Genomic DNA, 288,358 nt, shown 5'->3' with positions numbered 1-288,358 from the left:
CTGTATATGTCTGTCTGTGTATAAGTTTCCGTGTCACTATGTATATTATAAGGGCACAGTCGTGCCCTTATATTAAGGCTGAATTTAAAAAAACTGAATTCTCCCATAGAGAACTCCCGAGGAAGGGCATGGTGTTTAAGGGGCTACACCTCCAAAGTTATCGGAGGTACTGTGCTGAAATTTAGCATGGGCGGGTAGAACTGTCGCTCGTGCTGCATTCCAAATTTCATGGAAAAAACATAAATAAATAGGTTTTGGAAGTAATCTGAATTTCCAAATGTCAGTTTTTTCTGACACTCTCAATTAGGACCACTTTTCAGCTGTTCTCTATATTGGATTTTTGGGAAGGCATAACTGAGGGTAGTGGATGAATTTAGACTTGGGTTTGTTTTATTAGGTTGCTTTTGTTCCTAGATAGGTACTTTTGGGGTTTAGGTTACTGAGAAAGTTACCGTATTACCTCACAAATCCGCCATTGTAGAGATAGGTAGTTCCAACTTGTTGCGCAGCATCAGTAGGAGCAGATGTACTCACTGTGGCTTCACTTGGGTGCACCAAGATGGCTGGCCAGTGCAGGCGGTAGTGGCGCTGGGCTCTTTCTAGAGGGGGCTAATGCAACAGCCAGGGGAGCCCTTTGGCAGCACAGAAGACCTGCCAAAGAAAGAAGACACCGGGAAAGTCCTGGATGGGTGGCGGCCATAAAGAAGAGCTTAAAGGCCGCCGCCCTCCAGGTGAAGACACTGGAGAAGTTCTGGGGAAGTGGCAGCCATACAAAAGAGCTTAAAGGCTGCCATCCCCCAGGTGATGGTACAGAAAAATAAAATTTTAAAACAATCGGTGTCTGTGTTTTTTCTATAAATTTCTTTTACAGGGGTACTATAGGTATCAGCGGAGCTCTTTATGCTGTGCTTGTTGGTACTTGTGGTTCTCTAAGTACCAGCATGTGGGGAAGGCTTGCTGGGGCCTGTAGTGCTTCTGTAAAAGACAATAAATTATATCTTTCTTATGCACTAAACATTACATAATCAACCCGGCACCCACCAGCCTGGGCTTGGGGTGCCCTGGAGAGGGGGAACCCTTTATTGGAGGAGGTCCCCAGGCATTCCCGGCCTGGGGGCTGACTAGCGGTCATTGCTGATGCTTCGGCCGGGGGTCCCAGTAAAAGCGCTTTCCTTGCTGCGGAATTAGCCCCCGCTAGAAAAAGTTTGGTGCTATCTCTGGTAAATACATATGGATCCTTCGCATATTTTTCACCTGTATTTCCAGGACCGACTCAAAGCCCATTGCTGGTTACGCTGAATACGGGGGCCCCCTACATCTTTTGTCCTCCTGTATTTTGGCAACCAGGACTGGTTCTAAAAAGCCTGGTGCTGGTTGTGCTTAATATGGAGGACCCTATGTCGCTTGTCCCATGTATTTAGCACAACCAGTACTGGGTGTCCAAAGCCCGCTGCTAGTTGTTGTTTTTTTGGGGGGCCATACCCTGAATAATAGCTACCGAATAAAACAAACCCCAAGTCTAAATTCGCTACATAGACTGCATGTGTGTATTCCAATAAGCACACAATTTTGTGAATTAGCATTTACACCATTTTGTGAGTGACAGCAATTTCACTCTGTGAGAGTACTGAATCTGCAGTTAACCACAGGGTGTGATGGCATACCATATTTTTTTGCGCAAGGAACACTTCCATTAAGGTGATCGGAATTTCATTTTTTTTTTAGTTTAAGTGACACAAATTCAGTAGGTTTTGTGAAATTTCAGATCATGTCTAAGAATCCTTAATGGGACATGTGAAACCGTAAGGTTTTTTGTCTAAGGAATATATATATATATATATTCAGTATATATATATATCTATCTGTGTATGTGCCTGTGTCACTGGATAAATGTTTCTGTGTACCTACAGTATTTATGTGTCTGTGTAACTGTAAATATCTGTCTGTATATGTTTTTGTGTAACTGTATACTGTTTATGTGTTTGTACATGTTTTTATGTAACTGTATATGCTGTATGTCTGTACCTATATTTGTTTCAGTGTAACTGTATAAATGTGTATGTGTATATAGGTTTGTGAAACTGTATATTTGTGTCTGTGTATATGTCTGCATAATTACATATGTGTGTAACTTTCTTTTTTAAAAAACACCATGTTTTTTCTAGTGGGCTGCAGTGATTTGCCTTTATTTTTTAGTGCCATTAGTTCCTTTCTGTCTCTTTTCTGTGCAGGATATTTATTGGGTTCACTCTCCCTGTTTTTATGTAGATATTGGGCTTTGATGTCAAAGTCCAAAACAGCATTGCACTCACATTTCCCAAACATGAGACCTGTGGGTGTTTAAAGACACTTTTGGATTGAGGTGGGAAATGTGACTATTTGTGATTTGGCGTTTTGTCCCCAATCTTATACTACAAAATCTCTTTTGCCTAATTCCAGTATCGGTGTTAAATCAACCTGCAAACAGAGAGAGGTGTAATGTGATATATATGCATTTTACTGCATCACTGGAACATTATTAAAACTCTTGGTTTGTCCAAGTGGGACCATTCCATCCAACAATATGTGAGGTCAACAGCCAAGCAATATTCATTTATGAATTATTCACCCGTAATTTCACCTCAGGACAACTGTGAAGTTGTCTTTACCACAAAACATTTACTCAAGATAGGGTGAAGTAAAATATTTATGTTAGGTATGGACATTTTACTTAGGCAAAACTACCTGTATATGTGCATGTATAATGTATAGCAGGAACATATTATCACACCTCTAACTTTTTCCAGGTGGGCCTTCTCCAATGAACAAAATGTGAGGTCAACAGCCAAGCATACTACATTGCTGGACTATTAGAAGGTCACCTTCAGTCCAAACGTCTACTTGGGACAACTGTGAGGTCATCTTTACCACAAAACATATACTAAAGAAACAAGTTGAGTCACCTGCCTCTGCTGACACCACAGGAGCAAAGCTTGGACCTGGAGGAGAAGCACAAGATAAGAAAACACAGGACAGGTAATTAATTATTATTAATTACTGGTAACTCCCAGGCTGGACCCTTGTTCTAGGCCTGCAGAGGTGTGATAATATGTTCCTGCTATACATTCATACTGTTAGGGCTCACCTAGGAAACCACATGAATTCCTAGAATCAAGCTAGAGAGGTCTTCACCTATAGCAGCTGCCATTTCCATAGAGTTTTATATTCTCACAAGTACTTAGATGCCCCCCAAGACATAAGCTCAAGATAGTAGGAGCTTAAGTAAGAAACGAGGTGGCTGCAGAGAGTTAAGCTGGAGTAGCAACGGGCAGTAAAGTAACCTGAGGCAGATAATTGTACAGGTAGTTATAGACCAGAGACTGAGACAGACTGAGTAAAGGTATGCCAGGAACACATGTTAAACTATCACCTGAGTGTAGTTATGCAGCAGCAGTCTGGCTGAGGGCATCAGAATCAGAAGACAACTGGTGTATCTGTGTAACTGTATATATGTGTCTATGTAACAGTTTATATGTATCTGTAACTGTAGTTATGTGTCTGTAACAATATGTATGTCTGAGTTACTGTATATATATATAAATATGTCTGTATATATGTATCACTGTAACTATATGTGTCTGTAACTGTATACATGTGTCTGTGTAACTATATGTTCTGTGTACCTGTATATGTCTTTGTAACTGTATATGTCTGTCTGTGTATAAGTTTCCGTGTCACTATGTATATTATAAGGGCACAGTCGTGCCCTTATATTAAGGCTGAATTTAAAAAAACTGAATTCTCCCATAGAGAACTCCCGAGGAAGGGCATGGTGTTTAAGGGGCTACACCTCCAAAGTTATCGGAGGTACTGTGCTGAAATTTAGCATGGGTGGGTAGAACTGTCGCTCGTGCTGCATTCCAAATTTCATGGAAAAAACATAAATAAATAGGTTTTGGAAGTAATCTGAATTTCCAAATGTCAGTTTTTTCTGACACTCTCAATTAGGACCACTTTTCAGCTGTTCTCTATATTGGATTTTTGGGAAGGCATAACTGAGGGTAGTGGATGAATTTAGACTTGGGTTTGTTTTATTAGGTTGCTTTTGTTCCTAGATAGGTACTTTTGGGGTTTAGGTTACTCAGAAAGTTACCGTATTACCTCACAAATCCGCCATTGTAGAGATAGGTAGTTCCAACTTGTTGCGCAGCATCAGTAGGAGCAGATGTACTCACTGTGGCTTCACTTGGGTGCACCAAGATGGCTGGCCAGTGCAGGCGGTAGTGGCGCTGGGCTCTTTCTAGAGGGGGCTAATGCAACAGCCAGGGGAGCCCTTTGGCAGCACAGAAGACCTGCCAAAGAAAGAAGACACCGGGAAAGTCCTGGATGGGTGGCGGCCATAAAGAAGAGCTTAAAGGCCGCCGCCCTCCAGGTGAAGACACTGGAGAAGTTCTGGGGAAGTGGCAGCCATACAAAAGAGCTTAAAGGCTGCCATCCCCCAGGTGATGGTACAGAAAAATAAAATTTTAAAACAATCGGTGTCTGTGTTTTTTCTATAAATTTCTTTTACAGGGGTACTATAGGTATCAGCGGAGCTCTTTATGCTGTGCTTGTTGGTACTTGTGGTTCTCTAAGTACCAGCATGTGGGGAAGGCTTGCTGGGGCCTGTAGTGCTTCTGTAAAAGACAATAAATTATATCTTTCTTATGCACTAAACATTACATAATCAACCCGGCACCCACCAGCCTGGGCTTGGGGTGCCCTGGAGAGGGGGAACCCTTTATTGGAGGAGGTCCCCAGGCATTCCCGGCCTGGGGGCTGACTAGCGGTCATTGCTGATGCTTCGGCCGGGGGTCCCAGTAAAAGCGCTTTCCTTGCTGCGGAATTAGCCCCCGCTAGAAAAAGTTTGGTGCTATCTCTGGTAAATACATATGGATCCTTCGCATATTTTTCACCTGTATTTCCAGGACCGACTCAAAGCCCATTGCTGGTTACGCTGAATACGGGGGCCCCCTACATCTTTTGTCCTCCTGTATTTTGGCAACCAGGACTGGTTCTAAAAAGCCTGGTGCTGGTTGTGCTTAATATGGAGGACCCTATGTCGTTTGTCCCATGTATTTAGCACAACCAGTACTGGGTGTCCAAAGCCCGCTGCTAGTTGTTGTTTTTTTGGGGGGCCATACCCTGAATAATAGCTACCGAATAAAACAAACCCCAAGTCTAAATTCGCTACATAGACTGCATGTGTGTATTCCAATAAGCACACAATTTTGTGAATTAGCATTTACACCATTTTGTGAGTGACAGCAATTTCACTCTGTGAGAGTACTGAATCTGCAGTTAACCACAGGGTGTGATGGCATACCATATTTTTTTGCGCAAGGAACACTTCCATTAAGGTGATCGGAATTTCATTTTTTTTTTAGTTTAAGTGGCACAAATTCAGTAGGTTTTGTGAAATTTCAGATCATGTCTAAGAATCCTTAATGGGACATGTGAAACCGTAAGGTTTTTTGTCTAAGGAATATATATATATATTCAGTATATATATATATATATATATATATATATATATATATCTATCTGTGTATGTGCCTGTGTCACTGGATAAATGTTTCTGTGTACCTACAGTATTTATGTGTCTGTGTAACTGTAAATATCTGTCTGTATATGTTTTTGTGTAACTGTATACTGTTTATGTGTTTGTACATGTTTTTATGTAACTGTATATGCTGTATGTCTGTACCTATATTTGTTTCAGTGTAACTGTATAAATGTGTATGTGTATATAGGTTTCTGAAACTGTATATTTGTGTCTGTGTATATGTCTGCATAATTACATATGTGTGTAACTTTCTTTTTTAAAAAACACCATGTTTTTTCTAGTGGGCTGCAGTGATTTGCCTTTATTTTTTAGTGCCATTAGTTCCTTTCTGTCTCTTTTCTGTGCAGAATATTTATTGGGTTCACTCTCCCTGTTTTTATGTAGATATTGGGCTTTGGTGTCAAAGTCCAAAACAGCATTGCACTCACATTTCCCAAACATGAGACCTGTGGGTGTTTAAAGACACTTTTGGATTGAGGTGGGAAATGTGACTATTTGTGATTTGGCGTTTTGTCCCCAATCTTATACTACAAAATCTCTTTTGCCTAATTCCAGTATCGGTGTTAAATCAACCTGCAAACAGAGAGAGGTGTAATGTGATATATATGCATTTTACTGCATCACTGGAACATTATTAAAACTCTTGGTTTGTCCAAGTGGGACCATTCCATCCAACAATATGTGAGGTCAACAGCCAAGCAATATTCATTTATGAATTATTCACCCGTAATTTCACCTCAGGACAACTGTGAAGTTGTCTTTACCACAAAACATTTACTCAAGATAGGGTGAAGTAAAATATTTATGTTAGGTATGGACATTTTACTTAGGCAAAACTACCTGTATATGTGCATGTATAATGTATAGCAGGAACATATTATCACACCTCTAACTTTTTCCAGGTGGGCCTTCTCCAATGAACAAAATGTGAGGTCAACAGCCAAGCATACTACATTGCTGGACTATTAGAAGGTCACCTTCAGTCCAAACATCTACTTGGGACAACTGTGAGGTCATCTTTACCACAAAACATATACTAAAGAAACAAGTTGAGTCACCTGCCTCTGCTGACACCACAGGAGCAAAGCTTGGACCTGGAGGAGAAGCACAAGATAAGAAAACACAGGACAGGTAATTAATTATTATTAATTACTGGTAACTCCCAGGCTGGACCCTTGTTCTAGGCCTGCAGAGGTGTGATAATATGTTCCTGCTATACATTCATACTGTTAGGGCTCACCTAGGAAACCACATGAATTCCTAGAATCAAGCTAGAGAGGTCTTCACCTATAGCAGCTGCCATTTCCATAGAGTTTTATATTCTCACAAGTACTTAGATGCCCCCCAAGACATAAGCTCAAGATAGTAGGAGCTTAAGTAAGAAACGAGGTGGCTGCAGAGAGTTAAGCTGGAGTAGCAACGGGCAGTAAAGTAACCTGAGGCAGATAATTGTACAGGTAGTTATAGACCAGAGACTGAGACAGACTGAGTAAAGGTATGCCAGGAACACATGTTAAACTATCACCTGAGTGTAGTTATGCAGCAGCAGTCTGGCTGAGGGCATCAGAATCAGAAGACAACTGGTGTATCTGTGTAACTGTATATATGTGTCTATGTAACAGTTTATATGTATCTGTAACTGTAGTTATGTGTCTGTAACAATATGTATGTCTGAGTTACTGTATATATATATATATATATATAAATATGTCTGTATATATGTATCACTGTAACTATATGTGTCTGTAACTGTATACATGTGTCTGTGTAACTATATGTTCTGTGTACCTGTATATGTCTTTGTAACTGTATATGTCTGTCTGTGTATAAGTTTCCATGTCACTATGTATATTATAAGGGCACAGTCGTGCCCTTATATTAAGGCTGAATTTAAAAAAACTGAATTCTCCCATAGAGAACTCCCGAGGAAGGGCATGGTGTTTAAGGGGCTACACCTCCAAAGTTATCGGAGGTACTGTGCTGAAATTTAGCATGGGTGGGTAGAACTGTCGCTCGTGCTGCATTCCAAATTTCATGGAAAAAACATAAATAAATAGGTTTTGGAAGTAATCTGAATTTCCAAATGTCAGTTTTTTCTGACACTCTCAATTAGGACCACTTTTCAGCTGTTCTCTGTAATGGATTTTTGGGAAGGCATAACTGAGGGTAGTGGATGAATTTAGACTTGGGTTTGTTTTAATAGGTTGCTTTTGTTCCAAGATAGGTACTTTTGGGGTTTAGGTTACTGAGAAAGTTACCGTATTACCTCACAAATCCGCCATTGTAGAGATAGGTAGTTCCAACTTGTTGCGCAGCATCAGTAGGAGCAGATGTACTCACTGTGGCTTCACTTGGGTGCTCCAAGATGGCTGGCCAGTGCAGGCGGTAGTGGCGCTGGGCTCTTTCTAGAGGGGGCTAATGCAACAGCCAGGGGAGCCCTTTGGCAGCACAGAAGACCTGCCAAAGAAAGAAGCCACCGGGAAAGTCCTGGATGGGTGGCGGCCATAAAGAAGAGCTTAAAGGCCGCCGCCCTCCAGGTGAAGACACCGGAGAAGTCCTGGGGAAGTGGCAGCCATGCAAAAGAGCTTAAAGGCTGCCATCCCCCAGGTGATGGTACAGAAAAATAAAATTTTAAAACAATCGGTGTCTGTGTTTTTTCTATAAATTTCTTTTACAGGGATACTATAGGTATCAGCGGAGCTCTTTATGCCATGCTTGTTGGTACTTGTGGTTCTCTAAGTACCAGCATGTGGGGAAGACTTGCTGGGGCCTGTAGTGCTTCTGTAAAAGACAATAAATTATATCTTTTTTATGCACTAAACATTACATAATCAACCCGGCACCCACCAGCCTGGGCTTGGGGTGGCCTGGAGAGGGGGAACCCTTTATTGGAGGAAGTCTCCAGGCATTCCCGGCCTGGGGGCTGACTAGCGGTCATTGTTGATGCTTCGGCCGGGGGTCCCAGTAAAAGCGCTTTCCTTGCTGTGGAATTAGCCCCCGCTATAAAAAGTTTGGTGCTATCTCTGGTAAATACATATGGACCCTTCGCATATTTTTCACCTGTATTTCCAGGACCGACTCAAAGCCTATTTCTGGTTACGCTGAATACGGGGGCCCCCTACATCTTTTGTCCTCCTGTATTTTGGCAACCAGGACTGGTTCTAAAAAGCCTGGTGCTGGTTGTGCTTAATATGGAGGACCCTATGTCGTTTGTCCCATGTATTTAGCACAACCAGTACTGGGTGTCCAAAGCCCGCTGCTAGTTGTTGTTTTTTTGGGGGGCCATACCCTGAATAATAGCTACCGAATAAAACAAACCCCAAGTCTAAATTCGCTACATAGACGGCATGTGTGTATTCCAGTAAGCACACAATTTTGTGAATTAGCATTTACACCATTTTGTGAGTGACAGAAATTTCACTCTGTGAGAGTACTGAATCTGCAGTTAACCACAGGGTGTGATGGCATACCATATTTTTTTGCGCAAGGAACACTTCCATTAAGGTGATCGGAATTTCATTTTTTTTTTAGTTTAAGTGGCACAAATTCAGTAGGTTTTGTGAAATTTCAGATCATGTCTAAGAATCCTTAATGGAACATGTGAAACCGTAAGGTTTTTTGTCTAAGGAATATATATATACAGAATATATATATATATATATATATATATATATATATATATATCTGTGTATGTGCCTGTGTCACTGGATAAATGTTTCTGTGTACCTACAGTATATATGTGTCTGTGTAACTGTAAATATCTGTCTGTATATGTTTTTGTGTAACTGTATACTGTTTATGTGTTTGAACATGTTTTTATGTAACTGTATATGCTGTATGTCTGTACCTATATTTGTTTCAGTGTAACTGTATAAATGTGTATGTGTATATAGGTTTCTGAAACTGTATATTTGTGTCTGTGTATATGTCTGCATAATTACATATGTGTGTAACTTTCTTTTTTAAAAAACACCATGTTTTTTCTAGTGGGCTGCAGTGATTTGCCTTTATTTTTTAGTGCCATTAGTTCCTTTCTGTCTCTTTTCTGTGCAGGATATTTATTGGGTTCACTCTCCCTGTTTTTATGTAGATATTGGGCTTCGGTGTCAAAGTCCTAAACAGCATTGCACTCACATTTCCCAAACATGAGACCTGTGGGTGTTTAAAGACACTTTTGGATTGAGGTGGGAAATGTGACTATTTGTGATTTGGCGTTTTGTCCCCAATCTTATACTACAAAATCTCTTTTGCCTAAATCCAGTATCGGTGTTAAATCAACCTGCAAACAGAGAGAGGTGTAATGTGATATATATGCATTTTACTGCATCACTGGAACATTATTAAAACTCTTGGTTTGTCCAAGTGGGACCATTCCATCCAACAATATGTGAGGTCAACAGCCAAGCAATATTCATTTATGAATTATTCACCCGTTATTTCACCTCAGGACAACTGTGAAGTTGTCTTTACCACAAAACATTTACTCAAGATAGGGTGAAGTAAAATATTTATGTTAGGTATGGACATTTTACTTAGGCAAAACTACCTGTATATGTGCATGTATAATGTATAGCAGGAACATATTATCACACCTCTAACTTTTTCCAGGTGGGCCTTCTCCAATGAACAAAATGTGAGGTCAACAGCCAAGCATACTACATTGCTGGACTATTAGAAGGTCACCTTCAGTCCAAACGTCTACTTGGGACAACTGTGAGGTCATCTTTACCACAAAACATATACTAAAGAAACAAGTTGAGTCACCTGCCTCTGCTGACACCACAGGAGCAAAGCTTGGACCTGGAGGAGAAGCACAAGATAAGAAAACACAGGACAGGTAATTAATTATTATTAATTACTGGTAACTCCCAGGCTGGACCCTTGTTCTAGGCCTGCAGAGGTGTGATAATATGTTCCTGCTATACATTCATACTGTTAGGGCTCACCTAGGAAACCACATGAATTCCTAGAATCAAGCTAGAGAGGTCTTCACCTATAGCAGCTGCCATTTCCATAGAGTTTTATATTCTCACAAGTACTTAGATGCCCCCCAAGACATAAGCTCAAGATAGTAGGAGCTTAAGTAAGAAACGAGGTGGCTGCAGAGAGTTAAGCTGGAGTAGCAACGGGCAGTAAAGTAACCTGAGGCAGATAATTGTACAGGTAGTTATAGACCAGAGACTGAGACAGACTGAGTAAAGGTATGCCAGGAACACATGTTAAACTATCACCTGAGTGTAGTTATGCAGCAGCAGTCTGGCTGAGGGCATCAGAATCAGAAGACAACTGGTGTATCTGTGTAACTGTATATATGTGTCTATGTAACAGTTTATATGTATCTGTAACTGTAGTTATGTGTCTGTAACAATATGTATGTCTGAGTTACAGTATATATATATAAATATGTCTGTATATATGTATCACTGTAACTATATGTGTCTGTAACTGTATACATGTGTCTGTGTAACTATATGTTCTGTGTACCTGTATATGTCTTTGTAACTGTATATGTCTGTCTGTGTATAAGTTTCCGTGTCACTATGTATATTATAAGGGCACAGTCGTGCCCTTATATTAAGGCTGAATTTAAAAAAACTGAATTCTCCCATAGAGAACTCCCGAGGAAGGGCATGGTGTTTAAGGGGCTACACCTCCAAAGTTATCGGAGGTACTGTGCTGAAATTTAGCATGGGTGGGTAGAACTGTCGCTCGTGCTGCATTCCAAATTTCATGGAAAAAACATAAATAAATAGGTTTTGGAAGTAATCTGAATTTCCAAATGTCAGTTTTTTCTGACACTCTCAATTAGGACCACTTTTCAGCTGTTCTCTATATTGGATTTTTGGGAAGGCATAACTGAGGGTAGTGGATGAATTTAGACTTGGGTTTGTTTTATTAGGTTGCTTTTGTTCCTAGATAGGTACTTTTGGGGTTTAGGTTACTCAGAAAGTTACCGTATTACCTCACAAATCCGCCATTGTAGAGATAGGTAGTTCCAACTTGTTGCGCAGCATCAGTAGGAGCAGATGTACTCACTGTGGCTTCACTTGGGTGCACCAAGATGGCTGGCCAGTGCAGGCGGTAGTGGCGCTGGGCTCTTTCTAGAGGGGGCTAATGCAACAGCCAGGGGAGCCCTTTGGCAGCACAGAAGACCTGCCAAAGAAAGAAGACACCGGGAAAGTCCTGGATGGGTGGCGGCCATAAAGAAGAGCTTAAAGGCCGCCGCCCTCCAGGTGAAGACACTGGAGAAGTTCTGGGGAAGTGGCAGCCATACAAAAGAGCTTAAAGGCTGCCATCCCCCAGGTGATGGTACAGAAAAATAAAATTTTAAAACAATCGGTGTCTGTGTTTTTTCTATAAATTTCTTTTACAGGGGTACTATAGGTATCAGCGGAGCTCTTTATGCTGTGCTTGTTGGTACTTGTGGTTCTCTAAGTACCAGCATGTGGGGAAGGCTTGCTGGGGCCTGTAGTGCTTCTGTAAAAGACAATAAATTATATCTTTCTTATGCACTAAACATTACATAATCAACCCGGCACCCACCAGCCTGGGCTTGGGGTGCCCTGGAGAGGGGGAACCCTTTATTGGAGGAAGTCCCCAGGCATTCCCGGCCTGGGGGCTGACTAGCGGTCATTGTTGATGCTTCGGCCGGGGGTCCCAGTAAAAGCGCTTTCCTTGCTGTGGAATTAGCCCCCGCTAGAAAAAGTTTGGTGCTATCTCTGGTAAATACATATGGACCCTTCGCATATTTTTCACCTGTATTTCCAGGACCGACTCAAAGCCCATTTCTGGTTACGCTGAATATGGGGGCCCCCTACATCTTTTGTCCTCCTGTATTTTGGCAACCAGGACTGGTTCTAAAAAGCCTGGTGCTGGTTGTGCTTAATATGGAGGACCCTATGTCGTTTGTCCCATGTATTTAGCACAACCAGTACTGGGTGTCCAAAGCCCGCTGCTAGTTGTTGTTTTTTTGGGGGGGCCATACCCTGAATAATAGCTACCGAATAAAACAAACCCCAAGTCTAAATTTGCTACATAGACGGCATGTGTGTATTCCAGTAAGCACACAATTTTGTGAATTAGCATTTACACCATTTTGTGAGTGACAGCAATTTCACTCTGTGAGAGTACTGAATCTGCAGTTAACCACAGGGTGTGATGGCATACCATATTTTTTTGCGCAAGGAACACTTCCATTAAGGTGATCGGAATTTCATTTTTTTTTTAGTTTAAGTGGCACAAATTCAGTAGGTTTTGTGAAATTTCAGATCATGTCTAAGAATCCTTAATGGGACATGTGAAACCGTAAGGTTTTTTGTCTAAGGAATATATATATATATTCAGTATATATATATATATATATATATATATATCTATCTATCTGTGTATGTGCCTGTGTCACTGGATAAATGTTTCTGTGTACCTACAGTATTTATGTGTCTGTGTAACTGTAAATATCTGTCTGTATATGTTTTTGTGTAACTGTATACTGTTTATGTGTTTGTACATGTTTTTATGTAACTGTATATGCTGTATGTCTGTACCTATATTTGTTTCAGTGTAACTGTATAAATGTGTATGTGTATATAGGTTTCTGAAACTGTATATTTGTGTCTGTGTATATGTCTGCATAATTACATATGTGTGTAACTTTCTTTTTTAAAAAACACCATGTTTTTTCTAGTGGGCTGCAGTGATTTGCCTTTATTTTTTAGTGCCATTAGTTCCTTTCTGTCTCTTTTCTGTGCAGGATATTTATTGGGTTCACTCTCAATGGTTTTATGTAGATATTGGGCTTTGGTGTCAAAGTCCAAAACAGCATTGCACTCACATTTCCCAAACATGAGACCTGTGGGTGTTTAAAGACACTTTTGGATTGAGGTGGGAAATGTGACTATTTGTGATTTGGCGTTTTGTCCCCAATCTTATACTACAAAATCTCTTTTGCCTAATTCCAGTATCGGTGTTAAATCAACCTGCAAACAGAGAGAGGTGTAATGTGATATATATGCATTTTACTGCATCACTGGAACATTATTAAAACTCTTGGTTTGTCCAAGTGGGACCATTACATCCAACAATATGTGAGGTCAACAGCCAAGCAATATTCATTTATGAATTATTCACCCGTAATTTCACCTCAGGACAACTGTGAAGTTGTCTTTACCACAAAACATTTACTCAAGATAGGGTGAAGTAAAATATTTATGTTAGGTATGGACATTTTACTTAGGCAAAACTACCTGTATATGTGCATGTATAATGTATAGCAGGAACATATTATCACACCTCTAACTTTTTCCAGGTGGGCCTTCTCCAATGAACAAAATGTGAGGTCAACAGCCAAGCATACTACATTGCTGGACTATTAGAAGGTCACCTTCAGTCCAAACATCTACTTGGGACAACTGTGAGGTCATCTTTACCACAAAACATATACTAAAGAAACAAGTTGAGTCACCTGCCTCTGCTGACACCACAGGAGCAAAGCTTGGACCTGGAGGAGAAGCACAAGATAAGAAAACACAGGACAGGTAATTAATTATTATTAATTACTGGTAACTCCCAGGCTGGACCCTTGTTCTAGGCCTGCAGAGGTGTGATAATATGTTCCTGCTATACATTCATACTGTTAGGGCTCACCTAGGAAACCACATGAATTCCTAGAATCAAGCTAGAGAGGTCTTCACCTATAGCAGCTGCCATTTCCATAGAGTTTTATATTCTCACAAGTACTTAGATGCCCCCCAAGACATAAGCTCAAGATAGTAGGAGCTTAAGTAAGAAACGAGGTGGCTGCAGAGAGTTAAGCTGGAGTAGCAACGGGCAGTAAAGTAACCTGAGGCAGATAATTGTACAGGTAGTTATAGACCAGAGACTGAGACAGACTGAGTAAAGGTATGCCAGGAACACATGTTAAACTATCACCTGAGTGTAGTTATGCAGCAGCAGTCTGGCTGAGGGCATCAGAATCAGAAGACAACTGGTGTATCTGTGTAACTGTATATATGTGTCTATGTAACAGTTTATATGTATCTGTAACTGTAGTTATGTGTCTGTAACAATATGTATGTCTGAGTTACTGTATATATATATATATAAATATGTCTGTATATATGTATCACTGTAACTATATGTGTCTGTAACTGTATACATGTGTCTGTGTAACTATATGTTCTGTGTACCTGTATATGTCTTTGTAACTGTATATGTCTGTCTGTGTATAAGTTTCCATGTCACTATGTATATTATAAGGGCACAGTCGTGCCCTTATATTAAGGCTGAATTTAAAAAAACTGAATTCTCCCATAGAGAACTCCCGAGGAAGGGCATGGTGTTTAAGGGGCTACACCTCCAAAGTTATCGGAGGTACTGTGCTGAAATTTAGCATGGGTGGGTAGAACTGTCGCTCGTGCTGCATTCCAAATTTCATGGAAAAAACATAAATAAATAGGTTTTGGAAGTAATCTGAATTTCCAAATGTCAGTTTTTTCTGACACTCTCAATTAGGACCACTTTTCAGCTGTTCTCTGTAATGGATTTTTGGGAAGGCATAACTGAGGGTAGTGGATGAATTTAGACTTGGGTTTGTTTTAATAGGTTGCTTTTGTTCCAAGATAGGTACTTTTGGGGTTTAGGTTACTGAGAAAGTTACCGTATTACCTCACAAATCCGCCATTGTAGAGATAGGTAGTTCCAACTTGTTGCGCAGCATCAGTAGGAGCAGATGTACTCACTGTGGCTTCACTTGGGTGCTCCAAGATGGCTGGCCAGTGCAGGCGGTAGTGGCGCTGGGCTCTTTCTAGAGGGGGCTAATGCAACAGCCAGGGGAGCCCTTTGGCAGCACAGAAGACCTGCCAAAGAAAGAAGCCACCGGGAAAGTCCTGGATGGGTGGCGGCCATAAAGAAGAGCTTAAAGGCCGCCGCCCTCCAGGTGAAGACACCGGAGAAGTCCTGGGGAAGTGGCAGCCATGCAAAAGAGCTTAAAGGCTGCCATCCCCCAGGTGATGGTACAGAAAAATAAAATTTTAAAACAATCGGTGTCTGTGTTTTTTCTATAAATTTCTTTTACAGGGATACTATAGGTATCAGCGGAGCTCTTTATGCCATGCTTGTTGGTACTTGTGGTTCTCTAAGTACCAGCATGTGGGGAAGACTTGCTGGGGCCTGTAGTGCTTCTGTAAAAGACAATAAATTATATCTTTCTTATGCACTAAACATTACATAATCAACCCGGCACCCACCAGCCTGGGCTTGGGGTGGCCTGGAGAGGGGGAACCCTTTATTGGAGGAAGTCTCCAGGCATTCCCGGCCTGGGGGCTGACTAGCGGTCATTGTTGATGCTTCGGCCGGGGGTCCCAGTAAAAGCGCTTTCCTTGCTGTGGAATTAGCCCCCGCTAGAAAAAGTTTGGTGCTATCTCTGGTAAATACATATGGACCCTTCGCATATTTTTCACCTGTATTTCCAGGACCGACTCAAAGCCTATTTCTGGTTACGCTGAATACGGGGGCCCCCTACATCTTTTGTCCTCCTGTATTTTGGCAACCAGGACTGGTTCTAAAAAGCCTGGTGCTGGTTGTGCTTAATATGGAGGACCCTATGTCGTTTGTCCCATGTATTTAGCACAACCAGTACTGGGTGTCCAAAGCCCGCTGCTAGTTGTTGTTTTTTTTGGGGGGCCATACCCTGAATAATAGCTACCGAATAAAACAAACCCCAAGTCTAAATTCGCTACATAGACGGCATGTGTGTATTCCAGTAAGCACACAATTTTGTGAATTAGCATTTACACCATTTTGTGAGTGACAGCAATTTCACTCTGTGAGAGTACTGAATCTGCAGTTAACCACAGGGTGTGATGGCATACCATATTTTTTTGCGCAAGGAACACTTCCATTAAGGTGATCGGAATTTCATTTTTTTTTTAGTTTAAGTGGCACAAATTCAGTAGGTTTTGTGAAATTTCAGATCATGTCTAAGAATCCTTAATGGAACATGTGAAACCGTAAGGTTTTTTGTCTAAGGAATATATATATACAGAATATATATATATATATATATATATATATATATATATATATATATATATATATCTGTGTATGTGCCTGTGTCACTGGATAAATGTTTCTGTGTACCTACAGTATATATGTGTCTGTGTAACTGTAAATATCTGTCTGTATATGTTTTTGTGTAACTGTATACTGTTTATGTGTTTGTACATGTTTTTATGTAACTGTATATGCTGTATGTCTGTACCTATATTTGTTTCAGTGTAACTGTATAAATGTGTATGTGTATATAGGTTTCTGAAACTGTATATTTGTGTCTGTGTATATGTCTGCATAATTACATATGTGTGTAACTTTCTTTTTTAAAAAACACCATGTTTTTTCTAGTGGGCTGCAGTGATTTGCCTTTATTTTTTAGTGCCATTAGTTCCTTTCTGTCTCTTTTCTGTGCAGGATATTTATTGGGTTCACTCTCCCTGTTTTTATGTAGATATTGGGCTTCGGTGTCAAAGTCCTAAACAGCATTGCACTCACATTTCCCAAACATGAGACCTGTGGGTGTTTAAAGACACTTTTGGATTGAGGTGGGAAATGTGACTATTTGTGATTTGGCGTTTTGTCCCCAATCTTATACTACAAAATCTCTTTTGCCTAATTCCAGTATCTGTGTTAAATCAACCTGCAAACAGAGAGAGGTGTAATGTGATATATATGCATTTTACTGCATCACTGGAACATTATTAAAACTCTTGGTTTGTCCAAGTGGGACCATTCCATCCAACAATATGTGAGGTCAACAGCCAAGCAATATTCATTTATGAATTATTCACCCGTAATTTCACCTCAGGACAACTGTGAAGTTGTCTTTACCACAAAACATTTACTCAAGATAGGGTGAAGTAAAATATTTATGTTAGGTATGGACATTTTACTTAGGCAAAACTACCTGTATATGTGCATGTATAATGTATAGCAGGAACATATTATCACACCTCTAACTTTTTCCAGGTGGGCCTTCTCCAATGAACAAAATGTGAGGTCAACAGCCAAGCATACTACATTGCTGGACTATTAGAAGGTCACCTTCAGTCCAAACGTCTACTTGGGACAACTGTGAGGTCATCTTTACCACAAAACATATACTAAAGAAACAAGTTGAGTCACCTGCCTCTGCTGACACCACAGGAGCAAAGCTTGGACCTGGAGGAGAAGCACAAGATAAGAAAACACAGGACAGGTAATTAATTATTATTAATTACTGGTAACTCCCAGGCTGGACCCTTGTTCTAGGCCTGCAGAGGTGTGATAATATGTTCCTGCTATACATTCATACTGTTAGGGCTCACCTAGGAAACCACATGAATTCCTAGAATCAAGCTAGAGAGGTCTTCACCTATAGCAGCTGCCATTTCCATAGAGTTTTATATTCTCACAAGTACTTAGATGCCCCCCAAGACATAAGCTCAAGATAGTAGGAGCTTAAGTAAGAAACGAGGTGGCTGCAGAGAGTTAAGCTGGAGTAGCAACGGGCAGTAAAGTAACCTGAGGCAGATAATTGTACAGGTAGTTATAGACCAGAGACTGAGACAGACTGAGTAAAGGTATGCCAGGAACACATGTTAAACTATCACCTGAGTGTAGTTATGCAGCAGCAGTCTGGCTGAGGGCATCAGAATCAGAAGACAACTGGTGTATCTGTGTAACTGTATATATGTGTCTATGTAACAGTTTATATGTATCTGTAACTGTAGTTATGTGTCTGTAACAATATGTATGTCTGAGTTACTGTATATATATATAAATATGTCTGTATATATGTATCACTGTAACTATATGTGTCTGTAACTGTATACATGTGTCTGTGTAACTATATGTTCTGTGTACCTGTATATGTCTTTGTAACTGTATATGTCTGTCTGTGTATAAGTTTCCGTGTCACTATGTATATTATAAGGGCACAGCCGTGCCCTTATATTAAGGCTGAATTTAAAAAAACTGAATTCTCCCATAGAGAACTCCCGAGGAAGGGCATGGTGTTTAAGGGGCTACACCTCCAAAGTTATCGGAGGTACTGTGCTGAAATTTAGCATGGGCGGGTAGAACTGTCGCTCGTGCTGCATTCCAAATTTCATGGAAAAAACATAAATAAATAGGTTTTGGAAGTAATCTGAATTTCCAAATGTCAGTTTTTTCTGACACTCTCAATTAGGACCACTTTTCAGCTGTTCTCTATATTGGATTTTTGGGAAGGCAGAACTGAGGGTAGTGGATGAATTTAGACTTGGGTTTGTTTTATTAGGTTGCTTTTGTTCCTAGATAGGTACTTTTGGGGTTTAGGTTACTGAGAAAGTTACCGTATTACCTCACAAATCCGCCATTGTAGAGATAGGTAGTTCCAACTTGTTGCGCAGCATCAGTAGGAGCAGATGTACTCACTGTGGCTTCACTTGGGTGCACCAAGATGGCTGGCCAGTGCAGGCGGTAGTGGCGCTGGGCTCTTTCTAGAGGGGGCTAATGCAACAGCCAGGGGAGCCCTTTGGCAGCACAGAAGACCTGCCAAAGAAAGAAGACACCGGGAAAGTCCTGGATTGGTGGCGGCCATAAAGAAGAGCTTAAAGGCTGCCGCCCTCCAGGTGAAGACACCGGAGAAGTCCTGGGGAAGTGGCAGCCATGCAAAAGAGCTTAAAGGCTGCCATCCCCCAGGTGATGGTACAGAAAAATAAAATTTTAAAACAATCGGTGTCTGTGTTTTTTCTATAAATTTCTTTTACAGGGGTACTATAGGTATCAGCGGAGCTCTTTATGCTGTGCTTGTTGGTACTTGTGGTTCTCTAAGTACCAGCATGTGGGGAAGGCTTGCTGGGGCCTGTAGTGCTTCTGTAAAAGACAATAAATTATATCTTTCTTATGCACTAAACATTACATAATCAACCCGGCACCCACCAGCCTGGGCTTGGGGTGCCCTGGAGAGGGGGAACCCTTTATTGGAGGAAGTCCCCAGGCATTCCCGGCCTGGGGGCTGACTAGCGGTCATTGTTGATGCTTCGGCCGGGGGTCCCAGTAAAAGCGCTTTCCTTGCTGTGGAATTAGCCCCCGCTAGAAAAAGTTTGGTGCTATCTCTGGTAAATACATATGGACCCTTCGCATATTTTTCACCTGTATTTCCAGGACCGACTCAAAGCCCATTTCTGGTTACGCTGAATATGGGGGCCCCCTACATCTTTTGTCCTCCTGTATTTTGGCAACCAGGACTGGTTCTAAAAAGCCTGGTGCTGGTTGTGCTTAATATGGAGGACCCTATGTCGTTTGTCCCATGTATTTAGCACAACCAGTACTGGGTGTCCAAAGCCCGCTGCTAGTTGTTGTTTTTTTGGGGGGGCCATACCCTGAATAATAGCTACCGAATAAAACAAACCCCAAGTCTAAATTCGCTACATAGACGGCATGTGTGTATTCCAATAAGCACACAATTTTGTGAATTAGCATTTACACCATTTTGTGAGTGACAGCAATTTCACTCTGTGAGAGTACTGAATCTGCAGTTAACCACAGGGTGTGATGGCATACCATATTTTTTTGCGCAAGGAACACTTCCATTAAGGTGATCGGAATTTCATTTTTTTTTAGTTTAAGTGGCACAAATTCAGTAGGTTTTGTGAAATTTCAGATCATGTCTATGAATCCTTAATGGGACATGTGAAACCGTAAGGTTTTTTGTCTAAGGAATATATATATATATACAGTATATATATATATATATATATATATATCTGTGTATGTGCCTGTGTCACTGGATAAATGTTTCTGTGTACCTACAGTATATATGTGTCTGTGTAACTGTAAATATCTGTCTGTATATGTTTTTGTGTAACTGTATACTGTTTATGTGTTTGTACATGTTTTTATGTAACTGTATATGCTGTATGTCTGTACCTATATTTGTTTCAGTGTAACTGTATAAATGTGTATGTGTATATAGGTTTCTGAAACTGTATATTTGTGTCTGTGTATATGTCTGCATAATTACATATGTGTGTAACTTTCTTTTTTAAAAAACACCATGTTTTTTCTAGTGGGCTGCAGTGATTTGCCTTTATTTTTTAGTGCCATTAGTTCCTTTCTGTCTCTTTTCTGTGCAGGACATTTATTGGGTTCACTCTCCCTGTTTTTATGTAGATATTGGGCTTCGGTGTCAAAGTCCTAAACAGCATTGCACTCACATTTCCCAAACATGAGACCTGTGGGTGTTTAAAGACACTTTTGGATTGAGGTGGGAAATGTGACTATTTGTGATTTGGCGTTTTGTCCCCAATCTTATACTACAAAATCTCTTTTGCCTAATTCCAGTATCGGTGTTAAATCAACCTGCAAACAGAGAGGTGTAATGTGATATATATGCATTTTACTGCATCACTGGAACATTATTAAAACTCTTGGTTTGTCCAAGTGGGACCATTCCATCCAACAATATGTGAGGTCAACAGCCAAGCAATATTCATTTATGAATTATTCACCCGTAATTTCACCTCAGGACAACTGTGAAGTTGTCTTTACCACAAAACATTTACTCAAGATAGGGTGAAGTAAAATATTTATGTTAGGTATGGACATTTTACTTAGGCAAAACTACCTGTATATGTGCATGTATAATGTATAGCAGGAACATATTATCACACCTCTAACTTTTTCCAGGTGGGCCTTCTCCAATGAACAAAATGTGAGGTCAACAGCCAAGCATACTACATTGCTGGACTATTAGAAGGTCACCTTCAGTCCAAACGTCTACTTGGGACAACTGTGAGGTCATCTTTACCACAAAACATATACTAAAGAAACAAGTTGAGTCACCTGCCTCTGCTGACACCACAGGAGCAAAGCTTGGACCTGGAGGAGAAGCACAAGATAAGAAAACACAGGACAGGTAATTAATTATTATTAATTACTGGTAACTCCCAGGCTGGACCCTTGTTCTAGGCCTGCAGAGGTGTGATAATATGTTCCTGCTATACATTCATACTGTTAGGGCTCACCTAGGAAACCACATGAATTCCTAGAATCAAGCTAGAGAGGTCTTCACCTATAGCAGCTGCCATTTCCATAGAGTTTTATATTCTCACAAGTACTTAGATGCCCCCCAAGACATAAGCTCAAGATAGTAGGAGCTTAAGTAAGAAACGAGGTGGCTGCAGAGAGTTAAGCTGGAGTAGCAACGGGCAGTAAAGTAACCTGAGGCAGATAATTGTACAGGTAGTTATAGACCAGAGACTGAGACAGACTGAGTAAAGGTATGCCAGGAACACATGTTAAACTATCACCTGAGTGTAGTTATGCAGCAGCAGTCTGGCTGAGGGCATCAGAATCAGAAGACAACTGGTGTATCTGTGTAACTGTATATATGTGTCTATGTAACAGTTTATATGTATCTGTAACTGTAGTTATGTGTCTGTAACAATATGTATGTCTGAGTTACTGTATATATATATATATAAATATGTCTGTATATATGTATCACTGTAACTATATGTGTCTGTAACTGTATACATGTGTCTGTGTAACTATATGTTCTGTGTACCTGTATATGTCTTTGTAACTGTATATGTCTGTCTGTGTATAAGTTTCCATGTCACTATGTATATTATAAGGGCACAGTCGTGCCCTTATATTAAGGCTGAATTTAAAAAAACTGAATTCTCCCATAGAGAACTCCCGAGGAAGGGCATGGTGTTTAAGGGGCTACACCTCCAAAGTTATCGGAGGTACTGTGCTGAAATTTAGCATGGGTGGGTAGAACTGTCGCTCGTGCTGCATTCCAAATTTCATGGAAAAAACATAAATAAATAGGTTTTGGAAGTAATCTGAATTTCCAAATGTCAGTTTTTTCTGACACTCTCAATTAGGACCACTTTTCAGCTGTTCTCTGTAATGGATTTTTGGGAAGGCATAACTGAGGGTAGTGGATGAATTTAGACTTGGGTTTGTTTTAATAGGTTGCTTTTGTTCCAAGATAGGTACTTTTGGGGTTTAGGTTACTGAGAAAGTTACCGTATTACCTCACAAATCCGCCATTGTAGAGATAGGTAGTTCCAACTTGTTGCGCAGCATCAGTAGGAGCAGATGTACTCACTGTGGCTTCACTTGGGTGCTCCAAGATGGCTGGCCAGTGCAGGCGGTAGTGGCGCTGGGCTCTTTCTAGAGGGGGCTAATGCAACAGCCAGGGGAGCCCTTTGGCAGCACAGAAGACCTGCCAAAGAAAGAAGCCACGGGGAAAGTCCTGGATGGGTGGCGGCCATAAAGAAGAGCTTAAAGGCCGCCGCCCTCCAGGTGAAGACACCGGAGAAGTCCTGGGGAAGTGGCAGCCATGCAAAAGAGCTTAAAGGCTGCCATCCCCCAGGTGATGGTACAGAAAAATAAAATTTTAAAACAATCGGTGTCTGTGTTTTTTCTATAAATTTCTTTTACAGGGATACTATAGGTATCAGCGGAGCTCTTTATGCCATGCTTGTTGGTACTTGTGGTTCTCTAAGTACCAGCATGTGGGGAAGACTTGCTGGGGCCTGTAGTGCTTCTGTAAAAGACAATAAATTATATCTTTCTTATGCACTAAACATTACATAATCAACCCGGCACCCACCAGCCTGGGCTTGGGGTGGCCTGGAGAGGGGGAACCCTTTATTGGAGGAAGTCTCCAGGCATTCCCGGCCTGGGGGCTGACTAGCGGTCATTGTTGATGCTTCGGCCGGGGGTCCCAGTAAAAGCGCTTTCCTTGCTGTGGAATTAGCCCCCGCTAGAAAAAGTTTGGTGCTATCTCTGGTAAATACATATGGACCCTTCGCATATTTTTCACCTGTATTTCCAGGACCGACTCAAAGCCTATTTCTGGTTACGCTGAATACGGGGGCCACCTACATCTTTTGTCCTCCTGTATTTTGGCAACCAGGACTGGTTCTAAAAAGCCTGGTGCTGGTTGTGCTTAATATGGAGGACCCTATGTCGTTTGTCCCATGTATTTAGCACAACCAGTACTGGGTGTCCAAAGCCCGCTGCTAGTTGTTGTTTTTTTGGGGGGGCCATACCCTGAATAATAGCTACCGAATAAAACAAACCCCAAGTCTAAATTCGCTACATAGACGGCATGTGTGTATTCCAGTAAGCACACAATTTTGTGAATTAGCATTTACACCATTTTGTGAGTGACAGCAATTTCACTCTGTGAGAGTACTGAATCTGCAGTTAACCACAGGGTGTGATGGCATACCATATTTTTTTGCGCAAGGAACACTTCCATTAAGGTGATCGGAATTTCATTTTTTTTTTAGTTTAAGTGGCACAAATTCAGTAGGTTTTGTGAAATTTCAGATCATGTCTAAGAATCCTTAATGGAACATGTGAAACCGTAAGGTTTTTTGTCTAAGGAATATATATATACAGAATATATATATATATATATATATATATCTGTGTATGTGCCTGTGTCACTGGATAAATGTTTCTGTGTACCTACAGTATATATGTGTCTGTGTAACTGTAAATATCTGTCTGTATATGTTTTTGTGTAACTGTATACTGTTTATGTGTTTGTACATGTTTTTATGTAACTGTATATGCTGTATGTCTGTACCTATATTTGTTTCAGTGTAACTGTATAAATGTGTATGTGTATATAGGTTTCTGAAACTGTATATTTGTGTCTGTGTATATGTCTGCATAATTACATATGTGTGTAACTTTCTTTTTTAAAAAACACCATGTTTTTTCTAGTGGGCTGCAGTGATTTGCCTTTATTTTTTAGTGCCATTAGTTCCTTTCTGTCTCTTTTCTGTGCAGGATATTTATTGGGTTCACTCTCCCTGTTTTTATGTAGATATTGGGCTTTGGTGTCAAAGTCCTAAACAGCATTGCACTCACATTTCCCAAACATGAGACCTGTGGGTGTTTAAAGACACTTTTGGATTGAGGTGGGAAATGTGACTATTTGTGATTTGGCGTTTTGTCCCCAATCTTATACTACAAAATCTCTTTTGCCTAATTCCAGTATCGGTGTTAAATCAACCTGCAAACAGAGAGAGGTGTAATGTGATATATATGCATTTTACTGCATCACTGGAACATTATTAAAACTCTTGGTTTGTCCAAGTGGGACCATTCCATCCAACAATATGTGAGGTCAACAGCCAAGCAATATTCATTTATGAATTATTCACCCGTAATTTCACCTCAGGACAACTGTGAAGTTGTCTTTACCACAAAACATTTACTCAAGATAGGGTGAAGTAAAATATTTATGTTAGGTATGGACATTTTACTTAGGCAAAACTACCTGTATATGTGCATGTATAATGTATAGCAGGAACATATTATCACACCTCTAACTTTTTCCAGGTGGGCCTTCTCCAATGAACAAAATGTGAGGTCAACAGCCAAGCATACTACATTGCTGGACTATTAGAAGGTCACCTTCAGTCCAAACGTCTACTTGGGACAACTGTGAGGTCATCTTTACCACAAAACATATACTAAAGAAACAAGTTGAGTCACCTGCCTCTGCTGACACCACAGGAGCAAAGCTTGGACCTGGAGGAGAAGCACAAGATAAGAAAACACAGGACAGGTAATTAATTATTATTAATTACTGGTAACTCCCAGGCTGGACCCTTGTTCTAGGCCTGCAGAGGTGTGATAATATGTTCCTGCTATACATTCATACTGTTAGGGCTCACCTAGGAAACCACATGAATTCCTAGAATCAAGCTAGAGAGGTCTTCACCTATAGCAGCTGCCATTTCCATAGAGTTTTATATTCTCACAAGTACTTAGATGCCCCCCAAGACATAAGCTCAAGATAGTAGGAGCTTAAGTAAGAAACGAGGTGGCTGCAGAGAGTTAAGCTGGAGTAGCAACGGGCAGTAAAGTAACCTGAGGCAGATAATTGTACAGGTAGTTATAGACCAGAGACTGAGACAGACTGAGTAAAGGTATGCCAGGAACACATGTTAAACTATCACCTGAGTGTAGTTATGCAGCAGCAGTCTGGCTGAGGGCATCAGAATCAGAAGACAACTGGTGTATCTGTGTAACTGTATATATGTGTCTATGTAACAGTTTATATGTATCTGTAACTGTAGTTATGTGTCTGTAACAATATGTATGTCTGAGTTACTGTATATATATATATATATAAATATGTCTGTATATATGTATCACTGTAACTATATGTGTCTGTAACTGTATACATGTGTCTGTGTAACTATATGTTCTGTGTACCTGTATATGTCTTTGTAACTGTATATGTCTGTCTGTGTATAAGTTTCCATGTCACTATGTATATTATAAGGGCACAGTCGTGCCCTTATATTAAGGCTGAATTTAAAAAAACTGAATTCTCCCATAGAGAACTCCCGAGGAAGGGCATGGTGTTTAAGGGGCTACACCTCCAAAGTTATCGGAGGTACTGTGCTGAAATTTAGCATGGGTGGGTAGAACTGTCGCTCGTGCTGCATTCCAAATTTCATGGAAAAAACATAAATAAATAGGTTTTGGAAGTAATCTGAATTTCCAAATGTCAGTTTTTTCTGACACTCTCAATTAGGACCACTTTTCAGCTGTTCTCTGTAATGGATTTTTGGGAAGGCATAACTGAGGGTAGTGGATGAATTTAGACTTGGGTTTGTTTTAATAGGTTGCTTTTGTTCCAAGATAGGTACTTTTGGGGTTTAGGTTACTGAGAAAGTTACCGTATTACCTCACAAATCCGCCATTGTAGAGATAGGTAGTTCCAACTTGTTGCGCAGCATCAGTAGGAGCAGATGTACTCACTGTGGCTTCACTTGGGTGCTCCAAGATGGCTGGCCAGTGCAGGCGGTAGTGGCGCTGGGCTCTTTCTAGAGGGGGCTAATGCAACAGCCAGGGGAGCCCTTTGGCAGCACAGAAGACCTGCCAAAGAAAGAAGCCACGGGGAAAGTCCTGGATGGGTGGCGGCCATAAAGAAGAGCTTAAAGGCCGCCGCCCTCCAGGTGAAGACACCGGAGAAGTCCTGGGGAAGTGGCAGCCATGCAAAAGAGCTTAAAGGCTGCCATCCCCCAGGTGATGGTACAGAAAAATAAAATTTTAAAACAATCGGTGTCTGTGTTTTTTCTATAAATTTCTTTTACAGGGATACTATAGGTATCAGCGGAGCTCTTTATGCCATGCTTGTTGGTACTTGTGGTTCTCTAAGTACCAGCATGTGGGGAAGACTTGCTGGGGCCTGTAGTGCTTCTGTAAAAGACAATAAATTATATCTTTCTTATGCACTAAACATTACATAATCAACCCGGCACCCACCAGCCTGGGCTTGGGGTGGCCTGGAGAGGGGGAACCCTTTATTGGAGGAAGTCTCCAGGCATTCCCGGCCTGGGGGCTGACTAGCGGTCATTGTTGATGCTTCGGCCGGGGGTCCCAGTAAAAGCGCTTTCCTTGCTGTGGAATTAGCCCCCGCTAGAAAAAGTTTGGTGCTATCTCTGGTAAATACATATGGACCCTTCGCATATTTTTCACCTGTATTTCCAGGACCGACTCAAAGCCTATTTCTGGTTACGCTGAATACGGGGGCCCCCTACATCTTTTGTCCTCCTGTATTTTGGCAACCAGGACTGGTTCTAAAAAGCCTGGAGCTGGTTGTGCTTAATATGGAGGACCCTATGTCGTTTGTCCCATGTATTTAGCACAACCAGTACTGGGTGTCCAAAGCCCGCTGCTAGTTGTTGTTTTTTTGGGGGGGCCATACCCTGAATAATAGCTACCGAATAAAACAAACCCCAAGTCTAAATTCGCTACATAGACGGCATGTGTGTATTCCAGTAAGCACACAATTTTGTGAATTAGCATTTACACCATTTTGTGAGTGACAGCAATTTCACTCTGTGAGAGTACTGAATCTGCAGTTAACCACAGGGTGTGATGGCATACCATATTTTTTTGCGCAAGGAACACTTCCATTAAGGTGATCGGAATTTCATTTTTTTTTTAGTTTAAGTGGCACAAATTCAGTAGGTTTTGTGAAATTTCAGATCATGTCTAAGAATCCTTAATGGAACATGTGAAACCGTAAGGTTTTTTGTCTAAGGAATATATATATACAGAATATATATATATATATATATATATATATCTGTGTATGTGCCTGTGTCACTGGATAAATGTTTCTGTGTACCTACAGTATATATGTGTCTGTGTAACTGTAAATATCTGTCTGTATATGTTTTTGTGTAACTGTATACTGTTTATGTGTTTGTACATGTTTTTATGTAACTGTATATGCTGTATGTCTGTACCTATATTTGTTTCAGTGTAACTGTATAAATGTGTATGTGTATATAGGTTTCTGAAACTGTATATTTGTGTCTGTGTATATGTCTGCATAATTACATATGTGTGTAACTTTCTTTTTTAAAAAACACCATGTTTTTTCTAGTGGGCTGCAGTGATTTGCCTTTATTTTTTAGTGCCATTAGTTCCTTTCTGTCTCTTTTCTGTGCAGGATATTTATTGGGTTCACTCTCCCTGTTTTTATGTAGATATTGGGCTTCGGTGTCAAAGTCCTAAACAGCATTGCACTCACATTTCCCAAACATGAGACCTGTGGGTGTTTAAAGACACTTTTGGATTGAGGTGGGAAATGTGACTATTTGTGATTTGGCGTTTTGTCCCCAATCTTATACTACAAAATCTCTTTTGCCTAATTCCAGTATCGGTGTTAAATCAACCTGCAAACAGAGAGAGGTGTAATGTGATATATATGCATTTTACTGCATCACTGGAACATTATTAAAACTCTTGGTTTGTCCAAGTGGGACCATTCCATCCAACAATATGTGAGGTCAACAGCCAAGCAATATTCATTTATGAATTATTCACCCGTAATTTCACCTCAGGACAACTGTGAAGTTGTCTTTACCACAAAACATTTACTCAAGATAGGGTGAAGTAAAATATTTATGTTAGGTATGGACATTTTACTTAGGCAAAACTACCTGTATATGTGCATGTATAATGTATAGCAGGAACATATTATCACACCTCTAACTTTTTCCAGGTGGGCCTTCTCCAATGAACAAAATGTGAGGTCAACAGCCAAGCATACTACATTGCTGGACTATTAGAAGGTCACCTTCAGTCCAAACGTCTACTTGGGACAACTGTGAGGTCATCTTTACCACAAAACATATACTAAAGAAACAAGTTGAGTCACCTGCCTCTGCTGACACCACAGGAGCAAAGCTTGGACCTGGAGGAGAAGCACAAGATAAGAAAACACAGGACAGGTAATTAATTATTATTAATTACTGGTAACTCCCAGGCTGGACCCTTGTTCTAGGCCTGCAGAGGTGTGATAATATGTTCCTGCTATACATTCATACTGTTAGGGCTCACCTAGGAAACCACATGAATTCCTAGAATCAAGCTAGAGAGGTCTTCACCTATAGCAGCTGCCATTTCCATAGAGTTTTATATTCTCACAAGTACTTAGATGCCCCCCAAGACATAAGCTCAAGATAGTAGGAGCTTAAGTAAGAAACGAGGTGGCTGCAGAGAGTTAAGCTGGAGTAGCAACGGGCAGTAAAGTAACCTGAGGCAGATAATTGTACAGGTAGTTATAGACCAGAGACTGAGACAGACTGAGTAAAGGTATGCCAGGAACACATGTTAAACTATCACCTGAGTGTAGTTATGCAGCAGCAGTCTGGCTGAGGGCATCAGAATCAGAAGACAACTGGTGTATCTGTGTAACTGTATATATGTGTCTATGTAACAGTTTATATGTATCTGTAACTGTAGTTATGTGTCTGTAACAATATGTATGTCTGAGTTACTGTATATATATATATATAAATATGTCTGTATATATGTATCACTGTAACTATATGTGTCTGTAACTGTATACATGTGTCTGTGTAACTATATGTTCTGTGTACCTGTATATGTCTTTGTAACTGTATATGTCTATGTTTAAGTTTCCGTGTCACTATGTATATTATAAGGGCACAGCCGTGCCCTTATATTAAGGCTGAATTTAAAAAAACTGAATTCTCCCATAGAGAACTCCCGAGGAAGGGCATGGTGTTTAAGGGGCTACACCTCCAAAGTTATCGGAGGTACTGTGCTGAAATTTAGCATGGGCGGGTAGAACTGTCGCTCGTGCTGCATTCCAAATTTCATGGAAAAAACATAAATAAATAGGTTTTGGAAGTAATCTGAATTTCCAAATGTCAGTTTTTTCTGACACTCTCAATTAGGACCACTTTTCAGCTGTTCTCTATATTGGATTTTTGGGAAGGCAGAACTGAGGGTAGTGGATGAATTTAGACTTGGGTTTGTTTTATTAGGTTGCTTTTGTTCCTAGATAGGTACTTTTGGGGTTTAGGTTACTGAGAAAGTTACCGTATTACCTCACAAATCCGCCATTGTAGAGATAGGTAGTTCCAACTTGTTGCGCAGCATCAGTAGGAGCAGATGTACTCACTGTGGCTTCACTTGGGTGCACCAAGATGGCTGGCCAGTGCAGGCGGTAGTGGCGCTGGGCTCTTTCTAGAGGGGGCTAATGCAACAGCCAGGGGAGCCCTTTGGCAGCACAGAAGACCTGCCAAAGAAAGAAGACACCGGGAAAGTCCTGGATGGGTGGCGGCCATAAAGAAGAGCTTAAAGGCTGCCGCCCTCCAGGTGAAGACACCGGAGAAGTCCTGGGGAAGTGGCAGCCATGCAAAAGAGCTTAAAGGCTGCCATCCCCCAGGTGATGGTACAGAAAAATAAAATTTTAAAACAATCGGTGTCTGTGTTTTTTCTATAAATTTCTTTTACAGGGGTACTATAGGTATCAGCGGAGCTCTTTATGCTGTGCTTGTTGGTACTTGTGGTTCTCTAAGTACCAGCATGTGGGGAAGGCTTGCTGGGGCCTGTAGTGCTTCTGTAAAAGACAATAAATTATATCTTTCTTATGCACTAAACATTACATAATCAACCCGGCACCCACCAGCCTGGGCTTGGGGTGCCCTGGAGAGGGGGAACCCTTTATTGGAGGAAGTCCCCAGGCATTCCCGGCCTGGGGGCTGACTAGCGGTCATTGTTGATGCTTCGGCCGGGGGTCCCAGTAAAAGCGCTTTCCTTGCTGTGGAATTAGCCCCCGCTAGAAAAAGTTTGGTGCTATCTCTGGTAAATACATATGGACCCTTCGCATATTTTTCACCTGTATTTCCAGGACCGACTCAAAGCCCATTTCTGGTTACGCTGAATATGGGGGCCCCCTACATCTTTTGTCCTCCTGTATTTTGGCAACCAGGACTGGTTCTAAAAAGCCTGGTGCTGGTTGTGCTTAATATGGAGGACCCTATGTCGTTTGTCCCATGTATTTAGCACAACCAGTACTGGGTGTCCAAAGCCCGCTGCTAGTTGTTGTTTTTTTGGGGGGGCCATACCCTGAATAATAGCTACCGAATAAAACAAACCCCAAGTCTAAATTCGCTACATAGACGGCATGTGTGTATTCCAATAAGCACACAATTTTGTGAATTAGCATTTACACCATTTTGTGAGTGACAGCAATTTCACTCTGTGAGAGTACTGAATCTGCAGTTAACCACAGGGTGTGATGGCATACCATATTTTTTTGCGCAAGGAACACTTCCATTAAGGTGATCGGAATTTCATTTTTTTTTTAGTTTAAGTGGCACAAATTCAGTAGGTTTTGTGAAATTTCAGATCATGTCTATGAATCCTTAATGGGACATGTGAAACCATAAGGTTTTTTGTCTAAGGAATATATATATATATACAGTATATATATATATATATATATCTGTGTATGTGCCTGTGTCACTGGATAAATGTTTCTGTGTACCTACAGTATATATGTGTCTGTGTAACTGTAAATATCTGTCTGTATATGTTTTTGTGTAACTGTATACTGTTTATGTGTTTGTACATGTTTTTATGTAACTGTATATGCTGTATGTCTGTACCTATATTTGTTTCAGTGTAACTGTATAAATGTGTATGTGTATATAGGTTTCTGAAACTGTATATTTGTGTCTGTGTATATGTCTGCATAATTACATATGTGTGTAACTTTCTTTTTTAAAAAACACCATGTTTTTTCTAGTGGGCTGCAGTGATTTGCCTTTATTTTTTAGTGCCATTAGTTCCTTTCTGTCTCTTTTCTGTGCAGGATATTTATTGGGTTCACTCTCCCTGTTTTTATGTAGATATTGGGCTTCGGTGTCAAAGTCCTAAACAGCATTGCACTCACATTTCCCAAACATGAGACCTGTGGGTGTTTAAAGACACTTTTGGATTGAGGTGGGAAATGTGACTATTTGTGATTTGGCGTTTTGTCCCCAATCTTATACTACAAAATCTCTTTTGCCTAATTCCAGTAGCGGTGTTAAATCAACCTGCAAACAGAGAGAGGTGTAATGTGATATATATGCATTTTACTGCATCACTGGAACATTATTAAAACTCTTGGTTTGTCCAAGTGGGACCATTCCATCCAACAATATGTGAGGTCAACAGCCAAGCAATATTCATTTATGAATTTTTCACCCGTAATTTCACCTCAGGACAACTGTGAAGTTGTCTTTACCACAAAACATTTACTCAAGATAGGGTGAAGTAAAATATTTATGTTAGGTATGGACATTTTACTTAGGCAAAACTACCTGTATATGTGCATGTATAATGTATAGCAGGAACATATTATCACACCTCTAACTTTTTCCAGGTGGGCCTTCTCCAATGAACAAAATGTGAGGTCAACAGCCAAGCATACTACATTGCTGGACTATTAGAAGGTCACCTTCAGTCCAAACGTCTACTTGGGACAACTGTGAGGTCATCTTTACCACAAAACATATACTAAAGAAACAAGTTGAGTCACCTGCCTCTGCTGACACCACAGGAGCAAAGCTTGGACCTGGAGGAGAAGCACAAGATAAGAAAACACAGGACAGGTAATTAATTATTATTAATTACTGGTAACTCCCAGGCTGGACCCTTGTTCTAGGCCTGCAGAGGTGTGATAATATGTTCCTGCTATACATTCATACTGTTAGGGCTCACCTAGGAAACCACATGAATTCCTAGAATCAAGCTAGAGAGGTCTTCACCTATAGCAGCTGCCATTTCCATAGAGTTTTATATTCTCACAAGTACTTAGATGCCCCCCAAGACATAAGCTCAAGATAGTAGGAGCTTAAGTAAGAAACGAGGTGGCTGCAGAGAGTTAAGCTGGAGTAGCAACGGGCAGTAAAGTAACCTGAGGCAGATAATTGTACAGGTAGTTATAGACCAGAGACTGAGACAGACTGAGTAAAGGTATGCCAGGAACACATGTTAAACTATCACCTGAGTGTAGTTATGCAGCAGCAGTCTGGCTGAGGGCATCAGAATCAGAAGACAACTGGTGTATCTGTGTAACTGTATATATGTGTCTATGTAACAGTTTATATGTATCTGTAACTGTAGTTATGTGTCTGTAACAATATGTATGTCTGAGTTACTGTATATATATATATAAATATGTCTGTATATATGTATCACTGTAACTATATGTGTCTGTAACTGTATACATGTGTCTGTGTAACTATATGTTCTGTGTACCTGTATATGTCTTTGTAACTGTATATGTCTGTCTGTGTATAAGTTTCCATGTCACTATGTATATTATAAGGGCACAGTCGTGCCCTTATATTAAGGCTGAATTTAAAAAAACTGAATTCTCCCATGGAGAACTCCCGAGGAAGGGCATGGTGTTTAAGGGGCTACACCTCCAAAGTTATCGGAGGTACTGTGCTGAAATTTAGCATGGGTGGGTAGAACTGTCGCTCGTGCTGCATTCCAAATTTCATGGAAAAAACATAAATAAATAGGTTTTGGAAGTAATCTGAATTTCCAAATGTCAGTTTTTTCTGACACTCTCAATTAGGACCACTTTTCAGCTGTTCTCTGTAATGGATTTTTGGGAAGGCATAACTGAGGGTAGTGGATGAATTTAGACTTGGGTTTGTTTTAATAGGTTGCTTTTGTTCCAAGATAGGTACTTTTGGGGTTTAGGTTACTGAGAAAGTTACCGTATTACCTCACAAATCCGCCATTGTAGAGATAGGTAGTTCCAACTTGTTGCGCAGCATCAGTAGGAGCAGATGTACTCACTGTGGCTTCACTTGGGTGCTCCAAGATGGCTGGCCAGTGCAGGCGGTAGTGGCGCTGGGCTCTTTCTAGAGGGGGCTAATGCAACAGCCAGGGGAGCCCTTTGGCAGCACAGAAGACCTGCCAAAGAAAGAAGCCACCGGGAAAGTCCTGGATGGGTGGCGGCCATAAAGAAGAGCTTAAAGGCCGCCGCCCTCCAGGTGAAGACACCGGAGAAGTCCTGGGGAAGTGGCAGCCATGCAAAAGAGCTTAAAGGCTGCCATCCCCCAGGTGATGGTACAGAAAAATAAAATTTTAAAACAATCGGTGTCTGTGTTTTTTCTATAAATTTCTTTTACAGGGATACTATAGGTATCAGCGGAGCTCTTTATGCCATGCTTGTTGGTACTTGTGGTTCTCTAAGTACCAGCATGTGGGGAAGACTTGCTGGGGCCTGTAGTGCTTCTGTAAAAGACAATAAATTATATCTTTCTTATGCACTAAACATTACATAATCAACCCGGCACCCACCAGCCTGGGCTTGGGGTGGCCTGGAGAGGGGGAACCCTTTATTGGAGGAAGTCTCCAGGCATTCCCGGCCTGGGGGCTGACTAGCGGTCATTGTTGATGCTTCGGCCGGGGGTCCCAGTAAAAGCGCTTTCCTTGCTGTGGAATTAGCCCCCGCTAGAAAAAGTTTGGTGCTATCTCTGGTAAATACATATGGACCCTTCGCATATTTTTCACCTGTATTTCCAGGACCGACTCAAAGCCTATTTCTGGTTACGCTGAATACGGGGGCCCCCTACATCTTTTGTCCTCCTGTATTTTGGCAACCAGGACTGGTTCTAAAAAGCCTGGTGCTGGTTGTGCTTAATATGGAGGACCCTATGTCGTTTGTCCCATGTATTTAGCACAACCAGTACTGGGTGTCCAAAGCCCGCTGCTAGTTGTTGTTTTTTTGGGGGGGCCATACCCTGAATAATAGCTACCGAATAAAACAAACCCCAAGTCTAAATTCGCTACATAGACGGCATGTGTGTATTCCAGTAAGCACACAATTTTGTGAATTAGCATTTACACCATTTTGTGAGTGACAGCAATTTCACTCTGTGAGAGTACTGAATCTGCAGTTAACCACAGGGTGTGATGGCATACCATATTTTTTTGCGCAAGGAACACTTCCATTAAGGTGATCGGAATTTCATTTTTTTTTTAGTTTAAGTGGCACAAATTCAGTAGGTTTTGTGAAATTTCAGATCATGTCTAAGAATCCTTAATGGAACATGTGAAACCGTAAGGTTTTTTGTCTAAGGAATATAAATATACAGAATATATATATATATATATATATATATATATATATATCTGTGTATGTGCCTGTGTCACTGGATAAATGTTTCTGTGTACCTACAGTATATATGTGTCTGTGTAACTGTAAATATCTGTCTGTATATGTTTTTGTGTAACTGTATACTGTTTATGTGTTTGTACATGTTTTTATGTAACTGTATATGCTGTATGTCTGTACCTATATTTGTTTCAGTGTAACTGTATAAATGTGTATGTGTATATAGGTTTCTGAAACTGTATATTTGTGTCTGTGTATATGTCTGCATAATTACATATGTGTGTAACTTTCTTTTTTAAAAAACACCATGTTTTTTCTAGTGGGCTGCAGTGATTTGCCTTTATTTTTTAGTGCCATTAGTTCCTTTCTGTCTCTTTTCTGTGCAGGATATTTATTGGGTTCACTCTCCCTGTTTTTATGTAGATATTGGGCTTCGGTGTCAAAGTCCTAAACAGCATTGCACTCACATTTCCCAAACATGAGACCTGTGGGTGTTTAAAGACACTTTTGGATTGAGGTGGGAAATGTGACTATTTGTGATTTGGCGTTTTGTCCCCAATCTTATACTACAAAATCTCTTTTGCCTAATTCCAGTATCTGTGTTAAATCAATCTGCAAACAGAGAGAGGTGTAATGTGATATATATGCATTTTACTGCATCACTGGAACATTATTAAAACTCTTGGTTTGTCCAAGTGGGACCATTCCATCCAACAATATGTGAGGTCAACAGCCAAGCAATATTCATTTATGAATTATTCACCCGTAATTTCACCTCAGGACAACTGTGAAGTTGTCTTTACCACAAAACATTTACTCAAGATAGGGTGAAGTAAAATATTTATGTTAGGTATGGACATTTTACTTAGGCAAAACTACCTGTATATGTGCATGTATAATGTATAGCAGGAACATATTATCACACCTCTAACTTTTTCCAGGTGGGCCTTCTCCAATGAACAAAATGTGAGGTCAACAGCCAAGCATACTACATTGCTGGACTATTAGAAGGTCACCTTCAGTCCAAACGTCTACTTGGGACAACTGTGAGGTCATCTTTACCACAAAACATATACTAAAGAAACAAGTTGAGTCACCTGCCTCTGCTGACACCACAGGAGCAAAGCTTGGACCTGGAGGAGAAGCACAAGATAAGAAAACACAGGACAGGTAATTAATTATTATTAATTACTGGTAACTCCCAGGCTGGACCCTTGTTCTAGGCCTGCAGAGGTGTGATAATATGTTCCTGCTATACATTCATACTGTTAGGGCTCACCTAGGAAACCACATGAATTCCTAGAATCAAGCTAGAGAGGTCTTCACCTATAGCAGCTGCCATTTCCATAGAGTTTTATATTCTCACAAGTACTTAGATGCCCCCCAAGACATAAGCTCAAGATAGTAGGAGCTTAAGTAAGAAACGAGGTGGCTGCAGAGAGTTAAGCTGGAGTAGCAACGGGCAGTAAAGTAACCTGAGGCAGATAATTGTACAGGTAGTTATAGACCAGAGACTGAGACAGACTGAGTAAAGGTATGCCAGGAACACATGTTAAACTATCACCTGAGTGTAGTTATGCAGCAGCAGTCTGGCTGAGGGCATCAGAATCAGAAGACAACTGGTGTATCTGTGTAACTGTATATATGTGTCTATGTAACAGTTTATATGTATCTGTAACTGTAGTTATGTGTCTGTAACAATATGTATGTCTGAGTTACTGTATATATATATAAATATGTCTGTATATATGTATCACTGTAACTATATGTGTCTGTAACTGTATACATGTGTCTGTGTAACTATATGTTCTGTGTACCTGTATATGTCTTTGTAACTGTATATGTCTGTCTGTGTATAAGTTTCCGTGTCACTATGTATATTATAAGGGCACAGCCGTGCCCTTATATTAAGGCTGAATTTAAAAAAACTGAATTCTCCCATAGAGAACTCCCGAGGAAGGGCATGGTGTTTAAGGGGCTACACCTCCAAAGTTATCGGAGGTACTGTGCTGAAATTTAGCATGGGCGGGTAGAACTGTCGCTCGTGCTGCATTCCAAATTTCATGGAAAAAACATAAATAAATAGGTTTTGGAAGTAATCTGAATTTCCAAATGTCAGTTTTTTCTGACACTCTCAATTAGGACCACTTTTCAGCTGTTCTCTATATTGGATTTTTGGGAAGGCAGAACTGAGGGTAGTGGATGAATTTAGACTTGGGTTTGTTTTATTAGGTTGCTTTTGTTCCTAGATAGGTACTTTTGGGGTTTAGGTTACTGAGAAAGTTACCGTATTACCTCACAAATCCGCCATTGTAGAGATAGGTAGTTCCAACTTGTTGCGCAGCATCAGTAGGAGCAGATGTACTCACTGTGGCTTCACTTGGGTGCACCAAGATGGCTGGCCAGTGCAGGCGGTAGTGGCGCTGGGCTCTTTCTAGAGGGGGCTAATGCAACAGCCAGGGGAGCCCTTTGGCAGCACAGAAGACCTGCCAAAGAAAGAAGACACCGGGAAAGTCCTGGATTGGTGGCGGCCATAAAGAAGAGCTTAAAGGCTGCCGCCCTCCAGGTGAAGACACCGGAGAAGTCCTGGGGAAGTGGCAGCCATGCAAAAGAGCTTAAAGGCTGCCATCCCCCAGGTGATGGTACAGAAAAATAAAATTTTAAAACAATCGGTGTCTGTGTTTTTTCTATAAATTTCTTTTACAGGGGTACTATAGGTATCAGCGGAGCTCTTTATGCTGTGCTTGTTGGTACTTGTGGTTCTCTAAGTACCAGCATGTGGGGAAGGCTTGCTGGGGCCTGTAGTGCTTCTGTAAAAGACAATAAATTATATCTTTCTTATGCACTAAACATTACATAATCAACCCGGCACCCACCAGCCTGGGCTTGGGGTGCCCTGGAGAGGGGGAACCCTTTATTGGAGGAAGTCCCCAGGCATTCCCGGCCTGGGGGCTGACTAGCGGTCATTGTTGATGCTTCGGCCGGGGGTCCCAGTAAAAGCGCTTTCCTTGCTGTGGAATTAGCCCCCGCTAGAAAAAGTTTGGTGCTATCTCTGGTAAATACATATGGACCCTTCGCATATTTTTCACCTGTATTTCCAGGACCGACTCAAAGCCCATTTCTGGTTACGCTGAATATGGGGGCCCCCTACATCTTTTGTCCTCCTGTATTTTGGCAACCAGGACTGGTTCTAAAAAGCCTGGTGCTGGTTGTGCTTAATATGGAGGACCCTATGTCGTTTGTCCCATGTATTTAGCACAACCAGTACTGGGTGTCCAAAGCCCGCTGCTAGTTGTTGTTTTTTTGGGGGGGCCATACCCTGAATAATAGCTACCGAATAAAACAAACCCCAAGTCTAAATTCGCTACATAGACGGCATGTGTGTATTCCAATAAGCACACAATTTTGTGAATTAGCATTTACACCATTTTGTGAGTGACAGCAATTTCACTCTGTGAGAGTACTGAATCTGCAGTTAACCACAGGGTGTGATGGCATACCATATTTTTTTGCGCAAGGAACACTTCCATTAAGGTGATCGGAATTTCATTTTTTTTTAGTTTAAGTGGCACAAATTCAGTAGGTTTTGTGAAATTTCAGATCATGTCTATGAATCCTTAATGGGACATGTGAAACCGTAAGGTTTTTGGCTAAGGAATATATATATATATACAGTATATATATATATATATATATCTGTGTATGTGCCTGTGTCACTGGATAAATGTTTCTGTGTACCTACAGTATATATGTGTCTGTGTAACTGTAAATATCTGTCTGTATATGTTTTTGTGTAACTGTATACTGTTTATGTGTTTGTACATGTTTTTATGTAACTGTATATGCTGTATGTCTGTACCTATATTTGTTTCAGTGTAACTGTATAAATGTGTATGTGTATATAGGTTTCTGAAACTGTATATTTGTGTCTGTGTATATGTCTGCATAATTACATATGTGTGTAACTTTCTTTTTTAAAAAACACCATGTTTTTTCTAGTGGGCTGCAGTGATTTGCCTTTATTTTTTAGTGCCATTAGTTCCTTTCTGTCTCTTTTCTGTGCAGGATATTTATTGGGTTCACTCTCCCTGTTTTTATGTAGATATTGGGCTTCGGTGTCAAAGTCCTAAACAGCATTGCACTCACATTTCCCAAACATGAGACCTGTGGGTGTTTAAAGACACTTTTGGATTGAGGTGGGAAATGTGACTATTTGTGATTTGGCGTTTTGTCCCCAATCTTATACTACAAAATCTCTTTTGCCTAATTCCAGTATCGGTGTTAAATCAACCTGCAAACAGAGAGGTGTAATGTGATATATATGCATTTTACTGCATCACTGGAACATTATTAAAACTCTTGGTTTGTCCAAGTGGGACCATTCCATCCAACAATATGTGAGGTCAACAGCCAAGCAATATTCATTTATGAATTATTCACCCGTAATTTCACCTCAGGACAACTGTGAAGTTGTCTTTACCACAAAACATTTACTCAAGATAGGGTGAAGTAAAATATTTATGTTAGGTATGGACATTTTACTTAGGCAAAACTACCTGTATATGTGCATGTATAATGTATAGCAGGAACATATTATCACACCTCTAACTTTTTCCAGGTGGGCCTTCTCCAATGAACAAAATGTGAGGTCAACAGCCAAGCATACTACATTGCTGGACTATTAGAAGGTCACCTTCAGTCCAAACGTCTACTTGGGACAACTGTGAGGTCATCTTTACCACAAAACATATACTAAAGAAACAAGTTGAGTCACCTGCCTCTGCTGACACCACAGGAGCAAAGCTTGGACCTGGAGGAGAAGCACAAGATAAGAAAACACAGGACAGGTAATTAATTATTATTAATTACTGGTAACTCCCAGGCTGGACCCTTGTTCTAGGCCTGCAGAGGTGTGATAATATGTTCCTGCTATACATTCATACTGTTAGGGCTCACCTAGGAAACCACATGAATTCCTAGAATCAAGCTAGAGAGGTCTTCACCTATAGCAGCTGCCATTTCCATAGAGTTTTATATTCTCACAAGTACTTAGATGCCCCCCAAGACATAAGCTCAAGATAGTAGGAGCTTAAGTAAGAAACGAGGTGGCTGCAGAGAGTTAAGCTGGAGTAGCAACGGGCAGTAAAGTAACCTGAGGCAGATAATTGTACAGGTAGTTATAGACCAGAGACTGAGACAGACTGAGTAAAGGTATGCCAGGAACACATGTTAAACTATCACCTGAGTGTAGTTATGCAGCAGCAGTCTGGCTGAGGGCATCAGAATCAGAAGACAACTGGTGTATCTGTGTAACTGTATATATGTGTCTATGTAACAGTTTATATGTATCTGTAACTGTAGTTATGTGTCTGTAACAATATGTATGTCTGAGTTACTGTATATATATATATATATAAATATGTCTGTATATATGTATCACTGTAACTATATGTGTCTGTAACTGTATACATGTGTCTGTGTAACTATATGTTCTGTGTACCTGTATATGTCTTTGTAACTGTATATGTCTGTCTGTGTATAAGTTTCCATGTCACTATGTATATTATAAGGGCACAGTCGTGCCCTTATATTAAGGCTGAATTTAAAAAAACTGAATTCTCCCATAGAGAACTCCCGAGGAAGGGCATGGTGTTTAAGGGGCTACACCTCCAAAGTTATCGGAGGTACTGTGCTGAAATTTAGCATGGGTGGGTAGAACTGTCGCTCGTGCTGCATTCCAAATTTCATGGAAAAAACATAAATAAATAGGTTTTGGAAGTAATCTGAATTTCCAAATGTCAGTTTTTTCTGACACTCTCAATTAGGACCACTTTTCAGCTGTTCTCTGTAATGGATTTTTGGGAAGGCATAACTGAGGGTAGTGGATGAATTTAGACTTGGGTTTGTTTTAATAGGTTGCTTTTGTTCCAAGATAGGTACTTTTGGGGTTTAGGTTACTGAGAAAGTTACCGTATTACCTCACAAATCCGCCATTGTAGAGATAGGTAGTTCCAACTTGTTGCGCAGCATCAGTAGGAGCAGATGTACTCACTGTGGCTTCACTTGGGTGCTCCAAGATGGCTGGCCAGTGCAGGCGGTAGTGGCGCTGGGCTCTTTCTAGAGGGGGCTAATGCAACAGCCAGGGGAGCCCTTTGGCAGCACAGAAGACCTGCCAAAGAAAGAAGCCACCGGGAAAGTCCTGGATGGGTGGCGGCCATAAAGAAGAGCTTAAAGGCCGCCGCCCTCCAGGTGAAGACACCGGAGAAGTCCTGGGGAAGTGGCAGCCATGCAAAAGAGCTTAAAGGCTGCCATCCCCCAGGTGATGGTACAGAAAAATAAAATTTTAAAACAATCGGTGTCTGTGTTTTTTCTATAAATTTCTTTTACAGGGATACTATAGGTATCAGCGGAGCTCTTTATGCCATGCTTGTTGGTACTTGTGGTTCTCTAAGTACCAGCATGTGGGGAAGACTTGCTGGGGCCTGTAGTGCTTCTGTAAAAGACAATAAATTATATCTTTCTTATGCACTAAACATTACATAATCAACCCGGCACCCACCAGCCTGGGCTTGGGGTGGCCTGGAGAGGGGGAACCCTTTATTGGAGGAAGTCTCCAGGCATTCCCGGCCTGGGGGCTGACTAGCGGTCATTGTTGATGCTTCGGCCGGGGGTCCCAGTAAAAGCGCTTTCCTTGCTGTGGAATTAGCCCCCGCTAGAAAAAGTTTGGTGCTATCTCTGGTAAATACATATGGACCCTTCGCATATTTTTCACCTGTATTTCCAGGACCGACTCAAAGCCTATTTCTGGTTACGCTGAATACGGGGGCCGCCTACATCTTTTGTCCTCCTGTATTTTGGCAACCAGGACTGGTTCTAAAAAGCCTGGTGCTGGTTGTGCTTAATATGGAGGACCCTATGTCGTTTGTCCCATGTATTTAGCACAACCAGTACTGGGTGTCCAAAGCCCGCTGCTAGTTGTTGTTTTTTTGGGGGGGCCATACCCTGAATAATAGCTACCGAATAAAACAAACCCCAAGTCTAAATTCGCTACATAGACGGCATGTGTGTATTCCAGTAAGCACACAATTTTGTGAATTAGCATTTACACCATTTTGTGAGTGACAGCAATTTCACTCTGTGAGAGTACTGAATCTGCAGTTAACCACAGGGTGTGATGGCATACCATATTTTTTTGCGCAAGGAACACTTCCATTAAGGTGATCGGAATTTCATTTTTTTTTTAGTTTAAGTGGCACAAATTCAGTAGGTTTTGTGAAATTTCAGATCATGTCTAAGAATCCTTAATGGAACATGTGAAACCGTAAGGTTTTTTGTCTAAGGAATATATATATACAGAATATATATATATATATATATATATATCTGTGTATGTGCCTGTGTCACTGGATAAATGTTTCTGTGTACCTACAGTATATATGTGTCTGTGTAACTGTAAATATCTGTCTGTATATGTTTTTGTGTAACTGTATACTGTTTATGTGTTTGTACATGTTTTTATGTAACTGTATATGCTGTATGTCTGTACCTATATTTGTTTCAGTGTAACTGTATAAATGTGTATGTGTATATAGGTTTCTGAAACTGTATATTTGTGTCTGTGTATATGTCTGCATAATTACATATGTGTGTAACTTTCTTTTTTAAAAAACACCATGTTTTTTCTAGTGGGCTGCAGTGATTTGCCTTTATTTTTTAGTGCCATTAGTTCCTTTCTGTCTCTTTTCTGTGCAGGATATTTATTGGGTTCACTCTCCCTGTTTTTATGTAGATATTGGGCTTTGGTGTCAAAGTCCTAAACAGCATTGCACTCACATTTCCCAAACATGAGACCTGTGGGTGTTTAAAGACACTTTTGGATTGAGGTGGGAAATGTGACTATTTGTGATTTGGCGTTTTGTCCCCAATCTTATACTACAAAATCTCTTTTGCCTAATTCCAGTATCGGTGTTAAATCAACCTGCAAACAGAGAGAGGTGTAATGTGATATATATGCATTTTACTGCATCACTGGAACATTATTAAAACTCTTGGTTTGTCCAAGTGGGACCATTCCATCCAACAATATGTGAGGTCAACAGCCAAGCAATATTCATTTATGAATTATTCACCCGTAATTTCACCTCAGGACAACTGTGAAGTTGTCTTTACCACAAAACATTTACTCAAGATAGGGTGAAGTAAAATATTTATGTTAGGTATGGACATTTTACTTAGGCAAAACTACCTGTATATGTGCATGTATAATGTATAGCAGGAACATATCATCACACCTCTAACTTTTTCCAGGTGGGCCTTCTCCAATGAACAAAATGTGAGGTCAACAGCCAAGCATACTACATTGCTGGACTATTAGAAGGTCACCTTCAGTCCAAACGTCTACTTGGGACAACTGTGAGGTCATCTTTACCACAAAACATATACTAAAGAAACAAGTTGAGTCACCTGCCTCTGCTGACACCACAGGAGCAAAGCTTGGACCTGGAGGAGAAGCACAAGATAAGAAAACACAGGACAGGTAATTAATTATTATTAATTACTGGTAACTCCCAGGCTGGACCCTTGTTCTAGGCCTGCAGAGGTGTGATAATATGTTCCTGCTATACATTCATACTGTTAGGGCTCACCTAGGAAACCACATGAATTCCTAGAATCAAGCTAGAGAGGTCTTCACCTATAGCAGCTGCCATTTCCATAGAGTTTTATATTCTCACAAGTACTTAGATGCCCCCCAAGACATAAGCTCAAGATAGTAGGAGCTTAAGTAAGAAACGAGGTGGCTGCAGAGAGTTAAGCTGGAGTAGCAACGGGCAGTAAAGTAACCTGAGGCAGATAATTGTACAGGTAGTTATAGACCAGAGACTGAGACAGACTGAGTAAAGGTATGCCAGGAACACATGTTAAACTATCACCTGAGTGTAGTTATGCAGCAGCAGTCTGGCTGAGGGCATCAGAATCAGAAGACAACTGGTGTATCTGTGTAACTGTATATATGTGTCTATGTAACAGTTTATATGTATCTGTAACTGTAGTTATGTGTCTGTAACAATATGTATGTCTGAGTTACTGTATATATATATATATATAAATATGTCTGTATATATGTATCACTGTAACTATATGTGTCTGTAACTGTATACATGTGTCTGTGTAACTATATGTTCTGTGTACCTGTATATGTCTTTGTAACTGTATATGTCTGTCTGTGTATAAGTTTCCATGTCACTATGTATATTATAAGGGCACAGTCGTGCCCTTATATTAAGGCTGAATTTAAAAAAACTGAATTCTCCCATAGAGAACTCCCGAGGAAGGGCATGGTGTTTAAGGGGCTACACCTCCAAAGTTATCGGAGGTACTGTGCTGAAATTTAGCATGGGTGGGTAGAACTGTCGCTCGTGCTGCATTCCAAATTTCATGGAAAAAACATAAATAAATAGGTTTTGGAAGTAATCTGAATTTCCAAATGTCAGTTTTTTCTGACACTCTCAATTAGAACCACTTTTCAGCTGTTCTCTGTAATGGATTTTTGGGAAGGCATAACTGAGGGTAGTGGATGAATTTAGACTTGGGTTTGTTTTAATAGGTTGCTTTTGTTCCAAGATAGGTACTTTTGGGGTTTAGGTTACTGAGAAAGTTACCGTATTACCTCACAAATCCGCCATTGTAGAGATAGGTAGTTCCAACTTGTTGCGCAGCATCAGTAGGAGCAGATGTACTCACTGTGGCTTCACATGGGTGCTCCAAGATGGCTGGCCAGTGCAGGCGGTAGTGGCGCTGGGCTCTTTCTAGAGGGGGCTAATGCAACAGCCAGGGGAGCCCTTTGGCAGCACAGAAGACCTGCCAAAGAAAGAAGCCACGGGGAAAGTCCTGGATGGGTGGCGGCCATAAAGAAGAGCTTAAAGGCCGCCGCCCTCCAGGTGAAGACACCGGAGAAGTCCTGGGGAAGTGGCAGCCATGCAAAAGAGCTTAAAGGCTGCCATCCCCCAGGTGATGGTACAGAAAAATAAAATTTTAAAACAATCGGTGTCTGTGTTTTTTCTATAAATTTCTTTTACAGGGATACTATAGGTATCAGCGGAGCTCTTTATGCCATGCTTGTTGGTACTTGTGGTTCTCTAAGTACCAGCATGTGGGGAAGACTTGCTGGGGCCTGTAGTGCTTCTGTAAAAGACAATAAATTATATCTTTCTTATGCACTAAACATTACATAATCAACCCGGCACCCACCAGCCTGGGCTTGGGGTGGCCTGGAGAGGGGGAACCCTTTATTGGAGGAAGTCTCCAGGCATTCCCGGCCTGGGGGCTGACTAGCGGTCATTGTTGATGCTTCGGCCGGGGGTCCCAGTAAAAGCGCTTTCCTTGCTGTGGAATTAGCCCCCGCTAGAAAAAGTTTGGTGCTATCTCTGGTAAATACATATGGACCCTTCGCATATTTTTCACCTGTATTTCCAGGACCGACTCAAAGCCTATTTCTGGTTACGCTGAATACGGGGGCCCCCTACATCTTTTGTCCTCCTGTATTTTGGCAACCAGGACTGGTTCTAAAAAGCCTGGTGCTGGTTGTGCTTAATATGGAGGACCCTATGTCGTTTGTCCCATGTATTTAGCACAACTAGTACTGGGTGTCCAAAGCCCGCTGCTAGTTGTTGTTTTTTTGGGGGGGCCATACCCTGAATAATAGCTACCGAATAAAACAAACCCCAAGTCTAAATTCGCTACATAGACGGCATGTGTGTATTCCAGTAAGCACACAATTTTGTGAATTAGCATTTACACCATTTTGTGAGTGACAGCAATTTCACTCTGTGAGAGTACTGAATCTGCAGTTAACCACAGGGTGTGATGGCATACCATATTTTTTTGCGCAAGGAACACTTCCATTAAGGTGATCGGAATTTCATTTTTTTTTTAGTTTAAGTGGCACAAATTCAGTAGGTTTTGTGAAATTTCAGATCATGTCTAAGAATCCTTAATGGAACATGTGAAACCGTAAGGTTTTTTGTCTAAGGAATATATATATACAGAATATATATATATATATATATATATATATATATATATCTGTGTATGTGCCTGTGTCACTGGATAAATGTTTCTGTGTACCTACAGTATATATGTGTCTGTGTAACTGTAAATATCTGTCTGTATATGTTTTTGTGTAACTGTATACTGTTTATGTGTTTGTACATGTTTTTATGTAACTGTATATGCTGTATGTCTGTACCTATATTTGTTTCAGTGTAACTGTATAAATGTGTATGTGTATATAGGTTTCTGAAACTGTATATTTGTGTCTGTGTATATGTCTGCATAATTACATATGTGTGTAACTTTCTTTTTTAAAAAACACCATGTTTTTTCTAGTGGGCTGCAGTGATTTGCCTTTATTTTTTAGTGCCATTAGTTCCTTTCTGTCTCTTTTCTGTGCAGGATATTTATTGGGTTCACTCTCCCTGTTTTTATGTAGATATTGGGCTTCGGTGTCAAAGTCCTAAACAGCATTGCACTCACATTTCCCAAACATGAGACCTGTGGGTGTTTAAAGACACTTTTGGATTGAGGTGGGAAATGTGACTATTTGTGATTTGGCGTTTTGTCCCCAATCTTATACTACAAAATCTCTTTTGCCTAATTCCAGTATCGGTGTTAAATCAACCTGCAAACAGAGAGAGGTGTAATGTGATATATATGCATTTTACTGCATCACTGGAACATTATTAAAACTCTTGGTTTGTCCAAGTGGGACCATTCCATCCAACAATATGTGAGGTCAACAGCCAAGCAATATTCATTTATGAATTATTCACCCGTAATTTCACCTCAGGACAACTGTGAAGTTGTCTTTACCACAAAACATTTACTCAAGATAGGGTGAAGTAAAATATTTATGTTAGGTATGGACATTTTACTTAGGCAAAACTACCTGTATATGTGCATGTATAATGTATAGCAGGAACATATTATCACACCTCTAACTTTTTCCAGGTGGGCCTTCTCCAATGAACAAAATGTGAGGTCAACAGCCAAGCATACTACATTGCTGGACTATTAGAAGGTCACCTTCAGTCCAAACGTCTACTTGGGACAACTGTGAGGTCATCTTTACCACAAAACATATACTAAAGAAACAAGTTGAGTCACCTGCCTCTGCTGACACCACAGGAGCAAAGCTTGGACCTGGAGGAGAAGCACAAGATAAGAAAACACAGGACAGGTAATTAATTATTATTAATTACTGGTAACTCCCAGGCTGGACCCTTGTTCTAGGCCTGCAGAGGTGTGATAATATGTTCCTGCTATACATTCATACTGTTAGGGCTCACCTAGGAAACCACATGAATTCCTAGAATCAAGCTAGAGAGGTCTTCACCTATAGCAGCTGCCATTTCCATAGAGTTTTATATTCTCACAAGTACTTAGATGCCCCCCAAGACATAAGCTCAAGATAGTAGGAGCTTAAGTAAGAAACGAGGTGGCTGCAGAGAGTTAAGCTGGAGTAGCAACGGGCAGTAAAGTAACCTGAGGCAGATAATTGTACAGGTAGTTATAGACCAGAGACTGAGACAGACTGAGTAAAGGTATGCCAGGAACACATGTTAAACTATCACCTGAGTGTAGTTATGCAGCAGCAGTCTGGCTGAGGGCATCAGAATCAGAAGACAACTGGTGTATCTGTGTAACTGTATATATGTGTCTATGTAACAGTTTATATGTATCTGTAACTGTAGTTATGTGTCTGTAACAATATGTATGTCTGAGTTACTGTATATATATATAAATATGTCTGTATATATGTATCACTGTAACTATATGTGTCTGTAACTGTATACATGTGTCTGTGTAACTATATGTTCTGTGTACCTGTATATGTCTTTGTAACTGTATATGTCTATGTTTAAGTTTCCGTGTCACTATGTATATTATAAGGGCACAGCCGTGCCCTTATATTAAGGCTGAATTTAAAAAAACTGAATTCTCCCATAGAGAACTCCCGAGGAAGGGCATGGTGTTTAAGGGGCTACACCTCCAAAGTTATCGGAGGTACTGTGCTGAAATTTAGCATGGGCGGGTAGAACTGTCGCTCGTGCTGCATTCCAAATTTCATGGAAAAAACATAAATAAATAGGTTTTGGAAGTAATCTGAATTTCCAAATGTCAGTTTTTTCTGACACTCTCAATTAGGACCACTTTTCAGCTGTTCTCTATATTGGATTTTTGGGAAGGCAGAACTGAGGGTAGTGGATGAATTTAGACTTGGGTTTGTTTTATTAGGTTGCTTTTGTTCCTAGATAGGTACTTTTGGGGTTTAGGTTACTGAGAAAGTTACCGTATTACCTCACAAATCCGCCATTGTAGAGATAGGTAGTTCCAACTTGTTGCGCAGCATCAGTAGGAGCAGATGTACTCACTGTGGCTTCACTTGGGTGCACCAAGATGGCTGGCCAGTGCAGGCGGTAGTGGCGCTGGGCTCTTTCTAGAGGGGGCTAATGCAACAGCCAGGGGAGCCCTTTGGCAGCACAGAAGACCTGCCAAAGAAAGAAGACACCGGGAAAGTCCTGGATGGGTGGCGGCCATAAAGAAGAGCTTAAAGGCTGCCGCCCTCCAGGTGAAGACACCGGAGAAGTCCTGGGGAAGTGGCAGCCATGCAAAAGAGCTTAAAGGCTGCCATCCCCCAGGTGATGGTACAGAAAAATAAAATTTTAAAACAATCGGTGTCTGTGTTTTTTCTATAAATTTCTTTTACAGGGGTACTATAGGTATCAGCGGAGCTCTTTATGCTGTGCTTGTTGGTACTTGTGGTTCTCTAAGTACCAGCATGTGGGGAAGGCTTGCTGGGGCCTGTAGTGCTTCTGTAAAAGACAATAAATTATATCTTTCTTATGCACTAAACATTACATAATCAACCCGGCACCCACCAGCCTGGGCTTGGGGTGCCCTGGAGAGGGGGAACCCTTTATTGGAGGAAGTCCCCAGGCATTCCCGGCCTGGGGGCTGACTAGCGGTCATTGTTGATGCTTCGGCCGGGGGTCCCAGTAAAAGCGCTTTCCTTGCTGTGGAATTAGCCCCCGCTAGAAAAAGTTTGGTGCTATCTCTGGTAAATACATATGGACCCTTCGCATATTTTTCACCTGTATTTCCAGGACCGACTCAAAGCCCATTTCTGGTTACGCTGAATATGGGGGCCCCCTACATCTTTTGTCCTCCTGTATTTTGGCAACCAGGACTGGTTCTAAAAAGCCTGGTGCTGGTTGTGCTTAATATGGAGGACCCTATGTCGTTTGTCCCATGTATTTAGCACAACCAGTACTGGGTGTCCAAAGCCCGCTGCTAGTTGTTGTTTTTTTGGGGGGGCCATACCCTGAATAATAGCTACCGAATAAAACAAACCCCAAGTCTAAATTCGCTACATAGACGGCATGTGTGTATTCCAATAAGCACACAATTTTGTGAATTAGCATTTACACCATTTTGTGAGTGACAGCAATTTCACTCTGTGAGAGTACTGAATCTGCAGTTAACCACAGGGTGTGATGGCATACCATATTTTTTTGCGCAAGGAACACTTCCATTAAGGTGATCGGAATTTCATTTTTTTTTTAGTTTAAGTGGCACAAATTCAGTAGGTTTTGTGAAATTTCAGATCATGTCTATGAATCCTTAATGGGACATGTGAAACCATAAGGTTTTTTGTCTAAGGAATATATATATATATACAGTATATATATATATATATATATATATCTGTGTATGTGCCTGTGTCACTGGATAAATGTTTCTGTGTACCTACAGTATATATGTGTCTGTGTAACTGTAAATATCTGTCTGTATATGTTTTTGTGTAACTGTATACTGTTTATGTGTTTGTACATGTTTTTATGTAACTGTATATGCTGTATGTCTGTACCTATATTTGTTTCAGTGTAACTGTATAAATGTGTATGTGTATATAGGTTTCTGAAACTGTATATTTGTGTCTGTGTATATGTCTGCATAATTACATATGTGTGTAACTTTCTTTTTTAAAAAACACCATGTTTTTTCTAGTGGGCTGCAGTGATTTGCCTTTATTTTTTAGTGCCATTAGTTCCTTTCTGTCTCTTTTCTGTGCAGGATATTTATTGGGTTCACTCTCCCTGTTTTTATGTAGATATTGGGCTTCGGTGTCAAAGTCCTAAACAGCATTGCACTCACATTTCCCAAACATGAGACCTGTGGGTGTTTAAAGACACTTTTGGATTGAGGTGGGAAATGTGACTATTTGTGATTTGGCGTTTTGTCCCCAATCTTATACTACAAAATCTCTTTTGCCTAATTCCAGTAGCGGTGTTAAATCAACCTGCAAACAGAGAGAGGTGTAATGTGATATATATGCATTTTACTGCATCACTGGAACATTATTAAAACTCTTGGTTTGTCCAAGTGGGACCATTCCATCCAACAATATGTGAGGTCAACAGCCAAGCAATATTCATTTATGAATTTTTCACCCGTAATTTCACCTCAGGACAACTGTGAAGTTGTCTTTACCACAAAACATTTACTCAAGATAGGGTGAAGTAAAATATTTATGTTAGGTATGGACATTTTACTTAGGCAAAACTACCTGTATATGTGCATGTATAATGTATAGCAGGAACATATTATCACACCTCTAACTTTTTCCAGGTGGGCCTTCTCCAATGAACAAAATGTGAGGTCAACAGCCAAGCATACTACATTGCTGGACTATTAGAAGGTCACCTTCAGTCCAAACGTCTACTTGGGACAACTGTGAGGTCATCTTTACCACAAAACATATACTAAAGAAACAAGTTGAGTCACCTGCCTCTGCTGACACCACAGGAGCAAAGCTTGGACCTGGAGGAGAAGCACAAGATAAGAAAACACAGGACAGGTAATTAATTATTATTAATTACTGGTAACTCCCAGGCTGGACCCTTGTTCTAGGCCTGCAGAGGTGTGATAATATGTTCCTGCTATACATTCATACTGTTAGGGCTCACCTAGGAAACCACATGAATTCCTAGAATCAAGCTAGAGAGGTCTTCACCTATAGCAGCTGCCATTTCCATAGAGTTTTATATTCTCACAAGTACTTAGATGCCCCCCAAGACATAAGCTCAAGATAGTAGGAGCTTAAGTAAGAAACGAGGTGGCTGCAGAGAGTTAAGCTGGAGTAGCAACGGGCAGTAAAGTAACCTGAGGCAGATAATTGTACAGGTAGTTATAGACCAGAGACTGAGACAGACTGAGTAAAGGTATGCCAGGAACACATGTTAAACTATCACCTGAGTGTAGTTATGCAGCAGCAGTCTGGCTGAGGGCATCAGAATCAGAAGACAACTGGTGTATCTGTGTAACTGTATATATGTGTCTATGTAACAGTTTATATGTATCTGTAACTGTAGTTATGTGTCTGTAACAATATGTATGTCTGAGTTACTGTATATATATATATAAATATGTCTGTATATATGTATCACTGTAACTATATGTGTCTGTAACTGTATACATGTGTCTGTGTAACTATATGTTCTGTGTACCTGTATATGTCTTTGTAACTGTATATGTCTGTCTGTGTATAAGTTTCCATGTCACTATGTATATTATAAGGGCACAGTCGTGCCCTTATATTAAGGCTGAATTTAAAAAAACTGAATTCTCCCATGGAGAACTCCCGAGGAAGGGCATGGTGTTTAAGGGGCTACACCTCCAAAGTTATCGGAGGTACTGTGCTGAAATTTAGCATGGGTGGGTAGAACTGTCGCTCGTGCTGCATTCCAAATTTCATGGAAAAAACATAAATAAATAGGTTTTGGAAGTAATCTGAATTTCCAAATGTCAGTTTTTTCTGACACTCTCAATTAGGACCACTTTTCAGCTGTTCTCTGTAATGGATTTTTGGGAAGGCATAACTGAGGGTAGTGGATGAATTTAGACTTGGGTTTGTTTTAATAGGTTGCTTTTGTTCCAAGATAGGTACTTTTGGGGTTTAGGTTACTGAGAAAGTTACCGTATTACCTCACAAATCCGCCATTGTAGAGATAGGTAGTTCCAACTTGTTGCGCAGCATCAGTAGGAGCAGATGTACTCACTGTGGCTTCACTTGGGTGCTCCAAGATGGCTGGCCAGTGCAGGCGGTAGTGGCGCTGGGCTCTTTCTAGAGGGGGCTAATGCAACAGCCAGGGGAGCCCTTTGGCAGCACAGAAGACCTGCCAAAGAAAGAAGCCACCGGGAAAGTCCTGGATGGGTGGCGGCCATAAAGAAGAGCTTAAAGGCCGCCGCCCTCCAGGTGAAGACACCGGAGAAGTCCTGGGGAAGTGGCAGCCATGCAAAAGAGCTTAAAGGCTGCCATCCCCCAGGTGATGGTACAGAAAAATAAAATTTTAAAACAATCGGTGTCTGTGTTTTTTCTATAAATTTCTTTTACAGGGATACTATAGGTATCAGCGGAGCTCTTTATGCCATGCTTGTTGGTACTTGTGGTTCTCTAAGTACCAGCATGTGGGGAAGACTTGCTGGGGCCTGTAGTGCTTCTGTAAAAGACAATAAATTATATCTTTCTTATGCACTAAACATTACATAATCAACCCGGCACCCACCAGCCTGGGCTTGGGGTGGCCTGGAGAGGGGGAACCCTTTATTGGAGGAAGTCTCCAGGCATTCCCGGCCTGGGGGCTGACTAGCGGTCATTGTTGATGCTTTGGCCGGGGGTCCCAGTAAAAGCGCTTTCCTTGCTGTGGAATTAGCCCCCGCTAGAAAAAGTTTGGTGCTATCTCTGGTAAATACATATGGACCCTTCGCATATTTTTCACCTGTATTTCCAGGACCGACTCAAAGCCTATTTCTGGTTACGCTGAATACGGGGGCCGCCTACATCTTTTGTCCTCCTGTATTTTGGCAACCAGGACTGGTTCTAAAAAGCCTGGTGCTGGTTGTGCTTAATATGGAGGACCCTATGTCGTTTGTCCCATGTATTTAGCACAACCAGTACTGGGTGTCCAAAGCCCGCTGCTAGTTGTTGTTTTTTTGGGGGGGCCATACCCTGAATAATAGCTACCGAATAAAACAAACCCCAAGTCTAAATTCGCTACATAGACGGCATGTGTGTTTTCCAGTAAGCACACAATTTTGTGAATTAGCATTTACACCATTTTGTGAGTGACAGCAATTTCACTCTGTGAGAGTACTGAATCTGCAGTTAACCACAGGGTGTGATGGCATACCATATTTTTTTGCGCAAGGAACACTTCCATTAAGGTGATCGGAATTTCATTTTTTTTTTAGTTTAAGTGGCACAAATTCAGTAGGTTTTGTGAAATTTCAGATCATGTCTAAGAATCCTTAATGGAACATGTGAAACCGTAAGGTTTTTTGTCTAAGGAATATATATATACAGAATATATATATATATATATATATATATATATATATCTGTGTATGTGCCTGTGTCACTGGATAAATGTTTCTGTGTACCTACAGTATATATGTGTCTGTGTAACTGTAAATATCTGTCTGTATATGTTTTTGTGTAACTGTATACTGTTTATGTGTTTGTACATGTTTTTATGTAACTGTATATGCTGTATGTCTGTACCTATATTTGTTTCAGTGTAACTGTATAAATGTGTATGTGTATATAGGTTTCTGAAACTGTATATTTGTGTCTGTGTATATGTCTGCATAATTACATATGTGTGTAACTTTCTTTTTTAAAAAACACCATGTTTTTTCTAGTGGGCTGCAGTGATTTGCCTTTATTTTTTAGTGCCATTAGTTCCTTTCTGTCTCTTTTCTGTGCAGGATATTTATTGGGTTCACTCTCCCTGTTTTTATGTAGATATTGGGCTTCGGTGTCAAAGTCCTAAACAGCATTGCACTCACATTTCCCAAACATGAGACCTGTGGGTGTTTAAAGACACTTTTGGATTGAGGTGGGAAATGTGACTATTTGTGATTTGGCGTTTTGTCCCCAATCTTATACTACAAAATCTCTTTTGCCTAATTCCAGTATCGGTGTTAAATCAACCTGCAAACAGAGAGAGGTGTAATGTGATATATATGCATTTTACTGCATCACTGGAACATTATTAAAACTCTTGGTTTGTCCAAGTGGGACCATTCCATCCAACAATATGTGAGGTCAACAGCCAAGCAATATTCATTTATGAATTATTCACCCGTAATTTCACCTCAGGACAACAGTGAAGTTGTCTTTACCACAAAACATTTACTCAAGATAGGGTGAAGTCAAATATTTATGTTAGGTATGGACATTTTCCTTAGGCAAAACTACCTGTATATGTGCATGTATAATGTATAGCAGGAACATATTATCACACCTCTAACTTTTTCCAGGTGGGCCTTCTCCAATGAACAAAATGTGAGGTCAACAGCCAAGCATACTACATTGCTGGACTATTAGAAGGTCACCTTCAGTCCAAACGTCTACTTGGGACAACTGTGAGGTCATCTTTACCACAAAACATATACTAAAGAAACAAGTTGAGTCACCTGCCTCTGCTGACACCACAGGAGCAAAGCTTGGACCTGGAGGAGAAGCACAAGATAAGAAAACACAGGACAGGTAATTAATTATTATTAATTACTGGTAACTCCCAGGCTGGACCCTTGTTCTAGGCCTGCAGAGGTGTGATAATATGTTCCTGCTATACATTCATACTGTTAGGGCTCACCTAGGAAACCACATGAATTCCTAGAATCAAGCTAGAGAGGTCTTCACCTATAGCAGCTGCCATTTCCATAGAGTTTTATATTCTCACAAGTACTTAGATGCCCCCCAAGACATAAGATCAAGATAGTAGGAGCTTAAGTAAGAAATGAGGTGGCTGCAGAGAGTTAAGCTGGAGTAGCAACGGGCAGTAAAGTAACCTGAGGCAGATAATTGTACAGGTAGTTATAGACCAGAGACTGAGACAGACTGAGTAAAGGTATGCCAGGAACACATGTTAAACTATCACCTGAGTGTAGTTATGCAGCAGCAGTCTGGCTGAGGGCATCAGAATCAGAAGACAACTGGTGTATCTGTGTAACTGTATATATGTGTCTATGTAACAGTTTATATGTATCTGTAACTGTAGTTATGTGTCTGTAACAATATGTATGTCTGAGTTACTGTATATATATATATAAATATGTCTGTATATATGTATCACTGTAACTATATGTGTCTGTAACTGTATACATGTGTCTGTGTAACTATATGTTCTGTGTACCTGTATATGTCTTTGTAACTGTATATGTCTATGTATAAGTTTCCGTGTCACTATGTATATTATAAGGGCACAGTCGTGCCCTTATATTAAGGCTGAATTAAAAAAAACTGAATTCTCCCATAGAGAACTCCCGAGGAAGGGCATGGTGTTTAAGGGGCTACACCTCCAAAGTTATCGGAGGTACTGTGCTGAAATTTAGCATGGGCGGGTAGAACTGTCGCTCGTGCTGCATTCCAAATTTCATGGAAAAAACATAAATAAATAGGTTTTGGAAGTAATCTGAATTTCCAAATGTCAGTTTTTTCTGACACTCTCAATTAGGACCACTTTTCAGCTGTTCTCTATATTGGATTTTTGGGAAGGCAGAACTGAGGGTAGTGGATGAATTTAGACTTGGGTTTGTTTTATTAGGTTGCTTTTGTTCCTAGATAGGTACTTTTGGGGTTTAGGTTACTGAGAAAGTTACCGTATTACCTCACAAATCCGCCATTGTAGAGATAGGTAGTTCCAACTTGTTGCGCAGCATCAGTAGGAGCAGATGTACTCACTGTGGCTTCACTTGGGTGCACCAAGATGGCTGGCCAGTGCAGGCGGTAGTGGCGCTGGGCTCTTTCTAGAGGGGGCTAATGCAACAGCCAGGGGAGCCCTTTGGCAGCACAGAAGACCTGCCAAAGAAAGAAGACACCGGGAAAGTCCTGGATGGGTGGCGGCCATAAAGAAGAGCTTAAAGGCCGCCGCCCTCCAGGTGAAGACACTGGAGAAGTCCTGGGGAAGTGGCAGCCATGCAAAAGAGCTTAAAGGCTGCCATCCCCCAGGTGATGGTACAGAAAAATAAAATTTTAAAACAATCGGTGTCTGTGTTTTTTCTATAAATTTCTTTTACAGGGGTACTATAGGTATCAGCGGAGCTCTTTATGCTGTGCTTGTTGGTACTTGTGGTTCTCTAAGTACCAGCATGTGGGGAAGGCTTGCTGGGGCCTGTAGTGCTTCTGTAAAAGACAATAAATTATATCTTTCTTATGCACTAAACATTACATAATCAACCCGGCACCCACCAGCCTGGGCTTGGGGTGCCCTGGAGAGGGGGAACCCTTTATTGGAGGAAGTACCCAGGCATTCCCGGCCTGGGGGCTGACTAGCGGTCATTGTTGATGCTTCGGCCGGGGGTCCCAGTAAAAGCGCTTTCCTTGCTGTGGAATTAGCCCCCGCTAGAAAAAGTTTGGTGCTATCTCTGGTAAATACATATGGACCCTTCGCATATTTTTCACCTGTATTTCCAGGACCGACTCAAAGCCCATTTCTGGTTACGCTGAATATGGGGGCCCCCTACATCTTTTGTCCTCCTGTATTTTGGCAACCAGGACTGGTTCTAAAAAGCCTGGTGCTGGTTGTGCTTAATATGGAGGACCCTATGTCGTTTGTCCCATGTATTTAGCACAACCAGTACTGGGTGTCCAAAGCCCGCTGCTAGTTGTTGTTTTTTTGGGGGGGCCATACCCTGAATAATAGCTACCGAATAAAACAAACCCCAAGTCTAAATTCGCTACATAGACGGCATGTGTGTATTCCAATAAGCACACAATTTTGTAAATTAGCATTTTCACCATTTTGTGAGTGACAGCAATTTCACTCTGTGAGAGTACTGAATCTGCAGTTAACCACAGGGTGTGATGGCATACCATATTTTTTTGCGCAAGGAACACTTCCATTAAGGTGATCGGAATTTCATTTTTTTTTTAGTTTAAGTGGCACAAATTCAGTAGGTTTTGTGAAATTTCAGATCATGTCTATGAATCCTTAATGGGACATGTGAAACCGTAAGGTTTTTTGTCTAAGGAATATATATATATATACAGTATATATATATATATATATATATATATATATATATATATATATCTGTGTATGTGCCTGTGTCACTGGATAAATGTTTCTGTGTACCTACAGTATTTATGTGTCTGTGTAACTGTAAATATCTGTCTGTATATGTTTTTGTGTAACTGTATACTGTTTATGTGTTTGTACATGTTTTTATATAACTGTATATGCTGTATGTCTGTACCTATATTTGTTTCAGTGTAACTGTATAAATGTGTATGTGTATATAGGTTTCTGAAACTGTATATTTGTGTCTGTGTATATGTCTGCATAATTACATATGTGTGTAACTTTCTTTTTTAAAAAACACCATGTTTTTTCTAGTGGGCTGCAGTGATTTGCCTTTATTTTTTAGTGCCATTAGTTCCTTTCTGTCTCTTTTCTGTGCAGGATATTTATTGGGTTCACTCTCCCTGTTTTTATGTAGATATTGGGCTTCGGTGTCAAAGTCCTAAACAGCATTGCACTCACATTTCCCAAACATGAGACCTGTGGGTGTTTAAAGACACTTTTGGATTGAGGTGGGAAATGTGACTATTTGTGATTTGGCGTTTTGTCCCCAATCTTATACTACAAAATCTCTTTTGCCTAATTCCAGTATCGGTGTTAAATCAACCTGCAAACAGAGAGAGGTGTAATGTGATATATATGCATTTTACTGCATCACTGGAACATTATTAAAACTCTTGGTTTGTCCAAGTGGGACCATTCCATCCAACAATATGTGAGGTCAACAGCCAAGCAATATTCATATATGAATTATTCACCCGTAATTTCACCTCAGGACAACTGTGAAGTTGTCTTTACCACAAAACATTTACTCAAGATAGGGTGAAGTCAAATATTTATGTTAGTTATGGACATTTTACTTAGGCAAAACTACCTGTATATGTGCATGTAAAATGTATAGCAGGAACATATTATCACACCTCTAACTTTTTCCAGGTGGGCCTTCTCCAATGAACAAAATGTGAGGTCAACAGCCAAGCATACTACATTGCTGGACTATTAGAAGGTCACCTTCAGTCCAAACGTCTACTTGGGACAACTGTGAGGTCATCTTTACCACAAAACATATACTAAAGAAACAAGTTGAGTCACCTGCCTCTGCTGACACCACAGGAGCAAAGCTTGGACCTGGAGGAGAAGCACAAGATAAGAAAACACAGGACAGGTAATTAATTATTATTAATTACTGGTAACTCCCAGGCTGGACCCTTGTTCTAGGCCTGCAGAGGTGTGATAATATGTTCCTGCTATACATTCATACTGTTAGGGCTCACCTAGGAAACCACATGAATTCCTAGAATCAAGCTAGAGAGGTCTTCACCTATAGCAGCTGCCATTTCCATAGAGTTTTATATTCTCACAAGTACTTAGATGCCCCCCAAGACATAAGCTCAAGATAGTAGGAGCTTAAGTAAGAAACGAGGTGGCTGCAGAGAGTTAAGCTGGAGTAGCAACGGGCAGTAAAGTAACCTGAGGCAGATAATTGTACAGGTAGTTATAGACCAGAGACTGAGACAGACTGAGTAAAGGTATGCCAGGAACACATGTTAAACTATCAACTGAGTGTAGTTATGCAGCAGCAGTCTGGCTGAGGGCATCAGAATCAGAAGACAACTGGTGTATCTGTGTAACTGTATATATGTGTCTATGTAACAGTTTATATGTATCTGTAACTGTAGTTATGTGTCTGTAACAATATGTATGTCTGAGTTACTGTATATATATATATATATATATATATATATATAAATATGTCTGTATATATGTATCACTGTAACTATATGTGTCTGTAACTGTATACATGTGTCTGTGTAACTATATGTTCTGTGTACCTGTATATGTCTTTGTAACTGTATATGTGTCTGTGTATAAGTTTCCGTGTCACTATGTATATTATAAGGGCACAGTCGTGCCCTTATATTAAGGCTGAATTTAAAAAAACTGAATTCTCCCATAGAGAACTCCCGAGGAAGGGCATGGTGTTTAAGGGGCTACACCTCCAAAGTTATCGGAGGTACTGTGCTGAAATTTAGCATGGGCGGGTAGAACTGTCGCTCGTGCTGCATTCCAAATTTCATGGAAAAAACATAAATAAATAGGTTTTGGAAGTAATCTGAATTTCCAAATGTCAGTTTTTTCTGACACTCTCAATTAGGACCACTTTTCAGCTGTTCTCTATATTGGATTTTTGGGAAGGCATAACTGAGGGTAGTGGATGAATTTAGACTTGGGTTTGTTTTATTAGGTTGCTTTTGTTCCAAGATAGGTACTTTTGGGGTTTAGGTTACTGAGAAAGTTACCGTATTACCTCACAAATCCGCCATTGTAGAGATAGGTAGTTCCAACATGTTGCGCAGAATCAGTAGGAGCAGATGTACTCACTGTGGCTTCACTTGGGTGCACCAACATGGCTGGCCAGTGCAGGCGGTAGTGGCGCTGGGCTCTTTCTAGAGGGGGCTAATGCAACAGCCAGGGGAGCCCTTTGGCAGCACAGAAGACCTGCCAAAGAAAGAAGACACCGGGAAAGTCCTGGATGGGTGGCGGCCATAAAGAAGAGCTTAAAGGCCGCCGCCCTCCAGGTGAAGACACTGGAGAAGTCCTGGGGAAGTGGCAGCCATGCAAAAGAGCTTAAAGGCTGCCATCCCCCAGGTGATGGTACAGAAAAATAAAATTTTAAAACAATCGGTGTCTGTGTTTTTTCTATAAATTTCTTTTACAGGGGTACTATAGGTATCAGCGGAGCTCTTTATGCTGTGCTCGTTGGTACTTGTGGTTCTCTAAGTACCAGCATGTGGGGAAGGCTTGCTGGGGCCTGTAGTGCTTCTGTAAAAGACAATAAATTATATCTTTCTTATGCACTAAACATTACATAATCAACCCGGCACCCACCAGCCTGGGCTTGGGGTGCCCTGGAGAGGGGGAACCCTTTATTGGAGGAAGTCCCCAGGCATTCCCAGCCTGGGGGCTGACTAGCAGTCATTGTTGATACTTCGGCCGGGGGTCCCAGTAAAAGCGCTTTCCTTGCTGCGGAATTAGCCCCCGCTAGAAAAAGTTTGGTGCTATCTCTGGTAAATAGATATGGATCCTTCGCATATTTTTCACCTGTATTTCCAGGACCGACTCAAAGCCCATTGCTGGTTACGCTGAATACAGGGGCCCCCTACATCTTTTGTCCTCCTGTATTTTGGCAACCAGGACTGGTTCTAAAAAGCCTGGTGCTGGTTGTGCTTAATATGGAGGACCCTATGTCGTTTGTCCCATGTATTTAGCACAACCAGTACTGGGTGTCCAAAGCCCGCTGCTAGTTGTTGTTTTTTTGGGGGGCCATACCCTGAATAATAGCTACCGAATAAAACAAACCCCAAGTCTAAATTCGCTACATAGACTGCATGTGTGTATTCCAATAAGCACACAATTTTGTGAATTAGCATTTACACCATTTTGTGAGTGACAGCAATTTCACTCTGTGAGAGTACTGAATCTGCAGTTAACCACAGGGTGTGATGGCATACCATATTTATTTGCGCAAGGAACACTTCCATTAAGGTGATCGGAATTTCATTTTTTTTTTAGTTTAAGTGGCACAAATTCAGTAGGTTTTGTGAAATTTCAGATCATGTCTAAGAATCCTTAATGGGACATGTGAAACCGTAAGGTTTTTTGTCTAAGGAATATATATATATTCAGTATATATATATATATATATATCTATCTGTGTATGTGCCTGTGTCACTGGATAAATGTTTCTGTGTACCTACAGTATTTATGTGTCTGTGTAACTGTAAATATCTGTCTGTATATGTTTTTGTGTAACTGTATACTGTTTATGTGTTTGTACATGTTTTTATATAACTGTATATGCTGTATGTCTGTACCTATATTTGTTTCAGTGTAACTGTATAAATGTGTATGTGTATATAGGTTTCTGAAACTGTATGTTTGTGTCTGTGTATATGTCTGCATAATTACATATGTGTGTAACTTTCTTTTTTAAAAAACACCATGTTTTTTCTAGTGGGCTGCAGTGATTTGCCTTTATTTTTTAGTGCCATTAGTTCCTTTCTGTCTCTTTTCTGTGCAGGATATTTATTGGGTTCACTCTCCCTGTTTTTATGTAGATATTGGGCTTCGGTGTCAAAGTCCTAAACAGCATTGCACTCACATTTCCCAAACATGAGACCTGTGGGTGTTTAAAGACACTTTTGGATTGAGGTGGGAAATGTGACTATTTGTGATTTGGCGTTTTGTCCCCAATCTTATACTACAAAATCTCTTTTGCCTAATTCCAGTATCGGTGTTAAATCAACCTGCAAACAGAGAGAGGTGTAATGTGATATATATGCATTTTACTGCATCACTGGAACATTATTAAAACTCTTGGTTTGTCCAAGTGGGACCATTCCATCCAACAATATGTGAGGTCAACAGCCAAGCAATATTCATTTATGAATTATTCACCCGTAATTTCACCTCAGGACAACTGTGAAGTTGTCTTTACCACAAAACATTTACTCAAGATAGGGTGAAGTCAAATATTTATGTTAGTTATGGACATTTTACTTAGGCAAAACTACCTGTATATGTGCATGTAAAATGTATAGCAGGAACATATTATCACACCTCTAACTTTTTCCAGGTGGGCCTTCTCCAATGAACAAAATGTGAGGTCAACAGCCAAGCATACTACATTGCTGGACTATTAGAAGGTCACCTTCAGTCCAAACGTCTACTTGGGACAACTGTGAGGTCATCTTTACCACAAAACATATACTAAAGAAACAAGTTGAGTCACCTGCCTCTGCTGACACCACAGGAGCAAAGCTTGGACCTGGAGGAGAAGCACAAGATAAGAAAACACAGGACAGGTAATTAATTATTATTAATTACTGGTAACTCCCAGGCTGGACCCTTGTTCTAGGCCTACAGAGGTGTGATAATATGTTCCTGCTATACATTCATACTGTTAGGGCTCACCTAGGAAACCACATGAATTCCTAGAATCAAGCTAGAGAGGTCTTCACCTATAGCAGCTGCCATTTCCATAGAGTTTTATATTCTCACAAGTACTTAGATGCCCCCCAAGACATAAGCTCAAGATAGTAGGAGCTTAAGTAAGAAACGAGGTGGCTGCAGAGAGTTAAGCTGGAGTAGCAACGGGCAGTAAAGTAACCTGAGGCAGATAATTGTACAGGTAGTTATAGACCAGAGACTGAGACAGACTGAGTAAAGGTATGCCAGGAACACATGTTAAACTATCAACTGAGTGTAGTTATGCAGCAGCAGTCTGGCTGAGGGCATCAGAATCAGAAGACAACTGGTGTATCTGTGTAACTGTATATATGTGTCTATGTAACAGTTTATATGTATCTGTAACTGTAGTTATGTGTCTGTAACAATATGTATGTCTGAGTTACTCTGTATATATATAAATATGTCTGTATATATGTATCACTGTAACTATATGTGTCTGTAACTGTATACATGTGTCTGTGTAACTATATGTTCTGTGTACCTGTATATGTCTTTGTAACTGTATATGTCTATGTATAAGTTTCCGTGTCACTATGTATATTATAAGGGCACAGTCGTGCCTTTATATTAAGGCTGAATTTAAAAAAACTGAATTCTCCCATAGAGAACTCCCGAGGAAGGGCATGGTGTTTAAGGGGCTACACCTCCAAAGTTATCGGAGGTACTGTGCTGAAATTTAGCATGGGCGGGTAGAACTGTCGCTCGTGCTGCATTCCAAATTTCATGGAAAAAACATAAATAAATAGGTTTTGGAAGTAATCTGAATTTCCAAATGTCAGTTTTTTCTGACACTCTCAATTAGGACCACTTTTCTGCTGTTCTCTATAATGGATTTTTGGGAAGGCATAACTCAGGGTAGTGGATGAATTTAGACTTGGGTTTGTTTTATTAGGTTGCTTTTGTTCCAAGATAGGTACTTTTGAGGTTTAGGTTACTGAGAAAGTTACCGTATTACCTCACAAATCCTCCATTGTAGAGATAGGTAGTTCCAACTTGTTGCGCAGCATCAGTAGGAGCAGATGTACTCACTGTGGCTTCACTTGGGTGCACCAAGATGGCTGGCCAGTGCAGGCGGTAGTGGCGCTGGGCTCTTTCTAGAGGGGGCTAATGCAACAGCCAGGGGAGCCCTTTGGCAGCACAGAAGACCTGCCAAAGAAAGAAGACACCGGGAAAGTCCTGGATGGGTGGCGGCCATAAAGAAGAGCTTAAAGGCCGCCGCCCTCCAGGTGAAGACACCGGAGAAGTCCTGGGGAAGTGGCAGCCATGCAAAAGAGCTTAAAGGCTGCCATCCCCCAGGTGATGGTACAGAAAAATAAAATTTTAAAACAATCGGTGTCTGTGTTTTTTCTATAAATTTCTTTTACAGGGATACTATAGGTATCAGCGGAGCTCTTTATGCCGTGCTTGTTGGTACTTGTGGTTCTCTAAGTACCAGCATGTGGGGAATACTTGCTGGGGCCTGTAGTGCTTCTGTAAAAGACAATAAATTATATCTTTCTTATGCACTAAACATTACATAATCAACCCGGCACCCACCAGCCTGGGCTTGGGGTGCCCTGGAGAGGGGGAACCCTTTATTGGAGGAAGTCCCCAGGCATTCCCGGCCTGGGGGCTGACTAGCGGTCATTGTTGATGCTTCGGCCGGGGGTCCCAGTAAAAGCGCTTTCCTTGCTGTGGAATTAGCCCCCGCTAGAAAAAGTTTGGTGCTATCTCTGGTAAATACATATGGACCCTTCGCATATTTTTCACCTGTATTTCCAGGACCAACTCAAAGCCCATTTCTGGTTACACAGAATACGGGGGCCCCCTACATCTTTTGTCCTCCTGTATTTTGGCAACCAGGACTGGTTCTAAAAAGCCTGGTGCTGGTTGTGCTTAATATGGAGGACCCTATGTCGTTTGTCCCATGTATTTAGCACAACCAGTACTGGGTGTCCAAAGCCCGCTGCTAGTTGTTGTTTTTTTGGGGGGCCATACCCTGAATAATAGCTACCGAATAAAACAAACCCCAAGTCTAAATTCGCTACATAGACTGCATGTGTGTATTCCAATAAGCACACAATTTTGTGAATTAGCATTTACACCATTTTGTGAGTGACAGCAATTTCACTCTGTGAGAGTACTGAATCTGCAGTTAACCACAGGGTGTGATGGCATAGCATATTTTTTTGCGCAAGGAACACTTCCATTAAGGTGATCAGAATTTCATTTTTTTTTTAGTTTAAGTGGCACAAATTCAGTAGGTTTTGTGAAATTTAAGATCATGTCTAAGAATCCTTAATGGGACATGTGAAACTGTAAGGTTTTTTGTCTAAGGAATATATATATACAGTATATATATATATATATATATATATATATCTGTGTATGTGCCTGTGTCACTGGATAAATGTTTCTGTGTACCTACAGTATATATGTCTGTGTAACTGTAAATATCTGTCTGTATATGTTTTTGTGTAACTGTATACTGTTTATGTGTTTGTACATGTTTTTATGTAACTGTATATGCTGTATGTCTGTACCTATATTTGTTTCAGTGTAACTGTATAAATGTGTATGTGTATATAGGTTTCTGAAACTGTATATTTGTGTCTGTGTATATGTCTGCATAATTACATATGTGTTTAACTTTCTTTTTTTAAAAAACACCATGTTTTTTCTAGTGGGCTGCAGTGATTTGCCTTTTTTTTTTTAGTGCCATTAGTTCCTTTCTGTCTCTTTTCTGTGCAGGATATTTATTGGGTTCACTCTCCCTGTTTTTATGTAGATATTGGTCTTCGGTGTCAAAGTCCTAAACAGCATTGCACTCACATTTCCCAAACATGAGACCTGTGGGTGTTTAAAGACACTTTTGGATTGAGGTGGGAAATGTGACTATTTGTGATTTGGCGTTTTGTCCCCAATCTTATACTACAAAATCTCTTTTGCCTAATTCCAGTATCGGTGTTAAATCAACCTGCAAACAGAGAGAGGTGTAATGTGATATATAAGCATTTTACTGCATCACTGGAACATTATTAAAACTCTAGGTTTGTCCAAGTGGGACCATTCCATCCAACAATATGTGAGGTCAACAGCCAAGCAATATTCATTTATGAATTATTCACCCGTAATTTCACCTCAGGACAACTGTGAAGTTGTCTTTACCACAAAACATTTACTCAAGATAGGGTGAAGTAAAATATTTATGTTAGGTATGGACATTTTACTTAGGCAAAACTACCTGTATATGTGCATGTATAATGTATAGCAGGAACATATTATCACACCTCTAACTTTTTCCAGGTGGGCCTTCTCCAATGAACAAAATGTGAGGTCAACAGCCAAGCATACTACATTGCTGGACTATTAGAAGGTCACCTTCAGTCCAAACGTCTACTTGGGACAACTGTGAGGTCATCTTTACCACAAAACATATACTAAAGAAACAAGTTGAGTCACCTGCCTCTGCTGACACCACAGGAGCAAAGCTTGGACCTGGAGGAGAAGCACAAGATAAGAAAACACAGGACAGGTAATTAATTATTATTAATTACTGGTAACTCCCAGGCTGGACCCTTGTTCTAGGCCTGCAGAGGTATGATAATATGTTCCTGCTATACATTCATACTGTTAGGGCTCACCTAGGAAACCACATGAATTCCTAGAATCAAGCTAGAGAGGTCTTCACCTATAGCAGCTGCCATTTCCATAGAGTTTTATATTCTCACAAGTACTTAGATGCCCCCCAAGACATAAGCTCAAGATAGTAGGAGCTTAAGTAAGAAACGAGGTGGCTGCAGAGAGTTAAGCGTGAGTAGCAACGGGCAGTAAAGTAACCTGAGGCAGATAATTGTACAGGTAGTTATAGACCAGAGACTGAGACAGACTGAGTAAAGGTATGCCAGGAACACATGTTAAACTATCAACTGAGTGTAGTTATGCAGCAGCAGTCTGGCTGAGGGCATCAGAATCAGAAGACAACTGGTGTATCTGTGTAACTGTATATATGTGTCTATGTAACAGTTTATATGTATCTGTAACTGTAGTTATGTGTCTGTAACAATATGTATGTCTGAGTTACTGTATATATATATATAAATATGTCTGTATATATGTATCACTGTAACTATATGTGTCTGTAACTGTATACATGTGTCTGTGTAACTATATGTTCTATGTACCTGTATATGTCTTTGTAACTGTATATGTCTGTCTGTGTATAAGTTTCCGTGTCACTATGTATATTATAAGGGCACAGTCATGCCCTTATATTAAGGCTGAATTTAAAAAAACTGAATTCTCCCATAGAGAACTCCCGAGGAAGGGCATGGTGTTTAAGGGGCTACACCTCCAAAGTTATCGGAGGTACTGTGCTGAAATTTAGCATGGGCGGGTAGAACTGTCGCTCGTGCTGCATTCCAAATTTCATGGAAAAAACATAAATAAATAGGTTTTGGAAGTAATCTGAATTTCCAAATGTCAGTTTTTTCTGACACTCTCAATTAGGACCACTTTTCAGCTGTTCTCTATATTGGATTTTTGGGAAGGCATAACTGAGGGTAGTGGATGAATTTAGACTTGGGTTTGTTTTATTAGGTTGCTTTTGTTCCAAGATAGTTACTTTTGGGTTTTAGGTTACTGAGAAAGTTACCGTATTACCTCACAAATCCGCCATTGTAGAGATAGGTAGTTCCAACTTGTTGCGCAGAATCAGTAGGAGCAGATGTACTCACTGTGGCTTCACTTGGTTGCACCAAGATGGCTGGCCAGTGCAGGCGGTAGTGGCGCTGGGCTCTTTCTAGAGGGGGCTAATGCAACAGCCAGGGGAGCCCTTTGGCAGCACAGAAGACCTGCCAAAGAAAGAAGACACCGGGAAAGTCCTGGATGGGTGGCGGCCATAAAGAAGAGCTTAAAGGCCACTGCCCTCCAGGTGAAGACACTGGAGAAGTCCTGGGGAAGTGGCAGCCATGCAAAAGAGCTTAAAGGCTGCCATCCCCCAGGTGATGGTACAGAAAAATAAAATTTTAAAACAATCGGTGTCTGTGTTTTTTCTATAAATTTCTTTTACAGGGGTACTATAGGTATCAGCGGAGCTCTTTATGCCGTGCTTGTTGGTACTTGTGGTTCTCTAAATACCAGCATGTGGGGAAGGCTTGCTGGGGCCTGTAGTGCTTCTGTAAAAGACAATAAATTATATCTTTCTTATGCACTAAACATTACATAATCAACCCGGCACCCACCAGCCTGGGCTTGGGGTGCCCTGGAGAGGGGGAACCCTTTATTGGAGGAAGTCCCCAGGCATTCCCGGCCTGGGGGCTGACTAGCGGTCATTGTTGATGCTTCGGCCGGGGGTCCCAGTAAAAGCGCTTTCCTTGATGTGGAATTAGCCCCCGCTAGAAAAAGTTTGGTGCTATCTCTGGTAAATACATATGGATCCTTCGCATATTTTTCACCTGTATTTCCAGGACCGACTCAAAGCCCATTGCTGGTTACGCTGAATACGGGGGCCCCCTACATCTTTTGTCCTCCTGTATTTTGGCAACCAGGACTGGTTCTAAAAAGCCTGGTGCTGGTTGTGCTTAATATGGAGGACCCTATGTCGTTTGTCCCATGTATTTAGCACAACCAGTACTGGGTGTCCAACGCCCGCTGCTAGTTGTTGTTTTTTTGTGGGGCCATACCCTGAATAATAGCTACCGAATAAAACAAACCCCAGGTCTAAATTCACTACATAGACTGCATGTGTGTATTCCAATAAGCACACAATTTTGTGAATTAGCATTTACACCATTTTGTGAGTGACAGCAATTTCACTCTGTGAGAGTACTGAATCTGCAGTTAACCACAGGGTGTGATGGCATACCATATTTTTTTGCGCAAGGAACACTTCCATTAAGGTGATCGGAATTTCATTTTTTTTTTAGTTTAAGTGGCACAAATTCAGTAGGTTTTGTGAAATTTCAGATCATGTCTAAGAATCCTTAATGGGACATGTGAAACCGTAAGGTTTTTTGTCTAAGGAATATATATATATATATACAGTATATATATATATATATATATATATATATATCTGTGTATGTGCCTGTGTCACTGGATAAATGTTTCTGTGTGCCTACAGTATATATGTGTCTGTGTAACTGTAAATATCTGTCTGTATATGTTTTTGTGTAACTGTATACTGTTTATGTGTTTGTACATGTTTTTATGTAACTGTATATGCTGTATGTCTGTACCTATATTTGTTTCAGTGTAACTGTATAAATGTGTATTGTATATAGGTTTCTGAAACTGTATATTTGTGTCTGTGTATATGTCTGCATAATTACATATGTGTTTAACTTTCTTTTTTTAAAAAACACCATGTTTTTTCTAGTGGGCTGCAGTGATTTGCCTTTATTTTTTAGTGCCATTAGTTCCTTTCTGTCTCTTTTCTGTGCAGGATATTTATTGGGTTCACTCTCCCTGTTTTTATGTAGATATTGGTCTTCAGTGTCAAAGTCCTAAACAGCATTGCACTCACATTTCCCAAACATGAGACCTGTGGGTGTTTAAAGACACTTTTGGATTGAGGTGGGAAATGTGACTATTTGTGATTTGGCGTTTTGTCCCCAATCTTATACTACAAAATCTCTTTTGCCTAATTCCAGTATCGGTGTTAAATCAACCTGCAAACAGAGAGAGGTGTAATGTGATATATATGCATTTTACTGCATCACTGGAACATTATTAAAACTCTAGGTTTGTCCAAGTGGGACCATTCCATCCAACAATATGTGAGGTCAACAGCCAAGCAATATTCATTTATGAATTATTCACCCGTAATTTCACCTCAGGACAACTGTGAAGTTGTCTTTACCACAAAACATTTACTCAAGATTGGGTGAAGTAAAATATTTATGTTAGGTATGGACATTTTACTTAGGCAAAACTACCTGTATATGTGCATGTATAATGTATAGCAGGAACATATTATCACACCTCTAACTTTTTCCAGGTGGGCCTTCTCCAATGAACAAAATGTGAGGTCAACAGCCAAGCATACTACATTGCTGGACTATTAGAAGGTCACCTTCAGTCCAAACGTCTACTTGGGACAACTGTGAGGTCATCTTTACCACAAAACATATACTAAAGAAACAAGTTGAGTCACCTGCCTCTGCTGACACCACAGGAGCAAAGCTTGGACCTGGAGGAGATGCACAAGATAAGAAAACACAGGACAGGTAATTAATTATTATTAATTACTGGTAACTCCCAGGCTGGACCCTTGTTCTAGGCCTGCAGAGGTGTGATAATATGTTCCTGCTATACATTCATACTGTTAGGGCTCACCTAGGAAACCACATGAATTCCTAGAATCAAGCTAGAGAGGTCTTCACCTATAGCAGCTGCCATTTCCATAGAGATTTATATTCTCACAAGTACTTAGATGCCCCCCAAGACATAAGCTCAAGATAGTAGGAGCTTAAGTAAGAAACGAGTTGGCTGCAGAGAGTTAAGCGTGAGTAGCAACGGGCAGTAAAGTAACCTGAGGCAGATAATTGTACAGGTAGTTATAGACCAGAGACTGAGACAGACTGAGTAAAGGTATGCCAGGAACACATGTTAAACTATCAACTGAGTGTAGTTATGCAGCAGCAGTCTGGCTGAGGGCATCAGAATCAGAAGACAACTGGTGTATCTGTGTAACTGTAAATATGTGTCTATGTAACAGTTTATATGTATCTGTAACTGTAGTTATGTGTCTGTAACAATATGTATGTCTGAGTTACTGTATATATATATAAATATGTCTGTATATATGTATCACTGTAACTATATGTGTCTGTAACTGTATACATGTGTCTGTGTAACTATATGTTCTGTGTACCTGTATATGTCTTTGTAACTGTATATGTCTGTCTGTGTATAAGTTTCCGTGTCACTATGTATATTATAAGGGCACAGTCGTGCCCTTATATTAAGGCTGAATTTAAAAAAACTGAATTCTCCCATAGAGAACTCCCGAGGAAGGGCATGGTGTTTAAGGGGCTACACCTCCAAAGCTATCGGAGGTACTGTGCTGAAATTTAGCATGGGCGGGTAGAACTGTCGCTCGTGCTGCATTCCAAATTTCTTGGAAAAAACATAAATAAATAGGTTTTGGAAGTAATCTGAATTTCCAAATGTCAGTTTTTTCTGACACTCTCAATTAGGACCACTTTTCTGCTGTTCTCTATAATGGATTTTTGGGAAGGCATAACTCAGGGTAGTGGATGAATTTAGACTTGGGTTTGTTTTATTAGGTTGCTTTTGTTCCAAGATAGGTACTTTTGGGGTTTAGGTTACTGAGAAAGTTACCGTATTACCTCACAAATCCTCCATTGTAGAGATAGGTAGTTCCAACTTGTTGCGCAGCATCAGTAGGAGCAGATGTACTCACTGTGGCTTCACTTGGGTGCACCAAGATGGCTGGCCAGTGCAGGCGGTAGTGACACTGGGCTCTTTCTAGAGGGGGCTAATGCAACAGCCAGGGGAGCCCTTCGGCAGCACAGAAGACCTGCCAAAGAAAGAAGACACCGGGAAAGTCCTGGATGGGTGGCGGCCATAAAGAAGAGCTTAAAGGCCGCCGCCCTCCAGGTGAAGACACCGGAGAAGTCCTGGGGAAGTGGCAGCCATGCAAAAGAGCTTAAAGGCTGCCATCCCCCAGGTAATGGTACAGAAAAATAAAATTTTAAAACAATCGGTGTCTGTGTTTTTTCTATAAATTTCTTTTACAGGGATAGTATAGTTATCAGCGGAGCTCTTTATGCCGTGCTTGTTGGTACTTGTTGTTCTCTAAGTACCAGCATGTGGGGAAGACTTGCTGGGGCCTGTAGTGCTTCTGTAAAAGACAATAAATTATATCTTTCTTATGCACTAAACATTACATAATCAACCCGGCACCCACCAGCCTGGGCTTGGGGTGCCCTGGAGAGGGGGAACCCTTTATTGGAGGAAGTCCCCAGGCATTCCCGGCCTGGGGGCTGACTAGCGGTCATTATTGATGCTTCGGCCGGGGGTCCCAGTAAAAGCGCTTTCCTTGCTGTGGAATTAGCCCCCGCTAGAAAAAGTTTGGTGCTATCTCTTGTAAATACATATGGACCCGTCGCATATTTTTCACCTGTATTTCCAGGACCGACTCAAAGCCCATTTCTGGTTACGCTGAATACGGGGGCCCCCTACATCTTTTGTCCTCCTGTATTTTGGCAACCAGGACTGGTTCTAAAAAGCCTGGTGCTGGTTGTGCTTAACATGGAGGACCCTATGTCATTTGTCCCATGTATTTAGCACAACCAGTACTGGGTGTCCAAAGCCCGCTGGTAGTTGTTGTTTTTTTGGGGGGGCCATACCCTGAATAATAGCTACCGAATAAAACAAACCCCAAGTCTAAATTCGCTACATAGACTGCATGTGTGTATTCCAATAAGCACACAATTTTGTGAATTAGCATTTACACCATTTTGTGAGTGACAGCAATTTCACTCTGTGAGAGTACTGAATCTGCAGTTAACCACAGGGTGTGATGGCATACCATATTTTTTTGCGCAAGGAACACTTCCATTAAGGTGATCGGAATTTCATTTTTTTTTTAGTTTAAGTGGCAAAAATTCAGTAGGTTTTGTGAAATTTCAGATCATGTCTAAGAATCCTTAATGGGACATGTGAAACCGTAAGGTTTTTTGTCTAAGGAATATATATATACAGTATATATATATATATATATATATATATCTGTGTATGTGCCTGTGTCACTGGATAAATGTTTCTGTGTACCTACAGTATATATGTGTCTGTGTAACTGTAAATATCTGTCTGTATATGTTTTTGTGTAACTGTATACTGTTTATGTGTTGTACATGTTTTTATGTAACTGTATATGCTGTATGTCTGTACCTATATTTGTTTCAGTGTAACTGTATAAATGTGTATGTGTATATAGGTTTCTGAAACTGTATATTTGTGTCTGTGTATATGTCTGCATAATTACATATGTGTGTAACTTTCTTTTTTAAAAAACACCATGTTTTTTCTAGTGGGCTGCAGTGATTTGCCTTTATTTTTTAGTGCCATTAGTTCCTTTCTGTCTCTTTTCTGTGCAGGATATTTATTGGGTTCACTCTCGCTGTTTTTATGTAGATATTGGTCTTCAGTGTCAAAGTCCTAAACAGCATTGCACTCACATTTCCCAAACATGAGACCTGTGGGTGTTTAAAGACACTTTTGGATTGAGGTGGGAAATGTGACTATTTGTGATTTGGCGTTTTGTCCCCAATCTTATACTACAAAATCTCTTTTGCCTAATTCCAGTATCGGTGTTAAATCAACCTGCAAACAGAGAGAGGTGTAATGTGATATATATGCATTTTACTGCATCACTGGAACATTATTAAAACTCTAGGTTTGTCCAAGTGGGACCATTCCATCCAACAATATGTGAGGTCAACAGCCAAGCAATATTCATTTATGAATTATTCACCCGTAATTTCACCTCAGGACAACTGTGAAGTTGTCTTTACCACAAAACATTTACTCAAGATTGGGTGAAGTAAAATATTTATGTTAGGTATGGACATTTTACTTAGGCAAAACTACCTGTATATGTGCATGTATAATGTATAGCAGGAACATATTATCACACCTCTAACTTTTTCCAGGTGGGCCTTCTCCAATGAACAAAATGTGAGGTCAACAGCCAAGCATACTACATTGCTGGACTATTAGAAGGTCACCTTCAGTCCAAACGTCTACTTGGGACAACTGTGAGGTCATCTTTACCACAAAACATATACTAAAGAAACAAGTTGAGTCACCTGCCTCTGCTGACACCACAGGAGCAAAGCTTGGACCTGGAGGAGATGCACAAGATAAGAAAACACAGGACAGGTAATTAATTATTATTAATTACTGGTAACTCCCAGGCTGGACCCTTGTTCTAGGCCTGCAGAGGTGTGATAATATGTTCCTGCTATACATTCATACTGTTAGGGCTCACCTAGGAAACCACATGAATTCCTAGAATCAAGCTAGAGAGGTCTTCACCTATAGCAGCTGCCATTTCCATAGAGATTTATATTCTCACAAGTACTTAGATGCCCCCCAAGACATAAGCTCAAGATAGTAGGAGCTTAAGTAAGAAACGAGTTGGCTGCAGAGAGTTAAGCGTGAGTAGCAACGGGCAGTAAAGTAACCTGAGGCAGATAATTGTACAGGTAGTTATAGACCAGAGACTGAGACAGACTGAGTAAAGGTATGCCAGGAACACATGTTAAACTATCAACTGAGTGTAGTTATGCAGCAGCAGTCTGGCTGAGGGCATCAGAATCAGAAGACAACTGGTGTATCTGTGTAACTGTAAATATGTGTCTATGTAACAGTTTATATGTATCTGTAACTGTAGTTATGTGTCTGTAACAATATGTATGTCTGAGTTACTGTATATATATATAAATATGTCTGTATATATGTATCACTGTAACTATATGTGTCTGTAACTGTATACATGTGTCTGTGTAACTATATGTTCTGTGTACCTGTATATGTCTTTGTAACTGTATATGTCTGTCTGTGTATAAGTTTCCGTGTCACTATGTATATTATAAGGGCACAGTCGTGCCCTTATATTAAGGCTGAATTTAAAAAAACTGAATTCTCCCATAGAGAACTCCCGAGGAAGGGCATGGTGTTTAAGGGGCTACACCTCCAAAGCTATCGGAGGTACTGTGCTGAAATTTAGCATGGGCGGGTAGAACTGTCGCTCGTGCTGCATTCCAAATTTCTTGGAAAAAACATAAATAAATAGGTTTTGGAAGTAATCTGAATTTCCAAATGTCAGTTTTTTCTGACACTCTCAATTAGGACCACTTTTCTGCTGTTCTCTATAATGGATTTTTGGGAAGGCATAACTCAGGGTAGTGGATGAATTTAGACTTGGGTTTGTTTTATTAGGTTGCTTTTGTTCCAAGATAGGTACTTTTGGGGTTTAGGTTACTGAGAAAGTTACCGTATTACCTCACAAATCCTCCATTGTAGAGATAGGTAGTTCCAACTTGTTGCGCAGCATCAGTAGGAGCAGATGTACTCACTGTGGCTTCACTTGGGTGCACCAAGATGGCTGGCCAGTGCAGGCGGTAGTGACACTGGGCTCTTTCTAGAGGGGGCTAATGCAACAGCCAGGGGAGCCCTTCGGCAGCACAGAAGACCTGCCAAAGAAAGAAGACACCGGGAAAGTCCTGGATGGGTGGCGGCCATAAAGAAGAGCTTAAAGGCCGCCGCCCTCCAGGTGAAGACACCGGAGAAGTCCTGGGGAAGTGGCAGCCATGCAAAAGAGCTTAAAGGCTGCCATCCCCCAGGTAATGGTACAGAAAAATAAAATTTTAAAACAATCGGTGTCTGTGTTTTTTCTATAAATTTCTTTTACAGGGATAGTATAGTTATCAGCGGAGCTCTTTATGCCGTGCTTGTTGGTACTTGTTGTTCTCTAAGTACCAGCATGTGGGGAAGACTTGCTGGGGCCTGTAGTGCTTCTGTAAAAGACAATAAATTATATCTTTCTTATGCACTAAACATTACATAATCAACCCGGCACCCACCAGCCTGGGCTTGGGGTGCCCTGGAGAGGGGGAACCCTTTATTGGAGGAAGTCCCCAGGCATTCCCGGCCTGGGGGCTGACTAGCGGTCATTATTGATGCTTCGGCCGGGGGTCCCAGTAAAAGCGCTTTCCTTGCTGTGGAATTAGCCCCCGCTAGAAAAAGTTTGGTGCTATCTCTTGTAAATACATATGGACCCGTCGCATATTTTTCACCTGTATTTCCAGGACCGACTCAAAGCCCATTTCTGGTTACGCTGAATACGGGGGCCCCCTACATCTTTTGTCCTCCTGTATTTTGGCAACCAGGACTGGTTCTAAAAAGCCTGGTGCTGGTTGTGCTTAACATGGAGGACCCTATGTCATTTGTCCCATGTATTTAGCACAACCAGTACTGGGTGTCCAAAGCCCGCTGGTAGTTGTTGTTTTTTTGGGGGGGCCATACCCTGAATAATAGCTACCGAATAAAACAAACCCCAAGTCTAAATTCGCTACATAGACTGCATGTGTGTATTCCAATAAGCACACAATTTTGTGAATTAGCATTTACACCATTTTGTGAGTGACAGCAATTTCACTCTGTGAGAGTACTGAATCTGCAGTTAACCACAGGGTGTGATGGCATACCATATTTTTTTGCGCAAGGAACACTTCCATTAAGGTGATCGGAATTTCATTTTTTTTTTAGTTTAAGTGGCAAAAATTCAGTAGGTTTTGTGAAATTTCAGATCATGTCTAAGAATCCTTAATGGGACATGTGAAACCGTAAGGTTTTTTGTCTAAGGAATATATATATACAGTATATATATATATATATATATATATATATCTGTGTATGTGCCTGTGTCACTGGATAAATGTTTCTGTGTACCTACAGTATATATGTGTCTGTGTAACTGTAAATATCTGTCTGTATATGTTTTTGTGTAACTGTATACTGTTTATGTGTTGTACATGTTTTTATGTAACTGTATATGCTGTATGTCTGTACCTATATTTGTTTCAGTGTAACTGTATAAATGTGTATGTGTATATAGGTTTCTGAAACTGTATATTTGTGTCTGTGTATATGTCTGCATAATTACATATGTGTGTAACTTTCTTTTTTAAAAAACACCATGTTTTTTCTAGTGGGCTGCAGTGATTTGCCTTTATTTTTTAGTGCCATTAGTTCCTTTCTGTCTCTTTTCTGTGCAGGATATTTATTGGGTTCACTCTCGCTGTTTGTATGTAGATATTGGGCTTCGGTGTCAAAGTCCTAAACAGCATTGCACTTACATTTCCCAAACATGAGACCTGTGGGTGTTTAAAGACACTTTTGGATTGAGGTGGGAAATGTGACTATTTGTGATTTGGCGTTTTGTCCCCAATCTTATACTACAAAATCTCTTTTGCCTAATTCCAGTATCGGTGTTAAATCAACCTGCAAACAGAGAGAGGTGTAATGTGATATATATGCATTTTACTGCATCGCAGGAACATTATTAAAACGCTAGGTTTGTCCAAGTGGGACCATTCCATCCAACAATATGTGAGGTCAACAGCCAAGCAATATTTATTTATGAATTATTCACCCGTAATTTCACCTCAGGACAACTGTGAAGTTGTCTTTACCACAAAACATTTACTCAAGATAGGGTGAAGTAAAATATTTATGTTAGGTATGGACATTTTACTTAGGCAAAACTACCTGTATATGTGCATGTATAATGTATAGCAGGAACATATTATCACACCTCTAACTTTTTCCAGGTGGGCCTTCTCCAATGAACAAAATGTGAGGTCAACAGCCAAGCATACTACATTGCTGGACTATTAGAAGGTCACCTTCAGTCCAAACGTCTACTTGGGACAACTGTGAGGTCATCTTTACCACAAAACATATACTAAAGAAACAAGTTGAGTCACCTGCCTCTGCTGACACCACAGGAGCAAAGCTTGGACCTGGAGGAGAAGCACAAGATAAGAAAACACAGGACAGGTAATTAATTATTATTAATTACTGGTAACTCCCAGGCTGGACCCTTGTTCTAGGCCTGCAGAGGTGTGATAATATGTTCCTGCTATACATTCATACTGTTAGGGCTCACCTAGGAAACCACATGAATTCCTAGAATCAAGCTAGAGAGGTCTTCACCTATAGCAGCTGCCATTTCCATAGAGTTTTATATTCTCACAAGTACTTAGATGCCCCCCAAGACTTAAGCTCAAGATAGTAGGAGCTTAAGTAAGAAACGAGGTGGCTGCAGAGAGTTAAGCGTGAGTAGCAACGGGCAGTAAAGTAACCTGAGGCAGATAATTGTACAGGTAGTTATAGACCAGAGACTGAGACAGACTGAGTAAAGGTATGCCAGGAACACATGTTAAACTATCAACTGAGTGTAGTTATGCAGCAGCAGTCTGGCTGAGGGCATCAGAATCAGAAGACAACTGGTGTATCTGTGTAACTGTATATATGTGTCTATGTAACAGTTTATATGTATCTGTAACTGTAGTTATGTGTCTGTAACAATATGTATGTCTGAGTTACTGTATATATATATATATATAAATATGTCTGTATATATGTATCACTGTAACTATATGTGTCTGTAACTGTATACATGTGTCTGTGTAACTATATGTTCTGTGTACCTGTATATGTCTTTGTAACTGTATATGTCTGTCTGTGTATAAGTTTCCGTGTCACTATGTATATTATAAGGGCACAGTCGTGCCCTTATATTAAGGCTGAATTTAAAAAAACTGAATTCTCCCATAGAGAACTCCCGAGGAAGGGCATGGTGATTAAGGGGCTACACCTCCAAAGTTATCGGAGGTACTGTGCTGAAATTTAGCATGGGCGGGTAGAACTGTCACTCATGCTGCATTCCAAATTTCATGGAAAAAACATAAATAAATAGGTTTTGGAAGTAATCTGAATTTCCAAATGTCAGTTTTTTCTGACACTCTCAATTAGGACCACTTTTCTGCTGTTCTCTATAATGGATTTTTGGGAAGGCATTACTCAGGGTAGTGGATGAATTTAGACTTGGGTTTGTTTGATTAGGTTGCTTTTGTTCCAAGATAGGTACTTTTGGGGTTTAGGTTACTGAGAAAGTTACCGTATTACCTCACAAATCCTCCATTGTAGAGATAGGTAGTTCCAACTTGTTGCGCAGCATCAGTAGGAGCAGATGTACTCACTGTGGCTTCACTTGGGTGCACCAAGATGGCTGGCCAGTGCAGGCGGTAGTGGCGCTGGGCTCTTTCTAGAGGGGGCTAATGCAACAGCCAGGGGAGCCCTTTGGCAGCACAGAAGACCTGCCAAAGAAAGAAGACACCGGGAAAGTCCTGGATGGGTGGCGGCCATAAAGAAGAGCTTAAAGGCCGCCGCCCTCCAGGTGAAGACACCGGAGAAGTCCTGGGGAAGTGGCAGCCATGCAAAAGAGCTTAAAGGCTGCCATCCCCCAGGTAATGGTACAGAAAAATAAAATTTTAAAACAATCGGTGTCTGTGTTTTTTCTATAAATTTCTTTTACAGGGATAGTATAGTTATCAGCGGAGCTCTTTATGCCGTGCTTGTTGGTACTTGTTGTTCTCTAAGTACCAGCATGTGGGGAAGACTTGCTGGGGCCTGTAGTGCTTCTGTAAAAGACAATAAATTATATCTTTCTTATGCACTAAACATTACATAATCAACCCGGCACCCACCAGCCTGGGCTTGGGGTGCCCTGGAGAGGGGGAACCCTTTATTGGAGGAAGTCCCCAGGCATTCCCGGCCTGGGGGCTGACTAGCGGTCATTATTGATGCTTCGGCCGGGGGTCCCAGTAAAAGCGCTTTCCTTGCTGTGGAATTAGCCCCCGCTAGAAAAAGTTTGGTGCTATCTCTTGTAAATACATATGGACCCGTCGCATATTTTTCACCTGTATTTCCAGGACCGACTCAAAGCCCATTTCTGGTTACGCTGAATACGGGGGCCCCCTACATCTTTTGTCCTCCTGTATTTTGGCAACCAGGACTGGTTCTAAAAAGCCTGGTGCTGGTTGTGCTTAACATGGAGGACCCTATGTCATTTGTCCCATGTATTTAGCACAACCAGTACTGGGTGTCCAAAGCCCGCTGGTAGTTGTTGTTTTTTTGGGGGGGCCATACCCTGAATAATAGCTACCGAATAAAACAAACCCCAAGTCTAAATTCGCTACATAGACTGCATGTGTGTATTCCAATAAGCACACAATTTTGTGAATTAGCATTTACACCATTTTGTGAGTGACAGCAATTTCACTCTGTGAGAGTACTGAATCTGCAGTTAACCACAGGGTGTGATGGCATACCATATTTTTTTGCGCAAGGAACACTTCCATTAAGGTGATCGGAATTTCATTTTTTTTTTAGTTTAAGTGGCAAAAATTCAGTAGGTTTTGTGAAATTTCAGATCATGTCTAAGAATCCTTAATGGGACATGTGAAACCGTAAGGTTTTTTGTCTAAGGAATATATATATACAGTATATATATATATATATATATATATATATATATATCTGTGTATGTGCCTGTGTCACTGGATAAATGTTTCTGTGTACCTACAGTATATATGTGTCTGTGTAACTGTAAATATCTGTCTGTATATGTTTTTGTGTAACTGTATACTGTTTATGTGTTGTACATGTTTTTATGTAACTGTATATGCTGTATGTCTGTACCTATATTTGTTTCAGTGTAACTGTATAAATGTGTATGTGTATATAGGTTTCTGAAACTGTATATTTGTGTCTGTGTATATGTCTGCATAATTACATATGTGTGTAACTTTCTTTTTTAAAAAACACCATGTTTTTTCTAGTGGGCTGCAGTGATTTGCCTTTATTTTTTAGTGCCATTAGTTCCTTTCTGTCTCTTTTCTGTGCAGGATATTTATTGGGTTCACTCTCGCTGTTTGTATGTAGATATTGGGCTTCGGTGTCAAAGTCCTAAACAGCATTGCACTTACATTTCCCAAACATGAGACCTGTGGGTGTTTAAAGACACTTTTGGATTGAGGTGGGAAATGTGACTATTTGTAATTTGGCGTTTTGTCCCCAATCTTATACTACAAAATCTCTTTTGCCTAATTCCAGTATCGGTGTTAAATCAACCTGCAAACAGAGAGAGGTGTAATGTGATATATATGCATTTTACTGCATCGCAGGAACATTATTAAAACGCTAGGTTTGTCCAAGTGGGACCATTCCATCCAACAATATGTGAGGTCAACAGCCAAGCAATAATTATTTATGAATTATTCACCCGTAATTTCACCTCAGGACAACTGTGAAGTTGTCTTTACCACAAAACATTTACTCAAGATAGGGTGAAGTAAAATATTTATGTTAGGTATGGACATTTTACTTAGGCAAAACTACCTGTATATGTGCATGTATAATGTATAGCAGGAACATATTATCACACCTCTAACTTTTTCCAGGTGGGCCTTCTCCAATGAACAAAATGTGAGGTCAACAGCCAAGCATACTACATTGCTGGACTATTAGAAGGTCACCTTCAGTCCAAACGTCTACTTGGGACAACTGTGAGGTCATCTTTACCACAAAACATATACTAAAGAAACAAGTTGAGTCACCTGCCTCTGCTGACACCACAGGAGCAAAGCTTGGACCTGGAGGAGAAGCACAAGATAAGAAAACACAGGACAGGTAATTAATTATTATTAATTACTGGTAACTCCCAGGCTGGACCCTTGTTCTAGGCCTGCAGAGGTGTGATAATATGTTCCTGCTATACATTCATACTGTTAGGGCTCACCTAGGAAACCACATGAATTCCTAGAATCAAGCTAGAGAGGTCTTCACCTATAGCAGCTGCCAGTTCCATAGAGTTTTATATTCTCACAAGTACTTAGATGCCCCCCAAGACTTAAGCTCAAGATAGTAGGAGCTTAAGTAAGAAACGAGGTGGCTGCAGAGAGTTAAGCGTGAGTAGCAACGGGCAGTAAAGTAACCTGAGGCAGATAATTGTACAGGTAGTTATAGACCAGAGACTGAGACAGACTGAGTAAAGGTATGCCAGGAACACATGTTAAACTATCAACTGAGTGTAGTTATGCAGCAGCAGTCTGGCTGAGGGCATCAGAATCAGAAGACAACTGGTGTATCTGTGTAACTGTATATATGTGTCTATGTAACAGTTTATATGTATCTGTAACTGTAGTTATGTGTCTGTAACAATATGTATGTCTGAGTTACTGTATATATATATATATATATATAAATATGTCTGTATATATGTATCACTGTAACTATATGTGTCTGTAACTGTATACATGTGTCTGTGTAACTATATGTTCTGTGTACCTGTATATGTCTTTGTAACTGTATATGTCTGTCTGTGTATAAGTTTCCGTGTCACTATGTATATTATAAGGGCACAGTCGTGCCCTTATATTAAGGCTGAATTTAAAAAAACTGAATTCTCCCATAGAGAACTCCCGAGGAAGGGCATGGTGATTAAGGGGCTACACCTCCAAAGTTATCGGAGGTACTGTGCTGAAATTTAGCATGGGCGGGTAGAACTGTCACTCATGCTGCATTCCAAATTTCATGGAAAAAACATAAATAAATAGGTTTTGGAAGTAATCTGAATTTCCAAATGTCAGTTTTTTCTGACACTCTCAATTAGGACCACTTTTCTGCTGTTCTCTATAATGGATTTTTGGGAAGGCATTACTCAGGGTAGTGGATGAATTTAGACTTGGGTTTGTTTGATTAGGTTGCTTTTGTTCCAAGATAGGTACTTTTGGGGTTTAGGTTACTGAGAAAGTTACCGTATTACCTCACAAATCCTCCATTGTAGAGATAGGTAGTTCCAACTTGTTGCGCAGCATCAGTAGGAGCAGATGTACTCACTGTGGCTTCACTTGGGTGCACCAAGATGGCTGGCCAGTGCAGGCGGTAGTGGCGCTGGGCTCTTTCTAGAGGGGGCTAATGCAACAGCCAGGGGAGCCCTTTGGCAGCACAGAAGACCTGCCAAAGAAAGAAGACACCGGGAAAGTCCTGGATGGGTGGCGGCCATAAAGAAGAGCTTAAAGGCCGCCGCCCTCCAGGTGAAGACACCGGAGAAGTCCTGGGGAAGTGGCAGCCATGCAAAAGAGCTTAAAGGCTGCCATCCCCCAGGTGATGGTACAGAAAAATAAAATTTTAAAACAATCGGTGTCTGTTTTTTCTATAAATTTCTTTTACAGGGATACTATAGGTATCAGCGGAGCTCTTTATGCCGTGCTTGTTGGTACTTGTGGTTCTCTAAGTACCAGCATGTGGGGAAGACTTGCTGGGGCCTGTAGTGCTTCTGTAAAAGACAATAAATTATATCTTTCTTATGCACTAAACATTACATAATCAACCCGGCACCCACCAGCCTGGGCTTGGGGTGCCCTGGAGAGGGGAAACCCTTTATTGGAGGAAGTCCCCAGGCATTCCCAGCCTGGGGGCTGACTAGCGGTCATTGTTGATGCTTCGGCCGGGGGTCCCAGTAAAAGCGCTTTCCTTGCTGTGGAATTAGCCCCCACTAGAAAAAGTTTGGTGCTATCTCTGGTAAATACATATGGACCCTTCGCATATTTTTCACCTGTATTTCCAGGACCGACTCAAAGCCCATTTCTGGTTACGCTGAATACGGGGGCCCCCTACATCTTTTGTCCTCCTGTATTTTGGCAACCAGGACTGGTTCTAAAAAGCCTGGTGCTGGTTGTGCTTAACATGGAGGACCCTATGTCGTTTGTCCCATGTGTTTAGCACAACCAGTACTGGGTGTCCAAAGCCCGCTGTTAGTTGTTGTTTTTTTGGGGGGGCCATACCCTGAATTATAGCTACCGAATAAAACAAACCCCAAGTCTAAATTCGCTACATAGACTGAATGTGTGTATTCCAATAAGCACACAATTTTGTCAATTAGCATTTACACCATTTTGTGAGTGACAGCAATTTCACTCTGTGAGAGTACTGAATCTGCAGTTAACCACAGGGTGTGATGGCATACCATATTTTTTTGCGCAAGGAACACTTCCATTAAGGTAATCAGAATTTCATTTTTTTTTTTCAGTTTAAGTGGCAAAAATTCAGTAGGTTTTGTGAAATTTCAGATCATGTCTAAGAATCCTTAATGGGACATGTGAAACCATAAGGTTTTTTGTCTAAGGAATATATATATACAGTATATATATATATATATATATATGTATATATGTATATATATATATATATATATATATATATCTGTGTATGTGCCTGTGTCACTGGATAAATGTTTCTGTGTACCTACAGTATATATGTGTCTGTGTAACTGTAAATATCTGTCTGTATATGTTTTTGTGTAACTGTATACTGTTTATGTGTTTGTACATGTTTTTATGTAACTGTATATGCTGTATGTCTGTACCTATATTTGTTTCTGTGTAACTGTATAAATGTGTATGTGTATATAGGTTTCTGAAACTGTATATTTGTGTCTGTGTATATGTCTGCATAATTACATATGTGTGTAACTTTCTTTTTTAAAAAACACCATGTTTTTTCTAGTGGGCTGCAGTGATTTGCCTTTATTTTTTAGTGCCATTAGTTCCTTTCTGTCTCTTTTCTGTGCAGGATATTTATTGGGTTCACTCTCCCTGTTTTTATGTAGATATTGGGCTTCGGTGTCAAAGTCCTAAACAGCATTGCACTTACATTTCCCAAAAATGAGACCTGTGGGTGTTTAAAGATACTTTTGGATTGAGGTGGGAAATGTGACTATTTGTGATTTGGTGTTTTGTCCCCAATCTTATACTGCAAAATCTCTTTTGCCTAATTCCAGTATCGGTGTTAAATCAACCTGCAAACAGAGAGAGGTGTAATGTGATTTATATGCATTTTACTGCATCGCAGGAACATTATTAAAACTCTAGGTTTGTCCAAGTGGGACCATTCCATCCAACAATATGTGAGGTCAACAGCCAAGCAATATTCATTTATGAATTATTCACCCGTAATTTCACCTCAGGACAACTGTGAAGTTGTCTTTACCACAAAACATTTACTCAAGATAGGGTGAAGTAAAATATTTATGTTAGGTATGGACATTTTACTTAGGCAAAACTACCTGTATATGTGCATGTATAATGTATAGCAGGAACATATTATCACACCTCTAACTTTTTCCAGGTGGTCTTCTCCAATGAACAAAATGTGAGGTCAACAGCCAAGCATACTACATTGCTGGACTATTAGAAGGTCACCTTCAGTCCAAACGTCTACTTGGGACAACTGTGAGGTCATCTTTACCACAAAACATATACTAAAGAAACAAGTTGAGTCACCTGCCTCTGCTGACACCACAGGAGCAAAGCTTGGACCTGGAGGAGAAGCACAAGATAAGAAAACACAGGACAGGTAATTAATTATTATTAATTACTGGTAACTCCCAGGCTGGACCCTTGTTCTAGGCCTGCAGAGGTGTGATAATATGTTCCTGCTATACATTCATACTGTTAGGGCTCACCTAGGAAACCACATGAATTCCTAGAATCAAACTAGAGAGGTCTTCACCTATAGCAGCTGCCATTTCCATAGAGTTTTATATTCTCACAAGTACTTAGATGCCCCCCAAGACATAAGCTCAAGATAGTAGGAGCTTAAGTAAGAAACGAGGTGGCTGCAGAGAGTTAAGCTGGAGTAGCAACGGGCAGTAAAGTAACCTGAGGCAGATAATTGTACAGGTAGTTATAGACCAGAGACTGAGACAGACTGAGTAAAGGTATGCCTGGAACACATGTTAAACTATCACCTGAGTGTAGTTATGCAGCAGCAGTCTGGCTGAGGGCATCAGAATCAGAAGACAACTGGTGTATCTGTGTAACTGTATATATGTGTCTATGTAACAGTTTATATGTATCTGTAACTGTAGTTATGTGTCTGTAACAATATGTATGTCTGAGTTACTGTATATATATATAAATATGTCTGTATATATATATATATATATATATATATATATCACTGTAACTATATGTGTCTGTAACTGTATACATGTGTCTGTGTAACTATATGTTCTGTGTACCTGTATATGTCTTTGTAACTGTATATGTCTGTCTGTGTATAAGTTTCCGTGTCACTATGTATATTATAAGGGCACAGTCGTGCCCTTATATTAAGGCTGAATTTAAAAAAACTGAATTCTCCCATAGAGAACTCCCGAGGAAGGGCATGGTGTTTAAGGGGCTACACCTCCAAAGTTATCGGAGGTACTGTGCTGAAATTTAGCATGGGCGGGTAGAACTGTCGCTCGTGCTGCATTCCAAATTTCATGGAAAAAACATAAATAAATAGGTTTTGGAAGTAATCTGAATTTCCAAATGTCAGTTTTTTCTGACACTCTCAATTAGGACCACTTTTCTGCTGTTCTCTATAATGGATTTTTGGGAAGGCATAACTCAGGGTAGGGGATGAATTTAGACTTGGGTTTGTTTATTAGGTTGCTTTTGTTCCAAGATAGGTACTTTTGGGGTTTAGGTTACTGAGAAAGTTACCGTATTACCTCACAAATCCGCCATTGTAGAGATAGGTAGTTCCAACATGTTGCGCAGCATCTGTAGGAGCAGATGTACTCACTGTGGCTTCACTTGGGTGCACCAAGATGGCTGGCTTCTAGAGGGGGCTAATGCAACAGCCAGGGGAGCCCTTTGGCAGCACAGAAGACCTGCCAAAGAAAGAAGACACCGGGAAAGTCCTGGATGGGTGGCGGCCATAAAGAAAAGCTTAAAGGCCGCCGCCCTCCAGGTGAAGACACCGGAGAAGTCCTGGGGAAGTGGCAGCCATGCAAAAGAGCTTAAAGGCTGCCATCCCCCAGGTGATGGTACAGAAAAATAAAATTTTAAAACAATCGGTGTCTGTGTTTTTTCTATAAATTTCTTTTACAGGGATACTATAGGTATCAGCAGAGCTCTTTATGCCGTGCTTGTTGGTACTTGTGGTTCTATAAGAACCAGCATGTGGGTAAGACTTGCTGGGGCCTGTAGTGCTTCTGTAAAAGACAATAAATTATATCTTTCTTATGCACTAAACATTACATAATCAACCCGGCACCCACCAGCCTGGGCTTGGGGTGCCCTGGAGAGGGGGAACCCTTTATTGGAGGAAGTCCCCAGGCATTCCCGGCCTGGGGGCTGACTAGCGGTCATTGTTGATGCTTCGGCCGGGGGTCCCAGTAAAAGCGCTTTCCTTGCTGTGGAATTAGCCCCCGCTAGAAAAAGTTTGGTGCTATCTCTGGTAAATACATATGGACCCTTCGCATATTTTTCACCTGTATTTCCAGGACTGACTCAAAGCCCATTTCTGGTTATGCTGAATACGGGGGCCCCCTACATCTTTTGTCCTCCTGTATTTTAGCAACCAGGACTGGTTCTAAAAAGCCTGGTGCTGGTTGTGCTTAATATGGAGGACCCTATGTCGTTTGTCCCTTGTATTTAGCACAACCAGTACTGGGTGTCCAAAGCCCGCTGCTAGTTGTTTTTTTGGGGGGCCATACCCTGAATAATAGCTACCGAATAAAACAAACCCCAAGTCTAAATTCGCTACATAGACTGCATGTGTGTATTCCAATAAGCACACAATTTTGTGAATTAGCATTTACACCATTTTGTGAGTGACAGCAATTTCACTCTGTGAGAGTACTGAATCTACAGTTAACCACAGGGTGTGATGGCATACCATATTTTTTTGCGCAAGGAACACTTCCATTAAGGTGATCGGAATTTCATTTTTTTTTTAGTTTAAGTGGCAAAAATTCAGTAGGTTTTGTGAAATTTCAGATCATGTCTAAGAATCCTTAATGGGACATGTGAAACCGTAAGGTTTTTTGTCTACGGAATATATATATACAGTATATATATATATATATATATATATATATATATATCTGTGTATGTGCCTGTGTCACTGGATAAATGTTTCTGTGTACCTACAGTATATATGTGTCTGTGTAACTGTAAATATCTGTCTGTATATGTTTTTGTGTAACTGTATACTGTTTATGTGTTTGTACATGTTTTTATGTAACTGTATATGCTGTATGTCTGTACCTATATTTGTTTCAGTGTAACTGTATAAATGTGTATGTGTATATAGGTTTCTGAAACTGTATATTTGTGTCTGTGTATATGTCTGCATAATTACATATGTGTGTAACTTTCTTTTTTTTAAAACACCATGTTTTTTCTAGTGGGCTGCAGTGATTTGCCTTTATTTTTTAGTGCCATTAGTTCCTTTCTGTCTCTTTTCTGTGCAGGATATTTATTGGGTTCACTCTCCCTGTTTTTATGTAGATATTGGGCTTCAGTGTCAAAGTCCTAAACAGCATTGCACTTACATTTCCCAAACATGAGACCTGTGGGTGTTTAAAGACACTTTTGGATTGAGGTGGGAAATGTGACTGTGATTTGGCGTTTTGTCCCCAATCTTATACTACAAAATCTCTTTTGCCTAATTCCAGTATCGGTGTTAAATCAACCTGCAAACAGAGAGAGGTGTAATGTGATATATATGCATTTTACTGCATCGCAGGAACATTATTAAAACTCTAGGTTTGTCCAAGTGGGACCATTCCATCCAACAATATGTGAGGTCAACAGCCAAGCAATATTTATTTATGAATTATTCACCCGTAATTTCACCTCAGGACAACTGTGAAGTTGTCTTTACCACAAAACATTTACTCAAGATAGGGTGAAGTAAAATATTTATGTTAGGTATGGACATTTTACTTAGGCAAAACTACCTGTATATGTGCATGTATAATGTATAGCAGGAACATATTATCACACCTCTAACTTTTTCCAGGTGGGCCTTCTCCAATGAACAAAATGTGAGGTCAACAGCCAAGCATACTACATTGCTGGACTATTAGAAGGTCACCTTCAGTCCAAACGTCTACTTGGGACAACTGTGAGGTCATCTTTACCACAAAACATATACTAAAGAAACAAGTTGAGTCACCTGCCTCTGCTGACACCACAGGAGCAAAGCTTGGACCTGGAGGAGAAGCACAAGATAAGAAAACACAGGACAGGTAATTAATTATTATTAATTACTGGTAACTCCCAGGCTGGACCCTTGTTCTAGGCCTGCAGAGGTGTGATAATATGTTCCTGCTATACATTCATACTGTTAGGGCTCACCTAGGAAACCACATGAATTCCTAGAATCAAGCTAGAGAGGTCTTCACCTATAGCAGCTGCCAGTTCCATAGAGTTTTATATTCTCACAAGTACTTAGATGCCCCCCAAGACATAAGCTCAAGATAGTAGGAGCTTAAGTAAGAAACGAGGTGGCTGCAGAGAGTTAAGCGTGAGTAGCAATGGGCAGTAAAGTAACCTGAGGCAGATAATTGTACAGGTAGTTATAGACCAGAGACTGAGACAGACTGAGTAAAGGTATGCCAGGAACACATGTTAAACTATCAACTGAGTGTAGTTATGCAGCAGCAGTCTGGCTGAGGGCATCAGAATCAGAAGACAACTGGTGTATCTGTGTAACTGTATATATGTGTCTATGTAACAGTTTATATGTATCTGTAACTGTAGTTATGTGTCTGTAACAATATGTATGTCTGAGTTACTGTATATATATATATAAATATGTCTGTATATATGTATCACTGTAACTATATGTGTCTGTAACTGTATACATGTGTCTGTGTAACTATATGTTCTGTGTACCTGTATATGTCTCTGTAACTGTATATGTCTGTCTGTGTATAAGTTTCCGTGTCACTATGTATATTATAAGGGCACAGTCGTGCCCTTATATTAATTCTGAATTTAAAAAAACTGAATTCTCCCATAGAGAACTCCCGAGGAAGGGCATGGTGTTTAAGGGGCTACACCTCCAAAGTTATCGGAGGTACTGTGCTGAAATTTAGCATGGGCGGGTAGAACTGTCGCTCGTGCTGCATTCCAAATTTCATGGAAAAAACATAAATAAATAGGTTTTGGAAGTAATCTGAATTTCCAAATGTCAGTTTTTTCTGACACTCTCAATTAGGACCACTTTTCTGCTGTTCTCTATAATGGATTTTTGGGAAGGCATAACTCAGGGTAGGGGATGAATTTAGACTTGGGTTTGTTTATTAGGTTGCTTTTGTTCCAAGATAGGTACTTTTGGGGTTTAGGTTACTGAGAAAGTTACCGTATTACCTCACAAATCCGCCATTGTAGAGATAGGTAGTTCCAACATGTTGCGCAGCATCTGTAGGAGCAGATGTACTCACTGTGGCTTCACTTGGGTGCACCAAGATGGCTGGCTTCTAGAGGGGGCTAATGCAACAGCCAGGGGAGCCTTTGGCAGCACAGAAGACCTGCCAAAGAAAGAAGACACCGGGAAAGTCCTGGATGGGTGGCGGCCATAAAGAAAAGCTTAAAGGCCGCCGCCCTCCAGGTGAAGACACCGGAGAAGTCCTGGGGAAGTGGCAGCCATGCAAAAGAGCTTAAAGGCTGCCATCCCCCAGGTGATGGTACAGAAAAATAAAATTTTAAAACAATCGGTGTCTGTGTTTTTTCTATAAATTTCTGTTACAGGGATACTATAGGTATCAGCGGAGCTCTTTATGCCGTGCTTGTTGGTACTTGTGGTTCTATAAGAACCAGCATGTGGGTAAGACTTGCTGGGGCCTGTAGTGCTTCTGTAAAAGACAATAAATTATATCTTTCTTATGCACTAAACATTACATAATCAACCCGGCACCCACCAGCCTGGGCTTGGGGTGCCCTGGAGAGGGGGAACCCTTTATTGGAGGAAGTCCCCAGGCATTCCCGGCCTGGGGGCTGACTAGCGGTCATTGTTGATGCTTCGGCCGGGGGTCCCAGTAAAAGCGCTTTCCTTGCTGTGGAATTAGCCCCCGCTAGAAAAAGTTTGGTGCTATCTCTGGTAAATACATATGGACCCGTCGCATATTTTTCACCTGTATTTCCAGGACCGACTCAAAGCCCATTTCTGGTTACGCTGAATACGGGGGCCCCCTACATCTTTTGTCCTCCTGTATTTTAGCAACCAGGACTGGTTCTAAAAAGCCTGGTGCTGGTTGTGCTTAATATGGAGGACCCTATGTCGTTTGTCCCATGTATTTAGCACAACCAGTACTGGGTGTCCAAAGCCCGCTGCTAGTTGTTTTTTTGGGGGGCCATACCCTGAATAATAGCTACCGAATAAAACAAACCCCAAGTCTAAATTCGCTACATAGACTGCATGTGTGTATTCCAATAAGCACACAATTTTGTGAATTAGCATTTACACCATTTTGTGAGTGACAGCAATTTCACTCTGTGAGAGTACTGAATCTACAGTTAACCACAGGGTGTAATGGCATACCATATTTTTTTGCGCAAGGAATACTTCCATTAAGGTGATCGGAATTTCATTTTTTTTTTAGTTTAAGTGGCAAAAATTCAGTAGGTTTTGTGAAATTTCAGATCATGTCTAAGAATCCTTAATGGGACATGTGAAACCGTAAGGTTTTTTGTCTAAGGAATATATATATACAGTATATATATATATATATATATATATATATATATATCTGTGTATGTGCCTGTGTCACTGGATAAATGTTTCTGTGTACCTACAGTATATATGTGTCTGTGTAACTGTAAATATCTGTCTGTATATGTTTTTGTGTAACTGTATACTGTTTATGTGTTTGTACATGTTTTTATTAACTGTATATGCTGTATGTCTGTACCTATATTTGTTTCAGTGTAACTGTATAAATGTGTATGTGTATATAGGTTTCTGAAACTGTATATTTGTGTCTGTGTATATGTCTGCATAATTACATATGTGTGTAACTTTCTTTTTTTTAAAACACCATGTTTTTTCTAGTGGGCTGCAGTGATTTGCCTTTATTTTTTAGTGCCATTAGTTCCTTTCTGTCTCTTTTCTGTGCAGGATATTTATTGGGTTCACTCTCCCTGTTTTTATGTAGATATTGGGCTTCAGTGTCAAAGTCCTAAACAGCATTGCACTTACATTTCCCAAACATGAGACCTGTGGGTGTTTAAAGACACTTTTGGATTGAGGTGGGAAATGTGACTGTGATTTGGCGTTTTGTCCCCAATCTTATACTACAAAATCTCTTTTGCCTAATTCCAGTATCGGTGTTAAATCAACCTGCAAACAGAGAGAGGTGTAATGTGATATATATGCATTTTACTGCATCGCAGGAACATTATTAAAACTCTAGGTTTGTCCAAGTGGGACCATTCCATCCAACAATATGTGAGGTCAACAGCCAAGCAATATTTATTTATGAATTATTCACCCGTAATTTCACCTCAGGACAACTGTGAAGTTGTCTTTACCACAAAACATTTACTCAAGATAGGGTGAAGTAAAATATTTATGTTAGGTATGGACATTTTACTTAGGCAAAACTACCTGTATATGTGCATGTATAATGTATAGCAGGAACATATTATCACACCTCTAACTTTTTCCAGGTGGGCCTTCTCCAATGAACAAAATGTGAGGTCAACAGCCAAGCATACTACATTGCTGGACTATTAGAAGGTCACCTTCAGTCCAAACGTCTACTTGGGACAACTGTGAGGTCATCTTTACCACAAAACATATACTAAAGAAACAAGTTGAGTCACCTGCCTCTGCTGACACCACAGGAGCAAAGCTTGGACCTGGAGGAGAAGCACAAGATAAGAAAACACAGGACAGGTAATTAATTATTATTAATTACTGGTAACTCCCAGGCTGGACCCTTGTTCTAGGCCTGCAGAGGTGTGATAATATGTTCCTGCTATACATTCATACTGTTAGGGCTCACCTAGGAAACCACATGAATTCCTAGAATCAAGCTAGAGAGGTCTTCACCTATAGCAGCTGCCAGTTCCATAGAGTTTTATATTCTCACAAGTACTTAGATGCCCCCCAAGACATAAGCTCAAGATAGTAGGAGCTTAAGTAAGAAACGAGGTGGCTGCAGAGAGTTAAGCGTGAGTAGCAACGGGCAGTAAAGTAACCTGAGGCAGATAATTGTACAGGTAGTTATAGACCAGAGACTGAGACAGACTGAGTAAAGGTATGCCAGGAACACATGTTAAACTATCAACTGAGTGTAGTTATGCAGCAGCAGTCTGGCTGAGGGCATCAGAATCAGAAGACAACTGGTGTATCTGTGTAACTGTATATATGTGTCTATGTAACAGTTTATATGTATCTGTAACTGTAGTTATGTGTCTGTAACAATATGTATGTCTGAGTTACTGTATATATATATATAAATATGTCTGTATATATGTATCACTGTAACTATATGTGTCTGTAACTGTATACATGTGTCTGTGTAACTATATGTTCTGTGTACCTGTATATGTCTTTGTAACTGTATATGTCTGTCTGTGTATAAGTTTCCGTGTCACTATGTATATTATAAGGGCACAGTCGTGCCCTTATATTAATTCTGAATTTAAAAAAACTGAATTCTCCCATAGAGAACTCCCGAGGAAGGGCATGGTGTTTAAGGGGCTACACCTCCAAAGTTATCGGAGGTACTGTGCTGAAATTTAGCATGGGCGGGTAGAACTGTCGCTCGTGCTGCATTCCAAATTTCATGGAAAAAACATAAATAAATAGGTTTTGGAAGTAATCTGAATTTCCAAATGTCAGTTTTTTCTGACACTCTCAATTAGGACCACTTTTCTGCTGTTCTCTATAATGGATTTTTGGGAAGGCATAACTCAGGGTAGGGGATGAATTTAGACTTGGGTTTGTTTATTAGGTTGCTTTTGTTCCAAGATAGGTACTTTTGGGGTTTAGGTTACTGAGAAAGTTACCGTATTACCTCACAAATCCGCCATTGTAGAGATAGGTAGTTCCAACATGTTGCGCAGCATCTGTAGGAGCAGATGTACTCACTGTGGCTTCACTTGGGTGCACCAAGATGGCTGGCTTCTAGAGGGGGCTAATGCAACAGCCAGGGGAGCCCTTTGGCAGCACAGAAGACCTGCCAAAGAAAGAAGACACCGGGAAAGTCCTGGATGGGTGGCGGCCATAAAGAAAAGCTTAAAGGCCGCCGCCCTCCAGGTGAAGACACCGGAGAAGTCCTGGGGAAGTGGCAGCCATGCAAAAGAGCTTAAAGGCTGCCATCCCCCAGGTGATGGTACAGAAAAATAAAATTTTAAAACAATCGGTGTCTGTGTTTTTTCTATAAATTTCTTTAACAGGGATACTATAGGTATCAGCGGAGCTCTTTATGCCGTGCTTGTTGGTACTTGTGGTTCTATAAGAACCAGCATGTGGGTAAGACTTGCTGGGGCCTGTAGTGCTTCTGTAAAAGACAATAAATTATATCTTTCTTATGCACTAAACATTACATAATCAACCCGGCACCCACCAGCCTGGGCTTGGGGTGCCCTGGAGAGGGGGAACCCTTTATTGGAGGAAGTCCCCAGGCATTCCCGGCCTGGGGGCTGACTAGCGGTCATTGTTGATGCTTCGGCCGGGGGTCTCAGTAAAAGCGCTTTCCTTGCTGTGGAATTAGCCCCCGCTAGAAAAAGTTTGGTGCTATCTCTGGTAAATACATATGGACCCTTCGCATATTTTTCACCTGTATTTCCAGGACCGACTCAAAGCCCATTTCTGGTTACGCTGAATACGGGGGCCCCCTACATCTTTTGTCCTCCTGTATTTTAGCAACCAGGACTGGTTCTAAAAAGCATGGTGCTGGTTGTGCTTAATATGGAGGACCCTATGTCGTTTGTCCCATGTATTTAGCACAACCAGTACTGGGTGTCCAAAGCCCGCTGCTAGTTGTTTTTTTGGGGGGCCATACCCTGAATAATAGCTACCGAATAAAACAAACCCCAAGTCTAAATTCGCTACATAGACTGCATGTGTGTATTCCAATAAGCACACAATTTTGTGAATTAGCATTTACACCATTTTGTGAGTGACAGCAATTTCACTCTGTGAGAGTACTGAGTCTACAGTTAACCACAGGGTGTGATGGCATACCATATTTTTTTGCGCAAGGAACACTTCCATTAAGGTGATCGGAATTTCATTTTTTTTTAGTTTAAGTGGCAAAAATTCAGTAGGTTTTGTGAAATTTCAGATCATGTCTAAGAATCCTTAATGGGACATGTGAAACCGTAAGGTTTTTTGTCTAAGGAATATATATATACAGTATATATATATATATATATATATATATATATATATATATCTGTGTATGTGCCTGTGTCACTGGATAAATGTTTCTGTGTACCTACAGTATATATGTGTCTGTGTAACTGTAAATATCTGTCTGTATATGTTTTTGTGTAACTGTATACTGTTTATGTGTTTGTACATGTTTTTATGTAACTGTATATGCTGTATGTCTGTACCTATATTTGTTTCAGTGTAACTGTATAAATGTGTATGTGTATATAGGTTTCTGAAACTGTATATTTGTGTCTGTGTATATGTCTGCATAATTACATATGTGTGTAACTTTCTTTTTTTTAAAACACCATGTTTTTTCTAGCGGGCTGCAGTGATTTGCCTTTATTTTTTAGTGCCATTAGTTCCTTTCTGTCTCTATTCTGTGCAGGATATTTATTGGGTTCACTCTCCCTGTTTTTATGTAGATATTGGGCTTCGGTGTCAAAGTCCTAAACAGCATTGCACTCACATTTCCCAAACATGAGACCTGTGGGTGTTTAAAGACACTTTTGGATTGAGGTGGGAAATGTGACTATTTGTGATTTGGCGTTTTGTCCCCAATCTTATACTACAAAATCTCTTTTGCCTAATTCCAGTATCGGTGTTAAATCAACCTGCAAACAGAGAGAGGTGTAATGTGATATATATGCATTTTACTGCATCACTGGAACATTATTAAAACTCTTGGTTTGTCCAGGTGGGACCATTCCATCCAACAATATGTGAGGTCAACAGCCAAGCAATATTCATTTATGAATTATTCACCCGTAATTTCACCTCAGGACAACTGTGAAGTTGTCTTTACCACAAAACATTTACTCAAGATAGGGTGAAGTAAAATATTTATGTTAGGTATGGACATTTTACTTAGGCAAAACTACCTGTATATGTGCATGTATAATGTATAGCAGGAACATATTATCACACCTCTAACTTTTTCCAGGTGGGCCTTCTCCAATGAACAAAATGTGAGGTCAACAGCCAAGCATACTACATTGCTGGACTATTAGAAGGTCACCTTCAGTCCAAACGTCTACTTGGGACAACTGTGAGGTCATCTTTACCACAAAACATATACTAAAGAAACAAGTTGAGTCACCTGCCTCTGCTGACACCACAGGAGCAAAGCTTGGACCTGGAGGAGAAGCACAAGATAAGAAAACACAGGACAGGTAATTAATTAATATTAATTACTAGTAACTCCCAGGCTGGACCCTTGTTCTAGGCCTGCAGAGGTGTGATAATATGTTCCTGCTATACATTCATACTGTTAGGGCTCACCTAGGAAACCACATGAATTCCTAGAATCAAGCTAGAGAGGTCTTCACCTATAGCAGCTGCCAGTTCCATAGAGTTTTATATTCTCACAAGTACTTAGATGCCCCCCAAGACATAAGCTCAAGATAGTAGGAGCTTAAGTAAGAAACGAGGTGGCTGCAGAGAGTTAAGCGTGAGTAGCAACGGGCAGTGAAGTAACCTGAGGCAGATAATTGTACAGGTAGTTATAGACCAGAGACTGAGACAGACTGAGTAAAGGTATGCCAGGAACACATGTTAAACTATCAACTGAGTGTAGTTATGCAGCAGCAGTCTGGCTGAGGGCATCAGAATCAGAAGACAACTGGTGTATCTGTGTAACTGTATATATGTGTCTATGTAACAGTTTATATGTATCTGTAACTGTAGTTATGTGTCTGTAACAATATGTATGTCTGAGTTACTGTATATATATATAAATATGTCTGTATATATGTATCACTGTAACTATATGTGTCTGTAACTGTATACATGTGTCTGTGTAACTATATGTTCTGTGTACCTGTATATGTCTTTGTAACTGTATATGTCTGTCTGTGTATAAGTTTCCGTATCACTATGTATATTATAAGGGCACAGTCGTGCCCTTATATTAAGGCTGAATTTAAAAAAACTGAATTCTCCCATAGAGAACTCCCGAGGAAGGGCATGGTGTTTAAGGGGCTACACCTCCAAAGTTATCGGTGATACTGTGCTGAAATTTAGCATGGGCGGGTAGAACTGTCGCTCGTGCTGCATTCCAAATTTCATGGAAAAAACATAAATAAATAGGTTTTGGAAGTAATCTGAATTTCCAAATGTCTGTTTTTTCTGACACTCTCAATTAGGACCACTTTTCAGCAGTTCTCTATAATGTATTTTTCGGAAGGCATAACTGAGGGTAGTGGATGAATTTAGACTTGGGTTTGTTTTATTAGGTTGCTTTTGTTCCAAGATAGGTACTTTTGGGGTTTAGGTTACTGAGAAAGTTACCGTATTACCTCACAAATCCTCCATTGTAGAGATAGGTAGTTCCAACTTGTTGAGCAGCATCAGTAGGAGCAGATGTACTCACTGTTGCTTCACTTGGGTGCACCAAGATGGCTGGCCAGTGCAGGCGGTAGTGGCGCTGGGCTCTTTCTAGAGGGGGCTAGTGCAACAGCCAGGGGAGCCATTTGGCAGCACAGAAGACCTTCCAAAGAAAGAAGCCACCGGGAAAGTCCTGGATGGGTGGCGGCCATAAAGAAGAGCTTAAAGGCCACCGCCCTCCAGGTGAAGACACCGGAGAAGTCCTGAGGAAGTGGCAGCCATGCAAAAGAGCTTAAAGGCTGCCATCCCCAGTTGATGGTACAGAAAAATAAAATTTTAAAACAATCGGTGTCTGTGTTTTTTCTATAAATTTCTTTTACAGTGATACTATAGGTATCAGCAGATCTCGTTATGCCGTGCTTGTTGGTACTTGTGGTTCTCTAATTACCAGCATGTGGGGAAGACTTGCTGGGGCCTGTAGTGCTTCTGTAAAAGACAATAAATTATATCTTTCTTATGCACTAAACATTACATAATCAACCCGGCACCCACCAGCCTGGGCTTGGGGTGCCCTGGAGAGGGGGAACCCTTTATTGGAGGAAGTCCTCAGGCATTCCCGGCCTGGGGGCTGACTAGCGGTCATTGTTGATGCTTCGGCCGGGGGTCCCAGTAAAAGCGCTTTCCTTGCTGTGGAATTAGCCCCCGCTAGAAAAAGTTTGGTGCTATCTCTGGTAAATATATATGGACCCTTCGCATATTTTTCACCTGTATTTCCAGGACCGACTCAAAGCCCATTTCTGGTTACGCTGAATACAGGGGCCCCCTACATCTTTTGTCCTCCTGTATTTTGGCAACCAGGACTGGTTCTAAAAAGCCTGGTACTGGTTGTGCTTAATATGGAGGACCCTATGTCGTTTGTCCCATGTATTTAGCACAACCAGTACTGGGTGTCCAAAGCCCGCTGCTAGTTGTTTTTTTGGGGGGCCATACCCTGAATAATAGCTACCGAATAAAACAAACCCCAAGTCTAAATTCGCTACATAGACTGCATGTGTGTATTCCAATAAGCACACAATTTTGTGAATTAGCATTTACACCATTTTGTGAGTGACAGCAATTTCACTCTGTGAGAGTACTGAATCTGCAGTTAACCACAGGGTGTGATGGCTTACCATATTTTTTTGCGCAAGGAACACTTCCATTAAGGTGATCAGAATTTCATTTTTTTTTTAGTTTAAGTGGCAAAAATTCAGTAGGTTTTGTGAAATTTCAGATCATGTCTAAGAATCCTTAATGGGACATGTGAAACCGTAAGGTTTTTTGTCTAAGGAATATATATATACAGTATATATATATATATATATATATATATATATATATATATATATATCTGCGTATGTGCCTGTGTCACTGGATAAATGTTTCTGTGTACCTATAGTATATATGTGTCTGTGTAACTGTAAATATCTGTCTGTGTATGTTTTTGTGTAACTGTATACTGTTTATGTGTTTGTACATGTTTTTATGTAACTGTATATGCTGTTTGTCTGTACCTATATTTGTTTCAGTGTAACTGTATAAATGTGTATGTGTATATAGGTTTCTGAAACTGTATATTTGTGTCTGTGTATATGTCTGCATAATTACATATGTGTGTAACTTTCTTTTTTAAAAAACACCATGTTTTTTCTAGTGGGCTGCAGTGATTTGCCTTTATTTTTTAGTGCCATTAGTTCCTTTCTGTCTCTTTTCTGTGCAGGATATTTATTGGGTTCACTCTCCCTGTTTTTATGTAGATATTGGGCTTCGGTGTCAAAGTCCTAAACAGCATTGCACTTACATTTCCCAAAAATGAGACCTGTGGGTGTTTAAAGACACTTTTGGATTGAGGTGGGAAATGTGACTATTTGTGATTTGGCATTTTGTCCCCAATCTTATACTACAAAATCTCTTTTGCCTAATTCCAGTATCGGTGTTAAATCAACCTGCAAACAGAGAGAGGTGTAATGTGATATATATGCATTTTACTGCATCGCAGGAACATTATTAAAACTCTAGGTTTGTCCAAGTGGGACCATTCCATCCAACAATATGTGAGGTCAACAGCCAAGCAATATTCATTTATGAATTATTCACCCGTAATTTCACCTCAGGACATCTGTGAAGTTGTCTTTACCACAAAACATTTACTCAAGATAGGGTGAAGTAAAATATTTATGTTAGGTATGGACATTTTACTTAGGCAAAACTACCTGTATATGTGCATGTATAATGTATAGCAGGAACATATTATCACACCTCTAACTTTTTCCAGGTGGGCCTTCTCCAATGAACAAAATGTGAGGTCAACAGCCAAGCATACTACATTGCTGGACTATTAGAAGGTCACCTTCAGTCCAAACGTCTACTTGGGACAACTGTGAGGTCATCTTTACCACAAAACATATACTAAAGAAACAAGTTGAGTCACCTGCTTCTGCTGACACCACAGGAGCAAAGCTTGGACCTGGAGGAGAAGCACAAGATAAGAAAACACAGGACAGGTAATTAATTATTATTAATTACTGGTAACTCCCATGCTGGACCCTTGATCTAGGCCTGCAGAGGTGTGATAATATGTTCCTGCTATGCATTCATACTGTTAGGGCTCACCTAGGAAACCACATGAATTCCTAGAATCAAACTAGAGAGGTCTTCACCTATAGCAGCTGCCATTTCCATAGAGTTTTATATTCTCACAAGTACTTAGATGCCCCCCAAGACATAAGCTCAAGATAGTAGGAGCTTAAGTAAGAAACGAGGTGGCTGCAGAGAGTTAAGCTGGAGTAGCAACGGGCAGTAAAGTAACCTGAGGCAGATAATTGTACAGGTAGTTATAGACCAGAGACTGAGACAGACTGAGTAAAGGTATGCCAGGAACACATGTTAAACTATCACCTGAGTGTAGTTATGCAGCAGCAGTCTGGCTGAGGGCATCAGAATCAGAAGACAACTGGTGTATCTGTGTAACTGTATATATGTGTCTATGTAACAGTTTATATGTATCTGTAACTGTAGTTATGTGTCTGTAACAATATGTATGTCTGAGTTACTGTATATATATATATATATAAATATGTCTGTATATATGTATCACTGTAACTATATGTGTCTGTAACTGTATACATGTGTCTGTGTAACTATATGTTCTGTGTACCTGTATATGTCTTTGTAACTGTATATGTCTGTCTGTGTATAAGTTTCCGTGTCACTATGTATATTATAAGGGCACAGTCGTGCCCTTATATTAAGGCTGAATTTAAAAAAACTGAATTCTCCCATAGAGAACTCCCGAGGAAGGGCATGGTGTTTAAGGGGCTACACCTCCAAAGTTATCGGAGGTACTGTGCTGAAATTTAGCATGGGCGGGTAGAACTGTCGCTCGTGCTGCATTCCAAATTTCATGGAAAAAACATAAATAAATAGGTTTTGGAAGTAATCTGAATTTCCAAATGTCAGTTTTTTCTGACACTCTCAATTAGGACCACTTTTCTGCTGTTCTCTATAATGGATTTTTGGGAAGGCATAACTCAGGGTAGGGGATGAATTTAGACTTGGGTTTGTTTATTAGGTTGCTTTTGTTCCAAGATAGGTACTTTTGGGGTTTAGGTTACTGAGAAAGTTACCGTATTACCTCACAAATCCTCCATTGTAGAGATAGGTAGTTCCAACTTGTTGCGCAGCATCAGTAGGAGCAGATGTACTCACTGTGGCTTCACTTGGGTGCACCAAGATGGCTGGCCAGTGCAGGCGGTAGTGGCGCTGGGCTCTTTCTAGAGGGGGCTAATGCAACAGCCAGGGGAGCCCTTTGGCAGCACAGAAAACCTGCCAAAGAAAGAAGACACCGGGAAAGTCCTGGATGGGTGGCGGCCATAAAGAAGAGCTTAAAGGCCGCCGCCCTCCAGGTGAAGACACTGGAGAAGTCCTGGGGAAGTGGCAGCCATGCCAAAGAGCTTAAAGGCTGCCATCCCCCAGGTGATGGTACAGAAAAATAAAATTTTAAAACAATCGGTGTCTGGGTTTTTTCTATAAATTTCTTTTACAGGGATACTATAGGTATCAGCGGAGCTCTTTATGCCGTGCTTGTTGGTACTTGTGGTTCTCTAAGTACCAGCATGTGGGGAAGACTTGCTGGGGCCTGTAGTGCTTCTGTAAAAGACAATAAATTATATCTTTCTTATGCACTAAACATTACATAATCAACCCGGCACCCACCAGCCTGGGCTTGGGGTGCCCTGGAGAGGGGGAACCCTTTATTGGAGGAAGTCCCCAGGCATTCCCGGCCTGGGGGCTGACTAGCGGTCATTGTTGATGCTTCGGCCGGGGGTCTCAGTAAAAGCGCTTTCCTTGCTGTGGAATTAGCCCCCGCTAGAAAAAGTTTGGTGCTATCTCTGGTAAATACATATGGACCCTTCGCATATTTTTCACCTGTATTTCCAGGACCGACTCAAAGCCCATTTCTGGTTACGCTGAATACGGGGGCCCCCTACATCTTTTGTCCTCCTGTATTTTAGCAACCAGGACTGGTTCTAAAAAGCATGGTGCTGGTTGTGCTTAATATGGAGGACCCTATGTCGTTTGTCCCATGTATTTAGCACAACCAGTACTGGGTGTCCAAAGCCCGCTGCTAGTTGTTTTTTTGGGGGGCCATACCCTGAATAATAGCTACCGAATAAAACAAACCCCAAGTCTAAATTCGCTACATAGACTGCATGTGTGTATTCCAATAAGCACACAATTTTGTGAATTAGCATTTACACCATTTTGTGAGTGACAGCAATTTCACTCTGTGAGAGTACTGAGTCTACAGTTAACCACAGGGTGTGATGGCATACCATATTTTTTTGCGCAAGGAACACTTCCATTAAGGTGATCGGAATTTCATTTTTTTTTAGTTTAAGTGGCAAAAATTCAGTAGGTTTTGTGAAATTTCAGATCATGTCTAAGAATCCTTAATGGGACATGTGAAACCGTAAGGTTTTTTGTCTAAGGAATATATATATACAGTATATATATATATATATATATATATATATCTGTGTATGTGCCTGTGTCACTGGATAAATGTTTCTGTGTACCTACAGTATATATGTGTCTGTGTAACTGTAAATATCTGTCTGTATATGTTTTTGTGTAACTGTATACTGTTTATGTGTTTGTACATGTTTTTATGTAACTGTATATGCTGTATGTCTGTACCTATATTTGTTTCAGTGTAACTGTATAAATGTGTATGTGTATATAGGTTTCTGAAACTGTATATTTGTGTCTGTGTATATGTCTGCATAATTACATATGTGTGTAACTTTCTTTTTTTTAAAACACCATGTTTTTTCTAGCGGGCTGCAGTGATTTGCCTTTATTTTTTAGTGCCATTAGTTCCTTTCTGTCTCTATTCTGTGCAGGATATTTATTGGGTTCACTCTCCCTGTTTTTATGTAGATATTGGGCTTCGGTGTCAAAGTCCTAAACAGCATTGCACTCACATTTCCCAAACATGAGACCTGTGGGTGTTTAAAGACACTTTTGGATTGAGGTGGGAAATGTGACTATTTGTGATTTGGCGTTTTGTCCCCAATCTTATACTACAAAATCTCTTTTGCCTAATTCCAGTATCGGTGTTAAATCAACCTGCAAACAGAGAGAGGTGTAATGTGATATATATGCATTTTACTGCATCACTGGAACATTATTAAAACTCTTGGTTTGTCCAGGTGGGACCATTCCATCCAACAATATGTGAGGTCAACAGCCAAGCAATATTCATTTATGAATTATTCACCCGTAATTTCACCTCAGGACAACTGTGAAGTTGTCTTTACCACAAAACATTTACTCAAGATAGGGTGAAGTAAAATATTTATGTTAGGTATGGACATTTTACTTAGGCAAAACTACCTGTATATGTGCATGTATAATGTATAGCAGGAACATATTATCACACCTCTAACTTTTTCCAGGTGGGCCTTCTCCAATGAACAAAATGTGAGGTCAACAGCCAAGCATACTACATTGCTGGACTATTAGAAGGTCACCTTCAGTCCAAACGTCTACTTGGGACAACTGTGAGGTCATCTTTACCACAAAACATATACTAAAGAAACAAGTTGAGTCACCTGCCTCTGCTGACACCACAGGAGCAAAGCTTGGACCTGGAGGAGAAGCACAAGATAAGAAAACACAGGACAGGTAATTAATTAATATTAATTACTAGTAACTCCCAGGCTGGACCCTTGTTCTAGGCCTGCAGAGGTGTGATAATATGTTCCTGCTATACATTCATACTGTTAGGGCTCACCTAGGAAACCACATGAATTCCTAGAATCAAGCTAGAGAGGTCTTCACCTATAGCAGCTGCCAGTTCCATAGAGTTTTATATTCTCACAAGTACTTAGATGCCCCCCAAGACATAAGCTCAAGATAGTAGGAGCTTAAGTAAGAAACGAGGTGGCTGCAGAGAGTTAAGCGTGAGTAGCAACGGGCAGTGAAGTAACCTGAGGCAGATAATTGTACAGGTAGTTATAGACCAGAGACTGAGACAGACTGAGTAAAGGTATGCCAGGAACACATGTTAAACTATCAACTGAGTGTAGTTATGCAGCAGCAGTCTGGCTGAGGGCATCAGAATCAGAAGACAACTGGTGTATCTGTGTAACTGTATATATGTGTCTATGTAACAGTTTATATGTATCTGTAACTGTAGTTATGTGTCTGTAACAATATGTATGTCTGAGTTACTGTATATATATATAAATATGTCTGTATATATGTATCACTGTAACTATATGTGTCTGTAACTGTATACATGTGTCTGTGTAACTATATGTTCTGTGTACCTGTATATGTCTTTGTAACTGTATATGTCTGTCTGTGTATAAGTTTCCGTATCACTATGTATATTATAAGGGCACAGTCGTGCCCTTATATTAAGGCTGAATTTAAAAAAACTGAATTCTCCCATAGAGAACTCCCGAGGAAGGGCATGGTGTTTAAGGGGCTACACCTCCAAAGTTATCGGTGATACTGTGCTGAAATTTAGCATGGGCGGGTAGAACTGTCGCTCGTGCTGCATTCCAAATTTCATGGAAAAAACATAAATAAATAGGTTTTGGAAGTAATCTGAATTTCCAAATGTCTGTTTTTTCTGACACTCTCAATTAGGACCACTTTTCAGCAGTTCTCTATAATGTATTTTTCGGAAGGCATAACTGAGGGTAGTGGATGAATTTAGACTTGGGTTTGTTTTATTAGGTTGCTTTTGTTCCAAGATAGGTACTTTTGGGGTTTAGGTTACTGAGAAAGTTACCGTATTACCTCACAAATCCTCCATTGTAGAGATAGGTAGTTCCAACTTGTTGCGCAGCATCAGTAGGAGCAGATGTACTCACTGTTGCTTCACTTGGGTGCACCAAGATGGCTGGCCAGTGCAGGCGGTAGTGGCGCTGGGCTCTTTCTAGAGGGGGCTAGTGCAACAGCCAGGGGAGCCATTTGGCAGCACAGAAGACCTTCCAAAGAAAGAAGCCACCGGGAAAGTCCTGGATGGGTGGCGGCCATAAAGAAGAGCTTAAAGGCCACCGCCCTCCAGGTGAAGACACCGGAGAAGTCCTGAGGAAGTGGCAGCCATGCAAAAGAGCTTAAAGGCTGCCATCCCCAGTTGATGGTACAGAAAAATAAAATTTTAAAACAATCGGTGTCTGTGTTTTTTCTATAAATTTCTTTTACAGGGATACTATAGGTATCAGCAGATCTCGTTATGCCGTGCTTGTTGGTACTTGTGGTTCTCTAATTACCAGCATGTGGGGAAGACTTGCTGGGGCATGTAGTGCTTCTGTAAAAGACAATAAATTATATCTTTCTTATGCACTAAACATTACATAATCAACCCGGCACCCACCAGCCTGGGCTTGGGGTGCCCTGGAGAGGGGGAATCCTTTATTGGAGGAAGTCCTCAGGCATTCCCGGCCTGGGGGCTGACTAGCGGTCATTGTTGATGCTTCGGCCGGGGGTCCCAGTAAAAGCGCTTTCCTTGCTGTGGAATTAGCCCCCGCTAGAAAAAGTTTGGTGCTATCTCTGGTAAATATATATGGACCCTTCGCATATTTTTCACCTGTATTTCCAGGACCGACTCAAAGCCCATTTCTGGTTACGCTGAATACGGGGGCCCCCTACATCTTTTGTCCTCCTGTATTTTGGCAACCAGGACTGGTTCTAAAAAGCCTGGTGCTGGTTGTGCTTAATATGGAGGACCCTATGTCGTTTGTCCCATGTATTTAGCACAACCAGTACTGGGTGTCCAAAGCCCGCTGCTAGTTGTTTTTTTGGGGGGCCATACCCTGAATAATAGCTACCGAATAAAACAAACCCCAAGTCTAAATTCGCTACATAGACTGCATGTGTGTATTCCAATAAGCACACAATTTTGTGAATTAGCATTTACACCATTTTGTGAGTGACAGCAATTTCACTCTGTGAGAGTACTGAATCTGCAGTTAACCACAGGGTGTGATGGCTTACCATATTTTTTTGCGCAAGGAACACTTCCATTAAGGTGATCAGAATTTCATTTTTTTTTTAGTTTAAGTGGCAAAAATTCAGTAGGTTTTGTGAAATTTCAGATCATGTCTAAGAATCCTTAATGGGACATGTGAAACCGTAAGGTTTTTTGTCTAAGGAATATATATATACAGTATATATATATATATATATATATATATCTGCGTATGTGCCTGTGTCACTGGATAAATGTTTCTGTGTACCTATAGTATATATGTGTCTGTGTAACTGTAAATATCTGTCTGTGTATGTTTTTGTGTAACTGTATACTGTTTATGTGTTTGTACATGTTTTTATGTAACTGTATATGCTGTTTGTCTGTACCTATATTTGTTTCAGTGTAACTGTATAAATGTGTATGTGTATATAGGTTTCTGAAACTGTATATTTGTGTCTGTGTATATGTCTGCATAATTACATATGTGTGTAACTTTCTTTTTTAAAAAACACCATGTTTTTTCTAGTGGGCTGCAGTGATTTGCCTTTATTTTTTAGTGCCATTAGTTCCTTTCTGTCTCTTTTCTGTGCAGGATATTTATTGGGTTCACTCTCCCTGTTTTTATGTAGATATTGGGCTTCGGTGTCAAAGTCCTAAACAGCATTGCACTTACATTTCCCAAAAATGAGACCTGTGGGTGTTTAAAGACACTTTTGGATTGAGGTGGGAAATGTGACTATTTGTGATTTGGCATTTTGTCCCCAATCTTATACTACAAAATCTCTTTTGCCTAATTCCAGTATCGGTGTTAAATCAACCTGCAAACAGAGAGAGGTGTAATGTGATATATATGCATTTTACTGCATCGCAGGAACATTATTAAAACTCTAGGTTTGTCCAAGTGGGACCATTCCATCCAACAATATGTGAGGTCAACAGCCAAGCAATATTCATTTATGAATTATTCACCCGTAATTTCACCTCAGGACATCTGTGAAGTTGTCTTTACCACAAAACATTTACTCAAGATAGGGTGAAGTAAAATATTTATGTTAGGTATGGACATTTTACTTAGGCAAAACTACCTGTATATGTGCATGTATAATGTATAGCAGGAACATATTATCACACCTCTAACTTTTTCCAGGTGGGCCTTCTCCAATGAACAAAATGTGAGGTCAACAGCCAAGCATACTACATTGCTGGACTATTAGAAGGTCACCTTCAGTCCAAACGTCTACTTGGGACAACTGTGAGGTCATCTTTACCACAAAACATATACTAAAGAAACAAGTTGAGTCACCTGCTTCTGCTGACACCACAGGAGCAAAGCTTGGACCTGGAGGAGAAGCACAAGATAAGAAAACACAGGACAGGTAATTAATTATTATTAATTACTGGTAACTCCCATGCTGGACCCTTGATCTAGGCCTGCAGAGGTGTGATAATATGTTCCTGCTATGCATTCATACTGTTAGGGCTCACCTAGGAAACCACATGAATTCCTAGAATCAAACTAGAGAGGTCTTCACCTATAGCAGCTGCCATTTCCATAGAGTTTTATATTCTCACAAGTACTTAGATGCCCCCCAAGACATAAGCTCAAGATAGTAGGAGCTTAAGTAAGAAACGAGGTGGCTGCAGAGAGTTAAGCTGGAGTAGCAACGGGCAGTAAAGTAACCTGAGGCAGATAATTGTACAGGTAGTTATAGACCAGAGACTGAGACAGACTGAGTAAAGGTATGCCAGGAACACATGTTAAACTATCACCTGAGTGTAGTTATGCAGCAGCAGTCTGGCTGAGGGCATCAGAATCAGAAGACAACTGGTGTATCTGTGTAACTGTATATATGTGTCTATGTAACAGTTTATATGTATCTGTAACTGTAGTTATGTGTCTGTAACAATATGTATGTCTGAGTTACTGTATATATATATATATATATAAATATGTCTGTATATATGTATCACTGTAACTATATGTGTCTGTAACTGTATACATGTGTCTGTGTAACTATATGTTCTGTGTACCTGTATATGTCTTTGTAACTGTATATGTCTGTCTGTGTATAAGTTTCCGTGTCACTATGTATATTATAAGGGCACAGTCGTGCCCTTATATTAAGGCTGAATTTAAAAAAACTGAATTCTCCCATAGAGAACTCCCGAGGAAGGGCATGGTGTTTAAGGGGCTACACCTCCAAAGTTATCGGAGGTACTGTGCTGAAATTTAGCATGGGCGGGTAGAACTGTCGCTCGTGCTGCATTCCAAATTTCATGGAAAAAACATAAATAAATAGGTTTTGGAAGTAATCTGAATTTCCAAATGTCAGTTTTTTCTGACACTCTCAATTAGGACCACTTTTCTGCTGTTCTCTATAATGGATTTTTGGGAAGGCATAACTCAGGGTAGGGGATGAATTTAGACTTGGGTTTGTTTATTAGGTTGCTTTTGTTCCAAGATAGGTACTTTTGGGGTTTAGGTTACTGAGAAAGTTACCGTATTACCTCACAAATCCTCCATTGTAGAGATAGGTAGTTCCAACTTGTTGCGCAGCATCAGTAGGAGCAGATGTACTCACTGTGGCTTCACTTGGGTGCACCAAGATGGCTGGCCAGTGCAGGCGGTAGTGGCGCTGGGCTCTTTCTAGAGGGGGCTAATGCAACAGCCAGGGGAGCCCTTTGGCAGCACAGAAAACCTGCCAAAGAAAGAAGACACCGGGAAAGTCCTGGATGGGTGGCGGCCATAAAGAAGAGCTTAAAGGCCGCCGCCCTCCAGGTGAAGACACTGGAGAAGTCCTGGGGAAGTGGCAGCCATGCCAAAGAGCTTAAAGGCTGCCATCCCCCAGGTGATGGTACAGAAAAATAAAATTTTAAAACAATCGGTGTCTGGGTTTTTTCTATAAATTTCTTTTACAGGGATACTATAGGTATCAGCGGAGCTCTTTATGCCGTGCTTGTTGGTACTTGTGGTTCTCTAAGTACCAGCATGTGGGGAAGACTTGCTGGGGCCTGTAGTGCTTCTGTAAAAGACAATAAATTATATCTTTCTTATGCACTAAACATTACATAATCAACCCGGCACCCACCAGCCTGGGCTTGGGGTGCCCTGGAGAGGGGGAAACCTTTATTAGAGGAAGTCCCCAGGCATTCCCGGCCTGGGGGCTGACTAGCGGTCATTGTTGATGCTTCGGCCGGGGGTCCCAGTAAAAGCGCTTTCCTTGCTGTGGAATTAGCCCCCGCTAGAAAAAGTTTGGTGCTATCTCTGGTAAATACATATGGACCCTTCGCATATTTTTCACCTGTATTTCCAGGACCGACTCAAAGCCCAATTCTGGTTACACTGAATACGGGGGCCCCCTACATCTTTTGTCCTCCTGTATTTTGGCAACCAGGACTGGTTCTAAAAAGCCTGGTGCTGGTTGTGCTTAATATGGAGGACCCTATGTCGTTTGTCCCATGTATTTAGCACAACCAGTACTGGGTGTCCAAAGCCCGCTGCTAGTTGTTGTTTTATTGGGGGGGCCATACCCTGAATAATAGCTACCGAATAAAACAAACCCCAAGTCTAAATTCGCTACATAGACTGCATGTGTGTATTCCAATAAGCACACAATTTTGTGAATTAGCATTTACACCATTTTGTGAGTGACAGCAATTTCACTCTATGAGAGTACTGAATCTGCAGTTAACCACAGGGTGTGATGGCATACCATATTTTTTTGCGCAAGGAACACTTCCATTAAGGTGATCGGAATTTCATTTTTTTTTTAGTTTAAGTGGCACAAATTCAGTAGGTTTTGTGAAATTTCAGATCATGTCTAAGAATCCTTAGTGGGACATGTGAAACTGTAAGGTTTTTTGTCTAAGGAATATATATATACAGTATATATATATATATATATATATATATATCTGTGTATGTGCCTGTGTCACTGGATAAATGTTTCTGTGTACCTACAGTATATATGTGTCTGTGTAACTGTATATATCTGTCTGTATATGTTTTTGTGTAACTGTATACCGTTTATGTGTTTGTACATGTTTTTATGTAACTGTATATGCTGTATGTCTGTACCTATATTTGTTTCAGTGTAACTGTATAAATGTGTATTGTATATAGGTTTCTGAAACTGTATATTTGTGTCTGTGTATATGTCTGCATAATTACATATGTGTGTAACTTTCTTTTTTTAAAAACACCATGTTTTTTCTAGTGGGCTGCAGTGATTTGCCTTTATTTTTTAGTGCCATTAGTTCCTTTCTGTCTCTTTTCTGTGCAGGATATTTATTGGGTTCACTCTCCCTGTTTTTATGTAGATATTGGGCTTCGGTGTCAAAGTCCTAAACAGCATTGCACTCACATTTCCCAAACATGAGACCTGTGGGTGTTTAAAGACACTTTTGGATTGAGGTGGGAAATGTGACTATTTGTGATTTGGCGTTTTGTCCCCAATCTTATACTACAAAATCTCTTTTGCCTAATTCCAGTATCGGTGTTAAATCAACCTGCAAACAGAGAGAGGTGTAATGTGATATATATGCATTTTACTGCATCACTGGAACATTATTAAAACTCTAGGTTTGTCCAAGTGGGACCATTCCATCCAACAATATGTGAGGTCAACAGCCAAGCAATATTCATTTATGAATTATTCACCCTTAATATCACCTCAGGACAACTGTGAAGTTGTCTTTACCACAAAACATTTACTCAAGATAGGGTGAAGTAAAATATTTATGTTAGGTATGGACATTTTACTTAGGCAAAACTACCTGTATATGTGCATGTATAATGTATAGCAGGAACATATTATCACACCTCTAACTTTTTCCAGGTGGGCCTTCTCCAATGAACAAAATGTGAGGTCAACAGCCAAGCATACTACATTGCTGGACTATTAGAAGGTCACCTTCAGTCCAAACGTCTACTTGGGACAACTGTGAGGTCATCTTTACCACAAAACATATACTAAAGAAACAAGTTGAGTCACCTGCCTCTGCTGACACCACAGGAGCAAAGCTTGGACCTGGAGGAGAAGCACAAGATAAGAAAACACAGGACAGGTAATTAATTATTATTAATTACTGGTAACTCCCAGGCTGGACCCTTGTTCTAGGCCTGCAGAGGTGTGATAATATGTTCCTGCTATACATTCATACTGTTAGGGCTCACCTAGGAAACCACATGAATTCCTAGAATCAAACTAGAGAGGTCTTCACCTATAGCAGCTGCCATTTCCATAGAGTTTTATATTCTCACAAGTACTTAGATGCCCCCCATGACATAAGCTCAAGATAGTAGGAGCTTAAGTAAGAAACGAGGTGGCTGCAGAGAGTTAAGCGTGAGTAGCAATGGGCAGTAAAGTAACCTGAGGCAGATAATTGTACAGGTAGTTATAGACCAGAGACTGAGACAGACTGAGTAAAGGTATGCCAGGAACAAATGTTAAACTATCACCTGAGTGTAGTTATGCAGCAGCAGTCTGGCTGAGGGCATCAGAATCAGAAGACAACTGGTGTATCTGTGTAACTGTATATATGTGTCTATGTAACAGTTTATATGTATCTGTAACTGTAGTTATGTGTCTGTAACAATATGTATGTCTGAGTTACTGTATATATATATAAATATGTCTGTATATATGTATCACTGTAACTATATGTGTCTGTAACTGTATACATGTGTCTGTGTAACTATATGTTCTGTGTACCTGTATATGTCTTTGTAACTGTATATGTCTGTCTGTGTATAAGTTTCCGTGTCACTATGTATATTATAAGGGCACAGTCGTGCCCTTATATTAAGGCTGAATTTAAAAAAACTGAATTCTCCCATAGAGAACTCCCGAGGAAGGGCATGGTGTTTAAGGGGCTACACCTCCAAAGTTATCGGAGGTACTGTGCTGAAATTTAGCATGGGCGGGTAGAACTGTCGCTCGTGCTGCATTCCAAATTTCATGGAAAAAACATAAATAAATAGGTTTTGGAAGTAATCTGAATTTCCAAATGTCAGTTTTTTCTGACACTCTCAATTAGGACCACTTTTCTGCTGTTCTCTATAATGGATTTTTGGGAAGGCATAACTCAGGGTAGGGGATGAATTTAGACTTGGGTTTGTTTATTAGGTTGCTTTTGTTCCAAGATAGGTACTTTTGGGGTTTAGGTTACTGAGAAAGTTACCGTATTACCTCACAAATCCTCCATTGTAGAGATAGGTAGTTCCAACTTGTTGCGCAGCATCAGTAGGAGCAGATGTACTCACTGTGGCTTCACTTGGGTGCACCAAGATGGCTGGCCAGTGCAGGCGGTAGTGGCGCTGGGCTCTTTCTAGAGGGGGCTAATGCAACAGCCAGGGGAGCCCTTTGGCAGCACAGAAAACCTGCCAAAGAAAGAAGACACCGGGAAAGTCCTGGATGGGTGGCGGCCATAAAGAAGAGCTTAAAGGCCGCCGCCCTCCAGGTGAAGACACTGGAGAAGTCCTGGGGAAGTGGCAGCCATGCCAAAGAGCTTAAAGGCTGCCATCCCCCAGGTGATGGTACAGAAAAATAAAATTTTAAAACAATCGGTGTCTGGGTTTTTTCTATAAATTTCTTTTACAGGGATACTATAGGTATCAGCGGAGCTCTTTATGCCGTGCTTGTTGGTACTTGTGGTTCTCTAAGTACCAGCATGTGGGGAAGACTTGCTGGGGCCTGTAGTGCTTCTGTAAAAGACAATAAATTATATCTTTCTTATGCACTAAACATTACATAATCAACCCGGCACCCACCAGCCTGGGCTTGGGGTGCCCTGGAGAGGGGGAAACCTTTATTAGAGGAAGTCCCCAGGCATTCCCGGCCTGGGGGCTGACTAGCGGTCATTGTTGATGCTTCGGCCGGGGGTCCCAGTAAAAGCGCTTTCCTTGCTGTGGAATTAGCCCCCGCTAGAAAAAGTTTGGTGCTATCTCTTGTAAATACATATGGACCCTTCGCATATTTTTCACCTGTATTTCCAGGACCGACTCAAAGCCCATTTCTGGTTACACTGAATACGGGGGCCCCCTACATCTTTTGTCCTCCTGTATTTTGGCAACCAGGACTGGTTCTAAAAAGCCTGGTGCTGGTTGTGCTTAATATGGAGGACCCTATGTCGTTTGTCCCATGTATTTAGCACAACCAGTACTGGGTGTCCAAAGCCCGCTGCTAGTTGTTGTTTTATTGGGGGGGCCATACCCTGAATAATAGCTACCGAATAAAACAAACCCCAAGTCTAAATTCGCTACATAGACTGCATGTGTGTATTCCAATAAGCACACAATTTTGTGAATTAGCATTTACACCATTTTGTGAGTGACAGCAATTTCACTCTATGAGAGTACTGAATCTGCAGTTAACCACAGGGTGTGATGGCATACCATATTTTTTTGCGCAAGGAACACTTCCATTAAGGTGATCGGAATTTCATTTTTTTTTTAGTTTAAGTGGCACAAATTCAGTAGGTTTTGTGAAATTTCAGATCATGTCTAAGAATCCTTAGTGGGACATGTGAAACTGTAAGGTTTTTTGTCTAAGGAATATATATATACAGTATATATATATATATATATATATATATATATATATATATATATATCTGTGTATGTGCCTGTGTCACTGGATAAATGTTTCTGTGTACCTACAGTATATATGTGTCTGTGTAACTGTATATATCTGTCTGTATATGTTTTTGTGTAACTGTATACTGTTTATGTGTTTGTACATGTTTTTATGTAACTGTATATGCTGTATGTCTGTACCTATATTTGTTTCAGTGTAACTGTATAAATGTGTATTGTATATAGGTTTCTGAAACTGTATATTTGTGTCTGTGTATATGTCTGCATAATTACATATGTGTGTAACTTTCTTTTTTAAAAAACACCATGTTTTTTCTAGTGGGCTGCAGTGATTTGCCTTTATTTTTTAGTGCCATTAGTTCCTTTCTGTCTCTTTTCTGTGCAGGATATTTATTGGGTTCACTCTCCCTGTTTTTATGTAGATATTGGGCTTCGGTGTCAAAGTCCTAAACAGCATTGCACTCACATTTCCCAAACATGAGACCTGTGGGTGTTTAAAGACACTTTTGGATTGAGGTGGGAAATGTGACTATTTGTGATTTGGCGTTTTGTCCCCAATCTTATACTACAAAATCTCTTTTGCCTAATTCCAGTATCGGTGTTAAATCAACCTGCAAACAGAGAGAGGTGTAATGTGATATATATGCATTTTACTGCATCACTGGAACATTATTAAAACTCTAGGTTTGTCCAAGTGGGACCATTCCATCCAACAATATGTGAGGTCAACAGCCAAGCAATATTCATTTATGAATTATTCACCCTTAATATCACCTCAGGACAACTGTGAAGTTGTCTTTACCACAAAACATTTACTCAAGATAGGGTGAAGTAAAATATTTATGTTAGGTATGGACATTTTACTTAGGCAAAACTACCTGTATATGTGCATGTATAATGTATAGCAGGAACATATTATCACACCTCTAACTTTTTCCAGGTGGGCCTTCTCCAATGAACAAAATGTGAGGTCAACAGCCAAGCATACTACATTGCTGGACTATTAGAAGGTCACCTTCAGTCCAAACGTCTACTTGGGACAACTGTGAGGTCATCTTTACCACAAAACATATACTAAAGAAACAAGTTGAGTCACCTGCCTCTGCTGACACCACAGGAGCAAAGCTTGGACCTGGAGGAGAAGCACAAGATAAGAAAACACAGGACAGGTAATTAATTATTATTAATTACTGGTAACTCCCAGGCTGGACCCTTGTTCTAGGCCTGCAGAGGTGTGATAATATGTTCCTGCTATACATTCATACTGTTAGGGCTCACCTAGGAAACCACATGAATTCCTAGAATCAAACTAGAGAGGTCTTCACCTATAGCAGCTGCCATTTCCATAGAGTTTTATATTCTCACAAGTACTTAGATGCCCCCCATGACATAAGCTCAAGATAGTAGGAGCTTAAGTAAGAAACGAGGTGGCTGCAGAGAGTTAAGCGTGAGTAGCAATGGGCAGTAAAGTAACCTGAGGCAGATAATTGCACAGGTAGTTATAGACCAGAGACTGAGACAGACTGAGTAAAGGTATGCAAGGAACACATGTTAAACTATCACCTGAGTGTAGTTATGCAGCAGCAGTCTGGCTGAGGGCATCAGAATCAGAAGACAACTGGTGTATCTGTGTAACTGTATATATGTGTCTATGTAACAGTTTATATGTATCTGTAACTGTAGTTATGTGTCTGTAACAATATGTATGTCTGAGTTACTGTATATATATATAAATATGTCTGTATATATGTATCACTGTAACTATATGTGTCTGTAACTGTATACATGTGTCTGTGTAACTATATGTTCTGTGTACCTGTATATGTCTTTGTAACTGTATATGTCTGTCTGTGTATAAGTTTCCGTGTCACTATGTATATTATAAGGGCACAGTCGTGCCCTTATATTAAGGCTGAATTTAAAAAAACTGAATTCTCCCATAGAGAACTCCCGAGGAAGGGCATGGTGTTTAAGGGGCTACACCTCCAAAGTTATCGGAGGTACTGTGCTGAAATTTAGCATGGGCGGGTAGAACTGTCGCTCGTGCTGCATTCCAAATTTCATGGAAAAAACATAAATAAATAGGTTTTGGAAGTAATCTGAATTTCCAAATGTCAGTTTTTTCTGACACTCTCAATTAGGACCACTTTTCAGCTGTTCTCTATATTGGATTTTTGGGAAGGCATAACTGAGGGTAGTGGATGAATTTAGACTTGGGTTTGTTTTATTAGGATGCTTTTGTTCCAAGATAGGTACTTTTGGGGTTTAGGTTACTGAGAAAGTTACCGTATTACCTCACAAATCCGCCATTGTAGAGATAGGTAGTTCCAACTTGTTGCGCAGAATCAGTAGGAGCAGATGTACTCACTGTGGCTTCACTTGGGTGCACCAAGATGGCTGGCCAGTGCAGGCGGTAGTGGCGCTGGGCTCTTTCTAGAGGGGGCTAATGCAACAGCCAGGGGAGCCCTTTGGCAGCACAGAAGACCTGCCAAAGAAAGAAGACACCGGGAAAGTCCTGGATGGGTGGCGGCCATAAAGAAGAGCTTAAAGGCCGCCGCCCTCCAGGTGAAGACACTGGAGAAGTCCTGGGGAAGTGGCAGCCATGCAAAAGAGCTTAAAGGCTGCCATCCCCCAGATGATGGTACAGAAAAATAAAATTTTAAAACAATCGGTGTCTGTGTTTTTTCTATAAATTTCTTTTACAGGGGTACTATAGGTATCAGCAGAGCTCTTTATGCCGTGCTTGTTGGTACTTGTGGTTCTCTAAATACCAGCATGTGGGGAAGGCTTGCTGGGGCCTGTAGTGCTTCTGTAAAAGACAATAAATTATATCTTTCTTATGCACTAAACATTACATAATCAACCCGGCACCCACCAGCCTGGGCTTGGGGTGCCCTGGAGAGGGGGAACCCTTTATTGGAGGAAGTCCCCAGGCATTCCCGGCCTGGGGGCTGACTAGCGGTCATTGTTGATGCTTCGGCCGGGGGTCCCAGTAAAAGCGATTTCCTTGATGTGGAATTAGCCCCCACTAGAAAAAGTTTGGTGCTATCTCTGGTAAATACATATGGATCCTTCGCATATTTTTCACCTGTATTTCCAGGACCGACTCAAAGCCCATTGCTGGTTACGCTGAATACGGGGGCCCCCTACATCTTTTGTCCTCCTGTATTTTGGCAACCAGGACTGGTTCTAAAAAGCCTGGTGCTGGTTGTGCTTAATATGGAGGACCCTAAGTCGTTTGTCCCATGTATTTAGCACAACCAGTACTGGGTGTCCAACGCCCGCTGCTAGTTGTTGTTTTTTTGGGGGGCCATACCCTGAATAATAGCTACCGAATAAAACAAACCCCAAGTCTAAATTCGCTACATAGACTGCATGTGTGTATTCCAATAAGCACACAATTTTGTGAATTAGCATTTACACCATTTTGCGAGTGACAGCAATTTCACTCTGTGAGAGTACTGAATCTGCAGTTAACCACAGGGTGTGATGGCATACCATATTTTTTTGCGCAAGGAACACTTCCATTAAGGTGATCGGAATTTCATTTTTTTTTTACTTTAAGTGGCACAAATTCAGTAGGTTTTGTGAAATTTCAGATCATGTCTAAGAATCCTTAATGGGACATGTGAAACCGTAAGGTTTTTTGTCTAAGGAATATATATATACAGTATATATATATATATATATATATATATATATATATCTGTGTATGTGCCTGTGTCACTGGATAAATGTTTCTGTGTACCTACAGTATATATGTGTCTGTGTAACTGTAAATATCTGTCTGTATATGTTTTTGTGTAACTGTATACTGTTTATGTGTTTGTACATGTTTTTATGTAACTGTATATGCTGTTTGTCTGTACCTATATTTGTTTCAGTGTAACTGTATAAATGTGTATGTATATATAGGTTTCTGAAACTGTATATTTGTGTCTGTGTATATGTCTGCATAATTACATATGTGTGTAACTTTCTTTTTTAAAAAACACCATGTTTTTTCTAGTGGGCTGCAGTGATTTGCCTTTATTTTTTAGTGCCATTAGTTCCTTTCTGTCTCTTTTCTGTGCAGGATATTTATTGGGTTCACTCTCCCTGTTTTTATGAAGATATCGGGCTTCGGTGTCAAAGTCCTAAACAGCATTGCACTTACATTTCCCAAAAATGAGACCTGTGGGTGTTTAAAGACACTTTTGGATTGAGGTGGGAAATGTGACTATTTGTGATTTGGCGTTTTGTCCCCAATCTTATACTACAAAATCTCTTTTGCCTAATTCCAGTATCGGTGTTAAATCAACCTGCAAACAGAGAGAGGTGTAATGTGATATATATGCATTTTACTGCATCGCAGGAACATTATTAAAACTCTAGGTTTGTCCAAGTGGGACCATTCCATCCAACAATATGTGAGGTCAACAGCCAAGCAATATTCATTTATGAATTATTCACCCGTAATTTCACCTCAGGACAACTGTGAAGTTGTCTTTACCACAAAACATTTACTCAAGATAGGGTGAAGTAAAATATTTATGTTAGGTATGGACATTTTACTTAGGCAAAACTACCTGTATATGTGCATGTATAATGTATAGCAGGAACATATTATCACACCTCTAACTTTTTCCAGGTGGGCCTTCTCCAATGAACAAAATGTGAGGTCAACAGCCAAGCATACTACATTGCTGGACTATTAGAAGGTCACCTTCAGTCCAAACGTCTACTTGGGACAACTGTGAGGTCATCTTTACCACAAAACATATACTAAAGAAACAAGTTGAGTCACCTGCCTCTGCTGACACCACAGGAGCAAAGCTTGGTCCTGGAGGAGAAGCACAAGATAAGAAAACACAGGACAGGTAATTAATTATTATTAATTACTGGTAACTCCCAGGCTGGACCCTTGTTCTATGCCTGCAGAGGTGTGATAATATGTTCCTGCTATACATTCATACTGTTAGGGCTCACCTAGGAAACCACATGAATTCCTAGAATCAAGCTAGAGAGGTCTTCACCTATAGCAGCTGCCATTTCCATAGAGTTTTATATTCTCACAAGTACTTAGATGCCCCCCAAGACATAAGCTCAAGATAGTAGGAGCTTAAGTAAGAAACGAGGTGGCTGCAGAGAGTTAAGCGTGAGTAGCAACGGGCAGTAAAGTAACCTGAGGCAGATAATTGTACAGGTAGTTATAGACCAGAGACTGAGACAGACTGAGTAAAGGTATGCCAGGAACACATGTTAAACTATCAACTGAGTGTAGTTATGCAGCAGCAGTCTGGCTGAGGGCATCAGAATCAGAAGACAACTGGTGTATCTGTGTAACTGTATATATGTGTCTATGTAACAGTTTATATGTATCTGTAACTGTAGTTATGTGTCTGTAACAATATGTATGTCTGAGTTACTGTATATATATATAAATATGTCTGTATATATGTATCACTGTAACTATATGTGTCTGTAACTGTATACATGTGTCTGTGTAACTATATGTTCTGTGTACCTGTATATGTCTTTGTAACTGTATATGTCTGTCTGTGTATAAGTTTCCGTGTCACTATGTATATTATAAGGGCACAGTCGTGCCCTTATATTAAGGCTGAATTTAAAAAAACTGAATTCTCCCATAGAGAACTCCCGAGGAAGGGCATGGTGTTTAAGGGGCTACACCTCCAAAGTTATCGGAGGTACTGTGCTGAAATTTAGCATGGGCGGGTAGAACTGTCGCTCGTGCTGCATTCCAAATTTCATGGAAAAAACATAAATAAATAGGTTTTGGAAGTAATCTGAATTTCCAAATGTCAGTTTTTTCTGACACTCTCAATTAGGACCACTTTTCAGCTGTTCTCTATATTGGATTTTTGGGAAGGCATAACTGAGGGTAGTGGATGAATTTAGACTTGGGTTTGTTTTATTAGGATGCTTTTGTTCCAAGATAGGTACTTTTGGGGTTTAGGTTACTGAGAAAGTTACCGTATTACCTCACAAATCCGCCATTGTAGAGATAGGTAGTTCCAACTTGTTGCGCAGAATCAGTAGGAGCAGATGTACTCACTGTGGCTTCACTTGGGTGCACCAAGATGGCTGGCCAGTGCAGGCGGTAGTGGCGCTGGGCTCTTTCTAGAGGGGGCTAATGCAACAGCCAGGGGAGCCCTTTGGCAGCACAGAAGACCTGCCAAAGAAAGAAGACACCGGGAAAGTCCTGGATGGGTGGCGGCCATAAAGAAGAGCTTAAAGGCCGCCGCCCTCCAGGTGAAGACACTGGAGAAGTCCTGGGGAAGTGGCAGCCATGCAAAAGAGCTTAAAGGCTGCCATCCCCCAGGTGATGGTACAGAAAAATAAAATTTTAAAACAATCGGTGTCTGTGTTTTTTCTATAAATTTCTTTTACAGGGGTACTATAGGTATCAGCGGAGCTCTTTATGCCGTGCTTGTTGGTACTTGTGGTTCTCTAAATACCAGCATGTGGGGAAGGCTTGCTGGGGCCTGTAGTGCTTCTGTAAAAGACAATAAATTATATCTTTCTTATGCACTAAACATTACATAATCAACCCGGCACCCACCAGCCTGGGCTTGGGGTGCCCTGGAGAGGGGGAACCCTTTATTGGAGGAAGTCCCCAGGCATTCCCGGCCTGGGGGCTGACTAGCGGTCATTGTTGATGCTTCGGCCGGGGGTCCCAGTAAAAGCGCTTTCCTTGATGTGGAATTAGCCTCCACTAGAAAAAGTTTGGTGCTATCTCTGGTAAATACATATGGATCCTTCGCATATTTTTCACCTGTATTTCCAGGACCGACTCAAAGCCCAATGCTGGTTACGCTGAATACGGGGGCCCCCTACATCTTTTGTCCTCCTGTATTTTGGCAACCAGGACTGGTTCTAAAAAGCCTGGTGCTGGTTGTGCTTAATATGGAGGACCCTAAGTCGTTTGTCCCATGTATTTAGCACAACCAGTACTGGGTGTCCAACGCCCGCTGCTAGTTGTTGTTTTTTTGGGGGGCCATACCCTGAATAATAGCTACCGAATAAAACAAACCCCAAGTCTAAATTCGCTACATAGACTGCATGTGTGTATTCCAATAAGCACACAATTTTGTGAATTAGCATTTACACCATTTTGCGAGTGACAGCAATTTCACTCTGTGAGAGTACTGAATCTGCAGTTAACCACAGGGTGTGATGGCATACCATATTTTTTTGCGCAAGGAACACTTCCATTAAGGTGATCGGAATTTCATTTTTTTTTTACTTTAAGTGGCACAAATTCAGTAGGTTTTGTGAAATTTCAGATCATGTCTAAGAATCCTTAATGGGACATGTGAAACCGTAAGGTTTTTTGTCTAAGGAATATATATATACAGTATATATATATATATATATATTTATATATATCTGTGTATGTGCCTGTGTCACTGGATAAATGTTTCTGTGTACCTACAGTATATATGTGTCTGTGTAACTGTAAATATCTGTCTGTATATGTTTTTGTGTAACTGTATACTGTTTATGTGTTTGTACATGTTTTTATGTAACTGTATATGCTGTTTGTCTGTACCTATATTTGTTTCAGTGTAACTGTATAAATGTGTATGTATATATAGGTTTCTGAAACTGTATATTTGTGTCTGTGTATATGTCTGCATAATTACATATGTGTGTAACTTTCTTTTTTAAAAAACACCATGTTTTTTCTAGTGGGCTGCAGTGATTTGCCTTTATTTTTTAGTGCCATTAGTTCCTTTCTGTCTCTTTTCTGTGCAGGATATTTATTGGGTTCACTCTCCCTGTTTTTATGAAGATATCGGGCTTCGGTGTCAAAGTCCTAAACAGCATTGCACTTACATTTCCCAAAAATGAGACCTGTGGGTGTTTAAAGACACTTTTGGATTGAGGTGGGAAATGTGACTATTTGTGATTTGGCGTTTTGTCCCCAATCTTATACTACAAAATCTCTTTTGCCTAATTCCAGTATCGGTGTTAAATCAACCTGCAAACAGAGAGAGGTGTAATGTGATATATATGCATTTTACTGCATCGCAGGAACATTATTAAAACTCTAGGTTTGTCCAAGTGGGACCATTCCATCCAACAATATGTGAGGTCAACAGCCAAGCAATATTCATTTATGAATTATTCACCCGTAATTTCACCTCAGGACAACTGTGAAGTTGTCTTTACCACAAAACATTTACTCAAGATAGGGTGAAGTAAAATATTTATGTTAGGTATGGACATTTTACTTAGGCAAAACTACCTGTATATGTGCATGTATAATGTATAGCAGGAACATATTATCACACCTCTAACTTTTTCCAGGTGGGCCTTCTCCAATGAACAAAATGTGAGGTCAACAGCCAAGCATACTACATTGCTGGACTATTAGAAGGTCACCTTCAGTCCAAACGTCTACTTGGGACAACTGTGAGGTCATCTTTACCACAAAACATATACTAAAGAAACAAGTTGAGTCACCTGCCTCTGCTGACACCACAGGAGCAAAGCTTGGACCTGGAGGAGAAGCACAAGATAAGAAAACACAGGACAGGTAATTAATTATTATTAATTACTGGTAACTCCCAGGCTGGACCCTTGTTCTATGCCTGCAGAGGTGTGATAATATGTTCCTGCTATACATTCATACTGTTAGGGCTCACCTAGGAAACCACATGAATTCCTAGAATCAAGCTAGAGAGGTCTTCACCTATAGCAGCTGCCATTTCCATAGAGTTTTATATTCTCACAAGTACTTAGATGCCCCCCAAGACATAAGCTCAAGATAGTAGGAGCTTAAGTAAGAAACGAGGTGGCTGCAGAGAGTTAAGCGTGAGTAGCAACGGGCAGTAAAGTAACCTGAGGCAGATAATTGTACAGGTAGTTATAGACCAGAGACTGAGACAGACTGAGTAAAGGTATGCCAGGAACACATGTTAAACTATCAACTGAGTGTAGTTATGCAGCAGCAGTCTGGCTGAGGGCATCAGAATCAGAAGACAACTGGTGTATCTGTGTAACTGTATATATGTGTCTATGTAACAGTTTATATGTATCTGTAACTGTAGTTATGTGTCTGTAACAATATGTATGTCTGAGTTACTGTATATATATATAAATATGTCTGTATATATGTATCACTGTAACTATATGTGTCTGTAACTGTATACATGTGTCTGTGTAACTATATGTTCTGTGTACCTGTATATGTCTTTGTAACTGTATATGTCTGTCTGTGTATAAGTTTCCGTGTCACTATGTATATTATAAGGGCACAGTCGTGCCCTTATATTAAGGCTGAATTTAAAAAAACTGAATTCTCCCATAGAGAACTCCCGAGGAAGGGCATGGTGTTTAAGGGGCTACACCTCCAAAGTTATCGGAGGTACTGTGCTGAAATTTAGCATGGGCGGGTAGAACTGTCGCTCGTGCTGCATTCCAAATTTCATGGAAAAAACATAAATAAATAGGTTTTGGAAGTAATCTGAATTTCCAAATGTCAGTTTTTTCTGACACTCTCAATTAGGACCACTTTTCTGCTGTTCTCTATAATGGATTTTTGGGAAGGCATAACTCAGGGTAGTGGATGAATTTAGACTTGGGTTTGTTTTATTAGGTTGCTTTTGTTCCAAGATAGGTACTTTTGGGGTTTAGGTTACTGAGAAAGTTACCGTATTACCTCACAAATCCTCCATTGTAGAGATAGGTAGTTCCAACTTGTTGCGCAGCATCAGTAGGAGCAGATGTACTCACTGTGGCTTCACTTGGGTGCACCAAGATGGCTGGCCAGTGCAGGCGGTAGTGGCGCTGGGCTCTTTCTAGAGGGGGCTAATGCAACAGCCAGGGGAGCCCTTTGGCAGCACAGAAGACCTGCCAAAGAAAGAAGACACCGGGAAAGTCCTGGATGGGTGGCGGCCATAAAGAAGAGCTTAAAGGCCGCCGCCCTCCAGGTGAAGACACCGGAGAAGTCCTGGGGAAGTGGCAGCCATGCAAAAGAGCTTAAAGGCTGCCATCCCCCAGGTGATGGTACAGAAAAATAAAATTTTAAAACAATCGGTGTCTGTGTTTTTTCTATAAATTTATTTTACAGGGATACTATAGGTATCAGCGGAGCTCTTTATGCCATGCTTGTTGGTACTTGTTGTTCTCTAAGTACCAGCATGTGGGGAAGACTTGCTGGGGCCTGTAGTGCTTCTGTAAAAGACAATAAATTATATCTTTCTTATGCACTAAACATTACATAATCAACCCGGCACCCACCAGCCTGGGCTTGGGGTGCCCTGGAGAGGGGGAACCCTTTATTGGAGGAAGTCCCCAGGCATTCCCGGCCTGGGGGCTGACTAGCGGTCATTGTTGATGCTTCGGCCGGGGGTCCCAGTAAAAGCGCTTTCCTTGCTGTGGAATTAGCCCCCGCTAGAAAAAGTTTGGTGCTATCTCTTGTAAATACATATGGACCCGTCGCATATTTTTCACCTGTATTTCCAGGACCGACTCAAAGCCCATTTCTGGTTACGCTGAATACGGGGGCCCCCTACATCTTTTGTCCTCCTGTATTTTGGCAACCAGGACTGGTTCTAAAAAGCCTGGTGCTGGTTGTGCTTAACATGGAGGACCCTATGTCATTTGTCCCATGTATTTAGCACAACCAGTACTGGGTGTCCAAAGCCCGCTGGTAGTTGTTGTTTTTTTGGGGGGGCCATACCCTGAATAATAGCTACCGAATAAAACAAACCCCAAGTCTAAATTCGCTACATAGACGGCATGTGTGTATTCCAATAAGCACACAATTTTGTGAATTAGCATTTACACCATTTTGTGAGTGACAGCAATTTCACTCTGTGAGAGTACTGAATCTGCAGTTAACCACAGGGTGTGATGGCATACCATATTTTTTTGCGCAAGGAACACTTCCATTAAGGTGATCGGAATTTCATTTTTTTTTTAGTTTAAGTGGCAAAAATTCAGTAGGTTTTGTGAAATTTCAGATCATGTCTAAGAATCCTTAATGGGACATGTGAAACCGTAAGGTTTTTTGTCTAAGGAATATATATATACAGTATATATATATATATATATATATCTGTGTATGTGCCTGTGTCACTGGATAAATGTTTCTGTGTACCTACAGTATATATGTGTCTGTGTAACTGTAAATATCTGTCTGTATATGTTTTTGTGTAACTGTATACTGTTTATGTGTTTGTACATGTTTTTATGTAACTGTATATGCTGTTTGTCTGTACCTATATTTGTTTCAGTGTAACTGTATAAATGTGTATGTATATATAGGTTTCTGAAACTGTATATTTGTGTCTGTGTATATGTCTGCATAATTACATATGTGTGTAACTTTCTTTTTTAAAAAACACCATGTTTTTTCTAGTGGGCTGCAGTGATTTGCCTTTATTTTTTAGTGCCATTAGTTCCTTTCTGTCTCTTTTCTGTGCAGGATATTTATTGGGTTCACTCTCCCTGTTTTTATGAAGATATCGGGCTTCGGTGTCAAAGTCCTAAACAGCATTGCACTTACATTTCCCAAAAATGAGACCTGTGGGTGTTTAAAGACACTTTTGGATTGAGGTGGGAAATGTGACTATTTGTGATTTGGCGTTTTGTCCCCAATCTTATACTACAAAATCTCTTTTGCCTAATTCCAGTATCGGTGTTAAATCAACCTGCAAACAGAGAGAGGTGTAATGTGATATATATGCATTTTACTGCATCGCAGGAACATTATTAAAACTCTAGGTTTGTCCAAGTGGGACCATTCCATCCAACAATATGTGAGGTCAACAGCCAAGCAATATTCATTTATGAATTATTCACCCGTAATTTCACCTCAGGACAACTGTGAAGTTGTCTTTACCACAAAACATCTACTCAAGATAGGGTGAAGTAAAATATTTATGTTAGGTATGGACATTTTACTTAGGCAAAACTACCTGTATATGTGCATGTATAATGTATAGCAGGAACATATTATCACACCTCTAACTTTTTCCAGGTGGGCCTTCTCCAATGAACAAAATGTGAGGTCAACAGCCAAGCATACTACATTGCTGGACTATTAGAAGGTCACCTTCAGTCCAAACGTCTACTTGGGACAACTGTGAGGTCATCTTTACCACAAAACATATACTAAAGAAACAAGTTGAGTCACCTGCCTCTGCTGACACCACAGGAGCAAAGCTTGGACCTGGAGGAGAAGCACAAGATAAGAAAACACAGGACAGGTAATTAATTATTATTAATTACTGGTAACTCCCAGGCTGGACCCTTGTTCTATGCCTGCAGAGGTGTGATAATATGTTCCTGCTATACATTCATACTGTTAGGGCTCACCTAGGAAACCACATGAATTCCTAGAATCAAGCTAGAGAGGTCTTCACCTATAGCAGCTGCCATTTCCATAGAGTTTTATATTCTCACAAGTACTTAGATGCCCCCCAAGACATAAGCTCAAGATAGTAGGAGCTTAAGTAAGAAACGAGGTGGCTGCAGAGAGTTAAGCGTGAGTAGCAACGGGCAGTAAAGTAACCTGAGGCAGATAATTGTACAGGTAGTTATAGACCAGAGACTGAGACAGACTGAGTAAAGGTATGCCAGGAACACATGTTAAACTATCAACTGAGTGTAGTTATGCAGCAGCAGTCTGGCTGAGGGCATCAGAATCAGAAGACAACTGGTGTATCTGTGTAACTGTATATATGTGTCTATGTAACAGTTTATATGTATCTGTAACTGTAGTTATGTGTCTGTAACAATATGTATGTCTGAGTTACTGTATATATATATAAATATGTCTGTATATATGTATCACTGTAACTATATGTGTCTGTAACTGTATACATGTGTCTGTGTAACTATATGTTCTGTGTACCTGTATATGTCTTTGTAACTGTATATGTCTGTCTGTGTATAAGTTTCCGTGTCACTATGTATATTATAAGGGCACAGTCGTGCCCTTATATTAAGGCTGAATTTAAAAAAACTGAATTCTCCCATAGAGAACTCCCAAGGAAGGGCATGGTGTTTAAGGGGCTACACCTCCAAAGTTATCGGAGGTACTGTGCTGAAATTTAGCATGGGCGGGTAGAACTGTTGCTCGTGCTGCATTCCAAATTTCATGGAAAAAACATAAATAAATAGGTTTTGGAAGTAATCTGAATTTCCAAATGTCAGTTTTTTCTGACACTCTCAATTAGGACCACTTTTCTGCTGTTCTCTATAATGGATTTTTGGGAAGGCATAACTCAGGGTAGTGGATGAATTTAGACTTGGGTTTGTTTTATTAGGTTGCTTTTGTTCCAAGATAGGTACTTTTGGGGTTTAGGTTACTGAGAAAGTTACCGTATTACCTCACAAATCCTCCATTGTAGAGATAGGTAGTTCCAACTTGTTGCGCAGCATCAGTAGGAGCAGATGTACTCACTGTGGCTTCACTTGGGTGCACCAAGATGGCTGGCCAGTGCAGGCGGTAGTGGCGCTGGGCTCTTTCTAGAGGGGGCTAATGCAACAGCCAGGGGAGCCCTTTGGCAGCACAGAAGACCTGCCAAAGAAAGAAGACACCGGGAAAGTCCTGGATGGGTGGCGGCCATAAAGAAGAGCTTAAAGGCCGCCGCCCTCCAGGTGAAGACACCGGAGAAGTCCTGGGGAAGTGGCAGCCATGCAAAAGAGCTTAAAGGCTGCCATCCCCCAGGTGATGGTACAGAAAAATAAAATTTTAAAACAATCGGTGTCTGTGTTTTTTCTATAAATTTATTTTACAGGGATACTATAGGTATCAGCGGAGCTCTTTATGCCATGCTTGTTGGTACTTGTTGTTCTCTAAGTACCAGCATGTGGGGAAGACTTGCTGGGGCCTGTAGTGCTTCTGTAAAAGACAATAAATTATATCTTTCTTATGCACTAAACATTACATAATCAACCCGGCACCCACCAGCCTGGGCTTGGGGTGCCCTGGAGAGGGGGAACCCTTTATTGGAGGAAGTCCCCAGGCATTCCCGGCCTGGGGGCTGACTAGCGGTCATTGTTGATGCTTCGGCCGGGGGTCCCAGTAAAAGCGCTTTCCTTGCTGTGGAATTAGCCCCCGCTAGAAAAAGTTTGGTGCTATCTCTTGTAAATACATATGGACCCGTCGCATATTTTTCACCTGTATTTCCAGGACCGACTCAAAGCCCATTTCTGGTTACGCTGAATACGGGGGCCCCCTACATCTTTTGTCCTCCTGTATTTTGGCAACCAGGACTGGTTCTAAAAAGCCTGGTGCTGGTTGTGCTTAACATGGAGGACCCTATGTCATTTGTCCCATGTATTTAGCACAACCAGTACTGGGTGTCCAAAGCCCGCTGGTAGTTGTTGTTTTTTTGGGGGGGGCCATACCCTGAATAATAGCTACCGAATAAAACAAACCCCAAGTCTAAATTCGCTACATAGACGGCATGTGTGTATTCCAATAAGCACACAATTTTGTGAATTAGCATTTACACCATTTTGTGAGTGACAGCAATTTCACTCTGTGAGAGTACTGAATCTACAGTTAACCACAGGGTGTGATGGCATACCATATTTTTTTGCGCAAGGAACACTTCCATTAAGGTGATCGGAATTTCATTTTTTTTTTAGTTTAAGTGGCAAAAATTCAGTAGGTTTTGTGAAATTTCAGATCATGTCTAAGAATCCTTAATGGGACATGTGAAACCGTAAGGTTTTTTGTCTAAGGAATATATATATACAGTATATATATATATATATATCTGTGTATGTGCCTGTGTCACTGGATAAATGTTTCTGTGTACCTACAGTATATATGTGTCTGTGTAACTGTAAATATCTGTCTGTATATGTTTTTGTGTAACTGTATACTGTTTATGTGTTTGTACATGTTTTTATGTAACTGTATATGCTGTTTGTCTGTACCTATATTTGTTTCAGTGTAACTGTATAAATGTGTATGTATATATAGGTTTCTGAAACTGTATATTTGTGTCTGTGTATATGTCTGCATAATTACATATGTGTGTAACTTTCTTTTTTAAAAAACACCATGTTTTTTCTAGTGGGCTGCAGTGATTTGCCTTTATTTTTTAGTGCCATTAGTTCCTTTCTGTCTCTTTTCTGTGCAGGATATTTATTGGGTTCACTCTCCCTGTTTTTATGTAGATATTGGGCTTCGGTGTCAAAGTCCTAAACAGCATTGCACTTACATTTCCCAAAAATGAGACCTGTGGGTGTTTAAAGACACTTTTGGATTGAGGTGGGAAATGTGACTATTTGTGATTTGGCGTTTTGTCCCCAATCTTATACTACAAAATCTCTTTTGCCTAATTCCAGTATCGGTGTTAAATCAACCTGCAAACAGAGAGAGGTGTAATGTGATATATATGCATTTTACTGCATCGCAGGAACATTATTAAAACTCTAGGTTTGTCCAAGTGGGACCATTCCATCCAACAATATGTGAGGTCAACAGCCAAGCAATATTCATTTATGAATTATTCACCCGTAATTTCACCTCAGGACAACTGTGAAGTTGTCTTTACCACAAAACATTTACTCAAGATAGGGTGAAGTAAAATATTTATGTTAGGTAAGGACATTTTACTTAGGCAAAACTACCTGTATATGTGCATGTATAATGTATAGCAGGAACATATTATCACACCTCTAACTTTTTCCAGGTGGGCCTTCTCCAATGAATAAAATGTGAGGTCAACAGCCAAGCATACTACATTGCTGGACTATTAGAAGGTCACCTTCAGTCCAAACGTCTACTTGGGACAACTGTGAGGTCATCTTTACCACAAAACATATACTAAAGAAACAAGTTGAGTCACCTGCCTCTGCTGACACCACAGGAGCAAAGCTTGGACCTGGAGGAGAAGCACAAGATAAGAAAACACAGGACAGGTAATTAATTATTATTAATTACTGGTAACTCCCAGGCTGGACCCTTGTTCTAGGCCTGCAGAGGTGTGATAATATGTTCCTGCTATACATTCATACTGTTAGGGCTCACCTAGGAAACCACATGAATTCCTAGAATCAAGCTAGAGAGGTCTTCACCTATAGCAGCTGCCATTTCCATAGAGTTTTATATTCTCACAAGTACTTAGATGCCCCCCAAGACATAAGCTCAAGATAGTAGGAGCTTAAGTAAGAAACGAGGTGGCTGCAGAGAGTTAAGCGTGAGTAGCAACGGGCAGTAAAGTAACCTGAGGCAGATAATTGTACAGGTAGTTATAGACCAGAGACTGAGACAGACTGAGTAAAGGTATGCCAGGAACACATGTTAAACTATCAACTGAGTGTAGTTATGCAGCAGCAGTCTGGCTGAGGGCATCAGAATCAGAAGACAACTGGTGTATCTGTGTAACTGTATATATGTGTCTATGTAACAGTTTATATGTATCTGTAACTGTAGTTATGTGTCTGTAACAATATGTATGTCTGAGTTACTGTATATATATATAAATATGTCTGTATATATGTATCACTGTAACTATATGTGTCTGTAACTGTATACATGTGTCTGTGTAACTATATGTTCTGTGTACCTGTATATGTCTTTGTAACTGTATATGTCTGTCTGTGTATAAGTTTCCGTGTCACTATGTATATTATAAGGGCACAGTCGTGCCCTTATATTAAGGCTGAATTTAAAAAAACTGAATTCTCCCATAGAGAACTCCCGAGGAAGGGCATGGTGTTTAAGGGGCTACACCTCCAAAGTTATCGGAGGTACTGTGCTGAAATTTAGCATGGGCGGGTAGAACTGTCGCTCGTGCTGCATTCCAAATTTCATGGAAAAAACATAAATAAATAGGTTTTGGAAGTAATCTGAATATCCAAATGTCAGTTTTTTCTGACACTCTCAATTAGGACCACTTTTCAGCTGTTCTCTATATTGGATTTTTGGGAAGGCATAACTGAGGGTAGTGGATGAATTTAGACTTGGGTTTGTTTTATTAGGTTGCTTTTGTTCCAAGATAGGTACTTTTGGGGTTTAGGTTACTGAGAAAGTTACCGTATTACCTCACAAATCTGCCATTGTAGAGATAGGTAGTTCCAACTTGTTGCGCAGCATCAGTAGGAGCAGATGTACTCACTGTGGCTTCACTTGGGTGCACCAAGATGGCTGGCCAGTGCAGGCAGTAGTGGCGCTGGGCTCTTTCTAGAGGGGGCTAATGCAACAGCCAGGGGAGCCCTTTGGCAGCACAGAAGACCTGCCAAATAAAGAAGACACCGGGAAAGTCCTGGATGGGTGGCGGCCATAAAGAAGAGCTTAAAGGCCGCCGCCCTCCAGGTGAAGACAATGGAGATGTCCTGGGGAAGTGGCAGCCATGCAAAAGAGCTTAAAGGCTGCCATCCCCCAGGTGATGGTACAGAAAAATAAAATTTTAAAACAATCGGTGTCTGTGTTTTTTCTATAAATTTCTTTTACAGGGGTACTATAGGTATCAGCGGAGCTCTTTATGCCGTGCTTGTTGGTACTTGTGGTTCTCTAAATACCAGCATGTGGGGAAGGCTTGCTGGGGCCTGTAGTGCTTCTGTAAAAGACAATAAATTATATCTTTCTTATGCACTAAACATTACATAATCAACCCGGCACCCACCAGCCTGGGCTTGGGGTGCCCTGGAGAGGGGGAACCCTTTATTGGAGGAAATCCCCAGGCATTCCCAGCCTGGGGGCTGACTAGCGGTCATTGTTGATGCTTCGGCCGGGGGTCCCAGTAAAAGCGCTTTCCTTGATGTGGAATTAGCCCCCACTAGAAAAAGTTTGGTGCTATCTCTGGTAAATACATATGGATCCTTCGCATATTTTTCACCTGTATTTCCAGGACCGACTCAAAGCCCATTGCTGGTTATGCTGAATACGGGGGCCCCCTACATCTTTTGTCCTCCTGTATTTTGGCAACCAGGACTGGTTCTAAAAAGCCTGGTGCTGGTTGTGCTTAATATGGAGGACCCTATGTCGTTTGTCCCATGTATTTAGCACAACCAGTACTGGGTGTCCAACGCCCGCTGCTAGTTGTTGTTTTTTTGGGGGGCCATACCCTGAATAATAGCTACCGAATAAAACAAACCCCAAGTCTAAATTCGCTACATAGACTGCATGTGTGTATTCCAATAAGCACACAATTTTGTGAATTAGCATTTACACCATTTTGTGAGTGACAGCAATTTCACTCTGTGAGAGTACTGAATCTGCAGTTAACCACAGGGTGTGATGGCATACCATATTTTTTTGCGCAAGGAACACTTCCATTAAGGTGATCGGAATTTCATTTTTTTTTTAGTTTAAGTGGCAAAAATTCAGTAGGTTTTGTGAAATTTAAGATCATGTCTAAGAATCCTTAATGGGACATGTGAAACCGTAAGGTTTTTTGTCTAAGGAATATATATATACAGTATATATATATATATATATATATATATCTGTGTATGTGCCTGTGTCACTGGATAAATGTTTCTGTGTACCTACAGTATATATGTGTCTGTGTAACTGTAAATATCTGTCTGTATATGTTTTTGTGTAACTGTATACTGTTTATGTGTTTGTACATGTTTTTATGTAACTGTATATGCTATATGTCTGTACCTATATTTGTTTCAGTGTAACTGTATAAATGTGTATGTGTATATAGGTTTCTGAAACTGTATATTTGTGTCTGTGTATATGTCTGCATAATTACATATGTGTGTAACTTTCTTTTTTAAAAAACACCATGTTTTTTCTAGTGGGCTGCAGTGATTTGCCTTTATTTTTTAGTGCCATTAGTTCCTTTCTGTCTCTTTTCTGTGCAGGATATTTATTGGGTTCACTCTCCCTGTTTTTATGTAGATATTGGGCTTCGGTGTCAAAGTCCTAAACAGCATTGCACTTACATTTCCCAAACATGAGACCTGTGGGTGTTTAAAGACACTTTTGGATTGAGGTGGGAAATGTGACTATTTGTGATTTGGCATTTTGTGCCCAATCTTATACTACAAAATCTCTTTTGCCTAATTCCAGTATCGGTGTTAAATCAACCTGCAAACAGAGAGAGGTGTAATGTGATATATATGCATTTTACTGCATCGCAGGAACATTATTAAAACTCTAGGTTTGTCCAAGTGGGACCATTCCATCCAACAATATGTGAGGTCAACAGCCAAGCAATATTTATTTATGAATTATTCACCCGTAATTTCACCTCAGGACAACTGTGAAGTTGTCTTTACCACAAAACATTTACTCAAGATAGGGTGAAGTAAAATATTTATGTTAGGTATGGACATTTTACTTAGGCAAAACTACCTGTATATGTGCATGTATAATGTATAGCAGGAACATATTATCACACCTCTAACTTTTTCCAGGTGGGCCTTCTCCAATGAACAAAATGTGAGGTCAACAGCCAAGCATACTACATTGCTGGACTATTAGAAGGTCACCTTCAGTCCAAACATCTACTTGGGACAACTGTGAGGTCATCTTTACCACAAAACATATACTAAAGAAACAAGTTGAGTCACCTGCCTCTGCTGACACCACAGGAGCAAAGCTTGGACCTGGAGGAGAAGCACAAGATAAGAAAACACAGGACAGGTAATTAATTATTATTAATTACTGGTAACTCCCAGGCTGGACCCTTGTTCTAGGCCTGCAGAGGTGTGATAATATGTTCCTGCTATACATTCATACTGTTAGGGCTCACCTAGGAAACCACATGAATTCCTAGAATCAAGCTAGAGAGGTCTTCACCTATAGCAGCTGCCATTTCCATAGAGTTTTATATTCTCACAAGTACTTAGATGCCCCCCAAGACATAAGCTCAAGATAGTAGGAGCTTAAGTAAGAAACGAGGTGGCTGCAGAGAGTTAAGCGTGAGTAGCAACGGGCAGTAAAGTAACCTGAGGCAGATAATTGTACAGGTAGTTATAGACCAGAGACTGAGACAGACTGAGTAAAGGTATGCCAGGAACACATGTTAAACTATCAACTGAGTGTAGTTATGCAGCAGCAGTCTGGCTGAGGGCATCAGAATCAGAAGACAACTGGTGTATCTGTGTAACTGTATATATGTGTCTATGTAACAGTTTATATGTATCTGTAACTGTAGTTATGTGTCTGTAACAATATGTATGTCTGAGTTACTGTATATATATATATAAATATGTCTGTATATATGTATCACTGTAACTATATGTGTCTGTAACTGTATACATGTGTCTGTGTAACTATATGTTCTGTGTACCTGTATATGTCTTTGTAACTGTATATGTCTGTCTGTGTATAAGTTTCCGTGTCACTATGTATATTATAAGGGCACAGTCGTGCCCTTATATTAAGGCTGAATTTAAAAAAACTGAATTCTCCCATAGAGAACTCCCGAGGAAGGGCATGGTGTTTAAGGGGCTACACCTCCAAAGTTATCGGAGGTACTGTGCTGAAATTTAGCATGGGCGGGTAGAACTGTCGCTCGTGCTGCATTCCAAATTTCATGGAAAAAACATAAATAAATAGGTTTTGGAAGTAATCTGAATTTCCAAATGTCAGTTTTTTCTGACACTCTCAATTAGGACCACTTTTCTGCTGTTCTCTATAATGGATTTTTGGGAAGGCATAACTCAGGGTAGTGGATGAATTTAGAATTGGGTTTGTTTTATTAGGTTGCTTTTGTTCCAAGATAGGTACTTTTGGGGTTTAGGTTACTGAGAAAGTTACCGTATTACCTCACAAATCCTCCATTGTAGAGATAGGTAGTTCCAACTTGTTGCGCAGCATCAGTAGGAGCAGATGTACTCACTGTGGCTTCACTTGGGTGCACCAAGATGGCTGGCCAGTGCAGGCGGTAGTGGCGCTGGGCTCTTTCTAGAGGGGGCTAATGCAACAGCCAGGGGAGCCCTTTGGCAGCACAGAAGACCTGCCAAAGAAAGAAGACACCGGGAAAGTCCTGGATGGGTGGCGGCCATAAAGAAGAGCTTAAAGGCCGCCGCCCTCCAGGTGAAGACACCGGAGAAGTCCTGGGGAAGTGGCAGCCATGCAAAAGAGCTTAAAGGCTGCCATCCCCCAGGTGATGGTACAGAAAAATAAAATTTTAAAACAATCGGTGTCTGTGTTTTTTCTATAAATTTCTTTTACAGGGATACTATAGGTATCAGCGGAGCTCTTTATGCCGTGCTTGTTGGTACTTGTTGTTCTCTAAGTACCAGCATGTGGGGAAGACTTGCTGGGGCCTGTAGTGCTTCTGTAAAAGACAATAAATTATATCTTTCTTATGCACTAAACATTACATAATCAACCCGGCACCCACCAGCCTGGGCTTGGGGTGCCCTGGAGAGGGGGAACCCTTTATTGGAGGAAGTCCCCAGGCATTCCCGGCCTGGGGGCTGACTTGCGGTCATTGTTGATGCTTCGGCCGGGGGTCCCAGTAAAAGCGCTTTCCTTGCTGTGGAATTAGCCCCCGCTAGAAAAAATTTGGTGCTATCTCTTGTAAATACATATGGACCCGTCGCATATTTTTCACCTGTATTTCCAGGACCGACTCAAAGCCCATTTCTGGTTACGCTGAATACGGGGGCCCCCTACATCTTTTGTCCTCCTGTATTTTGGCAACCAGGACTGGTTCTAAAAAGCCTGGTGCTGGTTGTGCTTAACATGGAGGACCCTATGTCATTTGTCCCATGTATTTAGCACAACCAGTACTGGGTGTCCAAAGCCCGCTGGTAGTTGTTGTTTTTTTGGGGGGGCCATACCCTGAATAATAGCTACCGAATAAAGCAAACCCCAAGTCTAAATTCGCTACATAGACGGCATGTGTGTATTCCAATAAGCACACAATTTTGTGAATTAGCATTTACACCATTTTGTGAGTGACAGCAATTTCACTCTGTGAGAGTACTGAATCTGCAGTTAACCACAGGGTGTGATGGCATACCATATTTTTTTGCGCAAGGAACACTTCCATTAAGGTGATCAGAATCTCATTTTTTTTTAGTTTAAGTGGCAAAAATTCAGTAGGTTTTGTGAAATTTCAGATCATGTCTAAGAATCCTTAATGGGACATGTGAAACCGTAAGGTTTTTTGTCTAAGGAATATATATATACAGTATATATATATATATATATATATATATATATATCTGTGTATGTGCCTGTGTCACTGGATAAATGTTTCTGTGTACCTACAGTATATATGTGTCTGTGTAACTGTAAATATCTGTCTGTATATGTTTTTGTGTAACTGTATACTGTTTATGTGTTTGTACATGTTTATATGTAACTGTATATGCTGTATGTCTGTACCTATATTTGTTTCAGTGTAACTGTATAAATGTGTATGTGTATATAGGTTTCTGAAACTGTATATTTGTGTCTGTGTATATGTCTGCATAATTACATATGTGTGTAACTTTCTTTTTTAAAAAACACCATGTTTTTTCTAGTGGGCTGCAGTGATTTGCCTTTATTTTTTAGTGCCATTAGTTCCTTTCTGTCTCTTTTCTGTGCAGGATATTTATTGGGTTCACTCTCCCTGTTTTTATGTAGATATTGGGCTTCGGTGTCAAAGTCCTAAACAGCATTGCACTTACATTTCCCAAACATGAGACCTGTGGGTGTTTAAAGACACTTTTGGATTGAGGTGGGAAATGTGACTATTTGTGATTTGGCGTTTTGTCCCCAATCTTATACTACAAAATCTCTTTTGCCTAATTCCAGTATCGGTGTTAAATCAACCTGCAAACAGAGAGAGGTGTAATGTGATATATATGCATTTTACTGCATCGCAGGAACATTATTAAAACTCTAGGTTTGTCCAAGTGGGACCATTCCATCCAACAATATGTGAGGACAACAGCCAAGCAATATTTATTTATGAATTATTCACCCGTAATTTCACCTCAGGACAACTGTGAAGTTGTCTTTACCACAAAACATTTACTCAAGATAGGGTGAAGTAAAATATTTATGTTAGGTATGGACATTTTACTTAGGCAAAACTACCTGTATATGTGCATGTATAATGTATAGCAGGAACATATTATCACACCTCTAACTTTTTCCAGGTGGGCCTTCTCCAATGAACAAAATGTGAGGTCAACAGCCAAGCATACTACATTGCTGGACTATTAGAAGGTCACCTTCAGTCCAAACGTCTACTTGGGACAACTGTGAGGTCATCTTTACCACAAAACATATACTAAAGAAACAAGTTGAGTCACCTGCCTCTGCTGACACCACAGGAGCAAAGCTTGGACCTGGAGGAGAAGCACAAGATAAGAAAACACAGGACAGGTAATTAATTATTATTAATTACTGGTAACTCCCAGGCTGGACCCTTGTTCTAGGCCTGCAGAGGTGTGATAATATGTTCCTGCTATACATTCATACTGTTAGGGCTCACCTAGGAAACCACATGAATTCCTAGAATCAAGCTAGAGAGGTCTTCACCTATAGCAGCTGCCATTTCCATAGTGTTTTATATTCTCACAAGTACTTAGATGCCCCCCAAGACATAAGCTCAAGATAGTAGGAGCTTAAGTAAGAAACGAGGTGGCTGCAGAGAGTTAAGCGTGAGTAGCAACGGGCAGTAAAGTAACCTGAGGCAGATAATTGTACAGGTAGTTATAGACCAGAGACTGAGACAGACTGAGTAAAGGTATGCCAGGAACACATGTTAAACTATCACCTGAGTGTAGTTATGCAGCAGCAGTCTGGCTGAGGGCATCAGAATCAGAAGACAACTGGTGTATCTGTGTAACTGTATATATGTGTCTATGTAACAGTTTATATGTATCTGTAACTGTAGTTATGTGTCTGTAACAATATGTATGTCTGAGTTACTGTATATATATATAAATATGTCTGTATATATGTATCACTGTAACTATATGTGTCTGTAACTGTATACATGTGTCTGTGTAACTATATGTTCTGTGTACCTGTATATGTCTTTGTAACTGTATATGTCTGTCTGTGTATAAGTTTCCGTGTCACTATGTATATTATAAGGGCACAGTCGTGCCCTTATATTAAGGCTGAATTTAAAAAAACTGATTTCTCCCATAGAGAACTCCCGAGGAAGGGCATGGTGTTTAAGGGGCTACACCTCCAAAGTTATCGGAGGTACTGTGCTGAAATTTAGCATGGGCGGGTAGAACTGTCGCTCGTGCTGCATTCCAAATTTCATGGAAAAAACATAAATAAATAGGTTTTGGAAGTAATCTGAATTTCCAAATGTCAGTTTTTTCTGACACTCTCAATTAGGACCACTTTTCTGCTGTTCTCTATAATGGATTTTTGGGAAGGCATAACTCAGGGTAGTGGATGAATTTAGACTTGGGTTTGTTTTATTAGGTTGCTTTTGTTCCAAGATAGGTACTTTTGGGGTTTAGGTTACTGAGAAAGTATCGTATTACCTCACAAATCCTCCATTGTAGAGATAGGTAGTTCCAACTTGTTGCGCAGCATCAGTAGGAGCAGATGTACTCACTGTGGCTTCACTTGGGTGCACCAAGTGCAGGCGGTAGTGGCGCTGGGCTCTTTCTAGAGGGGGCTAATGCAACAGCCAGGGGAGCCCTTTGGCAGCACAGAAGACCTGCCAAAGAAAGAAGACACCGGGAAAGTCCTGGATGGGTGGCGGCCATAAAGAAGAGCTTAAAGGCCGCCGCCCTCCAGGTGAAGACACTGGAGAAGTCCTGGGGAAGTGGCAGCCATGCAAAAGAGCTTAAAGGCTGCCATCCCCCAGGTGATGGTACAGAAAAATAAAATTTTAAAACAATCGGTGTCTGTGTTTTTTCTATAAATTTCTTTTACAGGGATACTATAGGTATCAGCGGAGCTCTTTATGCCATGCTTGTTGGTACTTGTTGTTCTCTAAGTATCAGCATGTGGGGAAGACTTGCTGGGGCCTGTAGTGCTTCTGTAAAAGACAATAAATTATATCTTTCTTATGCACTAAACATTACATAATCAACCCGGCACCCACCAGCCTGGGCTTGGGGTGCCCTGGAGAGGGGGAACCCTTTATTGGAGGAAGTCCCCAGGCATTCCCTGCCTGGGGGCTGACTAGCGGTCATTGTTGATGCTTCGGCCGGGGGTCCCAGTAAAAGCGCTTTCCTTGCTGTGGAATTAGCCCCCGCTAGAAAAAGTTTGGTGCTATCTCTTGTAAATACATATGGACCCGTCGCATATTTTTCACCTGTATTTCCAGGACCGACTCAAAGCCCATTTCTGGTTACGCTGAATACGGGGGCCCCCTACATCTTTTGTCCTCCTGTATTTTGGCAACCAGGACTGGTTCTAAAAAGCCTGGTGCTGGTTGTGCTTAATATGGAGGACCCTATGTCGTTTGTCCCATGTATTTAGCACAACCAGTACTGGGTGTCCAACGCCCGCTGCTAGTTGTTGTTTTTTTGGGGGCCATACCCTGAATAATAGCTACCGAATAAAACAAACCCCAAGTCTAAATTCGCTACATAGACTGCATGTGTGTATTCCAATAAGCACACAATTTTGTGAATTAGCATTTACACCATTTTGTGAGTGACAGCAATTTCACTCTGTGAGAGTACTGAATCTGCAGTTAACCACAGGGTGTGATGGCATACCATATTTTTTTGCGCAAGGAACACTTCCATTAAGGTGATCGGAATTTCATTTTTTTTTTAGTTTAAGTGGCACAAATTCAGTAGGTTTTGTGAAATTTCAGATCATGTCTAAGAATCCTTAATGGGACATGTGAAACCGTAAGGTTTTTTGTCTAAGGAATATATATATACAGTATATATATATATATATATATATATATATATATATATATCTGTGTATGTGCCTGTGTCACTGGATAAATATTTCTGTGTACCTACAGTATATATGTGTCTGTGTAACTGTAAATATCTGTCTGTATATGTTTTTGTGTAACTGTATACTGTTTATGTGTTTGTACATGTTTTTATGTAACTGTATATGCTGTTTGTCTGTACCTATATTTGTTTCAGTGTAACTGTATAAATGTGTATGTATATATAGGTTTCTGAAACTGTATATTTGTGTCTGTGTATATGTCTGCATAATTACATATGTGTGTAACTTTCTTTTTTAAAAAACACCATGTTTTTTCTAGTGGGCTGCAGTGATTTGCCTTTATTTTTTAGTGCCATTAGTTCCTTTCTGTCTCTTTTCTGTGCAGGATATTTATTGGGTTCACTCTCCCTGTTTTTATGTAGATATTGGGCTTCGGTGTCAAAGTCCTAAACAGCATTGCACTTACATTTCCCAAAAATGAGACCTGTGGGTGTTTAAAGACACTTTTGGATTGAGGTGGGAAATGTGACTATTTGTGATTTGGCGTTTTGTCCCCAATCTTATACTACAAAATCTCTTTTGCCTAATTCCAGTATCGGTGTTAAATCAACCTGCAAACAGAGAGAGGTGTAATGTGATATATATGCATTTTACTGCATCGCAGGAACATTATTAAAACTCTAGGTTTGTCCAAGTGGGACCATTCCATCCAACAATATGTGAGGTCAACAGCCAAGCAATATTCATTTATGAATTATTCACCCGTAATTTCACCTCAGGACAACTGTGAAGTTGTCTTTACCACAAAACATTTACTCAAGATAGGTTGAAGTAAAATATTTATGTTAGGTATGGACATTTTACTTAGGCAAAACTACCTGTATATGTGCATGTATAATGTATAGCAGGAACATATTATCACACCTCTAACTTTTTCCAGGTGGGCCTTCTCCAATGAACAAAATGTGAGGTCAACAGCCAAGCATACTACATTGCTGGACTATTAGAAGGTCACCTTCAGTCCAAACGTCTACTTGGGACAACTGTGAGGTCATCTTTACCACAAAACATATACTAAAGAAACAAGTTGAGTCACCTGCCTCTGCTGACACCACAGGAGCAAAGCTTGGACCTGGAGGAGAAGCACAAGATAAGAAAACACAGGACAGGTAATTAATTATTATTAATTACTGGTAACTCCCAGGCTGGACCCTTGTTCTAGGCCTGCAGAGGTGTGATAATATGTTCCTGCTATACATTCATACTGTTAGGGCTCACCTAGGAAACCACATGAATTCCTAGAATCAAGCTAGAGAGGTCTTCACCTATAGCAGCTGCCATTTCCATAGTGTTTTATATTCTCACAAGTACTTAGATGCCCCCCAAGACATAAGCTCAAGATAGTAGGAGCTTAAGTAAGAAACGAGGTGGCTGCAGAGAGTTAAGCGTGAGTAGCAACGGGCAGTAAAGTAACCTGAGGCAGATAATTGTACAGGTAGTTATAGACCAGAGACTGAGACAGACTGAGTAAAGGTATGCCAGGAACACATGTTAAACTATCAACTGAGTGTAGTTATGCAGCAGCAGTCTGGCTGAGGGCATCAGAATCAGAAGACAACTGGTGTATCTGTGTAACTGTATATATGTGTCTATGTAACAGTTTATATGTATCTGTAACTGTAGTTATGTGTCTGTAACAATATGTATGTCTGAGTTACTGTATATATATATATAAATATGTCTGTATATATGTATCACTGTAACTATATGTGTCTGTAACTGTATACATGTGTCTGTGTAACTATATGTTCTGTGTACCTGTATATGTCTTTGTAACTGTATATGTCTGTCTGTGTATAAGTTTCCGTGTCACTATGTATATTATAAGGGCACAGTCGTGCCCTTATATTAAGGCTGAATTTAAAAAAACTGAATTCTCCCATAGAGAACTCCCGAGGAAGGGCATGGTGTTTAAGGGGCTACACCTCCAAAGTTATCGGAGGTACTGTGCTGAAATTTAGCATGGGCGGGTAGAACTGTCGCTCGTGCTGCATTCCAAATTTCATGGAAAAAACATAAATAAATAGGTTTTGGAAGTAATCTGAATTTCCAAATGTCAGTTTTTTCTGACACTCTCAATTAGGACCACTTTTCTGCTGTTCTCTATAATGGATTTTTGGGAAAGCATAACTGAGGGTAGTGGATGAATTTAGACTTGGGTTTGTTTTATTAGGTTGCTTTTGTTCCAAGATAGGTACTTTTGGGGTTTAGGGTACTGAGAAAGTTACCGTATTACCTCACAAATCCTCCATTGTAGAGATAGGTAGTTCCAACTTGTTGCGCAGCATCAGTAGGAGCAGATGTACTCACTGTGGCTTCACTTGGGTGCACCAAGATGGCTGGCCAGTGCAGGCGGTAGTTGCGCTGGGCTCTTTCTAGAGGGGGCTAATGCAACAGCCAGGGGAGCCCTTTGGCAGCACAGAAGACCTGCCAAAGAAAGAAGACACCGGGAAAGTCCTGGATGGGTGGCGGCCATAAAGAAGAGCTTAAAGGCCGCCGCCCTCCAGGTGAAGACACCGGAGAAGTCCTGGGGAAGTGGCAGCCATGCAAAAGAGCTTAAAGGCTGCCATCCCCCAGGTGATGGTACAGAAAAATAAAATTTTAAAACAATCGGTGTCTGTGTTTTTTCTATAAATTTCTTTTACAGGGATACTATAGGTATCAGCGGAGCTCTTTATGCCGTGCTTGTTGGTACTTGTTGTTCTCTAAGTACCAGCATGTGGGGAAGACTTGCTGGGGCCTGTAGTGCTTCTGTAAAAGATAATAAATTATATCTTTCTTATGCACTAAACATTACATAATCAACCCGGCACCCACCAGCCTGGGCTTGGGGTGCCCTGGAGAGGGGGAACCCTTTATTGGAGGAAGTCCCCAGGCATTCCCGGCCTGGGGGCTGACTAGCGGTCATTGTTGATGCTTCGGCCGGGGGTCCCAGTAAAAGCGCTTTCCTTGATGTGGAATTAGCCCCCGCTAGAAAAAGTTTGGTGCTATCTCTGGTAAATACATATGGATCCTTCGCATATTTTTCACCTGTATTTCCCGGACCGACTCAAAGCCCATTGCTGGTTACGCTGAATACGGGGGCCCCCTACATCTTTTGTCCTCCTGTATTTTGGCAACCAGGACTGGTTCTAAAAAGCCTGGTGCTGGTTGTGCTTAATATGGAGGACCCTATGTCGTTTGTCCCATGTATTTAGCACAACCAGTACTGGGTGTCCAAAGCCCGCTGCTAGTTGTTGTTTTTTTGGGGGGCCATTCCCTGAATAATAGCTACCGAATAAAACAAACCCCAAGTCTAAATTCGCTACATAGACTGCATGTGTGTATTCCAATAAGCACACAATTTTGTGAATTAGCATTTACACCATTTTGTGAGTGACAGCAATTTCACTCTGTGAGAGTACTGAATCTGCAGTTAACCACAGGGTGTGATGGCATACCATATTTTTTTGCGCAAGGAACACTTCCATTAAGGTGATCAGAATCTCATTTTTTTTTTAGTTTAAGTGGCAAAAATTCAGTAGGTTTTGTGAAATTTCAGATCATGTCTAAGAATCCTTAATGGGACATGTGAAACCGTAAGGTTTTTTGTCTAAGGAATATATATATACAGTATATATATATATATATATATATATATATATATATATATATATATATATCTGTGTATGTGCCTGTGTCACTGGATAAATGTTTCTGTGTACCTACAGTATATATGTGTCTGTGTAACTGTAAATATCTGTCTGTATATGTTTTTGTGTAACTGTATACTGTTTATGTGTTTGTACATGTTTTTATGTAACTGTATATGCTGTATGTCTGTACCTATATTTGTTTCAGTGTAACTGTATAAATGTGTATTGTATATAGGTTTCTGAAACTGTATATTTGTGTCTGTGTATATGTCTGCATAATTACATATGTGTGTAACTTTCTTTTTTAAAAAACACCATGTTTTTTCTAGTGGGCTGCAGTGATTTGCCTTTATTTTTTAGTGCCATTAGTTCCTTTCTGTCTCTTTTCTGTGCAGGATATTTATTGGGTTCACTCTCCCTGTTTTTATGTAGATATTGGGCTTCGGTGTCAAAGTCCTAAACAGCATTGCACTCACATTTCCCAAACATGAGACCTGTGGGTGTTTAAAGACACTTTTGGATTGAGGTGGGAAATGTGACTATTTGTGATTTGGCGTTTTGTCCCCAATCTTATACTACAAAATCTCTTTTGCCTAATTCCAGTATCGGTGTTAAATCAACCTGCAAACAGATAGAGGTGTAATGTGATATATATGCATTTTACTGCATCACTGGAACATTATTAAAACTCTAGGTTTGTCCAAGTGGGACCATTCCATCCAACAATATGTGAGGTCAACAGCCAAGCAATATTCATTTATGAATTATTCACCCGTAATTTCACCTCAGGACAACTGTGAAGTTGTCTTTACCACAAAACATTTACTCAAGATAGGGTGAAGTAAAATATTTATGTTAGGTATGGACATTTTACTTAGGCAAAACTACCTGTATATGTGCATGTATAATGTATAGCAGGAACATATTATCACACCTCTAACTTTTTCCAGGTGGGCCTTCTCCAATGAACAAAATGTGAGGTCAACAGCCAAGCATACTACATTGCTGGACTATTAGAAGGTCACCTTCAGTCCAAACGTCTACTTGGGACAACTGTGAGGTCATCTTTACCACAAAACATATACTAAAGAAACAAGTTGAGTCACCTGCCTCTGCTGACACCACAGGAGCAAAGCTTGGACCTGGAGGAGAAGCACAAGATAAGAAAACACAGGACAGGTAATTAATTATTATTAATTACTGGTAACTCCCAGGCTGGACCCTTGTTCTAGGCCTGCAGAGGTGTGATAATATGTTCCTGCTATACATTCATACTGTTAGGGCTCAACTAGGAAACCACATGAATTCCTAGAATCAAGCTAGAGAGGTCTTCACCTATAGCAGCTGCCATTTCCATAGAGTTTTATATTCTCACAAGTACTTAGATGCCCCCCAAGACATAAGCTCAAGATAGTAGGAGCTTAAGTAAGAAACGAGGTGGCTGCAGAGAGTTAAGCTGGAGTAGCAACGGGCAGTAAAGTAACCTGAGGCAGATAATTGTACAGGTAGTTATAGACCAGAGACTGAGACAGACTGAGTAAAGGTATGCCAGGAACACATGTTAAACTATCACCTGAGTGTAGTTATGCAGCAGCAGTCTGGCAGAGGGCATCAGAATCAGAAGACAACTGGTGTATCTGTGTAACTGTATATATGTGTCTATGTAACAGTTTATATGTATCTGTAACTGTAGTTATGTGTCTGTAACAATATGTATGTCTGAGTTACTGTATATATATATATAAATATGTCTGTATATATGTATCACTGTAACTATATGTGTCTGTAACTGTATACATGTGTCTGTGTAACTATATGTTCTGTGTACCTGTATATGTCTTTGTAACTGTATATGTCTGTCTGTGTATAAGTTTCCGTGTCACTATGTATATTATAAGGGCACAGTCGTGCCCTTATATTAAGGCTGAATTTAAAAAAACTGAATTCTCCCATAGAGAACTCCCGAGGAAGGGCATGGTGTTTAAGGGGCTACACCTCCAAAGTTATCGGAGGTACTGTGCTGAAATTTAGCATGGGCGGGTAGAACTGTCGCTCGTGCTGCATTCCAAATTTCATGGAAAAAACATAAATAAATAGGTTTTGGAAGTAATCTGAATTTCCAAATGTCAGTTTTTTCTGACACTCTCAATTAGGACCACTTTTCAGCTGTTCTCTATATTGGATTTTTGGGAAGGCATAACTGAGGGTAGTGGATGAATTTAGACTTGGGTTTGTTTTATTAGGTTGCTTTTGTTCCAAGATAGGTACTTTTGGGGTTTAAGTTACTGAGAAAGTTACCGTATTACCTCACAAATCCTCCATTGTAGAGATAGGTAGTTCCAACTTGTTGCGCAGCATCAGTAGGAGCAGATGTACTCACTGTGGCTTCACTTGGGTGCACCAAGATGGCTGGCCAGTGCAGGCGGTAGTGGCGCTGGGCTCTTTCTAGAGGGGGCTAATGCAATAGCCAGGGGAGCCCTTTGGCAGCACAGAAGACCTGCCAAAGAAAGAAGACACCGGGAAAGTCCTGGATGGGTGGCGGCCATAAAGAAGAGCTTAAAGGCCGCCGCCCTCCAGGTGAAGACACCGGAGAAGTCCTGGGGAAGTGGCAGCCATGCAAAAGAGCTTAAAGGCTGCCATCCCCCAGGTGATGGTACAGAAAAATAAAATTTTAAAACAATCAGTGTCTGTGTTTTTTCTATAAATTTCTTTTACAGGGATACTATAGGTATCAGCGGAGCTCTTTATGCCGTGCTTGTTGGTACTTGTTGTTCTCTAAGTACCAGCATGTGGGGAAGACTTGCTGGGGCCTGTAGTGCTTCTGTATAAGACAATAAATTATATCTTTCTTATGCACTAAACATTACATAATCAACCCGGCACCCACCAGCCTGGGCTTGGGGTGCCCTGGAGAGGGGGAACCCTTTATTGGAGGAAGTCCTCAGGCATTCCCGGCCAGGGGGCTGCTAGCGGTCATTGTTGATGCTTCGGCCGGGGGTCCCAGTAAAAGCGCTTTCCTTGCTGTGGAATTAGCCCCCGCTAGAAAAAGTTTGGTGCTATCTCTGGTAAGTACATATGGACCCTTCGCATATTTTTCACCTGTATTTCCAGGACCGACTCAAAGCCCATTTCTGGTTACGCTGAATACGGGGGCCCCCTACATCTTTTGTCCTCCTGTATTTTGGCAACCAGGACTGGTTCTAAAAAGCCTGGTGCTGGTGGTGCTTAACATGGAGGACCCTATGTCGTTTGTCCCATGTATTTAGCACAACCAGTACTGGGTGTCCAAAGCCCGCTGCTAGTTGTTGTTTTTTTAGGGGGGCCATACCCTGAATTATAGCTACCAAATAAAACAAACCCGAAGTCTAAATTCGCTACATAGACTGCATGTGTGTATTCCAATAAGCACACAATATAGTGAATTAGCATTTCCACCATTTTGTGAGTGACAGCAATTTCACTCTGTGAGAGTACTGAATCTGCAGTTAACCACAGGGTGTGATGGCATACCATATTTTTTTGCGCAAGGAACACTTCCATTAAGGTGATCGGAATTTCATTTTTTTTTTAGTTTAAGTTGCACAAATTCAGTAGGTTTTGTGAAATTTCAGATCATGTCTAAGAATCCTTAATGGGACATGTGAAACTGTGAGGTTTTTTGTCTAAGGAATATATATATACAGTATATATATATATATATATATCTGTGTATGTGCCTGTGTCACTGGATAAATGTTTCTGTGTACCTACAGTATATATGTGTCTGTGTAACTGTAAATCTGTCTGTATATGTTTTTGTGTAACTATATACTGTTTATGTGTTTGTACATGTTTTTATGTAACTGTATATGCTGTATGTCTGTACCTATATTTGTTTCAGTGTAACTGTATAAATGTGTATTGTATATAGGTTTCTGAAACTGTATATTTGTGTCTGTGTATATGTCTGCATAATTACTTATGTGTGTAACTTTCTTTTTTAAAAAACACCATGTTTTTTCTAGTGGGCTGCAGTGATTTGCCTTTATTTTTTAGTGCCATTAGTTCCTTTCTGTCTCTTTTCTGTGCAGGATATTTATTGGGTTCACTCTCCCTGTTTTTATGTAGATATTGGGCTTCGGTGTCAAAGTCCTAAACAGCATTGCACTCACATTTCCCAAACATGAGACCTGTGGGTGTTTAAAGACACTTTTGGATTGAGGTGGGAAATGTGACTATTTGTGATTTGGCGTTTTGTCCCCAATCTTATACTACAAAATCTCTTTTGCCTAATTCCAGTATCGGTGTTAAATCAACCTGCAAACAGAGAGAGGTGTAATGTGATATATATGCATTTTACTGCATCACTGGAACATTATTAAAACTCTAGGTTTGTCCAAGTGGGACCATTCCATCCAACAATATGTGAGGTCAACAGCCAAGCAATATTCATTTATGAATTATTCACCCGTAATTTCACCTCAGGACAACTGTGAAGTTGTCTTTACCACAAAACATTTACTCAAGATAGGGTGAAGTAAAATATTTATGTTAGGTATGGACATTTTACTTAGGCAAAACTACCTGTATATGTGCATGTATAATGTATAGCAGGAACATATTATCACACCTCTAACTTTTTCCAGGTGGGCCTTCTCCAATGAACAAAATGTGAGGTCAACAGCCAAGCATACTACATTGCTGGACTATTAGAAGGTCACCTTCAGTCCAAATGTCTACTTGGGACAACTGTGAGGTCATCTTTACCACAAAACATATACTAAAGAAACAAGTTGAGTCACCTGCCTCTGCTGACACCACAGGAGCAAAGCTTGGACCTGGAGGAGAAGCACAAGATAAGAAAACACAGGACAGGTTATTAATTATTATTAATTACTGGTAACTCCCAGGCTGGACCCTTGTTCTAGGCCTGCAGAGGTGTGATAATATGTTCCTGCTATACATTCATACTGTTAGGGCTCACCTAGGAAACCACATGAATTCCTAGAATCAAGCTAGAGAGGTCTTCACCTATAGCAGCTGCCATTTCCATAGAGTTTTATATTCTCACAAGTACTTAGATGCCCCCCAAAACATAAGCTCAAGATAGTAGGAGCTTAAGTAAGAAACGAGGTGGCTGCAGAGAGTTAAGCTGGAGTAGTAACGGGCAGTAAAGTAACCTGAGGCAGATAATTGTACAGGTAGTTATAGACCAGAGACTGAGACAGACTGAGTAAAGGTATGCCAGGAACACATGTTAAACTATCACCTGAGTGTAGTTATGCAGCAGCAGTCTGGCTGAGGGCATCAGAATCAGAAGACAACTGGTGTATCTGTGTAACTGTATATATGTGTCTATGTAACAGTTTATATGTATCTGTAACTGTAGTTATGTGTCTGTAACAATATGTATGTCTGAGTTACTGTATATATATATATATATATATATATATATATATATAAATATGTCTGTATATATGTATCACTGTAACTATATGTGTCTGTAACTGTATACATGTGTCTGTGTAACTATATGTTCTGTGTACCTGTATATGTCTTTGTAACTGTATATGTCTGTCTGTGTATAAGTTTCCGTGTCACTATGTATATTATAAGGGCACAGTCGTGCCCTTATATTAAGGCTGAATTTAAAAAAACTGAATTCTCCCATAGAGAACTCCCGAGGAAGGGCATGGTGTTTAAGGGGCTACACCTCCAAAGTTATCGGAGGTACTGTGCTGAAATTTAGCATGGGCGGGTAGAACTGTCGCTCGTGCTGCATTCCAAATTTCATGGAAAAAACATAAATAAATAGGTTTTGGAAGTAATCTGAATTTCCAAATGTCAGTTTTTTCTGACACTCTCAATTCGGACCACTTTTCAGCTGTTCTCTATATTGGATTTTTGGGAAGGCATAACTGAGGGTAGTGGATGAATTTAGACTTGGGTTTATTTTATTAGGTTGCTTTTGTTCCAAGATAGGTACTTTTGGGGTTTAGGTTACTGAGAAAGTTACCGTATTACCTCACAAATCCGCCATTGTAGAGATAGGTAGTTCCAACTTGTTGCGCAGCATCAGTAGGAGCAGATGTACTCACTGTGGCTTCACTTGGGTGCACCAAGATGGCTGGCCAGTGCAGGCGGTAGTGGCGCTGGGCTCTTTCTAGAGGGGGCTAATGCAACAGCCAGGGGAGCCCTTTGGCAGCACAGAAGACCTGCCAAAGAAAGAGGACACCGGGAAAGTCCTGGATGGGTGGCGGCCATAAAGAAGAGCTTAAAGGCCGCCGCCCTCCAGGTGAAGACACTGGAGAAGTCCTGGGGAAGTGGCAGCCATGCAAAAGAGCTTAAAGGCTGCCATCCCCCAGGTGATGGTACAGAAAAATAAAATTTTAAATCAATCGGTGTCTGTGTTTTTTCTATAAATTTCTTTTACAGGGGTACTATAGGTATCAGCGGAGCTCTTTATGCCGTGCTTGTTGGTACTTGTGGTTCTCTAAATACCAGCATGTGGGGAAGGCTTGCTGGGGCCTGTAGTGCTTCTGTAAAAGACAATAAATTATATCTTTCTTATGCACTAAACATTACATAATCAACCCAGCACCCACCAGCCTGGGCTTGGGGTGCCCTGGAGAGGGGGAACCCTTTATTGGAGGAAGTCCCCAGGCATTCCCGGCCTGGGGGCTGACTAGCGGTCATTGTTGATGCTTCGGCCGGGGGTCCCAGTAAAAGCGCTTTCCTTGATGTGGAATTAGCCCCCGCTAGAAAAAGTTTGGTGCTATCTCTGGTAAATACATATGGATCCTTCGCATATTTTTCACCTGTATTTCCAGGACCGACTCAAAGCCCATTGCTGGTTACGCTGAATACGGGGGCCCCCTACATCTTTTGTCCTCCTGTATTTTGGCAACCAGGACTGGTTCTAAAAAGCCTGGTGCTGGTTGTGCTTAATATGGAGGACCCTATGTCGTTTGTCCCATGTATTTAGCACAACCAGTACTAGGTGTCCAATGCCCGCTGCTAGTTGTTGTTTTTTTGGGGGGCCATACCCTGAATAATAGCTACCAAATAAAACAAACCCGAAGTCTAAATTCGCTACATAGACTGCATGTGTGTATTCCAATAAGCACACAATTTTGTGAATTAGCATTTACACCATTTTGTGAGTGACAGCAATTTCACTCTGTGAGAGTACTGAATCTGCAGTTAACCACAGGGTGTGATGGCATACCATATTTTTTTGCGCAAGGAACACTTCCATTAAGGTGATCGGAATTTCATTTTTTTTTTAGTTTAAGTGGCACAAATTCAGTAGGTTTTGTGAAATTTCAGATCATGTCTAAGAATCCTTAATGGGACATGTGAAACCGTAAGGTTTTGTGTCTAAGGAATATATATATATATATACAGTATATATATATATATATATATATATATATATATATCTGTGTATGTGCCTGTGTCACTGGATAAATGTTTCTGTGTGCCTACAGTATATATGTGTCTGTGTAACTGTAAATATCTGTCTGTATATGTTTTTGTGTAACTGTATACTGTTTATGTGTTTGTACATGTTTTTATGTAACTGTATATGCTGTATGTCTGTACCTATATTTGTTTCAGTGTAACTGTATAAATGTGTATGTGTATATAGGTTTCTGAAACTGTATATTTGTGTCTGTGTATATGTCTGCATAATTACATATGTGTTTAACTTTCTTTTTTTTAAAAACACCATGTTTTTTCTAGTGGGCTGCAGTGATTTGCCTTTATTTTTTAGTGCCATTAGTTCCTTTCTGTCTCTTTTCTGTGCAGGATATTTATTGGGTTCACTCTCCCTGTTTTTATGTAGATATTGGGCTTCGGTGTCAAAGTCCTAAACAGCATTGCACTCACATTTCCCAAACATGAGACCTGTGGGTGTTTAAAGACACTTTTGGATTGAGGTGGGAAATGTGACTATTTGTGATTTGGCGTTTTGTCCCCAATCTTATACTACAAAATCTCTTTTGCCTAATTCCAGTATCGGTGTTAAATCAACCTGCAAACAGAGAGAGGTGTAATGTGATATACAAGCATTTTACTGCATCACTGGAACATTATTAAAACTCTAGGTTTGTCCAAGTGGGACCATTCCATCCAACAATATGTGAGGTCAACAGCCAAGCAATATTCATTTATGAATTATTCACCCGTAATTTCACCTCAGGACAACTGTGAAGTTGTCTTTACCACAAAACATTTACTCAAGATAGGGTGAAGTAAAATATTTATGTTAGGTATGGACATTTTACTTAGGCAAAACTACCTGTATATGTGCATGTATAATGTATAGCAGGAACATATTATCACACCTCTAACTTTTTCCAGGTGGGCCTTCTCCAATGAACAAAATGTGAGGTCAACAGCCAAGCATACTACATTGCTGGACTATTAGAAGGTCACCTTCAGTCCAAACGTCTACTTGGGACAACTGTGAGGTCATCTTTACCACAAAACATATACTAAAGAAACAAGTTGAGTCACCTGCCTCTGCTGACACCACAGGAGCAAAGCTTGGACCTGGAGGAGAAGCACAAGATAAGAAAACACAGGACAGGTAATTAATTATTATTAATTACTGGTAACCCCCAGGCTGGACCCTTGTTCTAGGCCTGCAGAGGTGTGATAATATGTTCCTGCTATACATTCATACTGTTAGGGCTCACCTAGGAAACCACATGAATTCCTAGAATCAAGCTAGAGAGGTCTTCACCTATAGCAGCTGCCATTTCCATAGAGTTTTATATTCTCACAAGTACTTAGATGCCCCCCAAGACATAAGCTCAAGATAGTAGGAGCTTAAGTAAGAAACGAGGTGGCTGCAGAGAGTTAAGCTGGAGTAGCAACGGGCAGTAAAGTAACCTGAGGCAGATAATTGTACAGGTAGTTATAGACCAGAGACTGAGACAGACTGAGTAAAGGTATGCCAGGAACACATGTTAAACTATCACCTGAGTGTAGTTATGCAGCAGCAGTCTTGCTGAGGGCATCAGAATCAGAAGACAACTGGTGTATCTGTGTAACTGTATATATGTGTCTATGTAACAGTTTATATGTATCTGTAACTGTAGTTATGTGTCTGTAACAATATGTATGTCTGAGTTACTGTATATATATATATATATATAAATATGTCTGTATATATGTATCACTGTAACTATATGTGTCTGTAACTGTATACATGTGTCTGTGTAACTATATGTTCTGTGTACCTGTATATGTCTTTGTAACTGTATATGTCTGTCTGTGTATAAGTTTCCGTGTCACTATGTATATTATAAGGGCACAGTCGTGCCCTTATATTAAGGCTGAATTTAAAAAAACTGAATTCTCCCATAGAGAACTCCCGAGGAAGGGCATGGTGTTTAAGGGGCTACACCTCCAAAGTTATTGGAGGTACTGTGCTGAAATTTAGCATGGGCGGGTAGAACTGTCGCTCGTGCTGCATTCCAAATTTCATGGAAAAAACATAAATAAATAGGTTTTGGAAGTAATCTGAATTTCCAAATGTCAGTTTTTTCTGACACTCTCAATTAGGACCACTTTTCAGCTGTTCTCTATATTGGATTTTTGGGAAGGCATAACTGAGGGTAGTGGATGAATTTAGACTTGGGTTTGTTTTATTAGGTTGCTTTTGTTCCAAGATAGGTACTTTTGGGGTTTAGGTTACTGAGAAAGTTACCGTATTACCTCACAAATCCGCCATTGTAGAGATAGGTAGTTCCAACTTGTTGCGCAGCATCAGTAGGAGCAGATGTACTCACTGTGGCTTCACTTGGGTGCACCAAGATGGCTGGCCAGTGCAGGCGGTAGTGGCACTGGGCTCTTTCTAGAGGGGGCTAATGCAACAGCCAGGGGAGCCCTTTGGCAGCACAGAAGACCTGCCAAAGAAAGAAGACACCGGGAATGTCCTGGATGGGTGGCGGCCATAAAGAAGAGCTTAAAGGCCGCCGCCCTCCAGGTGAAGACACTGGAGAAGTCCTGGGGAAGTGGCAGCCATGCAAAAGAGCTTAAAGGCTGCCATCCTCCAGGTGATGGTACAGAAAAATAAAATTTTAAAACAATCGGTGTCTGTGTTTTTTCTATAAATTTCTTTTACAGGGGTACTATAGGTATCAGCGGAGCTCTTTATGCCGTGCTTGTTGGTACTTGTGGTTCTCTAAATACCAGCATGTGGGGAAGGCTTGCTGGGGCCTGTAGTGCTTCTGTAAAAGACAATAAATTATATCTTTCTTATGCACTAAACATTACATAATAAACCCGGCACCCACCAGCATGGGCTTGGGGTGCCCTGGAGAGGGGGAACCCTTTATTGGAGGAAGTCCCCAGGCATTCCCGGCCTGGGGGCTGACTAGCGGTCATTGTTGATGCTTCGGCCGGGGGTCCCAGTAAAAGCGCTTTCCTTGATGTGGAATTAGCCCCCGCTAGAAAAAGTTTGGTGCTATCTCTGGTAAATACATATGGATCCTTCGCATATTTTTCACCTGTATTTCCAGGACCGACTCAAAGCCCATTGCTGGTTACGCTGAATACGGGGGTCCCCTACATCTTTTGTCCTCCAGTATTTTGGCAACCAGGACTGGTTCTAAAAAGCCTGGTGCTGGTTGTGCTTAATATGGAGGACCCTATGTCGTTTGTCCCATGTATTTAGCACAACCAGTACTGGGTGTCCAATGCCCGCTGCTAGTTGTTGTTTTTTTGCGGGGCCATACCCTGAATAATAGCTACCGAATAAAACAAACCCCAAGTCTAAATTCGCTACATAGACTGCATGTGTGTATTCCAATAAGCACACAATTTTGAGAATTAGCATTTACACCATTTTGTGAGTGACAGCAATTTCACTCTGTGAGAGTACTGAATCTGCAGTTAACCACAGGGTGTGATGGCATACCATATTTTTTTGCGCAAGGAACACTTCCATTAAGGTGATCGGAATTTCATTTTTTTTTTAGTTTAAGTGGCACAAATTCAGTAGGTTTTGTGAAATTTCAGATCATGTCTAAGAATCCTTAATGGGACATGTGAAACCGTAAGGTTTTTTGTCTAAGGAATATATATATATATATACAGTATATATATATATATATATATATATATATATATCTGTGTATGTGCCTGTGTCACTGGATAAATGTTTCTGTGTGCCTACAGTATATATGTGTCTGTGTAACTGTAAATATCTGTCTGTATATGTTTTTGTGTAACTGTATACTGTTTATGTGTTTGTACATGTTTTTATGTAACTGTATATGCTGTATGTCTGTACCTATATTTGTTTCAGTGTAACTGTATAAATGTGTATGTGTATATAGGTTTCTGAAACTGTATATTTGTGTCTGTGTATATGTCTGCATAATTACATATGTGTTTAACTTTCTTTTTTTTAAAAAACACCATGTTTTCTCCTTCATCCACTAGAGGACACTAGAGCTTCATGACAGTGGGGTATAGACGGTGGGTTGAGTTGAGCCTGGCACTTTAAAAATCTACAAGTGTGACTGGCTCCTCCCCCTCTATGCCCCATCAACCCCAGTTTTTAGAATGTGCCCGAGTAGAGCCGGTGCACAGGGGCTGTCTCCAGCCCTTATATTAATTTTATATAGAAAGAATCAAAGTCACAAGAGGACAGGCAGACTGTTAGCTGTGACAGTCTGCCTGCATCGTGGGAGCCACCAGAGAGGGGACCACACGGCTACTGCAGCCTGTGTCCGGTCACCCTATGGAGGGGAGGCTGCTTTAGGCAGTTAGGAGTCATCAGACTCAGCGGGGCCCGCCACAGCTACCACTGGCTTGTGTCCGGGTCCCCGCTCTCCCCTCACTGCCCAGCGCTCTGGCCGCAGCAGCTCGGTGAGTAGCACACCTCTCCTGACTAGCAGGAGAGGTGAAAATAACTGCTGGGTCTGAAAACAGCGCGCGGCTGTCAGCCCCCACTGTCAGTTGCCACGCTGGTGTTGTGATAGAACACCGGTGCTGGCTGTTAGGTAGGCGCACTCACAGCGGTCCTGCCTCTGCGTGCCGGTGCTTGTGTAAAAGGCACCGGCACGGTTATCACTGGGGCGGTCGTGCCGCTTGCCCCTGCTGTTAGTGCGGGGACAGAACGTCCCACTGTATAAGTGTATGCCGCGCGCATACAAAGCGGCGGCCATTAGGGGAGGAGCTTATGGGTCCCTCCTCCTCTTCCTCCTTCACTGCCTGGGCTAGTTTGGCGCGCTCTGAACGGGAGTGGCGCCTCAGACTGCAGGCACTGAGCGGAGGGGGAGAGGAGCAGATGAGAGCATCTACAGGGGGTCTATAAATACAGAGGGTGGTTTTAACTACTTTCTGGTCCTATTGATTGCTCCTCCCTTATATGCCTGTCTGCCCCTGTTACTGAGTTGCATTTTCTTGAAATTCTGCTCCTCTTATACTGCTCTGCATGCAATTTGAGTAGCATTATTATTGAAATTCTGCTCCTCCCTTATTGCTCTGTCTGCTCCCATACTTGAGTAGCATTATTATTGTAATTCTGCTTCTCCCTATACTTCTTCTGCATTCCTGAATTGTATGTGGTGCTTGTCTGTGAGTACATGATGACATCCAGGACAGAAAAAACTGCATCACAAAAGCTGTTTGCCTGCACTAAGTGCAGGAAGAAGTTTACCCATGCTCGCTCCGAAGGGTCTTCCCTGTGCGAGACATGTGAAGCAGACAGTGCTAACACGCAGTCTGTCACTCCCTCCTTCATAAATAGTTTGGCCGGGGTCATGGCGGACCTTTCTTCTGAATTAGCCGCTTCCCGTAGGGAACGGGAGTCTGCCAGAGATCTACCTGGCACATCTCACCCTTCTTTTCTAGCAGAACCAGCGTGGGCTCAGAATTTAGTCCGCTCGGTGAATAGCCTTGCTCAAGTGATGGGTTCTGCGTCTAAAGCTCCTGAAGCTACGGTAAGTCGCTCTTCTAAAAAGAGGGCTCTTCCGGCGGTTCTCCAGTCGGATGAGGATTCGGCAGCGGATCACTCGTCTCAGGAGGAAGGGGAGATGCTGGACGAATCAGACGTAGAGACTTACTCACAAGAACCTGAGGCATTGCAAGGTATTGACGCACTCATTCTAGTGGTAAGGGAAGTTCTTAAGATTTCTGGCCAGGAAGCTCCAGAATCGTTAGAAGACTCCTTATTTGCCAGGTCACAGAAGATGGCCGTCACATTCCCTGTTTCTCTCCAGTTGGATGAACAGATGACGGCAGCCTGGCAGAATCCGGACCGTAAATTCCAGATTCCTAAGCGTTTCTTCTCTCTTTACCCATTTCCTGCGGAAAATAGGAAGAGGTGGGAGACCCCGCCACCTGTGGATTCTTCGGTTTCTTGGTTGTCAAAGAAGACCACGTTACCTGTTCCAGGAGCTACTACATTGAAGGAAACCTCAGAGCGGAGATTAGAAACCACTTTGAAATCCATTTATACGGCCGCAGGTGCACTTCTCCGCCCGGCCTTGGTAGGATCTTGGGTCAACAAGGCTGTGGAAAAGTGGGCGGAACAATTGACTGAGGGTCTTAGATCCAGCACTCCGCGAGCAGATCTGATTACCTTGGCAGAACATATTCAGGAGTCTGCTGTATACTTAGGAGACGCCTCCAGAGATATCGGCCAGGTAGGCGCTAGGATTTCTGCTTCGGCGGTCTCTGCTCGCCGGGCACTTTGGCTTCGTGCCTGGCAAGCGGATGCAGAGTCAAAAAGAGCAGTGGAAGCTCTTCCTTTCACAGGCGATATTTTATTTGGTCCAGAGCTGGACAAATGGATTTCGCTGGCCACTGGAGGTAAGAGTACTTTTCTACCTTCATCAGCACCTCCTCCGCGTCGCTCGTTTAGGGGACCTTCCTTTCGTTCCTTTCGAGCATCGGCAAGATTTCAGGGACGATCGCGAGGTTCGTCTTCAGCGGGGCGAGGAGGCCGTACTAGAGGACGTCAAGCAAATATTGGCCGCCGTCCAGATCCCAAGCCAGCAGACAAGCCTGTGGCATGACGGGCTCCCATCCCATCTCGGAAATCCGAAGGTGGGGGCACGCCTCCAGCGTTTCTCGGAGGTTTGGAGACTGACTTCTCCAGACACTTGGGTTCGAAATCTGGTATCTCAGGGGTACAAGATCGAGTTCGCTTTCACTCCTCCTCGGCGTTATTTTACAACAGGTTTGCCCGTCGATCCCTTGAAGCAACTAATTTTGCGTCAAGCGATCGAGAAACTTTTGCTGGCCGAGGTCCATGTGGCGGTTCCCACTGCACAAAGGCAACAAGGGTTTTACTCAAACCTTTTTGTGGTTCCGAAACCAGATGGGTCAGTCAGACCCATTTTGAATCTGAAATCATTCAACCAGTATCTTTCATTTCACAGGTTCAAGATGGAATCTCTCCATTCTGTCATTGCAGGACTAGAGGCAGAAGAGTTTCTGGTGTCGATAGATATCAAGGACGCCTATCTGCATGTCCCAATTTGGGTTCCTCTCCCGGCTTTCCTCAGATTTGCCATCAGGGAAGCTCATTTCCAGTTTCAGGCCCTGCCATTCGGTCTCTCGTCAGCTCCCAGGGTATTCACCAAAGTGATGGCCGTCATGGTGTCTCACTTGCGCTCTCGGGGGGTGACGATAGTTCCGTACCTAGACGATTTACTCATCAAGGCTCCGACGGCAGAAGTCCTTTTACACCAAGTGTCCCTTACACATCAGATTCTCATTCAACATGGATGGATTGTGAACTTCCAGAAGTCTCAGTTGATGCCGTCCCAGAGACTTCAGTTCCTAGGAATGATTCTAGACACTGTTCTGCTTCGTATATTCTTGCCAAGGGACAAGGCCATAGCCATACAGGAGCTGGTTCATCTAGTGCTCAGACCCAGGAAAGTATCTGTGCATCTTTGCATCCGTCTCCTGGGGAAAATGGTGGCTTCCTTCGAGGCCATCCAATTCGGCAGATTTCACTCCAGAATATTTCAACTGGATCTTCTGTCTCAGTGGTCCGGGTCCCACCTACAGATGCATCGGCTGGTGCGTCTGTCTCCCCGGACCCGCATATCCTTGCTCTGGTGGCTTCGGACGGAGCATCTGTTAGCGGGTCGCCGCTTCGGAATTTGGAATTGGACCTTGGTCACCACGGACGCCAGCCTCCGCGGATGGGGAGCGGTGGTTCTGGACAATCACTTCCAGGGGCTTTGGTCGCAGCAGGAGTCCCTCTTACCAATCAATGTTCTCGAACTGCGGGCAGTCTACAGAGCTTTGATACAGGCTGCTCCTCTGTTACGAGGACTTCCGGTTCGGATACAATCAGACAACGCCACGGCAGTGGCATACATAAATCGCCAAGGGGGAACCCGCAGTCGGATGGCAATGAGAGAAGCCAGTCGCATCCTTCTGTGGGCAGAAAGACACGTAGAGGTAATTTCAGCAGTGTTTAATCCGGGGGTCGACAACTGGGAAGCGGACTACCTCAGTCGTCAGGATCTTCATCCCGGGGAGTGGTCCCTTCATCCCGAGGTCTTTCATCAACTGGTTTGCAGATGGGGGAAGCCACAGATAGACCTGATGGCATCTCGGATAAATCATCAACTACCCCTTTACTGCTCCAGGACCATAGATCCGGCAGCGGTGGGAGCGGATGCTTTACTGATCCCTTGGCCGTACAGCCTTGTGTACCTGTTCCCACCGTTTCCGCTCCTCCCTCGGATTCTCAAGCGGATCAAACGAGAGTCGTCCACCGTCATCCTAGTGGCTCCGGATTGGCCTCATCGGGTTTGGTACTCCGATCTTTTATTCCTTCTGGCAGACGAACCTTGGCATCTTCCGCTACGATCGGACCTTCTACAACAGGGTCCATGTGTGTACCCGGATTTACGGCGGCTTCGTTTAACGGCGTGGCTATTGAGACCGCCATCCTAAGAAGCCATGGAGTTCCTAGGTCGGTCATTCCTACCATGCTTAGGGCTAGAAAACCGGTAACATCAGCGCATTATCATCGCATTTGGAGGGCTTATATCTCCTGGTGTGAAGGTCGTGGATCCTCCACTTCCTCTTTTCATTTACCACGTCTTCTTCTTTTTCTTCAAAAAGGCCTCGATGCGGGGTTACGCTTGGGATCGCTTAAAGTGCAGATTTCTGCTCTTTCTATTTTTTTCCAGCGTCGCCTAGCTCTGATTCCGGAGGTTCAGACCTTTTTTCAAAGGGTTCTTAGAATTCAGCCCCCCTTTGTGCCACCCACGGCTCCTTGGGACCTGAATCTTGTTTTATCTTTTCTTCAGTCATCCACCTTTGAGCCTTTGCAGGAGGTGGAATTGAAGTATTTGACTTGGAAGATGATCCTTTTATTGGCCCTGGCTTCGGCCAGACGTGTGTCGGAACTTGGAGCCTTGTCCTGCCGTTCCCCTTACTTGATTTTTCACGAAGATCGGGCGGAACTTCGTACCCGGCCTTCCTTTTTGCCCAAGGTGGTCTCGGGTTTTCATCTGAATCAGCCGATTGTAGTGCCAGCGTTGTCGGACTCTTCTGGGGATTCTCACTCCTTGGATGTGGTTCGGGCACTTCGCATTTATGTGTCCCGTACTGAGGGGCTACGTAAATCAGAGGCTCTATTCATCCTTTATGATGCTAATCGGCATGGCTGGCCGGCGTCTAAACAAACTTTGGCCAGGTGGATTCGTCTGACTATTCGTCAGGCATATGTTGCTTCTGCTCGACCACCGCCGGTATCCATTTCTGCGCATTCTACGCGCTCTGTGGGTACTTCTTGGGCGGCACGTAGAGGTGTCTCGGCTTCACAGCTTTGTAGGGCAGCGACGTGGTCTTCGGTTCATACTTTTGTACATTTCTACAGATTTGACACTTTTGCGGCTTCTGCTTCAAATTTTGGTCGTAGTGTCTTGCAGGGCGTTCAGCACTCTCCCCCCCAGGAGGGTAGCTTTGGGACGTCCCCACTGTCATGAAGCTCCAGTGTCCCCTAGTGGATGAAGGAGAAAACAGGATTTTGGTGCTTACCGTTAAATCCATTTCTCCGATTCCACAGGGGACACTGGACGCCCACCCAGTGCTTCTTGCCTGTTCTCAGTTGTTTGTTCTGCTTCAGTTCTGTTGCAGTTTTGTCTGTTTTATTGTGTGACTGTTTATCACTGCAGCCTGCTGTGTTCTTGCAGTGTGTCAGTATGTTGGATGTTTCTTTTCCTGTTCTCCTTCTCTGTTCTTCAGTCTGTTCTCCGTCTCCTCTCGGGCTCAGTTCTTTAAAACTAGGGTTGATGGGGCATAGAGGGGGAGGAGCCAGTCACACTTGTAGATTTTTAAAGTGCCAGGCTCAACTCAACCCACCGTCTATACCCCACTGTCATGAAGCTCCAGTGTCCCCTGTGGAATCGGAGAAATGGATTTAACGGTAAGTACCAAAATCCTGTTTTTTCTAGTGGGCTGCAGTGATTTGCCTTTATTTTTTAGTGCCATTAGTTCCTTTCTGTCTCTTTTCTGTGCAGGATATTTATTGGGTTCACTCTCCCTGTTTTTATGTAGATATTGGGCTTCGGTGTCAAAGTCCTAAACAGCATTGCACTCACATTTCCCAAACATGAGACCTGTGGGTGTTTAAAAACACTTTTGGATTGAGGTGGGAAATGTGACTATTTGTGATTTGGCGTTTTGTCCCCAATCTTATACTACAAAATCTCTTTTGCCTAATTCCAGTATCAGTGTTAAATCAACCTGCAAACAGAGAGAGGTGTAATGTGATATATAAGCATTTTACTGCATCACTGGAACATTATTAAAACTCTAGGTTTGTCCAAGTGGGACCATTCCATCCAACAATATGTGAGGTCAACAGCCAAGCAATATTCATTTATGAATTATTCACCCGTAATTTCACCTCAGGACAACTGTGAAGTTGTCTTTACCACAAAACATTTACTCAAGATAGGGTGAAGTAAAATATTTATGTTAGGTATGGACATTTTACTTAGGCAAAACAACCTGTATATGTGCATGTATAATGTATAACAGGAACATATTATCACACCTCTAACTTTTTCCAGGTGGGCCTTCTCCAATGAACAAAATGTGAGGTCAACAGCCAAGCATACTACATTGCTGGACTATTAGCAGGTCACCTTCAGTCCAAACGTCTACTTGGGACAACTGTGAGGTCATCTTTACCACAAAACATATACTAAAGAAACAAGTTGAGTCACCTGCCTCTGCTGACACCACAGGAGCAAAGCCTGGACCTGGAGGAGAAGCACAAGATAAGAAAACACAGGACAGGTAATTAATTATTATTAATTACTGGTAACTCCCAGGCCGGACCCTTGTTCTAGGCCTGCAGAGGTGTGATAATATGTTCCTGCTATACATTCATACTGTTAGGGCTCACCTAGGAAACCACATGAATTCCTAGAATCAAGCTAGAGAGGTCTTCACCTATAGCAGCTGCCATTTCCATAGAGTTTTATATTCTCACAAGTACTTAGATGCCCCCCAAGACATAAGCTCAAGATAGTAGGAGCTTAAGTAAGAAACGAGGTGGCTGCAGAGAGTTAAGCGTGAGTAGCAACGGGCAGTAAAGTACCCTGAGGCAGATAATTGTACAGGTAGTTATAGACCAGAGACTGAGACAGACTGAGTAAAGGTATGCCAGGAACACATGTTAAACTATCAACTGAGTGTAGTTGTGGAGCAGCAGTCTGGCTGAGGGCATGAGAATCAGAAGACAACTGGTGTATCTGTGTAACTGTATATATGTGTCTATGTAACAGTTTATATGTATCTGTAACTGTAGTTATGTGTCTGTAACAATATGTATGTCTGAGTTACTGTATATATATATAAATATGTCTGTATATATGTATCACTGTAACTATATGTGTCTGTAACTGTATACATGTGTCTGTGTAACTATATGTTCTGTGTACCTGTATATGTCTTTGTAACTGTATATGTCTGTCTGTGTATAAGTTTCCGTGTCACTATGTATATTATAAGGGCACAGTCGTGCCCTTATATTAAGGCTGAATTTAAAAAAACTGAATTCTCCCATAGAGAACCCCCGAGGAAGGGCATGGTGTTTAAGGGGCTACACCTCCAAAGTTATCGGAGGTACTGTGCTGAAATTTAGCATGGGCGGGTAGAACTGTCGCTCGTGCTGCATTCCAAATTTCATGGAAAAAACATAAATAAATAGGTTTTGGAAGTAATCTGAATTTCCAAATGTCAGTTTTTTCTGACACTCTCAATTAGGACCACTTTTCTGCTGTTCTCTATAATGGATTTTTGGGAAGGCATAACTCAGGGTAGTGGATGAATTTAGACTTGGGTTAGTTTTATTAGGTTGCTTTTGTTCCAAGATAGGTACTTTTGGGGTTTAGGTTACTGAGAAAGTTACCGTATTACCTCACAAATCCTCCATTGTAGAGATAGGTAGTTCCAACTTGTTGCGCAGCATCAGTAGGAGCAGATGTACTCACTGTGGCTTCACTTGGGTGCACCAAGATGGCTGGCCAGTGCAGGCGGTAGTGGCGCTGGGCTCTTTCTAGAGGGGGCTACTGCAACAGCCAGGGGAGCCCTTTGGCAGCACAGAAGACCTGCCAAAGAAAGAAGACACCGGGAAAGTCCTGGATGGGTGGCAGCCATAAAGAAGAGCTTAAAGGCCGCCGCCCTCCAGGTGAAGACACCGGAGAAGTCCTGGGGAAGTGGCAGCCATGCAAAAGAGCTTAAAGGCTGCCATCCCCCAGGTGATGGTACAGAAAATTTTTTTTTTAAAACAATCGGTGTCTGTGTTTTTTCTATAAATTTATTTTACAGGGATACTATAGGTATCAGCGGAGCTCTTTATGCCGTGCTTGTTGGTACTTGTTGTTCTCTAAGTACCAGCATGTGGGGAAGACTTGCTGGGGCCTGTAGTGCTTCTGTAAAAGACAATAAATTATATCTTTCTTATGCACTAAACATTACATAATCAACCCGGCACCCACCAGCCTGGGCTTGGGGTGCCCTGGAGAGGGGGAACCCTTTATTGGAGGAAGTCCCCAGGCATTCCCGGCCTGGGGGCTGACTAGCGGTCATTGTTGATGCTTCGGCCGGGGGTCCCAGTAAAAGCGCTTTCCTTGCTGTGGAATTAGCCCCCGCTAGAAAAAGTTTGGTGCTATCTCTTGTAAATACATATGGACCCGTCGCATATTTTTCACCTGTATTTCCAGGACCGACTCAAAGCCCATTTCTGGTTACGCTGAATACGGGATCCCCCTACATCTTTTGTCCTCCTGTAATTTGGCAACCAGGACTGGTTCAAAAAAGCCTGGATGCTGGTTGTGCTTAACATGGAGGACCCTATGTCATTTGTCCCATGTATTTAGCACAACCAGTACTGGGTGTCCAAAGCCCGCTGGTAGTTGTTGTTTTTTTGGGGGGGCCATACCCTGAATAATAGCTACCGAATAAAACAAACCCCAAGTCTAAATTCGCTACATAGACTGCATGTGTGTATTCCAATAAGCACACAATTTTGTGAATTAGCATTTACACCATTTTGTGAGTATCAGCAATTTCACTCTGTGAGAGTACTGAATCTGCAGTTAACCACAGGGTGTGATGGCATACCATATTTTTTTGCGCAAGGAACACTTCCATTAAGGTGATCGGAATTTCATTTTTTTTTTAGTTTAAGTGGCAAAAATTCAGTAGGTTTTGTGAAATTTCAGATGATGTCTAAGAATCCTTAATGGGACATGTGAAACCGTAAGGTTTTTTGTCTAAGGAATATATATATACAGTATATATATATATATATATATATATATATATATCTGTGTATGTGCCTGTGTCACTGGATAAATGTTTCTGTGTACCTACAGTATATATGTGTCTGTGTAACTGTAAATATCTGTCTGTATATGTTTTTGTGTAACTGTATACTGTTTATGTGTTTGTACATGTTTTTATGTAACTGTATATGCTGTATGTCTGTACCTATATTTGTTTCAGTGTAACTGTATAAATGTGTATGTGTATATAGGTTTCTGAAACTGTATATTTGTGTCTGTGTATATGTCTGCATAATTACATATGTGTGTAACTTTCTTTTTTAAAAAACACCATGTTTTTTCTAGTGGGCTGCAGTGATTTGCCTTTATTTTTTAGTGCCATTAGTTCCTTTCTGTCTCTTTTCTGTGCAGGATATTTATTGGGTTCACTCTCCCTCTTTTTATGTAGATATTGGGCTTCGGTGTCAAAGTCCTAAACAGCATTGCTCTCACATTTCCCAAACATGAGACCTGTGGGTGTTTAAAGACAATTTTGGATTGAGGTGGGAAATGTGACTATTTGTGATTTGCCGTTTTGTCCCCAATCTTATACTACAAAATCTCTTTTGCCTAATTCCAGTATCGGTGTTAAATCAACCAGCAAACAGAGAGAGGTGTAATGTGATATATATGCATTTTACTGCATCGCAGGAACATTATTAAAACTCTAGGTTTGTCCAAGTGGGACCATTCCATCCAACAATATGTGAGGTCAACAGCCAGCAATATTCATTTATGAATTATTCACCCGTAATTTCACCTCAGGACAACTGTGAAGTTGTCTTTACCACAAAACATTTACTCAAGATAGGGTGAAGTAAAATATTTATGTTAGGTATGGACATTTTACTTAGGCAAAACTACCTGTATATGTGCATGTATAATGTATAGCAGGAACATATTATCACACCTCTAACTTTTTCCAGGTGGGCCTTCTCCAATGAACAAAATGTGAGGTCAACAGCCAAGCATACTACATTGCTGGACTATTAGAAGGTCACCTTCAGTCCAAACGTCTACTTGGGACAACTGTGAGGTCATCTTTACCACAAAACATATACTAAAGAAACAAGTTGAGTCACCTGCCTCTGCTGACACCACAGGAGCAAAGCTTGGACCTGGAGGAGAAGCACAAGATAAGAAAACACAGGACAGGTAATTAATTATTATTAATTACTGGTAACTCCCAGGCTGGACCCTTGTTCTAGGCCTGCAGAGGTGTGATAATATGTTCCTGCTATACATTCATACTGTTAGGGCTCACCTAGGAAACCACATGAATTCCTATAATCAAGCTAGAGAGGTCTTCACCTATAGCAGCTGCCATTTCCATAGAGTTTTATATTCTCACAAGTACTTAGATGCCCCCCAAGACATAAGCTCAAGATAGTAGGAGCTTAAGTAAGAAACGAGGTGGCTGCAGAGAGTTAAGCGTGAGTAGCAACGGGCAGTAAAGTAACCTGAGGCAGATAATTGTACAGGTAGTTATAGACCAGAGACTGAGACAGACTGAGTAAAGGTATGCCAGGAACACATGTTAAACTATCAACTGAGAGTAGTTATGCAGCAGCAGTCTGGCTGAGGGCATCAGAATCAGAAGACAACTGGTGTATCTGTGTAACTGTATATATGTGTCTATGTAACAGTTTATATGTATCTGTAACTGTAGTTATGTGTCTGTAACAATATGTATGTCTGAGTTACTGTATATATATATGAATATGTCTGTATATATGTATCACTGTAACTATATGTGTCTGTAACTGTATACATGTGTCTTTGTAACTATATGTTCTGTGTACCTGTATATGTCTTTGTAACTGTATATGTCTGTCTGTGTATAAGTTTCCATGTCACTATGTATATTATAAGGGCACAGTCGTGCCCTTATATTAAGGCTGAATTTAAAAAAACTGAATTCTCCCCTAGAGAACTCCCGAGGAAGGGCATGGTGATTAAGGGGCTACACCTCCAAAGTTATCGGAGGTACTGTGCTGAAATTTAGCATGGGCGGGTAGAACTGTCGCTCGTGCTGCATTCCAAATTTCATGGAAAAAACATAAATAAATAGGTTTTGGAAGTAATCTGAATTTCCAAATGTCAGTTTTTTCTGACACTCTCAATTAGGACCACTTTTCTGCTGTTCTCTATAATGGATTTTTGGGAAGGCATTACTCAGGGTAGTGGATGAATTTAGACTTGGGTTTGTTTGATTAGGTTGCTTTTGTTCCAAGATAGGTACTTTTGGGGTTTAGGTTACTGAGAAAGTTACCGTATTACCTCACAAATCCTCCATTGTAGAGATATGTAGTTCCAACTTGTTGCGCAGCATCAGTAGGAGCAGATGTACTCACTGTGGCTTCACTTGGGTGCACCAAGATGGCTGGCCAGTGCAGGCGGTAGTGGCGCTGGGCTCTTTCTAGAGGGGGCTAATGCAACAGCCAGGGGAGCCCTTTGGCAGCACAGAAGACCTGCCAAAGAAAGAAGACACCGGGAAAGTCCTGGATGGGTGGCGGCCATAAAGAAGAGCTTAAAGGCCGCCACCCTCCAGGTGAAGACACCGGAGAAGTCCTGGGGAAGTGGCAGCCATGCAAAAGAGCTTAAAGGCTGCCATCCCCCAGGTGATGGTACAGAAAAATAAAATTTTAAAACAATCGGTGTCTGTTTTTTCTATAAATTTCTTTTACAGGGATACTATAGGTATCAGCGGAGCTCTTTATGCCGTGCTTGTTGGTACTTGTGGTTCTCTAAGTACCAGCATGTGGGGAAGACTTGCTGGGGCCTGTAGTGCTTCTGTAAAAGACAATAAATTATATCTTTCTTATACACTAAACATTACATAATCAACCCGGCACCCACCAGCCTGGGCTTGGGGTGCCCTGGAGAGGGGGAACCCTTTATTGGAGGAAGTCCCCAGGCATTCCCGGCCTGGGGGCTGACTAGCGGTCATTGTTGATGCTTCGGCCGGGGGTCCCAGTAAAAGCGCTTTCCTTGCTGTGGAATTAGCCCCCGCTAGAAAAAGTTTGGTGCTATCTCTTGTAAATACATATGGACCCGTCGCATATTTTTCACCTGTATTTCCAGGACCGACTCAAAGCCCATTTCTGGTTACGCTGAATACGGGGGCCCCCTACATCTTTTGTCCTCCTGTATTTTGGCAACCAGGACTGGTTCTAAAAAGCCTGGTGCTGGTTGTGCTTAACATGGAGAACCCTATGTCATTTGTCCCATGTATTTAGCACAACCAGTACTGGGTGTCCAAAGCCCGCTGGTAGTTGTTGTTTTTTTGGGGGGGCCATACCCTGAATAATAGCTACCGAATAAAACAAACCCCAAGTCTAAATTCGCTACATAGACGGCATGTGTGTATTCCAATAAGCACACAATTTTGTGAATTAGCATTTACACCATTTTGTGAGTGACAGCAATTTCACTCTGTGAGAGTACTGAATCTGCAGTTAACCACAGGGTGTGATGGCATACCATATTTTTTTGCGCAAGGAACACTTCCATTAAGGTGATCGGAATTTCATTTTTTTTTAGTTTAAGTGGCAAAAATTCAGTAGGTTTTGTGAAATTTCAGATCATGTCTAAGAATCCTTAATGGGACATGTGAAACCGTAAGGTTTTTTGTCTAAGGAATATATATATACAGTATATATATATATATATTTATATATATATATATATATATATATATATCTGTGTATGTGCCTGTGTCACTGGATAAATGTTTCTGTGTACCTACAGTATATATGTGTCTGTGTAACTGTAAATATCTGTCTGTATATGTTTTTGTGTAACTGTATACTGTTTATGTGTTTGTACATGTTTTTATGTAACTGTATATGCTGTATGTCTGTACCTATATTTGTTTCAGTGTAACTGTATAAATGTGTATGTGTATATAGGTTTCTGAAACTGTATATTTGTGTCTGTGTATATGTCTGCATAATTACATATGTGTGTAACTTTCTTTTTTAAAAAACACCATGTTTTTTCTAGTGGGCTGCAGTGATTTGCCTTTATTTTTTAGTGCCATTAGTTCCTTTCTGTCTCTTTTCTGTGCAGGATATTTATTGGGTTCACTCTCCCTGTTTTTATGTAGATATTGGGCTTCGGTATCAAAGTCCTAAACAGCATTGCACTTACATTTCCCAAACATGAGACCTGTGGGTGTTTAAAGACACTTGTGGATTGAGGTGGGAAATGTGACTATTTGTGATTTGGCGTTTTGTCCCCAATCTTATACTACAAAATCTCTTTTGCCTAATTCCAGTATCGGTGTTAAATCAACCTGCAAACAGAGAGAGGTGTAATGTGATATATATGCATTTTACTGCATCGCAGGAACATTATTAAAACTCTAGGTTTGTCCAAGTGGGACCATTCCATCCAACAATATGTGAGGTCAACAGCCAAGCAATATTCATTTATGAATTATTCACCCGTAATTTCACCTCAGGACAACTGTGAAGTTGTCTTTACCACAAAACATTTACTCAAGATAGGGTGAAGTAAAATATTTATGTTAGGTATGGACATTTTACTTAGGCAAAACTACCTGTATATGTGCATGTATAATGTATAGCAGGAACATATTATCACACCTCTAACTTTTTCCAGGTGGGCCTTCTCCAATGAACAAAATGTGAGGTCAACAGCCAAGCATACTACATTGCTGGACTATTAGAAGGTCACCTTCAGTCCAAACGTCTACTTGGGACAACTGTGAGGTCATCTTTACCACAAAACATATACTAAAGAAACAAGTTGAGTCACCTGCCTCTGCTGACACCACAGGAGCAGAGCTTGGACCTGGAGGAGAAGCACAAGATAAGAAAACACAGGACAGGTAATTAATTATTATTAATTACTGGTAACTCCCAGGCTGGACCCTTGTTCTAGGCCTGCAGAGGTGTGATAATATGTTCCTGCTATACATTCATACTGTTAGGGCTCACCTAGGAAACCACATGAATTCCTAGAATCAAGCTAGAGAGGTCTTCACCTATAGCAGCTGCCATTTCCATAGAGTTTTATATTCTCACAAGTACTTAGATGCAACCCAAGACATAAGCTCAAGATAGTAGGAGCTTAAGTAAGAAACGAGGTGGCTGCAGAGAGTTAAGCTGGAGTAGCAACGGGCAGTAAAGTAACTTGAGGCAGATAATTGTACAGGTAGTTATAGACCAGAGACTGAGATAGACTGAGTAAAGGTATGCCAGGAACACATGTTAAACTATCACCTGAGTGTAGTTATGCAGCAGCAGTCTGGCTGAGGGCATCAGAATCAGAAGACAACTGGTGTATCTGTGTAACTGTATATATGTGTCTATGTAACAGTTTATATGTATCTGTAACTGTAGTTATGTGTCTGTAACAATATGTATGTCTGAGTTACTGTATATATATATATAAATATGTGTATATATGTATCACTGTAACTATATGTGTCTGTAACTGTATACATGTGTCTGTGTAACTATATGTTCTGTGTACCTGTATATGTCTTTGTAACTGTATATGTCTGTCTGTGTATAAGTTTCCGTGTCACTATGTATATTATAAGGGCACAGTCATGCCCTTATATTAAGGCTGAATTTAAAAAAACTGAATTCTCCCATAGATAACTCCCGAGGAAGGGCATGGTGTTTAAGGGGCTACACCTCCAAAGTTATCGGAGGTACTGTGCTGAAATTTAGCATGGGCGGGTAGAACTGTCGCTCGTGCTGCATTCCAAATTTCATGGAAAAAACATAAATAAATAGGTTTTGGAAGTAATCTGAATTTCCAAATGTCAGTTTTTTCTGACACTCTCAATTAGGACCACTTTTCTGCTGTTCTCTATAATGGATTTTTGGGAAGGCATAACTGAGGGTCGTGGATGAATTTAGACTTGGGTTTGTTTTATTAGGTTGCTTTTGTTCCAAGATAGGTTTTTTTTGGTTTAGGTTACTGAGAAAGTTACCGTATTACCTCACAAATCCGCCATTGTAGAGATAGGTAGTTCCAACTTGTTGCGCAGCATCAGTAGGAGCAGATGTACTCACTGTGGCTTCACTTGGGTGCACTAAGATGGCTGGCCAGTGCAGGCGGTAGTGGCACTGGGCTCTTTCTAGAGGGGGCTAATGCAACAGCCAGGGGAGCCCTTTGGCAGCACAGAAGACCTGCCAAAGAAAGAAGACACCGGGAAAGTCCTGGATGGGTGGCGGCCATAAAGAAGAGCTTAATGGCCGCCGCCCTCCAGGTGAAGACACCGGAGAAGTCCTGGGGAAGTGGCAGCCATGCAAAAGAGCTTAAAGGCTGCCATCCCCCAGGTGATGGTACAGAAAAATAATATTTTAAAACAATCGGTGTCTGTGTTTTTTCTATAAATTTCTTTTACAGGGATACTATAGGTATCAGCGGAGCTCTTTATGCCGTGCTTGTTGGTACTTGTGATTCTCTAAGTACCAGCATGTGGGGAAGACTTGCTGGGGCCTGTAGTGCTTCTGTAAAAGACAATAAATTATATCTTTCTTATGCACTAAACATTACATAATCAACCTGGCACCCACCAGCCTGGGCTTGGGGTGCCCTGGAGAGGGGGAACCCTTTATTGGAGGAAGTCCCCAGGCATTCCCGGCCTGGGGGCTGACTAGCGGTCATTGTTGATGCTTCGGCCGGGGGTCCCAGTAAAAGCGCTTTCCTTGCTGTGGAATTAGCCCCCGCTAGAAAAAGTTTGGTGCTATCTCTGGTAAATACATATGGACCCTTCACATATTTTTCACCTGTATTTCCAGGACCGACTCAAAGCCCATTTCTGGTTACGCTGAATACGGGGGCCCCCTACATCTTTTGTCCTCCTGTATTTTGGCAACCAGGACTGGTTCTAAAAAGCCTGGTGCTGGTTGTGCTTAATATGGAGGACCCTATGTCGTTTGTCCCATGTATTTAGCACAACCAGTACTGGGTGTCCAAAGCCCGCTGCTAGTTGTTGTTTTTTTTGGGGGGCCATACCCTGAATAATAGCTACCGAATAAAACAAACCCCAAGTCTAAATTCGCTACATAGACTGCATGTGTGTATTCCAATAAGCACACAATTTTGTGAATTAGCATTTACACCATTTTGTGAGTGACAGCAATTTCACTCTGTGAGAGTACTGAATCTGCAGTTAACCACAGGGTGTGATGGCATACCATATTTTTTTGCGCAAGGAACACTTCCATTAAGGTGATCAGAATTTCATTTTTTTTTTAGTTTAAGTGGCAAAAATTCAGTAGGTTTTGTGAAATTTCAGATCATGTCTAAGAATCCTTAATTGGACATGTGAAACCGTAAGGTTTTTTGTCTAAGGAATATATATATACAGTATAAATATATATATATATATATATATATATATATCTGTGTATGTGCCTGTATCACTGGATAAATGTTTCTGTGTACCTACAGTATATATGTGTCTGTGTAACTGAAAATATCTGTCTGTATATGTTTTTGTGTAACTGTATACTGTTTATGTGTTTGTACATGTTTTTATGTAACTGTATATGCTGTATGTCTGTACCTATATTTGTTTCAGTGTAACTGTATAAATGTGTATGTGTATATAGGTTTCTGAAACTGTATATTTGTGTCTGTGTATATGTCTGCATAATTACATATGTGTGTAACTTTCTTTTTAAAAAAAAACCATGTTTTTTCTAGTGGGCTGCAGTGATTTGCCTTTATTTTTTAGTGCCATTAGTTCCTTTCTGTCTCTTTTCTGTGCAGGATATTTATTGGGTTCACTCTCCCTGTTTTTATGTAGATATTGGGCTTCGGTGTCAAAGTCCTAAACAGCATTGCACTTACATTTCCCAAACATGAGACCTGTGGGTGTTTAAAGACACTTTTGGATTGAGGTGGGAAATGTGACTATTTGTGATTTGCCGTTTTGTCCCCAATCTTATACTACAAAATCTCTTTTGCCTAATTCCAGTATCGGTGTTAAATCAACCTGCAAACAGAGAGAGGTGTAATGTGATATATATGCATTTTACTGCATCGCAGGAACATTATTAAAACTCTAGGTTTGTCCAAGTGGGACCATTCCATCCAACAATATGTGAGGTCAACAGCCAAGCAATATTCATTTATGAATTATTCACCCGTAATTTCACCTCAGGACAACTGTGAAGTTGTCTTTACCACAAAACATTTACTCAAGATAGGGTGAAGTAAAATATTTATGTTAGGTATGGACATTTTACTTAGGCAAACCTACCTGTATATGTGCATGTATAATGTATAGCAGGAACATATTATCACACCTCTAACTTTTTCCAGGTGGGCCTTCTCCAATGAACAAAATGTGAGGTTAACAGCCAAGCATACTACATTGCTGGACTATTAGAAGGTCACCTTCAGTCCAAACGTCTACTTGGGACAACTGTGAGGTCATCTTTACCACAAAACATATACTAAAGAAACAAGTTGAGTCACCTGCCTCTGCTGACACCACAGGAGCAAAGCTTGGACCTGGAGGAGAAGCACAAGATTAGAAAACACAGGACAGGTAATTAATTATTATTAATTACTGGTAACTCCCAGGCTGGACCCTTGTTCTAGGCCTGCAGAGGTGTGATAATATGTTCCTGCTATACATTCATACTGTTAGGGCTCACCTAGGAAACCACATGAATTCCTAGAATCAAGCTAGAGAGGTCTTCACCTATAGCAGCTGCCATTTCCATAGAGTTTTATATTCTCACAAGTACTTAGATGCAACCCAAGACATAAGCTCAAGATAGTAGGAGCTTAAGTAAGAAACGAGGTGGCTGCAGAGAGTTAAGCTGGAGTAGCAACGGGCAGTAAAGTAACTTGAGGCAGATAATTGTACAGGTAGTTATAGACCAGAGACTGAGATAGACTGAGTAAAGGTATGCCAGGAACACATGTTAAACTATCACCTGAGTGTAGTTTTGCAGCAGCAGTCTGGCTGAGGGCATCAGAATCAGAAGACAACTGGTGTATCTGTGTAACTGTATATATGTGTCTATGTAACAGTTTATATGTATCTGTAACTGTAGTTATGTGTCTGTAACAATATGTATGTCTGAGTTACTGTATATATATATATATAAATATGTGTATATATGTATCACTGTAACTATATGTGTCTGTAACTGTATACATGTGTCTGTGTAACTATATGTTCTGTGTACCTGTATATGTCTTTGTAACTGTATATGTCTGTCTGTGTATAAGTTTCCGTGTCACTATGTATATTATAAGGGCACAGTCATGCCCTTATATTAAGGCTGAATTTAAAAAAACTGAATTCTCCCATAGATAACTCCCGAGGAAGGGCATGGTGTTTAAGGGGCTACACCTCCAAAGTTATCGGAGGTACTGTGCTGAAATTTAGCATGGGCGGGTAGAACTGTCGCTCGTGCTGCATTCCAAATTTCATGGAAAAAACATAAATAAATAGGTTTTGGAAGTAATCTGAATTTCCAAATGTCAGATTTTTCTGACACTCTCAATTAGGACCACTTTTCTGCTGTTCTCTATAATGGATTTTTGGGAAGGCATAACTGAGGGTAGTGGATGAATTTAGACTTGGGTTTGTTTTATTAGGTTGCTTTTGTTCCAAGATAGGTTTTTTTTGGTTTAGGTTACTGAGAAAGTTACCGTATTACCTCACAAATCCGCCATTGTAGAGATAGGTAGTTCCAACTTGTTGCGCAGCATCAGTAGGAGCAGATGTACTCACTGTGGCTTCACTTGGGTGCACCAAGATGGCTGGCCAGTGCAGGCGGTAGTGGCACTGGGCTCTTTCTAGAGGGGGCTAATGCAACAGCCAGGGGAGCCCTTTGGCAGCACAGAAGACCTGCCAAAGAAAGAAGACACCGGGAAAGTCCTGGATGGGTGGCGGCCATAAAGAAGAGCTTAATGGCCGCCGCCCTCCAGGTGAAGACACCGGAGAAGTCCTGGGGAAGTGGCAGCCATGCAAAAGAGCTTAAAGGCTGCCATCCCCCAGGTGATGGTACAGAAAAATAAAATTTTAAAACAATCGGTGTCTGTGTTTTTTCTATAAATTTATTTTACAGGGATACTATAGGTATCAGCGGAGCTCTTTATGCCGTGCTTGTTGGTACTTGTGATTCTCTAAGTACCAGCATGTGGGGAAGACTTGCTGGGGCCTGTAGTGCTTCTGTAAAAGACAATAAATTATATATTTCTTATGCACTAAACATTACATAATCAACCCGGCACCCACCAGCCTGGGCTTGGGGTGCCCTGGAGAGGGGAACCCTTTATTGGAGGAAGTCCCCAGGCATTCCCGGCCTGGGGGCTGACTAGCGGTCATTGTTGATGCTTCGGCCGGGGGTCCCAGTAAAAGCGCTTTCCTTGCTGTGGAATTAGCCCCTGCTAGAAAAAGTTTGGTGCTATCTCTGGTAAATACATATGGACCCTTCACATATTTTTCACCTGTATTTCCAGGACCGACTCAAAGCCCATTTCTGGTTACGCTGAATACGGGGGCCCCCTACATCTTTTGTCCTCCTGTATTTTGGCAACCAGGACTGGTTCTAAAAAGCCTGGTGCTGGTTGTGCTTAATATGGAGGACCCTATGTCGTTTGTCCCATGTATTTAGCACAACCAGTACTGGGTGTCCAAAGCCCGCTGCTAGTTGTTGTTTTTTTGGGGGGGCCATACCCTGAATAATAGCTACCGAATAAAACAAACCCCAAGTCTAAATTCGCTACATAGACTGCATGTGTGTATTCCAATAAGCACACAATTTTGTGAATTAGCATTTACACCATTTTGTGAGTGACAGCAATTTCACTCTGTGAGAGTACTGAATCTGCAGTTAACCACAGGGTGTGATGGCATACCATATTTTTTTGCGCAAGGAACACTTCCATTAAGGTGATCAGAATTTCATTTTTTTTTTAGTTTAAGTGGCAAAAATTCAGTAGGTTTTGTGAAATTTCAGATCATGTCTAAGAATCCTTAATGGGACATGTGAAACCGTAAGGTTTTTTGTCTAAGGAATATATATATACAGTATAAATATATATATATATATATATATCTGTGTATGTGCCTGTATCACTGGATAAATGTTTCTGTGTACCTACAGTATATATGTGTCTGTCTAACTGAAAATATCTGTCTGTATATGTTTTTGTGTAACTGTATACTGTTTATGTGTTTGTACATGTTTTTATGTAACTGTATATGCTGTATGTCTGTACCTATATTTGTTTCAGTGTAACTGTATAAATGTGTATGTGTATATAGGTTTCTGAAACTGTATATTTGTGTCTGTGTATATGTCTGCATAATTACATATGTGTGTAACTTTCTTTTTTAAAAAACACCATGTTTTTTCTAGTGGGCTGCAGTGATTTGCCTTTATTTTTTAGTGCCATTAGTTCCTTTCTGTCTCTTTTCTGTGCAGGATATTTATTGGGTTCACTCTCCCTGTTTTTATGTAGATATTGGGCTTCGGTGTCAAAGTCCTAAACAGCATTGCACTTACATTTCCCAAACATGAGACCTGTGGGTGTTTAAAGACACTTGTGGATTGAGGTGGGAAATGTGACTATTTGTGATTTGGCGTTTTGTCCCCAATCTTATACTACAAAATCTCTTTTGCCTAATTCCAGTATCGGTGTTAAATCAACCTGCAAACAGAGAGAGGTGTAATGTGATATATATGCATTTTACTGCATCGCAGGAACATTATTAAAACTCTAGGTTTGTCCAAGTGGGACCATTCCATCCAACAATATGTGAGGTCAAAAGCCAAGCAATATTCATTTATGAATTATTCACCCGTAATTTCACCTCAGGACAACTGTGAAGTTGTCTTTACCACAAAACTTTTACTCAAGATAGGGTGAAGTAAAATATTTATGTTAGGTATGGACATTTTACTTAGGCAAATCTACCTGTATATGTGCATGTATAATGTATAGCAGGAACATATTATCACACCTCTAACTTTTTCCAGGTGGGCCTTCTCCAATGAACAAAATGTGAGGTCAACAGCCAAGCATACTACATTGCTGGACTATTAGAAGGTCACCTTCAGTCCAAACGTCTACTTGGGACAACTGTGAGGTCATCTTTACCACAAAACATATACTAAAGAAACAAGTTGAGTCACCTGCCTCTGCTGACACCACAGGAGCAAAGCTAGGACCTGGAGGAGAAGCACAAGATAAGAAAACACTGGACAGGTAATTAATTATTATTAATTACTGGTAACTCCCAGGCTGGACCCTTGTTCTAGGCCTGCAGAGGTGTGATAATATGTTCCTGCTATACATTCATACTGTTAGGGCTCACCTAGGAAACCACATGAATTCCTAGAATCAAGCTAGAGAGGTCTTCACCTATAGCAGCTGCCATTTCCATAGAGTTTTATATTCTCACAAGTACTTAGATGCCCCCCAAGACATAAGCTCAAGATAGTAGGAGCTTAAGTAAGAAACGAGGTGGCTGCAGAGAGTTAAGCTGGAGTAGCAACGGGCAGTAAAGTAACCTGAGGCAGATAATTGTACAGGTAGTTATAGACCAGAGACTGAGACAGACTGAGTAAAGGTATGCCAGGAACAAATGTTAAACTATCACCTGAGTGTAGTTATGCAGCAGCAGTCTGACTGAGGGCATCAGAATCAGAAGACAACTGGTGTATCTGTGTAACTGTATATATGTGTCTATGTAACAGTTTATATGTATCTGTAACTGTAGTTATGTGTCTGTAACAATATGTATGTCTGAGTTACTGTATATATATAAATATGTCTATATATATGTATCACTGTAACTATATGTGTCTGTAACTGTATACATGTGTCTGTGTAACTATATGTTCTGTGTACCTGTATATGTCTTTGTAACTGTATATGTCTGTCTGTGTATAAGTTTCCGTGTCACTATGTATATTATAAGGGCACAGTCGTGCCCTTATATTAAGGCTGAATTTAAAAAAACGGAATTCTCCCATAGAGAACTCCCGAGGAAGGGCATGGTGTTTAAGGGGCTACACCTCCAAAGTTATCGGAGGTACTGTGCTGAATATTAGCATGGGCGGGTAGAACTGTCGCTCGTGCTGCATTCCAAATTTCATGGAAAAAACATAAATAACTAGGTTTTGGAAGTAATCTGAATTTCCAAATGTCAGTTTTTTCTGACACTCTCAATTAGGACCACATTTCTGCTGTTCTCTATAATGGATTTTTGGGAAGGCATAACTGAGGGTAGTGGATGAATTTAGACTTGGGTTTGTTTTATTAGGTTGCTTTTGTTCCAAGATAGGTACTTTTGGGGTTTAGGTTACTGAGAAAGTTACTGTATTACCTCACAAATCCGCCATTGTAGAGATAGGTAGTTCCAACTTGTTGTGCAGCATCAGTAGGAGCAGATGTACTCACTTTGGCTTCACTTGGGTGCACCAAGATGGCTGGCCAGTGCAGGCGGTAGTGGCGCTGGGCTCTTTCTAGAGGGGGCTAATGCAACAGCCAGGGGAGCCCTTTGGCAGCACAGAAGACCTGCCAAAGAAAGAAGACACCGGGAAAGTCCTGGATGGGTGGCAGCCATAAAGAAGAGCTTAAAGGCCACCGCCCTCCAGGTGAAGACACCAGAGAAGTCCTGGGGAAGTGGCAGCCATGAAAAAGAGCTTAAAGGCTGCCATCCCCCAGGTGATGGTACAGAAAAATAAAATTTTAAAACAATCGGTGTCTGTGTTTTTTCTATAAATTTCTTTTACAGGGATACTATAGGTATCAGCGGAGCTCTTTATGCCGTGCTTGTTGGTACTTGTGGTTCTCTAAGTACCAGCATGTGGGGAAGACTTGCTGGGGCCTGTAGTGCTTCTGTAAAAGACAATAAATGATATCTTTCTTATGCACTAAACATTACATAATCAACCCGGCACCCACCAGCCTGGGCTTGGGGAGCACTGGAGAGGGGGAACCCTTTATTGGAGGAAGTCCCCAGGCATTCCCGGCCTGGGGGCTGACTAGCGGTCATTGTTGATGCTTCGGCCGGGGGTCCCAGTAAAAGCGCTTTCCTTGCTGTGGAATTAGCCCCCGCTAGAAAAAGTTTGGTGCTATCTCTGGTAAATACATATGGACCCTTCGCATATTTTTCACCTGTATTTCCAGGACCGACTCAAAGCCCATTTCTGGTTACGCTGAATACGGGGGCCCCCTACATCTTTTGTCCTCCTGTATTTTGGCAACCAGGACTGGTTCTAAAAAGCCTGGTGCTGGTTGTGCTTAATATGGAGGACCCTATGTCATTTGTCCCATGTATTTAGCACAACCAGTACTGGGTGTCCAAAGCCCGCTGCTAGTTGTTGTTTTTTTGGGGGGGCCATACCCTGAATAATAGCTACTGAATAAAACAAACCCCAAGTCTAAATTCGCTACATAGACTGCATGTGTGTATTCCAATAAGCACACAATTTTGTGAATTAGCATTTACACCATTTTGTGAGTGACAGCAATTTCACTCTGTGAGAGTACTGAATCTGCAGTTAACCACAGGGTGTGATGGCATACCATATTTTTTTGCGCAAGGAACACTTCCATTAAGGTGATCAGAATCTCATTTTTTTTTAGTTTAAGTGGCAAAAATTCAGTAGGTTTTGTGAAATTTCAGATCATGTCTAAGAATCCTTAATGGGACATGTGAAACCGTAAGGTTTTTTGTCTAAGGAATATATATATACAGTATATATATATATATATATATATATATATATATCTGTGTATGTGCCTGTGTCACTGGATAAATGTTTCTGTGTACCTACAGTATATATGTGTCTGTGTAACTGTAAATATATGTCTGTATATGTTTTTGTGTAACTGTATACTGTTTATGTGTTTGTACATGTTTTTATGTAACTGTATATGCTGTATGTCTGTACCTATATTTGTTTCAGTGTAACTGTATAAATGTGTATGTGTATATAGGTTTCTGAAACTGTATATTTGTGTCTGTGTATATGTCTGCATAATTACATATGTGTGTAACTTTCTTTTTTAAAAAACACCATGTTTTTTCTAGTGGGCTGCAGTGATTTGCCTTTATTTTTTAGTGCCATTAGTTCCTTTCTGTCTCTTTTCTGTGCAGGATATTTATTGGGATCACTCTCCCTGTTTTTATGTAGATATTGGGCTTCGGTGTCAAAGTCCTAAACAGCATTGCACTTACATTTCCCAAACATGAGACCTGTGGGTGTTTAAAGACACTTGTGGATTGAGGTGGGAAATGTGACAATTTGTGATTTGGCGTTTTGTCCCCAATCTTATACTACAAAATCTATTTTGCCTAATTCCAGTATCGGTGTTAAATCAACCTGCAAACAGAGAGAGGTGTAATGTTATATATATGCATTTTACTGCATCGCAGGAACATTATTAAAACTCTAGGTTTGTCCAAGTGGGACCATTCCATCCAACAATATGTGAGGTCAAAAGCCAAGCAATATTCATTTATGAATTATTCACCCGTAATTTCACCTCAGGACAACTGTGAAGTTGTCTTTACCACAAAACTTTTACTCAAGATAGGGTGAAGTAAAATATTTATGTTAGGTATGGACATTTTACTTAGGCAAAACTACCTGTATATGTGCATGTATAATGTATAGCAGGAACATATTATCACACCTCTAACTTTTTCCAGGTGGGCCTTCTCCAATGAACAAAATGTGAGGTCAACAGCCAAGCATACTACATTGCTGGACTATTAGAAGGTCACCTTCAGTCCAAACGTCTACTTGGGACAACTGTGAGGTCATCTTTACCACAAAACATATACTAAAGAAACAAGTTGAGTCACCTGCCTCTGCTGACACCACAGGAGCAAAGCTTGGACCTGGAGGAGAAGCACAAGATAAGAAAACACTGGACAGGTAATTAATTATTATTAATTACTGGTAACTCCCAGGCTGGACCCTTGTTCTAGGCCTGCAGAGGTGTGATAATATGTTCCTGCTATACATTCTTACTGTTAGGGCTCACCTAGGAAACCACATGAATTCCTAGAATCAAGCTAGAGAGGTCTTCACCTATAGCAGCTGCCATTTCCATAGAGTTTTATATTCTCACAAGTACTTAGATGCCCCCCAAGACATAAGCTCAAGATAGTAGGAGCTTAAGTAAGAAACGAGGTGGCTGCAGAGAGTTAAGCTGGAGTAGCAACGGGCAGTAAAGTAACCTGAGGCAGATAATTGTACAGGTAGTTATAGACCAGAGACTGAGACAGACTGAGTAAAGGTATGCCAGGAACACATGTTAAACTATCACCTGAGTGTAGTTATGCAGCAGCAGTCTGACTGAGGGCATCAGAATCAGAAGACAACTGGTGTATCTGTGTAACTGTATATATGTGTCTATGTAACAGTTTATATGTATCTGTAACTGTAGTTATGTGTCTGTAACAATATGTATGTCTGAGTTACTGTATATATATAAATATGTCTGTATATATGTATCACTGTAACTATATGTGTCTGTAACTGTATACATGTGTCTGTGTAACAATATGTTCTGTGTACCTGTATATGTCTTTGTAACTGTATATGTCTGTCTGTGTATAAGTTTCCGTGTCACTATGTATATTATAAGGGCACAGTCGTGCCCTTATATTAAGGCTGAATTTAAAAAAACGGAATTCTCCCATAGAGAACTCCCGAGGAAGGGCATGGTGTTTAAGGGGCTACACCTCCAAAGTTATCGGAGGTACTGTGCTGAAATTTAGCATGGGCGGGTAGAACTGTCGCTCATGCTGCATTCCAAATTTCATGGAAAAAACATAAATAAATAGGTTTTGGAAGTAATCTGAATTTCCAAATGTCAGTTTTTTCTGACACTCTCAATTAGGACTACTTTTCTGCTGTTCTCTATAATGGATTTTTGGGAAGGCATAACTGATGGTAGTGGATGAATTTAGACTTGGGTTTGTTTTATTAGGTTGCTTTTGTTCCAAGATAGGTACATTTGGGGTTTAGGTTACTGAGAAAGTTACCGTATTACCTCACAAATCCGCCATTGTAGAGATAGGTAGTTCCAACTTGTTGTGCAGCATCAGTAGGAGCAGATGTACTCACTGTGGCTTCACTTGGGTGCACCAAGATGGCTGGCCAGTGCAGGCGGTAGTGGCGCTAGGCTCTTTCTAAAAGGGGCTAATGCAACAGCCAGGGGAGCCCTTTGGCAGCACAGAAGACCTGCCAAAGAAAGAAGACACCGGGAAAGTCCTGGATGGGTGGCGGCCATAAAGAAGAGCTTAAAGGCCACCGCCCTCTAGGTGAAGACACCAGAGAAGTCCTGGGGAAGTGGCAGCCATGCAAAAGAGCTTAAAGGCTGCCATCCCCCAGGTGATGGTACAGAAAAATAAAATTTTAAAACAATCGGTGTCTGTGTTTTTTCTATAAATTTCTTTTACAGGGATACTATAGGTATCAGCGGAGCTCTTTATGCCATGCTTGTTGGTACTTGTGGTTCTCTAAGTACCAGCATGTGGGGAAGACTTGCTGGGGCCTGTAGTACTTCTGTAAAAGACAATAAATTATATCTTTCTTATGCACTAAACATTACATAATCAACCCGGCACCCACCCGCCTGGGCTTGGGGAGCCCTGGAGAGGGGGAACCCTTTATTGGAGGAAGTCCCCAGGCATTCCCGGCCTGGGGGCTGACTAGCGGTCATTGTTGATGCTTCGGCCGGGGGTCCCAGTAAAAGCGCTTTCCTTGCTGTGGAATTAGCCCCCGCTAGAAAAAGTTTGGTGCTATCTCTGGTAAATACATATGGACCCTTCGCATATTTTTCACCTGTATTTCCAGGACCGACTCAAAGCCCATTTCTGGTTACGCTGAATACGGGGGCCCCCTACATCTTTTGTCCTCCTGTATTTTGGCAACCAGGACTGGTTCTAAAAAGCCTGGTGCTGGTTGTGCTTAATATGGAGGACCCTATGTCATTTGTCCCATGTATTTAGCACAACCAGTACTGGGTGTCCAAAGCCCGCTGCTAGTTGTTGTTTTTTTGGGGGGGCCATACCCTGAATAATAGCTACCGAATAAAACAAACCCCAAGTCTAAATTCGCTACATAGACTGCATGTGTGTATTCCAATAAGCACACAATTTTGTGAATTAGCATTTACACCATTTTGTGAGTGACAGCAATTTCACTCTGTGAGAGTACTGAATCTGCAGTTAACCACAGGGTGTGATGGCATACCATATTTTTTTGCGCAAGGAACACTTCCATTAAGGTGATCAGAATCTCATTTTTTTTTTAGTTTAAGTGGCAAAAATTCAGTAGGTTTTGTGAAATTTCAGATCATGTCTAAGAATCCTTAATGGGACATGTGAAACCGTAAGGTTTTTTGTCTAAGGAATATATATATACAGTATATATATATATATATATATATATATATATATATATTAGGGATGTGCAGGCTCGGTTCTACTCGGTTCCCTTCGGTTCTTTTTACCGGATCTTATTGGGTTTCAGCTGTCACGAGTTTTGGATAGCCAATAAGATTCGGTAAAAAGAATCGAACGGAACCGAGTAGAACCGAGCCTGCACATCCCTAATATATATATATATATCTGTGTATGTGCCTGTGTCACTGGATAAATGTTTCTGTGTACCTACAGTATATATGTGTCTGTGTAACTGTAAATATCTGTCTGTATATGTTTTTGTGTAACTGTATACTGTTTATGTGTTTGTACATGTTTTTATGTAACTGTATATGCTGTATGTCTGTACCTATATTTGTTTCAGTGTAACTGTATAAATGTGTATGTGTATATAGGTTTCTGAAACTGTATATTTGTGTCTGTGTATATGTCTGCATAATTATATATGTGTGTAACTTTCTTTTTTAAAAAACACCATGTTTTTTCTAGTGGGCTGCAGTGATTTGCCTTTATTTTTTAGTGCCATTAGTTCCTTTCTGTCTCTTTTCTGTGCAGGATATTTATTGGGTTCACTCTCCCTGTTTTTATGTAGATATTGGGCTTCGGTGTCAAAGTCCTAAACAGCATTGCACTTACATTTTCCAAACATGAGACCTGTGGGTGTTTAAAGACACTTGTGGATTGAGGTGGGAAATGTGACTATTTGTGATTTGGCATTTTGTCCCCAATCTTATACTACAAAATCTCTTTTGCCTAATTCCAGTATCGGTGTTAAATCAACCTGCAAACAGAGAGAGGTGTAATGTTATATATATGCATTTTACTGCATCGCAGGAACATTATTAAAACTCTAGGTTTGTCCAAGTGGGACCATTCCATCCAACAATATGTGAGGTCAAAAGCCAAGCAATATTCATTTATGAATTATTAACCCGTAATTTCACCTCAGGACAACTGTGAAGTTGTCTTTACCACAAAACTTTTACTCAAGATAGGGTGAAGTAAAATATTTATGTTAGGTATGGACATTTTACTTAGGCAAAACTACCTGTATATGTGCATGTATAATGTATAGCAGGAACATATTATCACACCTCTAACTTTTTCCAGGTGGGCCTTCTCCAATGAACAAAATGTGAGGTCAACAGCCAAGCATACTACATTGCTGGACTATTAGAAGGTCACCTTCAGTCCAAACGTCTACTTGGGACAACTGTGAGGTCATCTTTACCACAAAACATATACTAAAGAAAAAAGTTGAGTCACCTGCCTCTGCTGACACCACAGGAGCAAAGCTTGGACCTGGAGGAGAAGCACAAGATAAGAAAACACTGGACAGGTAATTAATTATTATTAATTACTGGTAACTCCCAGGCTGAACCCTTGTTCTAGGCCTGCAGAGGTGTGATAATATGTTCCTGCTATACATTCATACTGTTAGGGCTCACCTAGGAAACCACATGAATTCCTAGAATCAAGCTAGAGAGGTCTTCACCTATAGCAGCTGCCATTTCCATAGAGTTTTATATTCTCACAAGTACTTAGATGCCCCCCAAGACATAAGCTCAAGATAGTAGGAGCTTAAGTAAGAAACGAGGTGGCTGAAGAGAGTTAAGCTGGAGTAGCAACGGGCAGTAAAGTAACCTGAGGCAGATAATTGTACAGGTAGTTATAGACCAGAGACTGAGACAGACTGAGTAAAGGTATGCCAGGAACACATGTTAAACTATCACCTGAGTGTAGTTATGCAGCAGCAGTCTGACTGAGGGCATCAGAATCAGAAGACAACTGGTGTATCTGTGTAACTGTATATATGTGTCTATGTAACAGTTTATATGTATCTGTAACTGTAGTTATGTGTCTGTAACAATATGTATGTCTGAGTTACTGTATATATATAAATATGTCTGTATATATGTATCACTGTAACTATATGTGTCTGTAACTGTATACATGTGTCTGTGTAACAATATGTTCTGTGTACCTGTATATGTCTTTGTAACTGTATATGTCTGTCTGTGTATAAGTTTCCGTTTCACTATGTATATTATAAGGGCACAGTCGTGCCCTTATATTAAGGCTGAATTTAAAAAAACGGAATTCTCCCATAGAGAACTCCCGAGGAAGGGCATGGTGTTTAAGGGGCTACACCTCCAAAGTTATCGGAGGTACTGTGCTGAAATTTAGCATGGGCGGGTAGAACTGTCGCTCGTGCTGCATTCCAAATTTCATGGAAAAAACATAAATAAATAGGTTTTGGAAGTAATCTGAATTTCCAAATGTCAGTTTTTTCTGACACTCTCAATTAGGACCACTTTTCTGCTGTTCTCTATAATGGATTTTTGGGAAGGCATAACTGAGGGTAGTGGATGAATTTAGACTTGGGTTTGTTTTATTAGGTTGCTTTTGTTCCAAGATAGGTACTTTTGGGGTTTAGGTTACTGAGAAAGTTACCGTATTACCTCACAAATCCGCCATTGTAGAGATAGGTAGTTCCAACTTGTTGTGCAGCATCAGTAGGAGCAGATGTACTCACTGTGGCTTCACTTGGGTGCACCAAGATGGCTGGCCAGTGCAGGCGGTAGTGGCGCTGGGCTCTTTCTAGAGGGGGCTAATGCAACAGCCAGGGGAGCCCTTTGGCAGCACAGAAGACCTGCCAAAGAAAGAAGACACCGGGAAAGTCCTGGATGGGTGGCGGCCATAAAGAAGAGCTTAAAGGCCACCACCCTCCAGGTGAAGACACCAGAGAAGTCCTGGGGAAGTGGCAGCCATGCAAAAGAGCTTAAAGGCTGCCATCCCCCAGGTGATGGTACAGAAAAATAAAATTTTAAAACAATCGGTGTCTGTGTTTTTTCTATAAATTTCTTTTACAGGGATACTATAGGTATCAGCGGAGCTCTTTATGCCGTGCTTGTTGGTACTTGTGGTTCTCTAAGTACCAGCATGTGGGGAAGACTTGCTGGGGCCTGTAGTGCTTCTGTAAAAGACAATAAATTATATCTTTCTTATGCACTAAACATTACATAATCAACCCGGCACCCACCAGCCTGGGCTTGGGGTGCCCTGGAGAGGGGGAACCCTTTATTGGAGGAAGTCCCCAGGCATTCCCAGCCTGGGGGCTGACTAGCGGTCATTGTTGATGTTTCGGCCGGGGGTCCCAGTAAAAGCGCTTTCCTTGCTGTGGAATTAGCCCCCGCTAGAAAAAGTTTGGTGCTATCTCTGGTAAATACATATGGACCCTTCGCATATTTTTCACCTGTATTTCCAGGACCGACTCAAAGCCCATTTCTGGTTACGCTGAATATGGGGGCCCCCTACATCTTTTGTCCTCCTGTATTTTGGCAACCAGGACTGGTTCTAAAAAGCCTGGTGCTGGTTGTGCTTAATATGGAGGACCCTATGTCATTTGTCCCATGTATTTAGCACAACCAGTACTGGGTGTCCAAAGCCCGCTGCTAGTTGTTGTTTTTTTGGGGGGGCATACCCTGAATAATAGCTACTGAATAAAACAAACCCCAAGTCTAAATTCGCTACATAGACTGCATGTGTGTATTCCAATAAGCACACAATTTTGTGAATTAGCATTTACACCATTTTGTGAGTGACAGCAATTTCACTCTGTGAGAGTACTGAATCTGCAGTTAACCACAGGGTGTGATGGCATACCATATTTTTTTGCGCAAGGAACACTTCCATTAAGGTGATCAGAATCTCATTTTTTTTTTAGTTTAAGTGGCAAAAATTCAGAAGGTTTTGTGAAATTTCAGATCATGTCTAAGAATCCTTAATGGGACATGTGAAACTGTAAGGTTTTTTGTCTAAGGAATATATATATACAGTATATATATATATATATATATATATATATCTGTGTATGTGCCTGTGTCACTGGATAAATGTTTCTGTGTACCTACAGTATATATGTGTCTGTGTAACTGTAAATATCTGTCTGTATATGTTTTTGTGTAACTGTATACTGTTTATGTGTTTGTACATGTTTTTATGTAACTGTATATGCTGTATGTCTGTACCTATATTTGTTTCAGTGTAACTGTATAAATTTGTATGTGTATATAGGTTTCTGAAACTGTATATTTGTGTCTGTGTATATGTCTGCATAATTACATATGTGTGTAACTTTCTTTTTTAAAAAACACCATGTTTTTTCTAGTGGGCTGCAGTGATTTGCCTTTATTTTTTAGTGCCATTAGTTCCTTTCTGTCTCTTTTCTGTGCAGGATATTTATTGGGTTCACTCTCCCTGTTTTTATATAGATATTGGGCTTCGGTGTCAAAGTCCTAAACAGCATTGCACTTACATTTCCCAAACATGAGACCTGTGGGTGTTTAAAGACACTTTTGGATTGAGGTGGGAAATGTGACTATTTGTGATTTGGCGTTTTGTCCCCAATCTTATACTACAAAATCTCTTTTGCCTAATTCCAGTATCGGTGTTAAATCAACCTGCAAACAGAGAGAGGTGTAATGTGATATATATGCATTTTACTGCATCGCAGGAACATTATTAAAACTCTAGGTTTGTCCAAGTGGGACCATTCCATCCAACAATATGTGAGGTCAACAGCCAAGCAATATTCATTTATGAATTATTCACCCGTAATTTCACCTCAGGACAACTGTGAAGTTGTCTTTACCACAAAACATTTACTCAAGATAGGGTGAAGTAAAATATTTATGTTAGGTATGGACATTTTACTTAGGCAAAACTACCTGTATATGTGCATGTATAATGTATAGCAGGAACATATTATCACACCTCTAACTTTTTCCAGGTGGGCCTTCTCCAATGAACAAAATGTGAGGTCAACAGCCAAGCATACTACATTGCTGGACTATTAGAAGGTCACCTTCAGTCCAAACGTCTACTTGGGACAACTGTGAGGTCATCTTTACCACAAAACATATACTAAAGAAACAAGTTGAGTCACCTGCCTCTGCTGACACCACAGGAGCAAAGCTTGGACCTGGAGGAGAAGCACAAGATAAGAAAACACAGGACCGGTAATTAATTATTATTAATTACTGGTAACTCCCAGGCTGGACCCTTGTTCTAGGCCTGCAGAGGTGTGATAATATGTTCCTGCTATACACTCATACTGTTAGGGCTCACCTAGGAAACCACATGAATTCCTAGAATCAAGCTAGAGAGGTCTTCACCTATAGCAGCTGCCATTTCCATAGAGTTTTATATTCTCACAAGTACTTAGATGCCCCCCAAGACATAAGCTCAAGATAGTAGGAGATTAAGTAAGAAACGAGGTGGCTGCAGAGAGTTAAGCTGGAGTAGCAATGGGCAGTAAAGTAACCTGAGGCAGATAATTGTACAGGTAGTTATAGACCAGAGACTGAGACAGACTGAGTAAAGGTATGCCAGGAACACATGTTAAACTATCACCTGAGTGTAGTTATGCAGCAGCAGTCTGGCTGAGGGCATCAGAATCAGAAGACAACTGGTGTATCTGTGTAACTGTATATATGTGTCTATGTAACAGTTTATATGTATCTGTAACTGTAGTTATGTGTCTGTAACAATATGTATGTCTGAGTTACTGTATATATATAAATATGTCTGTATATATGTATCACTGTAACTATATGTGTCTGTAACTGTATACATGTGTCTGTGTAACAATATGTTCTGTGTACCTGTATATGTCTTTGTAACTGTATATGTCTGTCTGTGTATAAGTTTCCGTGTCACTATGTATATTATAAGGGCACAGTCGTGCCCTTATATTAAGGCTGAATTTAAAAAAACGGAATTCTCCCATAGAGAACTCCCGAGGAAGGGCATGGTGTTTAAGGGGCTACACCTCCAAAGTTATCGGAGGTACTGTGCTGAAATTTAGCATGGGCGGGTAGAACTGTCGCTCGTGCTGCATTCCAAATTTCATGGAAAAAACATAAATAAATAGGTTTTGGAAGTAATCTGAATTTCCAAATGTCAGTTTTTTCTGACACTCTCAATTAGGACCACTTTTCTGCTGTTCTCTATAATGGATTTTTGGGAAGGCATAACTGAGGGTAGTGGATGAATTTAGACTTGGGTTTGTTTTATTAGGTTGCTTTTGTTCCAAGATAGGTACTTTTGGGGTTTAGGTTACTAAGAAAGTTACCGTATTACCTCACAAATCCGCCATTGTAGAGATAGGTAGTTCCAACTTGTTGTGCAGCATCAGTAGGAGCAGATGTACTCACTGTGGCTTCACTTGGGTGCACCAAGATGGCTGGCCAGTGCAGGCGGTAGTGGCGCTGGGCTCTTTCTAGAGGGGGCTAATGCAACAGCCAGGGGAGCCCTTTGGCAGCAAAGAAGACCTGCCAAAGAAAGAAGACACCGGGAAAGTCCTGGATGGGTGGCGGCCATAAAGAAGAGCTTAAAGGCCACCGCCCTCCAGGTGAAGACACCAGAGAAGTCCTGGGGAAGTGGCAGCCATGCAAAAGAGCTTAAAGGCTGCCATCCCCCAGGTGATGGTACAGAAAAATAAAATTTTAAAACAATCGGTGTCTGTGTTTTTTCTATAAATTTCTTTTACAGGGATACTATAGGTATCAGCGGAGCTCTTTATGCCGTGCTTGTTGGTACTTGTGGTTCTCTAAGTACCAGCATGTGGGGAAGACTTGCTGGGGCCTGTAGTGCTTCTGTAAAAGACAATAAATTATATCTTTCTTATGCACTAAACATTACATAATCAACCCGGCACCCACCAGCCTGGGCTTGGGGTGCGCTGGAGAGGGGGAACCCTTTATTGGAGGAAGTCCCCAGGCATTCCCAGCCTGGGGGCTGACTAGCGGTCATTGTTGATGTTTCGGCCGGGGGTCCCAGTAAAAGCGCTTTCCTTGCTGTGGAATTAGCCCCCGCTAGAAAAAGTTTGGTGCTATCTCTGGTAAATACATATGGACCCTTCGCATATTTTTCACCTGTATTTCCAGGACCGACTCAAAGCCCATTTCTGGTTACGCTGAATACGGGGGCCCCCTACATCTTTTGTCCTCCTGTATTTTGGCAACCAGGACTGGTTCTAAAAAGCCTGGTGCTGGTTGTGCTTAATATGGAGGACCCTATGTCATTTGTCCCATGTATTTAGCACAACCAGTACTGGGTGTCCAAAGACCGCTGCTAGTTGTTGTTTTTTTGGGGGGCCATACCCTGAATAATAGCTACTGAATAACACAAACCCCAAGTCTAAATTTGCTACATAGACTGCATGTGTGTATTCCAATAAGCACACAATTTTGTGAATTAGCATTTACACCATTTTGTGAGTGACAGCAATTTCACTCTGTGAGAGTACTGAATCTGCAGTTAACCACAGGGTGTGATGGCATACCATATTTTTTTGCGCAAGGAACACTTCCATTAAGGTGATCAGAATCTCATTTTTTTTTTAGTTTAAGTGGCAAAAATTCAGAAGGTTTTGTGAAATTTCAGATCATGTCTAAGAATCCTTAATGGGACATGTGAAACCGTAAGGTTTTTTGTCTAAGGAATATATATATACAGTATATATATATATATATATATATATATATATATATATATATATATCTGTGTATGTGCCTGTGTCACTGGATAAATGTTTCTGTGTACCTACAGTATATATGTGTCTGTGTAACTGTAAATATCTGTCTGTATATGTTTTTGTGTAACTGTATACTGTTTATGTGTTTGTACATGTTTTTATGTAACTGTATATGCTGTATGTCTGTACCTATATTTGTTTCAGTGTAACTGTATAAATTTGTATGTGTATATAGGTTTCTGAAACTGTATATTTGTGTCTGTGTATATGTCTGCATAATTACATATGTGTGTAACTTTCTTTTTTTAAAAACACCATGTTTTTTCTAGTGGGCTGCAGTGATTTGCCTTTATTTTTTAGTGCCATTAGTTCCTTTCTGTCTCTTTTCTGTGCAGGATATTTATTGGGTTCACTCTCCCTGTTTTTATGTAGATATTGGGCTTCGGTGTCAAAGTCCTAAACAGCATTGCACTTACATTTCCCAAACATGAGACCTGTGGGTGTTTAAAGACACTTTTGGATTGAGGTGAGAAATGTGACTATTTGTGATTTGGCGTTTTGTCCCCAATCTTATACTACAAAATCTCTTTTGTCTAATTCCAGTATCGGTGTTAAATCAACCTGCAAACAGAGAGAGGTGTAATGTGATATATATGCATTTTACTGCATCGCAGGAACATTATTAAAACTCTAGGTTTGTCCAAGTGGGATCATTCCATCCAACAATATGTGAGGTCAACAGCCAAGCAATATTCATTTATGAATTATTCACCCGTAATTTCACCTCAGGACAACTGTGAAGTTGTCTTTACCACAAAACATTTACTCAAGATAGGGTGAAGTAAAATATTTATGTTAGGTATGGACATTTTACTTAGGCAAAACTACCTGTATATGTGCATGTATAATGTATAGCAGGAACATATTATCACACCTCTAACTTTTTCCAGGTGGGCCTTCTCCAATGAACAAAATGTGAGGTCAACACCCAAGCATACTACATTGCTGGACTATTAGAAGGTCACCTTCAGTCCAAACGTCTACTTGGGACAACTGTGAGGTCATCTTTACCACAAAACATATACTAAAGAAACAAGTTGAGTCACCTGCCTCTGCTGACACCACAGGAGCAAAGCTTGGACCTGGAGGAGAAGCACAAGATAAGAAAACACAGGACCGGTAATTAATTATTATTAATTACTGGTAACTCCCAGGCTGGACCCTTGTTCTAGGCCTGCAGAGGTGTGATAATATGTTCCTGCTATACACTCATACTGTTAGGGCTCACCTAGGAAACCACATGAATTCCTAGAATCAAGCTAGAGAGGTATTCACCTATAGCAGCTGCCATTTCCATAGAGTTTTATATTCTCACAAGTACTTAGATGCCCCCCAAGACATAAGCTCAAGATAGTAGGAGCTTAAGTAAGAAACGAGGTGGCTGCAGAGAGTTAAGCTGGAGTAGCAACGGGCAGTAAAGTAACCTGAGGCAGATAATTGTACAGGTAGTTATAGACCAGAGACTGAGACAGACTGAGTAAAGGTATGCCAGGAACACATGTTAAACTATCACCTGAGTGTAGTTATGCAGCAGCAGTCTGGCTGAGGGCATCAGAATCAGAAGACAACTGGTGTATCTGTGTAACTGTATATATGTGTCTATGTAACAGTTTATATGTATCTGTAACTGTAGTTATGTGTCTGTAACAATATGTATGTCTGAGTTACTGTATATATATATATATAAATATGTCTGTATATATGTATCACTGTAACTATATGTGTCTGTAACTGTGTACATGTGTCTGTGTAACTATATGTTCTGTGTACCTGTATATGTCTTTGTAACTGTATATGTCTGTCTGTGTATAAGTTTCCGTGTCACTATGTATATTATAAGGGCACAGTCGTGCCCTTATATTAAGGCTGAATTTAAAAAAACTGAATTCTCCCATAGAGAACTCCCGAGGAAGGGCATGGTGTTTAAGGGGCTACACCTCCAAAGTTATCAGAGGTACTGTGCTGAAATTTAGCATGGGCGGGTAGAACTGTCGCTCGTGCTGCATTCCAAATTTCATGGAAAAACATAAATAAATAGGTTTTGGAAGTAATCTGAATTTCCAAATGTCAGTTTTTTCTGACACTCTCAATTAGGACCACTTTTCAGCTGTTCTCTATATTGGATTTTTGGGAAGGCATAACTGAGGGTAGTGGATGAATTTAGACTTGGGTTTGTTCTATTAGGTTGCTTTTGTTCCAAGATAGGTACTTTTGGGGTTTAGGTTACTGAGAAAGTTACCGTATTACCTCACAAATCCGCCATTGTAGAGATAGGTAGTTCCAACTTGTTGCGCAGCATCAGTAGGAGCAGATGTACTCACTGTGGCTTCACTTGGGTGCACCAAGATGGCTGGCCAGTGCAGGCGGTAGTGGCGCTGGGCTCTTTCTAGAGGGGGCTAATGCAACAGCCAGGGGAGCCCTTTGGCAGCACAGAAGACCTGCCGAAGAAAGAAGATGCCGGGAAAGTCCTGGATGGGTGGCGGCCATAAAGAAGAGCTTAAAGGCCGCCACCCTCCAGGTGAAGATGCTGGAGAAGTCCTGGGGGAAGCGGCAGCCATGCAAAAGAGCTTAAAGCCTGCCGTCCCCCAGGTGATGGTACAGAAAAATAAAATTTTAAAACAATCGGTGTCTGTGTTTTTTCTATAAATTTATTTTACAGGGGTACTATAGGTATCAGCAGAGCTCTTTATGCTGTGCTTGTTGGTTCTTGTGGTTCTCTAAGTACCAGCATGTGGGGAAGACTTGCTGGGGCCTGTAGTGCTTCTGTAAAAGACAATAAATTATATCTTTCTTATGCACTAAACATTACATAATCAACCCGGCACCCACCAGCCTGGGCTTGGGGTGCCCTGGAGAGGGGGAACCCTTTATTGGAGGAAGTCCCCAGGCATTCCCAGCCTGGGGGCTGACTAGCGGTCATTGTTGATGTTTCGGCCGGGGGTCCCAGTAAAAGCGCTTTCCTTGCTGTGGAATTAGCCCCCGCTAGAAAAAGTTTGGTGCTATCTCTGGTAAATACATATGGACCCTTCGCATATTTTTCACCTGTATTTCCAGGACCGACTCAAAGCCCATTTCTGGTTACGCTGAATATGGGGGCCCCCTACATCTTTTGTCCTCCTGTATTTTGGCAACCAGGACTGGTTCTAAAAAGCCTGGTGCTGGTTGTGCTTAATATGGAGGACCCTATGTCATTTGTCCCATGTATTTAGCACAACCAGTACTGGGTGTCCAAAGCCCGCTGCTAGTTGTTGTTTTTTTGGGGGGGCATACCCTGAATAATAGCTACTGAATAAAACAAACCCCAAGTCTAAATTCGCTACATAGACTGCATGTGTGTATTCCAATAAGCACACAATTTTGTGAATTAGCATTTACACCATTTTGTGAGTGACAGCAATTTCACTCTGTGAGAGTACTGAATCTGCAGTTAACCACAGGGTGTGATGGCATACCATATTTTTTTGCGCAAGGAACACTTCCATTAAGGTGATCAGAATCTCATTTTTTTTTTAGTTTAAGTGGCAAAAATTCAGAAGGTTTTGTGAAATTTCAGATCATGTCTAAGAATCCTTAATGGGACATGTGAAACTGTAAGGTTTTTTGTCTAAGGAATATATATATACAGTATATATATATATATATATATATATATCTGTGTATGTGCCTGTGTCACTGGATAAATGTTTCTGTGTACCTACAGTATATATGTGTCTGTGTAACTGTAAATATCTGTCTGTATATGTTTTTGTGTAACTGTATACTGTTTATGTGTTTGTACATGTTTTTATGTAACTGTATATGCTGTATGTCTGTACCTATATTTGTTTCAGTGTAACTGTATAAATTTGTATGTGTATATAGGTTTCTGAAACTGTATATTTGTGTCTGTGTATATGTCTGCATAATTACATATGTGTGTAACTTTCTTTTTTAAAAAACACCATGTTTTTTCTAGTGGGCTGCAGTGATTTGCCTTTATTTTTTAGTGCCATTAGTTCCTTTCTGTCTCTTTTCTGTGCAGGATATTTATTGGGTTCACTCTCCCTGTTTTTATATAGATATTGGGCTTCGGTGTCAAAGTCCTAAACAGCATTGCACTTACATTTCCCAAACATGAGACCTGTGGGTGTTTAAAGACACTTTTGGATTGAGGTGGGAAATGTGACTATTTGTGATTTGGCGTTTTGTCCCCAATCTTATACTACAAAATCTCTTTTGCCTAATTCCAGTATCGGTGTTAAATCAACCTGCAAACAGAGAGAGGTGTAATGTGATATATATGCATTTTACTGCATCGCAGGAACATTATTAAAACTCTAGGTTTGTCCAAGTGGGACCATTCCATCCAACAATATGTGAGGTCAACAGCCAAGCAATATTCATTTATGAATTATTCACCCGTAATTTCACCTCAGGACAACTGTGAAGTTGTCTTTACCACAAAACATTTACTCAAGATAGGGTGAAGTAAAATATTTATGTTAGGTATGGACATTTTACTTAGGCAAAACTACCTGTATATGTGCATGTATAATGTATAGCAGGAACATATTATCACACCTCTAACTTTTTCCAGGTGGGCCTTCTCCAATGAACAAAATGTGAGGTCAACAGCCAAGCATACTACATTGCTGGACTATTAGAAGGTCACCTTCAGTCCAAACGTCTACTTGGGACAACTGTGAGGTCATCTTTACCACAAAACATATACTAAAGAAACAAGTTGAGTCACCTGCCTCTGCTGACACCACAGGAGCAAAGCTTGGACCTGGAGGAGAAGCACAAGATAAGAAAACACAGGACCGGTAATTAATTATTATTAATTACTGGTAACTCCCAGGCTGGACCCTTGTTCTAGGCCTGCAGAGGTGTGATAATATGTTCCTGCTATACACTCATACTGTTAGGGCTCACCTAGGAAACCACATGAATTCCTAGAATCAAGCTAGAGAGGTCTTCACCTATAGCAGCTGCCATTTCCATAGAGTTTTATATTCTCACAAGTACTTAGATGCCCCCCAAGACATAAGCTCAAGATAGTAGGAGATTAAGTAAGAAACGAGGTGGCTGCAGAGAGTTAAGCTGGAGTAGCAATGGGCAGTAAAGTAACCTGAGGCAGATAATTGTACAGGTAGTTATAGACCAGAGACTGAGACAGACTGAGTAAAGGTATGCCAGGAACACATGTTAAACTATCACCTGAGTGTAGTTATGCAGCAGCAGTCTGGCTGAGGGCATCAGAATCAGAAGACAACTGGTGTATCTGTGTAACTGTATATATGTGTCTATGTAACAGTTTATATGTATCTGTAACTGTAGTTATGTGTCTGTAACAATATGTATGTCTGAGTTACTGTATATATATAAATATGTCTGTATATATGTATCACTGTAACTATATGTGTCTGTAACTGTATACATGTGTCTGTGTAACAATATGTTCTGTGTACCTGTATATGTCTTTGTAACTGTATATGTCTGTCTGTGTATAAGTTTCCGTGTCACTATGTATATTATAAGGGCACAGTCGTGCCCTTATATTAAGGCTGAATTTAAAAAAACGGAATTCTCCCATAGAGAACTCCCGAGGAAGGGCATGGTGTTTAAGGGGCTACACCTCCAAAGTTATCGGAGGTACTGTGCTGAAATTTAGCATGGGCGGGTAGAACTGTCGCTCGTGCTGCATTCCAAATTTCATGGAAAAAACATAAATAAATAGGTTTTGGAAGTAATCTGAATTTCCAAATGTCAGTTTTTTCTGACACTCTCAATTAGGACCACTTTTCTGCTGTTCTCTATAATGGATTTTTGGGAAGGCATAACTGAGGGTAGTGGATGAATTTAGACTTGGGTTTGTTTTATTAGGTTGCTTTTGTTCCAAGATAGGTACTTTTGGGGTTTAGGTTACTAAGAAAGTTACCGTATTACCTCACAAATCCGCCATTGTAGAGATAGGTAGTTCCAACTTGTTGTGCAGCATCAGTAGGAGCAGATGTACTCACTGTGGCTTCACTTGGGTGCACCAAGATGGCTGGCCAGTGCAGGCGGTAGTGGCGCTGGGCTCTTTCTAGAGGGGGCTAATGCAACAGCCAGGGGAGCCCTTTGGCAGCAAAGAAGACCTGCCAAAGAAAAAAGACACCGGGAAAGTCCTGGATGGGTGGCGGCCATAAAGAAGAGCTTAAAGGCCACCGCCCTCCAGGTGAAGACACCAGAGAAGTCCTGGGGAAGTGGCAGCCATGCAAAAGAGCTTAAAGGCTGCCATCCCCCAGGTGATGGTACAGAAAAATAAAATTTTAAAACAATCGGTGTCTGTGTTTTTTCTATAAATTTCTTTTACAGGGATACTATAGGTATCAGCGGAGCTCTTTATGCCGTGCTTGTTGGTACTTGTGGTTCTCTAAGTACCAGCATGTGGGGAAGACTTGCTGGGGCCTGTAGTGCTTCTGTAAAAGACAATAAATTATATCTTTCTTATGCACTAAACATTACATAATCAACCCGGCACCCACCAGCCTGGGCTTGGGGTGCGCTGGAGAGGGGGAACCCTTTATTGGAGGAAGTCCCCAGGCATTCCCAGCCTGGGGGCTGACTAGCGGTCATTGTTGATGTTTCGGCCGGGGGTCCCAGTAAAAGCGCTTTCCTTGCTGTGGAATTAGCCCCCGCTAGAAAAAGTTTGGTGCTATCTCTGGTAAATACATATGGACCCTTCGCATATTTTTCACCTGTATTTCCAGGACCGACTCAAAGCCCATTTCTGGTTACGCTGAATACGGGGGCCCCCTACATCTTTTGTCCTCCTGTATTTTGGCAACCAGGACTGGTTCTAAAAAGCCTGGTGCTGGTTGTGCTTAATATGGAGGACCCTATGTCATTTGTCCCATGTATTTAGCACAACCAGTACTGGGTGTCCAAAGACCGCTGCTAGTTGTTGTTTTTTTGGGGGGCCATACCCTGAATAATAGCTACTGAATAAAACAAACCCCAAGTCTAAATTTGCTACATAGACTGCATGTGTGTATTCCAATAAGCACACAATTTTGTGAATTAGCATTTACACCATTTTGTGAGTGACAGCAATTTCACTCTGTGAGAGTACTGAATCTGCAGTTAACCACAGGGTGTGATGGCATACCATATTTTTTTGCGCAAGGAACACTTCCATTAAGGTGATCAGAATCTCATTTTTTTTTTAGTTTAAGTGGCAAAAATTCAGAAGGTTTTGTGAAATTTCAGATCATGTCTAAGAATCCTTAATGGGACATGTGAAACCGTAAGGTTTTTTGTCTAAGGAATATATATATACAGTATATATATATATATATATATATATATATATCTGTGTATGTGCCTGTGTCACTGGATAAATGTTTCTGTGTACCTACAGTATATATGTGTCTGTGTAACTGTAAATATCTGTCTGTATATGTTTTTGTGTAACTGTATACTGTTTATGTGTTTGTACATGTTTTTATGTAACTGTATATGCTGTATGTCTGTACCTATATTTGTTTCAGTGTAACTGTATAAATTTGTATGTGTATATAGGTTTCTGAAACTGTATATTTGTGTCTGTGTATATGTCTGCATAATTACATATGTGTGTAACTTTCTTTTTTTAAAAACACCATGTTTTTTCTAGTGGGCTGCAGTGATTTGCCTTTATTTTTTAGTGCCATTAGTTCCTTTCTGTCTCTTTTCTGTGCAGGATATTTATTGGGTTCACTCTCCCTGTTTTTATGTAGATATTGGGCTTCGGTGTCAAAGTCCTAAACAGCATTGCACTTACATTTCCCAAACATGAGACCTGTGGGTGTTTAAAGACACTTTTGGATTGAGGTGGGAAATGTGACTATTTGTGATTTGGCGTTTTGTCCCCAATCTTATACTACAAAATCTCTTTTGTCTAATTCCAGTATCGGTGTTAAATCAACCTGCAAACAGAGAGAGGTGTAATGTGATATATATGCATTTTACTGCATCGCAGGAACATTATTAAAACTCTAGGTTTGTCCAAGTGGGATCATTCCATCCAACAATATGTGAGGTCAACAGCCAAGCAATATTCATTTATGAATTATTCACCCGTAATTTCACCTCAGGACAACTGTGAAGTTGTCTTTACCACAAAACATTTACTCAAGATAGGGTGAAGTAAAATATTTATGTTAGGTATGGACATTTTACTTAGGCAAAACTACCTGTATATGTGCATGTATAATGTATAGCAGGAACATATTATCACACCTCTAACTTTTTCCAGGTGGGCCTTCTCCAATGAACAAAATGTGAGGTCAACACCCAAGCATACTACATTGCTGGACTATTAGAAGGTCACCTTCAGTCCAAACGTCTACTTGGGACAACTGTGAGGTCATCTTTACCACAAAACATATACTAAAGAAACAAGTTGAGTCACCTGCCTCTGCTGACACCACAGGAGCAAAGCTTGGACCTGGAGGAGAAGCACAAGATAAGAAAACACAGGACCGGTAATTAATTATTATTAATTACTGGTAACTCCCAGGCTGGACCCTTGTTCTAGGCCTGCAGAGGTGTGATAATATGTTCCTGCTATACACTCATACTGTTAGGGCTCACCTAGGAAACCACATGAATTCCTAGAATCAAGCTAGAGAGGTATTCACCTATAGCAGCTGCCATTTCCATAGAGTTTTATATTCTCACAAGTACTTAGATGCCCCCCAAGACATAAGCTCAAGATAGTAGGAGCTTAAGTAAGAAACGAGGTGGCTGCAGAGAGTTAAGCTGGAGTAGCAACGGGCAGTAAAGTAACCTGAGGCAGATAATTGTACAGGTAGTTATAGACCAGAGACTGAGACAGACTGAGTAAAGGTATGCCAGGAACACATGTTAAACTATCACCTGAGTGTAGTTATGCAGCAGCAGTCTGGCTGAGGGCATCAGAATCAGAAGACAACTGGTGTATCTGTGTAACTGTATATATGTGTCTATGTAACAGTTTATATGTATCTGTAACTGTAGTTATGTGTCTGTAACAATATGTATGTCTGAGTTACTGTATATATATATATATAAATATGTCTGTATATATGTATCACTGTAACTATATGTGTCTGTAACTGTGTACATGTGTCTGTGTAACTATATGTTCTGTGTACCTGTATATGTCTTTGTAACTGTATATGTCTGTCTGTGTATAAGTTTCCGTGTCACTATGTATATTATAAGGGCACAGTCGTGCCCTTATATTAAGGCTGAATTTAAAAAAACTGAATTCTCCCATAGAGAACTCCCGAGGAAGGGCATGGTGTTTAAGGGGCTACACCTCCAAAGTTATCAGAGGTACTGTGCTGAAATTTAGCATGGGCGGGTAGAACTGTCGCTCGTGCTGCATTCCAAATTTCATGGAAAAACATAAATAAATAGGTTTTGGAAGTAATCTGAATTTCCAAATGTCAGTTTTTTCTGACACTCTCAATTAGGACCACTTTTCAGCTGTTCTCTATATTGGATTTTTGGGAAGGCATAACTGAGGGTAGTGGATGAATTTAGACTTGGGTTTGTTCTATTAGGTTGCTTTTGTTCCAAGATAGGTACTTTTGGGGTTTAGGTTACTGAGAAAGTTACCGTATTACCTCACAAATCCGCCATTGTAGAGATAGGTAGTTCCAACTTGTTGCGCAGCATCAGTAGGAGCAGATGTACTCACTGTGGCTTCACTTGGGTGCACCAAGATGGCTGGCCAGTGCAGGCGGTAGTGGCGCTGGGCTCTTTCTAGAGGGGGCTAATGCAACAGCCAGGGGAGCCCTTTGGCAGCACAGAAGACCTGCCGAAGAAAGAAGATGCCGGGAAAGTCCTGGATGGGTGGCGGCCATAAAGAAGAGCTTAAAGGCCGCCACCCTCCAGGTGAAGATGCTGGAGAAGTCCTGGGGGAAGCGGCAGCCATGCAAAAGAGCTTAAAGCCTGCCGTCCCCCAGGTGATGGTACAGAAAAATAAAATTTTAAAACAATCGGTGTCTGTGTTTTTTCTATAAATTTATTTTACAGGGGTACTATAGGTATCAGCGGAGCTCTTTATGCTGTGCTTGTTGGTTCTTGTGGTTCTCTAAGTACCAGCATGTGGGGAAGACTTGCTGGGGCCTGTAGTGCTTCTGTAAAAGACAATAAATTATATCTTTCTTATGCACTAAACATTACATAATCAACCCGGCACCCACCAGCCTGGGCTTGGGGTGCCCTGGAGAGGGGGAACCCTTTATTGGAGGAAGTCCCCAGGCATTCCCGGCCTGTGGGCTGACTAGCGGTCATTGTTGATGCTTCGGCCGGGGGTCCCAGTGAAAGCGCTTTCCTTGCTGTGGAATTAGCCCCCGCTAGAAAAAGTTTGGTGCTATCTCTGGTAAATACATATGGACCCTTCGCATATTTTTCACCTGTATTTCCAGGACCGACTCAAAGCCCAGTGCTGGTTATGCTGAATACGGGGGCACCCTACATCTTTTGTCCTCCTGTATTTTGGCAACCAGGACTGGTTCTAAAAAGCCTGGTGCTGGTTGTGCTTAATATGGGGGACCCAATGTCGTTTGTCCCATGTATTTTGAACAACCAGTACTGGGTGTCCAAAGCCCGCTGCTAGTTGTTTTTTTTTAGGGGGGGGAATACCCTGAATAATAGCTACCTAATAAAACAAACCCCAAGACTAAATTCGCTACATAGACTGCATGTGTGTATTCCAATGTGCACACAATTTTGTGAATTAGCATTTCCACCATTTTGTGAGTGACAGCAATTTCACTCTGTGAGAGTACTGAATCTGCAGATAACCACAGGGTGTGATGGCATACCATATTTTTTTGCACAAGGAACACTTCCATTAAGGTGATCGGAATTTCATTGCTTTTTTTAGTTTAAGTGGCACAAATTCAATAGGTTTTGTGAAATTTCAGATCATGTCTAAGAATCCTAAATGGGACATGTGAAACCGTAAGGTTTTTTGTCTAAGGAATATATATATACAGTATATATATATATATATATATATCTGTTTATGTGTCTGTGTCACTGGATAAATGTTTCTGTGTACCTACAGTATATATGTGTCTGTGTAACTGTAAATATCTGTCTGTATATGTTTTTGTGTAACTGTATACTGTTTATGTGTTTGTACATGTTTTTATGTAACAGTATATGCTGTATGTCTGTACCTATATTTGTTTCAATGTAACTGTATAAATGTGTATGTGTATATAGGTTTCTGAAACTGTATATTTGTGTCTGTGTATATGTCTGCATAATTACATATGTGTGTAACTTTCTTTTTTTTAAAACACCATGTTGTTTCTAGTGGGCTGCAGTGATTTGCCTTTATTTTTTAGTGCCATTAGTTCCTTTCTGTCTCTTTTCTGTGCAGGATATTTATTGGGTTCACTCTCCCTGTTTTTATGTAGATATTGGGCTTCGGTGTCAAAGTCCTAAACAGCATTGCACTCACATTTCCCAAACATGAGACCTGTGGGTGTTTAAAGACATTTGTGGATTGAGGTGGGAAATGTGACTATTTGTGATTTGGCGTTTTGTCCCCAATCTTATACTACAAAATCTCTTTTGCCTAATTCCAGTATCGGTGTTCAATCAACCTGCAAACAGAGAGAGGTGTAATGTGATATATATGCATTTTACTGCATCGCAGGAACATTATTAAAACTCTAGGTTTGTCCAAGTGGGACCATTCCATCCAACAATATGTGAGGTCAACAGCCAAGCAATATTCATTTATGAATTATTCACCCGTAATTTCACCTCAGGACAACAGTGAAGTTGTCTTTACCACAAAACATTTACTCAAGATAGGGTGAAGTAAAATTTTTATGTTAGGTATGGACATTTTCCTTAGGCAAAACTACCTGTATATGTGCATGTATAATGTATAGCAGGAACATATTATCACACCTCTAACTTTTTCCAAGTGGGCCTTCTCCAATGAACAAAATGTGAGGTCAACAGCCAAGCATACTACATTGCTGGACTATTAGAAGGTCACCTTCAGTCCAAACGTCTACTTGGGACAACTGTGAGGTCATCTTTACCACAAAACATATACTAAAGAAACAAGTTGAGTCATCTGCCTCTGCTGACACCACAGGAGCAAAGCTTGGACCTGGAGGAGAAGCACAAGATAAGAAAACACAGGACAGGTAATTAATTATTATTAATTACTGGTAACTCCCAGGCTGGACCCTTGTTCTAGGCCTGCAGAGGTGTGATAATATGTTCCTGCTATACATTCATACTGTTAGGGCTCACCTAGGAAACCACATGAATTCCTAGAATCAAGCTAGAGAGGTCTTCACCTATAGCAGCTGCCATTTCCATAGAGTTTTATATTCTCACAAGTACTTAGATGCCCCCCAAGACATAAGCTCAAGATAGTAGGAGCTTAAGTAAGAATCGAGGTGGCTGCAGAGAGTTAAGCTGGAGTAGCAACGGGCAGTAAAATAACCTGAGGCAGGTAATTGTACAGGTAGTTATAGACCAGAGACTGAGAAAGACTGAGAAAAGGTATGCAAGGAACACATGTTAAACCATCACCTGAGTGTAGTTATGCAGCAGCAGTCTGGCTGAGGGCATCAGAATCAGAAGAGAACTGGTGTATCTGTGTAACTGTATATATGTGTCTATGTAACTGTTTATATGTATCTGTGTAACTGTAGTTATGTGTCTGTAACAATATGTATGTCTGAGTTACTGTATATATATAAATATGTCTGTATATATGTATCACTGTAACTATATGTGTCTGTAACTGTATACATGTGTCTGTGTAACTATATGTTCTATGTACCTGTATATGTCTTTGTAACTGTATATATCTGTCTGTGTATAAGTTTCCGTGTCACTATGTATATTATAAGGGCACAGTCGTGCCCTTATATTAAGGCTGAATTTAAAAAAACTGAATTCTCCCATAGAGAACTCCTGAGGAAGGGCATGGTGTTTAAGGGGCTACACCTCCAAAGTTATTGGAGGTACTGTGCTGAAATTTAGCATGGGTGGGTAGAACTGTCACTCGTGCTTCATTCCAAATTTCATGGAAAAAACATAAATAAATAGGTTTTGGAAGTAATCTGAATTTCCAAATGTCAGTTTTTTCTGACACTCTCAATTAGGACCACTTTTCTGCTGTTCTCTATAGTGGATTTTTGGGAAGGCATAACTCAGGGTAGTGGATGAATTTAGACTTGGGTTTGTTTTATTAGGTAGCTTTTGTTCCAAGATAGGTACTTTTGGGGTTTAGGTTACTGAGAAAGTTACCGTATTACCTCACGAATCCGCCATTGTAGAGATAGGTAGTTCCAACTTGTTGCGCAGCATCAGTAGGAACAGATGTACTCACTGTGGCTTCACTTGGGTCCACCAAGATGGCTGGCCAGTGCGGGCGGTAGTGGCGCTGGGCTCTTTCTAGAGGGGGCTAATGCAACAGCCAGGGGAGCCCTTTGGCAGCACAGAAGACCTGCCGAAGAAAGAAGATGCCGGGAAAGTCCGGGATGGGTGTCGGCCATAAAGAAGAGCTTAAAGGCCGCCACCCTCCAGGTGAAGATGCCGGAGAAGTCCTGGGGGAAGCAGCCATGCAAAAGAGCTTAAAGCCTGCCGTCCCCCAGGTGATGGTACAGAAAAATAAAATTTTAAAACAATCAGTGTCTGTGTTTTTTCTATAAATTTCCTTTACAGGGGTACTATAGGTATCAGCGGAGATCTTTATGCCGTGCATGTTGGTACTTGTGGTTCTCTAAGTACCAGCATGTGGGGAAGGCTTGCTGGGGCCTGTAGTGCTTCTGTAAAAGACAATAAATTATATCTTTCTTATGCACTAAACATTACATAATCAACCCGGCACCCACCAGCCTGGGCTTGGGGTGCCCTGGAGAGGGGGAAACCTTTATTGGAGGAACTCCCCAGGCATTCCCAGCCTGGGGGCTGACTAGCGGTCATTGCTGATGCTTCGGCCGGTGGTCCCAGTGAAAGGGCTTTCCTTGCTGTGGAATTAGCCCCCGCTAGAAAAAGTTTGGTGCTATCTCTGGTAAATACATATGGACCCTTCGCATATTTTTCACCTGTATTTCCAGGACCGACTCAAAGCCCAGTGCTGGTTATGCTGAATACGGTGGCCCCCTACATCTTTTGTCCTCCTGAATTTTGGAAACCAGGACTGGTTCTAAAAAGCCTGGTGCTGGTTGTGCTTAATATGGGGGACCCTATGTCGTTTGTCCCATGTATTTTGAACAACCAGTACTGGGTGTCCAAAGCCCGCTGCTAGTTGTTTTTTTTGGGGGGGCCATACCCTGAATAATAGCTACCTAATGAAACAAACCCCAAGTCTAAATTCGCTACATAGACTGCATGTGTGTATTCCAATGTGCACACAATTTTGTGAATTAGCATTTCCACCATTTTGTGAGTGACAGCAATTTCACTCTGTGAGAGTACTGAATCTGCAGATAACCACAGGGTGTGATGGCATACCATATTTTTTTGCGCAAGGAACACTTCCATTAAGGTGATCGGAATTTCATTGCTTTTTTTAGTTTAAGTGGCACAAATTCAGTAGGTTTTGTAAAATTTCAGATCATGTCTAAGAATCCAAAATGGGACATGTGAAACCGTAAGGTTTTTTGTCTAAAGAATATATATATACAGTATATATATATATATATATATATATATATATATCTGTGTATGTGTCTGTGTCACGGGATAAATGTTTCTGTGTACCTACAGTATATATGTGTCTGTGTAACTGTAAATATCTGTCTGTATATGTTTTTGTGTAACTGTATACTGTTTATGTGTTTGTACATGTTTTTATGTAACTGTATATGCTGTATGTCTGTACCTATATTTGTTTCAATGTAACTGTATAAATGTGTATGTGTACATAGGTTTCTGAAACTGTATATTTGTGTCTGTGTATATGTCTGCATAATTACATATGTGTGTAACTTTCTTTTTTTTAAAAACAACATGTTGTTTCTAGTGGGCTGCAGTGATTTGCCTTTATTTTTTAGTGCCATTAGTTCCTTTCTGTCTCTTTTCTGTGCAGGATATTTATTGGGTTCACTCTCCCTGTTTTTATGTAGATATTGGGCTTCGGTGTCAAAGTCCTAAACAGCATTGCACTCACATTTCCCAAACATGAGACCTGTGGGTGTTTAAAGACATTTGTGGATTGAGGTGGGAAATGTGACTATTTGTGATTTGGCGTTTTGTCCCCAATCTTATACTACAAAATCTCTTTTGCCTAATTCCAGTATCGGTGTTCAATCAACCTGCAAACAGAGAGAGGTGTAATGTGATATATATGCATTTTACTGCATCGCAGGAACATTATTAAAACTCTAGGTTTGTCCAAGTGGGACCATTCCATCCAACAATATGTGAGGTCAACAGCCAAGCAATATTCATTTATGAATTATTCACCCGTAATTTCACCTCAGGACAACAGTGAAGTTGTCTTTACCACAAAACATTTACTCAAGATAGGGTGAAGTAAAATATTTATGTTAGGTATGGACATTTTCCTTAGGCAAAACTACCTGTATATGTGCATGTATAATGTATAGCAGGAACATATTATCACACCTCTAACTTTTTCCAGGTGGGCCTTCTCCAATGAACAAAATGTGAGGTCAACAGCCAAGCATACTACATTGCTGGACTATTAGAAGGTCACCTTCAGTCCAAACGTCTACTTGGGACAACTGTGAGGTCATCTTTACCACAAAACATATACTAAAGAAACAAGTTGAGTCATCTGCCTCTGCTGACACCACAGGAGCAAAGCTTGGACCTGGAGGAGAAGCACAAGATAAGAAAACACAGGACAGGTAATTAATTATTATTAATTACTGGTAACTCCCAGGCTGGACCCTTGTTCTAGGCCTGCAGAGGTGTGATAATATGTTCCTGCTATACATTCATACTGTTAGGGCTCACCTAGGAAACCACATGAATTCCTAGAATCAAGCTAGAGAGGTCTTCACCTATAGCAGCTGCCATTTCCATAGAGTTTTATATTCTCACAAGTACTTAGATGCCCCCCAAGACATAAGCTCAAGATAGTAGGAGCTTAAGTAAGAATCAAGGTGGCTGCAGAGAGTTAAGCTGGAGTAGCAACGGGCAGTAAAATAACCTGAGGCAGGTAATTGTACAGGTAGTTATAGACCAGAGACTGAGAAAGACTGAGAAAAGGTATGCAAGGAACACATGTTAAACCATCACCTGAGTGTAGTTATGCAGCAGCAGTCTGGCTGAGGGCATCAGAATCAGAAGAGAACTGGTGTATCTGTGTAACTGTATATATGTGTCTATGTAACTGTTTATATGTATCTGTGTAACTGTAGTTATGTGTCTGTAACAATATGTATGTCTGAGTTACTGTATATATATAAATATGTCTGTATATATGTATCACTGTAACTATATGTGTCTGTAACTGTATACATGTGTCTGTGTAACTATATGTTCTATGTACCTGTATATGTCTTTGTAACTGTATATATCTGTCTGTGTATAAGTTTCCGTGTCACTTTGTATATTATAAGGGCACAGTCGTGCCCTTATATTAAGGCTGAATTTAAAAAAACTGAATTCTCCCATAGAGAACTCCTGAGGAAGGGCATGGTGTTTAAGGGGCTACACCTCCAAAGTTATTGGAGGTACTGTGCTGAAATTTAGCATGGGTGGGTAGAACTGTCACTCGTGCTTCATTCCAAATTTCATGGAAAAAACATAAATAAATAGGTTTTGGAAGTAATCTGAATTTCCAAATGTCAGTTTTTTCTGACACTCTCAATTAGGACCACTTTTCTGCTGTTCTCTATAGTGGATTTTTGGGAAGGCATAACTCAGGGTAGTGGATGAATTTAGACTTGGGTTTGTTTTATTAGGTAGCTTTTGTTCCAAGATAGGTACTTTTGGGGTTTAGGTTACTGAGAAAGTTACCGTATTACCTCACGAATCCGCCATTGTAGAGATAGGTAGTTCCAACTTGTTGCGCAGCATCAGTAGGAGCAGATGTACTCACTGTGGCTTCACTTGGGTCCACCAAGATGGCTGGCCAGTGCGGGCGGTAGTGGCGCTGGGCTCTTTCTAGAGGGGGCTAATGCAACAGCCAGGGGAGCCCTTTGGCAGCACAGAAGACCTGCCGAAGAAAGAAGATGCCGGGAAAGTCCGGGATGGGTGTCGGCCATAAAGAAGAGCTTAAAGGCCGCCACCCTCCAGGTGAAGATGCCGGAGAAGTCCTGGGGGAAGCAGCAGCCATGCAAAAGAGCTTAAAGCCTGCCGTCCCCCAGGTGATGGTACAGAAAAATAAAATTTTAAAACAATCAGTGTCTGTGTTTTTTCTATAAATTTCTTTTACAGGGGTACTATAGGTATCAGCGGAGATCTTTATGCCGTGCATGTTGGTACTTGTGGTTCTCTAAGTACCAGCATGTGGGGAAGGCTTGCTGGGGCCTGTAGTGCTTCTGTAAAAGACAATAAATTATATCTTTCTTATGCACTAAACATTACATAATCAACCCGGCACCCACCAGCCTGGGCTTGGGGTGCCCTGGAGAGGGGGAAACCTTTATTGGAGGAACTCCCCAGGCATTCCCAGCCTGGGGGCTGACTAGCGGTCATTGCTGATGCTTCGGCCGGTGGTCCCAGTGAAAGGGCTTTCCTTGCTGTGGAATTAGCCCCCGCTAGAAAAAGTTTGGTGCTATCTCTGGTAAATACATATGGACCCTTCGCATATTTTTCACCTGTATTTCCAGGACCGACTCAAAGCCCAGTGCTGGTTATGCTGAATACGGTGGCCCCCTACATCTTTTGTCCTCCTGAATTTTGGAAACCAGGACTGGTTCTAAAAAGCCTGGTGCTGGTTGTGCTTAATATGGGGGACCCTATGTCGTTTGTCCCATGTATTTTGAACAACCAGTACTGGGTGTCCAAAGCCCGCTGCTAGTTGTTTTTTTTGGGGGTGGGCCATACCCTGAATAATAGCTACCTAATGAAACAAACCCCAAGTCTAAATTTGCTACATAGACTGCATGTGTGTATTCCAATGTGCACACAATTTTGTGAATTAGCATTTCCACCATTTTGTGAGTGACAGCAATTTCACTCTGTGAGAGTACTGAATCTGCAGATAACCACAGGGTGTGATGGCATACCATATTTTTTTGCGCAAGGAACACTTCCATTAAGGTGATCGGAATTTCATTGCTTTTTTTAGTTTAAGTGGCACAAATTCAGTAGGTTTTGTGAAATTTCAGATCATGTCTAAGAATCCAAAATGGGACATGTGAAACCGTAAGGTTTTTTGTCTAAAGAATATATATATACAGTATATATATATATATATATATATATATATATATCTGTGTATGTGTCTGTGTCACGGGATAAATGTTTCTGTGTACCTACAGTATATATGTGTCTGTGTAACTGTAAATATCTGTCTGTATATGTTTTTGTGTAACTGTATACTGTTTATGTGTTTGTACATGTTTTTATGTAACTGTATATGCTGTATGTCTGTACCTATATTTGTTTCAATGTAACTGTATAAATGTGTATGTGTACATAGGTTTCTGAAACTGTATATTTGTGTCTGTGTATATGTCTGCATAATTACATATGTGTGTAACTTTCTTTTTTTTAAAAACAACATGTTGTTTCTAGTGGGCTGCAGTGATTTGCCTTTATTTTTTAGTGCCATTAGTTCCTTTCTGTCTCTTTTCTGTGCAGGATATTTATTGGGTTCACTCTCCCTGTTTTTATGTAGATATTGGGCTTCGGTGTCAAAGTCCTAAACAGCATTGCACTCACATTTCCCAAACATGAGACCGGTGGGTGTTTAAAGACACTTGTGGATTGAGGTGGGAAATGTGACTATTTGTGATTTGGCGTTTTGTCCCCAATCTTATACTACAAAATCTCTTTTGCCTAATTCCAGTATCGGTGTTAAATCAACCTGCAAACAGAGAGAGGTGTAATGTGATATATATGCATTTTACTGCATCACAGGAACATTATTAAAACTCTAGGTTTGTCCAAGTGGGACCAATCCATCCAACAATATGTGAGGTCAACAGCCAAGCATTATTCATTTATGATTTATCCACCCGTAATTTCACCTTAGGACAACTGTGAAGTTCTCTTACCACAAAACATTTACTCAAGATAGGGTGAAGTAAAATATTTATGTTAGGTATGGACATTTTACTTAGGCAAAACTACCTGTATATGTGCATGTATAATGTATAGCAGGAACATATTATCACACCTCTAACTTTTTCCAGGTGGGCCTTCTCCAATGAACAAAATATGAGGTCAACAGCCAAGCATACTACATTACTGGACTATTAGAAGGTCACCTTCAGTCCAAACGTCTACTTGGGACAACTGTGAGGTCATCTTTACCACAAAACATATACTAAAGAAACAGGTTGAGTCACCTGCCTCTGCTCACACCACAGGAGCAAAGCTTGGACCTGGAGGAGAAGCACAAGATAAGAAAACACAGGACAGGTAATTAATTATTATTAATTACTGGTAACTCCCAGGCTGGACCCTTGTTCTAGGCCTGCAGAGGTGTGATAATATGTTCCTGCTATACATTCATACTGTTAGGGCTCACCTAGGAAACCACATGAATTCCTAGAATCAAGCTAGAGAGGTCTTCACCTATAGCAGCTGCCATTTCCATTGAGATTTATATTCTCACAAGTACTTAGATACCCCACAAGACTTAAACTCAAGATAGTAGGAGCTTAAGTAAGAAACGAGGTGGCTGCAGAGAGTTAAGCTGGAGTAGCAATGGGCAGTAAAATAACCTGAGGCAGGTAATTGTACAGGTAGTTATAGACTGAGACAGACTGAGAAAAGGTATGCATGGAACACATGTTAAACCATCACCTGAGTGTAGTTATGCAGCAGCAGTCTGGCTGAGGGCATCAGAATCAGAAGAGAACTGGTGTATCTGTGTAACTGTATATATGTGTCTATGTAACTGTTTATGTGTATCTGTGTAAATGTAGTTATGTGTCTGTAACAATATGTATGTCTGAGTTACTGTATATATATAAATATGTCTGTATATATGTATCACTGTAACTATATGTGTCTGTAACTGTATACATGTGTCTGTGTAACTATATGTTCTATGTACCTGTATATGTCTTTGTAACTGTATATATCTGTCTGTGTATAAGTTTCCATGTCACTATGTATATTATAAGGGCACAGTCGTGCCCTTATATTAAGGCTGAATTTAAAAAAACTGAATTCTCCCATAGAGAACTCCTGAGGAAGGGCATGGTGTTTAAGGGGCTACACCTCCGAAGTTATTGGAGGTACTGTGCTGAAATTTAGCATGGGTGGGTAGAACTGTCACTCGTGCTTCATTCCAAATTTCATGGAAAAAACATAAATAAATAGGTTTTGGAAGTAATCTGAATTTCCAAATGTCAGTTTTTTCTGACACTCTCAATTAGGACCACTTTTCTGCTGTTCTCTATAGTGGATTTTTGGGAAGGCATAACTCAGGGTAGTGGATGAATTTAGACTTGGGTTTGTTTTATTAGGTAGCTTTTGTTCCAAGATAGGTACTTTTGGGGTTTAGGTTACTGAGAAAGTTACCGTATTACCTCACGAATCCGCCATTGTAGAGATAGGTAGTTCCAACTTGTTGCGCAGCATCAGTAGGAGCAGATGTACTCACTGTGGCTTCACTTGGGTCCACCAAGATGGCTGGCCAGTGCGGGCGGTAGTGGCGCTGGGCTCTTTCTAGAGGGGGCTAATGCAACAGCCAGGGGAGCCCTTTGGCAGCACAGAAGACCTGCCGAAGAAAGAAGATGCCGGGAAAGTCCGGGATGGGTGTCGGCCATAAAGAAGAGCTTAAAGGCCGCCACCCTCCAGGTGAAGATGCCGGAGAAGTCCTGGGGGAAGCAGCAGCCATGCAAAAGAGCTTAAAGCCTGCCGTCCCCCAGGTGATGGTACAGAAAAATAAAATTTTAAAACAATCAGTGTCTGTGTTTTTTCTATAAATTTCTTTTACAGGGGTACTATAGGTATCAGCGGAGATCTTTATGCCGTGCATGTTGGTACTTGTGGTTCTCTAAGTACCAGCATGTGGGGAAGGCTTGCTGGGGCCTGTAGTGCTTCTGTAAAAGACAATAAATTATATCTTTCTTATGCACTAAACATTACATAATCAACCCGGCACCCACCAGCCTGGGCTTGGGGTGCCCTGGAGAGGGGGAAACCTTTATTGGAGGAACTCCCCAGGCATTCCCAGCCTGGGGGCTGACTAGCGGTCATTGCTGATGCTTCGGCCGGTGGTCCCAGTGAAAGGGCTTTCCTTGCTGTGGAATTAGCCCCCGCTAGAAAAAGTTTGGTGCTATCTCTGGTAAATACATATGGACCCTTCGCATATTTTTCACCTGTATTTCCAGGACCGACTCAAAGCCCAGTGCTGGTTATGCTGAATACGGTGGCCCCCTACATCTTTTGTCCTCCTGAATTTTGGAAACCAGGACTGGTTCTAAAAAGCCTGGTGCTGGTTGTGCTTAATATGGGGGACCCTATGTCGTTTGTCCCATGTATTTTGAACAACCAGTACTGGGTGTCCAAAGCCCGCTGCTAGTTGTTTTTTTTTGGGGGGGGCCATACCCTGAATAATAGCTACCTAATGAAACAAACCCCAAGTCTAAATTCGCTACATAGACTGCATGTGTGTATTCCAATGTGCACACAATTTTGTGAATTAGCATTTCCACCATTTTGTGAGTGACAGCAATTTCACTCTGTGAGAGTACTGAATCTGCAGATAACCACAGGGTGTGATGGCATACCATATTTTTTTGCGCAAGGAACACTTCCATTAAGGTGATCGGAATTTCATTGCTTTTTTTAGTTTAAGTGGCACAAATTCAGTAGGTTTTGTGAAATTTCAGATCATGTCTAAGAATCCAAAATGGGACATGTGAAACCGTAAGGTTTTTTGTCTAAAGAATATATATATACAGTATATATATATATATATATATATATATCTGTGTATGTGTCTGTGTCACGGGATAAATGTTTCTGTGTACCTACAGTATATATGTGTCTGTGTAACTGTAAATATCTGTCTGTATATGTTTTTGTGTAACTGTATACTGTTTATGTGTTTGTTCATGTTTTTATGTAACTGTATATGCTGTATGTCTGTACCTATATTTGTTTCAATGTAACTGTATAAATGTGTATGTGTACATAGGTTTCTGAAACTGTATATTTGTGTCTGTGTATATGTCTGCATAATTACATATGTGTGTAACTTTCTTTTTTTTAAAAACAACATGTTGTTTCTAGTGGGCTGCAGTGATTTGCCTTTATTTTTTAGTGCCATTAGTTCCTTTCTGTCTCTTTTCTGTGCAGGATATTTATTGGGTTCACTCTCCCTGTTTTTATGTAGATATTGGGCTTCGGTGTCAAAGTCCTAAACAGCATTGCACTCACATTTCCCAAACATGAGACCTGTGGGTGTTTAAAGACATTTGTGGATTGAGGTGGGAAATGTGACTATTTGTGATTTGGCGTTTTGTCCCCAATCTTATACTACAAAATCTCTTTTGCCTAATTCCAGTATCGGTGTTCAATCAACCTGCAAACAGAGAGAGGTGTAATGTGATATATATGCATTTTACTGCATCGCAGGAACATTATTAAAACTCTAGGTTTGTCCAAGTGGGACCATTCCATCCAACAATATGTGAGGTCAACAGCCAAGCAATATTCATTTATGAATTATTCACCCGTAATTTCACCTCAGGACAACAGTGAAGTTGTCTTTACCACAAAACATTTACTCAAGATAGGGTGAAGTAAAATATTTATGTTAGGTTTGGACATTTTCCTTAGGCAAAACTACCTGTATATGTGCATGTATAATGTATAGCAGGAACATATTATCACACCTCTAACTTTTTCCAGGTGGGCCTTCTCCAATGAACAAAATGTGAGGTCAACAGCCAAGCATACTACATTGCTGGACTATTAGAAGGTCACCTTCAGTCCAAACGTCTACTTGGGACAACTGTGAGGTCATCTTTACCACAAAACATATACTAAAGAAACAAGTTGAGTCATCTGCCTCTGCTGACACCACAGGAGCAAAGCTTGGACCTGGAGGAGAAGCACAAGATAAGAAAACACAGGACAGGTAATTAATTATTATTAATTACTGGTAACTCCCAGGCTGGACCCTTGTTCTAGGCCTGCAGAGGTGTGATAATATGTTCCTGCTATACATTCATACTGTTAGGGCTCACCTAGGAAACCACATGAATTCCTAGAATCAAGCTAGAGAGGTCTTCACCTATAGCAGCTGCCATTTCCATAGAGTTTTATATTCTCACAAGTACTTAGATGCCCCCCAAGACATAAGCTCAAGATAGTAGGAGCTTAAGTAAGAATCGAGGTGGCTGCAGAGAGTTAAGCTGGAGTAGCAACGGGCAGTAAAATAACCTGAGGCAGGTAATTGTACAGGTAGTTATAGACCAGAGACTGAGAAAGACTGAGAAAAGGTATGCAAGGAACACATGTTAAACCATCACCTGAGTGTATTTATGCAGCAGCAGTCTGGCTGAGGGCATCAGAATCAGAAGAGAACTGGTGTATCTGTGTAACTGTATATATGTGTCTATGTAACTGTTTATATGTATCTGTGTAACTGTAGTTATGTGTCTGTAACAATATGTATGTCTGAGTTACTGTATATATATAAATATGTCTGTATATATGTATCACTGTAACTATATGTGTCTGTAACTGTATACATGTGTCTGTGTAACTATATGTTCTATGTACCTGTATATGTCTTTGTAACTGTATATATCTGTCTGTGTATAAGTTTCCGTGTCACTATGTATATTATAAGGGCACAGTCGTGCCCTTATATTAAGGCTGAATTTAAAAAAACTGAATTCTCCCATAGAGAACTCCTGAGGAAGGGCATGGTGTTTAAGGGGCTACACCTCCAAAGTTATTGGAGGTACTGTGCTGAAATTTAGCATGGGTGGGTAGAACTGTCACTCGTGCTTCATTCCAAATTTCATGGAAAAAACATAAATAAATAGGTTTTGGAAGTAATCTGAATTTCCAAATGTCAGTTTTTTCTGACACTCTCAATTAGGACCACTTTTCTGCTGTTCTCTATAGTGGATTTTTGGGAAGGCATAACTCAGGGTAGTGGATGAATTTAGACTTGGGTTTGTTTTATTAGGTAGCTTTTGTTCCAAGATAGGTACTTTTGGGGTTTAGGTTACTGAGAAAGTTACCGTATTACCTCACGAATCCGCCATTGTAGAGATAGGTAGTTCCAACTTGTTGCGCAGCATCAGTAGGAGCAGATGTACTCACTGTGGCTTCACTTGGGTCCACCAAGATGGCTGGCCAGTGCGGGCGGTAGTGGCGCTGGGCTCTTTCTAGAGGGGGCTAATGCAACAGCCAGGGGAGCCCTTTGGCAGCACAGAAGACCTGCCGAAGAAAGAAGATGCCGGGAAAGTCCGGGATGGGTGTCGGCCATAAAGAAGAGCTTAAAGGCCGCCACCCTCCAGGTGAAGATGCCGGAGAAGTCCTGGGGGAAGCAGCAGCCATGCAAAAGAGCTTAAAGCCTGCCGTCCCCCAGGTGATGGTACAGAAAAATAAAATTTTAAAACAATCAGTGTCTGTGTTTTTTCTATAAATTTCTTTTACAGGGGTACTATAGGTATCAGCGGAGATCTTTATGCCGTGCATGTTGGTACTTGTGGTTCTCTAAGTACCAGCATGTGGGGAAGGCTTGCTGGGGCCTGTAGTGCTTCTGTAAAAGACAATAAATTATATCTTTCTTATGCACTAAACATTACATAATCAACCCGGCACCCACCAGCCTGGGCTTGGGGTGCCCTGGAGAGGGGGAAACCTTTATTGGAGGAACTCCCCAGGCATTCCCAGCCTGGGGGCTGACTAGCGGTCATTGCTGATGCTTCGGCCGGTGGTCCCAGTGAAAGGGCTTTCCTTGCTGTGGAATTAGCCCCCGCTAGAAAAAGTTTGGTGCTATCTCTGGTAAATACATATGGACCCTTCGCATATTTTTCACCTGTATTTCCAGGACCGACTCAAAGCCCAGTGCTGGTTATGCTGAATACGGTGGCCCCCTACATCTTTTGTCCTCCTGAATTTTGGAAACCAGGACTGGTTCTAAAAAGCCTGGTGCTGGTTGTGCTTAATATGGGGGACCCTATGTCGTTTGTCCCATGTATTTTGAACAACCAGTACTGGGTGTCCAAAGCCCGCTGCTAGTTGTTTTTTTTTGGGGGGGGGCATACCCTGAATAATAGCTACCTAATGAAACAAACCCCAAGTCTAAATTCGCTACATAGACTGCATGTGTGTATTCCAATGTGCACACAATTTTGTGAATTAGCATTTCCACCATTTTGTGAGTGACAGCAATTTCACTCTGTGAGAGTACTGAATCTGCAGATAACCACAGGGTGTGATGGCATACCATATTTTTTTGCGCAAGGAACACTTCCATTAAGGTGATCGGAATTTCATTGCTTTTTTTAGTTTAAGTGGCACAAATTCAGTAGGTTTTGTGAAATTTCAGATCATGTCTAAGAATCCAAAATGGGACATGTGAAACCGTAAGGTTTTTTGTCTAAAGAATATATATATACAGTATATATATATATATATATATATATATATATATATATATATATCTGTGTATGTGTCTGTGTCACGGGATAAATGTTTCTGTGTACCTACAGTATATATGTGTCTGTGTAACTGTAAATATCTGTCTGTATATGTTTTTGTGTAACTGTATACTGTTTATGTGTTTGTACATGTTTTTATGTAACTGTATATGCTGTATGTCTGTACCTATATTTGTTTCAATGTAACTGTATAAATGTGTATGTGTACATAGGTTTCTGAAACTGTATATTTGTGTCTGTGTATATGTCTGCATAATTACATATGTGTGTAACTTTCTTTTTTTTAAAAACAACATGTTGTTTCTAGTGGGCTGCAGTGATTTGCCTTTATTTTTTAGTGCCATTAGTTCCTTTCTGTCTCTTTTCTGTGCAGGATATTTATTGGGTTCACTCTCCCTGTTTTTATGTAGATATTGGGCTTCGGTGTCAAAGTCCTAAACAGCATTGCACTCACATTTCCCAAACATGAGACCTGTGGGTGTTTAAAGACATTTGTGGATTGAGGTGGGAAATGTGACTATTTGTGATTTGGCGTTTTGTCCCCAATCTTATACTACAAAATCTCTTTTGCCTAATTCCAGTATCGGTGTTCAATCAACCTGCAAACAGAGAGAGGTGTAATGTGATATATATGCATTTTACTGCATCGCAGGAACATTATTAAAACTCTAGGTTTGTCCAAGTGGGACCATTCCATCCAACAATATGTGAGGTCAACAGCCAAGCAATATTCATTTATGAATTATTCACCCGTAATTTCACCTCAGGACAACAGTGAAGTTGTCTTTACCACAAAACATTTACTCAAGATAGGGTGAAGTAAAATATTTATGTTAGGTATGGACATTTTCCTTAGGCAAAACTACCTGTATATGTGCATGTATAATGTATAGCAGGAACATATTATCACACCTCTAACTTTTTCCAGGTGGGCCTTCTCCAATGAACAAAATGTGAGGTCAACAGCCAAGCATACTACATTGCTGGACTATTAGAAGGTCACCTTCAGTCCAAACGTCTACTTGGGACAACTGTGAGGTCATCTTTACCACAAAACATATACTAAAGAAACAAGTTGAGTCATCTGCCTCTGCTGACACCACAGGAGCAAAGCTTGGACCTGGAGGAGAAGCACAAGATAAGAAAACACAGGACAGGTAATTAATTATTATTAATTACTGGTAACTCCCAGGCTGGACCCTTGTTCTAGGCCTGCAGAGGTGTGATAATATGTTCCTGCTATACATTCATACTGTTAGGGCTCACCTAGGAAACCACATGAATTCCTAGAATCAAGCTAGAGAGGTCTTCACCTATAGCAGCTGCCATTTCCATAGAGTTTTATATTCTCACAAGTACTTAGATGCCCCCCAAGACATAAGCTCAAGATAGTAGGAGCTTAAGTAAGAATCGAGGTGGCTGCAGAGAGTTAAGCTGGAGTAGCAACGGGCAGTAAAATAACCTGAGGCAGGTAATTGTACAGGTAGTTATAGACCAGAGACTGAGAAAGACTGAGAAAAGGTATGCAAGGAACACATGTTAAACCATCACCTGAGTGTAGTTATGCAGCAGCAGTCTGGCTGAGGGCATCAGAATCAGAAGAGAACTGGTGTATCTGTGTAACTGTATATATGTGTCTATGTAACTGTTTATATGTATCTGTGTAACTGTAGTTATGTGTCTGTAACAATATGTATGTCTGAGTTACTGTATATATATAAATATGTCTGTATATATGTATCACTGTAACTATATGTGTCTGTAACTGTATACATGTGTCTGTGTAACTATATGTTCTATGTACCTGTATATGTCTTTGTAACTGTATATATCTGTCTGTGTATAAGTTTCCGTGTCACTATGTATATTATAAGGGCACAGTCGTGCCCTTATATTAAGGCTGAATTTAAAAAAACTGAATTCTCCCATAGAGAACTCCTGAGGAAGGGCATGGTGTTTAAGGGGCTACACCTCCAAAGTTATTGGAGGTACTGTGCTGAAATTTAGCATGGGTGGGTAGAACTGTCACTCGTGCTTCATTCCAAATTTCATGGAAAAAACATAAATAAATAGGTTTTGGAAGTAATCTGAATTTCCAAATGTCAGTTTTTTCTGACACTCTCAATTAGGACCACTTTTCTGCTGTTCTCTATAGTGGATTTTTGGGAAGGCATAACTCAGGGTAGTGGATGAATTTAGACTTGGGTTTGTTTTATTAGGTAGCTTTTGTTCCAAGATAGGTACTTTTGGGGTTTAGGTTACTGAGAAAGTTACCGTATTACCTCACGAATCCGCCATTGTAGAGATAGGTAGTTCCAACTTGTTGCGCAGCATCAGTAGGAGCAGATGTACTCACTGTGGCTTCACTTGGGTCCACCAAGATGGCTGGCCAGTGCGGGCGGTAGTGGCGCTGGGCTCTTTCTAGAGGGGGCTAATGCAACAGCCAGGGGAGCCCTTTGGCAGCACAGAAGACCTGCCGAAGAAAGAAGATGCCGGGAAAGTCCGGGATGGGTGTCGGCCATAAAGAAGAGCTTAAAGGCCGCCACCCTCCAGGTGAAGATGCCGGAGAAGTCCTGGGGGAAGCAGCAGCCATGCAAAAGAGCTTAAAGCCTGCCGTCCCCCAGGTGATGGTACAGAAAAATAAAATTTTAAAACAATCAGTGTCTGTGTTTTTTCTATAAATTTCTTTTACAGGGGTACTATAGGTATCAGCGGAGATCTTTATGCCGTGCATGTTGGTACTTGTGGTTCTCTAAGTACCAGCATGTGGGGAAGGCTTGCTGGGGCCTGTAGTGCTTCTGTAAAAGACAATAAATTATATCTTTCTTATGCACTAAACATTACATAATCAACCCGGCACCCACCAGCCTGGGCTTGGGGTGCCCTGGAGAGGGGGAAACCTTTATTGGAGGAACTCCCCAGGCATTCCCAGCCTGGGGGCTGACTAGCGGTCATTGCTGATGCTTCGGCCGGTGGTCCCAGTGAAAGGGCTTTCCTTGCTGTGGAATTAGCCCCCGCTAGAAAAAGTTTGGTGCTATCTCTGGTAAATACATATGGACCCTTCGCATATTTTTCACCTGTATTTCCAGGACCGACTCAAAGCCCAGTGCTGGTTATGCTGAATACGGTGGCCCCCTACATCTTTTGTCCTCCTGAATTTTGGAAACCAGGACTGGTTCTAAAAAGCCTGGTGCTGGTTGTGCTTAATATGGGGGACCCTATGTCGTTTGTCCCATGTATTTTGAACAACCAGTACTGGGTGTCCAAAGCCCGCTGCTAGTTGTTTTTTTTTGGGGGGGGCCATACCCTGAATAATAGCTACCTAATGAAACAAACCCCAAGTCTAAATTTGCTACATAGACTGCATGTGTGTATTCCAATGTGCACACAATTTTGTGAATTAGCATTTCCACCATTTTGTGAGTGACAGCAATTTCACTCTGTGAGAGTACTGAATCTGCAGATAACCACAGGGTGTGATGGCATACCATATTTTTTTGCGCAAGGAACACTTCCATTAAGGTGATCGGAATTTCATTGCTTTTTTTAGTTTAAGTGGCACAAATTCAGTAGGTTTTGTGAAATTTCAGATCATGTCTAAGAATCCAAAATGGGACATGTGAAACCGTAAGGTTTTTTGTCTAAAGAATATATATATACAGTATATATATATATATATATATATATATCTGTGTATGTGTCTGTGTCACGGGATAAATGTTTCTGTGTACCTACAGTATATATGTGTCTGTGTAACTGTAAATATCTGTCTGTATATGTTTTTGTGTAACTGTATACTGTTTATGTGTTTGTACATGTTTTTATGTAACTGTATATGCTGTATGTCTGTACCTATATTTGTTTCAATGTAACTGTATAAATGTGTATGTGTACATAGGTTTCTGAAACTGTATATTTGTGTCTGTGTATATGTCTGCATAATTACATATGTGTGTAACTTTCTTTTTTTTAAAAACAACATGTTGTTTCTAGTGGGCTGCAGTGATTTGCCTTTATTTTTTAGTGCCATTAGTTCATTTCTGTCTCTTTTCTGTGCAGGATATTTATTGGGTTCACTCTCCCTGTTTTTATGTAGATATTGGGCTTCGGTGTCAAAGTCCTAAACAGCATTGCACTCACATTTCCCAAACATGAGACCGGTGGGTGTTTAAAGACACTTGTGGATTGAGGTGGGAAATGTGACTATTTGTGATTTGGCGTTTTGTCCCCAATCTTATACTACAAAATCTCTTTTGCCTAATTCCAGTATCGGTGTTAAATCAACCTGCAAACAGAGAGAGGTGTAATGTGATATATATGCATTTTACTGCATCACAGGAACATTATTAAAACTCTAGGTTTGTCCAAGTGGGACCAATCCATCCAACAATATGTGAGGTCAACAGCCAAGCATTATTCATTTATGATTTATCCACCCGTAATTTCACCTTAGGACAACTGTGAAGTTCTCTTACCACAAAACATTTACTCAAGATAGGGTGAAGTAAAATATTTATGTTAGGTATGGACATTTTACTTAGGCAAAACTACCTGTATATGTGCATGTATAATGTATAGCAGGAACATATTATCACACCTCTAACTTTTTCCAGGTGGGCCTTCTCCAATGAACAAAATATGAGGTCAACAGCCAAGCATACTACATTACTGGACTATTAGAAGGTCACCTTCAGTCCAAACGTCTACTTGGGACAACTGTGAGGTCATCTTTACCACAAAACATATACTAAAGAAACAGGTTGAGTCACCTGCCTCTGCTGACACCACAGGAGCAAAGCTTGGACCTGGAGGAGAAGCACAAGATAAGAAAACACAGGACAGGTAATTAATTATTATTAATTACTGGTAACTCCCAGGCTGGACCCTTGTTCTAGGCCTGCAGAGGTGTGATAATATGTTCCTGCTATACATTCATACTGTTAGGGCTCACCTAGGAAACCACATGAATTCCTAGAATCAAGCTAGAGAGGTCTTCACCTATAGCAGCTGCCATTTCCATTGAGATTTATATTCTCACAAGTACTTAGATACCCCACAAGACTTAAACTCAAGATAGTAGGAGCTTAAGTAAGAAACGAGGTGGCTGCAGAGAGTTAAGCTGGAGTAGCAATGGGCAGTAAAATAACCTGAGGCAGGTAATTGTACAGGTAGTTATAGACTGAGACAGACTGAGAAAAGGTATGCATGGAACACATGTTAAACCATCACCTGAGTGTAGTTATGCAGCAGCAGTCTGGCTGAGGGCATCAGAATCAGAAGAGAACTGGTGTATCTGTGTAACTGTATATATGTGTCTATGTAACTGTTTATGTGTATCTGTGTAAATGTAGTTATGTGTCTGTAACAATATGTATGTCTGAGTTACTGTATATATATAAATATGTCTGTATATATGTATCACTGTAACTATATGTGTCTGCAACTGTATACATGTGTCTGTGTAACTATATGTTCTATGTACCTGTATATGTCTTTGTAACTGTATATATCTGTCTGTGTATAAGTTTCCGTGTCACTATGTATATTATAAGGGCACAGTCGTGCCCTTATATTAAGGCTGAATTTAAAAAAACTGAATTCTCCCATAGAGAACTCCTGATGAAGGGCATGGTGTTTAAGGGGCTACACCTCCTAAGTTATTGAAGGTACTGTGCTGAAATTTAGCATGGGCGGGTCGAACTGTCACTCGTGTTGCATTCCAAATTTCATGGAAAAAACATAAATAAATAGGTTTTGGAAGTAATCTAAATTTCCAAATGTCAGTTTTTTCTGACACTCTCAATTAGGACCACTTTTCTGCTGTTCTCTATAATGGATTTTTGGTTAGGCATAACTCAGGGTAGTGGATGAATTTAGACTTGGGTTTGTTGTATTAGGTAGCTTTTGTTCCAAGATGGGTACTTTTGGGGTTTAGGTTTCTGAGAAAGTTACCGTATTACCTCACGAATCCGCCATTGTAGAGATAGGTAGTTCCAACTTGTTGCGCAGCATCAGTAGGAGCAGATGTACTCACTGTGGCTTCACTTGGGTCCACCAAGATGGCTGGCCAGTGCGGGCGGTAGTGGCGCTGGGCTCTTTCTAGAGGGGGCTAATGCAACAGCCAGGGGAGCCCTTTGGCAGCACAGAAGACCTGCCAAAGAAAGAAGACGAACACCTGGACATCGGCCCTGAATGTATGAGAAAGAGTATGGGAACATACAGTATCAATCAGTTGTTTCTCATATAGTATATACAGTAAGACAGCAAAGGGATAAGAAAACACTTCTTCCTCATCAAATCTGAGAAACAATGAAGGCAAGGGGGACACGCCCCAGATAGGCATATAATGTAAGGTTACAGATTTATTTTAAAAAACGTAACATTTCTTAGTGAAGACAAAGTTGAAGTGTATGTGTTAACTTTCTATAAATTAAAAACATTTAAACAAAATAAATAGAGGTAATGGTTCCTTGTGCTAACACCTGCTCCATTCACACAAGAATCAGCACTATTGTGCTCCTGTTTATGTGATAATGTGATACTTGAACTGTCTGTTGTATTGCTTTGACCATCCTCCCACTTTCTAGTCTTAGCTAATTCAATGCAGATTGTTTGTATATTATTGAGATCTTGTCACAACCGGGCACTAGAAACACCTCTGTTGAGGTTGAGAACCAGGGGGTTAAGGTAGAGAATAAATAAGTGATAGGGTGACAGTAACTAGGTCTCCTAGTTGCAGCCAAACCCAGGTTTGGCTAGACCTGCCCAGAGGCATGTCTAACTCACTTGGTGGTTTTCTCCAGTGACCCCTCCAATTGGGATTTGGTTTTCACTGCACCAAGTGATCAGGTCATGGCCCTCTGGACAGGTACCTGGGAATGACAGAAAACCGTAAATAATACTGATATCACTAAACCTGGGAACACTTGAAATAACACAAGGATACTGGGAATGAAATAACACTGGAATGGAACTGAAAGAGAATGACTCTCGAAACACTAGGAAGATGATCCAGAGATATACTTGCACAGGAAGGCACAGGGAATATAACCATGAAGGTGCACTTGGGGCAAACAGAAGTTCTTGACACAGACTAGGATCCAGGTAGTGAGTACGCAGAAGAATTCTAAAATGTAGGAATGTGTACTGAGTGCACTGTGAATCCAGATGCAATTTAGTGTACTGAGTGTACTGTGAATCCATACGCAACTTAGTGTACTGAGTGCACTGTGAATCCAGACGTAATTTTAGTGTACTGAGTGCACTGTGAATCCAGACGCACGGAAAGCATGGGGCAAAGACACTGGAAACCTATACTGGATGAAGCACTGAGGGTGGATATTGCTCCTGTTACCTGGAGAACACAAGGGAAGGTAACTGGTAGTAAAACTAAAACAAACTCAAGAAAAGATAGTAGCACACATGCGTAACTTGACTTGGAGCACACTAGGACAGAGCCGAAATTAAGATATCTGTCACCCGGTGCAAGGCAGCAGTTTTGCACCCTCTCCCTTCCCGTACCTGGACTTTGTCCTTGTTCCTCCATAAGGCAGTGCACTAGTCAAACTTCCCTGGAATAGTGACTTACATTATTGCACACACCATAATGCCCATTACACATTATACCACACACTGTAATGCCTGTTACCAAAGTGCCACTAACTTACTTGCCCATCACCATTTTAAGGCACACAGTAAGGCTTCCAATCACTTTAAAATGACCTGCTCATCAGGGGTTTTATGCTCATTACCAGGGGTTCCATGCTCGTTGCCATGGGGTTTCATGCTCGTTTCCATGGAATTTTATGCTCATTGCTATGTGGTTTATGCTCATTGCCAGGGGTTACATGCTCATTACCATGGTGTTTATGCTCATTGCCAGGCAGGGGTTACATGTTTGTTGCCAGGGGGTTTCATGCTCGTTGCCTGGGCTTTCATGCTCCTTGCCAGGGGGTTTCATGTTCATTGCTATGGGGTTTATGCTCATTGCTAGGGGTTACATGCTCATTGCCATGGGGTTTATGCTCATTGCCAGGGGACTTCATGCTCATTTCCAGGGGATTTCATGTTCGTTGCAATGGGGTTTATGCTCATTGCCAGGGGTTTCATGGGAGAAGATGCAGCTTTCAGCATCTTCTCCCAGCACTTCCGGGAATGCTGTGTGCATTTTGCTGGCCTAACAGACACTAGAGGTCCAGTAGGACCTCTAGTGTCTGTCTACTCCTTGGCGGCGGACATTTTTGGATGGCATCTAGTACGCATGGAATCTGCTGAAAACGGGCATCCAAAAATGGCCGCTGCCAAGGAGGAGACAGACACTAGAGGCCCAGGAAGGACCTCTAGCATCTGTCTCCTCCTTGGTGGAAGCCATTTTTGGATGCCCGTTTTATGAATCTGCATACCTCAAGCCACCGTGAGTCAGTCAGTCAGCCCTTTTTCACCCCTGCATTCCGGCACCCAGTGCATGTGCACATCTAGCTCCCCCCTAGTTGCGGCCCTGTCTAGGAGATGAAACTTGGAACTCTGGCAATCAGCTACAGCTGAAACATGTATTACAGGGACTTCAGCTTGAGGTCTGAACAGCACATTTAGAATTTGGCATGAAGTTGAGACTCGAAACTCTGGCAATCAGCTTCACAGCTGAAAACAGGTAGCACAGGGAGTTGAGCTTCAGGTCTGAACAACACACTGAAAAGAGTATTGCTGGAAGTCACTGGAACACTGGAGACATGAAGAAATTAAGGATTTCATGAAGGAACAGCAGCACTCTATAATACAGAGAAGTTGAACAGGCAACTTCCTGTTGCAGGAGTCAGACCTAAATACCCCTAGGCAGTTTATCATTGGATCATGAGATAAGCTGAGAGACCGCCGACTGCCACTGGAGGAGACTGATCAGATGAGATGAACTAACATGGCTCCGCCAATGCCCACCACCACGGGAACCAGGATGCATGCATGGAAGTCCTAGCGGACCCCGGGGACAATCCTCAACCATAGCTTACCACTTACACCTGGTGTCAGAACGCCTCAGAGCCCAAGGACACCAGTTCAGTGCCGATCCCAGGCAGCATCCTGACAGATCTACTCATAAGGGTACTTTTAATAAAGAGCTGATTTTTAGAAGTAGAGCTGTAGTCAATAGCAACCAATCACACTCTAGGTATTATCTTCTAGAAGGTGCTAAGTAAATAAGTAGAATTTGATTGGTTGCTATGGGCAACAACTCCACTTCTAAAAACCTGCACATTAGTAATATACCCCATAGTCTGTAGACATAAGAGTGGTGCAAATAGACACTGGCACAAATAGGACAGCTGCCTGGGGTATTGTGAATCTGGGTCACCCTAGAGACCATGAACAGTGTATGATAATAATGTGGTAGGTGCACAGAGCCTCAGGCACTAGTTTACAAGATGAAGAGAAAAATGTAAAGTATACTTCCCTTTTACTTCAGTTTTTTCTCTCAACAAAGGAGAAATCAATATAAAAAGAGAAAATTCAATTAAAAATACAGCATAATCATGTTTAATCCCCAAAAAAGTGTTTATTCATAAGAAAAATATGTAAATAAATATCCAGATAAATAAATACAAGCAGCACAATTGGCTCTGGTATAGAGCAATGTAAAACAACATAAGCAGCACAAAAAATAGTAGTTCCAGTGTGGAATAATGGAATTAAATATGCAAACAGATAAGCTCAACATAGAAGCAGATATCCTCATTCAATATAATGCAAAATGGTCTCACATGGTAGGTATAATGTATTGTTAAAGATACAATGCCAGCAGGCTAAAGATAGGAAAATATTGCCTCCACACCAGATGTCAGGAAATGATCAGCATGGAGTGCACTCGGGGTGAGTCCAGAAAAGATACTCTCAAAGGTAAAGTGAGCATGCAGCAGTGCCACCACATTTAGAGTTGAAACTCTTCCTCAGGGCTGTGCATGCTGTTCACTGGTAAGGTTACCCGCCGATACCGGATGTGATGTCAGCGCAGGTGGTTGGTGTCACATGTACTTGGTGCACAGTCTAAATGAAACCTCCATGTTTCTTAATGTAGTTCCTAGTGGAGACCCAGAAATGCCACCAAAAAGGCAAGCAGGAAGTGATGATTTCTCAGACCCACATGTAAATTACATCTGCACTACTGAAAACAAAAATTATATATATATATATATATATATATGCACTACTGAAAAAATATATGTACCAACACATTTAAAATTATTTATATATATTTGTTTTCAGTAGTGCTGATTGTTATTTTATTTTTTTTCACATTTTTTTCTTACTTATTTACATGTGGCTCTGAGAAATCATCACTTCCTGTTTGCCTTTTTAGTGGCTTTTCTGGTTGGGTCTCCACTGGGAACTACATTAATGGTGCATACACACGGGACAATCGACAACAAAAGCGATATTGTTGTACGATCTCCCAGGTGTGCTGGATGTTCAATATCAAACATCCTGCACACCATGAACCCACCAATGATGGCCAATGACCCACGATGGCCAATGACCCGCGATGATCGCTGTTCCCTATAGTAAACTATTAAAGAATGAAGGTGTATCTGCGCTATCTCCTTAGTTGTAATAGGAAACAGAGAGGGGGAAGAAAAGTAAAGAAGGGTGGGAGAAGAACAATAATAGGTTAAATGTAACTCTATGGTTGCCACAGACCTTCGTGATCCCTTTCTAGATCACTAGGATATAAACATAATATGTGGATTGGGTCTTATAGGGCGCACAGATGGTGTTCCTAACAAACTAGGTATATATTACTTTAAATTGAAAATAGAAGAAGTAGCATTAGTTGTAGGATTGTACGTGTTTAATATGTTATGAATTGGATAAAATTTAAAAAGGTACAGTTAATTGGGTAAATTATCATTCAGACATACAATATAAAATGGAAATGAAAATAGCAGCAGTTTATCAATTGGATGTTCCGGTTGGGTTCAAAGGTAACTCATATTGATGTATACCAGACGACAATAAAAATAATGATCCACGGAGTATAGCACAATTTAAAATGAGAAAAAATTAAAAACCCTTGTGATTGGTTAGCAAAAATATAGTTCAATTGATAAAAGAAAATGTTATGCAGTTTCAATAGAATAAAAAGGGGTTTCCCTAAGAATAAACCTAAAATGCTATGAAAAAAGACAGAGGGGGCGGATACGGATCTGCCCCCCTGGTCCCCCCGGGATGACACTTTGGGATCCCAACTTCGGATTCTGACAACTCAAAAGGTCATGTGACACTATAACTGTCGAAACCGAATAATTGGGTAAGACAGAATCTGTTTGGCAATCAGGAAAACCTGCACAACGCCATCTTGTGAATGGCAGCAAGACTCCATTTTAGAAAAGAAAGCTTACACAACCACCATTTTGTCAAAAATACATAGTACACAATCCACAGTGCAAAATTGATAATAGTAGCAATTTTGCTACTCACAATGCAAAGTTGCTAAAAAGTAGCACGAACAGCTTTTTAACAATCTTCCCTAACACCTACCGACGGTGTTTAGCAGACATAAAATAAATTTGCAACACATTAAAATCACCACAGACTTATATTTGAGCAGTAGCAAAGTAGCAGTAAAACAGAATATTGATAATCTGAGCGCTTCACGAATATGAGGAAAATGCAGCAAAAGTGCAAGGTGTGCACCACCAAGAACACACCAAATAAACAGAAAAATGAGGATTGATGCACCTTGTGCAAACAACTCAATAGGGAAATGGTTTTAAAAATATGTTCAAATTGATTTGTAAATAATAAATATCATCAAAAAGTTCCTGAATCAATATCTTCCAAATAAATAAGAATAAATTAATAAATAAAAAATAAGTCCAATGTCACCATCAGTAATCCGTTAATTCAGTTAGAAAAGTTCTTCTGTTACAAATGGTACAAGTGAACGTCTTCTTTGTATAATGCACTGGTCTGCCCAAAGTCACAAAAAGCCACTCTTTTTCCTCTCCAAACACACTAGGGTACCTCTTGTTCCTCAAATATAAAAACAAGAAAAATCGCAATAGTGTGATAAGGTAATTTTATTTTGAGTGACAATTAAAAAGTAATTATGAGGCTGCGTATCAGATAAAAGGGTGTATAAAAACACCATCAAGCATATGTAGAAATAACTGGGTACCTCCTGGGTTCAAGAATCCTCCCACTTTGCTTTTTGATCTGGATCAGCTCCTCAAAACATCCACCAACGCGTTTCAGCTTAAAGAAAGCCTTTGTCAAGGTGTACTGGGCTAGACCAAATGCTCCTATTTTTATCCCACCTCCTATAATTCCATTGGTTAATACTGTGCCATGTGTAGTTAATGGAGATGCATCCAAATCCTTACAGCAATATAGTTATACACAGTATTTTGTATATAGTGATTCCCAAATGACCTTTGTGTGCCCCCACTTGTTAATATACATGGATAATATATGCCCGTTTTTATTTTTACTATCGCGTGCGTTCCACCGCATTGTGCTCGTGGAACGCATGGACTTCCGGATGCTTCCACCGGAAGTAGCGTTGATAGGCTGCCCGCCGCGCGTCATTGGAGGTAATGCGTTCCACCACACTGACTGTGTGGAACGCATCCCTCCATGTAGAACACTGTCAAAACAGTGTTCCAGCGTGTCCTCCGGCTGGGCTGTCAGTGTCTCCTGCTCTCCCCGCCGGAAACTTTAATATCCGCCGGGGTTTACATAGAAGCACCGCACTCCCCTGCGGTGGTCACGTGGGGTCCATATGCTTCCGGGAATTGTTACCGGAAGTAAATACTCCCGTGGATTGGATATTTCTGCGTTCCACAGACATAATCGTCATGGAACGCATGTGTCACAAATATACGCATGTATAATAAATATATATTTGATGTCCCATGTTTCTCACATCTTAGCAGATTAATATAATAAATAGTTTGTGTTTTTTAAGGGGTTTTAAAAACATCCGGTTTAGTAACAACCTGGGGGACACACTTACAAGTTATTTAAAATCCATAAAAATAAATAATACATAGATGATTAATACATATATAAAATGCATGTGGAAGAGTAATAAAAGCCACACATAAAATATAGACGCTAAAATAACCAATAAAAAAGAACATGAGTTGGAATGATATAAATGACTTATAAAAGCAATTTATAAAAACAATCATAAAAACCACTTAAGCTCGAAGTCCATATTCATTCCTTTGGGGTGAAGGGTCCCCATTTCATAAATTGTTTTAATTTCGGCTTGTGCTAAATTATTGTCTATGTTATTTTTTCTCCAATGTTTCTCAACCAATTTTATGCCTAACACTTTGTGGACCCCGTTAATGGAACTATTGTGGTGTTCCTTAAAGTGCTGAGATAATGAGTGTTTTTCAAACCCCTTTTTTATATTTCTTACGTGTTCGGACCATCTTTCTTTTAAGGACCGGCTGGTTCGCCCTATGTACTGTTGTCCACATTTACATTCGATTAAATAAATACAATTAGTGCTGTTACATGTGATGAATTGTGTAATTTCATAATTAACTCCTGTGTGACTGGAGTTATATTGTACTGATTTATTTGGTTGTGTCAGGTGATTTTTGCACATCTGGCACAATCCACATCGATAAAAACCTTTTGATTTGATCCTATTGATCCTTTTTAAAGGGACTGCACTTTTCACCAACTTGTTTTTCAAATTTTCCGCTCGTCTATATATAAAACAGGGTTTATCAGGAATCAAAGGCTTTAAAATTGGGTCTTTTTGTATAAGATGCCAATACTTCTTTATTAATTTTTCCACTAATTTATATTGCCCATTGTAAGTAGTAATAAAGGGTAATATTAATTTCTTTTCATCCATTTTCTTTTTTTTTTTTACCAATAATAAAGTTTCTCTGTTAATCTCTTCCTTTTCCTTCACTGGTATTTCCAATTCTTTTTTAGAATAACCTTTAGCCACAAATTTCTTTTGTAGAGTCTCTACTTGTTCAAAGAAAACTTCTCTTTCGGTACAGTTTCGTCTGACTCTCCTAATTTGGCCTTTTGGTATATTTCTTAGCCAAACTGGGTGGTGATTACTCTTCATGTTGATATATGCATTACTGTCTGTCGGTTTAGTATAATTTTTGGTGTGTATTTGATTCCCCTTAATATATATAATAAGATCTAAAAAAATTATTTCTGATTTGCTGTAATTGAATAAAAGCTGAATATTAAAATCGTTTTGATTGAGTTTGTCACAAAAGGTATTTAACTCTTCTTCTCCCCCTTTCCAAATAAAGATGATATCGTCTATAAATCTGTACCACAATACGATATTCCCTCTAAATTCATTGTTTGTCCATATGCGGTTTTCTTCACATAAGCCCATGAATAGGTTAGCATATGAAGGGGCAAAACGGGTCCCCTTTGCGGTCCCTCGTTTTTGTTCATAAAAAGTGCCTTTGTGCCTGAAAAGTTGTTATTTAAAATAAAATGAATACTATCCAGAATAAAATCAATTTTACGTTTACACATCTCACTTTGATCTAGAAAGAATTTTGTAGCTTCTATACCTTTAGTGTGTTCTATTATGGTATAAAGGCTGCTGACGTCCGCCGTCACTAAGATATAGTTGTCTCGCCATTCTATAACTTTGATTTTAGTGAGGATGTCTGTGGTGTCCTTGATATACGATTTTAATTTTATTACTTCTGGTTGTAAATGGTGATCTGTAAAATGTGACAGGTTAGAGGTTACTGACTCCGTGCCGGCCACTATGGGTCTTCCTGGGGGATCATCTAGACTTTTAAGGATTTTAAGTAGTACGTAAAAAACTGGGAAGGAAGGGTTATCTCTGATAATATATTTGGTTTCATTTTCCGTGATTGTGTTATCTTCTTTATATCTATTTAACAGTTTCACCAACTCTTTCTCAATCCTTTCACTCGGATTAGTCTTCAGGGGTTTGTATGTACTTCTGTCACTTAGTTGACGGGAAATTTCTTTTTCATATTTATTAGTATCCATAATTACAATACCTCCTCCTTTATCTGCTGGTTTAATAGTGATCATTTAATTGCTTTCAAGATTCTTAATTGCTTCCCTTTCTTTTCAGTTTATATTACTCTTGATTTTTTGCCATGTGGGTTTAATCTCGTCTAATTCTTCGCAAACAGCTTTTTGGAAGCTCTCAATGAAACACCCCCGATTATATATAGGGTTAAAATTAGATTTAGGTTTAAATATTTCTATTTTGTTATTTTCAGTACCCATCTGGTTATGGAAATATTTCTTTAAAGATATTTTTCTTACAAATTTTTGAAGGTCAACGTAAATTTGAAATTTATTTAATTTAGAGGCCGGGGCAAATTTTAATCCCTTCTGTAATGTTGAGTTTTCCTCCTTGGAGAGATTGTATGTACTCAGATTATAAATTTTAGTTTCAACTGGATCCTTGTTTTCAGGTGTAATTTCACAAGTTTCTGGGTTGGTATTTTTATTTTTATTTTTGGCCCCTTTTCCCCTGGATCCCCTTTTGTGATTATTTTTCTTTTTCTTTTTCGTTATACCTATTCTCAGAAGTCTCTGTTCCTTTTCCGACTCCTGTCTAAAAAAGTCCGATCGTTAAAAATCTTAAATCTATTTGTGGAATTTCCTTTATCTGGGCGATAATTATCAGAATACCATTCATCTTTGATGATATATCGATCACTGACCCGCGGTGTTCTATAACGTTTCTCATAATTTCTTAATTCAAAAGGTCTTTTATCTCTATTGTCATTATTGTATCTTCTATTTTCATTCCATCTTGTTTCCCTATGTGGAATTGGTCTTTCCCTGCATTCACATTAACACATATGTGATGTAGAAAAAAGTAGCAAATTAGTGGTGTTTTCCCTGCACTTCATGTTAAACATAGGACAACGCAAAATAGCTATTTAGACCCACAGCCAGCTTTTTAGTGACCTTTCCCAAACCCATACTGGCATGCTAACACACATACACAGAAGCCTTTCCAACTTAGTGCTGGTCGCTAAGGGCCCCACAGACCCTCAAACACACAACACAATTTAGTGTCATTTCTCCACGCATACACATTTAAAAGCAATGGTCCCACAGCACAAAAGGAATGATTATTACTTGGTTTAATCGCAATGTCAGCATATAAAGAAATGAATGTTTTCTGTAACTTTGGCTTAGTAAATGACAATTGGACCATGTTTGGTGCCGTACTGATCTACTCTGTTCACACAGCATTCCGGTGGCATCGGTGAGGAGATCAGAACATGCAGCTATGAAATATGAATGTTAGAGAGAATAACTTCTTGAAATGTTGTATGCCATAGTTAGATTAGATTTATTATGCAGCGGGAAGGTGAACACAATCAGGCTGTTAGAGGCTGGGTTGTGTCTTTGCACTGACCTATGAATTGTACCATAACGGAAGAAGCAAGAAGAGGAACCAATGAGAACCTGCCAACGTATTCTATTGTATTGCTTATCCCAGTACGGGTATATATGTGAGTGCTCTGAAACAAGATGCCAGTCTGCGGTGTTCCTGTTATGCTGTTCGACGGAGGTCTCATTATTGATGCCGGTATCTGGTCCCAGAGCGCACTCGTATGTATTGACTGTACCAAATGACCTAATGTTTGTACAAATTATTTTGCTCTCATTGTTAGATCATAGCGTGGTAACATCTGTACTTTTACCTGAATAATAATCTTTAGCGCGTTGGTCCACTATTCAACTGTCTTAGAGTTTTATTAATGGTATAATCAAACACACCGCTAATTAGTGACATCTTGTGGTTTTAGAAAGTATAGGCAGGTTTTTTCTTAGAGGTTATAGGCAGGTGAATCTTAGATGTTTTTAGGCAGGAATGTACTAAAGGTTTAATTACGATTCAACAGTTGGGGGCTCATAGGTTCATCACGTTATCTGATACACAGTAACACTCTGTCAGTTCTCTCTCAGCAAAAGGGTGGAGGCGCCTTTTGAGAGATGCATTAGTCTTTCATTACCACAGTGTTGCTGAGAGCGTAATGCAGGTTATTGTGTAGAGGAAGCGCTGACCAGAATCCAGGGACAAGGAGAGAAAAGTCGTTTTCTCTCATTGATAAAAGTTTAGAGGGTGTAGCATAATAGCATTAAGGTAATAACACGTGGGCCTGGTTGCATCACTGTGTATGCAACTAGTCACACAATTTCATACACGTACTTCCGGTTGTGCTGCCACGTGTTTGAGCAAAGCCATTGAGGTTTACATTTTTTTTTCTATTACCAATATCTGGGTTAACGTGTATTTTTCTGTGCAGGAAAAAAGTGTGTAACAGTGAATACTTGTTGAACAAAGTTAAGGGTATCATATGATCCTTAAGGGCTAGGTGCAATGGTTAGCCTAGCCGCTCGGTAAGCAGCTTTACCATTCTATACACAGTAGCAGGTGTACATGTTGTCTTTGTTGTAGAGAGGTGCGTGAGAGTAGCCGACATACAAACTCTCATAGTTGTGGAAGTTGCCTTGCTAAATCTTATCCGGGTGTGGAACTTGCCTTTTTCAAATCTTATCCAGGTGTGGAAGTTGCCTTACTAAATCTTATCCAGGTGTGTGGGCGCCGCCGACTTAAATCGTCCACAGGTAAGTGAAAGTGTCTTGATTGTCTTTCACCAGCTTAAATCTTTATTGAAAAGTGTAGGAGTTGTCTCAGAATGGGAGCCATGCAAATAGTAGAGATGTTAGGCAATGATGTGCTGCTAAAGGAGGTGCCGATCGGATCGGCCCATCGTATCATGCATACCAAGTACGGTACTTATGCAATAAGGTATTGTGATTTATGGTTTAATATGATGAGGAAGAGTGTTAGACCATTTCCCAGATTTGGTAGTTTTGATAAAAATGTGTTAGACAATGTCCGGGATCACATCAGTTTGTTGCGCTCCCGAGAGAAAAAGGTTAAATATTTTGAATGTTTAAAACTATGGCAGCACGAGGGGGAAATGTGGCTGAAGGAGGTACCCACGACACAAACAGGCATCACGGGCACAGTCTCGGGCAATGCGCCGGTGACGCTAAATAGCGCCACGGACGCATCGCTTGATAGCGTTCATGCACTGCAAGGTAGCGTCGCAGAAGGTGGTACAGATGGTTCACGCGCACCACCGCCGCTCTATGCGGATGGGGGTGTAGGTGCAGTCAATGTAAAAAAAAAACATAAAAATGTAACCCATAAAATGTAAATGTAAAGCAATTTGTACCCTCTCTTATGCAATTATAAAGAAAATGTTTATGATATGGATGATGAGCCTATTGTAATGTCTGCCATTTCCCATGCTGTGCAAATGATAGATGCTGCATCACCACAATCACGTGTGGTGCCGCCATCTCCATCGGTAACAGCAAGGGAAGTGTTAACCCACTCTGCACCCGTAGAGGAAGTTGTTAATACCATACGTAGCAGCAGATTAAACCCCCAGCCAGGTAACCAGGTCAAAGGTAGCAGCGCTACCGGTCTGCATCCCATTTGGACAATAACTGTTCCAAATGGAAATGCAGATGCAAACGGTATAGTACCCACGAGGGCAGTAATAATGCATTGTCCTTGGACAAGAGCAGAACTAAATTCCATCATAAATGATTGCCCCGATCCCAAAAAGGAATTAGCCAAATGTGAAAGATTTTTGAGAAATTTGGGTAGTTCACATGAACCCACTAATAAAGATTGGCGTGTGGTGTTAGGGGCCTGTCTGCCATGCAATACCGACATGACAAAATTTATCATGGATTGTGTATTGGATGGTGACGTCCCCTTAACAGATCAAGTAAACCAAGGTTACATTTCCTGCATTGTAACTCAATTAGGTATATATTTTCCAGTAGTAGTTAACTGGAACAAAATTTTCACCATTAAACAAAAAGAGAGTGAGACTGCAGAAGATTACTGCAATCGGGCTCTGCAGGCTATCACCCAGTACACTGGGATAGAGGATATTAAAGATAGCACTCACCACAGGGGGATGATAGTTACGGAACTTGTGGATGGTTTGAAAGAGACTTTAAAAACTCAGGTTCAGACCTCACAGCCTGGCTGGCGGGGACTTACAATAGATACCCTCATAGAAACCGCCATTGAACATGATAAGAACATCTCCAAAAAGAGAGAAGCCCAGAGTGAGAAACTAATGGCTGTCAGTATACAAGCTCTGGAGGGACTGACGGTAACATCACAGCCAACAGACACACTTGCACTTGCACACACACTCACTCTCACTAACGCCACTCAACAACAAACGCAACTCAATCCTACTAACCCGATGCAACCACAGGTCCCAGGCTATCCACCAACTTCTTATCCCCCACAATACCCTTACCCTCCCTATCCTTACCCACCTTTACCCTCTGCGCAAACCTCACAACACCACATGTCTCCACCCAAAACACGAAGCTGTTTTAACTGTAAACAAACAGGACAATTAATTAGAAACTGTACAGTAAAAGGAGAAGGGATCCCACATCAGGGAAAACCTAGATATCCCCATAAGGGATATGCTCAGAGGCCAGCAAATGTTCAGCAGGCACCAGCTCCAATTGTAGCTGTAAATGCTTTATTAGAGAATGGTAGCCAACGCTAGGGGTCAGGTCATATCTGTAGTCTACAGATGGTCAGGTTAACGGGAAGTACTAGGGAAGAACCGGTCATGATGGTTGATGTAGCTGGTGCTGAATATCCTTTTCTTGTAGACACAGGGGCGACCAGTTCAGTGATAAAATCTCCCATTAATTTGCAGGTGACCAACAAGACAGTACCAACAATGGGTGTAACAGGTAAAGTGGAACGTTATCCTTTAACAAAGTCCGCAGAGGTTACTATTGGGCTGTTGCATACCAGGCATTCTTTTCTCCTGGCTGCTGCGGCTCCTACTAACCTACTGGACAGAGACTTGTTATGTAAGATGGGATGTGTTATATATTGCACCCCTGATGGTGTATTTTTAGATATCCCAGAGAGAATGGTATACGAGGTGCGGGATATGTTAGACACTCCTCAAAGGATAATGTATCACTCTACAGTTTTAAATTAAATTCCATCACAGGTAGATGAAATGTTGTCCCTAATTCCAGACTCTCTTTGGACTAAAGATGGACAGGACACTGGATTAATGGCAAACGTAAGCCCTGTCATGGTAAATTTAAAAAGTGGAAGGCAAGTCCCAAAAATTCCCCAATACCCACTAAAACAGGAGGTAGAGTTAGGGGTGTATCCCATAATTGAATGGTTATTGCAGCAGGGAATTTTAGTCTGTACAGCAAGTGTAACCAACAGTCCCATTTTTCCAGTGAGGAAGGCTGGTGGGAGGGGTTATAGGCTGGTACAAGACCTTAGAGGGGTTAATAATGTGGTAGAGAGCCAATTTCCCATAGTGCCGAATCCAGCTGTCATCCTTATGCAAATTCCACCAAATGCAACCCATTTCACTGTCATTGATCTTTGTTCTGCTTTCTTCTCTGTACCTCTTCATCCTGACTGTCAGAACCTATTTGCATTCACATACAGGGGTGTACAATACACATGGACACGATTACCCCAGAGTTTCATAGACAGCCCCAGTATCTTTTCCCAGGCATTACACGATTGTTTACAGTCTTTTCAACCCACCAATGGATCTGTTCTAATTCAATATGTAGACAATTTATTGCTATGTTCTGACTCGTTTGTGTCATGTTTGAATGATACTAAACTTTTGTTGCTTCATCTCTTGCAAACAGGACACAAGGTTGCTAAGGACAAACTACAGCCGTGCCAATCCAGAGTTAAATAGTTGGGACACTGCCTAACCCAGGGGTTACGACACCTTACAACAGATAGAATCCAGGCCATACAAAACATGACACTGCCACGTAACCAACAGCAAATCCGTACCTTCTTGGGAATGTGTGGATATTATAGAATGTGGATCCCAGGTTTTTCTATTTTGGCCTTACCTTTACAGGAATTGGTCTCTTCCTCAAAACCTGATCGTGTCATACACACAGAGGAATCAGAACAGGCTTTCCTCAATCTTAAGGATAGTCTGACAAGAGCTCCTGCATTGGGAATACCCGATTATGAAAAACCTTTTGATTTGTAATGTACAGAAGCTGATGGTTGTGCTGCAGGTGTCCTTACACAAAATCATGGTGATGCCAGTAGGCCCGTAGCATACTACAGTCCCAATTGGACATGGTAGCAAGATCACTCCCCACTCTGTTTGAGAAGTGTAGCAGCTACTGCTTTATTGGTGAGTAAAAGTGAGGATGTAGTATTGGGCCATGATATGATTGTCTACACTCCCCATGCTGTATCTGCTCTGTTGAACTTAGCTCAAACCAGACACGTCTCCTCGGCTAGGTTCACCAAATGGGAACTAGCTCTAATTGCTCCTGCAAATATTACAGTTAAACATTGCAGTACGCTGAATCCAGCAACATACCTACCATATGTACAACATGATGTACAAAGGGTGGAAGGAGAGGAGTTGCTGATGGGAGGTGAGTTCGGCAGACATAATGATACGCATGATTGTATGACATATCTGAATCAGACCTTTACTGCTAGACCTGACATACATGACACACCTTTAGAGAATGTGGATGTAACTTTTTATATGGATGGGAGTTGTCATAGACAAAACAGACACAGGTGAATTATGTACAGGTTATGCTGTTGTAAATGACACAGACACCATAGAAGCTAAACCTCTTGGTCCTCCTCACTCAGCTCATGTAGCAGAGTTAGTAGCACTGACTAGAGCATGTGAACTGGCAGCAGGCAAATCTGCTAACATTTACACTGACTCAAGGTACGCGTTCGGGGTGGTGCACGACTTTGGGGCTCTGTGGCATCTGAGAAATTTTGTGACAGCAGCAGGCACACCAGTTGCACATTCCGGACACATAAAACATCTTCTAGAAGCAATCCAACTGCCCAAAGCAGTGGCAATAATTAAATGCAAAGTCCACACTTGTGAGGATGACCCGGTGTCAATGGGCAACAACAGAGCTGACGAAGCTGCAAAATGGGCAGCAGGGTTAAAAATGTTTCCTCCAACTGAAACAATTATGTAATTTCAAACTATTGACATGCTGAAGTTAATTGAGATGCAAAATTTGTGTTCAATTCAGGAAAAATCCATTTAGAAGTCCAAGGGGTGTGGGCAAGAGTCCTCTGGGCTCTGGAGGGATGGACATGGTAAGCCAGTAGCCCCCAAGGCATATTACCCCAGCCTGGCTGAGGCAGCACACAGTCTGACTCATCTGGGTAAACAGGGTATGTGCAAGTTGGTGAAGGCATACTGGTGCGCACCAGGTTTTTCTTCACATGCAGAGAAGATAGCAATGTCCTGTCTGACCTGTTTGAGAAAGAACATAGGGAAAGCGATCCCTCCCGAACCGTCCCACATTCCTCCGACTGAGGAATTGATTTCATCCAATTACCACCCTGCAGGAACCTTAAGTATGTATTGGTGTGCACAGATGTATTTTCTAACTGGGTTGAGGCTTACCCAGTAGCCACTAATACTGCTGCATTTACTGCTAAGAAAATAGTTCAGGAATTTGTATGCAGGTATAGTATCCCTAGAATCATCGAGAGTGATAGGGGTACCCATTTCACAGGTGATGTTTTTCAAAATATGTGTAAGCTGATGGGTATTAATAGCCGACTTTACACCCCCTACCGACCGCAAGCCAGTGCCAAGGTAGAGAGGATGAACGGGACTATTAAAAATAAGCTAAGTAAAATCATGGCAGAGACTGGACTAGGATGGCCAGAAGTGTTACCCTTGGTCCTACATAGCATAAGGACCACTCCTGAACCTCCTCTGAATCTGTCCTCATTTGAAATATTGTTCGGTAGACAACCTCATTTGATTATAAGTCCACAGGAAGATCTAAAGGTTAACAACGAGGTAACTGAAGTATCTTATATCAATGAGTAAGCAGTCAAAGCAACAGCAGCAGAAACAGAAATTGTTGTCTAATGATATGCCTGAAATGAACTGTCATGATGTTGAACCAGGAGAATATGTAATGATCAGAAATTTCTTGCGTTCAGGTTGTTTGACTGATCGGTGGGTAGGATCCGTACGAGGTGCTGCTGACGAGTACTACTTCTTTGAAGGTGGCTGAGAGAGATACCTGGGTCCATTCCACTCACTGCAAAAAGGTCAATGAACCGATGGAGAAACAAGTCGGAGACAAAGCTGATAGCGTGGATCTGTCGCTCGCAAGCTTGTTCCGGGAGGATTGAAAAGGTCTTAGTAAGATACCTGAACTGAGAGAAATTTGCAGGTCTTGTTGTGACAATGGATGGGCCTGCTGTGTTCATTTTCATATTCTCTTTTAGAGTGTTCACCATCCTGCTCTGTCTTGGGATATCCAGTGTCTGTGATGGGGGACCGACTGAGGAAATGGGAGCTGATGGCAGTGCTGATGGAGTGGAATCAGGAGGAGTGCAATGCCAATCAGGGGAATGTCTTTCCAATCTTAGTACTGTTATTGTTAAAAGAGCTGTCATTCCGGATACTCGGGGAGGGTGTGGTGGGTTATCGTCTGAAGATTCCTGTATTTGTGAGCTTTGTGGTTCCCTAGTTGATGAGAACTGTATCCAATGGTGCCAACCTAAATATAATCCGTATTGGGGTGGGTATCCTCTAGAGGATTATCATAGCATGGTAGGCAAAGTGTTAAATCAAACTGATTGCTGGGTGTGTTCACATGTACCCCAGGGCTAGCATAACGTAGGGTTGGTGCCAATTCCACTGAAAATCACGGAAATTTTAGAATTACAAAAAGGGAAAACATTGGATGGAAAATTCCTCTCATCCAAACCACCTCATTTCAAACTCTATCAATTGCAAGTAGATAGATCACTTTTGTGTTTAAATATAACCAACCCCAATAAACCCGGGAGTTGGGAAGTGACGGGGAATAATCAGACGATGACCTTCTCACAAAGAGCTGATAATGAGTCCATAAACCATGATTTATTCTGCTCCATTAAGTCTGGTGGGAAACATTTTAGGTATCGGTATACATTGAGTTCCACCAAAGAAATTATTGGTAAGATGCCAAATGGTTATTGTGCTAAAATAATACAGCCAGAAACTTGCATGTATCAGATGGAAGAACCAGAAATAGGATTGTTTGCAAGGGAAATGTGCTTAATGATGATGATGCATACCATTCCTTATGTTCTCCCTGATAATGTATATTTCATCTGTGGAACAAAAGCGTCTTAATGGCTCTCCCCGAGTTCCGAAGGTTTGTGTTACCTGGGAAGAGTAGTCCCAGAAGTTATGACCCTCACACATGTTGAAATGCTGGGTATACATAAAAACACACCATCACCATATCTTCACACACAATATGAACACAGAGGCAAAAGAAATATGGTACCTGGTGATATACATAAAGCCACTCAGTTAATCAGTGAGACAACAGGCTTTCAAGTTCTGGTCGCATTGGACCCCACCTGGATAGCTCAGGGTACATTAAATTTTAGATATATCCAGGAAATTGCTAAATTAATAGATAATATCACTGAGATGTACGATGACACATTTAGGTATACAGGGAAAGAATTGCAAGCGTACAAGAAAAAACTGGTGCAACACAGGCTAGTGTTGAATTATTTAACTGCTGTTACTGGAGGGTATTGCGTAACATTGCCCCCCCAATTTGGAGTAAAATGTTGCACCTATGTCACCAATGATACCAGCAACCCTAAGGAGGTGCTAGACCGAAAGAAGGATGAAATTCTGCAGCTAAAGTGGGAATTTCGCAAAAACCATAATGCTTCAGTGGCTGAAGTAGGGGAAAAGATAGAAGGATGGGTGTCATGGCTGAACCCAGTAAAATGGTTCTCAGGTCTAGGGGAATGGGTCCAGGAAGTGATCGCCAGCATAGGCAAATTCTTAATCCTTATACTGATTGTCATCATAATAATTGGCATATGCGTCCGGTGTGTTCCTATTGTGTTGAAGTGTGGAAAATGTAGAAACAGAGTGAAACGAAAGAACGAAACTATGATGGTGGTCAGTAATGACAATATGTATACTGAGGTAAATATAGAACATCATTATAACCCTGAACTAGGAAATACAATCGTTTGATGTATTATATTTAGACATGCATAGAATGTGTTATTGAAGTGTTATTCATAGAACACCTCAGATAATGTAAAGTCTCAATTCCCCTTCAAGACTCTCCTTATAGGATAGGTGCATCCCCACATCTTTCCCATGATCCCTTAAGGATCCGCTGTGTGCATATAAGGGTAGTTTTATGTCCCTCCAGGAGATGCATTATCTGAATGGTTCAAATAACCATACTGTGTTATTCCATAATAACATTGAACGGTATTTTCTCATGCATGGCTAATCAGATTCAGAATAGGTTTTGATAGCGCTTGATTGGCTATCAAAGGGTGGACTGTCTAAACCGAATAATAGGGTAAGACAGAATCTGTTTGGCAATCAGGAAAACCTGCACGATGCCATCTTGTGAATGGCAGCAAGACTCCATTTTAGACAAGAAAGCTTACACAAGCGCCATTTTGTCAAAAATACATAGTACACAATCCACAGTGCAAAATTGATAAAAGTAGCAATTTTGCTACTCACAATGCAAAGTTGCTAAAAAGTAGCACTAACAGCTTTTTAACAATCTTCCCCTAACACCACCGACGGTGTTTAGCAGACATAAAATAACTTTGCAACACATTAAAATCACCACAGACTTATATTTGAGCAGTAGCAAAGTAGTGGTGTGTTCCCTGCATTCACATTAACACATACGCGATGTAGAAAAAAGTAGCAAATTAGTGGTGTTTTCCCTGCACTTCATGTTAAACATAGGACAATGCAAAATAGCTATTTAGACGCACAGCCAGCTTTTTAGTGACCTTTCCCAAACCCATGCTGGCATGCTCACACACATACACAGAAACCTTTCCAACTTAGTGCTGGTCGCTAAGTGCCCCACAGACCCTCAAACATACAACACAATTTAGTGTCATTTCTCCCCACATATACATTTAAAAGCAATGGTCCCGCAGCACAAAATTATTACTTGGTTTAATCGCAATGTCAGCATATAAAGAAAATAATGTTTTCTGTAACTATGGCTTAGTAAATGACAATTTGACCGTGTTTGGTGCCGTACTGATCTACTCTGTTCCCACAGCATTCTGGTGGCATCGGTGAGGAGATCAGAACATGCGGCTATGAAATATGAATGTTAGAGAGAATAACTTCTTGAAATGTTGTATGCCATAGTTAGATTAGATTTATTATCCTGTGGGAAGGTGAACACAATCAGGCTGTTAGAGGCTGGGTTGTGTCTTTGCACTGACCTATGAATTGTACCGTAACAGAAGAAGCAAGAAGAGGAACCAATGTGAACCTGCCAACGTATTCTATTGTATTGCTTATCCCAGTACGGGTATATATGTGAGTGCTCTGAAACAAGATGCCAGTCTACGGTGTTCCTGTTATACTGTTCGACGGAGGTCTCATTATTGATGCCGGTATCTGGTCCCAGAGTGCACGCGTATGTATTGACTGTACCTTATGACCTAATGTTTGTACATATTATTTTGCTCTCATTGTTAGATCATAGCATGGTAACATCTGTACTTTTACCTGAATAATAATCTTTAGCACGTTGGACCGCTATTCAACTGTCTTAAGCTGGCCACACACTAGACCAACTTGCATCCAACCAGCCAACTAGTTGATTGGTTCTAATGAAAATCTGGTAAGGTATGGGAGTAACTGATGATCAGCAATTTGCTCCTAAATGCCAGAAAACAGATGAAAATGGTCGTCAGACAAGTTTGTTCTAACAATTTGTTCAAACAACAGTTTTTGTCCATTTTCCGGCGTTTGGGAGCAAATTGCTGATTGTCATTTGCTTTCATTCCTTACCAGATTTTCATTCCAACCAATCAACAAGTTGGCTGGTTGGACAGATAATCTGTAGATGTGTGGTGAGCTTTAGAGTTTTATTAATGGTATAATCAAACACAACACTAATTAGCGAAAGCTTGTGGTTTTAGAAGGTATAGGCAGGTTTTGTCTTAGAGGTTCTAGGCAGGTGAATCTTAGAGGTTTATAGGCAGGAATGTACTAAAGTTTTATTTACGATTCAACAATAATATAATGAGAAACAAATTTTGCGATCAAATAAGAGCCCTCCCTATAAACTACAGACCTATATCAAGGAAGCTGCCAATTACCTATCAGAATTTATCATTTTAGATCTAAATTAAGGTACCTGCCCAATATCTATTAATATTTATAATTTCGCATCATAACATCCACTTATCCAATTTAGAACATGTTTATTACATCTGTAAGGGATCTCTGTTTTTTTTCTTGTAAATGACATGGAGATATAAGAACTCTAGCAGCGTTCAATTCTCTCTTCTTTCCTTTTTTATCTCCCTAACACAACCTTTTCCTCATCTCTCACCTTTCTAGACTAAGAATAATGTATATCTATAAAGTTGCTATTAGCCAAACATATATACTTTCCTTGACCCATTCCGCTTTTGAGTGTCCTCACTCTAGTAAGTAATTTACTAAGAACACCCACTCTTGAATAGTTTAATATCAGCCCCCTCTAATGAGGAGCCTAAAATCACTAGCTGGAATCAAGTTCCCTTACCAAATATTTATTTTCAGGAACTGCAGCAATACAAAGCTCAGCCTCTCCTAATTAGGAGTCAACAATTACCAGCTGGATGCAAACTAAAGTAACTATTTAAATGAACAACAGGACACCCACAGCATTGATCACAGTCCCTGATGAAGCCCGACTGGGAGAAACGCGTTGGCGACACCCACCTCACATCTATTCAGCTTTTGCTCTCACCTCATCACTGAACTAAAGACCACACAGGAACTGCATGAGTAGAAAGGACAACCGCGAAGCAAGAGCTCTGCCAGATGGGACCACTCTGATGGTTAAGCCGCCGATACCATCACCCCGCTGATTTAAGTTGCCTGCATGTTCATTAGCAACTGAATGCAGGAATTGACCAGTATGGAAGACACAGTGTGAAGCTATACTGCAGCAGTGTTATGATGATCAGCTCCTAACCTACCCTTGATAACATTACCCTCACCAGCTGGATTATCAATACAGAGTAAGGTAGGAGGTGCGCGCACCCCAGGACAATTTTTTAATTTATTTATCTCTACGTCTTTTTTCATGGCATTTTAGGTTTATTCTTAGGGAAACCCGCTTTTTATTCTATGGGAACTGCATAACATTTTATTTTATCAATTGAACTATATTTTTGGTAACCAATCACAAGGGTTTTTAATGTTTTCTCATTTTAAATTGTGGATCATTATTTTTATTGTCATCTGTTATACATCAATATGAGTTACCTTTGAACGCAAATGGAACATCCAATTGATAAACTGCTGCTATTTTCATTTCCATTTTATATTTATGTATGTCTGAATGATTATTTACCCAATTATGTGTACCATTTTAAATTTTATCCAATTCATAACATATTAAACACGTACAATCCTACAACTAATGCTACTTCTTGTATTTTCAAATTAAAGTAATTGATAAGGGTTGTTTTTTTCCTTCTTTCTATTTGTACACACAGGCCATTGCCAGCTCGTTTAATCCCAATATATCTGAAGCAAATATTCTATTTTTCATATAATAACTATCAGGTTATAAGTAACAAATATATGAAATTCGCAAAGTGGTAACCAGAATTATATACCTTTTAAATCATTTGGATAATTTCCTTTCATAAAGATAACGATGCACACAAAGTGTTATAAGTAAAATGTTTTTATATATCAAATCAATCTTCATAATATCAATGCTTATTAAAATACAATATAGATGATACAAAGATGAGAGAGAGAGAGAGAGAGAGAGAGAGAAAGAGAGGAAATGGTTGCTGAGTGAGAATGTGTGTGGGGGGGGTTTGTTAAGGCTCATATCCTATTGTTCAAACCGCATGGTCTCTGAACACAAACTCCATTTTGAATGTCACAAAAACCCTCACTGAAATCTCCCATAATGCCATAGTTAATTAAATATGCAAGCTGAATATCATATGCCAACACATCAGGCAAACACTGCACCATTTAATATTCCAAAATGTACAACACAAGCTGATTTCAATATATAACAATACCATCCTACAACAGTCCTCATCCAGTACCCACTAGACTGTGGGGAGGGGGAAGGGCCAAAGCACATGTTTTTCCTTTGTTTGAAAGCCTCATGATCCCTAGGCAAACTCCATTATGAAAGTATGAAAACTTGCATAATGTTCTAACTTCTGTAAATCATATATCCATTAATGATCATAATTATAATATCTATAACAACCTATTTGTACTATGCAACACCAAAACTGGGTAGAATTATAACTATGATCACAAGACTAGTAATTCACAACTTCCATTGAATAAAGCATATGATTCAATGGGGAAACATGGAGCACATGGAATTTCCTTTGTTCATACCGCATGGAGGTAGCCATCTTTAAATCCCCAAACTATGATAATATATAACTTCACAATACTATCACAATATGGCTAGCAATCCACAACTCCCATGGAACCACAACCAGTAGCCGAATTCAACCTGAAATATTCACATTCCATACTAATAGTATAAACTACTAAACAATGTACATTACTTATAAACTTAGTACAATGTAATTGACCACTTCCGAATTACGGGTTCCTTCATCGCCAGTTGATATCAAACAATTATATATCTACAGATTGCAATATTTTACCCAATTTCCATCTTAATCTTAACTACACAATGATACAGTCAGACCACAAGAATACAACACATGGGAAGGAAGGGGGAAAGAAGAAACTTAATTTATATATATATATATATATATATATATCACAGCCAGCCATATATATAAAACTGAACCCAAATCACTGCAAACTTTTACATATTGTCTACTACAGATTGACACAAACTAAGGCATAACCAAAGCATTACAGCTTGATTACCTGGCTGCTAACAAAGATTCCACTATGAACCACAATACTAATCACTACAAACTATAATAACTACTTAATACATAATCCATATCCCTAAAAAACACATGATTTCTACATCTTGCCTGTATGCCATGTGTGGTAGGAGAGACAGTATACTTAGCCTCCAGGTAGATAAACAGCCAGTTTCTCCATGTCTCCAACAGATGGAGGTTGCATCTTCCTCCTCTGGTTGCCACAGTCAGAGTGACCATGTCCTTCAGTTAGTATAATTGAGGTCTGGAATCTCTTTGAGAACCCAACTCTGCCTTGAACACACCTGATAGGTAAGTTCAAAAAATGGGGTGTTTCAATCCTATCCCAACAGAGTCAGCAATGCATTTTGATTTTCCCAGCCTCCCTCACCTGTGGGATCTTGCCCATAAAAGGACATTCAAACCTTATTGTGTAGGGTCTCAGGCAGGAAGCTGTGTCTCTTAGCTAGGGTAAACAAATGCTAATTAGCTTGTATTGTGGGGTCTCTTCCCATCTATGGGTATGTTAAACCATCTGGTCATACTAGTTCTGGCATCTAACTCTCTCTGGAATATATGAATTACACACACACACATATATATATATATATATATATATATATATATATATATATATTTGATTCTTATTGTGTAAGGAATTATTATTATTATTGATTTTAATATACACACTGTAACATTTCCCCCTTTTGTGAATTCAATGACATCTGACAGTTGAATTGACATAAGCTTGTGTATTATCACTATTTTAGTGTATGTGTTATGTGTTCGTTGATCGTACAGGTGGTGAGAAGCAAGAGAATTCAGTTTGGAGAGAATCATAACAATGTAATTTTCACAGTTCAAAATAAAAGGTAATGAAAGGGCGGAGAAGTAACGATCCTCTCCTGCTTCGCATATGTAGATGGAAAAAACCTTGTTTGAGTGTATGTATTGATAAAAAATCTTTCATATTTGAACCAAACCCTTTCCTAATTTTTATTAACATTTGGGATCAAAAGCCTATAGTTGTCATCTTCGCCACATGGGATGAGGGCGCACTTCTGGCGTGTTGTTATCTTGGGCATCTGCTTTGGATGATGCGTATCCTGGTCCTTCCAATCTGTTCCATCTGATCATCTTCCGATCTGTGTTCCGTCTGATCATCTTCCGTTCAATCATCTTCGGATTTGTGCAGTCATCTATCAGGAATATCGTCTGTCTGCAGCTGGGCCTTGTCAGCATCTAAATAAGAAATTGAGAGATATCAGTACTTTTGAATGTCTCCATCTTTCCTACCAAATCAGATGTCTTGTCTTCCATCCGATCTGTCTGCAGTCTTCAGATATCCTGTTGTTTGCCTACATGGATGAAAAACAGATTCTCCGTGTGTTAGCGATCCCTCTCACCCACTGTGATAGTTTAGAATTTTGTCTGCTCCATATTGGAGTTTCCAAAAATCACATATCATTAACATTGATGAGTGTTACAGACTCAACTTTACATAGTTTTCTCCACTAGGTGGCATTCAAGATCCTACAATGCCTTTGTTTTCTAATTTTCTATGAAAATCTCCAAAAAAATATCCCTAACCTGGGAAATTCTAAATTTCCAACCTTCAAATACCCATATAACACCCCCCCTTTTCTCCTGACAATAATCTGTGTATTAATTGTTGAGGAGAATCAGGGAAGTCTTGGGCCATTTGATCTACTTTAACCTGCATTCCGATGAAATAGAAAGAGATGTTAGTTTACATAATACAGACATGTCAATATGTAAATAATTCCTATCTATTCTAAACATATAAACTGTTAATAGATATACCCAATTACTTATTAGTAACAGAAAATCATCCTGCAGAACCTGTTTAAATAATAGACCATTTTAAAACAACCTTAAATGTAATTTTTTTCATTAAAAACCCTTAGTAATTCCAGGCATTACCACCTCTGCTGGGAAATGGATGTGTATTTCCCCTTCTACTATTTCTCCTCCTAGGACCTGTAAGTGTCTCTACTGGTCACAAGAGGTAAAACATCAAAATTACAACAGGTGTTTTGGAAAACAACACTTACATTCTGCTGAGTTATTGTCACTGCAACAATTTAAAACAGTATGATCATATGCATATCTTTATGATCTATGTGAATCCCCCTGTTCTGGTGAGTGAAACCTCCACCATTGGGTTATCCATAATACCTACACCACAATTTAACTAGATTTTACAGGGATTTATAAACACAAAAAAATCACGTTTGTGCCTGTTACTATCAATCACTTGAGATCTCTAAGAACTATTCCTTATGAATTGTTACCAATTACAACAGTTCCAATGTCATTTACCACATACGTCACTTCATGAGAAATACACAGTATTTTCAGCTATTTAATATTTCCAAGATCCTACAAAAAAGACCTTGTCCACCCCTCTTCCAATTCCTATGAATTTGGTCAGGGGTTGCAATACTTACTTATTAACACTAGGGGATTTTTGAATCCTTTAATCCGATATACATCTTTATACCATTATACTTTAACTGTATACATCTGGGATTTAAAATGAGCAGGATTTTATACCACCTGTCTATTTTTAACCCATATTATACCATATACAGTCTTAAGAACAATTACATATACCATAAACATTGCTATAAGCATAAAAGTTAAATCCATTATCACCTGTCATCAGTATCATAAGGACGTCTACTTATTAACTGCAGTAACGACAAATCTAGATTTCCTTATTTCTGCTTTTCATATGATATCCCTACTTCTAAGGAACATCCCATGTCTAACGTTCTGAGTATTACGGTTATCACATTGTTCTTAATATTTATAATGTAATGTATATCGCTGTCTAAAAATCATGTTTCCTGCAGTCATATACCTAAAGGAAAACAATTATTCAGACATCCTAACATCTGTGGCATCTTAAATTAAATTATCAATTTTTACCTTTATTAAAGACTTTGCCGACCTGCGATTCAGACTTTTTACACCATATTCTGCTTACCAATATATATAGAACAATTATTACTGGATTCATTGTAAACCTGCTATATGATCCAATTAATCATACCCTGCTTAGCAATACATCACCTGATTCTAAGCTTCACGCTGGTGTTACCTATATAACTGTTACAGACTTGAATAAATCGGTTAAACACATATACCTTCCTTTGCAAGTTCCTTAATCTATTTACAGAAATCCATATCTATCTGAGTTATGACTAGTATACAGGGTCAGACTGGACCATAGGGGTACAGAAAACCTCCGGTGATCCCCATTGTTCCAGTCTGACACTGCTGGTGTATTACTTTTTCCTGTCTGTATTGGTGGAAATGAAGTCCTCAATCCTTACTAGATTGGAGAATTTATCTTACAGATCTGAGATCAGCCAGCGAGAGTAGCTAATTCACGCCATTCACAGATTCTCAGTGCGCACTTCTCTGCTCAAAATTCTTACCGCGTCACCAAAATGCAGTACCCGCTCAGACAACTATTAAAGACATGCTTCTGTAGGAACTAATGGTTAGAATTAAAACAACAGAATGCCATACATCATAGGCAATAATTGCTTTACCGTTATTATGGGACACGTCAAAAATATCTGACATCTCAGATATTCATATCTCTCTGAACCTTGCTAACCTTTCCATACAGTTTTCTTATGTATCCTGTCCTATGCCACTAGACCCCAGACACCGGGTCGTCATCGCTTATGCTCTATGCATGTATAGCAACCAAAGCTTCATGTGAGCTAAACATTCAAACTTTCACAGGGCCCATAACCACCCTAATATTCCTTGACAAAACACATCAAGTCCCTGATTATCTTAAACAATGTATTATGCATATTATGCAAACCTTCAAATAATAACTGTAAGATTATATGTGGTTTACATGGGATCTAATACACAGATAATACAGTATAGCACACCACATGTTATAACTTACTCAGAAGTTAATTTCTTAACCTAAAATAATTCTATCAACTGTTGTATTGCAAGGATTTTTCAGAAGTACATACAAACTGCACACGAGTGAGTACATACAAACTGTACACAGAAAGTTTTCATATGCGGCAAGTATAAACTCCAAACAGGTGAGTACATACAAACTCCACACAAAAAAACCAAGATCATGTGTACAGCACAAATTTCTGTTATGCAGCCATGTGTGTGTTCAGTAATGCCATATTACACAGATCCCTGTTTTCTGAGATTCTGTGTAAACCCCCCCTTTTGTTCAAAATTAGACATTGAGAACAACAGAGGATAATGATTGCAAATCATAATTCACATTGGTGCTAAATTCTAGCTCCTGTATAAATCATGATTATTCTACCAAACATCATAAAGTTTGCCAATTGTAATGTTTGTGACATTATCAGAACACACAACAGTGGAACAATCCTGCAATACATTGCAGTACAATAGGTAAAATAAGTTTACCATCACTAAGATGAATTTCCAATTTACATTCATTTGCTTTAAATATATGAAACATTTATTTGTGTTTTTTCTGCGATTAATTATGAATTCTCCAGTACTTCAAAACATGCACTGTACAAGTGCTAATGTGTAATGTGTGACCTTAATGCACAAGTTTCACTGCAGAGATTCTGCAGGGTGAATAAATGGAATGATATACTGTGAATGTATGTGTGAGAAGTATACATGCATGTATGCATGGGGGGGTATATGATATTCTGTATGTATATTTTAAGGGATATAATTGTTTTCCTGCACTTCCGGCAGATTAATATCTATAAATAAATTGTGGATTGCAATCTATCAGAGAAAACAATTATTTGTGTATATATTGGCATGTGTGAGTTGTGTGATTTTGTGTTGCTATGAATGGGGGATGGTGGAGCCTCATGGTAATGCAGCCATGATGTTGTAAAGAGATCTATTGTACCAAGTGTGAGTGTGTTTCTTTTTTTGTAGTGTGTTATTGCAGATATGATATATACAGCACAGAAAGGGTTAATACAGGGTACCTTGAATAACCAGGAGTCACCATTGCTTAGAGCCTGCTGTTCACTGTAACTTCAGGCCTTGCAATCCTGCAAAATACGCTTGTTGGAAAGAGAAACTATTACATATCTTGTGCAACCATTCAAAAAATGAAAACAAACATACTGTGAGAATTATAATTAAATCAGGCATCCCTGGATTGCCATTCTACAAGTGGCATCCTGTGTACAAACACAAAAAAAACTAACACAAACAAAAAAATGTGGATTCTATCTGCCTTTTATTAATTGTGGGAATTAAAATTGTCGCTAATGATGATTTCCACAATTTTAAAAGCAGACCGGTTCAGGTGCCATTGATAATTTCCACAATTTTAAAAGCAGACCTGTTTGGGCGCCATTGATAATGGGTGTTTTTTTCCTTCTTTCTATTTGTACACACAGGCCATTGCCAGCTCGTTTAATCCCAATATATCTGAAGCAAATATTCTATTTTTCATATAATAACTATCAGGTTATAAGTAACAAATATATAAAATTTGCAAAGTGTTAACCAGAATTATATACCTTTTAAATCATTTGGATAATTTCCTTTCATAAAGATAACGATGCACACAAAGTGTTATAAGTAAAATGTTTTTATATATCAAATAGAGAGAGAGAGAGAGAGAGAAAGAGAGGAAATGGTTGCTGAGTGAGAATGTGTGTGTGGGGGTTGTTGTTAAGGCTCATATCCTATTGTTCAAACCGCATGGTCTCTGAACACAAACTCCATATTGAATGTCACAAAAACCCTCACTGAAATCTCCCATAATGCCATAGTTAATTAAATATGCAAGCTGAATATCATATGCCAACACATCAGGCAAACACTGCACCATTTAATATTCCAACATGTACAACACAAGCTGATTCCAATATATAACAATACCATCCTACAACAGACCTCATCCAGTACCCACTAGACTGTGGGGAGGGGGAAGGGCCAAAGCACATGTTTTTCCTTTGTTTGCAAGCCTCATGATCCCTAGGCAAACTCCATTATGAAAGTAAGAAAACTTGCATAATGTTGTAACTTCTGTAAATCATATATCCATTAAAGATCATAATTATAATATCTATAACAACCTATTTGTACTATGCAATACTAAAACTGGGTAGAATTATAACTATGATCACAAGACTAGTAATTCACAACTTCCATTGAATCAAGCCCATGATTCAATGGGCAAACATGGAGCACATGGAATTTTCTTTGCTCATACCCCATGGAGGTAGCCATCTTTAAATCCCCAAACTATGATAATATATAACTTCACAATACTATCACAATATGGCTAGCAATCCACAACTCCCATGGAACCACAACCAGTAGCCGAATTCAACCTGAAATATTCACATTCCATACTAATAGTATAAACTACTAAACAATGTACATTACTTATAAACTTAGTACAATGTAATTGACCACTACCGAATTACAGGTTCCTTCATCACCAGTTGATATCAAACAATTATATATCTACAGATTGCAATATTTTACCCAATTTCCATCTTAATCTTAACTACACAATGATACAGTCAGACCACAAGAATACAACACATGGGAAGGAAGGGGGAAAGAAGAAACTTAATTTATATATATATATATATATATATATATATACATATATATATATCACAGCCAGCCATATATATAAAACTGAACCCAAATCACTGCAAACTTTTACATATTGTCTACTACAGATTGACACAAACTAAGGCATAACCAAAGCATTACAGCTTGATAACCTGTCTGTTAACCATGTCCTTCAGTTAGTATAATTGAGGTCTGGAATCTCTTTGAGAACCCAACTCTGCCTTGAACACACCTGATAGGTATGTTCAAAAAATGGGGTGTTTCAATCCTATCCCAACAGAGTCAGCTGTGCATTTTGATTTTCCCAGCCTCCCTCACCTGTGGGATCTTGCCCATAAAAGGACATTCAAACCTTATTGTGTAGGGTCTCAGGCAGGAAGCTGTGTCTCTTAGCTAGGGTAAACAAATGCTAATTAGCTTGTATTGTGGGGTCTCTTCCCATCTATGGGTATGTTAAACCATCTGGTCAGACTAGTTCTGGGATCTGACTCTCTCTGGAATATATGAATTACACATATATATATATTTGATTCTTATTGTATAAGGAATTATTATTATTGATTTTAATATACACACTGTAACATTAATATATACCTAGTTTGTTAGGAACATCATCTGTGCGCCCAATAAGACCCAACCCTATAGTAACCTGGCTGATATTGACCAGGTTGGCCTGCATGCACAGGTGAAGGACAATATCTTTATCTTCCATATGTATCCGCGCATCGCATGAACAATAATGATATGATCAATATCATTATCGTTCATATCATCCATTTTAATCGTACTGTGTGTACGCACCTTAAAAAGACTGTCCACCAAGTACAAGTGACTCCAACAACTCATGCTGACGTTACTTCCGGTATTGGTGGGTATCCGTAACATCACTTTTTGACCGGCTCCAATTGGAACATAGATAACTTTGTACCACCCTCTACTCCTGGGGCATAGGGTGCTGTAGCTACTTACACCGACATGAAGTACTTTTTTATTCATTGGAAAATATGCTATGAACCGGAATTGCAGTCCCGCTTCACTTCCAGTTATTACCACACATGGACCAGACCTATTCAAACCCTTACCAGTGAGCAGCATGCACAGCCCTGAGGAAGAGTTTCAACTCAAAACGCGTTGGCACTGCTGCATGCTCCCTTTACTTTGGAGAACATCTTATTGTTAGACACAAAGGGTGATATCCGCACTCACCCCGAGTGCACGCCATGCCAATCATTTCCTGGCATCTGGTATGTAGGCTATATTTACCTATCTTTAGCCTGCTGGCATTGTATCTTTAACAATACATTATACCTACCATTGTGACCATTTTGCATTATATTGAATGAGGATATCTGTTTCTATGTTGAGTTTATCTGTTTGCATATTTAATTCCATTATTCCACACTGGAACTACTATTTTTGTGCTGCTTATACTATTTTACATTGCTCTATACCAGAGCCAATTGTGCTGCTTGTATTTCTTTATTTGGATATTTATTCATATATATTTTTTTAAGTGATAAACAGGATTACACTATATTTTTCATTTCATTTTCTTCTTTTATATTGTTTTCACCTTGTTGAAAGAAAAACACGGAAGCAAAAGGGAAGTATACGATACATTTTTCTCTGTTTGTCATCTTGGACACTATACCACATAGTGTAATTGTTCCTTATCCTGTTTTGCCCCATAGGACTTCCAGGACTTTGACCTTTGCCCTCTGACCAGCTGATACAACTGGCTACGTTACCTGACCAGCGCTGCTTAAATCTTTGGATATCTCTCTGAACCCAGCTTGATTTCTTGTGTACCGTACCCCTGGCTTTTGAACTTGTATGTTTGTTCTGTTTTTCCAACAGCTTCCAGCAATTGGGATTCAAATCCTGAAATAAAATTGCAGCAACGCACTTGCTAAAGCTCCACATCACAGCACCTCCACACCTAACCTATCTATATTTTCCTAATCAATAACTTAGCAACACACCCAAACTCTTACAGCAACCCACATATATAATATATCATCTGTAATCATGAATCGTTCCATGCTCTCACTAACCTGCATAATTTACTAAAAAAAAAGAAAACTTTTTAATTATACTTTTAATGAAAGTATCTACAGTATATTTATCTTTAACTTTCCATATTACCACCAGTACCTATATGAGTATATTGCTTTGGAATACATACAGTATAGTCACCTACATATTGTAATACAGACTATTCAATGACATCTTAGGTGATGGTGTACACATCTATACAGTTCAATCATTTACATCTTTAATTAGAGCAGATCCCATCTCAGCCCACAAGCCACAAGGGAACATGTACCATGTGTTCTGTAGGTTCGCTAACAGTGACATAACAGTGTCTTGTGCCTCTGCTGTATGTGCCACTTGGTTACTAAGAAGCTGAAAGCCAGTGTGTTATGTCAGAGAGCCAGCAGTGTAGGTCTGTACTGAGTGTCTTGCTTTCCATAGAAACCTTCTGCCTCAGGTGCTTTTCTAAAGTCTTCAGAGAAAACTACTCTCACACCATTAACTGCTGAAGCATACAAGTCATGCTGTCATGGGATTGTGAGATTTTTTTGGGAACTTATTTAATGATACTAAAAAAGAAGCCATTTTTACTCACTGATTTATTTTGAAATAGACTTTTAATGTAAAACAGAGATAAACAGAATTTGGTCACTGTCAGTGATGGATTATAATAAGGATGCATGAGATTAACCCAGAGCTCAGATCTACAGTGGGATGAGAGTTGCAGCGTCCATCCTCTGTATTATGCTTATCTGGGTTCTGCAATTCTGATCCTGTTTGACTTTAAAAGTAGCAATGTGCACTGTTAGATCATGCTGCATTATGCGTAGTTGAATGAGTCTGTCAGACTGATTGATTTAGAGAGCGTGTCAGATTGATTGACTGATTGGCAGAGTCTGTCTAATAATATCACTTTGTCTGGCAGTGTGGTGATTTATGATGAGTTCCATTATGTGGTATATTAGAATAAACTATCATTTTTCTTTCAGCTCTTGGGCAATTCATGCTTATACCGGTCACCCACATTACAATATCCGCAGTGACACCAAGCAATTGGTCCGGTATGTATTCAGAATATCAATATTATTGCTGTTTGTGTGCCATTATCTCTCAACCACACTAATCCCATGCTTTGTGTGCCTGGACCTCACCCATTGGTGACATATACGTGGTATATGGATGGAGTGGAGCTTCAGCTGAATATACAATTTACCAGTCAGTGATGTATGTGGTTAATGGTGCATAGGTATAAGGTAGCGGTATGCTCTGTAACTGGTATCTCTGAGGTATATGAAAAGGTCTCTCTGGTTCTAAATGGAACACGTTCATGTCCCACAGTGGCACGCATACACAGAAACAAGATGGCACCACACTTGCGTAGAAGACTTAACCGGCGGCTGTTTATTGCCTTTAAAATGATTGCCACTTTAAAAATACGGGATGACTAGCAGGAGTTCCCGCAGGGGCTGCAGCTTGCACTCTATAATGTACTGTAAGCCCCAAAGTAACTTGGGTTTTTTGGATTTCCACTAACACACGTCATTTGACTTAGCCTCTTCTTATTTTGAGGGTCACAGAACATAATACTAGCAAACTACCCACAATATCTTATTGGTGGTTTTCCACTGATCTTGCAGAAGTTCTTTTTTATGTGATTGAATGTTCACACTGGTAACTTTTGGTTCAGATAAGTCTCCAGCTGCTGTCGCATCCAGTGACACATACATGTTCTGCATTTCCAACTCCAGCTTCTCTTTAATTATTGCTGTCTCTTGGAATATAACAAATCTTGACTTGAAAAGCTATCTAGTATATCAGAGTCTGTATCCTTTAATATCTTGGCAAAATCCAAGCATGATACACTTCATGGACTTTGAATCCAACTTGTGTCTTCTTTCTTTGTGGATATGTACATTTGGTTTTCTTCCAGACCATGCTAGCTAATTTTAATATTTTTTCTGCCAAATTAGTGAATATGGGGTTGTCCAAAAGGGTCTGAAGCAAGGGCATTATTCAGGTTGGTTCACAAGGCTGCGTTCGCATGCACCCCTCTCTCTGATAAAATATGCTAATGAATGCCATTGCACAGCATCCGCAGCACTATACCAAGACGCCCATCACTGTATAAAGCCGCCCACTTCCCATGACATGCATCCACAAATCAGTGAAAATATCAGTAAGATTGAGTAATATTGGAACCATCCGCAGAGTTGTGGTTGACCTGACCCTTCCACAGAAACTGCTAAACTTCCTGTTGCCACCTAGACTTCTGCCAGCATATGCTATTGCAGGGGCTTAATTATTCATTCTCCTGTAATGGTGTTTAAATGCCCAGGCAAGCCTGCGTTTCCCTGACCACCCACCGTCACCACCCTCAAATGGTCACTTCCTGTCAATCACTGTGTGAAGACTCTGCATGCTCACTGTGATTGCTTCCCGATTGCTGTGGCCGGTTTGCGCATGCACACTGCATCTTATACGCATGCGCAGAATGCAAACATCGGCTGGCTGCGTGCGAACGCAGCCTTGCAAACCAACCTGAATCACACCTCAAGTCCCCACATTTTTAGCCAATAATAGGGATTTTTCACATTTTATCACTTGCCACTGAGGTGGTGAAAACTTTTCACCAATTTCTGCCTATGGAGTTTTCGCATGTGCAATAACTCTGGGAATTGGATAGGGCAATACGCTGGCATGCACAATAAGATTGCATCTGCGAATGCTTTTTGCCAAATGCAATTTTTTGCACCTAATTGAATCTAGCCCTTAGACTCACCCAGATGCAACATACTGCTCAGTACTAAATGAGTAGTATGGTTTATTGTGGAGCAATGTGTCTGTACATACAAGTCACCAGTATGTAATGTATGTGGGTAATGATGCATATTTATAAGGTAGCAGTATGCTATGTAGCAGATATCACTGAGGTATAATGCAGGGTCACTCAGGAGCTAAGTGGAAAACAAACATGCCCCACTGTGGTGCTCATACACTGTAACATGATTTGACTGCCGGCCATCTTGGTAAGAGCAAATACTTCCTTAGAGAAGCATTATGGAGATAATGCAGGTTGGCACTCCATACTTTAACAAATTCCCCATGTGAATACAGTATATGTTTTTTTTAACCATTAGACTTAGCTATGGTGCAGCACTAGCAGCTACTTCAAATGGATATGTCATGTCAATCAATAGGATAAAGTTTCTTTTGCAGTATAAAATTATCTGTAGGAATAAAGCTCTGTTATGCCCAAGAGCTAAACATTCAAAATAAATCTGATTTATGGGCCCCTGATTTTGCCAAACAGTTTGTGCTGCAAATGGATGCTTCTGATGTTTGGCTGAGGGCAGAATTGTGCCATAAATTTGGGGGTGTAGAGCACAGGTTTTTATATCTTTGCTGGAAGCTCTACCCTCGGGAAATACACTTATCTCTAGTGGGCAAAAAAATGTTTTGCAGTTAAGTGGGCTGTGGAGATGCTTCATTATTATCTTGTGCATGTACACTAAGATGTACAGTAGTCACAGTAGTAGTCACTACCCCTCTAATGTGGCCTCACTCCATGCCAGACTCTAACACCTGCCTTAGAGGTGGTACTTAGTGTTCCAGCATTTTTCCTTTGAGATATTTCCCTGCCCAGGATGATTGTATAGGCTGGAGTGCTGGGCTTCTGAGTCGGGTGTTCAAGGGCCATCCTGTGATAGAAGAGGTATGTGTCAGGGTGGGAGACTGCCACATGTGAGGAAAGGGTTAAACTCCTGGAATTTTGGAGTTTGGAACTATATAAGATCTCAGGCTCAGTTCCTTTGGGGTTATCATTTGGGAAGGTTGTTATGACCCAAACCTCTGTACCGGGGAGCCTGTAAATACTCCACCACAACTATTCTGTGTGCTGTGCTGCAATTTCACAGTAAGGATCTTACTGAACTTGAATACAGGTTGGTGACTTGAAGCTAACCCACTACAGAATATTAAGAAGATATTTGATAAAACAAGGTTATAGGTCGGCACACTCCACTTCAATGAGAAAAGTATCTACTTGCACTATTTTTTATATTTATAGAGAAGGGTAAAGTGTCTCCATAATTCTGTTATCTTATTGTTTCCAGGTCAGAGATGCCACAAAAGATACATATTTGGATTTTCAGTAAACATGTAATACTTTTTATTACCCACAGGGGTCTGCCTACTTTGCTTGCTGGACAGAGATTTCATTAAAAGATAGAAAGTTACAATGCTATCTGCAGATTACAGAGGTATAACTTCTGGGAAATGTATATTTCCCCTTTAGTTTCTGTACCTGGAAGTGACGTGGAGTCAGGGCGGAAGTGTGGTTCCCTGCCCATACAGTCCACCAAAAATAGAAACTTGTCTCCTTGCGGGCTCGCTTCGTTCACCACGCTTCCCCCTCTATGCTACACATGGATGGTAGGGAATAATGCTGGACATTAGCTGGTGACGTCAGGGTACAAAAACTGAAGGGGATCTATCCACTTCCATATCTCCTGCTGAAAGGGCAAATGCTTTAATTTTTCCCTCATTTAAATAAGAAAAAAAATCAATAAAGCAGCGTTAAAGGATCAGGAGAATCTGTTGTCATGTATATTGGCATGTTATGTATAGTCCTATCCCCCTACATACAATGTATTCTATGTTAATGCTTAGGTATTATTAATATTATTAGACAGTATTTTTTTCACACTGCTGACAGGACAGTCAGTGTATTATTTTTGTAGAAGCACAATATATAATACAGTTGTTATAGTCTATCAATATGACTATCTACGAGTTTCTGGCTTACATTAGAGTTGTAGGAAATTGGCAATGTGGGCTGTGTAATGGCATCATATGCATTTATTAATAGTTCAATTCATGTAACTGTGCTAGTGTACACTTCATTCATTGTTGTGTAGAATCTGCTATCTGGTGGAAAATACCATAACTGTACACTAAACAATCCATTTCAATGAATGGATAGATAAGAATGTATTTACAAAGTGCACTGCAAACTCTTTGGATGGTGATGGTCCTGTGTGCACAGTTCTACGTGCACTCCTATTCTCCACTGTCTGTAGACACAGCAAAGTCAACCAAACTCAGGCCCTAACATCCTCATACCTAATAACATATAAGATTTCAAATGAGCCAAAGCCTTCACAGAAAGACGGTGCATAGCCTCGTGGGAGAAGGGACTGTGGCCTGGAGGCATGCCCCTACTTTCGCAACTATGTGGGTGTGCCCAGCACTCCCTGAGATGCTGGGCTGCCCCAGGCTCTCCCTTCACTGTGAAGAGCAGCAGTGAGAGTGCTCACCCTAATTTTCCCCCCTTCCACTGTGACCCACGGGTGGGTTGGCCGGACAGCCCCTGAAAACAGTTGTGAGGTTTGTGGTGCAGCCTGGTCATACAGTCAAACCAGCCAATGACCTACACTTCTGCTTGTTGCCTAGAAGCAAGCATTTCCACACTTATATATATTCTTGCCAACTTAACTCCGGTGAGGGGGGGTTGGGTTTTGCTGCATTATCATGGCCCCGCCCCTCCTACACAATGCCGTGATTACTGCATTGTAAAGCAGGGCACAATCATGCAGACATACAGGCCCGGTGACAGGGTGGTACAGGGAGACACTTGTATTGTGCCTTGAGATTCCAAGGGGCCCCTGCCACTTTGTCTCCCCCTACATGCCCGGGCCAGTCCAATGCTTCAAGAAGTGCTATGTGCCTGCTCCGCTGGAGTAATCAGCAGGGTGCTGGCATGAAGTGGCATTCAGTGCAATAAAGTGTTTTGTTTGTGTCTTGCAGTGCCGTGATGTCATGACATCTGCTGTGAAGAGGATAAGCAGAAGATCCAGGATAAATAAGTGTAGATGGTTGAAGCTGTTATGGAGACACCTAGGGGGAGAGAGCTGAGGCTGCTGGAGAAAGACGGGGAAGGAGCTCACACTACTGGAGAGACAAAGAAGGAGAGCTCAGTCTATGGCTATACCTAATGGGAAGAGTTGCAGGGACCAAAAGTCATAAGCATACCAGTCCCCAAGATTTCTGATGCCGGTCCTACAGACATGCAAACTTTTCAGTACAGTAGCCTTTTCAGTATTAAGGGCCTAATTCAGACCTGCTCGCGAGTGCTGAGCGCTCACAAGCGGGTCGATGTTGGCCAAGTGTGCATGCGTACGGGCAAGCCGTCGCTCCGGGTCTCGCTACAAAGGGGGCATGCTGTCGATGGTGATTGACAGCACACCCCCTTTGGAGGGCATGCTGGGGTCGTGGCTGCCCAGATGGAGGCATTCCCATGGGAACGCCTACATCTGGGGCCGGCCCCACTGACATCACAAGTGATGTCAGTGGCAGTGCTTTTGGCTCTGATAGAGCCAAAAGCACTCCAGGGCTTGCAGCAACAAGACCCTACCACAAGGGTCTCATCGCAAGCCCGATGGTCGTGATGGTCTTGACCATCGCGACCATCTTTTTGGCCGCTCGCTATAGCTGTGGGTGGTCACTCTAAAATTTCAGCAGGAAGGCCCTGATTCAGAGAGAGCGCTCTGTCAGAGCATCCGGCTCTGAAACAGGGCCTCAGAGAGAAAGAAGGAAAATCTGGGAGTTATTTTAATCTGTTTGTTAACGCTCTCAGATTTTCCTTTATTCCTTTTCGTATACACCACAATCACCCTCGATAGGTGAGCTGCTCAGACAGTAGATCTATAGACAACAGAATATGCTGAAGCACCCATCTTATTGTTTTGTTTCTGCGAATTAAGAGTGGAGGGGGCCGTGTGCACTCCTCAGTCTAGGGCTTCCTCCTCTCTACCAGGCACCCGGCAGCATTCTGAGTGCAGCAGTAGACTCTGAGCACTAGTAGACTCTAGCACTGTGCCAGAGTCTACTGCGCAGGTCACCGGGGAAATGGTGCGGCAGCCATTTTCCTGGTGATTTCCCTACTGCGCATGTACAAAATGTTGTGAAATTGGCAACTGCACCATTTTGCTGGTAATTTGTACAGTGCTGCTACCACCGAAGCAGGACTCCAAAAATTAAAGTTTTGAATAAATGGGTGTATGGTGTGCCTGCATGGACTCATGAGATGAGTGTACTGCACAACCTGCACTCATTATAGATATGCCCCTGTTTCAGTGATTAATCATTTTTTCTTATAGAGACTTGGGACTAAGGGCCTGATTCAGACCCAGTTGCAAACTGGTCGATGTTTGCCCACTGGGCATGTGCATGACGGAGCCGACTACGTCGTGCACATGCGCGAAACCCGGCTAGAGACGGGTGCTCCATCGCTCCGGGTCTCGCACCAAAGGGGGCGAACTGTCAATGGTGAGTGACAGCTCGCCCTGTTTGGTAGGCATGGCATCACAAACAGAGGCGTTCACAAGCGAACACCTGCCGTTAGTGGGCGGCCCCACTGACATCACCAGTGATTTCAGAGGGAGAGCTTCCGGCTCTATTAGAGCCAAAAGCTCTCTGGGGCTTGCGGCCATGAGACCCTACCACAAGGGTCTTGTCACAAGTCTGATGGTCGCGATGGTCTTGACCATTGCGACCATCAACCTGGCCGCTCACAATAACTGTGGGTGGTCACCCACAGCTATGCGAGCGGCCTGGAGGCCGCTCCAAAAAAAAAAAACACCCGGCTCTGAATCAGGCCCTATATTTAATAAGCAGTGTCTTTTGCAAGTTGCCTCTTCTTAGCAGGTTTGACTTTGATATTTAAAGCGCCACTAATGTTAAATGCAAATCATGTCTGGTCATGCAAAAGCCACTGCTTAATAAATTGAGCCCATTCAATCATTATATATATATATATATATATATATATATATATATATATAGATAGATATATATATATATATATATAAGTCCAAATTCAGCCCGGCACTCCCCTCCAATATCCGCAGACAGCTTGCTCCTGGTGCCCTCCACTGGGGTACGAATCTTTATTTATATATATATATATATATATATACATATACATACACACATACACACACAGTATATAACCGTTATTTTGTCATTTTATTAAACTGTATAAACATAAAAGCACACAACATTGGGCCGCATTCAATTAGCCGCGAAAAGTACCGTATTTTTCGCATGGTGTACTTTTCGCCGACATTGCTGGTTATCAATGCGAAAAAGTATTGCGTACATCCCCGCTTATCCCTGTATTCAGTTAGAAATCGGCGAAAACGGGACCCGGCGAAACTGTAATATGCGAAAAGTGCTGTCAGATTTGGGGAAATCAGCCTGTCACCCCCCAAAAGATGCACTTACATTGGGGTTCACTCTAGTTACCCCGAATAGGCCTGCTGATGGTATTTGGAGTACTTAAATGGTCTCATTAGCTGCTATTTAGTGCCTTTGCAGAACTGCAGAATAGCATTTTGCAGGTTTTTTGCAGAAAATAAGTAGTCCCAGCAAATTTGGGATACCTGAAAATGGGTGCAAGCATATTTTTAAGTTGCTAAAGTGAATTTTTTTAAATAGTAAAAAATCCACCTGCTGCAAGCACCTGCAAACTTAAAAACACCTGGGGCATACTGGGGACCCCCATGAGTCTATCTGGCTAGTGTTTAATTTTGTCCCCCAACTTTGGACTTTTTTGGGATGAATATAAGGACTTTATTAAACTTTTTTTTTAACACAGTTTACCTTCGGGGACCTGTCCCAAGGGTACAGGGGGGTTCCAGCAGCTTTGCACCCCAAAACCCCAATTCTGGATTATTTTTCGACACCTATTCATAGGTGAAAATCTATTGCAGGTCCCATTGCATTGAATTTCCGTACCGGTGAAAAGTCTTTGGAATTGAATACAGAGGAAACTTTTCACATGGCGATATTACGTCACTGGCGATACTTTTGCGCAGAAACTGACTTATCGCGGCTAATTGAATATGGCTCATTGTGTATTAAACTTACAAGCTGAAAGTGTAAAATTCTAATTTTCTTACTATAGTTGGACGTAAGCTCACAACAATATATTGCACAAACAAGTGTTTGCCTCTAAGCTAAATTCACATTCTTAGCAAATACTTAAAAAAAACTATACCTGCTGTATCCTAGGCTTATATATCTACTTAAAAAGAAATTTACAGTCCAAAATCACAATCTGCCAGATCCTTGATCTTGAATATTTTAAAACATTTAAAAATGGTGTCCAGGACTGGCTAAGATCAGTGCATGGAGAAATAATATAAATGTGGCTAACAAAACTTTGCTATGAATTTGTAATTAAAATACTGTTGAAGTATATTTGTCATGATAGAAAAGCATGCTCACACAAATGTGTCTATTGCAACAAAGGCAATTCTGTGCCTGTTAGGTGGTTTACAACTTACAGGTACTTGAGCCCTGATGCAAAATACGCAATGACGATGATGCCATTCGGCAGCCGCCTCTGATTGGCTGAGTGAGTCTTTATCAGTCCCACTGATACTAATACTGTTATTAATGCGGCTAATCTACTTGCATTATTTATTTAATGTAAGTATCCTATACTCAGCAGAAATATTTCCCATTTCATTTATCAAAGGGGAAGACAGTGTGGATATTTGTATGTAATTGAATTGTTTGTATTTAATATTTATTGTGCATTAAAGGTGCATATAAGTGTTTATTTCAAATAAAATATATTGTCATCAATATTGAGTGTTTATATACTAGTATTTTACTGTGTGGAAAAAGAGGGTTCAGTTGTCTCTGGTAGATATTAAGCACCAGCATATCATATAGCAGGCAGCCACTGGCAGTCATGGTAATGATATTACTTGTAGACTAGTTTTAAATTGCCATCATGCAAAGACAGTAAATAGCAGCCAGGGTTTGCTGGAACATTTAGTCCAACACCCTAATCTAATGTTTTTCCAACTGTCACTCATTTCCTGCACACTCACCACCCACAGGGGCTAGGAAGAGCCTCACTGCTATTCAGCATGGGATGACATTCCCTGGTTTGCCACAAGAATTCAGCCCCGTGCCAGCTGGAGATGGTCTCACATTATTAAAGATAGATCTTACACTGTCATATATATTTACCGTGGCTGTATCAAGATACTCTTTAAGTGTATATTTATCCAGCCAAATCCTTACAATGGATTTTGATCTGCACATACAGTATCTTAAGATACAGTAAAGTATGGATCAGAACTTGAGAGTCTGTGCCACAAAATTACGTCGTACTCTAGGGCAGATGTATTAAGGTTTGTAAAGTGATAAAGTGGCGAGTGATAAACGGCTAAGCAATCAGCTCCTAACTGTCATTTTTCAAACACTGGGCCTGATTCAGTATGGATCGCTATTGCGATAGCGTACGCAGATGGCCGATTGTTGCGTACTGCACATACATTGCAGTGTATGTGCGTGAGTTAGCATTGTGATTGCTCAGCGATCAATCACGCACAGACACAAAGCCATCGCAGAGCGAGTGACGTGAGGTCAGCATTTGGGGGAGGTAACGGGGAAGTGGTTGGAGAAACACAGGCATGCCTATCTGTTTGGATGATGTTACTTGGACGTGCATAAATTAGCCACTGCGATGGCATATGCAGCTTGTGTTTGATGAGGTTATCAATTTCTGTGTAAGGTCAGACCTGCTGTAATTTTGCGTGAGAGTCCGATGTTACTTGATGTTCCCGATGTATACGCTGGATTACAAGGTATTACAGATGTGAGATAGTGGTAATGGGAGGTAGTAGGCATCTCTATGCCATACTTGCCAACTCTCCCTCAATTTTATGACACGCCTCTCAGATGTAGCAGTGCCCTAAAATTGATTTACATCCACATATAAACTGTGTGAAGACTCTACATGCTCACTGTGATCACCTCCCGATCACTGCGGCCATTACGCGCACGTGCCCTGCAATGCATACGCATGCACAGATTGCAAACATCGACCGGCTGCGTGCGATTGCAACCATGCAATCCTTGCTGAATCAGGCCCTTGGTTCAGAACCACTAGGACACCCTCTTTAGTGCCTAATTAGGCAAAAATATTTTTTAATTAGCTTTAATTTGGTCAATAATTACTTCATATTTAGGGTCAAAAAGTGCAAAGTGCAGGAAAATGGGTTAATTGATGTAGGACCGGTATACGAGGAAGTTGTATGAATGGGACAGATGTTTTTAAGATTGCAGGTGGGCGTTAAGGTGCCTACACACTTGGCGATATTTTACACGATTTGCCCAATTCCGACGCATTGTGATGACAAATCGTGTAAAATATGTCCTAATCGTGAGTGACCACTCACGATCATGATGCCAATGCGCATTCCTGCAGGTCGTACATCGCATCTTCAGATCTGCCATGCTGTAGGGCAGATTTGCCTATCTCAGTCACAATACACTGGAATAGTTAGTAGGCACGATAGATCATTTGTCACATTGCAGTGGCGTAACTACAGCCCCCGCAGACCCCGCGGTGGCTTGGGGGCTTGTGGGGTGAGGGGGCTGCAGATTCCATGCGGACTAGCCGTCCGCATGGAATCTGCAGGAAACGGCCCTCCATAAATGGCCGCCACCTAGGAGGAGACAGATGCTAGAGGTCCTACTGGACCTTTAGCATCTGTTAGTCACGCAGGCAGGGTGGTAGTGCGGACCGCACATAAGTGCCGTCTGCACTACACTAGTATAACAAACACACAGCCGCCGGTGGCGGCAGCTGTGTGTTTGTTTTAGCAGCTGATGAGTCAGACAGACTCATCGGCTGCTTGTCTTGCGCCCACTGCTGGAGCCGGGCTCTTCCGGCTCCCGCAGTGGGTGATGATGGGAGAGATGTCATGACATCTCTCCCATCATGCAGAGTGGACCTGCCTGGGAGGACGCTGGACGGAGGAGCCGATGCCAGAGCGTTGATCAAGGTAAGTGGATTTTGTGTGTCTGTCTGTCTGGCGGGGGGGTTGTTCACTACTACTGGGGGCATTGCTGGGGGGGTTGTTTACTACTACCACTACTACTGGGGGCATTGCTGGGGGGGTTGTTTACTACTACTAATGGGGGCATTGCTGGGAGGGGGGACTACTACTGGGGGCATTGCTGGGTGGGGTTGTTTACTACTACTACTACTACTGGGGGCATTGCTGGGGGGGTTGTTTACTACTACTACTACTACTACTGGGGACATTGCTGCCGGGGGTTATTTACTACTACTACTACTGGGGGCATTGCTGGGGGGTTTACTACTACTACTGGGGGCATTGCTGGGAGGGGGGACTACTACTGGGGGCATTGCTGTGAGGGGGGGTTGTTTACTACTACTGGGGGCATTGCTGGGAGGGAGGACTACTACTGGGGGCATTGCTGTGGGGGACTACTACTGGGTCATTGCAGGGGTGGAACTACTTCTGGGGACATTGCTGGTGGGGGGACTACTACTGGGGGCATTGCTGGTGGGGACTACTACTGGAGGCACTGGTGGGACCACTACTGGGGGCACTGCACTGGTGGGACCACTACTGGGGGCACTGCACAGGTAAGACTACTACTGGAGGCATTGCTGGGGGAGGACTACTACTACTGGGGGCACTGCTGGGGGGTTAGTACTGGGGTCACTATTTAAGGGGGTCTACTACTGAGGGCATTATATAAGGGGCACTGCATAGGGGAATGACTACCTGGAGCACTGCATAGGGGGACCACTTCTGGTGGGCACTACTGTTTACTGTAAACTGTCTAGGGGGGGTGGGAGCAAATTTTTTACTTTTTCACTGGAGGCCAAATTGGGTATAAATGGCCCTGTAATTATTTTACCAAAATGCCGAGGGGGGGCTATAAGGGGACAACAGAAAAAATATTGGCAGGGGGGAGCAAAATTTATAGTTATGCCACTGTCACATTGGACAGTTTTTAACACCAAATCGAGCCCACGACTTCCGTGGAGCTGCTGGGGAGAGTTCAAAGGGAAATCGTACATGATGTCGGATCATGAGTACATCTCCAAGTGTGTAGGCACCTTTAGCGGCATATTTTGAAGGTAATAGTGTCTTTAAATAATACAAATATATACTTCTAGGAATTTTTATGCACCCTCAATTTAAAAAGCACATTATTTTGCCAAAAAACACTTTTTATAATTTACCTGTTTTAGAAAAATGATTATAACAGTCATTTGACACAATTTAAGAATGCCAAATACTTTTATTAGGGCCACTAACACACTTCTATATTGTTATCCTATATCACTTTGCCTTTTTTTGGGGTACAGGCAGATTTACCCATTTTCACCTATAATCATTGCGGGTAAAACCCAGGAAGAATTTTCACACGAATGCCGCATCATAACTTTTGGAATTGAATTGTTAGATGAACGGGTGCGCGCATTGATGCGATAAGCGAAATTCACACGTGGGGTGCGAAAAATGATTATATTATTATTGCAGTTAATTGATTTCCCCCCTATATGTTAGTCAATAGTCAATGAGGATTCCAAATTCCCTTTACACATAAGAGAGATTAAAGCTGTGCAATTATCAGGCCCAACAGCTGATTTCTGCACAATTCAGTCCATTGATTTCAAAGAGTATACACAGCACCCAGGAATAACTATCGCTGCAGATAACTATCGCTGCAGGGGTCTATTTACTAAGCTGTGTTAGGAGATAAAGTGAACAGTGATAAGGTACCAGCCTATCTGCTCACTCCTAACTGCCACGTCACAGGCTGAGTTTGAAAAATGGCAGTTAGGAGCTGATTGGCTGGTACCTTATCACTGTTCACTTTATCTCCTAACACAGCTTAGTAAATAGATCCCCAAGTTTGCTGCATGACATTTGTCAGTAACAATGAGTAATTATTGTGCTGAAACTGTAGCGTGTATGAATTTCTGATAATCTCCCTCACATTACTGACAACAGTTTTTTATTCTTTAAATGTTACCTTTTTAGGTGTGAATGTTTAATAATACAATGAGGTGACTTCTCTCATCTCATGTGAAAACAAAGGAATGTTACGTCAGTGTATACAAGACTGTTATGTAACACAGTGTCTTCAGTGATCTATTAGTAGATCATATGTCTTCTATTTATGGCTTGACAACAAGTAGGGTGAAACTATATTCCATGTAGGTTTATAAACCAATAACTTTATATTTATTAGACGTACACTAATATTCAATTAATATTGTGTTGAGTGCAAGCAGCAAACTATACACAGTGATATTACTTCAGTGTGGTGTGAGGCTCTTTTCCATGGACCTATAGCCTTACTTGCCTACCCTCCTGCTTTCTGCGGGAGCCTCCCGCTTTTAGGTGGGAGCTCCCGCTACACCGCAATATAAAGGGAATCCCCCACTTTCCCCACGGTTGCTGCTATTTCCTAGTTGGAGAAAGGACCTCTGTGACGTATCCACCATGTGACCGCTGCAGGAGGCTGGACCACTCCTGCTTTACCATCCACTAGGGCATAGATGGGGAATAAATATTTGTGGCGAGCGAGGTGAGCCACCATGCCCGAAGTGAGGTGAGCGCAGCGAGCCCGCGAGGGGACACTTTTGGTCCCCCATTAGCATCCCCGCCCCTCCCCCTTTCAGGCTGGGTCACGTTGGTGTGATGTCACAGGTCCATCTGCGCTGTATAGTCTAGTCCTAACCCTTTCCCCACTGCCCCCTCGTAAGCCCCGGAGAGCTTCTGGCTCTGTCAGAGCCAGAAGCTCTCCACTGACATCACTAGTGATGTCAGTGGGGCCTCCCCCTAACGGCAGTTGTTCCCATGGGAATGCCTCCATTTGGCCTGCCACCCCCCCGGCCCGCCTTCCAAACGGGGTGAGCTGTCAATCAACATCGACAGCTCACTCCCTTTGGAAAGAGACCCGCTATGACCGGCGCTGTCGGTCATAGCGGGTCTCACGCATGCGCACGAAGGAGCCGGCTCCCTCGTGCGCATGCGCACTGGACAAACATCGAGGCGGCCGTGCGGTCGTACGGCCGCCTCTGAATGAAGCCCATTATGTGGTATTATTATATATAAGAGGGGACTGTACAGTGATATATGATGGGGAATAGCACAGCTCCCAGCACACATTATGTGGTATTATTATATAGGGGGAGGGGACTGTACAATGATATATGAGGGGGAATAGCACAGCTCCCAGCACATACTATTGTGGTATTATATAGAGGAGAGGGGAATGTTTAATGATATATGACACATCCTGCACTGCTGCAACAGCATGGAGACACCAGCCAACACACAGCAACTGGACAGCCATTACTCTTGCCCTCAATCCCCAGCACATGCATTTTGCAGTATACAACCCTGATCTACCTTTATTGCTGGCGTCTCACCCCTGAGTAGAAATAGATATGGTAGTGTATAGATCCCTTTCAGTAGATGTACCTGGAGGTGATGTAGAGTGGGGGCGGAAGTGCGGTTCCATGCACATAAAGGACACCAAAAGTAGAAATTTGTTCGCTCGCCACGCTTCACTCGTCACAGGTTTATATTTCCCCTCCATGTGCACATGGATAGTAACTAATGATGTTGGACAGTGAGTGATGATGACAGGGTACATCTACTAAAGGGGATCTATCCACTACCAAATGGATATGCAGATAGGTAAAGCTGGACACGCCCTTTGGGCGGAGCATGGCACACCTCCCTCGAAGGCACATATTACAACCGACTATAATCTCCCAGAAACTAATTTTCAAAAGTCGGCAAGTATGCCTGTAGCATTCCTAATGACTTGTCTGTTGTTTTTTATGATTGCAGGGTTTATACAATTGCCCCATCTAGATAATAATCAGCTATGGTCTATTCTGTCTCCGACATGTGCAGTGGGCTCTGGTGTAAGTAGTACAGAAGATAGTAGGCAGGTTGGAGTGTAGGGGGGACGACGAAAAGGTGCCGGGAATATGCTGAGTCCAGTTCAGGGGCATAACTAGAACTGTTAGGGCCCTATAGCCCTATAGCATAATTTGAAAGTGCACCCCTGGATGCTAGAGAATGACCTCTCTCCACTTCATACCCCCAGAGCAAGTATACCTCCTGCCCGGGCCCACCACCCAATGTGAGCTCTTCCGCAGTCTGCACGGTCAATCTCTCTGATGCTGAGAAGAGGGGGCTGAGTGGTGTGGTACTTCTCTCTGATTCTGGGAGGAAGGGTGTACCTGGCGTGGCCCAGGGTTGTCACTCCCTCCTAGTACAGTGCAGCATGATTGGGTGCATGGGGAGAGATGGGCCCTGGGAGGACAGCTCGGGTCCCATAGCAGCCGTACCCCCTGCACAATCAATAACTACACCTACTGTATGTCCAGTTACTATTACTCACAATTTATGAATTCAATTATCTGTGTTCATGGGCTTCATTGATGACAGAGGTGTTTCAAAACAGGTGACTGCAATCACAAATTAAATGGCAAGTGCAGGAGAGGGATGTTTTGTACTTGCTGGAAGGGGTTATTTTGCAAGGTCTTCTATACTTTATATTGTAATAGCAACATGAAAGTGTTCTTGGCATTTTTTTATACATCACTTGGCTCAAGGTCCTGCTTCACATGTACTACCTTGCACAAGGCTGCCATCCATTATTGACTACCTATCTTTGAGACTTTACCATTCTTACAATCTCCATGTGCACCAAGTTGTTCTTTCCCAGATTGCTTTTTACTGCTACAGCTGCCATGACTCTTGTATCCTACAGCTACTTGTGCAGGATTCTGGACCCTGCTTCTACAGCGATGTAATGTAATGCCATGCTGAGTGCTTAGCCCCATGTGGAGGACACCTACCGCAGGAGCCATTCCCTTACTATCTGGTGTTGACAGGTCAGATTTGTTTTCTCCTCCATTTTTCTTTGGCAATATGCCTAAATTGAGGAAGCCATAATATCATTAGCCATTTACAGAACCCTCTATCTTCCTCCTCTCGAAAACCTGATGATTCATATAGGGACTCAGATGAAGAAAACTCTTTTGCTCTGGCTACAAAAGAGGTTGTTGCAGCTATTCTCTCATAAATTAAGAATATTCAGATGGCAGTATGGGAGCAAGTGCAGGATGCGCTCTCCAGCCTTAAAACTAGACTTGCTGATCTGGGCACTAGAGTTGATGCCCTGGAACAAAAACAGGAAAAGTGTTATGATTCCTGGAGAGAATCGATGGTGTTAATGTAGAGCCAACTGATGACAGCAGTGCTGTATCTGAATGGCAGTGTGCCCTGTGCAGCACTGCCGCCCCTCTCACTCCTTGTGAGAGTCTGGAATCGAGGATCTTCTCCAACACAAACTCCTGGCGGCCCTGGTCAAGAACTCTAAGAGGCCTGTCGGAACATTTTGGAGAGAATCTGGAAGAGAAGAACAGCGGTTTAAGAAGTGAAGAATGAAATGTATTATTAATCTTGAGTGTGCTGGGTAACTGTAAATGAAAAGCAATGGGATTAACCTGTGAGATAATCCTGAACGGATCAATAAATTTGGGACCCAGCTTTTCTGATCTCTGATGGAGATTAATGTTTCTGTAGGACAGCCACGCCAGGTCTCCCACTTTGAATTTGCATGGTCTACGAGGCTTGTCATCCCAGCGCTTAGAGTGACAAGTTGCTTAGAAAGAGAATGCCGTACCTTGCCCCCAGACTGATCAAACCCTGTAAACGGATAAGGATGATGGAACTCCAGTGAGGGTGGTTTCAAAAGAATTGCTTCTAGGATGAGTCCCAAGACTACAGAAAAATGGAGAAACAGAAGTGGTGGAATGGCAGGAATTATTGAAAGAAAACTCGGCAAATGGCAACAAAGGAACCCAGTCATTGTGATATTTTGAGACAAAACAGCGGTGGTACTGTCCTAAGGACTGATTGGTCTGCTCTGTCTGTCCGTTGGACTGTGGATTGTAAACCAAGGAAAGACTCATGCTGATACCAAGATTGGTACAGAAACATCTCAAAAAACGGGCAACAAACTGAGACCCTTGATCCGAGACGATGTCTGATGGGAGCCCATGAAGTCTGAAGACATGTTGTAGAAATTATGCAGACAATTCCTTAGCCGATGGTAATTTGGTAAGAGGCACAAAATGAACCATTTTGGAGAAATGGTCACAATCGTCTATATGACCGAACAGTGGGAGGACAAAGGAAGGTCACCAACAAAGTCCATTGCAATATAGGTCCAGGGCTTCGAAGGCGTAAAAAAAGGACAAAGGAGACCGGAAGGAGAAGTTTGGAGCATCTTATTCCTGGAAAAGACATCGCATGCAAGAACGAATTCCCGAGTATCTCGAGTCATGGATTGCCACCAAACAGAAGGGGATAGGAGCTCCAAAGTCCGAGCAATGCCTGGGTGACCACCACTTTAGCAGAATGGAAGTCCTTCAAGACCGTCTTGTGAAACCACTCAGGTATGAAGAGGACACCAGACAGTTTTTCAAGGGGAGCTTCAGACTGACAAGTCCTGAGAGAATCCATTAGAGTTCTGGTCAGGGCCACAAGAATCTTGGAAGTTGGAATGATGGTTTCTTCCGAAGAAATGGTGGGTTGGTTAAAGGAAAAGCATTGAGACAGGGTGTCCGCTTTTATGTTCTTAGACTCGGGCTGAAAAGAGAAAATGAAATTAAATCAGGTGATGAACAGAGCCCAACAAGCCTGCCTCGCATTCAGTCTCTTAGCCGTCTTGATGTAGGCCAAAGTTTTGTGGTCCATGAGAACCTTCACCACATGATTAGCCCCCTCTAACCAGTTTCTCCAGTGTTCAAAGGCCCAGTTGATGGCTAAAAGTTCCCACTTGCCCACGTCATAGTTCTTCTCCACGGAGTCAAATTTTCACAAAAAGAATGCACATCCTTTGCCATCCTTGAGGTCCTTCTGATAGAGGATAGACCCCATACCAATCTCCGATGCATCCACCACCATGACAAATGGCAACTCTGGGTCGGGATGTCGAAGAACCAGAGCTGACACAAAAGCCTTCTTAAGTGTTCTGAAGGTTTGAATGGCAATAGCTGACCAATTAGCAACCTCAGCTTTTTTCTTAGTCAAGTCTATGATGGGCGAGATGATGGAGGAGAAGGCTTCAATGAATCTGCGATAATAATTTGCAAAGTCTAGGAATCGCTGGATGGCTTTCAATGAAGAGGGCAGCTCCCAATCCAGGATGGCCTTCATCTTACCAGGGTCCATTGAGAAACCTTGTGAAGATATAATATAGCCTAAAAATGAAACTTCCCACACATAAATCGTGCATTTCTCAAGTTTGGCATACAGTATAAGCTGTTATCCAGCAATCTTTGCAAGATCTGTCTGACATGACTATGATGTTCCTCCATGGATTTGGAATAGATGAGGATGTCATCTAAATAGACAACTACAAAGACTCCCAAGCAGTCTCTCAACACTTTATTGATAAAATCTTGGAACATGGCTGGAGTGTTGGAGAGGCCGAAAGGCATCAATAGACATTCAAAGTGTCCAGAGCGGGTTTTAAAAGCTGTCTTCCACTCATCTCTGTCTTTGATGCGAATGAGGTTGTATGCGCCTCTAAAGTTGATCTTAGAAAAGATAGAGGCCTCCCACAGTTGGTCAAAGAGAACAGAGTGAGCAGCAAGGGATACCCATTCATGACTGTGATTTTGTTCAGTCCACAGAAGTCAATGCAGGGTCGGAGTGTCCTATCCTTCTTCTGGACAAAGAAGAAACTGCTCCAACTGGGGACTTAGTAGGATGAATGAACCTTTTGCCCAGGGCCTCCTGAATGTACTACTGCATAGCCTTATCTTCTGGGATAGATAAGGCATACAATTTGCCTTTATGAAGTCTGGCACCATGTAATAGGTCAATGGCACAATCAAAAGAATGGTGAGGCGGAAGGACATCAGCTCTTTTTTTGGAGAAAACCTCAGCTAATTCATGATATGGAGCATAGATAGCTGAGGCTTTGAATGAAGCAGTGGCAGCAAGGCGAACAGGTCGAGACAGACACTGGGAAAAACAAGTCACTCCCCACTCCAGGATTTCACCAGTTTGCCATTGTATCATGGAGTCGTATCTCTTTAGCCAGGGTAACCCCAAGACAACTGGAGCCAGTGGACATTGAAGAAGGAGGAATGACAAATCTTCCCGATGCAGCGCTCCAATAGATAACTGTAACAGGAAGTGTCCAAGAAACTACAGGAATATTGTAAGGGTTTGCCCCGTCTAGACTGATGACTGACACAGGAGTGGACAATGGGTCAAGTTTCAGACCCAAGGTCTTGAAAATGGACAAGTCAATGAAGTTATCTGCCACTCGGCTATTAACAAAGGCGGGGATGTAAACTTGAGCATTGGGTAAATTGATCACTGCGGTGATAAGGATAGAATTCTCTGGAGAGATGGATGCAAGGTCTAGATGTACCTTCCATAGCTCATCTAGACCTTGCCTTTTCCTGACTTGACAGGACAAAGCTGAGCAAGATGTCCTTACCACCACAATAGAGGCAGAGACCCAATGAACGTCACCTATGTCTTTCTTCGGCCGGTAGACAAAATGCACTCAGTTGCATCAGTTCCTAAAGCTCTGATGAGACCATCCATAGTGGAGATTGTGGAGACAGAGATTGTGTGCTGATAGACTTGGCAAGATGACACTAGATGCGCTGAATGCCGCCGTGATGACACTAGCAGCAGTACACAAAATTGCAAACACAGAACGCTGAGGTGCTCTAAGTGCCGTCGGGATGACACTAGTGGCAGTACACAAGATTGCATGCACAGGATGCTGAGGCAAACTAAGTGCCACTGGGATGACACTAGTGGCAGTACACACAATCACGTACACTGGTGTGCGACCTGTGCCGCCGGGTTGATACAAGCTGCAGGATGCTGGGTTGTGAACTCTGGAGACTGAGTTTGGTCTGTGCCGCCTGGATGACACAAACAGCAGAGGGTACTAATGCAGACTGAACCGCCAAAATGACATGAGCGGCAAGTAGTATAAAGGCGGACCTTGCCGCCTAGATGACACAAACGGCAGGAACAATAAAGCTGGCTGGATACTGGGAAACTTGTCTGGATACAGGAGACAATGACAGAACCGGAAACATGTGAAATACTATCACTGGCACCAGAGCGGTGTTAGAACAAGGAGGAAATAGCCAAAGGAGCCAAACGAAAACCAGCTAGGAATGACAGACACTTCATGGAGAGGAGTTTCAGTGGACAATCACCCGGCATTCGCTTCGCCCTGCGTCTGTAGTGCAGCTGCTTGTGACAGGTTTAACATGTCATTCGTGGGAGTGCCTTGTAACAGCCATATAAGTACGCCCCAAACCATCCGAACCTCATTGGTTTAGTTAGAGGAGTGGTGAGAGTGAGGTGTTTTGTGGAGTTGGCTGAGTTGGTGAGTTGGGAGGTGTTTTGGGGGCGATTTATGAGGGCTATAGTGTGTTTGAAAGTGGTCTTGTGTTTCTTCTTGTGCTATCATTTATAAGTGTACCAGTTTTTGTCATTGTCATTTTTATTTAAAGTCTATTGTCTGTGTTTGTTTGTGTGTGTGTGTGTGTGTGTTGTGTGGTTGAAAGTGAGGAGTGTGTTTTTGTGTTCATCAGAATGTCTGGCAGTGAGGCTAGTCAGGTGGGGGATGATGGGGAAGTTGAGGAGCTGGCAGTTGAGGCCCCAACATCTTTTGCAGAGGAGAGTGAGGAAGACCCTCATCATCGCATATGGACCAGGACCGGCCACAATGTGAGATTCACTTATGTGGAAAACATGGCCCTGGTGACTGAGCTGATGAGGCATCACCACCAGCTGTTTGGCCGTGATGCAGCCAAGGTGTCTTCCCGAAGGAAGAGCATCACCTGGCAGGTGGCCATCACAGCAGTAAATGCAGAGGGGCCATTGTGCCGCATGTTTGACACATGCCACTAGAGGTTTTATGACATCAAGTGGAGGGTAAAAGCAAAGATGGCCAAAGAGGCAAAGGTGGCGCACCTGACAGGAGGCAGCTTCCCTTACCAGGCCACCTACCTGGAGTATGAGAAGTCCCTGAATATAATAATACCAGCTGAGTTGGCCCAGGTGACACATGTGAGGGACTCAGATGCCCCAAGGAGGCCTGGTAAGTACTCCATTTTTTGGGGGGTTAAATGCAAAGTATGCTCAACTGCTAGATTCATATTGTGTGTAATGGTTGTTAATGTCATGCTGTTATTGTTGTGTACTTATAATGCATGTGTGTTGAGAACATGTATTTTTTCGAAGTATTTTACTGTAGGATAACTTTTGGAGTTTTCCTATAAGGTTTTTTGTGTTGGTGCATTGTAAATATTTTTTTTCCCACAGATTAAAGTATATGGAGTTTATTTATTTACTAAAGTGAGACACCCTGAAATAGTAGCAATCTCCCTGTCTCCCTTACCCCATTATGTAGCTGTTATAAATGCATTTTCTGAAAAGTATTAGTGTGTTTTCATCACCAGGAAGATCTTACTAACTGCTTTTGGGCTCATTTACATGTGGATATTAGTCGGATTTAAGACACGCCTCTGTGACCAGCGGAAAAGTTTTGACAATGGACCCCAGGTGGAAAAAAAGTGCAGAATGGGGGTTTTGGGGTGAAAATTTGCGGCAACCGCTCTAAACCCTTTTTACACCCCTTTGACGATAATTGCATCAAAAATGCAAAAAACCCCACAAAAGACACCCAAAAAAGCACTTTGAAAAAATGGGCAAAAAAATAACAAAGTGGGGGTACAAAATAAAAAACTAGCTAAATAGCCTTTGGGTGGGGTCTGGAAGTATGGGGGAGGTTTTTTTAGATTGCAGGTGTTTGCTGAAGGTATGTATTTGGCGCTTTTTAATGCTTGACTTTAACAACTTTAAAATATGCTTGCACCCATTTTCATGTACCCCAAAATTGATGGGACAATTTATTTTTCCTCAAAAAAATTGCTAAATGCTATTCTTCACCCCTGTCCCAAAGACACAAAATTTCACCTATTGAGACCATTCAAAGACCCCAAATACCTTCAGCAGGGCTAATTGGGGGTACTCATAGTGAACCTCATGTCAGAGCATCTTTTGGGGGGTGTCAGGCTGATTTCCCTAAAAAGACAGGTCTTTTCGCTTTTTTGGGTTTTGCCGGGTCCCGTTTTTGCTGATTTGAATTTGAATAAGGCGAAAAGTCCGGCAACGGACTTTTCGCTCCAAATTGAATATGGTCCTATGTGTTACTTTGATATTGTGTATAGTAATGTTTTTTGTTTTCTTTAAAATGTGGTTACTTATATTTGTGTTAATGTGCATGTCATTGTGTATTGGATTTTGTATTTGTGTTGGAAGTGTTTTTTTTTTTTATAGTGCAGTGCGTGTTGCAAGTTTTGTAAAATATTTTTAAGGTGAATATTGTTTATGTACTCTGGGTCTCATTCAGACCCTCTCGCGAGCGCTGTACGCTTGCAAGCGGGTCGATGTTCCCCAAATGCGCATACGCACGATGGAGGCGCCTCCGTCATGCACATGCGCGAGACCCAGCGAGCGATGGGGAAACCATCGTTCGGGGTCTCGCACCAAAGGGGCCGTGCTGTTGATGGTGATTGACAGCATGCCCCCTTTGGTGGTCGTGCTGGGGGCGTGGCTGCCCAGATGGAGGCGTTCCCATGGGAACGCCTACAGTCTGGGTCCGGCCCCACTGACATCACTAGTGCTGTCAGTGGGAGTGTTTTTGTCTCTGATAGAGCCAGAAGCACTCCGGGCTTGTGGCAGATGAGACCCTACCACAAGGGTCTCGTCGCAAGCCCGATAGTCGCGATGGTCTTGACCATCGCGACCATCTTTTTGGCCGCTCGCTTATGCTATGGGTGGTCACCCACAGCTATGCGAGCGGCTGGGAGGCTGCTTCAATTTTAGGTAGGCCGGCCCTGATTCAGAGCGAGTGCTATGGTCAGAGCGTCCGGCTCTGAATCAGGCCTTCTGTTTTAGCGGATCCTATGTTAGGGTTTCCTGAGGCATCATGTTGTAAGCTTAATATTGCTTTTTTCTTAGGGTTATCACTCCTCAGCATGTCCACATTAAGAGGTCTATTTACTAAGCAGTGTTAGGAGACAGAGTGAAAAGTGATAAGGTGCCAACCAATCAGCTTCTAACTGCAATCTCACAGGCTGTGTTTGAAAAATAAGTTAGGAGCTGATTGGCTGGTACCTTATCTCTTTTCACTCTGTCTCCTAACACTGCTTGGTAAATAGTCCCCTAAAATGTGATGTTTGGAGATATATCTCCAGGTCAACACGTAAAAATAGGCCAATCATTCAGATAACACAGGTCTGCGATAAAAAAGCTTTTTTAACAAATTTATGTGATACTTATAGGTTTTTGGCTTGTGAACACGTAGATGACTCCCGATTTTGCATATCACATCATGTTTTTCTGCAAAACGTGTATTTATGAATAAGTATTTTTTGTCATATACTTTAAAGTAATAAATGTATTCTGCCTACATTTATTATAAAACATTGTCTTAAATTAATTCAGTCACTAGTATAGAACAATACAATTCAGTTCTCATCATAAAACTTCCCCACGCCCAGTGTCAGATTAAGGTCCACATGGGCCTGGAGCTGAAATTTACAAAGGGGTTAAACTCCATACTGTCTAAGGGAACATTGCACACACACAACAACTACATGGTGAGCTGACAAAGGTGGAACCAAATATAACAGATGCAACACAGATTTGCCCTGTGCCGGCTCATTTTAACCCCTGCCTACCACTACATACACACACACAGTACACACTGCACACACACACTACACTACACTACAGTGAAGAACAGGGTGAATGGTTCCACCAAGACATTAAAGATGTAGAAAGAAGACACCAGGGTCGTTGGGACGTCAGCATGATTGCTGACTACTGCTGGATGATACACAGCGATGACACAGAAAAAGCTTATAAGCGAAAAGCGGCAAAAAGAAGTTTGAAGACAAGATATTAACAAGTTTTTCAATAATTATGGATTTGTTTCTATTATTGTTTGATGTTATTGTTATTTTATTATGTAGTTATGACAAAAACACAGTGATATCGTCTACACTTCTTTGTATTTCACAATAAATATATGTCAAAAACAATTAAACTTCTTGGTTTTTTTTAAATGTAAGTAACTCCCTTATAGGTAAATGTGATGTGGTAATTTTTTTTAATATACTATTTCTTGATGAACACAGGAGTATAATTAAGAATATAAAAGTATTATTACAAAAGCTTTCAATACCTTAAATTTCACAGACCTGTGTATTTCAAGCATGATTTTGTTTGCAACAACAACTGCACACGCATTTTTATTTCAAATCAAAATAATTAAATGTTATTTATTCTAATCACACACAAAATTTATTTGTTTGTGTTTTTAAATATATTTTCAGAGACATTGGTGCTGATAGTGTGTGATCTTAACATAACTACATGCCATTGCTCTCACCTCTTCCTGTTTTTGTATTATTTTATGTCCCAGGACCTTGAGGCCCTTACTCTTGCCCTGCTCAACACAAAAACATGTATGTGGCCTATTTATTTAGCAAATATGTTGACATTAAAGGTATCGTTTGTGAAAGTAAGAGGACCATGACATTTACTAAGGATTCATATATTTAATCACGGCCGAAAAAAAATCCAATTAAAGAAAGTAAGAGGAGACATGGGACAGTTTAGTCTGGTACCGTTAGTAATATGTACTGATTCAGAGAGTGCATTATTGATTTTAATGCATACTGAGGGTGTCTTGTAAAGAGCGAGAATCCGATGAAAGGAGGTAGGACCTAGATCCAGATGTGCCAGCAGACCCTGCATAAATAGCCAATCTATCCTATCAAAGGCTTTTTCTGCATCAGTTATTAGCAACACAGTTGGGATGTTGTCAGAGGCAACCAAATGTATAAGATCAATTACTTGATGGTATTGTCCCAAGCATTGTGGACTGACACAAAACCAACCTGGTCATTGTGAACAAGTGTAGATATCAAAACATTAAGCCGATTGGCAATAAGTTTTGCAAATGATTTGATGTCAGTTTTAAGGAGTGAGAGAGGTAAATAGCTAGGAAACTGAGCCAGGTCCTTGCCCTCCTTGTGAATAACCATGGTATGCACTTAGGCCCGTATTCAATTAGAGGCAAAAAGTCAGAAAAGTTTCGCCTGTCTGACTTTCCGCCTCCTTCGCCTGTTTCAGAGGTGAAAACATTATGTGCGTGTCCCTGCTTTTCTCCATATTCAATTCCTAAACAGGCGAAACCGGAAAGTGGCAGTGCGGAACATGCGGAAAGTACTGTCAGAATTGGGGAAATCAGTCTGTACCCCCAATAAAAAATGCACTAGCATTGGGGATCAATGTAAATGTGTACTAATAGCCCTAATAAAACTGTTTGGGGTACTTAAGTTATTTAATTTCCTTGTTATTAGTGTCTTTGAAAAACTGGTGAAGAATGGCATAAAGCAGTATGTTTTGGTGAAAATAAGTACTCCAGTCAAATTTGGAGTACTTGAAAATGGGTGCTAGAATATTTTAATGTGTCTAAAGTTAACTTTTAAAAAATGTGAATAACCCACCAGCCGCATGCACCTGCAATCCTAAAAACACCTGACCTATCCTTGCAGACCCCCAAGAAGTCTATTTCGCTAGTTTTTATGCTTGTCCCCCCACTTTTTACTTTTTCACCCTCAAAACGAAAGTACTTTTTTGGGGTGTTTTTATGTTTGTTTGTTTTTGTTTTTTTTGGCACATTTGTCCTTTGGGGGGATGTCCCATGGGTTCTGAGTCATTTCCCCACGTTTGCACCCCAAAAATAAAGATTTTGCACTTATTTTCACCTGCTATACTTAGGAGATACTTTGTCGCATATTACATTGCATTGACTTTCCGCGTAGGTGAATTACGGCTAGAATTGAATTTGGAGACAAGTTCCGAACAGGCAAAAAGTGGCAATAGGCTATTTCTTTTTTGCCAATTACAGCTTTTCGCATCTAATTGAATACAGCCCATAGATGTATTGTTTTAAAAAGCCTTTTGCTACAGAGAAGGAAGCAATTTCATAAGGGGACCTAGAACTTGTCAGATTATAGAGCTTGTGGTAATGGGAGTAGTAGACAGCAGCTATATCTGAAGCTAGTTTGTGCTCCATAACAGATGTATCCTTAATAGTCTGAATATATGAGACAGCCCCTTAGACATGTAAAGCCCTTACCAACAATTTACCAGGCTTGTTCCTCCACTGATAGTAACAATTCTTGCAAAGGCAAAATCCCACTTAACTCTATCATTAAGATTTTATTTCATTCTGCTTTAGTCTCTGTCAGTAAGGATTAAATCCAGAGTCTTTGTCACCCCTGCATGGCCAGAGAAGCAAGATGTATGTGCTAACTGAAGACACTGAGGCCGAAGCTCTGGCGTCACAAATGTCTTGCCCGGAGAAATCTTGACTCTGTTGACCACTGAGATGAAATAATCATCTCAAACAGGTTTGCTTTTGCTGGAAATCTCTTCCTCAGTTGCACAGAATGATTGAGACAATGCATCGGCCTTGAAATTTTTCTTCCAGGGTGGTACATGATTACTTAAATCAATCGAAGAACAATTATCACCTGGCCTGGTGATAATTCAAGTAGTGAGCTGTTTGGAGATATAACAAATTGTTATGATCTGTAAAGATAGTCACAGGAAGAGGTGCAGCATGTATCCATGGCATCCGGAGCATGTGTGTGCTGCCGCACCCCCTCCAAGTGTGCCAGGTAGGGGAAGTAATCCAGCATGTAGCAACAAATTAAAGAGAAAATTAAAATAAACATATGGGGCAGTTTCAAACTGGGGCATGAAGGGCTAGATCTATTCCAAACCACTAAAGTAATTCCACTCATAAAATATACACAACAGTAATATACCATTAATATAAGCAATGTTACATTATATGTACTGTAATATAATGCTCACAATTCACATATAGTGGCCAAAATTCCCATGCTACACAATAGTGCCCCCGTTTCATCATGTTATGCCACAGTAGCGCCCGTTATTCATGTTATACCAAACAATAGTGCCCCTTATTCAAATTATGCTACAAAGTAATGCACATTATTCCACCCAGTAGTGCCCCTTATTCACATTATGCCAAAGTAGTGTTGCTTATACACATTATGCCACAGTAGTGTCCATTATTCACATTATGCCACAAAATAGTGCCCCTTATTCACTTTATACCACAGTAGTGTTGCTTATACACATTATGGAATAGTAGTGCCTCTTATACACTTTATGCCACAATAGTGCCCTTATTGGCATGTGGTGTCAGAGCAGTCAGGTGTGACCTCACCAGACTCCTCCCAGTGACAGGTGCTGTGACCTGGGCACTCAGCAACAGCAACTGGCTCAGGCCTCCCCTCAGCACCAGGGACACAGCCGCCATGTTCTCTCCTTCTGTGTGATTGATGCTCAATCTGTGCGTCCCAGGCCAGCTGATGTCAGGACCAGGGAGGAAAGTAGGATCCAGCTCAGTGGAGGCAAAGTGGAGAAGCCAGGGGTGATGATGGGAGAGGACTGCCTCCTCCTTCTTTGTTATTGCTCATGGCTCCATCACCCCTCACTTCTGCTCAGTCCCAGAGCTGGATTAAGACCCCACAGGACAATAGGCAAGAAACTGCCTCAGGCTCCATATTTATGTATATATAAATACTTGCAGTATATATATTCCTCACATAGCTCTCCCACTCTCAATCAGATCTCCCCCATCACATAGTTCTCCCCTCCTCATACATATACCCCCCCCACACAGCTCTTTTTCCTCCCTTAGCTCACTTTCCCTCAAACACACACAGTGCTCCCCCTCTCTCAGCCACCCCAACACACACACAGCTCTTTCCATTCACTGAGATCCCCCCACACAGCTTTTTTCCCCATCACACAATACTCCCTCCCCTCAAACACCCACAGATACCCCCACACACAGATCTTTCCTCTTCACACAGACCCCCCCAAACACACAGCTCTCCCCAAGTACTGAGATCTCCCATCACTCAGCTCTCCCCAAGTACTGAGATTTCCCATCATTCAGCTCTCCCCTTCACACAATACTCCCTCCCCTCACACACATAGGGCCTGATTGAGTTTGGATCACAGGTCTGTGCACTCACGCACATGTTTGCATTCTGCACATGTGCACGAACTGGCAATCACAAAAGCAAATGCATTGGATACGCAGAGCCATCACAGAGTGATTGAAAGAAAGTACTATATGGGGCGGTGACAGGGGGTGGTCGGAGAAATGCAGGTGTGCCAGTGCAATTGAACACTGTTGCAGGGGCGTGCATAAATTACGTAAAATAGAGAAATAGATGTCAGCACTCCATGCTGCACCTGGCAGCTAATAACAATGTGATATTCACCAATCACAGATGTATGTATGGTCAAAAATGAAGAACATTAAAAGCGCTCAAGTAAAGGTGCAAGTAAAGTGAAACTTATAGTGTTGTCCAATTGACATAAATAGTCACTTGTTTATAGTTCAACTGTTGTACATCCTTATTTTCTTTAGAGTCAGCAACCAGGTTTCTGCACTTTGTTTTTCACACTAATACCCCTCAGCATCAAAAGGCCATATAAGACAAAAAGAGGGGAGAATACATAGTGTAAAACCACAAAACATTTATTCAAAACAACATTAATAAAAATGGTCGTGTACCATCCAAAACCTTTACAGAAAGGCACAGTTTTAGGCATGTATGGGTAAATTATCTGCTCCCCCTATTTGAGCAATACCTTCCCACAGTCAGGGCAGATGGCAGCAACACAGGATACAGCACCAATGCGTTTCAACCCAAATATGGTCTTTTTCAAGGTGTGTTTTGTTAAGAGAACTGACCAGGTTTTATACCCAAAGTGACTTCTCCCCTTCTTTAAGGGTTTTGTGTTATACATCTCAGGTGTGTTGTTTATAGTATCTGTGTACATTCTTATCCCTAAAAATAGACAGACTGCACTTCCTTACTGTGTAGTCCCCTCATTTTTGCAAAATCCAAAAGTGCTCCGGATCGTGGATTTAAGCGGTGCGTTCCACGCCGTGAAATGCACAGTTGGTTGTATTTTCATAGTCACGTGGTATTGACCACGTGACACCGGCCTGATACCGGGAGCGCAGCACGTCTTGCACTGCTGATGCTGCTCTCCAAAGTCTCATGTGGAACGCAGCGGGTATATCTCAACTAGCACTGCGTTCCAAAGCCTGCCATGTCACGTGACCTGTGTCTCGTATGGAGCGCAGCGGATTTATCTCAATTAGCTCTGCATTCCAAAGTCCCTCACGTCACGTGATCTGTGGCAATGCGTTACATTAGGACTTTTTGGGGAATCCTTTTGTTGTAGCTTCCCCGTATGTCCAATGCAGGCATATAAGATGAAATGATCGCTTCTTTACTAGTCTATACAGCGAGTGTATATCAATACATAGTCCATTAAAGTTAGAGGAAATTTTTTTCAATTTTGTTGGCTCAATTTCAAAGTATCTGTATATGACCCTTGATATGTCTTGTATTCCGCATAACAATATCATACCCAGTGGGAACACTGATCTACACTACCATTATATTATATCAATCCATTTCAACAATGAGGGTCACCTATACATTCCTTAATTTTTTCAACCACAATTCATGCATATTTAAATAGTTGATTCAATACATACATTATAACATAAAGATAAAACATGTGTGGTAATATTCTAATCTATAGAGCATAAAAGGAGATATATAAAAAGATATTAATAAAATATTAGAAATATTAAAATATTAATAAAAATAATAATAACAATCAAATAAAACAGTGATGAGAACATATGATAAAATGGAATAAAACATAAGGTAAAAAGAAGTGAGGCTCCAATGAGGTCAAATAAAATAAAATAATATTAATTAGATTAATTTATAAAAACCACTTGAGTTCAAACTCGGAATTTAAACCATATGGTTCAAGCGTTTTGGCTTCATATATATATTTCATCTCAGCTTTAGTCAAAAATGTTTCTAGTCCCTTGGTTCTCCAATTGCCTTCTACTTTTTTGATACCTTTAATATATTTTATTCCATTAGTGGAACTTTGGTGTTTTTCCAGAAAATGTTTGGATAATGTATGAGTCGTAACACCTCTTTTGATGTTTCGGAGGTGTTCTGCCCATCTTACCCTGAGTTTTCTCGATGTTTTACCTATGTATTGTAAACCACAATTGCACTCTATGACATATATGCAATTTGTGCTATTACACGTAGTGAATTAATTTATCTTAAATGTTATCTCATTTGTGTTTGATTTGAATGTTTCAATTTTTGTAATTTGTTTAGAGTGCATGGTACAAATACTGCAGGAGCCGCATCTATGGAACCCTTTAGTTTTGATTCTCCCTGTCCTTTTCTCTGGTCTGGCACTTTTTACTAATTTATTCATAATATTAGGCACTCTTCTGTATGTAAAAATGGGTCTATCTGGAATGATATCTTTTAAAATTGGATCTTGTTGTAGTTAATGCCAATTCTTTTTAAATATGTATTCCACTAACTTATATTTATTATTATAAGTGGTGATGAATGAAATCCTTGGTTTATTTGTGGAATTAATATTTGTTCCCTCTTTGTATTCTATAAGGTCTTTCTGGGGAATATCTCTCAGTTCTTTGATGGTGTTTTCTATTTCCCTCCCATCATAACCTTGATCAATAAATTTTTTCTTCAGATTTCCTATTTGTTCATCAAAAATTTCCTTACAAGTACAGTTTCCACGGACCCTTCTAATTTGTCCCTTAGGAATATTTTTAAGCCATCTGGGATGATGGTGGCTCCTCATGTTAATATAGGAATTACTGTCCGTAGGCTTTTCATAATTCCAAGTAGACAAACATTCACCTGTTTTATAGATAATAAGATCTAAAAAGTTAACCTCGTTAAGATAAATATTTAAAAGTTAATGATATATTAAAACTGATATTATTAAGATCATCACAGAAAAGTTTAAGGTCATGTGCGTTGCCACTCCAAATAAAAAAGATATCATCTATAAATCTTCGCCATATTAATATATTATTGCTACAGGGATTATTATTCCATATTTTGAGATCCTCCCACCATCCCATAAAAAGGTTGGCATACGCCGGTGTCATTCTACTCCCCATTGCTGTGCCCTTTATTTGGAGATAATACTGTCCATTAAACTAAAAATAATTATTTTTTAGAATGAATTCAAGAGACTCTTTAATAAATTCAAGCTTGTCTCTGTCAACATGTTCATGATTCTTCTCTATAGAATATTCTACCGCACTGCTTCCCATCTGATGATCAATAATGGTATACAGAGATGATACGTCTGCTGTACCCAAAAAATACTGGGGAGTGACTTTTGTATCTCTTATGTTTTTGATCATATCTATGGTATCCTTAATATAAAACTTATTTTAATGACTTCTGGTTGTAGAAGAAAGTCAATGTAATGAGCAAGGTTAGAAGTAACTGAATCAGTTCCAGCTATAATTGGATGGCCTGGGGGGTTATTGATATCTTTATGGATTTTTGGCAGAATGTATATGACGGGGAGTACAGGATGTTCCTTAATCAAATACTTTCTCTCCTATTTTGTAATACTCCCTTTGTCCTCATACTTCTTATTCAAATCGACATAGTTTCTCTCTATTCGTTCTGTTGGGTTTGGTTTTAAAAGGGTATAGGTGGACCTATCACCAAGCTGTCTCAGAATCTCCTGATTGTATTGATCTGTGTCCATGATGACAATCCCACCCCCCTTGTCTGCTGGCTTTATTGGTATATTATGATTTTTCTCCAGACTCTGTAGGGCCTCATGCTCAGCTTTGGTGAGATTATAATCACTTGTTTGTTTCAAGTTGATTTTTTCAATTTCAGAACACACTATTTTATTAAAACTCTCCACAAAGCAGCCACAGCTAAAAGTGGGATTAAATGTGGACTTGGGTCCACTCTAAACATATTTCCTTCTTCAATAGTACATGTGTCTTGATTAATAAAATATTTATTTAATGACAAATTCCTAACAAACTTTTGTATGTCTATATAGGTGTCAAATTTGTTCAGTTTATTGACTGGAGCAAATTTGAGTCCCTTTTTGAGGAGATCCACTTCATCTTTTTGTAAAACGTGAGTACTAAGGTTATAAATTTTAGTTGAGTCTTTCAACTTATCATTTGTTTCATCAGTAGTGATCTGTTGAGTTCCATTATTGCTCTTTAGTCGATTTTTTTGCCCTTTTTACCTTTTACCTATATGTGTGGGTTTCTTAGTTGTTCTTAATCCCACTTGTTTCTTCTCCTGTCCCTCTCCAAAAGAGCATCCATATCCAATGGGTCATAAATTAGCCACTGCAATGGCATATGCAGCTTAAGCTCTCACTGCATGCAGGACAGTTAGCAATTTAGTGGTAGGGTCAGACCTGTCTTAAATGTGCAAGTGGCTCCGATGTAATTCAATGTTACCAATGTTTTGACTGGATTGCAAGGTATTACAGATGTGCGAGCAGGGAAGTGGGCATCTGCATGTTGTTCATGCGAGTACTTTGCGATTGCAATTATTAGCATACCTTTGCAGCAGAACTGCGTGCATGATTGCAGCCACAATCACATCAGCCCCTAATTACCCCCTCACACAGCTCTCCCCACTTACTAAGATCCCCCATCATTCAGTTCCCCCTTCACACAATACCCCTCCCCTCAAACACACACAGCTCTCCCCACTCAGTCAAATCCCCCCACACACACATCTTCCTACTCTCACAGAGCCCTCCCCAAAACACACACACACAGCTCATTTCCCTTTAAACACATATATTACACAGCGCTCCCCCCTTTAAATCTCCTATGTCCTTTCCTCACTTTCATAGGGTGCAGATCAGACATCTGATGGGGCGAATCATCTGTTAAGTTTGAAACACAGTGAGATCAGTGATTCCATACTGGGGGAATGATTGTCTCAGAATGGGCGCTGATGTGAAGAGTTGTTTTAAGTGGGAGAAAGCCATCTCAGGTTCAGGAGGCCAAGTCTCAGTATTTTGTGACTTTCTGGTGAATGCTGTGATGGGAGCACAGAAGAGTAATTCTTGATAAACTGTAAAAATTGCAGAATCCCAGAAATTGCTGAATCGCTTTCAATGCATTGGGACAAGGCCAATTGGCAATGGTGGAGAATTTCTCAGGGTCAATCCAAAAACTGAAACCAGAGAAAATATACCCCAAGATTACCTTTTCCTTCTGCTCAAAAGAACATTTCTCCAGCTTACAGTATATGTGGTTGCAGCAAAAAAGGGTTAAGACTTTGCTCACATGCTTGCGATATGATGTAATATCATTAGAAAAAATTAGAATGTCATCCAGGTAGACAACAATATATTTAAACAGACGTTTCTGGAAAATGCTGTTCATGTATTTTTGAAACACCGTTGGTGTATTACGCAACCCAAATGGCATGACCAGGTATTAGTAATGCCAATCTCATGTCTTAATGACATTAGGAGAAGATTGCTGGTGTTAAAGGCCATTTTCTATTCATCCCCAAGTCTGATTCTAATTAAAGGCCTTGTGATGGTCTAACTTAGAGAAAGCCCCTTGATATGTTCAATACATTTGGTGATCAGGGTAAAGCATAGGCGTAGCTATTGTGGGTACAGGGGGTGCAGCCACTATGGGGCCTGAACAGTCCTACCAGGGCTTCTCCCACTGCCACCAATCATGCTGCACCATGCCTGGCCTGTTGTGAGCAAGTGACAATCAGGGATTAGTCCTGACAGCTTCAGAGACATGGACCTCACAAGGCAGCTCCCTCCTCACAGTGTCAGAGACTGATACTGACCATGCTGGGACAAAACTGCCACCCTGATAGCAGCAACTTCCACAGCCGATCACTTTAGAGAAGGTGCCGATAGGGAAAGCTGAGTGCACAGTGCCTTCCACCCGCAGTACAGACTTCAGATGAGCTCACAATTAGAGGTGGGCTGAGCCAGGAAATATGCTGCGGAGAGACTTAACTCTCTAGCAGGGGAGGGGGATAGAAATTTTGTT

Source organism: Taudactylus pleione, unplaced genomic scaffold, assembly GCF_031769625.1.
Source record: "Taudactylus pleione unplaced genomic scaffold, aTauple2 ptg000032l, whole genome shotgun sequence".
Classification (NCBI taxonomy): Eukaryota; Metazoa; Chordata; class Amphibia; order Anura; family Myobatrachidae; genus Taudactylus; species Taudactylus pleione.
The sequence above is the reverse complement of the archived record's forward strand: the minus strand, read 5'-3'. Positions refer to the sequence as shown.